Source organism: Accipiter gentilis, chromosome 5 (assembly GCF_929443795.1).
Source record: "Accipiter gentilis chromosome 5, bAccGen1.1, whole genome shotgun sequence".
Lineage (NCBI taxonomy): Eukaryota > Metazoa > Chordata > Aves > Accipitriformes > Accipitridae > Astur > Astur gentilis.
Genome location: NC_064884.1, coordinates 9,020,214 through 9,308,571, shown reverse-complemented (window position 1 = coordinate 9,308,571; position 288,358 = coordinate 9,020,214). Strand labels below are relative to the sequence as shown.

The 288,358-nt window shown below is 41.0% G+C and overlaps 4 protein-coding genes across 11 annotated transcripts; 2 read left to right on the top strand and 2 right to left on the bottom strand.

The window, feature by feature from the left end:
* Positions 1-8,904: 8,904 nt before the first annotated feature.
* Positions 8,905-145,333, top strand: RALGAPA2 (Ral GTPase activating protein catalytic subunit alpha 2). Of its 7 annotated transcripts, XM_049801113.1 has the most exons (41): positions 8,905-9,370; positions 18,129-18,239; positions 18,856-18,905; positions 29,229-29,301; positions 32,357-32,400; positions 33,291-33,465; positions 34,026-34,141; positions 36,381-36,519; positions 37,238-37,437; positions 39,047-39,277; positions 41,711-41,884; positions 42,783-42,920; positions 43,515-43,663; positions 44,090-44,201; positions 44,962-45,199; positions 45,743-45,907; positions 48,707-48,847; positions 51,753-51,875; positions 52,403-52,500; positions 55,058-55,148; positions 55,311-55,487; positions 57,624-57,817; positions 58,288-58,386; positions 58,651-58,806; positions 70,157-70,285; positions 71,705-71,833; positions 73,088-73,146; positions 73,448-73,556; positions 74,121-74,231; positions 74,586-74,654; positions 74,825-74,962; positions 75,468-75,651; positions 77,564-78,335; positions 78,626-78,697; positions 79,707-79,830; positions 80,896-81,051; positions 88,541-88,699; positions 93,922-94,049; positions 128,246-128,367; positions 138,918-138,957; positions 142,525-142,621. In XM_049801113.1, the coding sequence occupies exons 1-40, from the start codon at positions 9,265-9,267 to the stop codon at positions 138,920-138,922; spliced, it is 5,766 nt and encodes a 1,921-aa protein (XP_049657070.1). In that variant the 5' UTR covers positions 8,905-9,264; the 3' UTR covers positions 138,923-138,957; positions 142,525-142,621. The 7 variants fall into 7 exon arrangements, with proteins under 7 accessions (XP_049657070.1, XP_049657067.1, XP_049657066.1 ...); XM_049801110.1 differs by lacking the exon at positions 138,918-138,957 and having other exon boundaries at positions 29,244-29,301; positions 142,525-145,333; XM_049801109.1 differs by lacking the exon at positions 138,918-138,957 and having other exon boundaries at positions 142,525-145,333.
* Positions 145,334-149,420: 4,087 nt separating this feature from the next.
* CFAP61 (cilia and flagella associated protein 61) lies at positions 149,421-271,814 on the bottom strand. Of its 2 annotated transcripts, XM_049801117.1 has the most exons (27): positions 271,735-271,814; positions 269,179-269,329; positions 267,892-268,042; positions 265,186-265,262; positions 264,180-264,247; positions 262,961-263,087; positions 256,569-256,701; positions 254,355-254,508; positions 248,490-248,581; positions 247,207-247,388; positions 243,978-244,017; positions 241,886-242,025; positions 238,097-238,223; positions 237,190-237,267; positions 235,820-236,026; positions 232,931-233,065; positions 215,905-216,032; positions 200,964-201,062; positions 196,729-196,897; positions 194,531-194,705; positions 187,048-187,340; positions 182,322-182,649; positions 181,723-181,814; positions 178,336-178,541; positions 161,886-161,976; positions 158,889-159,060; positions 149,421-150,135 (listed from the first exon to the last, which is right to left on the bottom strand). In XM_049801117.1, the coding sequence occupies exons 2-27, from the start codon at positions 269,319-269,321 to the stop codon at positions 150,116-150,118; spliced, it is 3,627 nt and encodes a 1,208-aa protein (XP_049657074.1). In that variant the 5' UTR covers positions 269,322-269,329; positions 271,735-271,814; the 3' UTR covers positions 149,421-150,115. The 2 variants fall into 2 exon arrangements, with proteins under 2 accessions (XP_049657074.1, XP_049657073.1); XM_049801116.1 differs by lacking the exon at positions 149,421-150,135 and having other exon boundaries at positions 158,839-159,060.
* INSM1 (INSM transcriptional repressor 1) lies at positions 154,461-156,651 on the bottom strand. Its single transcript, XM_049801589.1, has 2 exons — positions 156,508-156,651; positions 154,461-156,440 (listed from the first exon to the last, which is right to left on the bottom strand). Exons 1-2 carry the CDS (start codon positions 156,649-156,651, stop codon positions 155,190-155,192), a joined length of 1,395 nt encoding a protein of 464 aa, XP_049657546.1. The 3' UTR covers positions 154,461-155,189.
* Positions 271,815-271,871: 57 nt separating the features above from the next.
* Positions 271,872-284,379, top strand: CRNKL1 (crooked neck pre-mRNA splicing factor 1). Its single transcript, XM_049801134.1, has 14 exons — positions 271,872-272,015; positions 272,416-272,568; positions 274,210-274,301; positions 274,416-274,574; positions 274,933-275,099; positions 275,623-275,801; positions 276,467-276,637; positions 277,330-277,521; positions 278,271-278,330; positions 279,491-279,571; positions 281,985-282,224; positions 282,671-282,772; positions 283,356-283,604; positions 284,136-284,379. The coding sequence occupies exons 1-14, from the start codon at positions 271,968-271,970 to the stop codon at positions 284,301-284,303; spliced, it is 2,061 nt and encodes a 686-aa protein (XP_049657091.1). The 5' UTR covers positions 271,872-271,967; the 3' UTR covers positions 284,304-284,379.
* Positions 284,380-288,358: the final 3,979 nt, after the last annotated feature.

The window sequence follows — 288,358 nt, the reverse complement described above, 5'->3', positions numbered from 1 at the left end:
GAGCAAACACAAGGTGAGAGAAAAACGAAAACATGAAGATACCGATGAGTCAACAAAAGAGAGCTTAGGTTAAATATATGGCAATATAAAAACTGAACCATGAAAGCTGAGCAGCGGGCAAGAGGAAAAAGAAGACTCTTATTTTGTGTGGGAGAACACTTCACCTGTAACTTGTAGTAAAAAATGACCTTTACTTCTTACCTCCAGTGCATTATTTCTTAGGACCAGAAGTATTTCTGCAAGTCTGACTGTCAGCATCTTACTGCTGTTTAAGACCATACCGCTGACATATTCTGCCTGTCTGTTCAGACTGAGCTCCAGAGAAGACAGAGGGGCAAAGGCCGGCAGGGAGAGGGTTAACGCATGTCCCCAAAAGCCGGGATACAGCTTGGCAGCCAAAGGAGGGGAGCAGGGGCTCCCGGGACCTCCGCTGATGCCGGGCGGGCAGAGGTGAATGCTGCCAGGAGGAAATTGCTACAGCTCTACTGAGACCACGAGTGACCTTTCCTCTTGGAGCGGGGTGAAGTAAACAACACTTATCTCAGATTTAGTGCGGTTGAGACAAGCAGCACTTTATCTCTGTACCGTGGCACATGGAGCAGGGAAGCAGAGTAGTGATTTTCCCGCTTTTATGGTGTAAGCCATCTCTGCTTTCTTAGTCTGGTCTCAAGTTGAGCCGTAACACCTCCTCATGGAAAGATCTTGGCCAGGGCAGTAGGTTATGGGCTTTCACAACTTGCCATAAACCTCTGCATGCAGTTCAACCTTTTGCAAGTGTAGTTTGATCTCTCCTTAGTGGGTTGATATTTTTACTCCATGAAATTTCCTCATTCTCCGTGCCATTTCTTTTGGAAGGCACCAAGGGACATGCAGTCCATGTTCCTTCTATTTTGGATTTTTTTTCCATCCATAGACATAAATTCTTCTCTCTCCCTCTATACACTGTTTGAAATTCTGGCAGAAGGAAATCTGATGTCTTTTTTTGACAGTGTTTTTTTCCTGTCTATCATTTTTTACTACATGAATGACATTTTAATGCCTCATATGCTGCAATGGTTAGAAATTTTTCATCGGATTTTTCCTAAATAGCCCAGCATCCAGAAGCTCCATTCCCTTTTACTGCCAGATTTCCAGTTAGGAGCTTCAGAAAACCCAGTTCTCAACCGCTGCTCCGCTTAGGGACACTCCTGCTCCCAGCTTTACGCATGGTTTATTTCAGCACAGTTGATTTCAGCGCTATCACCCGCTGTTTGCCATCCTGCAGCCTACTGGAAGTTGTGCTCAAAACAGGGCCAGGGCCAGATCCTGCGATCTCTCTGAAGGGCCACTGACCTTCACCCTGCCGTGCCAGTCTCCAAGCCTCGTGCCTCGCTTGCCGCATGCAGAGGCTCACACCTGGTGCAGTACCTATAGCTGGCTGGGGAAATTTCACAACTTTACGCTCAGACATCTGTATCTGGCATTTGATTCCTCCACTGTATTTATATCTTTTGCAAATGACTAGATATAGCAGACAACTCGTGCTGATCCCATGACTGAGGATCTTCATGTACTGTTATAGCCTATCCCCAAAGGAAGCAGACAAAATGCTGCTGCTAGTTTCCAGTCCATACGCTGACCTAGACCCACGCGTTGCAGCGCAGACCACTTCAAGCTTAAACCAGAACTAAATCCCTCCAAGGAGCAAGCACTTTTGTATACCAAAGAGTTCTGTCTGCTTTTCCTAAAGTAAATATTCAACTCCTGTGAAGCAAGTATTAAATAAGTAACTCATGCTAAATAATTAACTGTTTTCTGGGAAGCCTGTGGGCTGTAGTGTGCTTATCTGAGAAGTCAGCACGCTTCTTCAGGAGACATCCTCTGCTGACACCCTGCACCTTTGAACTGCTCTTCTCCACCCGCCAGATAAGCTGGGCACTGGCTGCACCTCTCCTGGCTGCCTTTGCATTGCCAGCCCCTCCAACACTTCGGCGTCTGTGCCACTCGTTAATTCATCTGCAACAGGCAAAGGGACAATAAGAAACCCTTCAGATGCCGAATGAGAGCCACTGGGGGAGATCCTCAGTGAGTGTAAATGGACGAGGCGCCTTTGCCTTCATAAACGCGGCGAAACTCCAAACCTTTGCAGAAGTTGATCCATGGAAAGCAGTTTGCAGGATCCAGATGTAGGAAAAGTCAGGCATATTTTAGAAATTAAGCACTAACCGTATGCCTTGGAGCCTAAAGCAGTACCTTGTAGGTGCAGGGATCCATGCCTGTGTACCCTATAGGAACACTGTTAGGAAAATAAACCCATCAAACTCAGAGCCAGCTGGAAAAATCTTTTACACGCGCTTAGTCATATCAAGACTGAGAGAGCAGAGTCTCATTTCCATAGGCAGCATGCTGGCACAGTACCAAAGCTCTGCCAAGCAACCTCACACTGCACCTAAGTCGAGAAGCATCAAGTGAATTGATTCGAATGCAGGAATAAGAAGCTAGGGTGCCTTAATGGATGTGTCAGACCAAGGATATGCAACAGGAGACAAAAAATAACTTTCTAAATACAATTTGAAGCATTTGGTTTGAAGGACAAGTAATCAGTACTGGCATCCTATGCTAAGGAAACTATTATCTCACCTGTACGTTATTTAGCAGGCAAGACTATTATTTACTTTTCCCCTACCCTTTTTTCTGGGCTCAAAGTGTTATATTGACACAAGTAAGCAGAGAAGTTCTGTAATTTAATCACTGTCATTAAAATTTCAGACTCAACAGGAAAAGTAACCTTGCCTGTTCATCAAGTCCAGTGAAATTCAGGCAGCCGTATTTACAGCTGCAGCGGCGGGTTTCACCTTTCCACAAACTCTACAGCAAGAGGCAGAGTTTCTCACCACCGCCCGCCCTTGCTTAGGGCAGGTAAGAAAACAGGACAGAGATTACACCCTACTGTGACTAAGGAGCTTAATGCATTAAGAGCACAGAAATGCAGGCCAACTCCTGCTTCTCCTGGCCCACCGAAGTCAAAAGATTAAAGCAAATGAGGCACATCCTGTTTTTTTACTACTTTGACTGCGGTTCTGTTCGATACATTTTGTTATACACTACGGTAAGTCACTGTTCTCTGACCATCGAAATGTGATTTGTGCCATCTTTCTGATGCAAAGTTTAGGAAGTAAGCATGTCTTCAAGATGATGATAAGAAAACTCGAGACCCCATAGCTAGCCTTCGCTCCTCTGGACTGCTATGCTCTCACACAATGCATCAAAAGAAATTTAGAAATTGAATGAGGACGATGTGGGGTGTGTGCTTGCATCCTCAGGTCTTGGGTCAGTCATCCATGGCAGGGTGAGTGCATAAGGCACAAGGACCGGCAGGTTGTGGCTTCCAGGAGCCAGCACAAGGCCAGCGCCTGCTGCCATGCAGTGGTCTCTAAAGGATCCTAACAGGCGCTGCCCTGGTCTCTCACGAGGTCACTCTCCACCCGCAGCAAACGGCCGGCCCCGCAGCAGGAGCGGTGTCCCTGCGCAGGTAGGCGGCTCTATTCGGGCTTTCCTGAGCTTATTCTCTGTCTGTCGGGTGGTGCTCAGGCCTTGGGCACTCCTGACATCGGGAAGAGGCACAAGCAAGCGGATGCACGGGGTGTGGGAAAACATCCCTCCTTGGAGCACGCAGCAGTGGACCTGCAGCTTTTGCGTCTCGGAGAATTTCAGGAAGCCTCTTCCTTGCCAAGGCAAAGCTCTCCGGGGACAGCACTGCTCAGCATCCTCCCTTCAGGCGATCTACGCCCCAGCGACTCGCTCCAGCACAAAACGCGCCGGGGATGTGTCCTGCTGCTGTTTCGTGGGCTCCTGTTAGCCGACAGCCCACGGCCCGGGCAGCTGGCAGCCCAGAAGAGAAGCGAGGGCAGAAAATGCGACCAAAGACCAATACTGTGCCCTTTGCTTCTGCTCCCCAGCCCCGTGCATCCCTCACAGTGTCCTAGAGGTGGCAAAGGCAGGCGCTGAGCGCGAGTGGCAGGGACCGGCTGCAAGAAGAAGCAGGGGCAGTGCCTGCTTTGGGGCCATTGCTGTTGGCGTGACACTCTTACTCCTTGGAAGTACCACGCTGCTTCCAAGAGGGAAGGAACAAAACGTGTGAGCTGTGCAATTCAGGGATAGCGTGCCTGCCTGTAGCGTAAACGCATGTTAATAATTTAGGCTATTCTATTTTAGACTGGAAATGAGCTGCCCCTTACCTGTATTGCTTATATGCAATGGGTGCCTGAAATAGTAACTTCTCTAATAGCTCTCTACAGCAACAAGACCGCACATAGCCAAGAGGAGCTGTGAGTAGTAGGCAGGCTTTCCTGCTCAAGGCAGACACTGCAGTGACATTGTTTTCAAGGTCATCATTTTCTCTTTTGTCTGTGGGGTCTTGGCTGTGCTACAACGTCCCAGATATCTCCCCCGTACTGACGTGGTGCTGGTCTTCCTCCACTGAGGCCAGCAGGAGTGGGGGTCTGCCCACCGTGTTATCCAAACTCACACGCAAGCTAAAAAGGCAGATTCCTGCACAAAGGAGTGACTTATCTAAATGAATACTGAACCCATTCACACCACTGCCGTGCTTATGTTTGTATGTTCAGCTCACTTAGGATGTCACATTGTGCTGTGACCTTTAAAAATCCAATTCTGTGATAAGTGATCACTGCTTTGTCCCCTTAAATGACTGCTTTAGACAGATTTTACTTCAGATCCTGAAAACTGAATGACCAAATCTCTTTCAGGAAATTATTCTACCTTAAGCATCAACTTTCAGAAATGCATCATCTGACTTTCTGGGAAATTGCAACTATTATATTGTTAGAAAACACAAGTCATAGGATTTTACAAGCCATTCCCCTACACAGGCTGAAATCACTGCTGCAAGTTTACTGGGATTTCTGGTTTGCATTACACTACATCAACTCATAAATGAACCATTTGAAAAGTTGTATTTTATGATGTTTTAACTAATACGTTAAAGGTCAGTTGCATATAATTCTGAGTTCCTAAAGGTATATATTCATTTGGATGTATTTGCTTACCTAAAACTCAGAGGAGAAACTGGTAAATGGGTTTTCACCTTGCTGATACACTGACTGCTTTTTCTTAATATAAAACGAAGGAATTTTATACCATGAAGATTAGCCAATGCATGGTCATGCATTTACATGCAGAACAAAATACTGTCTCATGTTATATGACACATGACATGCAGAAGAAAATGCAAGTTAGAAAATCCACGGTTTATCATTCAGTTTTGTACCGTGATGATTCAGCTAATGCAAAGACTTACAAAAGTAAACAGGAAAATTGTCAGAAATCTTTAGGATATCTTCAAGCTTTAAAAGCTTTTATTAGACTGTGTACTTCCAAGTAATATGCACTCTGAAAACAAGGAGAAGAAACCTTTGAGAAGCAAAGTCTCTCACCACGCCCCACATGGAAGCATCTTAATTTCTGTGAGCTTTGAAGTTTTCCTAATCACAGCCAAGTGGCCAAAACCCCTTCTCACAGGAATCCACTGGATTATGTCAATGTTTGTCCCTTTACCAGCCTGCTTATTTCTTATTTCAGAAGAGCCACTAGTGATACAGGGATCAGATTCAGTCCTCGTCTAAGCAGAAAGCACATTAACACTTTAACTGTAATGGCAGCAGGGTTCAATTTGGTCCCCGTGCCCTGCACTAGGCTTTTTCAACGCTGCTGGAAACAAGAAGGTGGTCTTCAAACCTCCTCTGGTTGCTTGCAGCTGGATATCACAACATGTTTGCTCACCCGTGTCAACCCTCCAACCTCCAGGTATGAATGTCCTGCTCCACAGTGAATTAACTCCTTACCATCTACATACAGCATCAGGGGCACTTTTTCATCTCTGCAGCTCACTGATGCACAAGAACTGAGTTCAAATAACTTTAATTCCATGATTAAAGCACACAAGTAAAAAAAACCCCAAACCACTCTAATTATGCTAATGTTAAATGATGCTGACTCACTGAGCTCTTCACATGACCACATTTTCCAGGACCTAACAGGGAGAGAAAGGACTGCCCTCCCAGAGCACTGCAATTCAAGTCATGAAATCTATATTCTGTGGAGCTTCTCATGAGAAGAATTTCTGGCAAACTTTAAAACACTGAGTGCCTAAAGCTATGCAGTTAGGTGCTAAGCACCAAAATGTTTTGTTGTCACAGAAGTTATTAGACATTAGAGCAGCTCTATAATCACAATTGCTTTATCTGCAAGAACAATGATTTATTTTTTCTTAACAGAGCAGAAAAAGACAAAAACATGGAACGATCAGAAATTGCCAGAAGGTACAAACTGTAAGTCGTTGTTTTTCTAAGTCAATTAAAATAAAAGGGAAGGAAAAAAAAAATAAATAAAAGAGCAAGCCAAGATTTTAGCCATGTGCTTCCTCAGCCAACTGCATTTATTGATTTGTGGCAATGAAAGGGAAAAGCTGAAATGACCCAACTCGCTCTTCTCAGGAAGCTGCAGATACTCAATTTGCAACACGTGACCAAAAATTTTATACAATTGTTGAAGATTTATAACTTTTCTAGAATGAGACATTGTGTAACAGTGTTATGGGAAGAATATGCAATATGAATTACTGTAAGCCTTAAACGGGCTCCAAAACAATAGACTTAGGCAACAATGAATTCTCTGTGTCTGATTCCAAGGTCATGCATTCAAACTTTTTTGTGTAAGAAAAAGGATTAATTTTTTTCTTTTTTTAAATGCTGCGTGTCAGGACTATTTGTCTTCCTATGACTCCAGGAAGTGAATTCTTAAAGAGCAGCAGGAATAGCACAAGGTTTGGTGACTCTACAAGGTAGCACTATGAGACACGGCCAGTCTTTGCTCTCCACTTTCCAGAAACCAGCTGTGCTTCAAAAGGGGGAAAGCTGTGCCATGGTCACAACCATGTCGTGCAACCAGCAGAGCCCCCTTCCACCACAAACTCCTGCCGCTCGCTTATTTGTTGGTTCATTTTGCCAGGTTAATTTTCATCCACACCAGTGCCCTGATCTCTCTTGCCACGTGGCCACCCCAGGGGTGGCGTCCCTACAGCGGAGAAGCTGGGACTGTCCTTCTGCTAGCAGGACAAAAGGGCTTGTTGACATGTTGCTTTGGTGACTCCAGGCCTTCATGGAAGAAACGATCCCTGAGAGGGCTCAGAGGAAGCGAGATGTGGCCATGATATACTTTCCGGCCCTAACAATAGTAATTCTTGTGACATTTAATTTTTCTACAATGATTCATGGCTGAAAAATAATTTCTATAAATATATGACATGTAAATTAATTTTTAAGTAATTTTGCTAAAAACTAAGAAGTACATATGCAATTTATTTCTCTGAAACACATTTTTTTCTTTTTTAGGACCTCATCCTGGCTTGGAACTTATGAAAAATTTACTTTTCTACCCAGGATTTTTAGTGAGAGGATCTGAGGGCCTGTAACTGAAACCCTGCTGGCTTCTAATTCTGGGGCAAATCCTGCTTTTGTTGTGTAACTATGAATCTGCTCTGTCTTTTACCTTTCCAATGTGTCATGGGAGTAAAGACAGCACTTGTCGTTTAGATATTTACAGTGCAAGCAGTTCTCAAAACCTGAAGGTTTTTCCCATTAATAAAACCAAGTGTGGCTAGACTCCAGTTCCCAACTGGCATGTCCATTTCAAACACATCGGCACACCGCCCTGCCTCTGGTATTCACACAGCTCTCCCAGCTCTGCTGCGAGTTACGGCCTAACTGTGATGACACTGCTCAATTTAGGGTTAAACACCATGCATTGTCCTCCGAGGAGGACCATTACTCAATAGTTTCACTATGTAGGCCTGGTTACTTTGTATAAAGTACGCAGGCTTTGCCAGCCAGTATACCCAAGACCAATAAAAAGGCAACATCCTGCTCCAGAAGGCACCGGATAATTGCCAAAGCGGCATGAACTAGGGGGAAAGTAAAGGCGACAGGGAGATAGCGACCACCGACTCAATTCAAGAGCTAGAAGACTTACCACCACCACTCCACCCCCCTTGAACATGTGCTGTAGAATAAAAGAACACTGTACTTTTAAGTCGAAGCAGAGAAAACCTTGGCCAATAGAAATGGTGGCAGATAAGCGACTACCAAGAATGACTTGGGGAAGGACTTGGGAAACGGAGTGGGTGAATCTAAAACTGTATAAACTGCTTGCTTGTTTAACCGCAGGGCGTGCTGGCTTTGTGGCATTACCACCTCGCACCCACCTTTGCGCAAATACAAAACAAATAACGTCTCTCCCGAGTGTGTGATTATTGGCTCGTTGCGCACCGGGTGACAAATCCGCTTTTTGGACAACGTGGCCATCGCTGTCCCGAGCCCCACACAAAGCCGGACTTTCCGCCCAGCACGGCCTTGGCACCGCCACCTCTGGTGGTCTCACCGACCACGGGCGCTGCTGCAGGAGGGCTGTGGCCTCTGAGCCCGGACAGAAATGACCCGGCGGCTAAGCTGGAGGGCCAAACCTGCCGCCGACAGGCCGCGGGTGGGCCCAGGGGTGCGACGGGCCCACCAGGCGCTGGCAGCCCGCGGCCCGGCCCGGCCCGGCTGGGGAGAGCGGCAGCCCCGGGGGGGTGGGGGGGGGGGAGGCAGGGGTTGCCCCTCCAGAGCGCCCACGGCGCTGACAGACGGCCGCCCGGGCGGGGAGGCCCCGGGGGGTGACGTCAGGTCGACGCCAGGGTGACGCCAAAGGCGACGGCGCCCCGCGAGCCGCGGCGCCTCCAGCTCCCGGCCTGCCCCACCCCGGAGCCGCCCGCCGCGAGGCACGCCGGGGGCTGTAGTCTTCCCGCGCGGCAGCGGCGCGGCTGCGCAGTGCGGCGGCCCGGGCGGGGGGGCGGGGGGCGGTCGGTCGGCCGGCGGCGGGGCCGGCCGGTTCCCTGCTGGCACGCCCACCCGCGCGGCGGCGGGCGGTGGCGGCGAACTCGGTCGCCCGGTGCGCTCGGTCGCCCGGCGGGGACGCTCCCATCCTCTCCCCTCTCCTCCCTCCTCGCAGCCCGGGGCGGCGCGGCCGCAGCGGGCGGGGCTGCGGGCGCCCGTTCCCCGCACCTGCCCGGCCGCCGGGCCCTCAGCCCCTCCCGCGGACGGCAGCCGCGCGCGGCCCGCGCTCGCCGCGGCCCCGAGGGGAGCCCCTTCCCTTCCCTTTCCTTCCCTTCCCTTCTTCCCTTCCCCTCCCCTCCCTCGGCCGCCGCCCGCCCGCCCGCCCCGAGCCGGGATGTTCTCCAGGAAGGGCCATGCCGATGTCAGGAAATCCACCCAGAAGGCGCTGGACCCCAAGCGGGACGTACTCACCCGCCTCAAGCACCTCCGGGCGCTGCTGGGTGAGTGGGGGGCGGCCGGCGCGGCGCTGACCCCTTTCCCGCCGCGCCCTGAGGGGCCGGGGCAGGGCGGGGAGCCCCCCCCCCCCCGCCCCCTGGCTCCCCTCAGGGCTTCTCCCGCCTCTCGCGTCCGTTCCCCCCCCCCCCCCAGCCGCAGCCCGCCGGGGCGGCGGCCAGCGACACCCCGGGCAGGGGAGCGGGCGGGGGCGCGGGAGGGAGCCGCTTTCCCTCCCCTCAGGGAGCAGCCGCTGGTGGCCCGGTGGCCGCGGCAGAGCGCGGGGCCGCGGGCGGTTCGCCGGAGGCGGTTACCTGTTCGCCCTTCAGTGCGCCTCGAACCATTTTATAACGCTGGTTGGGGCGGCTGGGCAAGAGTCGTCCTCGAGGCGAGAGCGAAACTGGGCGATCCAAACTTCTGGTAGGCAGCCCTTCTTGAAGATGGCCTTTTCTGCCTCGGGTCTCCTCAGCTTTCTGCAAGCGTCCTATGCAGTTTTGGGGGGCTCTGTAAGCTCCCCTGGTTACAGCTGTTGAAAGGTAGCAGTGGGTGTCCTTTCAAAGCTACAGGAGCTGTTAGAGAAAGTTTCTGGTGCGTCTGGCAGCTCCTGGATTTGGAAGCGCGTGTTGCCCAGTGTCAAAATATTTGCGATGCAACATCGTAGTTTGGGTACAAAATAGTACGTAAATGTATTTCCTGCAGGGTTCTTTGGAAGAGCCATTCATAGAAAGTCTGCTCTTGTCAACAACTTTATTTTGGGTTTGGTTTGTTGTTTTTTTTTAAAAAAGGGAGTCACGTAATGGTGTTTCGTGATGCTCTTCCCATCTCTGTGGCAAGGCTGAACCTCTGTCTCTAATGTTGCCTTACAGTTGAGGCCTTAACCCTGATCTTTTTATTCTGAATATTGAAATCAATTGATGTGTTTCAGCTGTGAGCTATGATTTACAAGGATCTGGGTGGCCTTGTTTTCTCTATTAGTTAGCAAAAGACAGCAGGAAAAGGCTCTCTCTTAAGAGCTTTTGTGCACTGTCCCAGTTCAGGAGAATTGGTGACGGTGTTAGTACTTGTTTATCTCTATTTAGATTGCTCTCCTGAGAAACGGAGGGGAAAATGATCTGATTACTACTTCTCGTGTACTCTCATAATTTTTTTAGTCTACCATTTCAGTCAAGTTTGGCAGGTGTGTAGGAGTCTCAAAGACGTTGTGTTACAAGCCATGAGAAGTAAGTAAGTGGCTGGAGGACAGGGCCTGAAGTTAGTGGCTCATCGAGAGAGAGCAGAAGTTGGCCGATGTATCTTCTGCTGGGGAGTGGCTCTCTGGTCGGTCAGTGTTTGTGTCATTCCCCTCAGACCCCCTATGTGCTTGCTCTCTGTGGTGCGAAGGATGTGTGGAGCCAGAGTTACCACCTGGGAGCTGGTAACTTCCTCAGGCCTTGCAGAGGAAAGGTGCTCCCCTTCGGTCCTCTGCCTGGTATGCGCACCAGGTGGCAAGGCTTGCACTGAAGAACCTTGCTGTGGTTTGCAGCAGGGGCTCATCGGTGGTGCTCAAGATTTGTTTCGGATTAAAAGCGTTAACTGTGACGTTCCACTGACAGAAGAAAATACACAGAAGAAGTTTTGAATGTACTGTAGCAAAGTGAGGAGGTGGTGAGGACACCGGGTATGATCCTGGGTGAGAGAAGTAGCCATTAGTCTCCCTCGGGATGGTCCCTTTGAGAAAGTTGTACTTTGTGAGAGCACGGAAACGAAAGAGTGGAAGAGTCTGTGATAGTTTAGCTTGTTATGGGCATCTTGCTGATTTTTTGGGGACGTGTTTCTTAAAGGTGTGAGTAACCATCGCTGTGCTTTAAAGATGTTATTTCCTTGTAGTCTACTGCATTTAAGTAGCTAATCTGAAAAAGAGATTTTTGTGGGTAATTGAGTAGTGGATGAAGTGCTGGACAAATCTGTAAGTGGTCTTGTGTCACACTCTAAAAGTGGCCAGGTCTTGCTCATCTTTTGAGCAACAGTACATGTAAGTTTGGCATGCCCAATCCGTAGATATTTAAGCTTTACGATTTGGACTCAGAGCAGTTCTGACTGCTGTGCCTGGTGGTGGGAGACAAGAGGCTCATGTCTTCAAGTCCCTCAGCACCTGCAGTCTTCATGTGTTTTGTAAACCGTATTGAACCTTTGATTTGGAGTTAGCTGTGAGTGAAGGGTATGTGACCGCTCTAGGTATAAATTCCTCCTATTCCATATGTAAAAAATCTCCGTAGTTAACAATCTGGTGGTCAGTTTTGTGTTAATCTTCCTCTGGGGACCAGATAAGTACATTTCCTGTGCTGGAGGTCTACAAAATATTTTGTTTGCTTGCCTTTTTTTTTTCTTTTTTTTTTTTTTTTAATAGTACCATGTATCTAATTGCCTAAGGGCAGGAATTTGAAAAGGCAGGAGAAGATACCTTACCTGCATTATGATATGCCTTTTAACTGTACAGGTCTAATTGTGCTGTACAAACAATATTAAAATAATGTCAGATTTCACCATTTCTCTCTTTGTTTACGAGATAAGGTTTAGAATGTTTTGTGAAACCATCCTTAGAAACGTTACTCTAAGAGACTGTAGTGTGAGCTCACAAACCTTACATTTCTTCCTTTTCCACCAGCCTCACTAAAAGAAATGGACTTGAAGTAGCAGCTTTCTGTTAATGTTCCCCTTTCAGTGTCTCAGAAAGACATGCCTGAAACCAAGACACAACTAGTTTAGGATGAAATACTGGACTTGCTATGGCTCTTGGTTATACCCATTTTACAGGGGGGTTATGTTTTTTTGTGCCTGTGTGGTCCAGATTGCCAGGCTCCTGTGACAGACCCACCAGGTGGAACAAATGGAAAAATATGCCTATTAGCCTGATGAAATTAATTTATGTCCCAAAGCAGATGGTACAGAAGGTAGTGTTGTCTTGTGGTTTTCTGTAAAGATACATATTACTCCATTGGCAAGGGGGGAAAAAAATACACCCATCACTTCTCAGGAATATCTTTTCTTCCAAGTATGTCTTACATTTGGAGATAGTGACCTGAGTTTTTGATTAAACTTATTATTGAACATTGGTTTTAAGTGAAAATTGTTTATCAGTGCCAGAGGGCTGGGTAGCATATTAGTGGCTTATTGGCTGAAGTGCTGTGATATGACAGCTGGCTGTCTTGTAGTGGATATATTTTATTGCAGGGAGTATCTCAAAGGAGGCTCTGGTTATGTTCTTGAGATGTCTGCTGTTAACATCAATGTAAACTTCTTAGATAATACAGAAGTGGCTTTTTGAAGATAGTATCTTGATCAATATTGTTGCAAGTGTGTGTTTTATGGTATTGTTCAGCACAGAAAATGAAGCAACACATGGTAAGAACCTCTCCTTTATTCAAGGAAGACAAAGCTTTTGGTATAAAGGCTCAAAAATAGTTGGATGTTTTGGTTCTTTGTGGGTTTTTTGTTGTTTGTTTGTTTTTTGTGTTTTTTTTTTTCTTCCATCCCCAATGTGGCAGTCCTTGTGCTGGCCAAGGGTAGGAATGTGCTTGTCTTAAATGTTCCTCCTACCCCAGTCATTTCACTCCCTGTCCCCACCTGCTTCACTCAGGCCATAGTGGCACATGTTCTCAAAATAACTGCTCCTGTTATGTTTCAGTAGGAGATGCCATCTTTTCTTCCTTTGTTAGTTTTAAATCCCAGGAATTAAATTGTAAACAAAATGACAGCTATTATTCTGAGATCCTGCTGATGTAGGAGGATAAAAATCAGAGAAAAGATGATAATAGGGGAAGGATGGGGGAAAAGGATGTGCGTTTCTGTAAATAAGGGGTTGTGTGAGCACCAGGATTGATAACAGCCAGGCGTTGATTGCTTCAGGTCCTTAGCTACTGTTTGTGTAAGTTTGTCCAATACCTAAACTGAAAGAAAAGATTCCCTTTAAACTTGTGTTGCTTGTAACATTTCTCAAGTCTCTAATGCCCTTTAGGATCTCAGTTCCTGATTCTGTGGAGTAGTCTACCTGCATGACAGTATAAAACACTAACCAGAATAATAACATTATTTTAAAGTGGCTATTTGCTTGTATTAGGTAAATGGCCAGAAAGTTTCCTTTATTTTTTTATTGCTATAAAGATGTGCTAACTTTCAGAACTTCAGTTGGAACTTTTTTCCAAATACAGTGTGTGGAAGTGTAAATATTGTGGTCTTTTTTTAGGATGGGCTTGAAAAATAATGACCTTATAAATGGTGGTGGCAGTGATGTACAAGTTTGGCTCTTTCACACTGATGGGCCATAAATTAAGCCCTCTACACTGTTTCCCAGAGTAGTTTCTGTGGGACTTTTTTTAGCATAAAAATGTATCTCTCTTCTTTAAGGCTTTGTTTCTGTGGCTGTTCTTGGGTAAAACACCCTTTTTAATTTATTTTTTTTTTAATTGAAGGATCTCTTTCAATGTTGTCTCCTCAGGTATGATTGAAATGTTTAGTTTAACATATTTGCATGGCTTAGTGCACTTCTCTTGAATTTTTCTTTCGGTTTCAAGAATTGCTCTGTCACGACGCAGTATCTTTTATGAATAATGATGCAATAGGAACAACATCCACTGTCTGCTGTGGTTCTCCAGTAATCTAAATGATGTCATCCTTTGCTCTTGCATAATATGGGATTGTGAAGGTGATGAGCCTTTTTTTCGTGGTGTTGTTATTCTTACTAATTTCAGAGTGTGATTTGCCTGAGAACTTTGTTTAAGGCTGGAAATTATAAAGTAAGTCTATAGGTAGTCTCTGTGAACAATCTGGTGATTTAAGTTAGCCGACACCATTCACATTACACTTAGAAATAAGAAAAAATGGGAGCTTACCCATAGCTGCTGTTGAATATGCTGCGAGCTGCCGGGAAGATGGAGCCAACAATTAAGTTGAATTAAGGAGTTGGATTTTCAATTTTTTTTATACTGAATAATCTTAAGCATGATAACTTTCTTTTGAAAGTAGCACAATTGGTGCAGTTGCCAAACTCAAATTGGTTTACAGATTTGTGGATTGTGTTGATCCTGAACTGTGATGTTTGCTGGGGTGGGTTGTTAGACCATGTACGTGCTCACACTTGGTTTTGAGCATACTGATGGACTAAATTGTGTGTCAGAGGACTGGGTGCAGGCTGGTGTTTGAATTAATAACATGCACTTCAGGGCCTGTGCTGTGGCACTTTGCTGGATGTGTGCCTAAAAGCTGGGCTGTTTTCAGAGTTACAGTACTTTACATGTATTTCAACTGTGTCATCGGAAGAAGCTGTTATTTAAATCCTGAACTGGAAAATGACAATGTTTTCTGTTTTGGTGTATGTGTTAGGAGTACTTCTGCTAACAGATGAGGGCTGCTGCTTATGTCCATTGCTTTTATCCTTTTCTCTGTGGAGCAGTGGACAAATACATGGTAGACCTGATATGGCTACATACAGACTTATGTTTAGCTTAAATATTAAATTAATTGGGTTACCAAGTGCAATCCTTAATATTTTTCTTTAAAAAATATAAATTAAGAAAAAATATGTTTTTTTCATTTAACTCCCTCAATCAAAAATGAGCTAATAGTGGTACTCTCCACTGGTTGTTTTTTTTTTAGTCATGGCACTGTCTTGGTTTGCACAGTTCTGTGCAGCTAGATTAATACAAGCTTAGTAGAAATTTTCATTTAAAGACATTCAAAAGTGAATGCTTCCAATCTTCTTGCTGAATTTAGAACAGCTGTTGTTCCTTAGATTTCATGTGAAATTTGAGGTGTTAAAATTACTTTGGAAATTGTTCTAACTGGAGGGTTTTTTTAGTAAGAGTATGTTTCCATGCTGACAGTCCTTTGAAACAATGAAGGAAAATTATCTTCTAGGCTTTTATTTAGCATTTAAAGCTCTAATCTGAAAAAGCAGATGGTTTGGTTTGGGTTTTTTTTTGGTTGGGTTTTTTTGAAGGTAAGTAAAAATTATAAGTAGTTTCTGGGGTGAGGCTAGTAGTAAAAGTTTATCATTAACCAGGGTATGACTGCAAAGTTGTCTCTTCATCTTCTTTATCTTGAGTACTTAAAAAATTAAAGAAAACCCCTCAGGATTGAGAGAACTGAGTATAAATAACATAAAACCAAGTGACTTTGGAAATTCATGAAATTAAGGCAGGATTTCTAACGACTTAAATTACTGCAACAACGTTTGGTAGCTAACAGAAAAATAAAAGGAAAGCTGGTGTGCCAAAGACACAATTATTGTCCCCTCTAGATTTTTTTTTTTTTAAAATATGAGGAAGAGTAATAAGAGCTTGGCAATAAACTCAGATTCTTATTAAATAGTACCTGAGTAGTTTGTTTCTCTAAATTGTGAACTTTAGTAGTAAGGCAAGTAAGGGTGACTTGCAGTTATCTGAGCCAACTGTTTCATATTTTATATAGAAGAAATGTCATATGTACCTTCATGAATGTCTCACTATGTCCTATATGTTGATTGCTGTAAAAGCTGTAAATTGTTAATTAGAAGCATTGGTCAATGGATCACCTATCCTTGTTTGGGGAATGGAGTTAGATTATACATGTTTTTGGAAAGCCATTATGTATCTGATGGCTGATCATGTTTGCCAGCTTGCCTTAGATTTTAGTGCTCAGAGGTTTGAATTCGCTAGGTGGCTGTTTTCAACAGTAGTAATCTGAGAGCTATTTATGAGTAAATATAAAAATAAAACCTAATACCTGCAATTCAATCCTAACCTTGCTGTTTAATTTCCTTGAATGCTTATAAATACTTCTTCAGTGAATGCGATTTGCCAAAAGTCAGTGTTTTATCTTATTATCGTAAATGATAAATTGTGCATGAAACTTTCTCTGATGTTTTCCATTTGAAAAACAGAAGAATGAGCCTTATCCTGCTACAAGTTAAACATATATATAGTAGTGATCCATGTTACTGTCTTAGGCTTCCTGCCAACTTTTAGTAAATCCAGAAGCGAGAGAGAAGTAAAGGAGCATGTGAGACTCAGACGTGCTTGCCATGGTGCTGCCTGTCTGGAGAAGCTTTCTCTACAGCCCAGTGTGATGTAGAGGGGAGAGGGACTGCTGGAAAGGGTGTTGTCACAAGCTTGGCTAGTCCTCCTACCAGCCAGAGGTTGGCTTGGCTTAGTCGGCAAAGACATCGCCTGCCTCTCCTGGGCCCAGGGGAGCAGGGTGAAGTGTTCATGGTCAGTGCTGCTTTCCGCTGCTCATCATTGTGAACACGTGCATGGTGAAAGACTAGAGAAATGGTGGTTTCTTAACATATGCAGAAAATAAGGAATTTGGTAGTGAAACGTCCAAGACAGCTGTACCTCTGACTGACCATTGGAATTACTGGGTGTGTGGCTAATTCACTGTGTTTTGGATTTTTTTTTTTTTTTAAAGTAAAGTGGGCAGTAGTATCAGGATGACAACTTGCATGCAGAATTGCAAGAAAACCTTACTTTCCTAGTGGAAAGTTAGGGTAGTAAATGGGAGTGTTGCTGGCCTCTTTTAGGGTTAGAGATTATTTTCCTATATATCTTGTGAAGGAATATAAGGAACAAAATAGTTCAATAGGAAAAGGATGTAGCTGTAAGAATGCATGCTTACATCAGAATAACAGATGAGTCACCACTGAAATGCCACTTTTGTAGAAAAGGAGAGTTTACTTTTTTTGATTAGGCAGTTCCTTTCTCCTCCTTTCACAATTTAAAGGGAAAGTTTCCTTTTTGTTTAGATTTTAATGACCTCATTCCTTCATATGAAATCCTTGTAAATGAAAGCCTTGTTTTCTCCTAGAGTTGTATTTAACAGAATGCATTCATGGAGAGGAATAATTGCACTTAGCTTGCAAATTCAAGACCAGTAGTTTGTAGGAAATGAATACCATGTAAAAAGAGTTTCCATGCACTGATTGTTTCCATAGTACGAGCAACCAAACAAAGCCTTACTACTGAAAAGGTATTAATTAAAAAAACCCACAAAACCAAACAAAACCCACCCAAAATAAAAAAAACCCCACCATTGTCCAAGGCTAAAGTCATTCTTTCTTCTGTAGTTGTGTGATATTATTTGGTCGTCTTGTTGTAATCGGCTTTGTTGTCTTGATGAATGAATGGGTTTCTTGAGAGGTGAAACTTCAATGAGAAGATGTGTTGTTAATAATTCTTAATTCTCGCCCTTTATTCTCTTAATTCTGGGTGGAATCATCTATCTTTTCTTGACCAATCAGTTACAATAAAGAGCAAACAGATGAAGTTAAAGTGTGTTTTGCAGGTGTCAGGTTTAGAAAACATTAGATTTTTTTTTTCTACTTAAAGAAACTTATTTCAAATTTTAGACCTAAGTTAAGGCTTAGGGAAGTGATGCATGCTTGGGTTTCCATTCTTTTTTAAATGAATTGGAAATACAATGTTTTCTGAATTGATCTGCTTGTCGGATAAATTTAATAACTGGATTTGCAATTTGCATGCATAAATCGTTGCTGGTGTTTGTTTTTTCCAACAGTACCTGCTTGTTTTGATGATACAGAAGCCACACTGCAAACTCACATAAATTAAGTGACGGTGAAAATTTCCCTACTTTACTTGCAAGGATGGAATCACATTTTCGTATAGAATATTTAATGAAGTCACTAAAATTTTTCCATATTGCATTTATTTCATTCTCTAAATCTAAATTTGCACAAACCCAACAATTTTCAGCTTTCTGATGTTGTGCAATAACTCCATTTGTTCCTCTTTTCAGATATTGTGGATGGAAGTGACCTGAAGCAATTTTTTGAGAACAATTATTCTCAAATTTATTTTATATTCTATGAAAACTTCATAACACTGGAAAACAGCTTGAAACAAAAAGGTAAGTTTTAGAGTTTTGCCAGCAACTGTTGAGTCAGTTTTCCCTAATTGTTCTTGAAAGCATTCTGTTAGAGCTTATCTAATGATTATATAGTACACAATTATGTGTATTTGCATTAATAGCTTCATGCATTATTAATTAGTATTAGTATGTCATAAGTAACTGAAAAGAATTCTAAATACATTTTTATGGGTAAGTGTCATTTCAGCACAAAAATCGGGTCTTAACACATTTATATACGTATCCTCTCACCTTGTTTTGAAGTACTGAAGTCCTTCATCCAAGAATTAAGCATATGTCTGTTCAACTGAAATATTATCAGATATCCACAGAACAAATCTCAATGTTGAAGATATGTTGGTAGGAATAGCTGTTTGCTTGGAGATGAGCACAATGGCAGTGCTTTGCAGATCTGGGACTCTAGATGTCCCTTGTTCATAATCGAGAGAGACGCACCGAAGTTTGGAAACATCTTTCTCTTTTGATATTAGATAAAGATGAAGAAAAATAAACCAAGTGCAACATCTTTGACTTTGATTGAATAACAGCAGCATAATTTTGCTGTCTGTCTCATACTGTATATTTATGGCAAACAATATTGTTTTCTGTCTTGCAGGGAATAAATCACAAAGGGAGGAGCTGGACTCCATTCTCTTTCTTTTTGAAGTAAGTTTTCCATACCATGAAACTGTTTTTTTTATTTTAAATCTCATTGTCATTATATGCTTACTTACACTTCTACAATGAGGGGTGAAACTAGCTATCAATCAAAATGACAGTAGGTGTCCCTGACTATACAAGGTAAAAGGCAGAAAAGAACTAGGGTGTGCATTAAGTTTTCAGATGCAATAACAATAAACGTTTTATTATGCAATGGGAGTGTTGGTTGAATGAATATCCAGAATTAAGAGATTTTATCAAAATTACTTGGAAATCATACAGTAATATATCTGTCCTAAGGAACTAAGGATCAACTCTTTGAACATGTCCTGTTGTTTTTCAGTAGAATTTGGGAGCAAGTGATCAATAGTTGCCTTTAGTTGACTTATTTTTAACAATTCATTAGGTAAATAATTGGCCTGATTTCCTTCTTAAGGGTAAATAAACACATCTTCTGTTGATTTCTCTTTGCTAATCCAACTAACTTTTCACTTGAGTATTGCATCATAGAAATGTTATCTTTGTTTATATTGTGGGTTATTTTTTGGTAGGGATGGTAGGAAAAAAAAAAAGCCTAACTTTCAATGGGACTCTAGAAATTGAAGTTAAAACAAAGGTTAAATGTTCTCAACTCTTATCGCTCTCTCTAAAAATGGAAAAAAAGCCCCAACCCCAAAGAAAAACCTCATAATATATGGCTTTATTTTTTTCCCATTAATGTATAGTTTGTAGTTAGAATAATATTTATATTGACAGTAAGAATGATGCTGTTTAGCCTAACATGCCTGTAATACGAAATATGGTCATCAAAATGATGACATGGAATCCTGGATTTTTGTGTTCTTATCTTTGACTTTTTATGATGCAGCAAGTTTGTCTCCTCTTTCCTCTTCTCCCTCCCTTTGCTTCTTTAACTACAAGACTGCATTTTCAGATTGAAATCTGAAAATCGAATTGTGTTTTCTGCTGCGTATGATGCTAGTAAAAGTCTGCTTCAGGATTTTGCATGAGGCAATGTCAAAGAACATGAGCTCATATATCTGCTAGGACTGTATTTGGGGCAGGACAAATTCTTCCTCCCTCCCCTCCCCCTGTGGAGAAGGTATCACTGCATTTACTGAGCAAGGCTGTGCAGTTTAATGGGAGCTCATTAATACACATACTCTGTGGTCTTGAATAAATAATTAAATTTCTGTGGCTATGTCATTTAATGGAAAATAGCTAATGCTTACTCACAAGGTTAAAGTGAATAAATATGCATTCCTGTGTCTTGAAAATGGGTGGCTATTCATACCCCTTAAAAACATCAGGAGAACATACTGTATGAAGAAGAAAAAAATACTTAGTTATATATGAACACAGTGTTGCTTTGGGTCCCAATCATGGAGAATTATATTATAGCCTAGTCATCGACAGCTTTTAGGAAGAAGAAATTGTTTAAGGTATTTGTGTGGAATTTGAGGAGATCCATTCCATGGTGTTTATCTACTGGAAGTAAGTTTGCAATCCATTTATAAATCTAACATTTGATAACTTAATGCATTGTAGGAAAACAGCTTTTTAGAAGGCCTTTTGGTGCACAGACCTAGAATACATCAGTCTGAACACAGGACAAGAAAAAATGTAAATGCCAAGTAATTAAACATTCATATTGTAAGCCATAGGTAACAAAACTAATTGATTGTTAAGCTTGCCATATTTAATCTGATGTCAGCATGAGCCAGAGGTTTCCTAGAGTTTTCTAATTAGCTAAATAGGTAATTACTTAGGATTAACAAATCCTGAATCCAGGTGCTGAGGGTTAACAGTTTAAAAATCAATAAAAATATTTATGAAAGGAACTGACTTCTGCCTTTTCTGGTAGTTTGGTGGGAATTTTGCTGCTGTTCTTGAGTGACACCTAGTGTGTATGTTAAGCAAAAGTAACAAATGCCTTTTCCACAAATCCTCTGAAAATTGACTCAGTTGTAATTTATTGAAGTCTTAATTTTAGACATCAGCTACGTAGCTTGGCGATTCAACAATAGCATCAAACAACATATTAATCATAGAAGAAATATTAATCAAAAGGGCGTAATATGAAAGGTTAACAGTCCATTTTGTAAAGTGTTTTTTTACAATTAATATTACAAAGTTCTTAGATGTAATTTTATATTCTCTAAGGCGCTTTGACCTTTTTCCAAATAGATATTCATGAAATGACACAGCAACTGTAATTATCTGTATTATTTTTCCCTGTTTCAGCTAAAAGGCCCAAATGATGTGAAAAACAAATTTGCTTTTTCTTGGTAAGGCTTAATTATCTCCAGATTTGCAGTATATTTTCAGAACATGTTAGTATAGTTTGTTACATCACTGTTCTCTGATTTGAGGGCATTGTTTGTTATAGCTGTCAGCTGAGCATAGTCTGTCACAGAACTTGGGAAAGGTGTGCTATGCTAACGTAAGTGTTCTGGGTCCTGTAAAAGTTATGCCATCATTTGATTGTGAAGGCTTGTTTGGTTTTTGTTTTTCAATAATACAGTATTTTTTTCCTTGCAGCATCAGATACTGATTCCTCTGACGCTGCTTTTTTTTTTATCTGTAATGAAATAAGAGCAGGCTGGTGGTTTTGATATAGTACATAGATCAATTTCTTTCCATTCTCTATCATTATGCTTTATTAGTTAAGAACAGCCACATCTCTTATGCTGATGCAGTCATAAAATTCATTACACTGATTTAACACGTTCACTGTATGAAACATTCTATTCTTAGAATTCTTCAGATACTCTTTCTAATGTAATACAGCTTCCCAAAGACACTTACAGTAGCTGCTATTCTTGCTAGAAGTTTTTCAGATACTGTTGGTGTAGTTCAGGTCTCGCTGCAGTTTTGTAGATAGCTGAGAAGATGAGTTAGGTACTCCCACCTCCCACAGATGATATGTATGCTGAAAGCTTCTCAGTATGGGTGCTCTTGTGTTTCACAGGTCCTTATTTATAAAAGCATAGCATGTCTTTCGTATAGTTTTTACAAAAAGCTTTGTTTATGCTGTAATCTCTTAATTTCTGTAAATCTATGTTTTGTATAGAACTTCTGGTTTCTTGAACTTGGTGAAAATGTGAATGGTGTAAGTTGCGGGGTCCAGACACAGAGTAAGCGTGGGGTTTTTTGGTTGTTTTTGTGTGGTTTTTTTAAGAATCTACAGAATGATAATGCTGGAAAGGTATCTAATGTAACTCATATTGGCCTTGCTGTGATTATGCTTATAGAACCTTCTATCTGTCAAGCCTAGCCTTCCCCCATATGCCTCTTGCCCTGCTGAAATGAGGAAAGGCTAACTGTGGTTATAAACAGGAACAGACAGAGCAGTCTGTTTGACCTTTCTTAGAAGTTCAGCAGCAAAATTGTAGTGTATCATTCCTAGGTCTGATTTGGAGTATCCTGAGTATGTACACAGCAGGTGGTTTTAAATATTAAGTGGCTATAAAATAATGTAAATGTGCTAATAGAGTCTGCAGTATTTGTATTTTACACACTCAAACTCACGGTCTGCTTTTGGCTTTTGTATAACACTAAGCATTTTTTCCAGAGATGATAATCAATATTAGAACTTGCCCAACCATACTTTGAGTTCTCTATTTTGTAGCGGTAGCTACTGGTTTTAATACAGTATTGTTGTCCTTAGAAGCACATCTAAATATAAACCACAAATGGCCACGTACTCAGAAGATTAAGATGTGGTATAAATCAGTTGAAACCTGGATTGGTCTGCTATCAGAATGTGAACGTAATGATTACAGAAGCAGCTGTATAGCCTAAATTTATTACTGCAGATGTGCACAAGTTACTTGTTCTGCAAATGCTAATGATAATTCAGTATAGGTTTATAATTGGCTATAGTCTGTTAGCAACCCTTTTGAAAAGTAGATTACAGAGCACACGCAGTAAATACACTGCATCTGTCAGAGGAACACCTGCTATGTTGATGGGTGACCAGATAGCTCTATGCACTGTCGCAGCTTAGGAATATACGCTTCTTTTTTAGTACTGCCTAGTAATGCACATAAATATAATTTTTAAAATGTATAATTTTTGTTCATTCTGGACTAAGATTGCTGTGGATATTTTACATATTGAATTCTTCCACCACATTTAGGTCTACTTTATATAGACTACTGTGTGAATTAGTAATATTGGTTAAGCAGCTTAAATCTCAAAGCCAGTGATGATTTTTAGCAGGTCATTTTCAATGTCATAAGAGCCTGCATCAGTGAAACTTTCAGTACTTTTAGATTCATAACTCTGTTAGAAGACTTTAGTGCTGTGTTGCTCTTTTTTTGAATGTGCAGAAGGATGTTCTTTTATATCTGTAGCATTTTCTTAGGGTGGTTTGCGTATCTTAGGATGTTGCTTCTAATTATTTGCTACATTTTGAATAAAACTGAGTAAAATTGACTTCTGCAGAAATAAATTGTGTATTGAAATTGGCCAATGTGAAAAATACTTGTAAAATTCTTTACAAGGAATAATCAAGTCAAGTTATTGTTAAGTTCTTATTGCCACAGGTCCTGGTTTCTCATTTCTTGGGGTTATCCCATTTATTTAACTTTTCCCTTTTATTTAACTTTCTTGTTACTATTTCCATTTTCCTCATGTCTGTACAGCTCAGTGGCTTAATTTCCCCATCTGCAGGTTATCTTACACTTGAAATCAAATTACCATTAGAGTTGCAGCTTTAAATTCAGGTTATAGGTTTTGTTACAGCTTTTCAGTTGGTTCCCTGTGCCTACTGTGATTACCAGTTCCACTGTTTAACCTCAAGTCTCTCACACAGACTTGGTTGACTGATTTTCAAGCTCAATAGAGTAAAAAGGGCTTATTTGTTTGTAACAATAAAATTGCTTATAGCCCTTCTTTCCTACACATAGAAAATTACTTTTTGAACCATTTACAGTTTGTTCTGCCATAATTCTGATTGGTTCATCCATTATTGCTCTTAAAGTAACATTGTCGTTATTCTTACAGCATTCTGTTGTAAACTCTAACTATATTGTTTCATATGTTCGACTTCGGAGATCTTGCTGTTTAATGTTATGCCTAGGGCAAGAATAAGTGTCTTGTGTGCTTTGGGGAGACATTTTCCCTCAACGAATAACTGTGAATAATTTATTAATGCAATAAATAGGGTATCCCTTTATTTAGATTGAACTGCTGCAGGCACACTGACTTCATTGGGCTTTTGGCTTCACCTAAATTGGTGAATAGTAGCTGGAAAATTTCTAAATTACTGCAGATTTTAGTAGTTGAACACTCAAACTCTTGTGGAGATACCACCGAATAGTACTTGAACACAGAGGCACAGGAGAGCTATTCTACATTTGACTTGGCTTAAAGTAGATCCACCTGCCACTGACTAATAGAAACTCCTTATCATGTACAGGTTGTACTGAAAAAGCTGTTTTTGTTGTTTTTTTCCTCGGAATCCATTCTGCTGGAATGAACATTATTCTGAACTTGTCATTGACATTGCCTCTGAGAGCATGTTCAATCAGCAAGAACACATTTGTTTTGTTGTTTAATAAGAGACTCTGCATGGCATGTTACTGAACAGCTTCTTGTAGCTCTGGAAGGCAGAACAACAATGCTTATTGTCTCACTTCTGTGTAAGTTAAGCTGGAAAACATTCAGGCTGTAGGGATCTTCAATGTAAGATTTGATAACAGCCTTAGCTTTCTCTGTGTTCTACAACAGGGTAGCGCAGCACACAATAATAGGCGCAAAGCTACCAATGATGATATGATTCAACAAATTTGGCAAAAATAAAAGACTTTTTAAAAGAAATTGCAGTATTGTTTAAGTAAGAGTGCATCTGTTGAAATACAAACCTTGGTATTTTTTGTTTTACTTTGATAAAAGAGAGATGTATCTTTCAAAAAGCAGCATCCTGTGTAAACTAAGATTTAAACTTAACATTATTCCTAGTCATGCAGGAAGTCCAGAAGAAAAAGAACTATGGATAATCAGTTAAAAGAACTGACAGATACCCTGATGTGTTGATCAGTAGTAATACCTAATTTCTATTTCAAGTGTGCTATAATGGATTACCATATAGATGCAGCAAAGCACTAAGCATTAAATAGATCTATGTGTTTTCTGAAAAAGCAATATTATTTCGCACTGTGGGGTTTCTTAAAATATTTCTTATTAGTGTACTGTGAAACTAGAAACAAGATGTCAATAGCCAGTTTGGATTCACAGCGGTATTGCTAAAAGTCTAGGCTGGAGTGGAAGAAACTATCATTTGTTTTATAGGAATAGCAATATGCGTTTTTTTAGAACACCAGGGGTTGGGGGGTGCAGAAAATGTTCTTGGAAATGCTAAGTTGAAAGGACAGCAACTGGAGCTTGTTCATGACTTGCGTGTTCTTATGTCACACTGTAACACCATCTTAGTCTGGGGACTCTAACACACGCATGCGAGAATTATTAATTAACAGGCATTCTAGCTGTAACTTTGAATTAACTTGTAACATTTGGAAGTTTTTATTTAATAGTGTAGACTTTTAACCATGATAACTTATTTTTGCATTGCGGGAGCAAATGTGGACTCTGAATTTAGATTATTTATATTCATTCTAATCTGATGCAAAGCTTTCATATCTTCAGTAGGTGTTGTTAGCAATATAATTTGCTTTTTTAAAAATGACTTCTGTTTACTATTTGGTAGTACCATGCAGGTGCTTAATCACATCGTTGCATTTTTTCAAAGTGCATCCATATATTATATTTTTTTCCTGGTTTCGAGATGCTGAGAAGGAGAACAGCATAAGAAATAAGTGTCTCAGTTTTTGCTATATGAAAAGCTTTTGGGATATGGAAGATTTCCTCAGATAGGAACTTCTGTCCTACTATTTATTTCAACCCTTGAATTTTTTTGATTCAGTCAGATGACATGGGCATCTGATTCTGTGGGGTTTTTTGTTTTTGTTCTTTTTTCTAAATAACTGTGTTCTTTTCTTTCCCGACTCTCCCAGCTTCATGCAGTTTGAAGTTTAAGCTTGCTTTTCCTGGTGGTGGTTGTACTTTACAACAGCATTTGGTTTTGAGGTTTTCTCTGAGCATAACCTAAAATTCACTGACACTTGGGTGCAAGAGTTGTTATTAAGTTCTTTTTCAAAATGGGTCTTTATTATGTGGCTTTGCCACCTTATCAGCTTATGCAGCTTACACCGTATCATAGTTCACTTTCTGGAAGTGAACTTTGTGTTCAAGTTTAGGTGAAATTGTGTAAAATACAAGATACTGCCTTTATTGCATGCTGTCATGTCTCTGGCCTTTCCCAAATAACAGTTAACATGCTTTGCATCTTGCAGAGAGGGCCTAGTAAACCCCAGCTTCCTTCAATGCACTATTGTGTTTTGAAACAGCTAACAAGTGGTGGTTATTTATTTTGATCCTGAATCAATTGGGATGTGTAAACTGCCAAATTACTCTAAGAACACTGCTGAAGCTCTTGGGAAATAATGTATTGTTTCTTTTGGCAACTAAGGAAAATTTATTTGTACATCATCAGATTACTTTCACAAACTTTCATTCATAATACATGAATATGCTATGCCTGGTGTTCATGTATACATCAGACTTTTAGTGAAGTAGACTTGTATTTTCTAAATATAATTTTTGTTTTACAATAAAGAATTTTACTGTATCATTTGACATATACTAAGATATGCATTTTCACTAGTAGTATCACCAGATTTTGACAAATTTCTAATACAGCATTCTGGTACAGAAGTGGTACTTGTTTTTTTGGAAGTTTAATACAATTGGTTCTCAAAAGTTAGTGTTTTGAAACAAATGAGAGAGAATTTACATCCAAAGCCAAGCTGAAGGTATCTCGTTAGTGTGGCCTGTAAAAAGAAATTGGTTTTGCTCTACCTACCTACTGTACTTCTTATAATGACTTAAACAATGGAAACAAAATATATGTGGTTTTGTCTGGTTTTCCATAATAAGCGTGAAGATGTTTGAAGATTCCTCCCTACAGTGTATTCTGATACTTGAATTCAGACTGGTTTTTGCTGCCAGTTTGTCTTAGGGTTTTGTTTAATGGAGCCTTTCCTTGTGCGCTTTGGGCATGCAGTGTGTGATCGGTCTAACGTGCGCCTGGACACAGACCGAACTCTGCCTGCAGAGTGCCACCACTCTTGCAGTGACTTGAAGTATTCATGATTTAGGTTAGAAGCTCCTTTCTGCCCTGTGCCAAGTTAGGTGAAGATTAATGTCAGAAATAGTCTTGAACTGGTGGGCTGCTAGTATTTTAATATTTAGATGGATAATGATAATTCTTTGTCTGTGGATCCTGCAATCTGATTGGCAGAAACGTGGTCCTTAACTAACAGGTAAAGCCCAAATGTGAATCATGGCCTCATTTTTAGCCAGTCAGATCCTTCATCCCAAGCGTGTTCCTCCTGCCCATGGACGGGGAGCTAGACCTCCGGCCACCAGCCGCGCGCTCCTTCCTTTCCTACTGCCACAGTGTCCTAGGGAGGGAGCTGTGGGTCTAACGCTGAAACAAAATACAGCCAGAACATAAAAGGGATGTGCCCGATTTATATTTTTATTCTAGGTAAACTTTTAGAAATGCCAAATACTATTTGGGGAGCATGTGCTATGGTAAAGATGAGAAGGAAGACCAGTCTGTCTGTGTGACCTGAGGTCTAGTTCCCTAAGTCGATGAACTTGTCATGACTTCCATCTTCTGCCATGGAGAAAGGAATGTTCCATTTTCAAAAAGACTCTATTTTGAGTGTTGTATATAATTTCTGAAGCACTTTGTTGTCAAAAATAAAAAAAGTCTGTCTTACTCCATCTCTCAAGCATACTGTTGTAACAGCAATAATGATTCATGTGTTGGCCATCTCCGAAGGATTGCCTAAAATGCCAATTCTTGCTTTCTTGGCTGTGACGCTTTATTTCCTCTTGTGAGCTTTTATGTGCAAAAGACCAACAAATGGGTCACCGTTGCTTAAATGACGTGTCATTCATTTTGCATCCTGCATGTAGTATTTCTGAAAAAGTAATGGCGCTTTGTTGTGCAGAAGTTTGTTCCAGTGATTTTGTTTGATAATTACAAGGAACTCTGACTGTTAGTCATTTGTAACATTGTTTAATTTAATTTTATTTCCAAAAGTAGATGTTGAAAACTAGTTTCCCATTTAAATATATGTTCTTAATTTTGTATTTCAATGGCTGAAAAGTTGTAAGATCCAGGCGCATTTTTCTGTGAAAGCTACATGAAACCATGTTTGTTCTCTCGCTTTTTTTTGAGAGGCTGAGCAGTATTAAGTTAGTTGCCCTGTGCTAATAATACACCTACTTGTCGAGCCCTAGTCTATACTGCCAATAGTTTAAAAGAGGGGAAAAGAAGGAAAAAAAAGGTGTCTTGGAGCCTGTTAACTTAAAGTCCTTTCAAAAGCCAAGTAAGACCCCCAAATAGTTTTGATTTATCCAGATTACTTAACAGCATTACCATCCACTAAACTGACAAAGAACAACATTTGGTAGCCCCAACTGTTCTTTGCAACTGAGATTATAAGATTCCATTCAGGAAAGCACTTAAGCATATGCTTAAATTGCTTTGCTTTGTTGGTGCCCTGTAGCGTAACAAAACTAAGGGGGAATGGGTTTGACCACAACCTCTTCCTTTGTTTGATCTGCCTCTGTTAGGATCAGTCCACAACTACAGAGGCAGGCCACTACATATTATTCCACATAAGTGCTTTATTAACTGCATGTGGTGTGAATTAAATTAGTCTAGCTTTGTGTAATTTGGCTCGGTTTCACTCACCAGCTGAAAACACAGGTAAATCATGTCTCAGTAAAAATAACTGCACCGCTGTTCATCTCTACCTTAGCTGGGAGATCAGATCCCATTAGTTGATGAAAAGACAGGCATAAGCCACAGAAGCTCAAAATCTGGACTGTATCCATCTAGCAGTAGTCATTACCAGGCACTTCAGAAAAATGTAACCCAAAGTGAGCTGCTTAGAAATCTGTAACTTCATTAGAAATCAGTTTATATTCTGGAATACTAGGGTTTTGCAAGGCAGTGGGAGAGGGAAAGCGGTTCATGACAGTGTCGTGGTATTTATTCAGGACTATTGCAAGTATCTTTCTCTGTAACAAGAGAGTAAAGTAATGGGCAGGAGTCCTTACTATGATAGGTATTTGCTTTCTATTGTGTTCTCTATGTATATATTACCATTTCATTTATGTTTTGTGTATTAGTTTCTATGTATCCTTTGAATGAGCCAGTTTATTATGGAAAATTTGACTATTTAGTTTTGTTTCCTGCAGAAAATATTGCAGCTACTACCTGAGAGGATTTTTTATCGATGGCATTTTCGCAGTATAGGTAAGAAGGAATGGTTTAAAAACATTCTAGTACAAATAACATCAATGTTTTCTGTAGTTGCTCCCTGGTTCTGCAAGTCCTGTTAACCACAGGATCCACTAGTATTGCCTGTACACAAATAGTACTTACACATGAGACTTGCAGCTGAAAATTCTCAAAGCAAATGGAAAATCTTTTTACCTGCTGTAACAGCTTTGTGTCCCTTGTTTAGTGTGGCTTTGGTTGCCTGCTTAATTTTTATTTTGCATGAATGCTCTTTAAATTTTTGTGTTCTTTGATTTACCTGGGTCCTCTTCCCTTTTTTCTCTTTCATGTGCTAGAAGCTATGAAGATGATGTGGGTTATAAACCAACACACCTTTTTCTAATTAGGTCTCTCATTGTATTCACAGACTAATGTCAAAAAATTAAGATTGAGGAGGGTTGTAGAATCTGTATGTGACTCTCTTGCAAATTTGCATTATGATAGTCTTTTGCAAGTGATCATATTCAAGATGCCCATACAAATCCGTAGTACTAAATATTGCTCTTTGCCTCTTCCTGGAAGTTTGTTCTGTAAAACTTATGCTGTGAATAGGTGGCTGTTTGGTAGTTGAGCACAGACTGTGCTAAACTGAATGCAAACCATCGGACTGCTGCAGTGAACAGGAGATTAATTTCTTCTGTGATATTCCTGTATTCTCTGTGCAGTTCAATTCATTAATATTTGTGAAACACGCTGTTGTCACACTGTTTGTGGAAATTAAATGAGGAATTTCTGATTTAGAGCTGGGATAGTGAAGGAAAGAGATTAAGGACAAATACAAACTTTTTACTAGCTCTTATTGATCAATTTTTATTTCAATGAGTGGTCCACAATTTTATTGGCCTTTATAAATGGAATTATGAATACATGGTATTTCTGAAAGTTTAGCCCCAGCTATCTTACTGATCCTCATATAATGGAGGATTTGCCAAGCATCACATTAGAATATGACATTGGCCATGACAGACACAAGATACCTATGGATGGCACTCACCTGGGCAAACCAAGAGACTATCTGTTCCTTCCCCACACTTCTACGGCATTTGCTGTACTTATTCAGGCTTCTAGAGCAAGAGAAGGGATAGGATGAGTCCAGCAGAGAGAAGTCTTGGAGTTAGTAAAGCTCTGCTTTTTTTTCTTCTTAGTCTCCTGTTCATTCTGCATGTTTTGTGGGACAGGTGTTCTGCAGAAAAAGGCTTCATAAGCATGGAACTGAAGATTGTATTGCAACACATGCATAAAAAAAGAGCAAAATAAAGTTGCCAACTTAGTTAAGGCACGCACTTGCAGTACTTGGCTTAAAGCACTTCATGTTCTTCTGCTATAGTTTTTTCTCTTAAGCATAAACATAATAGATATCTAACAGGCTTGGTTTAGTCACTCATGAACTTTGGAAATCTAATTAGAAAAGCAGGATTAATTTTTTTGAACAACTGTCATGTTCTTTAGAGGTGTTCATATAGGACTTTCAACTAGATTTTAGAATTAGATTTGAACATTAATGCTATCAGGGAAAAAAAGTTGTATTGTCTTTAGTTCGAAGACAGTTAACTTTTTAATGATTTAAATATTGCCTGTAGCCTACAGTGCATATATAGTGAATGTTTTGATCTTGTGATCATGTAGAGGAGTCTGAAAGCAAAATTTATTCCTCTCGTTTTTTGACCAGGTTGAATAAAGCTAGAGTTAAATGAACACAGAAATATTGCAAGGTGGAATACATTTATTTTGATAGTCAAAGCACCTTGAAATCCAATGAAGTACTTTAACTTGATAATTTCCTCCGAATTAAATATCTCTGATTCTCATCACTACTTTGAAAAAGCTGCTTCTGAGTGCTACCAAAGTGGTCACAATGTTTTTTTTTGCTGTTTGTTAAAGTAAATGTTATGACCCCTTGGGGGGTTATATTTCTTCTAAGTAGTACTTTTTTTGTTGTTTGGTTTGGTTTCCAGCACTATTTCATCATCTGCCATGTTTTTCATCAGAACAATGAATTTGCTGTTGCAGAAGAAATAATGAGTGGAAGTTAAAGGTCAAGGAAAGGGCTGTTGTCACATTTCCAGTTAGTACTGACAAAAATAAAAGGCGACATCTGCTTGACCACTTTACTACCATTTCATCTGAATTAGTCCAGAACAAATTGGTTTTAGTCAGTTGTTTTATAGCTAAGATATGCTTCTCTTGAATAGTCATATTTGGATAACTTTTTAGTTGTGTCAAATAAGCTACAAAATTTGGTGGTAAAATTATTTACAGCTGTACTTTGTGATTTGCTTTTTGCTTAATATTCACATGCATTAATATGTATTTGCTGTGTATGTTAATAATGTCCATTTAATACTGTGAAATGATGAGATCTTGAGGGAGGGATCACATTTAAGGAATGTACCTAATTCACAAATCTAGGAGAAATAACAGCTGAGAGCTACATCATGTTATTTTTCTCAGAATTGGATTTAAAACATTTTTTACCTGAAGCATTTGATGCATAATCTCTCTCCGGTTTTAAGGTCAGACATTTGAAGCTAAGGGCAGTTAGCCTGGTATTTCTAAAACCAGAGTCAAAATAGTTTGTAATTTTTAATAGTTGTGTTTTATAGACATGAATGTGGTATAGATTGCTAGCACCTTTTTCTTATCATTATTGTCAATATTAGTGTATTTGAAAGCATTAATCCTACAAGTTGGACTTTTTGATTTCTCCAAATCTAGTTAAGTAAAGATTTCCCCTAGATATATTATTTTTAATGAAAATAATTTGAGAAATTGTCACCTGACTAAAATCAAAGTACTTCACTGTAAAGATACATTATATTTAATCTTGTAACACCAATGATGATGATGATGACTGTAATTTGATTCACTTTGGATTTTCTCACACCAGAGTTTTCTTAAACACCAGCATAGTAGCCACATAGTAAATGGTATTAAACTAGCGTTTTCTGTAGTATTAAAAAAAAAAAAACATTCTGGTGGAAAGTGACCATCTTAGTATCTGATACGTGCCTATTTAATTTTTCTAATCCAGGGTCGATTCTGAAGAAACTTTTGCACACTGGAAATTCTCTCAAGGTATTTCTCTGTGATGATGTATTCGTACTTCTTTTCACTTCAATTCTTGTGAAGCATATTACTTCATAATTTTCTAATATCAGTGTTTTTCAGATTGTTAGGCTTTGTAATTCTATTTATTCAACTTTTAATAATAAATTTTGTTATTTTAATCCTAGATTATGTTAATGTTTATCTTCAGTCATTTTGCTGTTCTAATGACCTTTGTAAAGTTACCTGGAGAAGGTATCAATATATTTTGCTTAATACTTTATTTTTTTCAGATCTCTCTAGCGCTAAGTATACTGTATTAAGCGTGTTGGTTTCTTGTTCACCAAGGAGTTTTAAATCCGTTTTTCTTATTATATTGCTAAAATTAAAATTGTGTCTTGTTAATAAAAAAATAAGTAAATAAACTTAGTAAACTTACTAAATACCCTACCTTGGGTGGTTTTGTTGCGTCTTAGTTTTCATGAGGATCTTCTGATCCCAGTGATGTTAAGGACAATATCTTGCTTTGACCTCTGTGGGGCAAAGATTTCAGACTTCGTAGGGCACAAAGTATTGGCAGCTCCCTGGTTGTGCAGTACGCTTGCTGTTGTATTTCCAGAGCCCCTTTTAAGATTGAGTCTTGAGACTAGCCAAGATGCATTTGGCCCCAGGAGCCTCTGAAGTTGGAGTGGTAATGCTGTCTCCTTGGAGTGCCACTGCCTTGGGTACAGCTTGCTTCCACCCTTCTCTGCTCATGATTAAATTAATAATGCGATTACTCTTGGTATGATGGAAAGACTCACTTAGCACATAGCTGGGATGAAAGTACTTGGCCTGCATTTTCTTAACTATTTAACTGTGTTACTGTACTTACAAATCTGTTTTATTATCTTTTTTTCTACAAAATCATCCCCTTGTAGATAAGATGTGAAGGAATCCGACTGTTTCTTCTTTGGCTTCAAGCGCTTCAGACTAATTGTGCGGAAGAGCAGATATTAATATTTGCATGCCTTGTGCCTGGCTTTCCACCCATTATGTCCTCACGAGGTCCCTGTACACTAGATAACCTCATTAGTCCTCCTAATTCGCCAGACGGTGAGTAAATGAACGCAATTTCCATGATGAGCGTATTGCCTCCACATTCCACCGAGGTCTTTTGTAGAGCTATAGAGTTTCTTGTGGGGAAGATGTCACATGGATGATACTATTTGTCTTTATAATTGAGATGTACTGAATTTGTCCAGCTATTGTATTTGTTGCAGCTGTATAGCCTTCTGATCTTGTCATTCTGAATTCAGAACAGTTGGGTTTTGCTGGTGTTTTGGTTGTTTTTTTTTTTTCAATTGAGATGCAGCTATATGAACATGTTCTTGCAAAATAAGCAGGTGTGTAGATTTACAGTTTATTCATTAATCTGCAGCAATTGCTTGTGTTAACCCTTCCAAACTGCAGTAAATCAGAGGTTGGTACCATCTTTGATTTATGCGGTAGGACTTGGGGAAATAACGGGAAGCCCAAGCAGTTACTGGGCTTCGACTTTGTACAACTTGGTAGCGCATTAATGATTATTTTCAAATTAATCTTTTTATAGAAAATATCTTTTATTTAACTATTCTCAGGTTTTCTATGGTTAAAATATTTTTTTTTTATTTTAGCTAAGATTTTTCCAGAAGAAATAACCCCACTTTTGCCAGCTGTCTCTGGAGAGAAAATCGCTGAAGACCAAACCTGCTATTTTCTTCAGCTACTGTTAAAATACATGGTAATTCAGGTGCGGAGGATATGTTTTTAACTATTCATATTTGGAGGAATGTACTTGTGGTAGAAAATTAAGTCTACACTGTATCTATACGGAGCTGGTTTTGCCCCTCCTGAGGAAGAAGCTGTCTTCTGCACTTTCTTATTCTTGTTTTTATAAGGAAAATCATCCCAAAGGTATTTCTTTGTGCCATTTTTGGTGAAAATAAGAAGCTTTTCACGCTTGTGGTAAGAATTAATGAACGTTACCCAAACTAGCAAGATAACCACCTATTTTATGTGCTTGTTGTTGCATTTAGAAAATTGATACGGGGTAAAGATGCAATTTGTTCTCTTTGGATGCATACATAGCTGAGAAGACATGTAAAGGACCACTGGAGAAAGAGATAAAAAAAGAAGAGATGGCTTCCGAGATTTTTTTAAAAGGATGCAAGTAACATGCACATCAAAAATTTTAATTAGAAATAGATCAGATTAATATGTACAGGAAAGAAATTAAGATAATGTATGTATTTAAAAAGTACAAATTAAGCAACATTTTAAATAAAGTGGAAGCTGTATAGACAATCAACATTAAAGAACTCAGTATTAAAAAAAAGATAAAAGACAATGAAATACTTTGAGATACTTTTTTTTCTTGTATCAAAACGCAAGACCAAAATGATAATTTGGAAGGGGTTTTGTCATCTTGAATAAATGTTTTATTTTGAAAATGGGCTGTATAATACGATCACCTTCCTGCATGGCACTCTTTGTCTTACATATCAGAGTCTCACAACACTTCAGTTAAAATATTTTCACTGTTCTTTTTATACACTTATTACACGTTTGGGATCTGAAAAAACTGACTACACTATAAATCTAATTGCATTGTGGTTCATCAACATTCATTTATTTGTGTTGCTTGGTAGAGGGGAGCACAGTTGGGCAGTAACCTTGCTACAGAAAAGAGGTAAGATTAAAATAATCTGGTGCAAGTGCAGAATGATCGCTCAGAGCCAGAACGCAGAGCAAATCTGCATCTTCAAGAAAATTTATGTCTGTGACTGGGTAGCATTTAGCATGAGTCAGTTTATTTGCATAACAAATAAAATGATACAAAAACTCAGTAGTCCTTGTTTCCAAGCTCTACATGTGTATTTTGCAGAAGTAGGATATTGCAAATGTCACAACTTTTGGAGACTGGAAAAAGATCTAGTACAGATTACAGTATGAAAATGTGTTTAAATAAATCTCATGTGACTGATGTAAACAAGTCAGTTTTTCTTTAACTTAATAAATTATCATCTTGGATATAGATTCAGTGAACTTGTTATCTGCTATATACAGTTAGGCTTTCTGAAGAGCTTTTACTGAAAAAAAAGTTGAAGAATCCTGTAGTCTTTTGGTGTTGCTTAAAAAAAAAAAAGGGGGGGGGGGGCTGAATTTAAAGTATATGTCAAAAGATAAACACTTTTAGTGCTCACTTGCATTTCAAAAAAAGAGAAGTGATGTAAGAGACCAAAACCCAGGTAGGTTTAAGTCCTCAGTGGAAAGTGTGCTTCGTTGTAGAGATGTCTACTTTTACCTTTCTTTGAAATTGCACTGGATTTTCTTATAGAAATAAAGAAAATGCATCTGTATTGGTGACATGCAGCTTATTCCAAATTGAAGGTGTTTTAATATGAAAAGAGCAACTCTGGCAAAATTTGGCACAGTATTCCAAGGAATTGTAGTTCAAAACTGTTGGTGAATAGCAACTTGAAAGTACGTGTATGACTTCTGTGTTGATCTATGCAAGAACGGAAGAGTACCTTTAAAAATAAACTTAGATGTCAGCCTCTTCCTTGTCAGTGGAAATTACTTGTGCCTTGAGTCAAGTTTTGCAGAGGAGTATGGCATATGTGTGTGCAACCATGTGGCCATTGAGTATGTTTCTGATCAACAATATATTTGTCATAAAAGTGTAGCCCAGAGTAACTTTGTCTAAATTTACAGGTAAGAAGCAAATCTGTGAAAAACATTAATATGGCATTTTCCGTGCTTCACTGCATTAGAACAGCATAAATACGCTGATTTCTAATGAACTTGCTTTCTTTGATATGCTAAAGCCCACATGACAATATCTCGTATTCTTACTGCAGTTTGTAAAGTTTTCTGGGACAGTGTTAATTTTCTGTCTCTTGTTATCTTTTGTATTCAACGTGGAATCATTGTCAGTGTAACACATTAATATAAAGCTTTTTGTTTGTTTCTCTAACTCCATAACAAAGGCTGCAAGCTTAGAGTGGAAGAATAAGGAGAACCAAGACACTGGTTTTAAGTTTCTCTTTACCTTGTTTAGAAAATACTATCTTCCTCACTTGTTTCCATCTTTTACAAAGCTAACCAACCTCTACAAACCTGTTCTTGGTAAGTAGTGAATTTTGGTTTTAAGTAGAAAAGGAAATAATGGTGACTGTTCTCAGTAGCATCTCTGTTACCTGCTGGCTTATCACTACGATTCTGTTGAATGAGGGTTTTTCCTCCCTTCCGTGTTTTTCAGCTGTGTACAAGTGATTTTCCCCTAAATCTAAGCATCTGATTGAATTATGACCCAACCTATCTCCCTTCGCAGTCTTCCACTTCTTCCCATGTGTTTTCTGTCTTGTATTTCAGCTTGTGCAGTTCTTTGCACCCAAGTTAACTTTGCTTTCCAATGCGCTAAGTATCCTTTGCCGTCTTAATCTTTGCACTACTGAGTGTTCCAGAGCTATCTTCTCTTTCTCACTGCACTTTTTATAAGCTTCACAGAGTTTATTAATAAATTAACTTATATTGTAGTAGGAGCAGTTCTTTGTTTTAGATTTTGACCTTTTTGCAGCCCTTCTCTTTTGCTTTCCTTTGTTTTGCGTGATACCAATTATAATCTTCAGGAAAGGTCTGTGCTTTTATGTTCTTTTCTTTAGGAGTAATAAAATTATGATAGAATATAAGTATTAATATAATAAAAGCAGTCAGTCATTGCATCTGTTATTTTGTGTGGAGAAAATGTTGTTGGTGACATGCTCAATACATTTAACCAGAGTCTGGAAGCAATTACAGTTTTTTAAGATTGGTTTTTCTTTATCTTCTCTTTTTATCTCACCAGATATTCCTGATATAAGACCAAGACCAGTATACATTACTGCAACACGAAACAATGAAAATGTCTATAGCACAAAAATCCCATATATGGCAGCTCGAGTTGTTTTTATTAAGTGGCTTGTTACTTTCTTTCTTGAAAAGAAATACTTAACTGCTGTTCAGAATACAAAAAATGGAGGAGAAATGCTCCCTAAAATTATTCAGGTGTGCTTTAAAGTTTAACTCTTTTTTCTTATGTACATGCTAACCTTGCAAATGATCACAATGCAAGAAAGAAATGCTACTCCTAGGAGAATAAATGGTGTATTTGATTATTTTTCTTCTGTGATGGAGGGAGTCTCTGAGGGAAACCCTTTAGTAATTTACTAGAAATTTTTATTTTTTTTTTTCCTTGTAGCCATATGCCTTACTGGCTTCATCAGTATTATGTTTAGACTTTTGGAATTTAATCTGTAAACTGTCAAACTTATTTGTGCCATGGACCATTTCCCAGCAACATCAAAGGCTGCTTTCTTTTCCTCTTGATTATAGCAGCTGTTTCCAATGAGATATTACAAAAATATTTCACTTTCAAATTGCTGGTTCAGACTTCTGTAGGCTTAGGGACTTCACAATGAATTTTACAGAAATAGATGCTTTTTCTTTTAAGATGGTCTCCAGCTTCCTGTTAACAATTTAGGATCAATGTCAACTTATATTCTTCTCTTGAATAGTAGGTCAGTGTCAAATCTATATTCAGCGGAGAAGCATACATTAACTATTATGGCAGAACTGTATATTTTCATGTCAGTTGTTTTTGGAGTTCTTCATTGTAGAAGTTTGAAGCCCTCAACCAGCTAAGTGTAGCTTGCTTACTGAAAGTGCTTGATCTTTTCTTTCTCATTGGAAATTCCACCTTTTGTATAAACTGCTGTGCCATTCCAACAGACATAACCTGGAAAAAGAATGTTTTTCTTCTCACTGGATTTTATAGACAGCTGACACCAAATAAATATTCAGGTTGCATAAAGGTATTGCTGCCCTCAAAACAGAAACTGGTCAAAAGTTACCACTTAGCTGAAGCTGTGTGCCAGCTTTTGGCACATGCTGACTTCTTAGTGGGTTTGAAGCTCACTGACTGTAGCCAGTGTCTTGCAAGTGTGGCTGAATATTACCAAAAAAGTTTATTGTGAAAAGCAGCAGAGGTGTTATTGCTGCTCAGTTACTGCTCACTTGGTTGAACAGGGGCAGCCTTCTTAATGTGGACATGAAGCAGAACTGCATTTGGGCGATGCCTTGAGTTAGTGTAAGTTGGAGTTCTTTTTGTGGTAACTCAAAAGCAGTTTTGTAGTCCTCTGTCTTCTCCTGACTGGATCATTTTAGCTAGACATGGTTCAGGATGTTGCAAAATACATGTAAAGCCAGAACAAAACCTGACAAAGAGTTGTCAGGAATAATAATGTGCAAGAGTATGAGCCGTGTGTAGTGATATGATCCATCTTTTCCCAAAAATGAAGGGACTTGGGGATTCTTCTCCACTGTGTCTGTTCGCTACTTCCACCACTGCACCCATCTCTCTTTCTTGTCTTATGGAGTGGACAAGTCAGCTGTTCTGGGCTGGGGGGACCTATATGAAGTGTACATCATGCAGAGCATAAGGCCACATTCCTTCTTGGATCAAGTAGTAGACTGAAAATTACACTTCCTGACTGCTGGGATCCCAGTGTGTTCTGTGAAAAAGAGCACTAGTATCTTGAGTTCTGCACAAGTACTCCAGATTTTTCTTGTACACTATTTCAGTTATTTAATTAAGCATGCATTTTCTTCTGTGTAGACTGTTGGTGGTGTAAACCAAGATAAAAATGCAGAGCTGGAAACCAGTATGTCTTATGCGAGCGAGCAGGAGAGAAGCCATTCTAACAGCAGCACCTTGTCCGACAGAAGGCTCAGCAATTCCAGCCTCTGCAGCATCGAAGAGCAGCACCGGACTGTCTATGAGATGGTGCAGAGAATCCTCTTATCCACTCGAGGATATGTTAACTTTGTTAATGAGGTGTTTCGACAAGTAAGTATGTATGTTTAGTTGCTATTGTATATATATATTTTTTAAAGGAAATGTCGTGGTTATGAGAAAGAACACTGTGAAGGCTGTTGGTCAGATAACTGGTCAAACTTGATGCTAATCACACCAGCACCCTTTTAGTTTGGAGTCCTTCCTAGGTCTAGTTTTAACGATAAAATTATGACATTTTTATAAGAGCTGAAGCTTGTTGCTGATGCCAGACGGCAACGTATCCCATTTGAATGGGCCACTTTATTTATTCTTGGTATTGTGATGTAATTTAAAGGTGCGTAAAGAGTTATTGGCTTGCAAATTTATTATTTGAATTAGTAAGATTCTTGTTCCTGTGATCAATGTCAGTATTTAATGTCTGTTTGAACCTAGATTGCTTCTACTAGTATTTTTTATTAATTTGACATCTTTTCAATTGTTTGGGGTAAAACTACATGTGGACCTACTGGAGAATCCTTTTTTTTTTTTTTTTTTTTTTTTTTTTTGTCTGGTACCAAGGTAGCAATTGGTTGAAGCAGCTGTAGCTGTTCTAGGTCACATAGATGTGCAGAAGACACTCTCCAGCGGCTGAGTGAGCACACATGCTTTATTATGAAGTATCTTGTGTGGCATGGTTTAGGAACTCCTTGGTCCACTGCCTTTCAGTGGGATGGATGGCATTTTGACCGGAAGGTGTACTTCTGTGTATGTTAAGAACTGCTGTGGCATGCTGCCCTCTCCTGGTGTTTGTTCAGAGTATGTAAGGTTAGACCAGCTTCCAGGGAACAAAGGCTAGCATGATGCAGTACTTTTATTTTTATTAAATATGATCAGTGTTTAGTAATTGAAACAGATAATGGTATTTGGATCCTTTTTGTGTTTATCTCTCACTTACAGGAATCTCACTAGTCACTGTGAATCTCCTTTTTTTCTCTTTCTCTCCTTCTTTTCTCTCCTTCTTTTCTCTCCTTCTTTTCTCTCCTTCTTTTCTCTCCTTCTTTTCTCTCCTTCTTTTCTCTCCTTCTTTTCTCTCCTTCTTTTCTCTCCTTCTTTTCTCTCCTTCTTTTCTCTCCTTCTTTTCTCTCCTTCTTTTCTCTCCTTCTTTTCTCTCCTTCTTTTCTCTCCTTCTTTTCTCTCCTTCTTTTCTCTCCTTCTTTTCTCTCCTTCTTTTCTCTCCTTCTTTTCTCTCCTTCTTTTCTCTCCTTCACCTTTCTGAAAGCATTCTGTGTAGTGCCCATTCATCCCACTGATGAGCTGCTGTTTCTCTAATATTCTAGCAGATGGCTTCTGGCTTTTTCAGTTTCTGCATCCTTAATAACTTGGCAGTGTCTGAGAAGACCTTTTCAGAAATTTCACGTAAATTTGTTATATGGCATATTTTACTTGCTTTTGTTAACCCTTCAATTTTTGTTGCAATCAGCTGTTGGATGTTGCACTTTGTGCTGATTAGAGACAAGGAAATGTACTATATGATGCAAAGATTTTCCCCAACATGAGCAAGATAGTTTTGTAACAGTTTTGTAGCTAAACTGGTTATGGGAAAATATACTATGAGTGACTGAGTACTCTGAAATGCAATGCTATAGTTTTTGGCCCTGTTAATCATGGACAGTGGGTAATCTAGTTGGAAGGACCTCTTTTTTAGTATGAAAAATGTATTTTCATCTCCTTCAGTGGTTTTGTAATATAATGCATATTGTTATCAAATTTTTTTTGTTGGCAAAATACGCTTTTTTGTACCAGATGACATTTTCAGACATTGATTTCTGTGCTTGTTCACTGCGGTGCAAAGGTCTTCTGTCACTGTATTTTTTTCAGTCTCCTCAGGCCTCCAGAAATGTGGGGAAGCAGCCAGTGTAACTTTTGTAAGCTTTCAGAGGGGACATCTTCACAGAATGATTCCCAAATATTGAGACATTGAGTAGCATGTTGAAAATAAATTCATTGTGTTGATTTCCAAAACTGTAGTGAGAAAGGATCGAATGCCAGCTACTGTTATCCTCATCGCAACTTACTGTCTTGTCTCTACCTACACTTGCTGAAATGGCATTTCACATTGTATATTGCTGATGTAATTTGAAGTTGCCTTTTCCAGAAAGTGTAGCATAGTACCTAAGTTTAGCCAGCCAGGCCTCTATGGCTAGTAATGCCTTGTGAGATGAATCCATGTTAAGTTGTTAAAGAGCTTGCAAAGAGCAAAAACCACCTCTGTGTTTGTCCAAACAAATACAAAATGGAAGTAATTTGGAATTAATAGTTATGTAATTGTGGATGATGTAGGTAATATGCATAGGTTGTTGATTAATCATAACTCCTTCTAATACAGACAGAAAAGTAAAAATTATGTATCCTTTTCTGAGCTGTGTTATTTATGGGTGGTGGTGTGTGAGTGTGTTTATATGTGCATGCACATATATAGTAAAATTAGTTAACTTTTTAATTTAGGCTTTTTTATTGCCACCTTCTGATGTATCTGCAACACGAAAAGTGGTTAAGGTGTATCGAAAGTGGATACTGCAAGAGAAACCTGTGTTCATGGAGGAGCCAGACAAAAAGGAAGACGGTCAGGATGCTGTTGTCAACTTGGAGGATTCATCAGTGCAAACGGATGGTAAACATGTATGGTATCAGTGTTGCTTACTTTATTCTGTTTGCATACATTATATGATTTAAATTTTAAACTCCCTTTGTAGATGAATAACAATTTGAAAAATGTGTGGAAAACCAAGATTAAAAAATGCTTTTATTTAAGGTCCAGACATTGAAATAAATATTGAGTGTTGAGTAGCTCTTACTGAGTGCAGGAAAACATTGCAGCTATTTTGAAAAATGTAATTTGTTGATTATTCCCTATCTAAACAAATAGGATAGCAAGAACTTAAGGGAAGAAATATTAATACATTCTGCAGTGTTAAAATTTACACTGTCTGTTGGGCTAGGATATGTAGGTCTGTTTCCTTTTGGTGGTAGTTACTTAAGAATTTGAAAATATCTACTAATTTGTGTATACTGGATGAAATATTTGGATTCAAATGCCTTAATCTAGGAAACTAAAGTGTAGATACAAATTCTGTGCATCATCTTTTTAGTATCCTATATTGAGCCATCAGTAGAAGTTGACTTTGACACTGTGAAGTTATTTAAAGGGAAGTTTTGTAGTACTGAGAAAGAGGATCAAGTTGTAAAAGCACAGTGAGAATTACAAGGTTTTGACAGATTATTTTTGTAGGGGATTTATAGTTTTGCCAGGCTTAAATTCAAATATTACTGCAATCAGTGACTACGATTGTGATATAAAATATTTTAAACAACATAGCTCTTGAAAGTTTTATGAAGCTTTAAATTTCATATACTGTCTGTTCAGAGATTAAGAAATAATAGACATGAATTCCTTGCTGAAATGAATGTAGGACATGACAGTTCCCCCTTTTTTTGCTTTTGACATTTTAAATGATTTTGAATAAATATGGACATACTCCTTTCTGCTTTGTCACTAACTAAATCATGTTTTTCAAAGCTTTCCTCTGACCATTCAGGACATAAGCGCTCATCCAGCTGGGGAAGAACATACTCCTTTACCAGTGCTGTTAGCAGAGGATGTATATTAGAAGACGAGGACAAAAATGTTAAAGCTGGTGCTCAAGCTGCGTTACAGGTGTGGTGTCTAGAAAGGAAACAAGGCTGTAACTTAAATAATCATGTAACTCACATTACAAATTATAGTATAGTACATAAGGAAAACAACTACCAGCAGTTGATGGTTTTTGTAAGATACAATTTGGACTTCATTTATAACTTTTAAAAAAATTAATATAAAACCATGTAACCATGTCTTAGAGCCAGATACCTGTTTTAAGACAGACAGTTCATTTTCTTTTCTACTGTGGGTGCTAGGAATTAATCAGAACTGTACATTTGCTTTCCTTGAACCTCATTTACTGGAAATATTGATGGTTCCTCAAGCATATAATGCCAGGAAATGAGTAGCTGGAGGAATGGTACTCTTACCTGACCAAATAGAAGGGATGCCCACAAAACCCATACTGTGCAGTGCACGACTTTGTTGGGTCTGAAATGCCACCTGACTTTTCACTAGAATGATGTAGAAAAATGAAGTTATAAGTAAAACATGAAACTTGCTCTAAGGAAAATGAAAGGTTTGACTGGAGGAGGAGAAGTATTTTATTTTAAGTCTTGACTTTTTTATTCCTGAAACTATGTAAACAGACTGTAAATGTCTGTTTTGAAGGTATTCTTGACAAACTCAGCGAATGTTTTCTTATTGGAACCATGCATTGAAGTCCCTGTGCTTCTGAAGGAGCAAGTTGATGCTTGCAAAGCAGTTCTGAGTATCTTTAGGCGCATGATAATGGAACTATCAATGAATAAAAAGACATGGTAAGCTTAATATATCCTGCATCATTTAAGAGAAAATTATGAATGTTTTAACTTTATGGGAGTATTATTGGGTTGGGGAAAGACTGGCTTTCTTGGGGATAGACCTTACTACGTAAATCACGCTTGCGACTGGCCTCTGAATTGATTTGTGAGATTGCAGGTTCTGCTGAGTCTACATCATGATACTATTTGACTTCAAGGTTCTGGCTGGTATTTCCATTCCTGACTTCACCTTCTCAAAAATTAGTTTTTACAGTCCACAACCAACTAAAGTTATTTTGCAAATGATCTGTGAAGTCTGAAGTGTGATCACATTCCTAATAAGTAAGGCTTACTGGAGAATTAAGAGGGCGTTTTGGTACGTGAAAATTAACGAGTACAATTAATAGAACGTGAACAATAAGTACAATTTTGTTTTGGAACCAGGGAACAGATGTTACAGATACTCCTTAGAATAACAGAAGCTGTGATGCAGAAGCCAAAAGAAAACCAAACAGAGGATACTTTCGCCCAAAGCATGTCGGGATTACTTTTCCGAGTGAGTGTTTGGGGTTTGCTTGGTTGGTTTTTATGTTGATTTTTCATGATAATTACCCCTAGTTTTAGTTAAGTACTATTGCATGGTACTATGAAATGTACTTGTAAAACATGAAAAAATTCTCCTTTGCAGTAATACAAGTAATTATCTTGTGAACTGTTCCTAACAGAGGGAGACAGATTGCAGGTGCAACAAGCAGTTGACTTGATCTGTTCTTCAGGACTCTATTAAAAACCATGGTAGAACAGGCAGGCACACAATCTTTTTGTGAGGTGTCTTCAATAAGTATCTGTAAAGTGTAAGCCTGATGTAACTATTTTCCTAGAAGTTCAGCTGGTGAGTCAGAACTGAGTCACACTGAATGAGATGAAAACATTTATACATTGTATTGTACTTTGCATGCTTAGCTACAGTATCTAGGTCTGAGTGTTGTCCTCCGCGTAGCTCAATCACTAGAATCATTCTGTAGGTATACGAGACAGTTCTTCATTCTATTATTATTTTTATACACAGCGTATTATTTCAGTTTACCAGAGAACATATAGACAACCCGAAACATACATTTTGGAATTTTTAGAATTCCATAGTCAGTAACTTTCACAATTATTTACCCACCAATTTCTGGGAGTGGTTTTTTTGATGAAAAATAGCTATGCATAATATCTGTGCATCATGAATAATCAATGCTAATATGGAGGTTGGTGTGCTGAATTCATCTTGACAGAAACACATGAACTGTCACTTGTTTCTTTTCTCTCAGACCCTCATTGTGGCTTGGATCAGAGCAAACCTGAGCGTTTACATTTCTCGGGAGCTGTGGGATGAGCTGCTCAGTGTTCTGTCTGCCCTGACAGACTGGGAGGAGCTCATAAATGAGTGGGCCAATATCATGGACTCTTTAACAGCAGTGCTAGCGAGAACTGTGTATGGGGTGGAAATGACAAACTTACCATTGGATAAGCTCAGTGAACAAAAGGAAAAAAAGCAGAGAGGAAAAGGTTAGTCTCTGTGCTTTAGTGCTTTTTGTATCAAACAAGTCAAATATTTAAGTTTAAACTTAAAAATTAATTTAATCTAACATTAAATACTAATTAATCTATTGTAAGAGCCTATTTAATCAAATGTGAAGTGCTTTGGATTTATGTATTCTCATCCTTCATTGTGGGAGGAAAGGTAATTGGGGTCAATAGAAGGTAGCTATTTAGCAGGTTTTAGTACGCACTCAAAATCAGTCTTTTCTGTGTAGCAGAAATGAAATGTAGTTTCCTGTGCTGTGGTCTGGCATAGACATCAATGTAAAAATTCTTTATTTTCATTAAACTTTATTCATTACAGTATTTTAGCTACATTTATGTGCCACCTTGCAATCGATGCACACAGTTGAAGTAGTGATTCTTTTTTAATAATAGTAAAGATTCTTCTATGTTGTTTAAAAGATTAATATTTTCCATGTCTGAGTGCTTGTAAATCCATTCATACTTTAGCAAAAATATGTGCCAAAGCATACAATGCTAGAGAATTTTGTTTTCTTTATCTCTAAGGTGGTATTTTAGAGCCTCAGAAGACAGCTGTAGTGGGAAGATCTTTTTCATTAAGTTGGAAAAGTCATCCTGAAGTTGTGGAACCAATGAGGTTCAGAAGTGCTACAACCTCTGGAGCCCCAGGAGTTGAGAAAGCAAGAAATATTGTTCGTCAGAGAGCAACAGGTTAGACAATAACTAAATGCTTATGTTCCCAAACACTCCGTAACACTTAAGTTTTAAATCTGCCTTTGAGTTGTGGCTGCTTCCAAAAGTCATGCAACTTAGTAATTAAATGCCTTAACAGAGATGTTGCGTACCTGTGTCTGGATGTCTTGATTGCTACCAGTATGAATGAAGAATCAAAGTATTTTGGAAAATTCTAAATATATGCTTTTAGATACATTACATTTAATTGCAAGTTAGTTATGTGCAAGTTATGTTTTTTGTAAAGTACAGTACATTCCTATTTTTATCAATTCATAAGAAAGCATTTATTAACATCAGTCAGATATATATATTGCTTCTGAACTTTTGTACAGCTAAGCTATTTACTGTGAGCACATGGTAAACCAGATATTTAATAAACAATTTCATCCTTTCTTATTCGCTTTATTTGCTTGCTTTTATTAGCATGATGAGGTATGCATAGCATCTCCTTTTCCTTTTTTCTCTCATGTTTACTTCTGGAAAGAGGAAAACAGGAGACGGGAGAACAGGGCTGAGGAATGATGGGGGAATGTCTGAGACCCCAGGCATTGAACTGATACCTGATTTTTCAAGTGTTTCAGCAGCCTGAATTTGATTTCTTTTTTACTTCATGATAGCATGTTTCTGTGTTCCAATTCAATGGGCTATGGATTAAAACCCTCTGTAGAAAATCTCCTGCTTTTGAGTAGGAGATATTTTGCTGCACAGCCTCCTTCCTCATTCATGACAGATTAGTTGTGTTTCTTACCAGGAGAATTTGAAGGTCATTTATTATGTTTTTGTGGCTACAGGCTTCATAACTAAGCCACAGTCTTCAGCTTAGATCACAAAACATTTTGGCAATGGAGTAAATTCATTCTTTGTCTGTTTTATTTTTAAATTCAGCAAGTTCTTATTTGTGCTCCAGTGGAGAGTTCTTTCTTCTGGTACAGTATTTCTCCCCTAGACTTTTCACCAGGGAAGTAGAGAGAACCTGGAAGTATTGATCAGCGAGGACTTTTCTTGGTTGTGTGTGTTCAAATTGAAGGAACTTCCTAACTTTAGTAAGAAAAGCTTATTTGGTGGCGAACAAGTAGGTTGTCAAGTAGGAGGCTGAACATGTGTAAAAAGCCCTTAGTTTCATTTTGTGTTTCATGGTCGTACAAAAAGAGAATTATTCTGGCTTTCATGGGATTGGTGATGATCAATTGCTCCCAAATCAGCATGTGCAAAAAAGTTTTATATTTGCATATGCGGTTATAACATAATTATTTCAAATATATAAAATGTATATCCCTTTTCTAATGTAAAATTATTTAGAAACACAAAACTTGGTTACTAAGCCTTCAGAGTTGTCATCCTTCAGAATGAAATGTAGCAGTCCCTAAGGTAATACAGAAGCCAGGGCTGTTCATGGGAGGACTTTATCAGTCAACATCTTGGGAAAAGTGTCTCCCACTGGGGGCTTCTTTTAAATCTCTAATATTCTCCCTCTTCCATTCAAAAACAAACCCCTAAATCAACATACAAATACCAGAGCATCTCCTGCTTCCAGGTAAGACTTTCTTTTGGTCTGCTGCTTGTATCTAGAGTTGTAAGAGTAAGAGCCAGAGTATTTTTGCAACAGCAGAAAATCTTTTGCCCACTACCCTACTTCTGAGTATTTTTGCTTCCTCATTCTTCCCCTCTATCTTCTAAGAGTTAGCATTGACATTGCTGTGTACAAGAAGAGAAACTGTACAGTGAATAAGATTCTTTTTTCCTAATAAATTTCCATTAGAGAATTCTGTAATTCAGCATAACTTTTAATAATACAATTGATGGTAAATTGCTGTTTTTTCTCTAAAGGATACTTCAAGCTTATGACAATTGCATATTAATCCATAAAATACCAAGTTTTTAATGATGTTAGACAGCTTCTAGAGCGTTAGCCACCTTGGAAAGTGTTTTCTGGTGGCCCTTCTTTTTCAAAGAAACAGTGAACCCATTTAAGTGTTGCTGTTTTGAAGAGAAATTCACCAAGGTTTGCATTCAGACTGCACTTATCTTCTACCTTCCCTTGTGGTGACTTAAGAACTCTAAAAGCTTTCACGTAACTTGCATTCCTTTCATCATCCTGTTCAGAAATGTGGAAAGCAGGGCTCAGTACCCCAAAACCAGAGTGCACAGGATAATACAGGGTGTAAGGAACTTCATCAAGTCTCGCCTCCTGCTCAAAGCAGGGTTAGCTGTCTGTCAGACCAGGGTACCTAGGGCTTTATCCAGTCTGGAGCTGTGTTGCCAAGTTTTAAAAGCAAAACCAGAGGCGGCTGTATTTTCAGATCAATTTTTGAGAAGCACAATATCCCACTTCTCAGATGAAAATGGATTGTTTTCAGCAGAGATGAATGAATGAAAGTGGTAGCTGTTTTTTTGGGGGAGCGCTGCTAGTAAAGGGGAATTTGAATAAGTTTTCCATTCTTTATTTTTGAGCTGTATGTACTGCTACAGATACTTCAATGAAAAGAAAAAAGGGTAAGTCGAATTAGCCCAGAGATAGGAATCATACACTGACAAAATGAAATACTCCATGTTGTGAAACTGCTGTGTTTCAGAAGCCACTGATCATTGCACTTTCAATGTGTGAGATAGTTGCACATTATTAACTTACAGCTTATAGGAAGTACTTCTGGGCTTAATGTTGTAAAACTATTTTTTTTTCCAAAAGCTTTGTGTTTCGTTGTATCATGACATTCAAAACCCAAAATATTTAATTATTTTTTCTGACATAATTATTGCTTTATTTTTTCCTGGAAGCTAAGCGAAGCCAGTCTATCAGCAACTGTGTTCATCTTTATGAGGCTTTGCCAGCTACTAAAAGTGTACCTCTTCTGCTTCACACTGTGAGCTCTCTTTTACCTGGTATCTCTTACACTTCTTGCTCTCACAGACTGTCAGGTACTGTACTTTAAAGTCATCTTTTATATAAATGTTCTTTGTATTTTTAAACTGCTGTCTGTCTACTCCCTTTCTGTCTAGTTGATTATTCTTTAGTGTGGAATGAGATGTTTTGCACTGGTTCTGTTTCCCATGCATTGGATCTGTTAAAAACATGGTGTTGAGTAATATTGGTAGCCATTAAGAGATGAGTAAGTTTAATAGGAGCATATCTTGTCCTTTTTCAGAGTTACAAAGGGTAGCAAAAAGTGGCTACTTCTAATGCTTTTTTGTTATTCTGTCATGGGGTTCATTGTCAAAATAAGTAACCTTTGCAGGGAAAAGGAGGACAGCAATATCCTTTCAAGGAGCTACCGTAGAAACTAGTCGAATGCTTGAATGTATGAGCTAGTGCAAGCAAAATATGCAGGCAAAGAAATGCAGCTGGTGGAGCTGTTTAATTTACAGAAGAAATCTCATTTAATCTGTGTTACACTCAGTTACAAACTGGTGCTTACAAATGTGGATTTTTTTTCTTCTAAAGAATTCTTCCTGTAATTATTGATTCCAGAAGCAAATTAAAAGATTTGTCTGTGCCTCTTAGTTCTCAGATAGTGTTTGATTTCTCTCAAAATGTTTGTAGTACTGCAAGCAATGCAGTTTTTGTTCATTTTAATATTAAAGACTACCATGAATTACAATTAGATTTATATTCCCTAGTAACTGAAGTAAAATTTATTTTGATTTCTTAATAAAGAAATCCCTTTATTCATGTTTACACTTTGAATTACTTTATTTATTAAAGGTTTCCAAGTAATTGTTAAAGTTTTAATACAGTGCAGACCAAATATACTGAGGACTAGGAATGCAAAAATTAAAGGCAGCAATCCAGATTTGGGCATTTTAGTGGTTATTTAGACTGAAGTGGGCGTATTTTTGCTAAAAAGTGTAGTAAATTTGTTTCCTGCTTTTGATACAGTCTTGTCCTGTGGAACTTGCTGTTGTGATAAATCTCGAACAAACCCCAAGCATACAACTTCTGAACTGAATTCTGTACTGGTACCAGACATAGGTGTGAAAAACAGGTGTAATAGCCTGAGAATACAAAGCTACTTTGTTGTAGGACGTTCATCCTATCACCTAGCCAAGAAGTGTTGGTGGAAGCAGTGAGATTTCTCTATCATGTTAGCAGACTTTATTTCTGTTGCCAGCAACTAAGTCTCTGAAAATAGGACTTTAACCTCCCACATTTGCTTCCTGGGAGGGATTTCTGACTCTTGAGCCCTAACCAGAGTCATTAGCTGCTGTAGCAAGAAAAGAAAAGTTTTGTATGTGGTGCATTATGGCTGTCTAGGGTTTCCTATTCTGTGAAATGTCTTTAGTGTTTTTTTATCTCGAGTTATCTTAAGCTGTAACACTGAAATTGTTCTAGCTAGTGAATTTAATTTATTATTTTATTTTATTGCTTTCTGTAAAACATTTAAAGTCAACAGTGATACTTTGAGGTCAGTAAATACCAGAACAGTTAGGTTTTTGTACATCTGTATTTGTGAGATAATTTTCTGAAATACACGCAATGTTTATTAAGTATTTAAGTATTATTTAAACTCACTTGGTAGTGTAGATTGAGTGAACTAAGCATACTCTCCTCCTGCAGGCTGTGGCTGCAAACTGTGTATATTGGTCTGTAATCTTGTACCCCAAGGGGCTCTGCTTCTTGCTCATTTCTGAGTAGGTGTAAGCCTCAATGTCAGTGCCTGTGGAGCAGATGGGAAGCAGAGCAGAGGAAAGGAGACAAGAGGAGGAGAGTAGAAAGCTGGTCAATTTTAATAATGTGCATATTATGTAACAATATGCTGAAAGAAATCTGGAAGGCTTACTAATTCAGCCCATGTTCTTTATTGAAAAAAAGAAATTCAAGGGTTCTCATAAGAGTTGCTACAGCAGCATTTTTCATAATTTTTTAAAAAAGGAAAATAGCATTGGCTGTGCAGATCGAACACCTTGTACAGTCTGCTGGTGGTTTGGTTGGGTCAGCTTTGGTAGGGGGTGTGGATCAGCTCTCTGACAGCTTTCCAGGGAAAGAGTTAGCAATTAGCTTGGGTATGGTAGGTGGCATTAACCAGTGTTGTGGCCATAGCTGAAAGTGCTGCTACTGAATGGGAACATACTTGATCCCAAGTGTTACTGTCTATCCCCACCCACGGCCCAATGCTAAGAGAAGTGCATTTCTAAAAGCATTGTGTTGCTAGCTAATCTCAAGAGTTCCTGTTGCTTCTTCCCCAGTATGTCAGTTTACTTTGTCACTTGAATTTTCATGCCTCTCCTCTCTTTTTATGTCTCATTTGCAGTTACAGCAAAAAAGCTGGATGATTCAGTTTGTCCTCACAAACTAAGCCCGAATCATATGTAGCTCAGATCTTTTTTTACTCCGTTTGAATTTTTGCCTTTTTTATTCTCCCTTTCCCCTCTTTATGGAAAAAAAAGTCAGTAAGCACAGCCATCTTTTCTGCACTATGCATTTATAGTAGTTTTGCTGCACCTCCTCTATTATTTCTGTTTCCGGAACAAACAGGGTCTAGTCTGGGTCTCTAGCACTGAAAAACATAGCTTTATTCACATGACATCCTCCTACCCTTCCTTGTGCACTCTGAACCCCCAAAGTAATTTCTGTCCTTTTTCTAGACTTTTTACCACTTACACAGCTCATACATCTCTCTCTAAAATTTACAGTTTTTCTAAGGATATTTTATAAAACTTCAATTGTAACTTCTGTAAGTAGGAGTTGCATTCTAGCTTGGTAGCCTGGGAGTTCTAAGTATTTGAATGTGTCACTTTTTCATATAGCTTTCTTAGGTAAGGAATTCACACATTTACATAATTCTGCAGTGATGCAAATAATTTTGTGTTCTAATTAAATCAACAGAAGTTGAAGAATCTCAACAGCTGGAAAATTCAACAGGCCTATTTGCAGACCAAGAGCAGCAGCTAACTCGAAGTAGCAGCACTTCAGATATTACGGATCAGTTTCCATCTGATTTTTTTCAAGGTAATTTTGATAAAATACAGTGATACTGTACTTCTGAAGAAAAAGTGTTGAGACTTGTTCAGCCTCATAAATGCTGCTTTTATCTATTTTGGTTTCCACCTCTGTTCTAAAATGTTTTTTATCTTGTTTTCTAAGTAAATATATTGTTGGTATCTTGTTGAAAGAACTATTTTAAAGAAGTTACAGACCACAAATGCAGCACATGACCTTTTATAAAGTGGGGCAGTTAAAAATGAAACCTTTGAATGTATGCATTTTGTGTAACTTTTAAACATTTTTATTATCTGGCTTGCTTTTAAATTTTGTGTATTCAAGTTAACAGTTCTACTGCTGTTCCTATTGTGCAAATATGTTACGCTTACAAAGGATTTTTCAAAACATCTTGTGTTCTATTTTAATGTTGCATTAATTTACTTAGCTATAAATATAAGTGTACATGTAAACATAACTGAAATTTCCATATGATTTGATATATACTTTGGTCCCACAAATGTCTATATTTCTTGTTTACTTTCTAAAATTTCTAGGTAAAAAGACTGGAAGTTCTCATAATTTAACTCCTTCAGACTCCAGATCAGTTCAGGAAAATAAGGGATATACAAAGAAGGAACATGAAGCTGAGCAAGTAAGGCAAAATAGAAAGTGATGATTAATAAGATTCTAGCAATGTTTTATTTGTAATCACATGCCTTTTAGTGTTTAGAAACTAGCAACTGAAAGTGTGAAAAATCATTGATCACATTTCTAGTACGGAATCTGGAATTGAGTGGCAGGTTTTCATTATGCTATTTGGTATGATCATTCTGTGTCTCCTGATCTTGCCAGTTGCTTATGCAGTTTTATGTAATTGGCTATATTCTAGTTTTATAGAAGACTTTTGTGCTTTTTTTATATACTAAATATAAACAAGAAGTTTGTAACTCTTTAAATATAAATAATTCATGGCTATTATAGAGCTACAGTACACTGGAATAAATGTTTGATGGTTTAAAGTACTGGGGGAAATGCTTTCCTTCAGCACAATTTGTATCACCAGCTATGTATAGCAGATGTTTGTGTAAGTTAAGGTTAGGACAGGCAAGCTTCATAAAATTTTAATGCAACTTTTGACTAACGGTAGAAATAATAAATGACTGAGGCTGATCATGATTGTGGAAGTACAATGTAGTACAGCATGGAGGACTTCAAGCTGAATCGCAGCTTTGGACCTTGGCTCTCCCATATGTCTAGAATTAAAGTACACTTAGCTCTAGAAAGGAGAGACCAGACATTTTCTGCAGAGTGCTTTCATTAATTGCTTCAGGAATAACGAAGTGTCTCAAAAAGGAAGGAAAACCTGGTCTGCTTTGTATGGTAGAGGGGAGAGGGAGAGAAGTAAGCTCAGTAGTTGGGGGAATTAAAAGATAACCTGGCTCTTCATTCTATTTTAGTGGTATGTGTTATAAAATACTCATTAGCATACACTGCCAGGCTGCTACCAATGTTGCACTTTCACCCTTTTTGCAAGTGGAAGCTGGAGTTTGACTATATATTCACTACATAACTTGCTAATGTACCATGTGAACCAGTTTGACTTCATATCACAACCCACTGAAATATTGTCATCAGTGATCACTAAGAGCCAGATTTGCCAGGGAAGATAGACCACTCTACAATCTATCAGGCAGCACAAGCAAACATGTATTTCTTGTAAAGGATTGTCAATTCTCTCCGTGTTAAAAAAAAAAAAAAAAAAAAGTTAGATAATATAGTAATAATTTCTACAAGCCAGTTGTCTCTTTGGTGGCAATAATTTGTTTTCTCATATTGTCGTGGTTTAACACCAGCCAGGTACTAAGCACCATGCAGCCGCTTGCTCACTTTCCCCCTACTCAGTGGGATGGGAGAGAGAATTGGAAAAAAAAAAGTGAAACTCTTGGGTTGAGATAAGAACAGTTTAATAGAACAGAAAGGAAGAAACTAATAATAGCAACAACAACAATAATAATAGAAATAAAAGGTTTGGAATATACAAGTGATGCCCAATGCAATTGCTTACCACCTGCTGACCTATTAGTCCCTGAGTAGGGACTTGCCCCCCAGGACAACTCCTTCCAGTTCATACACTAGATGTGATGTCCCATGGTATGGAATATCCTGTTGCCCACTTTGGGTCAGGTGCCCTGACTGTGTCCTGTGCCAACTTCTTGTGCCCCTTCAGCCTTCTTGCTGGCTGGGCATGAAAAGCTGAGAAATCCTTGACTTGGTCTAAACACTGCTGAGCCACAACTGAAAACATCAGTGTGTTATCAACATTCTTCTCACACTGAACCCAAACATATCACTATACCAGCTAGTAGGAAGACAATTAACTCTATCCCAGCCAAAACCAGGACACAGCTATATGCAGAAAAAACAAATGGATTAATGTCTGGCCAGTGGATCAGAAATTGCTTCAAGAAATTTATTTAAAAAATAGTAATACTAATAATTGCAAATACCAAAATGGAATTTCAGAAATGTTAACTGAATTGAGGAATTTTAGAGTAGAGATTCCTTCAGCAGTTAGATCTAGTATGCTCCTAGGGGTAAGGCGCTGGGGCTTTTTGTTCGATATTTGCAATGGAAAACATATTCTATTTTTCTGACAGAAATTAAGTTTTGCTGTTATAGATGACATGGAGTTGCAAGAAATGTGAATTTGAAGGTGATCTGCCAGATGTAAAGAACAACAATTATGCTTAGGGACAGAGCAGTATCATCTAGAAGCAGAAAATGGTCTGAAGGGTTTTCAGCAAGTAGGCTAAAAATCCATTTGGCAAAGGAGGAGGAGGTAAACAAAAGATCAGGTGTCTTTGTGTGGGTTGTTTTGCAACACAATAGTGCCCCAACGTAAGAGATGACTACTAATTTCTTCCTGAAAGAAAGGTACTGAATGATTCCAGATTTGTGGAAAAACGTAAGTAAAAAGTCCTGCTTGTTGGTATAAAATGGAATTTAAGAAAGGGAGGATAAAGACTGAAATTGAAAGCATGATGGTTTCCTTAAGACATGTAAAGATATTTGGGTAGTCTAAATATTCATGAAAATATCTTGACTGAGTTGTAATTAATTTCTACTAACTGTGTGTATCTCAAATTTGCTAAAATATGATTTAGTTCTCAAAACTGTAATAAGCTGAGATTAATTTTTTTTCTCCAAAGGTACTAGTACGAAGAAGCAGTAGTACAGCTGAATTAGATTTGAAAGTAGACTTGCAGCAATCACATGGAAATCATAGAGAGAGAGAAAAAAGTGAGTTTCAAATAATACAGTATTTTTCTTAAGTGTAGCAGTTGAAATCAGTGTCATAATTTCATCTTGTTACAGATATATTAGACACTTTTCTCATAATGCTTTGCTCGTGTAGTCTTTAAAAAGGGTTTGTGATCTTGATTAATATTCTTCTTGCTTTAGGTGAAAGCGTTAGCAGCGACACATCCAATGGCTATAATAATGAAGTAGAGATTGCACTTATCCCCTGGCAAGCTTCTGAAGAAGACCATGAAGTTAATGCATCAGCAGATGTTTCTGTGGATCCTGATGCACCTCGCTGGCTTCAGCTTAGTCCTTCAGATACTGCAAATTTAACAGGTACCGTACTTCAGAAAATGTATTTACTATTTTAGATTTTTGTCTCAAAAAAGGGAGTTTAGGCAGTTCAGTTTGCTTATAAAAAGTATGTTTTGTTTGGCATATATCACGAAGTTCTGTTTATAATGCTCATTCAAAAATGAGGTTTGAATGCCCAGAGTGAATTTGGATAATCAAATGAAAGCTGATACAGGTGCCAATCAATTGTGATCCAGAAAATGATCATACAGTTGAAAATAATTGGGTTGCTTATTGTGTCAAATTACTACTAATCAGCTGAGTCATGATAGCTGATCACTTGTGCTTTCTTAGCCTGCCCCAGTGTTCAAGTAAAATAAATTAATTTATATTTTAAGTTAATTGGTTTTATTTCATAGCAGAATGGTCTAAGGAAATTGCTTACTATATATTTTGACTGGTAGGAAATAACTGGTTAATTCATGATAACTTCCCTCACCTTAATCCTGTTACCCTCCTTATTTATACACAATGTCTGTACTCCAGTAGGATGTCATAAGTGGCATTCTCAGAAGAGTTAATTTGGAAGTAAAAGTCCTTTACCTTTTTATTTTATTTATAGTATCTTAAACATATACAACAATCATGATTATTTATTGAAATATTTTGATTCTTTGCAATTTGTAAAGGTACCTTCCCATCTAATAATGTAAGACAGATGTTATTTCAGTAACTATCTTATAGGCTGTTTTTGCTAACATACATAGTTTCAAGGATATTTTTTTCATATTCACTTTATCTTTGAAATATCTCTAAATTAATGAGCCAGCACACCTACAGTTCAACAGTTCAGACTGCTGTTGTATAGAAGGCAGCATGTGATACAGTACATGGTAAGGATTATTATGTATGATAAATTCATTGCTTTCTTCATGTCTATGATGCAAAGATTGCTTCTTTGTTGTGAAGAAAGAGAAAGAATTACATAAAATAACCTGAAAGGTAACATAGACTAAAAAGAAAAATGGGGTAAGAAATGTATAATTGCCCAACAGAGCAAATGTGCCCTTAACTGCATTTCTGGTTCTCACCCAAGTCACAAAACTTTGTTTTGCAGTTTAAACGTCTATGGTGTAAGGCAGAAAACATAACTGATGCGCCACCACTGAACAGCATAGATGCAATTTCCCTGATGATAGATCTGTTGAAGGTCCCTCTAATGTGCTTAATAACTAACATCTGTTTTAATGCTTTGGGAATTCATAATGCTACAACAAATACAACAAAGCAAAAAAAAGAAAAAAAAAAATCCCAAAAGCTTTTTTTAAAATAAATTCAAGTAAACAAAAACATCTAAAATGGCTTTTATTTTGCTAACTTTCTTTGGTCCCTGGAAGGACACAAGTAATTTCCCTCTGCCTGCATAGAGGTTTCCTGCAACTTTCCTCAAAACATTGGCTGCTGAGCACTGCAGGGTGCCACGCTGGACCATAGGTCTGATTCTGCCTGCAGGCAGGCTGCTACGCAGCTTTCCCTGGTCTGATAGAAGATAATGTAACAGCTTTTGTCATTAAAATTTGCACTTCAATATGGAATTTTTCTTTTATTGTTTAAGCATATTAATTCCATTATCCTGACAGTCTTCACAAAACCCAGCTTTCTTTCTCAGTTTGCATACTGCCATCTCAGAAACTGCTTCTGGATAAATAACAATGCCTGAGCATATCTTCCATCACTAGTAGTGCATACTTTTTAGTTCCTTTGTTCAGTTCCATTTCCAGGTCATTTTACACTGTGTGATATTAAAAAAGAAAGGACTTTTAGAAATAGTAATATTACCTGTAGAAGCCAGTTATTGATTGAATAAATCTCTCAGAGTACACGAGTGTTCCATATAACTGCATTTTCCTCCCTGCTAAAAAAAAAAAAGTCTTGAGTGGGGGCAGTCAGTCTGATATAAAACTGATCTATAGCTGTGTCATCTCTATGTGGAAGGCCCTTTAGCCTACATTTTCTGCCATTTTTTTCTTTGAATCGTGTGCTAGCTTGAGCAATGAAAAAGATGATTTGGTGGGAGAGAATACTTTTGGGATGAAAGATGGTTAGGAAGGGTAATGTTCCTATTTTATTGACAGTGCATTTCTAATTCATGGAAATTAAACTTTTTAAAATTTACAGACAGTAGCGAATTCCTTGCTGATGACTGCAGTATAATTGCTGGTGGAAGCCTTATTGGTTGGCATCCTGATTCTGCTGCTGTGCTATGGAGGAGGATCTTGGGAATTCTTGGAGATGTGAACAACATACAGTCACCTAAAATCCATGCAAAAGTTTTTGGGTATCTTTATGAGTTGTGGTATAAACTTGCAAAGGTATCGTATATGATGTTTACATCTAATTACAATGATTTTTCTTTTCTTGTAAAGTATTGGCATCTGGAACACAAGCATGAGATTTGGAGGATTCTGCCGTAAAGATAGATAATCTTGTTTGATTTCTAGTAGGTATCCCTAATAGAGAATGTTCCTGTTCCATGACAAGAAAACTTAGATTGGTTAATTTAAATGGGGTGAGGGAACAGTAGCAAGGAAAATAGAAGTATAGAATAGAATACCGCAAACATTGGTATTTGGTGTAAAAGCCCATGGTGTGACCTCAAATGGTAATATTTGCTTAGACTGTGGGGAAGCACTGTAGAATAAGCTTTCCTGGTAGTTTTACCTTAGACTATAGTACAGGGTGTAGTGCCTTTAAAGTAAATAAAATGAAAAAGTAATAATATGAAATAGTTTATTAATGCTCTTTATCAGTTTTATTAACTCTCTTCTTTTAAAAATATTAGATACGGGACAACCTTGCTATAAGTGTGGACAATCAGTCTACTCCTTCTCCTCCTGTCTTGATTCCTCCTCTCAGAATATTTGCATCATGGTTGTTCAAGGTAAGTTATTTGTAAAATTTTCACACATTAGTATTTTCTTCTATATCAGTACAGAATTCATGTATGTTAGTTGTATTATTTTTAATTTTTATGATCACTGCTGTCTAAGATGATGAAATACCTTCAAACAGCTATTTGGACTTGAATCTGTTTTAATAAATACATGAAACAGATTTGCTTTATGTTAAATCTGCTGAAGATACAGTTTTGCATTAGCTGGCTACTAGAAAAAAAGTAATAATGCAAGGTTTTTGCTCTTTTCAGGCAACCACCCTGCCAAATGAATATAAGGAAGGCAAACTTCAGGCATACAGGCTGATCTGTGCTATGATGACTAGGCGTCAAGATGTTCTGCCAAATTCTGATTTCCTGGTTCATTTTTATTTTGTGATGCACCTTGGCTTAACAAGTGAAGACCAGGTACAAGCTTTACCTGATAAAAAAATTAATTTATTACTGTGTGCTGATGGAAATGTCCGTAATTTTATATTTGAAGATCTGAAGCAGAAAGGAAGCAATGCTTTGCGACAATTGTTGCATGAAATTATCCTGTGTAGCCTAGTCTGTACTCTCTTTAGATAACGTAGTCTGAACTTTCTCATTGCTCTCCCACTTATAAATTTTTAAACAATAGCTACTTACTTGTGACTTACTGTCACAACTGTATCACAGACATTTGGTATTTCTTTCTTAGTTTCCTGACGTTTCTGAGGAATAATGTGTGATGAGTTTCTGTCCACCTGCATTGCACAGTTAGTAGTTGGGTCAAGCTGGTCACGTTAAAAATGTTCAAACACTCAGTTGATGTTAAGTCTTGAGACAAACTGTGTGTTTGACCAGTATGTTTAAACTTTTGGTTCTGCCGAAGCAGGGGCCTCATGTGTCCCAACGGCCCTACCACATTCCTGTATGAACTGTGATGCTGTGAAGTCACTGCTTCCAGAGCAGCTGCTGGAGTTGGTTTGTTATTCGCATTATATACACCTTCAGGGAGATAGCAGCTACTCCCAGCTCGTGTTACAGATGTTTTTACCTTCTATCACTAGTTAAAATGCTAGACGCGATCTTTGTCAAAGGAGGGGCTGTGAAGAGCTTTGTGTTTATTTATGAACAGCGTCTGCTCTCAGCATGCCCCTTTGAATGCCCTATGCCCTTGCTTGCAAGGGCATCCTCAAAAATTGCAATTAATGTTCTTCTCTCCAGACTTTTCCCCTTCAAGATTAGTCCTTCGGGGGTGTTTAAAACTGTCATACCAGCTCTTTTTAGCTGGTGCAAAAGGGACTGGAGGCAGAACTGAGGCAGAACGTTATCTTATCACTGTAACCAAGAGGTGCTGCCAAAACATTCCATTTCTGTGCATAAGTGTTGTTTCTAGGTCCTTGTTTCCTGGATTGGCCTAAATAATAAAGTATTCAGTGGGAGATGAGGAAAATACTTAATCTACTGAGATGTAAGAAGATTACTGGGCCACAGAAATGGCTAAATACTCATAAAAACTATAGGAAATAGAGACAAAATAGAGAATATCTAAAAACATATCCATGTTTTTGTAGCTGTAGGAGTGAGTTTTCTTCCTGAAAACATCCTAATGAAAGCAATGGCTAGAGCTGTGCTGTGGATGCCAGCAGAGGGCACACAGACCCCTTCATAAGTCCTGTAGTGGTCACTTCTGCTTCTGAGAGTTATTTCTGTTGCCTCTGCTAAGCCAGCAGGAAGAGACTTGCACAGGTTTGGTTATTTCTGAGGTGAGAGAAATAACAAATTTTTACCAAACTCTTGCCCTCTGTTTCTCGATTCCCCTCCTGAAAAGTTAGAGCATTTGGAAAATCTTCCTTTTAAATAGATAACAAAGGAAAAAAAAAAAGAAAGAAAAGAATAGAATGGAGAGGGTTTTCTTCTGGAAAAACCTAAGAGTCCTGGCTGCTGCTGAAATTTAGAAAATAACATAACCACCTGCCATTTATAAAGCACAAATGGGGAAAAATAAAAGTGTAGTGGGAACTCCCCTTTTTGCCACTCTCAACATGTTACCTAAGAGTAATGAAGAGCTTGTTAACTCTTTCATTTCACTAATGCCATTCAGATTTGACAGTTTACCATTGCTTGGTGTACAAAGTAACTTCATTCCATTCCCCTACAAAAAAAAAGACTGTGATGACACCCACTATGATCAGACCCCCTGAATTTTAAAAACCACACAGCATTAAATCCTCTCACATAAAACACACAAGAAACTTAAAAGCCTGATGTAGACCAGATTTTAAAAAAAATAATACTCACTTTTATGTTTGGGAAAACAGGACTCTTAAATCAGTATAGCAGCCACTGCCAACACAGGGCCTAGGGATGGAAAAAAACCAGTAATTTTAAGACTTAAGTTGTTTTCATCTATACGTTTCCATGAAATGGCCAGATTTTCAGAGGTGTTAGCTGTTAGCAGTTTCTTTTTTCTAAGCTGAAAGGTGCTCTATTTTTTGAAATCTGACTGCTTCCTGGAGAACCGTTTCCTACATAGAAACTGGGAGATTTTTAAAATGTGGGATCGGTTATTGAACTTTTTCTCACCCCACTTATTGCACTTTGGTGTTAATAACGGTTCCACAGATTTTAAGCTTCTTGCTGCTGTGCACATTGGATTTCAGTCCTTGTGCAGAGTTATAATGTAGAAGTTAAAGATGAAGTGAAGACTGCGTAATGAAGGCAGACCCCACATTTCACATCATTCCAGGGTTTCCCAGATACTTTGCACGCTGATGCTGCTCTTTTGTTCTTCCTTGCCTTGCTCGGTTTTGCTTTTTTTGCCTCTTGGTGGCACACTTGACCACAAGTTTTCTCTTGTGTTGCTGTCCTTCCAGTTTTGCTTTCCTTAGCTATGAAACTGGTGGAGGTGTTGGCTCATGGTGCTTTGGAGCTTGGATTCTCATGCAATGTGTTGATATGAAGCACAATCCTTATACGTATTTCCAGTATGATTGGCGTCAAGGTGCTTGATGGGTGTTGAGACTAGTCAGACAATTTGCATGCTGAGGGTAACTACAAATGCAGGAATGATACGTGCAAACCATAGTAAAGTATAAAGTGTACATTGCGAAGCACTTTGCTGTCACAGGATTTCACAGCTTCCTGTAACAAACAAGATGATGTACAATGACCACAACACAGTACCGGTACTGATTTTGTGATTTTTGTACTTCTTGGTATATGCTGTTACCCGATAAACTTCTTATAAAGAGGGTGTGATATCATGGGGCACAAGGATCACTGACACATGGATCCTAGTTCTTCGTAGCACTGCAGAATGTCCCCCAGCCAAAGCATGGTTTCTAGGATTCAGGTTATTGCATACCAAAATAAATTTTGGTGCAGATTTTTTTTTTAGCACAGATTGGTTTTGTTTGCTAAGCACAAGCATAAATTTCTCACTCATAAGGACCATTAACAGGAGAAGTGGTGGGGGACATTTCTCATGGAGGAATTTTCCTTCTGTATGTATGACTAGTGCAATTTCAAAATTTATGGGGGAAAGCAACAGAAAGGTAGACCAACTCAAGGAAGTTACACTGGCTACTTCAGAAGAGCTTTTTAAGTGGCTAAGTAATTCAAAAAAATTAGTCAGAAACCCCTTTAACCTGAACATGATTATCAATCTTTTAGTTAGCATCAGAGATGCTTCTTTTTGAAATAGAGTTATTTTTCCACTCCTCCCTTGAGGACATGAGTATACAAAATTTCTGTTGTATTGTGTAGATTTTGGTGTTGATAGAAAAACAATACATTTTTGAATATGATTATAAATTAATACAATATTATTCCCAGCAAGTGCAGCCTAGCTTTGCAGACTTGTCTCATGGGCTATATAAAAGAGCAATGTAAGGGTATATTTTATAGAAAGCTCCCATGGCACTCTGAGTTCAAGATGTAGCAATTAGCTTACAGATGAGAGAGGAGATAGCGAGGTAATGAGCTGCACCTATTTTGTTGATGTGGAAGTGTCTAACAACAAACATCTCTGTATGAAGAAGTGAACAATTCTCTGCAACAATTGCATCACCTTTTCAGGTGGGAGAAATCATTGCATAAATGGCAGTGTGGAGTAAGTCATAGTCTGGCATTGTAATTGCTTTCAGGTTGCGAAGGGGCCTGAGGTCAGGGGGCAAGTGACCGTCTGTGAGATGATGATTCTCTTCCTGTACCACTTGAGTCGGTGGGAATTTTTCTGATGCTGTAGTGAGCCTGGACTTTTTCCTACAGTTTTTTATGGGTGAAGTTCACTGAGGCTCACCACTTCCCCTCCCTGACTTCCAGTGTAAAGGAAAGCGAATTTGGACGTTCAGTACTATATCGTGGGTTAGTGGAGGTAGTTCACATACGGTTGCTCCAATTCCTCATCTAGACTATAGAAAATCATGAAATGTTCTTGGGGCATGATTTTTAGGATATGCCATGGGATAGCCTGTTGCAGTTTGGGTAGGCATAGCTGCCTTATGCTGCTAGGTGAGACTGATGGTTGAAAAAAACCCCATTCCAGTGATTGCACCTATACATGTCTTTTGATTTGGACAATAAATACAACTTTTTTTAATTAAACCAAAGTCTAATACTGCGATGCACAGATTTTACAAATACCTGAACCAGGAAAGGAAATGTATTTTATTATTGCTACTGGTTGCTTACTGTAGCAGTGATTTTTTGCTTCATGAACTTGAAAAGGTACATAAGCATCTCCTTGCTTCATAGCTTCCTTGTTTTTGCTGAAGAACCAAAGTACCAAAACATGATTCCAAAATATTACTAATGCTATTCATCCCACCTTCTCAGAAAAGCAACTATTGAGATAATTGATTTCTCAATTCTGGTACTTTTGGTACTTAAATAATTCTTCTAGATTACTGGTGTTTTTCTTCTAAAACTTTTGTGGATTTTTGTGACCCTGTCTTATTTCTGTCTAAATTATCACTCCTAGTTTGAGAAGAGAATGCAGTGCAAGTTAGGTGCTTACCTTGTAGTCATGCTGAAAAAGAAGAGGCAAGTTTTCAATATTTTTCAAGTTTTAAACCCCCAGCTGTTTGGTGTCATTTTTCTAGAAAGTCTCACCCTACTACCAGGGCTTTAGCATGAGTTAAGATGCTTGGTGTAACCTGTTGACAACACGTGCCACTGCGGTTTTGTGCGGTAGTCAGGGGTTATCTGAAAAGTGAGCTAACAGATTAGTTATATTCCTGACTTTTGAAGTGAGTTTTAACAAATAAGTTTAATAAATGTACAATTATACTGGCTTGCCGGAATATCTTTGGAATAGGGCTCTTGTGGTCCCTAATACCTTCTTATATATATAATAAAAAGTATAGTCTTCAGAAATCCTCTGTGGAAAGGACAACTAATAGACAAGGAAAGAGACAGTGCTAATGGCTTTTTTTAGTTTAGTGATGTTAAGAGCAGAACAAACTTTAAATATTTAAAAAAAAAAAAAAAAAGCCCAAATCCAAATGACTTGACAGATGTCCTTGGTGATTAAATTTCAGCACATGCAGACTGGACTGCCTGCAGAACGCAGCCCAGCTGTAGACAGAGAAGTTAACAGCTATGTTTTTAGCTTGATTCCTTTTAGTAGTAAAAGGATGACTTAGATGAAATGCTCTATCAATATACTAATGTACATTATGCTTGTCTATAAGCCTCTTAATTTGTTTAAAATAATACTGTTGCTAATTATAGAAATGAAGCTGCACCAGTTATGTAGTAAGCTTATGTAGAAACACTGATTATAGCTCTTTGCATGAGGGATGGCTAATTTATAATATGAAACATTTTTTAGTAGAGTTGCTACCAGAGAAGCAATATTAATTACCTCTTCGAATTAACATTGATCTGAAATTTTTTAAAAAAAGTATTTGTGAGCTTTTATATCTTTCTGTTAAGTTCTTATTCAACAGTGAGGAGTGGTGTACAACTTCTAGACTGCTCAGCCATTAGTGCTGTTCGCTGGGATACGTATTAGCTGGGTAGAGCGTTGTCTTCTAAAGGTACAATCAATGAGCAGTTTTGCTTTTGTACACTGTGGAATAAGTACTTCCTCGGATTTCTGCCTGATAATATTGCACATGAGGACCCTTAGTTGTACAGCAGTTCAGAAACCATAACGCATTTTAGATTCCTTTCCAGACTGCCATTTAAAAGAAAATAATCATAATGTAGTCTATTAAGGCTTAGATTCTCATATTTTAGTTTCTTGTGACTTTCTTCCAATGGCTACCATAATTTTTTCCCTCTTCTAATCTTCCCCATATCTCACTTTCTGTAGAAAATTTGCTCCCATTATGTGCTTTATGAGTGCTTTGAAAAAGTGTTAACAGACAGCATGTTTCCAGTAGAGACAAAAATAAAAATGCCAAGGTCTCACAGGAAGTCCTGCATACCTCTCTGCTCACCCAGAGTAGGATAAGTTGGAAACGCTGGAGAAAAATAGCTCCTAGGGTTGACTGGAAGAAAGGGAGAACCGGGTAATGCTGATTGTAGGAGCTACTCATTCTGGAACAACTTTGCTAGTTTTGTTCTTTTTTTTGTTGTTGTTGGTTTTTTGTTTTGTTTTTTTTTTGTTGTTGTGTGTGTGTAATACTTCTGCTCTTTCTAAATTGCTTTCATCCCACCCAAATTTGTTTCGTAGTCAGTGTTCTGTTTGTCTTTTCTGTATTCCCAGCAGTATCTTGCTGGAGTGCCTGCTGCTTGTAAGTTCCTTTTTTGAGGGTTTTCTGAGCTCTGTCCAGAACAGAAATAGAGTTTTTTGAAATAGAGTCAACATCTCTCTTCCTTCCATTTTGCTCACACCTTTTCTTCCACCTCTCCAGTCATCGTTGTAGCTTTGGGATCTCCTGAAGTAAGTTTCTTTGTTAACACGCCCCTGCAATGCAACGCTATTTCATCATCCGTCATCTTCAGCTCTCTGCTTGACTTTCCCCTTTCCCTCTGCTTATTTCAACGGGGCTGCGTCTTCAGGATCCTTCCTTTTCCCTCTGTGTGCAATTGTGCTTCTCTGCTTCAGTCATGTTTTACTTCAGCATCTTGCTTAGCTGTTATCTTTATCTTTTAAGCAAGATTACATGATAAATTCTGAGAGTGACTATTTTAAGTAAATCAAGGTTTAACATATTTGCTGGTTTTTGGGATGTTCTAATAAAAATGTGCAAAACAATCCCTTATCCTCTGCACTCGTTCTTCCATCTTGAAAAACTGATACAGCACCCAGGTGAAAGTGAAAAGTGTTAAGAGTGCTGCTAATTGCCACCGAAGGTAGAGGACCTGCCTTCCTGCTGTGCACTGCAGGGAGCTCCTCTACCTGTCCTCTCAGAGGAGTGCTCATGTTCCCTTCCCTAAAACCACCTTCCCTCTAAGCAGTTAACCTCGTGCTCTACAGGTGCTTCAGCACTGCCATGTTGGTTTTGGAGAATCAGAGGCTTCGAAGTGGTCCTGCCACACGCATTTGGGAGAAATCCGTATGGCGACACAAAGTCGTCTCGACTTCAAGCAGTGCCATGGACTAGTAACTGTGTTCTTGGTACCTGTACCTCTGTACCTGTAGCAAATGGGTATTCAGGTATTTCCCTCTTGTTGTGCATGAACTTAAACTATTTCTTCCAATTTGAAGTGTCTCCTTAATTCTAATGTTCTCCTAGGTTGTGAAAATATCAAACACACTCTAAAAGGGGAGAAACTTCAAAAATTCTCTTTGCTTGATGTGTTTGTCTGATCTCTGTTAATAGGGCATCTAAGCACCTCTCTGTCAGCCCAAGGGCTTTGAGGTGGTTTTTTTTTGTTTTTAATGCAACTGTAAAAGAGAGAGCTTTCTAATGTAGTTCAGAGGGGAAGGAACAATTACCAGCAGGTGACTTATGCAGTAATCTGTTATCTTTAGCACTTTTGAATAACCTTACCCATGTTTTACAAATGCAATGTTACTCTGGTTTTTAATATATCTCCTTATGGCATTCTGGTCACAAGATACTTTAGGAAGTATAACTTTTTTGGAGGTTAGATTTAAATGACAGATTGAAATAAATCTTTCTGACAAGCTGATCCTGTGGTTGGTGAGGGTGTCAAAATACTTCATAAATTTTTATTGGAACTTAATTTTTGACAAGTTAACTCTTGCCTAAAATGTAATGATGGCTAGGAGAACTTGGAATAAGTAAATGGAAGCGTTTGTTCCTTTAAAATAAAAATTGAAGGATTTGCCACTTAAGTCTTGTGTAAATTAATAATCTTTCCTGTGCTGTAAATTTCAGCCCCTAATGAGGTGTGTCTCGGTGAAGAACAGAGTGAACTTTAAGTGAAAAATCCATGTTGTTCCTGTTGAGGGACAATTGGAAACGTGATGAAGGCAGATGGCAGGCTATTTGGTTACACCTGTAATCTGCAAAAGCTTGAACAGAAATTAGGTGAAGAATATTTTTGTAATTGACCTTTCAGTGAACTTGCATAAATTTTTTTCACTTACTCAGTGGATGTTTATGGCCTTATTTTTTCGATTACTAGATTAACCTATACTGAAATATTATGCCATTTATAGGGTTAATGCATTTGAGAAGGACATGCATGTGATTGTCCCCTTCTCTCCCCTCCTCCCCATTTTTAACTCTACAGAGCATCATTTGGAATTGAAATAGTCCATAATGGTCCTTTTTTTCCACTTTTCTTTAACAACATGAACACTAAATTATAGCTGTGCAATTATGTAAACAATGGAAATGCTTCCAGAATGAATACTTCCTTTTAAATTTTCATTTTGTGTAATTGCTGAAAGGTTTGGAGCCATAATAAACCGAAATTATTTTACACATTTATCGTTCTAAAGGTCAATTATGAAAGAAGTAAAGAAACAACACTGTACAGAATGAGTAAACCAATTTCTATTGCCATCACCATATGTTTTTCTTATTGCTTGTGTTTTTCCAGTTACTGTGTACATAGCATTCAATTAAAGTGATTCATTTACTAGGCTGTAAGCTGCTGAACAGAGTTTACATTTACAGAACAGCGCTTTGAAGGAAAGGAAACAACTTGCCTCTGTTTGAATTACCTGATTTTTGCAATATTACTGATAGGACATATGTTCTCACTTGGTCGCTTTCTCATGAGCCTGAATCTTCTGATAAGCTCGCATTGCTACTGAATTACTGCGTGAAATCATGCTTTTATTGTTAGCTGGATTGTGCATGAAAGTGTGCTAATTGGGAAATGGGAGAAAAACTGTCAAATTTTACCTGTGAGCACCTTCCTGGGGCGTGGTTTCTTTCCTGTCCGTTCTGGTTGGAGTAAGCTCAAGTAGAACAACAATATTCTCATCAGGACATATGAAGTCACTCAAACTATCGCAAATTTGTACTGAAATGCCTGAGATGAAAAATGGCAGTGGAAACGAAGGGAAAGATACGCTGAAGAGGTTTTTATTTGGGCTCTTATGATACACTCGTACATTGCAAACTTGCAACAGTTAGATGTGTGTTGTTTCATCGCAGCATACGAACTGTGCTGTGAATTCATCAGTTTGAAGCTCCATAACAAAAAAGAGAAATTGAGGATAGTTTCATTAGCTTTTCAAAATAAATTTTTCAAAGGTTTCTCACTATGAAAAATAATTTGGTTTTTTTAGTAGTGGCACGTCTCATAAACAGCAGGTTAGATCCATGCAGCCACATTCTTACTGCTTTTTGGAATGTGTGTGTTGTCACAGCTTTTGTTAAAGTTGTATTAGTCATGCTGTGCTGTAGACTCACAGGCAGGTATTAATATATTGAAGTAACAGTTTTGCAATTACTTTTTTATCCTCATTTTCTAAGTGTTCCATACAATGACCACAGTTAAAAGCCAATGAAGCTGGATGATCGTTACAGTGGTATTTAACAGATGGGATTGATGGAGTGAGGACAGGAGTCAACGCGGTTGTTTGTAGCAGGTCTTTGTACTTCCGACGTTCTCTTACCTTCCAGGCCAGGTTAGCATGGGCTCTTTTATCGTGGCATATGTCAACAGAAGTGTACTCCCATCTGCTACTCTATAGTTTGATGCCCAATTATTCAGAGACCAAACACATCGCAGTACCTGGCTCCATTTGTAATTACAGGTGTGTTGTGTTCTGAGGAGCCCGGTGCATTAATCAGACCCTTAATTATAAAAAGGTGGGTCTTTTGTTCTGCTTGGAGGGTGAGTTTACTACCCACTTTATGAGCTGCTGCATCCATCTGCTCCCTCTTTTTGAATGTTTGCATTGACTGATATCGACTTTAAAATGTATCAAAGGAAGTGATTAAAACTAGTTTAAACATTAACTCGAGTGGCATTTTAGCTTATTCAGGAAAGTGAAAGCATTATCTGCTACTATGCTGAAAACTAATATTATTTATTTAAAATATATAACACAGTTATTTCATAGGATGCTACTGCTGTAAATAGTTAGTGAAACACTAAATAGGTTCTGTCCAGGTGTTTAGCAGTGTTTTGAGAAAAAACTAGTGAAGTTAAAGCATATCTTCATATAGAGAAAAATGAGTTTGACTTCTTTAGTTTCTGATGTAGAAATTAAGCATACGGACACATTCTGGGACTAAATTTAAGTTCAAGTGTTCTTTAACATGTCCTAAAACCAGTAAAGATGGACACTGAAAATGGCTTTCCTTTGCAACTTTTCTTTGGAATTTTGAGACAAAAAGTAATTTTCTACTCAATATAGAAATAGCTTTATCTAATTCTTCAGCAAATATAACGTTGCAGGTAAGGATTATATAGATTTTGTGCCTAATTTTAAACCTGATGAAACCTTGTAGGAAGGAAGTCTTAACTCAAATACAGGAACTTTGCTCTGATTTGGAGACTGTGAAGAATTGAAACGTGGAAGGATTAAAGTTGAAACACTTATCTCGAATGTGTTCTGTGTCACAGGGTAATGATGAGAGCAAAGCTGTGGTTGGTGGTCTATTCTTACACATATAGTGCTACCTCTTAAAAACAAAAAACCCCCTCTGTTCCTTCAAAAGTTCACCAAAACCTCTTTTTTTTTCCCCAAAGCTTATCTATATTTGCTGTCTGAATTATGTAGAAGAGTGACTTAGAATAATCTAGTTAGCATAGAATTATCTGTGTTACCGTGCTGTGTGTGATAATTTCTTGCATTTGATATCGCTGTATTTCTTAACTAGTCCAGAAGAGCTAAAAAATCCCGTATGTGCTGGAGCAGCCTAACAAGTAGCAAGCCACCTGCTCTCAGTTACTTTGCTCCTTCAGGGCAAAGGTGGCAGTCATTTGTGTCATCTCATGTTTTCAGGGCTACAGAATTTTGAGTAATGTGATTTTAGGAAATACCTCATTTGGAGTGGTGTAATGCTGCATCTTAAATTGATTAATAGTATGAACGTTTTCAATCCAAAGTCTTATTTAACAGGAGAACAGTTATACTTAGACACAGACATAGGCATTTGTTCAGGGTTTTTTTTTTGTTGGTTTTTTTTTTTTTTGAATAGAAATTAAAGTGTACAAATATTACCAAAATACAAAATGCGCTTTTCCTATTAAATGCATCTACAGGGGAAAGTACTGGTTGTTACATGACAATCAGTTGTACATAGAGCTGTGTGGCTCTGAAATATCACCTTGATGAGTGGAACTGGTGAATTGCAAAGTTAAATCTTCTAAAACTCTCACTTTTGATTTTGGGCTTTTTTTTTATTTTTTTGTTTGCTTGCTTGCTTATCTCTTCTCAAACAGGTAACTTCTCTTTCAGGATATCTTAAATACTGTCATAAAGCACTGCCCACCTTGGTTTTTCTTCCTGGGCTTACCTGGCTTTACAATGCTGATAGGAGACTTCATTACCGCAGCAGCCAGGGTTCTGAGCACAGACATGCTGGAGGTGAGTATGGCAATGCCCGGTGCCCCTGTCCCCTGAGAGCGCACGCTTGCTAATGAGGTTCGGATGTCTCCACTCTAACAGGTGTTGACTCATTAGTGCAATGAGAAATGGGGCTCTTGGGGCAGATACCATGGCAGCTGATGTGTGAAATTGTGGGATAAGGTGACATACTAGTATTGCAAAGGTGTTTCATCAAAAGGCCAAAGTGTGAGAAATCATATCCTTGCTAATATTGCAGCACGCCTGTGTGCTAAAAGCAGGACTTGGATTTCAGAATCTCATTAGCTTTTTTCAGTGAGCAAATATTGAAAATATGGAACTCTCTTGGTAATACTGAATTTCTTACTAAACATCAACACTAATAGAAATGTGACTAATCGATTAAATTAGTGAAGGATAGGTAAAATGGCAAATCAATGATGGATGCCAAAATAAGGATAAAGGTTTGGCAATCCTGGGAAAAACAGGAAAGCTTTGTTGTGCATGAAACACCAGTTCAAGGGAGACCTTTCTGTCCGTTTTGGCCAAGTGCTTTTACGGCTGCTCTTGACATTTATGTGGCTGAGCGGGTGGCCCTGTGCAGGGACACAGCCCTCTCGTATTTCAGCAGAACTGAAATGGTGAGCCTAGCTGTGCTTTTTCCATCGTACCTCAAAGAGCTTACAGCCATTAATTTTTGACATCTCTTTAAAAAAACTGATCAGCCTGATCATTGATCCAAAGCTTAAAGTGCTAATAAGAAATGAATACTCAACTTTCCATGGAGGAAAAAAAAAACCAAACCCAAAACACCACCACCTTCCATTTCTCCTACAAGCATAAAACTTAGCGTGCATTGTATTTTCGGCGTTATGCAGGATTATATAGCAGTAGTTAATGCATTTATAGCTCATGCCGTGTTGCTTTTGCTGGTTGTATTTCTCTATGCATTTTTATCATGTATACAGTCAGTTTGAGTGCATTGTGCTGTCCTTTCTGTCACACAATCAGCTAATAGTAGTGCTGGATTAGTGCTTAGAATTCTCATTCAGCTTTTCTTTAGGAGGCTCTGTATTTTTTATTGACACTGAATTGCTGATAGTTCGATTGTGTAATGACAGAGGAGGTATTAAAAATGCAGAATGCACTTAGGAGCAGGGCCAGGTCCTTGCTGGAGGAGAAGCTTGGCCTCAGAAAAAGAGCAGATCAACACAGCAGCAAAAAGCATGGGCAGTAAGTGTGTGTAAGTCACTGCTTTAATGTGGCTTTTGCTGTAGTTGTAAAGGGAAAGCTACCAGGACATTGTTCCTCAGGACACTTTAAGAATACAGCACACGTAGTATTTATGGTGATATACACTAGCCTCGTAGCTTATGTCATTTTCATAACTTCAGGAAGTATCTTTTTAATGAATATTTTTGTTTACTTTTCCTTGGTTAGGCTCCCCGTTCAGAAGCTCACACCATCCTTGGTTCTCTTGTTTGCTTTCCAAATATCTACCAAGAAATCCCACTGTTGCGGCCCATTTCAGAAGCCGGTGAAATCATCGCAGGAACTGCAGATGTGAAGGTAAAGTCACATTTCATTCGTAAATCGTTAGGTAACCTAACATTTTTACTATTCAGTCATTTCATTTTTACTGTATGTTTTTTGTTTAAAAAATAAACCCCTCCTTCTCCTCAAAACCCCACAACTGCACACATTGTATGTACTTATTTGGTAAGGATTGCTTTGCTTAACATGTACCATAAAATTAACAAAGCTTAGATACAGCAAATTACATTTTATTTTCGAGGAGAGTGAACTGGCTGTGATCAAATGCAATATTTTCCAGCCAGATGCCTGTCAGGTCAATTCATTAAATGATGTTTGTGGTATTATTTAAAGTGTCCGTTCGTGGTATCTGTGTATATTAGCTTGTCCTGTAAGAGATGTGGGGTGTATATAAGGGGAGATATTTTTTGCCTTATTGGTACTATGGTAAAGAAAATTCCACTGTTGGAATCACCATCTTATGTGAATGGTTTTTCCCCGCAAATTAATTTCAGTGGGACATCTTGAGACGTGAATTGCTTTGCAGGATGGAAAGCTTTGTAATTTAATGACCTTCACAACAATAATCTTGTAGGGGAAAAATCACACGCTCCCTTGCTCAAAGACCTGACAAAGGTGACCTGGAACATCATTTGCAGGTGGAACCTGCCAAAATGGTTGCCCTCACACAAGCCTCTGTTGCTTTTTGCTAAACTTGAGGCACCACGATGATCCACTGCACAAAATTAGGTGTAGCTGGGGAGGAATCTCCAAATTTCTCATGCGGCCTGAGAAGGTAGAACTGGAGAGAATGCAAAACCCTTGGCATGCTTGGCTCCCGTTCTTGCTTTCTTCATCAGTCCTCTGCGAGTCACTGATGGGGTCTTAAAATGGTCTTGATTCTAAAAGTGTCTTTTCTGTACTAAAAAATACACTAAATTTTTCAGAATGTGGCCTGCTTAGACCTAAATGCTATAGGTTGTATTATCAAGTGATCACCACTCATCATTAGTAAATACCCATCAACTCTGAAAATGAATTGATTTCCATAGTGCTGCCTGTACATGATTTTTAGGTTGGTTGGATTTATCCACGAGGGCCTGTATATTTGAGGTGTAATCAGTAAGTATTTCTCCCTTGACAAAATAAAATTGGCATGAGGTAAAAATGCTTTAAGAGTAGACTTGAGAATTAAAGTTATTTCACTTGTAACTATGTCAAAATTAAACAACTTTATTTAAAGTAGATGTATGAAAAAGATGTTTATTCTAATTTATTTTCTTATTTTAGTGTTACCTTGTAAATATTTTATTGAAGAATGCTACAGAGGAGCCAAGTGAAGCTGCAAGGTAAAATATTGAGTAAAAGAAATGGGAAAATGGGGAAGGCTTTCTCGTTACTTATTTTTGGTGCTTGTACAGTTGGGTTGTTATTACTGCCTTGTAGTTTGATCCTATTTAGATGAATTCTTCAGGTATATTAAGATGAGGTCCGCTCTGCGCCATGAAGGTGCTGACTGTTGTGTGAGAGGGAAAAGAGAGATCACATCTTTTCTTTATGCATTTCTTTCTTTTTCTTCTTTATTTTTTTTTTCTGCCTCTAAATATTTTTCTAAAACTTCTGACAAAACCACTTTTTCTTTTAAAAAAGATGCATAGCCATTTGTGGCCTTGGAGTTTGGATATGTGAAGAACTAACGCAGTGCACAAACCACCCCCAAGTGAAGGAAGCAATCAATGTCATAGGTGTGACACTGAAGGTATTACTGTGACGGTCTCTGTAGTCAATAAGCATTGTGTAAGAAGGGTATTTTCATTTTTTGAATAGTTGCTGATTATATGGAGCACAGTCTTCTGGCTTGTCTGTTCGTTGCTGAAGACACTGACAGGATGCTGCTGAACGCACAGCTGCTTGGGACTTTTTGCATAGTTTTAGTGATACAGCATTAGCCATCATCAAAAAGATGTCTCCCAGTTCTGAACCTTTGCATGTAATTAGTAGCTCATTATCTTCAGTGAGCATGGTTCAGAGTATATGCACAGTTCTTCAGTGGGGCCAAGGTGGTATCCTATACAAAAGTGCAAAATATTTGCAAAAATAGCATGTGAATATGTACCTAAAGACCCTTTCCACAAAAGACCAAATTAAGATTACATAGATAATGTCAAGCCTGCTGTTTTCTAATGCTGACAATATGATTTTGCAACATTAACATTTTTTATTGTTTGTATAGATGCAAAATAATTTTAAATGTAGAAAAATGGAATGCATTGTATTGTATCTGAATATTTTCTTTGGCTTTTAATCACCTTTTCTCTTCCAGTTTTCTAATAAACTGGTAGCTCAGGTAGCCTGTGATGTTCTTCAGCTGCTGGTTTCTTACTGGCAAAAGCTTCAGAAGTACGAATCCTCTCTGTCCAGAAAAATTACTGAAGTACGTAATTTTTCTTAAATTGTTTGTATGGAAATTGTATGCAAAATTGCCTTAATTCCTTACTTGAGCTACTGCCACTGTGACTTTATGTTAACTTTTTCCTTCTTCTGCAATTATTGTTAGGAGATGTACTTCCTGTAGTCCTAGGACCAGTGTACTTCTCTCACTTGTAGTGATTTATTTCCAAAATGCTCAGTAAAACTTTGTTTCACTTGGACATTGATTTACAAGGGCAGTTAGATGTTTCTAAGAGAATTTAACCTTTTTCATATCCTGTTCAAATGAAGTTCATGCTCTGTGTTTATAGTGAAAGAAGTTAAATGTCTTTCTGGAATTTTGTTTATTTTAATGTAGATCCTTGTGGCCACTATTGCATTTCTTTTGCCGAGTGCTGAATACTCCTCTGTGGAAGCAGATAAAAAGGTACATCACTGAAAAGGGCAGTCTCCATTCTTTCCTTGTGCTGTTCAAGATGGTTATGAAATGAAGTTTCTTTGAACCAGAGTCATATTTTAAACTTTCAAACTCATACCTTTAAGTTTGGGTGAATTTCATAGAATATACCTAAATACTGTGTTACATGTTTTTTTTAGTTTATAGTTTCACTGCTACTTTGCTTGTTGGATTGGTGTATGGCATTACCCATGAAAATGCTACTGGAGCCGGTGTCTGCTGGTGTTCTTGAAGATCAGCATGCATCCAAAGCTCCTTTACTGGACTATATTTACAGAGTGAGTATGAGGAATGAATGTGATTTATTGTGTCTAGGTGTTTAAAGAAGCCTTTCACAGACCCTTTTAGGCATAGAAGCATTTTTAGCAAGCTGTAGAAAATCATGAATTCTTGCAGTGTGGGCAGAAGTCATACAGATGAGAAGTTAAGAATGCAAAATGTAAAGATGGTAAGATCAGAGATGAGACTGAGGATGGTGAAGAGAGAAAGGTAAAATGCTTAAAGCAAGCCAGGGAAAACAATCTTTGCAGAAATATTTGAATTATTTGAAATAGGCTGTTAAAATACAAAGTAGGTCCTGAAGTGAGCTGTTAAAGTACAAAATAAGAGCTGACAAAGAGTGTTATTTTAAAAATGCCATATTTAGACATAGATGGTTTTTGTAGCATGTCCTGGCTTTCACAATGTAAAAATTATGGTGGGTCACTCCTCATTGAATGTGTTAAGTGGGTACTGTCATGTATACTTTATTACTTCTTCAGTGTCATGCTTGTCTCCTTGCAGGTTCTGCACTGTTGTGTGAATGGCTCCAGCACGTATACTCAGCAAAGCCATTACGTTCTGAGTCTGGCAGATCTCTCGTCCAGTGATTATGACCCATTTTTGCCACTGGGGAATGTCAAGAGCTCTGAGCCAGCCCAGTGCCACTCCTCCACGGATTTGGGCAACCTGCTCACTGTCGCCGAGGGTAAGAGTTCACAGAGTGTGGTGAGGACCAGCATGTCAGGGGTCAGCAGCTAGGAAATAAAGCTTTCCAGGTTACATCTCTTCCTTGAAGATGTGCTTCTCCTTACTGCGCATAGCAACTATTTGTTGAAAACTGGGCAGCACCCTTTTTTAGTGAATTCCAGTGTCCTCTGTAATAGGATGTTCGAGTTGGTGAAAAGCAACATCAGCAACAAAGATCACAGGAGAAAGAAAATGTCACTAAGGTGCTGCATAGTGGGAAATTTGTACAGAGATAGGATAGACCGAGAAGCTGGTTTTTCCTTTGGTACTACTTATAATTTAGTATATAGAATTAAATTCAACAAATAAGATAAGCCACAGATCAGACTTCTTTCAGAAGCATGCAGCTGCCCTTCTTGAATTTTTCAGTAGAAATTACTCCATTGTCATAGATAATTTGCCTGTTCTGAGTGGTTCGAGAAGAACATTGGACCAAATTCTGCAGCTGCATAAATACACCATTCCTGCCTATTCACAATCTACCTGTGTCTAAAGTGAAAAGAGATTATTTGGATCTAGGTACACTATGTACTAACTTTTTAAAGTCAACCTAAAAGAATACATCCAAACATATGAAATAATTTATCTTTATTTCAAACACTTGTTAAAAATAACCTTTAAAACAATGGCTGTTCAAATTTAAAGTAATTTCATATATTAATATGCATTAACATATTTCTGCAGAAGAATCAAAAGTACAGATGCAGTATGAAGTTGTGTGAAATAATGTTGGATTGGCAGTGATGCTTTAAAGTAGTATTTTCAGGTTTTGATACTGTACTGTTTTTCTATCCTACAGCTTATCTTCTTTGGTTTTGTGTATTTTTAGTTTTAAAGAAAGGGTTAAAAATATTAAAACTTATTCTGCGCACATTTCTTGGTGTGTAGGATGTGTTGTGAATAGCAGAAAGATAAAGTTATGTGTTGGATACCTTTGTCATTTTAGGTAGAATGACATTTTTCTCATCTTGGATATGTTAGTGCCCTACAAGTTCTTTGGTTTGCTTGCTTTTGAAAAAGATTAATTCAGAAATTTACTACTGGAGGATTCAGGAAAAGAATAAAGAGCCTTTTTTTATGAGAGGAGGCTGAAGAATTTTGGCTTTTTAGGGCTAGCAAAAGGCTGAAAAGGAATATAACCATTGTTTAAAAGTGCATTAAAAGGTATAAATACCAAGGAGAGAGGAAAACACTATAAACTAGAGAAAAATAGTTTTAAACTAGATATGAACAAAACCTAGAAATTAGAAGGTTTCTGGTTCTAAAAGGGGTAATATTCTGGAATAACATTCCAGTAGGAGAAGTGAAGGCACAATGTAACTCAGAGCACGATCAGTTTATGAAATAACTGATGAATTTGCCTGTGCTGAGAGGAACATCTTGGGATCCAGAAAGCTTCTTCCTGTCTCATACAACAAACTTTACCACTATGCTGCCAAAGACCAAGAAGCATTAGTTTTTAGTTGCATCTTTGGTTTACTTTGTGCTTCTTGTGCCATGTCCCTCTATTGCTATTACTGCTGTAGGGGTGACTGTGGGAATACAGGCAGTAAGGAGAAACACCTTAACCTGCCAGGTGAAACTGTAGTGACAGCAGGCATTGTGGGATTGGCGTGCAGGACTTTTAGTGTGTTGTATGGAGACTTGGATGTCAAAGTAGGCTAAATATCAAAAGGCATGTGGTAAAAGAAAATAAAAATGTATGACAGGTAGAATTTCTTGGAAAGTGATTGTAAATAGTTTCTTGAACAGGAAGATTAGGATGACAACTAAGGCAAGCTTCTGAAATACGACAGAAATTTGCAGATGCTCTTTTTTAATTGCCTCTTGCTGCTCTTACTGATCTGTTATCTTTTCATTGATTGCTTTAGAAAAAAAAAGGAGGAATTTAGAATTGATACCTTTAACGGCACGGATGGTTATGACTCACCTGGTGAATCACCTGAGCCACTACCCGCTCAGTGGAGGCCCTGCCATTCTTCACAGTCTCCTTAGCGAGAACCATGACAACTCCTACGTGGAGTCCTCCGAGCTGTCCTCAGAAGTCTTCCGGAGTCCCAACCTGCAGCTCTTTGTATTTAATGACAGTACTCTTATATCTTACCTCCAAATCCCTACAGAGAAGACGACGAACACTGAGCCAGCAGCAACCCCTTCGGACGTAAGGGTAATTGTCAGAGATATCTCAGGAAAGTACTCTTGGGATGGCAAAATATTGTATGGACCTCTGGAGGGCTGCCTTCCGCAGCAGAGCACAACGAACGCGTTTGTGATCTCAGGCAACCCTGAGCATCACTTCATTTCCCAGAAAGACATTTCTCAGGTGGAAGAGGGAGAAGACGCTCTTGACCAATTGCTGGAAAAGATCGCTAACACCAGTCCTGAATGCCTTTTACATCCCCAACGAAAGCTGAATGAGCCATCGCCACCGCCCTTTGGTATGAGCTACGACCAAGAGAATGCCATCACTGAAGCCCTGATGAGGCAGAGTGCCCAGGAAAAAGAGTATATATTTAAATGCAACTCAGACTTCAGTATGAAGGTGGCCCGTCAAGAAGAACCACGTCCTGCTGAACCTCAAGCATCCTTTTATTTCTGTCGGCTGTTGCTAAATGACTTGGGAATGAACTCCTGGGACAGAAGGTAGGAAGAGAGGATTCAGAACGGTACTCTTCTCACTTCTGCCCCCAAACATGTACAGACTTAAGTGAGAATTATATAGCTGGCTGGTAGTCAGAGCATACTTTTGAACTTTTACATATACCTGCTTCAGTGATTACTTTAAATAGACATCTGCAGATTGTTTATAATAATAAAAAAATCATCTGAATCATCCTAATTTGATTCCCTTCATTTAGGCGTTTGAGTGAGAAAATACTGTGTCTGCACTGTGTTGCATTTTCCTTCAAAACTTTCTTTTTATATATTTATAGAAAAAGCTTTCATCTTCTTAAGAAAAATTCAAAATTACTGCGAGAACTGAAAAATCTGGATTCCCGCCAATGGTAGGTAATGTTTACCAAAGACACCATTGATAAGGTTACCATTTCCAAAGAAAGAATAAGTACATCACCAAACCCAAAAATTCATTAAAATTGCATGTGCTAGCAATACAAATATTTGTATGAAAAATGGATTGTCTGTTTCCACGGAGATCTGGAACCTGAATGGACAAGCTATTTTCACTGGCACTATATACATAGAATTCAAAATTAGTAGCAAATAATAAGACACAGCAACCTAGTTCCTGTTTTCTTTAGCTGAGAGAGGAAGGAAGAAGTTCCAGAATTTTTTGTGACTTTGACTTAACTCACACAAAGGACTGTTTTCTGCAGGATGACCCCTGTGTCGAGAGCAGTATTTTAAGGGATAATCTCCATACAACTACTCTACAGCCAGGTAGTGGCAGAATAGTGTTCTGAATATTATGTTTTATTTTTCATTGCTTGACATACAGCTATTTGAAAAAATGTCTGCAGCATTGCAGAGTTCTGATTTTCTTGTATCCCAACAATTGTCATACCAAATCCACTCAGCTTGTTTTCAAAGAAGCCAACTGTCACTGTCAGCCTTGTAAAACTCAACCCAGGATCTGAAAGTTAATAATGTTTTTTTTCTTTCTCATATATCATCACTCTATAATTAAAATTCTGTAGGTCACATTATGCTCCTATTAACACCTGTGCGATCTTACTGCTTCGGCAAGGTTGCACAGATGTAAGTGATTAACCCTGTAACTGAACTTGGTCATCAATTCTTTTACCCATGCAAGGAAGGAATAGACTCTGCTCTGCTCTCTGAACTGTGGTCTGCATTGTGGTCATGGGGGGGGAAAATTGGTGAAAATAGATTTCTGCAACTGAAACTGAGTGATGTATTTGTGTGCATAAAAGAAATGGACGTGTAGAGTTAAACATGGTCACCTGTTCATAGCTTTTTAAGTGCAGGTGATCTAAAAAATAATTTTGAGATAAAACTTCTTTAACTTTTATTTCTTTTTATATCTAATTACAGCCGTGAAACTCACAAGATTGCGGTGTTTTACATTGCAGAAGGACAGGAGGACAAATGTTCAATACTGTCCAATGCAAGGGGAAGCCAGGCATATGAAGATTTTGTTGCTGGACTGGGCTGGGAGGTAATAGTCATAAATTTAGGCGAGCTAACGTACTTGATCTGAAGACCTATGAAAATCAATGTAAGCTGGTTAAAATAGATAAGTGGAAAACAAACTGCTTATGTCACTGCATATTTTTTAATTCTCAAAAAAAAAAGATAAATTTTTATACACCCTAATATTTAGCAGTACTTAAAAGATCACCTTTTTAGCAGAATTCTGTAAATCCTCATGCTACTTAGGGATGAATGCATCCTTCCTGTTTCTGATGGACAGGTGGTGCTGCAGTGGACGTTTCTGCTTTCTGCGTCATTAAGAGCTATAGCACAATCTTACCTTCATTTTAGCTCCTTTTAGCTCTTCATGTGGTCAGACCACTCACCCAACTACAGGACTGCTTTACAAAGGACAAAAAAGTTTTGTTTTAGTTTGCGTTGTTGAAATAGTGTGTCAGTAACCTAAATGACATGAACATTTATGTTTTTTGGAAATACATAGTAGCTGCGTTTCATGTTTAAGGATTTAAGTGACACAAGGTCTACAGGGAGAGGTAGCATCCTCAGTTAGACTGATGCAGTTGGGAAAACAAACAAGCTTTTGGACACAAGCTTGTCTTCATAGAGACATTTCTTGTGAATAATCTTCTAGAGTAATTTCTTCTAAGGTTTTTCTTCTTGTACAAATCTTCAATTTCTTTTGCAGTTTTTCTGAATATTTATATTTTCTCTGCACTTTTTCTCGTGGTGTATGCTTTGAGTGGCCTTACTGAGCCATTCATAGCCCTTAGAGCAGCTGCGCATGACAGAATGCTTTTGCTTCCTTGCTGTTGTTTGCTGGAAGGAAGGTAAAAAAGCCGTATAGATAATGACTCAGTACCTAGTTAAGAGACGTTTACTTTTAGTAAATGTCAAGTACAGGAATGGGAAACAGACACATCTAATGCAAGGATCACAAACCCATAGGGGAAGACTTCCCTTTCTCTGGGATGGCTACAGAATTCTAGAGTGGTAAATTCACCAAGTCTTGATATATAAATACTGATTATTCTTTCCAAATTTCTTCTAATTATGACTTTCAATCAATCAGGTTGATCTTTCAACACACGGTGGGTTTATGGGTGGCCTGCAGCGCAATGGCAGCACAGGACAAACGGCCCCCTATTATGCTACCTCTACCGTGGAGATAATTTTTCATGTGTCTACAAGAATGCCATCAGATTCAGACGATTCACTGACCAAAAAGGTAAATAATTTGCTGTATATTTCAAAATGTTGTCTGTAGTCTTCAAGTGCTTAAATTAGAGTTTAAATTGAAAACAGATTGTGCTAACCGGTCCTAGCAGGCCATCTTTGCTGTGCCACATGGTGCTCTGCAGCTAGATTATCTGAATTAAATGGCATCTAAATTCTGGATTCTGAAACACAATTAACATTTCCATGGTAGCCTCAAATACCACCATTAGTAATAATATTAGCAATAATTTCATTTGAATGTTGTCTGCCTGCCAAAACTGTTGTAGTTCGGTAGAACAAAACAACCAAATGCAGCATAATAAAACCTTACAGATGAATCGTCCAGCATGTTAACAGAAAAGAAAAGAAGTGAAAGAGAAGTGACAAGCATAGTACCAAAAGCAGCCAGCTGATATTTAAAGCCATTATCCAGTTATTCACAATTCTGACAAGCAGACTCTGCTTCAAAGATGGCCGGAACCCAGCCCAAAATTTTGTTGGTATCAGTACTTAATCATTTGTCTTTCCTAACAAGGAGTGATTTGAGATTATGGTGCTTGCCAACTGCTGCTTAGAGTCGAAGAAGATTTTAGGTGCGTACCAAATCTTTGCCTTTTTAATTAGGATTGGCAACTTGTCCTACATAGGTTGTTAATGTGCGTTAATAATGCTACTACAGCCATCCAGTCTACCATGTGATACTATTGTGCTCTGAAAATTATCTATAAATATGTCACTGGGTGATTGTATTTGTTGTCCAGTTAGTTTCAAAACGACATGTGCTTTTCCTTGAAATAAAAAGGTGGAATTTCTGATTACTTGTCCTGAAAACTTGCCCAGCATTTAATAGTAAAGCTAGATCCTTTCTTCTTTATTGTGATATCTGTCATAAAAAAAACAAAAAACAAAAAAACAACAAAATGTTTCGCTTTATGTATGCAACTCATTATCTTTGTATTAGTGGATTTACATGGCTATGGAAAAAAATGTTATCTGATTACTTTAGGATCGAGAAGTAGGGCTCTGGTACATACTAAAAGGCTATATAGTCTCTATCACTTTACCAAGGTAGGACTATCTGTATTTTTGTTATTCTGGCCGGTATTTATCTAGCTGCTAGTTAAAAAACTCCAGTGTTGAATGCTTTACTGTTTCCCTAGGTAGCGTACTCCTATGCTCCACTTTTTGTACCATGAGAAAATTTCTTGTAGCATCTACTTTGCTTCAGTTTAAACCCATTTGTTCTTACCATATTCCACATGGATATAGAGAACAGATAATTTTGCAGCAGACTTATTCATTTCTGAGGACTGCTGCCACGTCTTCTGCGGTCTTACTTTTCCTACACAAATGGTGGTCATTTAGTTTAATCTTCCCTTGTAAGACATACCTCCTGCATTTGATGGAAGCATAGCAAAGGCAGTGAAATATCATCTAGCTGTTGAGTAATACATCACCTGTGAGAGGAGAAAGCACAGTCAGAAAGAGCTACCACAAGGGGAAAAATGGGTTTTAATTGCGAACAGTATATTTTACTAACTCTCCTAATTCCTACCCATGTTAGGGGATTAACACAGACATTGAGAGAGTCCGGTTATTCTTTTTAATTGTCTTCCCTACATTTGCTTTAAGAGAATGTTGGTTTCGTGAGAAAGAAAAAGCAAAAGTATTTAGTAGTTGCCAGCCTCCAAGTCTCAAAGTGCTAGGAAACAAGGCCAGCTACAGTATATACTATGCACAGAAAATACCGCAAAGTAATTGCTTTAAGACTTTAAAAAAAAACACACCTTAAATCTGTTATAGGAATGGAACACTGCAGGGATCAAACTGTGTATTCCATAAAGAAGGACAAAGCTCTGAGCAACCTAATGGACCTCGGGATCTGGCCTCACTCAAGTGGTGGGTTGGACCAGATGACTTCCAGAGGTCTTCTGTAATGTGTAATCTTCCATGGTTCGGTGCTTCTGTACAGAACAGTTTCATTTAATTTGTCACAGCTCTTTTGTAAGTAAGCATGTATTTCTGTGCAAATTAGCATAGACTTCTTAACAAATTTTATAAAACTGCAGCTAAGAGTGGAGGCAAGATGCATTTCAGAAGCACTGTCAAATTTCTGGAAGATTGATAGTTCTCCAATTCTTTGAAAATGCTGATGGATGAACTAGCCTGCATTTGAAACCAGTGTTTTGAGCGTGAGTGTTGATCCAAACCATTTCGAAAGACAATATTAAACATCCTGCAAGAACTCTTATAACCCTAAAAGTGCCCATTTCTTGAAATTTCACTTGTGAACCTTAGCTGTGGAGGCTGTATACTGAAATACATAAAGGCAAGTACACTGATGCTCTAGCAGCAAAATTGCTCAGTCTGCAAAGTCCCATGTTGATTGTGGCAGCCTTTGCATGTGCAGAACACAACTGGCTTGTGTGCTTGAAAAGAAACACATGCCTGCTTGCAACATACTCTTAAACAAGAAGAAAATGAATTTATTTCCCACACCTGTTGATGCTGCACTTATGAATTCTGCAATACCTGGTTAACAGAGTCGTGATCACATGCAACGCTGCTTCTGAGATCATGGCAACTCTCAAGATCATCACAAGTATTTTAATACTTCCACTAGCTCACTGAACAGTTAGTGCATGCTGGACTCAAGTCCTCACCTCAGATTATTGGGGCTATATGTCCAGGTTAAAAAGATTATTTTATATTTATTACTTTTTTGTGTCAGTGCTTCTTTTTCATAGCAGTGTGTGAGAGGAAGGCAGATTACGATGTTGTCTTTCAGTACCTGCTCCATGTTAATGTTTGGTGTGATAGAACTATATATGGTGTTAGAGGACAGTATTACTGGGAGGAGAAAATTTTATCATGTTGCCGACCAGGATGCAATGGGGGCCACAACTTTTTTTTTTCTTGCCTTCCCCCTGCTTCCAACAGATAGGGTTGCATAGATACTATCTGGGGGATATCTCTGAAATCTTTGTCATTTTTGTGGTTTCTTCTCTTCTTGTTTTGCCTACAGACAGGCAAAAAGAATTCAGTACCAATCAGTGTGCTTGGCTCGCAAGCTCCAGAGCTGAACAGAAGGTCTTACCACCTGCTGGCCAAGGAAGTGGTACAGCAGGCCATAAATTCTGCGAGCTGGGGAATTAAGCAGATGCAGTAATTTTACTTAAATATGTTATTATGGTTCTTTATTTTTACTGAACACAAGAGGATAAATTCATTTCTGGTATAAATTCACAAGAATAAGTGCATTTCCACTGAGGATGAACTTGGCCCCTCATTTTTGTGCAGTACAGTTGTAATTTGCAGTTTGCGTTCCTTTATTTGAAGTATATGCTGACATATTATATTGCTTATTCGGGGGTGGGGGGAGGAGAAAGGAAAAAAAAATATCTCTCCAAATAAGTCTTATCCCTGAAAGAAATCTTTTCTAGTGGAATAATCAAAATTCAGCTGATACATTTTGCTGCTGTAGGGTTTAGGATCATTGGTTCTAAACTTTTTTTAATCTGTCTGTCTTGTGGCAAGAATGAAAATCAATCATAGTAACAGCATCCTAGTGTCCCCTGTCTTGTTCTACCTAAATTGTACTTAACGGTTTAAAAATGAGCTGCAAAATTTTTAAGTGATTTATTCCATCTTCTCCATTGTCACAGCAGAACTTTTTCAATTCAGAAATCTGGTTGCAACCCCATACTGAACTCTTGCTCCTTCGCTGTAGAAATTTGTTAGCTAGAGCTAGATTAGATTTTTAGCAGCTAATCTAACTGCTGTAGGGGTTTGCAAAGTGGGGACAGAGCTGTGCTATTGGATTTGTCCAATTCATTTGACTCCAGGACTATAATTGCACTTATGTCTTACAAGGCTTTTATAGCCTAGGGCTGGCGAGCAGCAGAAAAACAAATTGGCAGTGATACAGTAAGAGTGAAAGGGAATGAAAGGCACACATTATCAGTCTCCAGGCAGCACTGTTCTGGCAGGAAGTTTCTTGGTTAATTTACAAATAAAACTTAGATTTTAGGATGGGTACACTGTCAGCCAGACAATGGGGATGTCAGGCCCGACTGTTACTTAGCAAAAGTAGCAGCCATGCCTCCCCAAAAGCAGAAATTCTTCAGTCAAACAGACGACTCCTCTCTGGAGCCAGCTGGCTGTGTAATGCAATTAGCAGGGAAAGGAGGTCAGGCCATTAGGTGTGTACCGTGACCAGTGTCAGCGGCGGCGTGTTGCCTGGCAGGCAGCGTGCAGCCCAGCCGAAGCGGGGAGCCTTGAAAACTATTTGCTCAAGCAAAAGGGAGCAGTGGCGATGCTCAGCGAGCCTCCCAGCACGGAGGCTGCCTGCTCTGGAGCTGCCGGCTGCACCTCGACGCCCAGATCAGGGCTGAGGAAACGCAGACCAGATATGATTAACGACGGCGTGACGCACGTCAGAAGCGCTATACTGACCCGGCGTCCGGGCGCTGAATGCTCGGCGTGGCTGAGACATCAAGCCACGGCTGTGTCTGAGCCTGTGCGGCTGAGAACGTATATATTTTGGTCACGTTAGGGAAGCTGCTTTTACGCACAGGTTAAAAATTCATGCACTGTCAACTCACTTGAGGAGGAGAAGCAACGGCAATTTCAAGAGCTGCCTTCCCTGAGCATTTGTAGAGAGATGGTTCGAGTCGGCAATAAGCCTAAAAAATCTGGCTACTTGCAGTTGAGTTGGTCTGTCGTTTGTTTTTGCTTTTTAATATTTATCTTATTTCCTGGCTGCTTTGGGATTTTTTTAATGTAATTTTTTTTTCCCCACCCCATGCATAGCTTGGGACTCTAGCTCCAAATGCATCGTCTGTTTTGCTTTGGACCCTTAAGCAAAACTTGCTAGTGTCCTGTAGGGTATTGAGTCGACCCCACAGCTTATATTTTGAATGAGTGATACAGGAAAATAGCAGCTGGTTTGTATTATAATGTTTTTTATCAATGAAATTATCTTTCGAGAATAAATATTTTTGATTAATACCAATTTTATATTTGCAACATCATACCTTCTAAATGCGATGATTAAGGATGTATGACTTCAAAATGATGAGAGGTAGTAACACAAGCTTTAAAATGAGTTACTAGCATGCGATGAGGATTGTAGCAAAGGTAGTAATTTATTATCATACGATGTTTGCAAGATTTTGAGCTCATAGCTATCACTTCCTGTCTCAAACAAGCACAGCAAGCTTCAGTTGATCTAACTTCTCCCTGTTTACTGAATTTTGTCCTCCTGGATGTGATACAAGCACAAGGTGTTTTGGGATTCTCCAGCATGAGAAGTATTTTATTATTATCAGAATAGTTCCTTGTGATGTAAAACCGTCTTTTGAGCAGTATTTGGACATACTTTGATTACTGGTTTTACAGTGGTATGTGCTATTTATCACTCCAAAAGCAATAGGAGGCAAGGCAGCACAGAGCCTTTTCTTCACAGTTTGTTTTTGTAGAAAGAAGAGCTGTGTTCAGTTTGTGAATTGCCCTGTGCAACTGGACAATTGCATCACCTTACAGAATGCTGTTTTGGTATTTATTTGTTGGGCTTTTTAAAGCAGAGGTTGCTAAACACCACCGTTGTGGGCTTTCTCTGTGTTGCAAAGCTAGTGCCAGAACTCATTCTAGTATCAGGATGCATTGGGTTCAGACTGATAAATTGTAGGCGCTGCTTACAAATACATTGCCGTTGGGCTGCTCTGAATACAGCTGGTGTGAGCTGGGTCCTTCCTTCGCTCAGCTTTCATAGCAAATTACAGCTCAGCTTCGGCTGTGTGCGGAATAGCCTTGCCAAACACTTAGATCCTCAGTATGTGTAACCTGTTGTGCACAAAGTCTTGTAGCCAGACAGATTTCTGGGGTTTTTTTAAGACTAAACTTTACATCGTGCTTTTAATCACTTTTAAGGTGACCTAGCTGCATCTGTTCACAGAAAGTGAAATCAGGATTTTGTCGTACATGTAAATTACTGCTTTGTTTTACATGCATCAGTCTGCACTGTGATATTATCAACATAAGTATTTTCTTGGATGTTGTTTTCTTTTTAGTGAGCAATTAAGAAAATACAAGAGAGTGCACAGAAATCAGGGTGACCATGAGAATAGTAATTTGCACTAATTTTGTACACACATGTAAAGCTCTAGTAATGGTATTGTTAATGGTTCCATGTTTTTATAAGACACAAGTGTTGTATTTTCTTCAGACAGAACTAAAAGTGTCTTTTATTCGTGGGTGTTAATAAAATATGACTCTATCTTCCATTTCATTTAAAATAAACTTAGAATCTAAGTCACTCTGTGAACTTAGCTTTGCTTTACTCTGCTAGAATATAAACTGTAAGCTAAGTTCATAGCTTTAACTTTTTGATTCTCATAATTTATTATGGTTTTGCCACGTTTCTCTTAAAGCTAGGGTACAGTTTGCCACCCAATATGTAGGAGTGAAAGTCTTCACTTTTAAAGGTGCTACCTGGTTCTGAAGAGGAAAAATTCAGTGGTACGATATAGGCTGATACAAGGCGTGTTGAGATTACGTAGTTGTTATTTACCAATGAAAATCATGACCTTTTTCTCCCCCCTCCCCGCACAGAGACAGTGAAGAAGGCAGAGCTTCGTTTTGGCTTCTTTGTTAGGTCTATTGTGCACATTGTTCCAGGGGCTAGCACCAAATTGGGGGGGGTCGTCTTTTAAGCTTTAAGTGGGACTTAAATTCTCTTTATGCTTTGGGCTGGCATTCTGCATGTGGATTAAATTTTAACTTTAAAGCTTACAGTTGAAACTATTGTGCGTAGCTTGTACATGATTGCCAAATACTTTTTGCCATCTGTTAGATCACCTCCAGTTCCTCCAATAACAAAGCAAACACACAGGCTTTCAGATGCTTTTTGTATATGTCACATTTAAATCTTAACCATATTTTATGCAACTCTGCTGCAAATAAAAAGGAAACTCCCACAGTATTTCTCATTCTCTTCTAATTCAAATTGCCCAGATATTTTGCTTACATTTTCAAACAAAAGTCCTTTCCAGATAAAGTCAGCAAGGAGATATTTGTGATACAATAAATTCAGTAATAGTGGTTCATGATGGAAAGTTTCTTGACATCCTGAGTCAAGGCGTTTCATATTTCTGTGACAGCTACTTTGTTTTAGCTGGACTGTGATGTTCTGTTGGTTGACATTTTGTCCTAGTAATTCAGATTTCCATCTTAAATTATTGTAGGTAATGTACATTTACATATTGTGCTAATGGCTAGTTTGATAATTACTTAATTAAGCCATCTGATAACAATGCGTTCTGAATGAAGCGAATTATTTAGCTGATCTTTTCATGAGCAACTGGAGAAAAACAATATTTTAACTTTTTCTGTAATGAAATATTTCTACTATTGAGCATTGTAATTCAATTTGTAAGCCATGACCCCTCATAAACTGTTGTTATCACTCTGATTAATAAAGAGCCAATTTGCTGTTGCAGCTTCGTCACTTGGGAAATGATGAGGTTCACATCGTCTGGTCTGAACACACCAGGAACTACCGCAGAGGCATTATACCAACAGATTTTGGAGATGTTTTAATTGTTATTTATCCAATGAAGAATCACATGTTTTTCATAGAGATAATGAAGAAACCAGAGGTATGTTTTGACTGCTTTATTGGATCTATCATGTGTATTATGCAAGTGACCAACAGTTTTGTTGCTTAAATAAAGCTCAGTGTTTTAGAGTTTGAGGGGTTTTTTTCCAGCAAATATGAAATATAGTCTGTCCATCTCAGTTTAAAAGTATACTGAGCAATGGACTTTTATTGTAAAACTAGAATTATTAATAGCGATCGAAATGGCTACTAATTAATTTTATATTCATGCATAGCACTTAAATAAATGTTTCAGAATTCTCAACCCATAACAGTTACTGTACAAAGAACAATGTTTAAAATAATTGTGAATTTCCAATGCGAGGCAATAAAAGCAAAATAATAAAGATTTAAGTTCCTCACTTGCTATTAATTCATCCCATACATCGTGGTTACTGTTGTGCATATGGTACCATTCATAACCTGACATATTTTTGAGACCGTCATCATAATCTGACTCAGTGGGATGATGTAGGCGTTGGATATCCTTACATAAAACAAGCTATTTGAGGTTTAGTATTTTCTATTTAAATCATTGTTATGCAACCACATTTTAGACATTTTTTGAAAAAATGGATTTTTTTTTTCTTTGCAAACTGTCAGGTGTGTGTACATACATCTGTGCGTATGTATAAAAAAGCTACTTTAATAAATGTTGGTCTGGTACATTATGGATGCAAAAATGTATATACAGTACACTTTATGAAAGTCATCAGCTTGATAAATACCATTTCCCTTATATGAGGGACAATATTTGTCCAACAGAATAACCAGCTGTGGAAAAATGCATACATCAGATGACATATTTGCCAGCTGTATACAATATTTTTGGAGTTGTGAATGATGGAGCTATTATATATTAACAACCAGTGGTTTGCCAGTGGACGTTTCAAACTTGAAAATTTTTTATAAATTTAAATAGTGCGGTTTTTTCCTACACTTGATTTTGAGCTCTGCAATTCTTGGGAATTTTAGCGTTCCATCAGGAAAATCAAAATTCAGCGTTATGAACATGCTTGAAAATTCTATGAACCAATCAAAAAAAGCTATGTCATCTTACATATTAGTCAAAAATACCCAACGGGCAGAAAGAATAATAGCTAACTGGAAATTTAGTGTTATCCCTACATTTAAAGTACAAACCATTACAATGTAATAAAATTAATCCAGACATTTCCAGGGCAAGTGTGGCTGACCTTTTGTTCACCAGCTACTGACCCCAGGGTGAATGAAAGAGGCTTGCAGAGAGAAATGTCTGTTGTTTGGCTTCAGTCCCTGGTATTTAAATTGCATTCCCTAATCAAATGAAAAGGCTGTCCTCTCTATCAGGTTACAGAATCCATGGCAACATTTGGCCTTTTATATACATAATGTTAGCCTTTTTGTTTGCATCTAAGTAGAGACACCTGGAGCAATGTTAACATTAACCGATTTAGCATTAATAGCTTCATTATATAAGAATTTCTGATCAGATAGCTGTTACTTTTGTTATATTGCTTCAGCTTGTATTGTTTTCATTTTTTATCTCCCTGCTTGGCAACCGGGCAATGATTTGCAAATTTTTTTTGTCTTGATTAATTAAGCAATATAATTATCAGGAACCGTGATGCAGTCTTTGCTCGACAAAGCTTCTGAGAGAAGACAATAGTAAGTCTGTTAGTGTGAATGCATTCCACGCGTCACAGATGCATGAGGATATTCTGAACAATGAGACGAAAAGCTGCCTGCAAAAGAGGACAAAGAATGCCAGGCAGACTCTACACACTGCACATACCGCCAGGGACATACTGCGGGTTCCCTGGGACACAGATGCCTCGTTAGATTGCAGCTAGTCATCAGAGATTAATTCTCAGCCATTTGGTACAATAATTTACCCATTCCCCACTCTTTTAACTAGTGCTGCTTGCTATAGAGGGGAAGTCTTTGTGCTCAAAAGGTTTATTTAACCTTGCCTACTTTTACTGTGTGCAACAGAAATAATTATTTTTTTCTTGGAAATTGTAATGAAGCAGGTGTTTGAAATGGGCTGAATATTAATTTTTGCTTCATGGATAACTTGCGCTGACATTTGGAGTACTCAGCGAACGGGATATTTACCTTTTTTTTTTAATTTATTCCTGTCAAAGCATAATATATTTTTTGTACCCGTTCAAAACACTGTTTTCCTCAGATGGGTATTTAATACCAACTTACAGAAAAGTACTGAGCAGGGAGCATGTCCCTATGCATTCAGCTTGTCTTCACCCCTCGAACTCCTCGTTAAGGCAGAGCCCCCTGTACAGATGGAAGCTGACGATATGCAAGTTCCATTGACTTTAATGACCCTCGGCGTGGCCGGTAGATCTGCTTGGGAATTAATAATTCTGAGCTTTGTGTCCACGCAGGCGTATGGTCTGGCTGTGTGTGCTCCTTGTATCGCAGCGGGCTCTGCAGACCCTGAGCCTGCCGGGGAGCCGTAAGGCCTGCTGGCTCCGCTGCGGCTGCTGTAAGGCAGGGCAGCGACGCCTTTGCAGGTCTCCCGAGGGCTAGCCCCACATCGAAAAGCTATGAACCGATTTGCGGAAATACTGCTCTTGGTTCCGGCTTCCTGTGGGTTACCCTTGTTTTTCTTTGGTAATGTAAAATCAGTCGCTCTTACACAAAGTCGCTTCCATCCTTTGAGTTACTTTCTTTTTCTGTCTGCCAGTGTATGCCAACTTTGGGTCATGAAAAATGTGTACTTTTTTGACAAAACTGGTGCCTGGGACACAGTTCTTGAAATAATCTGATTATTTGAAACACGCTTGACAAAGGTATGTTTCCCAATCTCATGAAGATCACGCCAAAGAGCACCCACTGCACTCATATCTCTACGCTGTGGGGACAGAGTTCAGGGATGGTAAGGAAGGCTCTCAATTTTTAGGGTCGAGCTTGAATTAGCCTACTTTTTCTGTTTGAAAGAAATTTTATAGTACAGAAAAGTACAGTTTATTGGAGTATGACGATTAAACTTTCAGAGAAAGCAATTATTGAACTTTTTTTTTAAATGTCAGATTGGAGATATTTTTGATAAATTTGCTGGAGGGTGCCCACAAAGATTTTTTTAAATGTGAGCGTATGTATATACGTGTATGTATTTATATACACACATATACAAGTTGTATAAAATATACACACCTTGTCTGTATTTCAAGTATATAAACTCTGTAATACTGTGTTAAGAAAATCTACCATACTCCCTGGACTCCAGGTGGTTTTGAAACAGTGAAACAAAGTCCTGTAAGCAAAAATTGCTTGTCAAAAAGCCTGACAATCAATTTCCCTGTACAGTAGCGTATGTAAGTGCTAATCTGACTTTAAATATCTGGTATTTGTATGTTGGTATAATTTTAATACTCGTATGTACTTAACCTCCCTATTTGTACTTACAAAAAAAAATAGTTTTACATTTTTTTTTCTCCTTTTGTCAATACTTGTGAACAGAGTACGTGTTAAAAATGTCACTTAAAAATGTTATTGTTTCAAGAGGGAAAAGTAGAGGCTCTAGAACATTATCACTTTGGTGGCATAGATTTTCTTCCTGTCACCTTTCTTTCCAACTGCCTAGGTAGTAATGCTAGCATTAAAAAAAAAAAAAAAAAAAAAAAAAGCAAACCCACTATGGAAACATTTTACACTAATCTATTTTTTGGGGGGTGGGTAATTATTTTAAGTAAAGGAATGACAAAATAACTGTGAAAAGACAGCTGTCATTTGCAGATGTTATATTAAACCCAAATTTCTTCTGTAATTCATTGCCACTTCTAATTAGAGGAATTCCCTAGATGCAGGGGATTTATATTATTCCCTTTGTCCATTTATTGAATGACTGTCACAGTCACCCACAAGCAGTTGCAGAAGAATAATAGAGGGTATTTATTTATGTGATAAGCCTCTGTACAGATGGAAAAAATCCATAGCTTAAATATTGATAATTGCTGCTAGCTTCTGTCTAGGGTTTTGGTTGGGGTTTTTTTTCATTTTGCGTTTGTGAAAGGGAAATTAATTTGGCTACTTGTAAATACTAAAATTTATTATATATTTAAACATTAAAATTTTCTGGGTTTGACATGGCGAAGTCTGTTATGTGTATGCAATTCTGGACATTTTTCACTTCTATAAAGTGTCTCTTTTACCTAGTATAGCCTTTATGTGAAGAGCTATATGCCACCAAATAACATTATATGGTGGTTTCCTCTGGAGGTAACCCTGAAGAAGCAGTGTTTTAACACCTTGACATGCTATGCTGGGATAGACCTGTTTGTGCCTGTCCCAGCCCTGTTTATGGGGAACTGCCTCTGAGAGGTGGTAGTTTTCCTCCATCTCCTCTGCTTTCCACAGACCTCATTGTCTTGGATCAGCTCAATTTTTTTTTTTTTTCCTTCAGTGAAGTCCATGGAAGGAGTATACAGAGGATTATCTGAAACAAATACTTCTTTGCAAAAACTCCTGCCAATGTCGGATTCAGCCAGTGAATCAGGGTCTCCTGTTGGGGTGCAAGACAGAAAACAGCTCTTAATATCTACTCAAAATGGAATATCGATTGTGAATTTTGTTCATACACATAACAAACTCACGTTTACCCAGCTGAATATTCTATGAAATGTGCGTGTACATGTAAAGTATGCTGATGGCAATTATGGAAGATTTAAAAACTTAAAAAATTGGGGAATTAATACCACACTGATAGTTTCAGTGTGGAAAACAATGTGGTCATACTGTTTTACAACAAAATAATGTACTGGTCTTCTATAGTGGGTCTGATGCTTATTATTCCAAACATCAATAATACAACGCAACATAGAGTATGTTGTGCTAGCAAGGGTACCACCCAACTGACTGTGCTGTCCTGGGTGGCAGTGGCCCTGCAGCTACAGCCCGTGGAGGTGGCTTGTTTCTGTGTTGTTCTGCTGTACTTGGAGGAATCTCTTTGTGCCCATGATCTAGAGGGGAAACCTAGAGCAAGCTAACACTTGTAATGTAACCAAATCACTTCACCGTTAGAGCAGGGCAGTGTGAAACTTGCCTCCTCTTGCCTCCCTGGCACCTTTCTTGAGCAGCAGATGCCTTGCTGTGAAAATCCCCTGGGATTTGGGCATGTTGTTTCTGTTTGTGATTTTGGAAGTTGCTCCTGTGCTCTGCACTAACCTTTCAGCTTATGTTGGCTCAGCTTTACATGTGTTGTTTTTATTTCGGGGTCCACAGGTGCCATTTTTTGGTCCTCTCTTCGATGGAGCAATTGTGACTGCAAAACTGCTGCCAAGCCTCATATGTGCCACGTGCATCAATGCCAGCAGAGCCGTCAAGTCACTCATCCCGCTCTACCAGAGCTTGTATCCTTTCTTCTTGCTGGGGCAAGGCTCCTCTTGGTAGGGTTTTTACTTCTGAATGTTCCTCTGCGGAGAGGTAAGCTTTAATGAAAGTCTTTACCATTTGATTTTATTGGAAAAGGTCAAAACTTTCTTCGCATCAAGCTCAATGTTTTCAGTCGTTCACACCCAGTTGCCATCCAGTGCTTTAAAAATAAGGTCATAATGTCCAAGAGTGTTCTCACCAGCAGCTTCAGCCTCACTAGTGGTGAACTTGGACTTTAACACTGATGCTTTGAACTGTAAGTAATGATAGTACTCAATTTTCTTTCACACTAATAGAAGTTATCTACAGTGTGTATTAGGCTAATACACAGAGCTCAGTTATAGTCCTATTTTACGCAAAGAAGTCCAATTGAGTTTACTTGGACTCATTACATTAATAAGGCAGATGGGGTTTGGCCTCAGATACGGATGTTTTGGCTCCCGAATTCAGTTTCATTCCAGCCACGTCTGTATTTGGGCATTTTCAGAACATATTTTCTAACAGGTGCTGGAAAATAACTAGATGGTATGCTTCTCTGTTACAGGAATCGTAGCATAGACTTTTATTCTTGTGTGATATACAGACTAATGTTACTACTCGTTTTCACTTACTCTAGGGTTTTCTCATAACGCCATAACGATGCTAGAAACATCTTATAGCTTGTTTTTTTAATCATATCACTTATCTCCGGACCAACACTCAGTGCACTTTGTTTTCTTTGGGGAGCTTTTGATTTGGGTGTTTTGCTAACCGTGTGACTTTTTCTGAAAGAGTTTGTAAATGTGATGTTTTTGATCTTTGAAAGGACATTAAGTAGTTTGAGACGCACATTTTTAAACCACAAAATATCCTGAAAATACTGGGGTTTTTTAAAAGGCTAAATTTTATCCAGTTTCCTTTGCAAAAGTCATCAGAAATTAAAAGTAGCGTTGTTGATAAATAAATTTGTATTTTATTAACTTTGTTGTGTACTCATTTTAAACCAAAGGCAGTTGGTGGTTGTTGCATGAGCAGTTGAATGCAATACATCAGCTGCAAAACCGTGGTAGTACCTAACAGATGATTCAAAACTTGCCGAGTTTTCCACTTTTGTTTCATGAGAGAAATCTAACTAATTACTAAAATTCTTCTATGCAGAATTTAACTTAATCCATCTGCTTGCATAGTCACTGTATAATAATAAAATAGCAGTGTAGTAAAATTAACATAAGTAACAGCAGTTACAAGAATGAAGAGATCCTGTTGCCTCTTGCCGCTGTCCCAGCACCTCACTCCTGGTCAGAGTCCTCTGATTCCCGATCCTGCTCGTCTTTTGGCTTTCAACATTTTGTGAGCAAACAGCGCTCACCAGCCTGCTGTGCTCCTGCTTTCTAACAGGGTCTCTCTCTGGGTCCTTTCTTATCCCCAGGGAAACATGAGCAGCACAAATATGATCGCACATGCCACTTCTCGGCATATGTTTGAGGTCTAGCTGAAACAGCATCTGTCCCTGGATTCTTTTCTTCCTTTTTTGTGCCTGCTTTTGCACCAGTGATATCTGTAGTGAATCAACTGCCACTTGTCTCTTTGATAAATGAAAGTGGATTGAGAAAATTCTGAAACTGGACAAAGATAATGTGGTGGGAAGATCCCATCAGGATGACACTGGAGTGGGAGACAAAGCTATCTGTAACTTTTACTATGGATAATGAAACAGTTCTAGATGTACTAAAAATCTTAATGAGCCAGCAATTGGAATGTAAATGTATAGATGTGTAAAGGTGGTGGTTGAACCTGTCCAATGCAGTAACGCTGCTTTGTAGCTCCCAAAAGGTGCGTGCGCAGTCAATGACTTTGCTCTGGTGTTTGCTTTGATAACTGCTACAAGGAGAACAGGAGGAAAGCAGCCGCAGCAATTTAAAGAGTAAATGAAAGAGTTTAGTAACTTTGTCAGACTGGAGATAACTCAAAGGTGAAATAGCTCAAAAAATTTCAATAGAAGGGAGAAATAAAAAGCAATAATCTTGGAAAAGTAACAGATGATGTTTTGCAGCGCATCAGACGTAACCTTGCGGTTCGGGTGAGTGCAGAAAAGCTTGCCTAAGGCAGAGCTGAGGAGTGGTCTGCCACTTCTGCTTGTCACACAGGTCGTGTTAAAAGTCAGCACCCACAGTAAGGGTTAGTAGCTAAAAATTTTCTCAAGTGTGGTTAGAAGTGGATCGAAGGCTTCACCTGGTGTAAATGGTTCAATGGCAAGAAGGCACTGAGCCTGTGGTGCCGGTGTTGGAGCAGCGGCAGGGTGTGAAATACCTGCTGGGACCCTGCTCCAAGTGGAGCAGAGCCCTTAGCCCCGCTCCTGCCTGGCAAGGAGCTGGTGCGGTGTGCCGGGTCGCGTGCCGGGGAGCTGGGGCAGCATCTTGCCAGTAGTGACAGCTGAAGTCACTTGTTGGAAAGTCTGTAAACTCTGGTTACAGCTGCACTTGTCAGGGGCTTTAGGGGAAGTGTAATCAGCCACAGAGATTAATTTGCATCTCAATTAGGAAAGAGTCAGGAGGAAGCATAGGGTCTGTTGCTGGAAGGTTGTGGAAGAAATCTCATCAGGCACAAAAGGCTCCCAAGTCTCGGTGCTCCAGCGAGTGGAGGACAATATCCGAGTCCGGTTTCCATGGGGACCAGGACCGCAGAGCCGCAGGAGAATCTCGCTGTGTGCTATAATCGCTTGGTCATGATGACACAAATTCCACTGTCGTACCCAAATACATTTTTCTGTTGGAAATCTCTTTGAAAATGAGGAAGGTAACTATGGGAGACCACATCAGATTTTTTTTTTAAGCCTATTTTTTATGTTTATGTAATTGTATCTGTTTTAAGGAATTCATTAGGGCAAGAGGAATAGTCATTAAAAAATAATTAACTATATTTAAACTTTAGTTTAAAGCCATTTTGACTACAAGTTCTTTGTATACATCAAATGGCATGCGATGGCATTACACCAGGAGCAAAACCAGGGTAGTTAACGCATAGCTCAGTTGTCTTTTGAACGGTTAAAGCTCAGTTGTCTCTGTTGCTGCTGCAATGTTTACATGGTCATGGGTGATTATACATTAGTATATGTTCAAAATAACCATTTTTTCAGGAGTGCATTCATTCTTGGTGCAATGAAGCATTGAGACTGAGCGGCTGCAGACCATACTAATTGGTGCTCTCACCATCCTTAAGTAACTGTTGAGAGCAAGGTAATGTGTTTCAGCAGCCTTGCCAGTCTGCTTTTTCAGGCAATAGTTTTTATTTTAAATATGCATGTGTATTTTATGGAAATTGTAACCGATAAGGTGGCTTAAATTATATAAAAACAAAGAAGAATAATATTTAAACTTACTAAAATTGTTGTATAAAAATTTATGTATTTATGCAAGTTTTGGGGAGCATTAAAGCCACTTTTTTATGTGCTGGCGAAAGTAAAGAGCAACCAATCTCACAGACAAGCAATTATGTATCAAATCTGAAGTTCCTCTTAATTAAGCCCAGTCAAGGCAGAGGTTGCTAATTGTCAGTATTTAAGAGTAACACAAGTCTATATAAGCAGGATGGCTTAGGAGATGAGAGCAGAGGTGAAAAACAGTGCATTCTTAATTTGGTGCTTTGGTGCAGTGCTTTGGTAATTGTAATTGGGTTGAGCAGGACCCCCTAAGCAAGGGTCTGTTCTGGTCCAGTAATATTGAACATTTAAAAAAATGGTAGGGGTGATGATATAAGACTGCAACTTTGTGCTGTCTTCCAGCTTGCAATAAATTAGTTGTATGCTGGAAAGCGTTTTTGAACACTTGTACATTCTGGAGTCCCAGTCACCCTAAGCTGCAGTAGAACACATCTCTGGGAGCTGGTCTTATCTGTAAAGGTAAAATACTGGAGGGGGGGTGTGGGGTGTGGAATAGGGTTTGTATTTAAGTCTTCATTATGGGTCTGATTTACAGCTGCTGTTTAAGCTGACAGTTTTTTAAGCTCAGGTGCTAGTAAACCTCCAAATATGAAAATGTAATTAAGTCTGCAGGTGTCAGGTGCATTCGTTGGTCCATAATTTAATGTTGGTCTCCAAAAAGACTTTGGGATTTGGGGATAGTGATGTCTGAGCAAAAGGCTCCCCTTAGAATGCATAGGAAAATGGACTTCTGACTACCCAGAGTTCAGATTGTCTTTCAAAACAGAGTAATTTCCTTGCTCCTTGAATTAAATTGTTCCTGTTTAGAGATCTGTAAGTTGGTCTCCGGTTTTATTTATGAAATTTCATAACCATGATGCTTATTCTTCCCATCTCACATGTGTCATAATAACAATAGAGGTTAAACATCCTGGATTCTCAATCTTTTATCATCTTCTCTAAAGAAAAAAAGTGTAGTGCAAAATTATCTTCACAAGTAAGATAGCCATTCTTTAAATTGCATTGCCTGAAAGATTGTACCAGACCTGGTTTGTTTTAGAAAAAAATTTGTAAGTGTAAGGTGGAGCAATGCTTTTCCAGCCTTTTCTCCTGCTTCTTAAACTGGAAAGAAAAGCTTCTCAGAGTTTGAAAGATGGCCACAGTGATGAAGAGGAAACTTTGGTGAGTTGCTGCCATGATCTGTGAAGTGGCCCCATGTACCTGAATGTAAATGTGTGTATCTCTGTTTCCACTCCTTTACTGAAAAAAAGCTTCTTTTTAATTGAAAAATTATTTTGATGTGGTAGTATGTTACCACTTTTTTTTTTTTCTCCACCATTGCAAATAACTGTCTTACTTTCAGTCCTACCTGGTCTCACTAACTGAATTTGAAGAAAAGTAGGAGAGATTCTGACATGTCTGAAATGTTACCCTAGCTTCGACCAGCTTTTTGTAAGCAACCTACTGGAGGGTGTAAAATGTCCCTATGTGCAAGCACCAGTTGGCTTCTTTCCTGCATTCTTTGTTGATTTCTTGTCCTTGAATTATTTTCTTAGCAATTTAAGCTACATCTTATCTTCCTGTGAATGAGTAAATAGGGAGTTGGTTCCGGTTGGAGTTTATTAAGAATTAATATGTTTATTTCAATATCATCTTTTGAAGCAATCTCACTTTTAGGGTAAATTGTTTTGGTCTTAGGGAAAGAAAAGGGGTTTGTTCTTATTCTGCCTGTTGATTCCTGTGTATTTTTCATACTTTTCTGTAGCATCTTGATTAAAGTACAGTGCTGTGGTACTGTACAGAGGAAGAAGAAATAATTGATGGGGATGGGGTGGGCCTGCAGACTCATGTCTGTTAGCCACTATTTTTGCTGTCAAAACTGTCCATTTCAGGTAGCTGTGCAAGTGTTCTTGGAGATGTAATCCTAACAAATCTCTAATATAAGCTGTGCTGCTTCTGCCTTTTTCATTAATATAAATAGAATTATATAAGGGCTGACCTAAATAAGTCTTAGCCTGATGAGAAGAAAAAAATTATCATAGTGGCAGGTTGTGGTATTGTTTCCAAAGCTGTTTGCATTATTTGCTGTTCATTCAAAGAGAAAACCTGAAGGGAAAAGAGTTTAAAATTCTTTTTAAATTTGTCATGGATGTTCATAGTACTTTGCTGCAACATAATGCATCTGTGCATTAGACGCTGAAGGTGTCTGTGTGTTGGAGCAAACAAAAAAGAGCACGATGAGGATGCATATGCTTTACATAATATTTGAGCACTGGATGTCAGCATTTCCCTGCTTACGATTTGCAATCCTGTTTGTGGGCCAGAAGAAAACACAGCCCTTACTTTGGAGAAGTAATTTGATACATGAATAACTCTTAAAGTTTTATCCACTGTAATGAATATGGTATGCCTACTTAACTACACCAAACAAGAAGTTCATTAGGATAAAATCAAAAGACCGTCTACGTACAAAGCAAAAAAAATATCCATAACTTTAATTCATTATATTCCATCCATATATTAACACATCTACTATATATTAGTATGTCACGTCTGGAATCGAGAATATTAAGCAAAGAACATCAACTTTGAATTCTGAATTAATTCTTTTTGTTGGTTTAAGCCAGTTTCTGATTAACTTAATGTAGAGCAACTGATCGTCTTACCTGCTTTATCAGAAACTAACAAAGAAAGATATTTGCTATGATGGACTTAATTGTGTGAGTGGCTGTCATGTTTTGTAGGTGCACATAATGTCAGATGCCTAAAAACACATTTTGCATACCTTTCAAAATATGCTTTGTTGAGCTTGCATTTAGAACTCTGCTTTGGTTGTAAAGGGGTGTTTGATCATACCCTGAAAATAAAATAGAAAGCCTGTTACTCTTTTTAGAGAAAGGTTCACAATTTGTTCCCTTTATTTCATCCAAAGAAGTTATGCCCTCAAGCTATGTAGATGCTGTTAGAAATTACTATGAAATTCTAAAGCATGTGTCACAGGAGCTGTGACAATTTATGTGACATGGCATCTGACAGTTTTCCGCCAAAGTGATCGGTTCTGGCTCGCAGGAGAGTCTGTCTGTAGTCAGTCCTCTGCTGCTTTGTCTGCAGAGAGCAGCAGGTTTAACTTGCTGTCCTTCGCTTTTCTGATGGTTGCTGTAACCAGCCCTCATGCGAGGGTTTGAGTTTCAGACAGAAGTATTTGGTCCCGTCGCAACAGTCTCTGAGGGATGCTGATGAACGCGGCGGTGGCTGCGCGGGGTGGTGTAAAGCAGCACTGACCTTCATTCTGCAGCGCAGCTCCCTGCTGGAGCGGATCGATGGCCGGGCTGTCTGTCTCTGCGGCTGCCTTCCCTCCTCGCAGCGAGAACCTTCTCCAGGCAGCGATCGATGCCTCTAATCTGCTCCAGCCTGTAATAAGTCATGCGAGGCAAAGCTTTTAGGTGGCATTACATGGGATTGTGGAGGCGGCTCTTCAGCTCTTATTCATAGTGCTCTTCATAGACTTGCAGAGAAATCTACTGCATCCCGCTTGTGAATATATAAAGAGTATATAATGCTTCTGCAGATTTAAAATTCACATGCTGCTGCATGATGTATGGACACAATGGTTTTACATTTCTATATTTTTGTGCATGCATCTGTACATACCTGTCCCCATTCGTAGTCCCCTGCTAGATGCACATCTTGTATATGCGTTACTATGAACTGCCGGTGAGCTTCACCATTTTACAAAAGGCAAGGGAGGCAGCAGTGAAGTTTGCTTGTCAACAATACAATTTATTTTTCTGCTATTACGTGGGGCATCGTTAATTCTTTTCCATGGCTGGAAGCTGTAGAGATCACCAAGGGTTGCCGAGAAAGTCCCAAGCTAATTCTGTAGCAGAGTTTTAAACGGCACTAACTGCTGCCCCTCCTGACGATGATCTCTGTGCAGCAACTTTACACTTCAGTAAAAGTAAATAAACCCCAACAGTTTTAAAGGGTTTTATTTGCTAAGTGATTTAATGGGTATTTCCAAAAATAAACCTATCATTAAGTGACATCACGAATGTAATGTTTTTTTAAATGAAGAGTGAATTTACTGTGTGATATACGTCAGAAATAGGAACACCACCACCCCCACCCCCAAACTCAACTTTGGATTTGTTAAATGATGTACATGTGCAGTAACTGAAAACAAGCTTCCTAAATTACACAGCCACACCTCTTCAGACCCTTCCAAAGACTGGAAAGTCATGATCTTGCTGGAAATAGTATAGTACATAAAGTATTAGCAGCAGATCAGGACTGGGAGTTGGGAATTTGAATCCTAACCTCTGCCATGGAGAAGCTGCTGCTTTGAATGAAACGCTTGGTTTCTTTATTCCATTTCTTCATCAGTAGTACTTTATTTGGTCATGAATAATTTTGCAGGAAACTGGGTTTTTTGTTTAAGTGCTGCTTTAAACCTGTGTCCTAGTGCTGAATCAAACTTGAGTTGTGCAAAAGGGTTCATGTACCACTGCTGCTCTTAAGCTTGCTGGGAGTAATGGTTATCCAGTTTAAATCTGTAAAAGCATAGTATAATTCTTCGCATATTCACAAGCAAAATGCAGTCGATTTTTCTGCCAGTCTGCGAAGAGCACCACGAGCAAGGGCTGAAGAAGGAAATGTATGGATTCTGAGGTTTGTACCGACTGGCTGATAGCTAGTAGGTATTCAGGGGGTGCCTAACAGGGTGCTTATAGCAGCCTGACATTGGCCGCGTTTCTAGATTAACTGGCCACTCATGTCTCACTCAGCTGCAGTCCACCAGCTTTGGTGGCATTGCTCGTGAAATACCTACAGTTTGGTCAAGGTGATGGCAATCAGTGTTTCTGTTGTTCTCCGTAAAAATAAAACAAGTTTATTAAAAGTGCAGTTTTGTTAGCATAACCGTGCCCTACCCAAAGGGCTTCCAGGAGGTCTGTGATGGAAGTCTGCCTTCAATTTAACTTGCAATAACAAACATCGAGTCAGGGTCATGTAGTTTTTTTGTTTATAACTGACTAGTAGATGTACCTTTCATTGTAAGGTGTGAACTCAAGCTCCCACTCTCTTCAAGTAAGATATACAGAGGTCCAAACACCTATTGCTTGGTGGTTTATGTTTTCTGTCATATTAGACAAAGAGCCTCTAACTTGTGCTTAATGAGAGGCTCTCTTTAAAGAGAGGTTCACAGAGCAAAATTGATATATTTGGGTTGCTACTAAGTACTTCATTCAGTCTTGTGGGTTGGGGTTTTTTGGTTTTTACTTGCACACCAGACAAATTAAAGGGGTTTGTGTTCTTTGTATTTTCAAAGTAAGTTTTGATGATTTTGTTGTTCCGCCCCTAATAACTTTGAAGGGATTTGTGTAGCTAAAACCTCTGTTGTATCTTTTGGAAACTTGCTTCTGAACACTCACTTGCACTTTGGATTTCCTAGGGTTTTTTGTTTGGCTTTTGTCACAATGAGGGGGGGGGGGGGGGTGCGGGAGAAAAAAAAGTAGAGTTTCATCTGAATGGACTTTAAATCTAATTCAGGCTGTGCAATCCTCCCACGGACAAAACACACATTGGCTTCGGCGCGAGTTTTGCCTGACTAGGGGTTGTGGTCTTGGCCCACTTGCTGCATCGCTGGCAAGGGTAAAGATGACATTTGTATTTGAGCAGAGCAAGGTGCCCGGCCCCGAGCCCTTGCTGTGGCACTGGGGAGACCAGCGGGCGTGGGGGAGCAGCAGCAGCGTGGTTTCGAGGAGCAGGCGAAAATCTCCAAAATCTGGGCCGCGCAGGACCCGACAGCACCGGGGTCGATCCCCTCTGCGGCGGGCTTTGTGCGCGCTCGCCGTCTCATTAGCATGCTGGCTCGCCGCCGCTGCTGCGGCGTGCTGGCTTTGCTAGCTTTGCTAGTTCTGCTAGCTCTGCTAGCTTACCAGCTGTTCCTGCTGCTCGCGACAATGTCCAGCGTGTTCGGATCACCGGGTTCCTGCGCTCGCCGCCGCGCGCAGACAGCCTTTCCGCTGGGGATGCCCACGTGGCCGCCCATCAGCAGCGGCACCGCATAAAGTAGCAGGCCCTCGCATGGCATATGGTGTCTGGATTCATACAAGATGCAAAACTATTCTGCCGCTAATGCACAATGACTCATAGCATTGCTAATTTTTCTAACAAAAGCCCACTTCCACACCCACACTTTTAACCCCTCAGGCTAAAAAGCCTCTTCTTTAGTTTCAAAGCCTTGGAAATGTAAGGAGGTGGCTTCTGGATCAATATATGAAACCCTATATTTATTTAAAGCACGTGCAAGTTCTAACTCTTATTTTAAATTTCAGTGAAACACAGTTTTCAAATTCCTCTTCTAACATACGGTAATTTTTGTTGTTGTTGTTCCAAAGTAGATTCATTGACAAATGTTGGGAATTTTTAAATTTTTGGTAGTTACATATTACAAAAATAGTCAGAAGTCAGTGTAGATAACAAAAAGTTATTTTCATTTAAGAGAGAGAATTAAAAGAACATAGCTAGTAGATCTACAGTGATCATATATTACAGCGCAAGTTCCCAAACCGCTTATTATAAGAAGCTTGTAATATCTGGCTGTCTTTCCTATATACTAGCTCTTCGGGGAGCAAAATAATACACTTTCCAACTAGAGGGAGCTGCTGGTATCGCTGATGCTGATTCTTAACTTTCCAGTCTAATTCCTTTGTGCAGAACGTACAGTGATCGTTTCTACGTTTTAATAAAATTACGTTAAATTATCCCAAGTACTTTAGATTAAAAGGATGCATCTTAATTTTTACAGTGTAATCATCAAATTAAACCGCAAAATTCAGAGAAAACTAAAGCACATCCTGGTTGCATGGCACACGGGTGCTCTGCATGAATGCGGAATTACAGAGGTCATGAAAAGACTCGTTAGAAAAGCTGAGGCTTGCTTACTCTTGTTACGAGACAAAAAGCATAAGGGAAGTATAAGCAGTAGGGAACGGAGCGGGCGGCACGGCAGGAAGCTCCCCGCTCCCTCCATCGCAACAAAGGAACAAAGGGACCTGCAGTGAAAGATGAAGGTGGTCGAGCTCGGCGGTTCGGGCTCCCCGTGAGCAACTTGTTACGGGGAACCCCTGCGGGCCGTGCTTCAGCAAGGTTAATGCTCCTGCAGGGAATGTTTTTAAGGAGAAGTCCTGGCTTCAGAAAGTCTTCACTAGGGGATAGTTTGCGAGCTTTTGCGGGGCTGGTGACTCCATACCAGCCTGCTGTGGGGTTCGCAACGGGTCCGGTACAATGCGCCTGGGCCTCACCATGGCCGAAGCCCAGGTGCCGACCTTGGAAACTGTGGTTTCGATCCCGCAAGGCAGTTCCCGTGTCCCTGAAACCGCGCGTTTGCCTCTCCGTGGGCGGTGAGAAGGCACAAAGGATGCAGAAGACCAGCTAGATGTGCACATGGGCATTTTGATGTGCGCATCCCCAATGATCCGGGCGCTTGCGTTAATACAAATGTGTAAACACCAATATAGGTTTACATCATTTTTCAAACTTTTCTTCTTTTTCTCTCTTAAAGAAAACCCGACTTCAGTATATGTTTTTCATGAACCATACATGCTGCAATCATTTAATTCAAAAGTTAAGAAATCATTTTCCAAACAGGAAAAATGGGTTTAGGTTTAGCGTTGAATTTTCTTAATTGCTTTGATTCTCTCTTAGTAAAAATGAGCTGCAGGATTCGGTGTTGACCATGCTTTGAGTATGGAGACATCCCTCCAACCTGACTGACTCTGCATCTGATACTAAGAGGATGAGGTGCATAATTTTTGTGCCTATTATATAAAAGCTACTTTAATGGGTAGCACCATAATCTTATATCATTCTTAAAAGAGGAAAGGCTTTCCGTCTACATGCGTTTGAAAAACTGTTAAAGCCATCCTGTTAACTGGGGATTTTTTTATTCGGTTGGGGACATAAACATGGAGACAGCAAGAGAGAGGAATAGGAGAAAGCTACTTTCTCATAGTGGGTTTATTGGCTGGCGTATTTAATTTGCATTTTTTCTTTCCTCGGTATCATACTTTTGTGTGTATTTCACAGTAAGATTAACTGTCAGGGTTCTAGTGTATAAACAGGAGCAGATGGCTTTTAATGATTTCTTTAATGCTAAGTAACATGTAAAAAAAAAAATCTCAGTTCATTTGCTGTTTTTTAATACTTTCTCTGAATTGGCCTAGGCCAGGTTTTTTTTGAGAACCTGTAACACTAACTTCTGCTGAACAGCTAGATTTATTGTACCTATTTAGGATTATCCATCTCGTTCATTTTCACCTGTGTAACAACATGGATGATCTTATAAAACCTTGCTAGTCTACAGTTTGTTGTCTTAGTTAAATACAATAGCCATTCTCCTGCCCACCTTTCAGCTGGGCAAAGTAGTGTTGTTCAAGCAGCAGTTATTGCGCTTAGAAATCTTGGTGTTATCACTGTAACAAACAAACTTGACGTTATCTCAGTTTTTCATTACTGCAAAGTCTTGATACCAAAAATGCAGCATCATGAAAGTGAAGTAATTAAAATTTAGGAAATAACCTCAAGCTAGCACTCATTTTTCTTTTCTCTTGCTCCTGAAAGATCTTACCTTAACTTGTGTCATACCTGTGACTCTAACTTCCTTGTATTGAAAGTTGGCTTCTGGAGTTTTTAAAGGGCTGTATCTGCCAGACTAACACCAATAAGGTGATAGAAGTGTTAGCAGTACAGAGAAGATGATAAAAGTATAGAGCTGTTTACTCTGGGGAATGAGCACTGGAGCTGATGTTCAGAGACTTCACGTATCATAAGTGAACTCCTCCCCTTACTGTTAATTTCTGTCTCCATCTTACCACCTTCCTCTCCTCACTGCCAGCATCTATTACAGCTGGGAAATTCGAAGTTCTGAAAACAGTTTCCCAAGGTGGCTCCAGTGGTAAGAAATGGAAGTGGCTGGGATTATTTTTCTGTCCTTAATTTTTAAATAAAACTCCATGTTATTTGAAGTTTTGAAGTTGTAGGAGTAGCAGTTACATGCACACGTATCAGTCTGAATAACCTCAACTACACAGTTTTCCCCATAGCTGCGTTTTCTAACTGTACCAGTTTCAAGCAGCGTCTGTACCTGATGTTTGACATCTCCATTTCACTGGGAAGGTAAAAAGACACATCAGTGTCTTTATTTTCAACAACGTATTTAATGTGTGACAAAGGGTTCCCATTCTCTTCATTTCTGTAACTGGTTATTTTTCAGATCATTGCCTTGTTTGCTTTGCTGTTGCTAACCCCTTAGGTACTGTAGTGCCCTGCACTCTCCTACGGCTAATCAATCCTCCAGGATGTCAGAGAGGGACAGTGCAACCCTTATAGTTAAATCACTGAGCGTTTTTATGGGGTTGGCAGTAGAGAGGAATCGTTCCAATCCAGAACTGTTTCAATTCAGAAACGTTTTCTTTATAGGTTTTCGCAGAGTCTGTTGGTTTTTGTGCTCCCATGTTTTATGACTTGTTGCCATGATAATTCAGCTCATCTTACAGGTTTCTCTAATTGTGATTGATGTGTAATCATTCATTTTATTGAACCTCATTAAGGTCTGCGAACCTCTGTACCAACTTACAGTAATTAGAGCCCAGATAGCCATTCCATCTGTTCACAAGCACTGTTTAATTAATGAACTTTTAACGTGTTCTTTGCCTTGTAAAAGCCCTTAGTATTCTCAAGTTGCTGAATAGGATTTGCATGCCAGCATTTCCGTTTTGTTTTGTTTTTTTTTTTTTTTTTTTTTTTTTAAATACCACAGCAACATGCATTTTGGAATCCCAAAAGTCAACACACAAAGTACTGGGATCTCAGAAAGCAAAGTGGAGAAATTTTGCTTTTAGTTTCAATTTTTCATGTCAATTACAATATCTGTAAAACTGGTGTTTACAAATAAAAGGCTCACATGGACTCTAGTGTTCTTTTTAATGCCCAACACAACGATTTTTAATCTTCCCTTGTATCACGGAAGACTATATACAGAGACCAGTAAACAAAATGTTTAATTTCTCATTTTAGCATTTACTGGAAGAACATTAGAAATACAGTGCATGCAGACACACATTTTCCTCCCCTCGTATCTCATCTTTTTGTTACGTTTAGAGCATTAGGACTGAGACAGCTTTGTGGGGTTTGGGGGGTTGGGTGGGGTTTTTTTTTTTTATTCAGTATAATGAAATTTTAGGGTGGAGTGGAATCCACCAGTGCTGCTGGAGTTATCATAGAGACTATTGTAATAATGGTCCAGAATTGCGAGTAAACACTAGGACAGAAGTTCCTAAATACTTTGAGTGTTTCTGCTGCTTTACCTCCGTACATTTTGACCGTGCAATAACATGCCGAGTCAATGATTTATGCAGAATGAATAAATAGCTGGATTTTTAAAAAATGAAAATAAATGTCTGTTCCCTGATCAGACAGAAGAGGTAGTATTTTAAGAGTGCCAAGATTTTTAAGAAAAACAGTGTTAGAAGTGAATATGAATGTCAAATTCTTACCGTGACCGACTTTGGAGCTAGAGAGGTTAGTAAAGAGGAAAAAGGACACTTTTTTTGTAGGGCATTTTTGCATTCATGATGTGTTGCTGCCTTTTATGTACAGCACAGTATTGTAGTACTGTAGTTGTGCTTTACCTAATTTGGATTGATCTGTGTTTACCTTAAATATTCAGGACAAGAATTAAGTCATACTACTCAACTCCCTCAAAATCCTTTTCAGCATCCAAAGGCAGACCATCTGTCTGGTGCAGTCATTCTTTCCTCCCCCAGTATGCTTTTTAGCTGGTGCTTTGAGTAAGGCTGTATCCTGGAGAAGCAAAATACAAAGTAAAAGAAAAGTCTTGGGTATGGGGCTGAACCCACTGTGTTTAGAAGAGTGAACTGTATTGCCTGCCTTCTAAATATCAGATGCTATTTGTGAAATGAGTATAAGGAGCCCCTGGTTTTTGTTGTACCTTCAGTGTGCTGTTCTGTAGCATCGTGGGTGTCTCTAAGATAAGACACAGGCAAACTTTTCTGTTGTGACAGTTCTCGGCCATGTGTATCTTTTCTCATGGGTTTTCCTCATGCCACTGTTCTCTTTTGGACCAATTCTAACAATGAATGTTGAGTGTTTTCATTGCCCTAAAAGAGAGATTTTCAAAACCGATTGGTTTTAATTCCTTTTCCAGTATTTGCATATGCTAAGTCATCCTCTCGCCGCTGACCCCCCACTTTAACAGTATATTTAGGTGAATCTGAATGTGGTCTGCTGCTCCTTTCTGTAACTGAAGTAGTTTAACTTTCAGGTCACTGACGTACCTGCAAGAAAAACGTGTTTTTCTCAAGCTTTTGGGGAAGTTCATGTGTTTTGTTTGGGAATGTACCAGTTTGTGCGAAGTATCAGGTGTGTGAGGTTCGGCTTTGGTACCTCCGCTTCCTCCATTGGTGGCGTTCTGCAAGTCAAAGACTGTGATCTTATTAAGTTCTTCCGAGATGTCATTCCACTGGCTGTGACTGAGTTATAACCAAATGAATTAGGAACAAATTCATTCCATACGTGCGTTTAATAAGGCTTGTTTATAAAATCATGCCATTCCTTTACAAGCTGATCGTTATGAGATGCAGTTCTTGTTTAGGTGAAGAAAACTCTGGGATGTCATTTCCGTGGAGTCCCTTTCCTGTTCTCTGCAAGCATTTGGACTTAATGGTTTAACACGTTGTCAGCAAAAAAAAAATTTACAAGCAATCTTGGTGAAATTTTAGCAGCAAACAGAGCATCCCGACGAAGGAATGAGAGGAGAAATGTCTTGCTCTTCACTCCTTTTCCCTTTCCCTCTTGTTCCTCTGCAGGCAGGTGCAGGTCCATCTGGACGTGTGACTGTGAGTAGCTTATCTTGCAGCAATCCTCCAAAGCTGCTGTACCATCTTCCTAGACTTTTATCTGCTGCAGAAACACACTTAAAGAGTTCCGATTACCCATACTCTCCGTTTAGCTGCTTCATTAAAGGAACAAATAAAAGTAAGTTTTGCGTAAGTGGAAAAGGGGTAATCGAAGTCATCCCATCTGCGGTGTTACGCTGGAAGTAGTGATTTGATGGAGAGGGTATGGAGAGCTGTATCGCTGAGGTGTTCTTGCAGCATTTGGTAGTATCGTGCTGTTGGCATGTGCTCTTGTTTTCTGGAAGTGCTTTTGTATACGCTTTGCTGAGTAGAGAGCTGTCTAGATCAGAGTAGCTCCTAAGTGTTTGCTTTTCCGGGCTGATTGACACAAGTCTTCTGCAATCTACATGCAGAGGTTTCTATGCTTACTACAGCAGAATGAGCATGATTAGTGTAATATATGTTGTATATATATTTTAGCAATATTTTCTTTTAAACCTATAAACACAGGTCCCATTCCACTCTTAGCTAAATAGAAGTGCTAATAAAGTGAATTACACTTAAGGCTGTTCTATGATGGGTAACTGATTTTAAATAATAGACATTAACATGAAGATTTTAATATTGCCTGTATTTTGTTTACTACTAATTTCTTAAATTGTTTTTTTATTTTAAGATTAAAATATTTATAACAGGTTTTTTGTATGTTGCCTGTAAAATGTGGTTACGTTATTTGGGTTTATTAAGAGAGATAAGAAGGATGTCATTTTATCAGTTGTTAAATATTATTGCATGCTAATCCATATTTTAAAAGTTCAAAGACTGCACTAGCACGTCTTTCTCTGTTCTTTTTGCTGTTGGTAAAGACGTCCTCGTATCAAGCATTCACATTTGTGTGAAAAATAGAATTGAGTTCAATCCATGCATAGATTGTCAGAAAGATTAAAGTGTGCATCATGCAATTTTTCTTCTTTCAGAAAGGGGCCTTTGATGTGCTAATGTTCACTTTCTCTCTTTTCATTCAGAAGTGCTGGTCATTGTTTTGAGCTGCAGAACACTATCTGCTTCATGTAGGCAGATTCTAATACCCTGGTAGCCCAACCTTGCTCAAGGTAGCATAATATAAATATGCAATAATATTAATGGCATTATACACTGGGATCAGATAACAGTGTGCCTGCACAGATAAATACCACGGCAAAGCCAAGGCATTTATTGAAAATAGGTGTTGCAAAAAAGCCAAATACTTAATTTCAAATAATCCACTTACGTGTGTCGGTGTTACTGCTTTTACACCAAGTCATATAATTTGGTTTTAAAATCGAACGAAAGCTTGGCGGTGGAATAAGCACTGTAGTCTGTTAAAATCACTCTTGAAGACAAGGCTGTAATGTATTTCCAAAGTTAATTAGCAAGTGAAATTATTTGGATGGCCTCATCTTATGTTGCAGTGGATATTTTCCAGCAAATGGATGAAATTTTGCAGGCTGCTCACAGGACCAACTCGCAGCTCACCTAGCAGGGGACTGATGTAGGTCATGACACAGTCGTAATAACAAATTTGCATGGAGAAGGGCTGTTTGTAGCTACTCTTACTTTTGCCAAAGACACCGATTCTCATTTTGCTATTGACTATGAAGAAATAGTTCACTGAATTCCTCGTGAAGATAAATATGGGAAGTGTTAGTGTGTAGCTGTGCAGGAGTTATTTCAGTGTTGATTATGTTCTGTAGAAGACAGAATAGTTGACAAATGAGTGATAAAACCTTCCTTTTTAAAATTGGGTGAAATTTGGTGGTCAAGTTTTGGAGGAGTAATTTAAATAACCATAAACTAGTGTCTGGTGATGGATAGTGTGGGAAAGTGTCATCTACTATGCTGAACAGCTTTCTGCTCAAAATTTAGGAAATTTTCCTATTGTGTTTCTCAAGCAGTAGAAAACTATGGCTTTCAGAAAGCTGTAATTATAAAAACAGGAAGTTGCAAATTGTAAAGTAGGACATGCTCTCATATCGTTTCTTATTTTAATTAAAAATTAAATTTTAATTAAAAGATGTTCATTCAGAAAGCCTATAGCTGGACAGGTATTTGATTGATAAACTTAAGACTTAACAAAAATTGGAAGAAAACCTGAATAAAGAAAAATCTTACATAAGCCTGCACTTGAAATGTTTTCTACTAAGGTACCATGGCAGCAGCACGCAGCATTATTGCTGTGTAGCTTCTTCCTTAGGTCACTGTCCATATATATTATCTTTCTCTGTTTGCTTCCACCAACTTTGATGCTTCATTAAAAATTCATCTTCTGCTCTCCTCCTTTCTCTTTGGGATCCACATGATCTCCTTTTGTATCTGAAACGACTCAGCAGTGAAGTATGGTAAAGAACTTCAGAAATTTAGCTTAAAGGGTGCTGTCTTCAGGAAGTAGTGTTAACAGTGGGAAAATGATGGGTTGCAGTGGAAGCCAGCAACAAGAAGACGACCTCCCGGGTTTTTGCTCAGTCTGTTTCTGTGATGAAGGTTGTGCAACCTGGACACCTTGCATGTCCTGAAACCGGTTGAACAGCCTGACTCCCGGGCATCCCACAGAGGCTTCTGCACCGGGTATTTAGCTCCTCAGCACGCACGTTTTTTAGCATCCTTCCAGTCTATAAAGCTGGAGATGGTGCTTCAAGGCACATGACGGGGAAGGGTCAGCTCATTCGGTGGTTTGGGGGCATCTTCAACACAGGACACAAAGGAGCGTTTCTGTGCTGTCTGGAGAATGAGATGTGTCAAAAAGATCTGGCAGGAGGCAGATGGAGAGGGCTGTGCAGAAACAGCTCTGCTCTTTCACTGGAAGCTCTTACATGGGTTTTTTGATAGCCTTGGAGAAAGGGACCAGAGCTGCACAGTTGTCACCAGTTGTCATCCACCTCTCCTGCCTGGTGCTGGCTTACTGGGAGCGTGAGCAGAAGTTACTTATGACTCCCGTGTAGGATTTCCACTCCACATCATAGCTTTCTCTACAGCAGCACTAGCTCACTTGTTTGCCTTCTCAAATCAGATTAATTTTCCATTTTAACAAAGTGCTGCCATTCTGTGAATCGGCCCTAATCTCATCGCGGTGGAAGTGCGTACTCCATAACCCAGACACCTTGGTGATGGGCGGGAGTGTAAAGCCTTTGCCAATGCCCCATTGCTTGTGCAGCAGAATTGCTCACTGATGCTTTCCCCGGTGTATTTGTGCGACCCCAATCTTCTGAGCTCTTGGGAGGTCTTGGCCATGAATATGGGTCATTCCCCCTCATTCCCCTGTGACGTGCAGCTTCCGCGGCCCAACTCCAGCCAGTACACTTTAATAGCTTTTAATTTGAAAACACAGACTAAATGCCCTGATCTAGAAAAGACTCCAGTGGCACTTCATCTGTTTTTCCTGACCACCTTGCTGGTTTTTCAAAGCCCCTCACTTTGTTTTTATAATCTAATTTCTTCTTATATGCAGAAATAGTTTTTCTTTTGTACTGTCTTGGGGCAGTTTTCAGGACTTCTGTTCTTGTTCCTCTGTGCGTTGTATTACCTGTATACAACAGTCTGTTTTCTGATTGTGTCTTATGCTCACGTTTTTTTAAAGTTAGTTTAAAACTGACTAGTCCTAGGCATTGAAACAGTGGCTGTCAACTAGGGCTGTGTAGCCAGCCAAAGAGCCCTTTGGCATCCTCCCTAGTACTCTCCATTTTTACCATAATTTCTCTTGTGCTTAAATTTAGAACTTGGTTGTTGAAGCAGTATGCCATACAGCTCAGTCATTAACTCGCCTCTTGCCCCATAATTAAATGTGGTTATAAGACTGTGGCCAACTTGAGTTACTTAAAACCTATGGGGAATTTTTTTTTAGAAACAGTAGAACGTTCAGAAGGTGTTAACAGCAGTGAAACTGCTGCACTAACTTGCCTTTTTGTGAAGGAGTCACATTTTCAGTTTTGCTTCCTCCCCTCCCCACTCACTCCCCACCCCCACTATATAAAGTAAAAAAAGCAGATTTTGTAAACATGCACCAGAATTTTAATTTACTCCTTTGGGGAAACGGAGAGGCATCACAGCATGCACACTGGCTGAGCTATGCAATGAAAGGGGAATCCATTCACCCTACTGAGAGGTCACTTCCAGGGAAAAAAAAAAATAATGTTATTTTAAATGCTGACTTAATCATCTACTTTTGGGGATCAATTTTTCCTGAAATGGCTGTGTGGCCGTGACAATGCTGCGTGAACAGACAGTGGTGGGTACGTACTGCTGTACCTGTTGCAGGCTGTCTGCTTGAAAGAGTATTTTAATTTAATGGATTTTAAGCAACATTATTCAAAGATCAACAAAAGGCATACTGTGTTATATGAATAAAAGATTTCCTCTGGATACTTGTTAACCCTACAATGCCTAGCTAATGTAATTGAAGTGCAACCACCTGGCAGGGAGATTTCGCAGTCAGCTGCCAAGGAGGGCCCCGGACCGGAGTACCAGGTGTTGTGCTGTGCCTGCCTGATTGTCGCAGAGGAATAAACAGCATGATTGCGCTGGGCGGCTGGGGTGAGGAGCGGGACGGCTGCCAGCCAGGGACCCTGCTCCCGGGGCTCCCCGGTGGGCTCAGGTAGAGCGCGGATTACGGGGGGCTTGTACGGAACGAAAAGGGGTCAGCGTGAAAGTATTGGCTTGAAATTAAGCCCCCCCCCAAAGCTCTTGTGGCCTCATGGTTCGCAGAATCAGACCCGCGAAGTTTTTCGATGTGTCATGTCTATTGCTCAGAGCCCTGTGCTCAGGAGATCCCGTGGTCAGTCCCCAGGTCAGCTGTGCTTTGGAATATCTACAACAGTTATGAATGTCAGATGATAATTTTAAACCTTCCCCGCGCCCCTCCCCCCCCCCCTTTTTTTTTTTTTTTTTTTATTAATTTAAAGCTGGGACATCCCCTCTGTTTTCCTGGCGGTCTTTTTTCTAATTTGCTCTTCCTTCCTATCCTCAAATGTAGAGCAATTTCCCAGCCTGCATGGCTGCAGCAACAAGTACATTTAGTGTTGAGCATCTTGCAAATGGTGTCACTCGTAATGGATGTGATAATAAGCCCCACAGTTACCTATCCCTGATTGTAATGAATGTAAATTATCAAGTATAATAGGCCTGAAACTGAGCCATTTAGTGCTAGTCCCAGAAATAATGAAAAGATCTGTAATAAACTAGAAGGGGCAAAATTATTTTGTGTAATTATATTTTGTTCTGGTTGTAGCTGCCTGATCCTTATACTCTTATCGAACTGACAGTGATGGTTTATTAACCTTTAGTAGGTGAAAAAATGTGATTATAAGTTCATCTGAAAAGATTTTCCCTTAACCAAAGAGTGAGAATTTGAAGGAGAGATTGCTATTCCATCAGTTACATCCAAGGCACAAAGGTGACCTTTGTACATGTGTGACGGGAGGCAAAATCCCGTACTGGTAAATTCCGTGAATCCCATATGTCCATGTGCTGCTCATCAGTAACTCAGTGTGGCTGGCCTCAGTCGCACGCAAAGCCCTTTGGCCATGGGACAGTATGTGCTCTTAAAAGTCAGTGTTGTTGCATTCGTTCCGGGAGGGGCGGGAATCATGTGATTAAACGTATTTCAATTTATATTTTTCTAGACTATGTGTTAAGATCCTTTATGGGATATCCTCTTTCAAAAATAAATAATAAATATTTGTAAACATTTATAATTGCTTCATAGTTTGTAAAATCTTGTATTTTCAGAGAAATTACGCTTTCCAAGGATTTACATTTGGAAAATATTTTATTTTGAAGACCTGGAAACATCACTATTGAATCTCAAGAAATCAAATATATTTGTGCGAGTGATACACTGAGTATGCTATTCTTATAAGCAATGGAGTAGTTCATTCATTACCTCTCATCAGGCTTCTGGTATTTTACTCCTTCGTTTAAGGCATAGATTCTCCCATCAACAAGATGTGTGTGTGATGCAGGTTGGTTTAGCACACAGCATGCTACTCTCATTGTGGGCAAAAAGATTGATTCAAAACTAACTGAATTACATTTTTTGTTTCAATTTATTTAAAATCAAGAAAGGCATTTCCTTTTGTTCACGTTCCTGTAGATAACAATGGTCTCCTGACTTGTCCTTCATGCATATGCACCATTTAAATAACACTTGTAGCTTCTTGCTCAGAAACTTGAAACAGACTTTTACCAGCAAATTTGTAGATGAATATAATCTCAGCTGATGTATGAGTCTGCAATTGCCAGCCCATCCTCCCTGCCCCTGAAAGTTATATATGCAAATACACAACTAAGTGTGGACTCTTCCCTGTTTAACACAGATTTTCTAGGTAATTTTATTATCATCTCATCTCACCGTTCTGCAGGGCTGCATGTTTAGCTATCCAGTAAATTAGTAAGCAACTTGGAGCTTTGCGGCAAGAGTGTGTTATACATTAATCACACCCAGACGTGCGTTGGTTTCGCTGCAAGGAATGTTGCTGTTTCACAAAACTGCCATCAGTAGTGCAAGTGTTTCCCAGGTAAGGCAATATTGACACTTCTTTAGAGAAAAGGCCAGCCAGTTTACAGGGTTCTGTGCTTTTGAAAGGTGCTTTGCATCGATTGCTTGAAGACATCCTCTCGTTTTGCATGGTCTGGGAGGGGTCTGCGGGGAGCAGGGTGTAGTTTGGGTGGGGTGGCACAGCACAGGAGCCGTCCTCGGCACCCCCTGCCTGCAGGGACCCCTCTGCTGCCCAGCTGCCTGCAAGGGTTGGTGTGCTCTACCTCAAGTGCTGCATTGGTGCGTAGCTAGGTGAACCAGATTCCTCTCTTCAGTTATGTCAGCTATTTTGCAAGTGTTTTCCTGCCTTTGCGCTGCTTGTTGTCTTTAAGCTGTCAGTAATTATCCCTTTTACAACTTCCAAAGCGTCCAGATTTCTGAAGTGAATGTGCAGGAAGTATTTTGGTAATTTCTGCTTGCTTTCCCTTATCATTTAAATGTAATGTTGAGACAAAAGTTGATTTCTGATTTACTGTAGCAAAATTATCTTGCAAGTTACTTAATTGTCTTGTAAGTCTGATGAGCAGTTCTCAGGAATTTTGAATTATGAATCTGTTATTATCTCCCTCTTCCCCTGTCTCTGGTTGTTTAATTTTCAAAGCTGAGAATGACTTAGGCTATTGCTGGTACATTCAGTTTTTGAATGGTTTTGAGTGTGCTGTTATCCTGGGAGATTCTTAACTGTATATTCACTTTGATACTGTTGTGATGGAGCTTGAAAATACGGACTCTGAGGAAATGCAGTGACCTGTACCCTTTCTCAAGGTGTACTGTATAGCAGAGTGGGCTGAGGGGCAGAGCTGATGTGACATTTGGAATTTTTAAGAGGCAGTGTACCAGTTTGGTGTCATTTCTGACTTAAGGTGAATATGCTTGCATTTGGAAAATGTGATGGCAATAAGCGTAGTAATGTTAAAATATTCTGAGAAGTATATACAGGCGCATGTGTTTAAATAGACATACATGTGCCTGGAAGTCTGTATGTATATGTGTTTGTGTATTTTTGTATGTGCAATGACCAAAGTATAACAACACATTTTCAAAAACTTTCATAAGCCTCTTTCTTATGCTGTTGCAGGCTATCTTTTTTTTTTGTATTATAAAACTTTAAGGTGTGACTACCAACAGCATTTTGTCATCAGCTGATACCATTAATAAAATAAACTCACAGACCTTGCAGGCAAGTCTACACCTTTCCTGAAAGTCTGAGTAAAAGTGAGGAAGATCTGGTCTAGCTAGCTGAGTATCCCCCCGCTAGCAGCATCTTTGCATTTATGGTGAGAGAACTGCAGCCCGGACTGTGCTCGGCACAAGCTGCGCTCACTGCAGAGCATCCCCGCAAGGAGGTCCCCTGGCTGCCCAGGCCCCACCACCTCAGGATTTGGGATTGGAGGTTTGCAGGATCCCTCTGAGCTCCACCTGGAATTTCATCACGGGGAGGCAGTGCGGATCCTGGCCGAGTGGCTAGCTGTGCTCCTAACATGGGTTCTCGCTTACAGAACGCAGCTGCCTGCTTATTATCAGTTTGATTTTTGAGTGCCCTGAGGGTAAAGGTATGCTTATAGGACATTACGGCAATCTAAGCATGAGGTACAGAGGCTCACTGAAACAAGGTCCATAGGAAAGAGGAAAGATTCTCTCCTTCCCTCCTGTGTAGACTGAAAAAGTAAAAGCTCCAGGAACAGCCTGGTGTTTAACAAGAAGGCGCAAGGCTTTCATTTACTTAACCACGCTGCTGCCTTTATTTTTCTGGTTACGGCTCCAAGTAAACATTCCACTATCTGCTGCGTGTGGTTTTAGGACCAAATTGTATTATCTGACTTGTCCGGAGGAAGTTGCAGCCTTATAGGAGAACCATGTGATAAACAGCTCTTCTAATTCCTGCCTGCTTGCCTGCCTCACTTATCTCCATCGAGACTATTAATATTTCCAGCATGTAAGCAGTTTCCAACAGCTGTCAAATGCAAACAATAAGCTACCGGAAAAACTCTTTCTGCTTCTCCCCCAAACTTGATTCCCCAGTTAATACATGTATATGGCCCAAAGCTGAAGATGCTGAAGTACAAGACTAACCAAAGGTTTGGATATTTTGCAGTCTGCTACTGCTACCAAAAGTGGATGCTTTATCTTATGAGAGAGAGAGAGAAAAAAAAAATAATCTAGTTTTGCAAAAATGAAACAAGTTCTGCTTAAGATTTTAAAGCTACAGAGTTCCTATTCATTTTAAAAAAAATCATAATTAAAGTCACTTTTATGTTTCTAAAACATATCAGTGGAAGTGTTTTAAAAATACAGTATTTACATTTTTTTAAAATTCTTAAAACAGGAGAGACATGAAATCTGTTAAGGAAAAAAAAAATTGAGACCCGAGTTATTCTCTTGTTCCTTAACCATAAAAATCTTCCTGTGTAATTTCTAAATACATTTATCAGTCCCTCTGTACCTATGTCCTCTGTAAAATGAAGGTAATAATACTCCCCATCTATATGGTTTTCTCTCTTAAGTGTAAAATGTTTGGAGATAGCTATCCTGCTTTGGAAACTAAAAAAAATAAATAAATTAATAGCATGGATGCAAGGTGCTCTGTACAAAAAATGTGAAGTGCCAGAGCATTCCTCAGCATATTTAATTTATTTGTGTGGATATAGCGTATTTGTTTCTCACTTAGCATGTTCTGGTCCTTTAGTTTCCATTAGGTCATCCAACCTACCAGTGAGGGTCTTGCACTTGGAATATGCTGAATAATGCCCACGTGGCTTGGCCATCTGTAAGTGGTGAATTAATCACAAACACTGGTAGACAATGTCTTTGTTGCACATTCAAATAAGCACACGCCAGGTCTGACTTTTAATTAAATAATTGGTCTACATGTGCTGCAAAAATTAGTGAGTTAACAATTTTCTCCTTAACCTGACCCGCACGGTGCAATCTGCAGGCTCCTAGAGAGCACCCACGTTAGGCAGAAGACAGATGCACAATATATATCAACCCCGCTAGTAATGGTTTGTGGCTTTTGGGTTTGTAGTTCCAAAGTAGCACTGCCGTCTCCTACACAGTCTCTTCTCCTAAGGGTTCAGTCACTAGGTCACTTTTTTTCTCTGAAGAATGAGAATTACAAATGCTGAACACCCAATGCAAACAGGCCTGGGTTTTTTTCTCCTCAGAGTTGTGGGGAGGCTTTTATTTCTCCTCGGAGTTGTGGGGAGGCTTTTAATGCAGTGCAGCATCTGTCTTCATAAGCTGTCATTTCTGCAACCACTTGAATGATACCTCTGAAGTGATTGCATGTTGGGGAAGGACATCGATTCACAGTCTTGCATCTGGCTTTGTATTAGTCTTTATTGCTGTTATTACAGGGTTGAGGTTTTCAAAAGTTCTCAAGATCTGCCTGATGAAAGCTGTCAGGAGTTCTACCATCCCTCCCAAAGGGTGGTGTGGGTGACTTTTAATGGTTCTGAAAATCCTGCTGCTGTTCACAAACAAAAAATTATTAGAATACTGTTTTAGTGGAAAAATACTCAAGCTTTCAAAAGAAGCTTCCCCTTCCCTGTAACACACATATGCTGTAACAAAGAGGATAATAAAAGTAAAAGGGGATAGTATTGCTGGTATGTGGCTAACAATAGTAGACCAAGGATAGTATATTATCCCTGTGTGTTCAAGCAGCCAATTTGAAGGAACTGGAAGGCATAAGTAAATGACAAGTAATTGAACCTTTGTACCTTTGCCCTTTTCCCAAGATGTCCAAAAGTAACAGCTCATTAGCAGAATTACTGAAATAGGTGCATTTTGTTAGTGTTTGAATAAAATTAAGACTGCAACAAAGCACAGGGGAAGCATTGCTCAGTAACGTGTGACCTTTCCTCCAGTTATTTATCCCTTGATGATCACCCCGTTTGTGGAACAAGCCAGATAATTGCAGAACATGGGCATCGGCAGCTGTACATACCCTGATAAAATGGGACAGCTATGGTGTTATAATGATCTCTTTGAAAGTACGACCTAGGGATTTGTCTTCTACAGTCATTGGGCAGCTTTCCTTCTAGACCTGCATGGCGAAGGCTCTGCGTGATGGCAGCTCCCTTTCATAAGCTCCGGCTCAGTGCATAGGCGAAGGCAAGACGTGGCCAGGCTCTGCTCTTGATCAGGTTCTGCTGAAGGTCCATCTCCTCCTGCAGCCTGCGCTGCCACGGAGAGACCAGCAGGTCTTCCTGACCCTCCGCACTCTGGGCCTCTCCCACCCATGTTTAAGTTTGCAGTCTCCAGGTTATTTCTCTGGGTGAATAAGTACTTTGCTGGAGAAGATGACCAGAAGGTAACTCATCTCACCGCCCTTGGGAGCGAGGACCTCTACGTCTCTCTGCTCTGGGGCACTGGGAAGGTGACTTTCAACTGGACCTGAGCAGCTTCTGTCTCTTTAGGGTATCTCTGGGGATTGGATAGGGAACTATATGGATACTTCTGGAGAAAATATGCATTGGGGGAATCATACTCCACTAATTTGCTGGCCAAAAACTTGTAGAACTGAAGTCATGATAGTTTTTGCAATACAGAACTCTTGAAGAAATAGCTTTATGGCGGTTAAATCTTTGTGTCCCCTGCAGAATGATTTACCAGTTAGGGCTTCTGCTGCACTAACTGATAATCAGCAATTATGTCGTCATATTAATCAATTGAAATATTTTAGTCAAAACCTTATCAGTATGGTGAAGCATGGAGTACAGCTGCTAAATGGACCTTGGATATGCAGAGGGCTGACTGTACAATGCTATTTTTCTAGGCACATGTGTGTTTGTTAGTTTTGCCGCTGGTTTGCGCACCACTGTAGTGTTTCATTTCTGCTGTATTATGAACAATCTCAATGAGAGCAAAGCTAATAAACGAGATCAGATGTATTTTTACCTTTTTTTTTTTTTTTTTTTTTTTTTTCAACAGACCAGGTATCTGTACAAACAGGAATACCTGATAGGAGATCATCACAAGTAGTCTACGTTAGAATTAAAAAAGCTTCAGACAGGGATAAACATGAGTGCTGTTAAAGTACAGAATTGTATTATATCAGGAAAGTAACCCATTGTTCCTTCACTCCTACTGGGAAATGATCGGTCTGTAATGGTACGATGTATCCGCTCCCAGGGGCTTCCCGCAAGGAGGAGTAGTAGTAAATTAAGATGAAAGCTTGTTTTCTGCCTTATTCATAATAAATGCAAAATTCTTCCCTGAAGCACTTGGCATGACTAATGTGCCACATATTCTTGATATCCCAGAGCGGCAGGCGAGTGCTTCTGCCAGACTGGTGGTTCGCTGCACACCTTGGGCAACGTGCTACCTAACAAGCAATGGGAGCCAAGAGCAAGCGCCAGAGCGGGGCTCTGCACAGAAGACCGTGAGCTGGAGCTTTTTGCCTCGGGGCACCTTCAGTATGATTTTGCTGTTATGTTACTTGATTTCCACGGAGGTGGTTTGAAGCCATGTGAAATGTGTTTTTGTTGTTGTTTTGTTTCACTTTCCTCTGTAAAGCAATTAATGGCGACCGTCTGTGAGGAAACAAATGTATTGCACAGTGCGTGTTGGAAAAGGCTGTCGCAGCCTGCCATGTTACTTGAAGCAATTACAGGTTATTTTTTATTCTGTGTTATGGCAGTATCTGAAGCGCCATCTCCATCAGTCAGGACTGAGATTCTTTTGTAATCCTGTGCAAAGACCCAGGCCCCGCTCGGGGGGAGGGAGGTGGCAGAGCTCCAGACACAGTGCTGAGGCACTGGGCAAACGTTCCACAAACGAGAAATCCGTTTGAAAACCTCTCTGTACCTGTCGGGTTTAGTGAGAGTCATGTCTCTTGTACACCAGGGTGTTCTGGGCTCCAGCCATCCCCCATGACTGGAAATCCCTGCCTTGAGTCCCCCCAGCGCAGTAGGAAAAGAGGGCTGCCTGTCTATGCAATTCTGCACTGAGGGGTGGCAGAGCAGAGGAAAATTATGCTGCTGAGAGGATGAGCTCTTGGTTTTGGCAGCAGAGGATCATCTGCCCATTCTGGATAAGGAGGAGGAACAGCAGCCCTGGCACTCGCTGGCCCCGGTCCGCTGAGGGAGAGCATCAAACCCTGCCTCCCCCGGCTGCACTGCAGACAGATGGCCTTCTTGGGGGCTGACCATGGGGCAAGGGAGCCAATCTCACTCCCCTTGCACAAAACCGTTGGTTTGAGCTGGACAGTTACAGAGTCGGCCTTGTCTAATACGTGTCTTACATGTTACATTGACCGATTTAAGACATGCGTCACTCTGAATTCAAAGTTTTAATCTCCGATGCTTTGGTTTAAAAAAAGCACATAAATCTGCAGTTGTTGACAGGTATAGTTTAATTGCACCTGTTCAACGAAGGATATATGTTACTAAAATTCCCCCAAAAGTTTTCAGTTAAATTTATGCAGTGGTGATGGTCACTAGACCAGAAACGATGGCAAGCCTAATCAAGCATATTGAGTTTCACACTGAAATAGCCTATCGCAACATTTTAAAAGCACAGTTACTCTGTCCTATTCAGAGCTTAAGGAGGACAATTAGGTGCATAAAAGTCATCTACTGATACGTTTATGTGACCTCAATTTTATGGTCCCTGCTTTATTCTATTTTGGTAAGTCCCAAACATTTATGTTCCCGTTTGTTTTCAAAACGGCTATCATGGTGTCAGGAGCAAAGCCTTTTTGTGGAACCATCTTTGGTTCTTATGATACAAATTAGGAGGATACTGGAATACGTGTAGTGGCCAGAAATGACTTATCAGTGGTTCTTTAGTACTGAAATCTTGAAAGGGCAATCAGTGAAACAAAAGTTCACCACAGCCCTATATTTCCTCTGCCTTACAGTCTGTCAAGCCTGCCCAAGGAATCAGCTATTTGCAAAACAGGTTTTCCTTCTCTTGTCCACACAATACCTGTGTGATCACCTGTATAAGCACTGGTGAGGCTGGAAAGCTCTAGTGTAGATTTGGGAAACATGTTTTCTTGCATTGAAGACTAGGTTCAGATATTTTCTTCAAATCTCCCTAGTTGGGTGGAAGAAGGAATTGGCATGTGGACATGTAGACAGCCTTGATGTCTGATGGTCTGGAAGGAGCTGTCTACCTCTATACTTCCAGATTCTCCGCTGGCCAGATGCCCTGAAAGCCCTTTTCAGGGTGGGATTCACATCACAGATGGGAATTGCAATAGGTTGATGCCAATAGTCCGCATTAACTTCCTTGGCAGTCCCTCTGGAGCCGGAGGAACAGTTGTTTCAGTGTGTGCTCTCCATGGACCCAAGCGGTTGGGTTCCAGTCCTGGGACTAGAGCCCCTTGGCGTTGGCACGCTACAAACAATGAACTGTGGAGAGTAGCCAGTCAATTTTCTCTTTGCCTGTTCACAAACCCACAAATAATTTTGTCTTTTATTTGCATGAGAAGAGTGCTGTGTCCACAAAATACACAGTTGTTTCCATATATTGGTGAGAGTAGATGAATGTTGCCGAAATGTTTTTGTTTTCTAAAAATAGTGTGGGGAAGGAATTGCTGACCGTTACCATCAGCAGTGACGGGTGGCAGATGTTGTTGCTTGAGGTCAGCTCAGAGTTAAGGTTAATAAGCAAAACTTCTAAATTTTCAGGATCTGTTTGAATAATCATTTTCTATATTCCCCATTTCTAAATACATAGTTATTCGTGGTTTAACGTTGTGCGTATGCGCAGAGAAGGAAGTGTTGGACGGCTCTTGACCCCAGGATGGCTTAGTTCACCTGCAGAACCCAGATGACGAGGTCTTTGAAGGCTTTTCAAAACCTTTACATTTTAAACCGTGTGTCTGAAACCGACTCTACGTTGTAGATGTTAAAGGTGGAGGTGATGCTTGTAGGTCAGAGACATGCACTGGCTGATACCCGAGTCTCTGGTGAATTTTCAAAAAATTCTACCTTTTGTCTTCTGGATTCTCCATCTGGAAGGAGGTCCATGTGTCTCAGCACAGAACTTCACAGATCATCCTGCTGCTTACAGTAAGATGGCATGGTTTCTTGCAAATAGTTAATCTTAGCATTTTAATATTTTTTTCAAACAGCTTACATTGTATGGCTGAACTATTAAAATAATTGATAAAATGATAAAACAGTTATAAAAGCTCACAGTATTCAAATACTGAGATTTGATTGCTGTATTCAAATTGGAACTAAATTCCAGCTTTCCCACAGTTATATATATTCATGGTCAATAACTCACACCTTGTCATGCCTTTCTATTTTATTTAATATATGAAATAAATAAAAATGTTTGTGCCCATTGAAAACATTTTGCTCTGGAGTTTTGCCTTGGTAGAAGTGAAATGTAAAATAATGCAGTCATTGAAGAGGTGGGTCAAATTGCCATACATATTAAAAGAGGCTGCTTTTGATCAGCTCCTTTGAATGTCTAGTATAACTCCATTTATCTGAAGATCTCAGGGGACGCCCAAAACCTTCAGATAAATGGGGGCTTAGTTAATCAGGGAAGCCAGCTGTCCAGCTTCTTCACCGGGGTAGGGTTCAAGATCATAACCCATCCTCTCTGCAGCCAGGCCGTCTTCAGACAATGATTTGCATGCTTCACTTCAGCAATCTAGCCTTGAGGCTTCTGTAGAAAAGCCAGCCAGGCACTTCAAGCTTTCTCCTGGCCCTGCTCGACCCAGAGCATAGCAATGAGCTGGCAGTGGGAGTTTGCTGATATATGTGTTGCATTTTTTTAAAAGCGGTAGTTTACATGGCACTCTGCGCATATTGGCTTGATCTAAATAATGCAACGAGGCTTAGCATTCGTGAGCATCTTTCTGTCAGATACACTATGCTGAAAGCTGACAGGAGAGAGATGACACAAATTTCATATTAAAAAGGTTCAGCTTAATGTTTTAACACGTGTAAGTAAGTAAAATCGCATCACTGGTTCTTAAGGATGAAGGCACAGCAAGGGCTGCAGTTCTGACAGATCAAGTATTGCACTAGTGATTATCTGGACGAAAGCGTTCTTATGTGGTGATAATGTGAAGCTTCTTGAGTCTGCAATTGAAAATTACTGTTTCAGACTGCTCCTGTAAAAGTGGTCTTGAAATGCTAAGTCTTCTCCTCCATCCCCCCATCCATCTCATATTATTATTCTTTGGGTATGTTTTATGTTCTCTCAGATCCTCAAGATACATTACTTGGGACTCCAGGGTATCTGACAGATGACTAATGTAGTGATGCCTACAGAAGATTCTGACATAAACACAATTAAGTAGCAAAGCGGTGTTTTTGTTTGCGTACAAGAAGCGCAACTTGAATAAGTTACGGAACAAAGGTTTTGTGTGAGAGATCAGCTGGTATTCGTGATGTCATGCTGCTTTCTTGACGTGTATTTACAGGCTGGAGGTAGTTTTCAGAGGATTCTTTACAGCTTGCTTATGCTCCTAATGTCTCCATTAAAATCACTAAACTTTGGTAAAACTTTATTTTTTTTTTTTTTTTAATGAATCAAACCGTTTTCCCTAATATGTGTGTATGTATTAAAACAGAGATAGCAGAGCGTTTCGTTTAATTTTCCTGCAGTGATTTAATGCTTTTTAGATTAGACTGCAAGTGAAAATTTGCACGAGCATCTCGCTCGCTGCCTGTATGGCAGGAGCCACCGTGCTGTCTGGTGCTCCTGGTAGTCGTGCTTAGGGGAGCCTGGGAGAGACAGGAGAAGCGTGCTGAGCTGAGAAGGGTGGCGGAGAAGCGGAGCCGAGGTACGCAGCAGTCTTCCTTGCCGAGTCGGTGGTATCTGCACCTACTGCTTTCCGCTTTTTAATCTGCAAGAGCGGCACTGAATTGGGATCTTCCTCGTATGCCTCTAGAGCTCCTGACCGATCTGCACAGCTCGCTGGACCTTGGCTTAAACTCAGCTCAGTGTGTTCTTTTTCAGATGCCTCTCCTGTAGCTGCCCAGCTGTTTGGCTGAGTGGGTTTTTTCCAGTCTTTTGTGTGGTTAGGGGCATCTTCTGTCTCATAAATAAAGATTTTACGAGATGTAAATCTAACCTCGTCAAAATCTCCTCGCTCTCTTTTTCCGTGCAATATTTAGCAAAATCGGTACAAACTTCTGGTGTGTTAGCAGTTGTTCTGCGCATTGTATGCTTATGTGTTAGATGTGCAAGGTCTTTCATTAAACAGCAGGATATTATTAGGCATAGCATGAAAAGCCTTTATAGTCTCCCTGCCTTGTTTAAAGCGGGCCCACAAGCAGACCGCAGCCTAAAAGGCTGCGCAATGAATCGAGCACTGATGGCCGGTCCGCAGGCTCAGGTGGTCGTCAGCCGCAAGTTTAGCCGAGCCCTTTCAGTAATTTGTCACGCCTGGGCCTGCTCCCGCTGCGCCAGCACGTGCCAGCTCCGTGTCGGAGGGGCTGTTCGCCAGACGGCCACGCAGCCCCCACGTCCCGCTGTTCGCCGGGCCGGCGCTCGCCCGGCCGCGCGCTCCGCACAGCCCTGGCAACAGCCGAGCGCGCCGTGGAATAAGCATCTTCATAATGAGAAGTGAATGGCATCCGTCAGTCCCTTTAGAATAGGGCCCAGGCGTGTGCCTCCTCTCCTAGGAAGTTTGGCAGCCTATTCATTAACAAGAGTCATCAGGAGTTCAGCCCATAATAGGGAGGCAGCCCCAAACGCAGGCGGGCTAATGCTTGCGCTATCAGGAATGCGTTCTCCTGGGCTTAGGGAAAAGAGAGAGAAAAACTAAGCAAATAACGCTGTCAGCAGGTGCAAACTCTGAAACGCTATGTATTGATTTTCTTTCTTCAGGCTTCCACGGGAAGTTTATAAGAAGATTTATCACATATCAGTCGTCCTCTGCTAGCATTAAAAGCAAAATGCTTTTTTTTTTTTTAATTTTTCTTTCTTTCTTTCTTTTTTGCCACCATGCCTATAGGAACTTGCATACAATTAAGACGCACTTCGCTTATTCCCCTTGAGGTAGAACACTAGAGACCATTGTGTCCTATTTTTAAGTACCGCTTTACTCTGATTTTATTTTTTTTTTTAAATACTGTTTCAGAGTGGTTTTGTGAATGTAATGAAAGTTACAAATGGCACTTCAATATTAATTAGTAATGCTTTTCAATTTTAAAAACCCTCACCTGCATTATGTTGTCACCGGTGTTATTCTCGCTGCTCCTAATTTCTGAATTCAAATTGGCCTTTGCTCCCACATAACAGTCTTGCAGAGTTAGAATACATTTCCCCGTTAGAGAAACACAATGAGAATCTGAAAACTTTTGTTTTAAATGTGGAAACGGAGAATGAGATGTCATACTGGCTCCTGCGAGCGTTAATTCATAAAGTCATACGTGAGGTTCTTCGGCCCATTGTAGATTTGTTTCAGACGTTATCCTGTTATTGGAAGTGTATGATTCACCTTCTGAGAAAACAGAAGCTGCACACAAAAGGAAAAGATTTGCTTTCTCCGCTGTGAAAAGCTGCTGCAAGCAGGGGTCCTATTAAGACAGCTGGAAAGTTGCTTCAGCTTGTTACGCTTGTAAGTTTTATTGGTGACTGGTTTTTGATTACACATTTGAATGCTGTGTGTTCCAGGTTGCCGAGTTTTAATTAAAAGGCAATAGTCTTGATTTTAGATTGCTTTGTTGTCTGCATTATGCAGACTATAATGCATGCAAGTTGTGGGGTGAATTTTTCCAACGTGCATCATTTATTTAGGACACATCGGATTCCACCTTCTAGCACCTGCCTCAAGTACAAACTTCACGCTTTCAGGAATTGTGTTTATTACAGTTAACTCCTTTTAAGAGGTACAGTGATCAAATAAATATGTGGGGTTTTTTCTCCTCTGTCCTGTAGCTTGTTTCTTCAATCTAATCATTTTTCTAGTCTGACGGGGTCATTGTAATAGGAATATTGTGTACCAGGAACTTTCTGTAATGCCACAGCTTCTCTGTTAAAGTTGGGGTTTGGTTTACAAAAGCCTGCAGTCTGGGGGGTTTGTTTCTGCCCTCGATAATGTTAGCAATCTGTTGGATCTACCGAGTCACTGCTTTTCATTCATGAAGCTAAAAGGTATTACCCTTCATTTCAAGCCATTGAGTGTGTTTGCTCCTAGTTGCTTGTGTTCAGAACTGTTGAGCAGCACTGGGCAATTTTGGTGCCCTCTTTTCCATGCCCGTATACAACCTGGTTGGCGTTGCTGGGGATCTGAAGTGCCAGCGTTCGTGGACGTTGTGTAACAGCATTTAATTCTGTGCACACATTTCCTTAACCTGGTCGTTGCAGTTATGAGGAAAGAGCTCTGTATCTCGAAGCAATAATCCAGAACCATAAAGAAGTAATGACATTTGAGGATTTTGCCGCTCAGGTCTTTTCTCCCTCTCCCAGCTACTCCCTTGGTGGAACTGGTGAGTCTCTGCACGTTATTCTTCTCTTTAGCACTAAGAAGCACTTGAGCAGCAGATGTACACCTGTTTTTTGTAGATAAATGCTTGCAAATTTAAGAAGACCATTCTTCCCCTGAATCAACTAATGAATATCAAAAGGAATGATGACATTCATTTTAATTTGTTTTGCATCAGAGCTATTCACTCTGCTCCTTTCTTCAGCTATCCTGTTAACCCCCGAATCTAGCAAGGTTAATGAACTTTCTCTCAGTAATGTGCTCTGGTTCATTCAGGAGTGCGGGTTTCTTGCTGAGCTGGGAATATGTTGTTCAAAAGCTATGCCTGAATCGGTGCTTACTTATCGAAAAATAGTTCCTCACAGTAGAAGCCGTTGCTACTAATGCTAAATGGGGATTATGCTGCTGAGATACCAGGGTCAGGGATTAACGCAAAAGAAATGTAAGAACAGTGTTCTGTTAGAAAATCATAGCAGCGTGCAGTATGCTAACATTTCCCTTAAATATAGATGAGCAAATTTCAGGCTTCCTTCCAACACCTGGCCTGGAACCTCTTTGGGTTTTTTTAAATAAGTGTATGGATATACGTACATGCATGCGTGTGTACATGTATATACACACACGTTAATGCTGATCATCATTCATCAGCCCTACTGAAAGATGAAAATGTAATACTGAACTCTGTGAATTTATTCCTTACGTGCCTTATCGAGATCTTAAGTTAGCACGCAGTCAGGAGGATATGAACTGCTACTTTGCTGTTTTAATTGAGTTTAAATAAATGTCTCCTGAAAGGAAGCTTTGACTCTGAAATGCGGGTTTCTAGTACCCTCAAGATTTGTTTTTCCAGCCTCCAAAAAAGTATATGGTCACCCTGTGTTGGACTCTTCAACAAAGATTCCTTAATCCCTTTTTTTACACTCACGGGGTGAAACTGGCACTTTCTGATTATTCCCTGCTACTCTTTCAGATTGTTTAACAGATTATTTCAAACATGTATAAATGTTGCGGGACATCTGCTCTATTTCTCTTTAGCCTGACTTGTTAGCAAGTATCTTCCATCTAAACTGAAAAATTGAAGGAAGAAATTAAATTTACTAAAATAAATCACTTACAAATAAAATCAGCCGTGCAGCATTGTTTAACGTTACTGGCTCCAATCCTCGAGCTTTCAGAGCTTTGTTAGGAGATAAGAGGTATATGCATGTCCTTGCATTGGTCGCCAGTAGCAGCAGGCAGAAGGCTTTGGAGATAAGCAAGCTGGCAGAAGTAAAGGGGAACCGGTGCTATTTACATAATCGCGCCTCTGCTTCCTGGAGAGGCGTCAAGAAACACAGGGATGGCCTCTATTGATCTTTGTTGAACTGGAATACTAAACAACATTAGAAAAGCTTATAACTTAAAGCTTTGATTAATGTTTTCTACATTAAAAAGTAGAACAGCTGTGAATTAAATTCTTTTATACACTCTGCCAAAAGTCTGAGACAAAAAAAATTATCAGTTTCAATAGAAATGTAGATTTCATGCCCAGTGTTGTTAGCACTTTGAATCATTTATCTGTTGATGTATCGGCAAATAAAAATGTAGATATATTGATATTTTTTAAATGTTTTGCTCTACGCATAATTGTATTTTGTTTTCATGTTCTTCTTAGAGCACACAGCGATCTTGTTATATACAAATTTAGTGCGACAAGCAAGGAGAGATTCATTTGATAATGCCGTAGTCATACTTTCTAAAGTCTGTGATATATTTTGTATGCCAAAAATATTTAAAATATTTCATAACAGCTACTTAAGTTTTTCAGAACAGTGTTAAATCATTAGTTCCTGAATGCGTTTTTGTGATTTCACGATTTTATTTTTTTTTAAGAGTAAAACCTGCCACAGTCAGGTCCCGATTTTCAGACTTCTGAACATCAGAATTTATTTCACACTCACAAGAACCTGGAGGCCGGTCATGACTTCTGGCATCACAATCTTTGCTTCAGAGAGTCTCCTCACATTACCTACTGATTTCCTTGCCTAGGTAGTCGACCATTACCAAGAGCTGTGTCAGTTGTTGCCATTAGGATGTATTTTCCATCAGATGCCGTCCTGGCAATCAGCAAGGAGGGTGAGCGTAAGCCTTGCAACTCGGCCGCTGTTGCCAGCCGCCGCTCGGGCGAGTCCCCGTCCCACGAGCAGGGGCTGCCTGCGGACCACCAGCAGCTGCCTCAGCCTTGCCTGTTTCCGTGTTTATCGTGCTTTAGATTGGCGGGGTACTACAAATGTACCGGCAGCGTCCGGAAAGAAATGAAGAACCAGCTCGGGTGCAATTTGACTAAGTTTGCAGCCATCTATTCATCCCCGTTAATGATTAGAAAGGGGATGAAAAACTATTCTGGAGCCGCCAGTTCCCCTGTCGGCGTGGGCACAGCCGGGGGCAAGCAGGATGGTCTCAGGCTGTGAACGGCGGCAGCTCTGCGTTCTCCAGCGTGCAGCCGGTCCCCCCGTGCCGCAGGCAGTTAGACCTCCTCCGAGCTTAGATTCACCTGTCCTGTGCCTGCAAAATCAGCTGTCTGCCGCTCAAGAAATACGGATGGCGTTTTTCTTCATGTAAAAGGGGAATTTCTATTCTGAAACAGAAAAATACGAATCACGGAGCAATAAATGTATGGAGCTGATGCAGGTCTGTGTTTCCCCTTCTCAGCAAGCCACCTGATACTACTCACCCTGCCTAGCTTAAACTTTTCAGGTAAATTTAAGATTAATTCCCCTCTGATCTTATTCTTAATACCACCTGATTGTAATCCTGTCATCGCTGTGTATACATGTGCACAATAGAAAGGGTCAATGAGTGAAGTGCGCTTTTTATTAAAATTAAGATTGTTTTTAGTGGTTAACACAGTGTAAGAAGCAAATCAAGACCATTACATGAATCGAATATGTAGCTGCTAATGACACACATTATTGGTGTTTTATTAACTGTGATCCATTTTTTTGAACGAAATGTTTTTATGTTTTCTGATACTGCCTCTAGGGATGCTTCCCCTAGATTCAGATGGGTTGTGGGTTTCTTGAAGTATGCCCTGGCTTAGTCTCCCATATCACAAATAGTCTTGCAGGTGCTGCATTTTATGCATGAAAATCGTCCAATTGACCTCTTTCGCTGTTTTCAGAAGTAGAGCCCTAAACTCCCTGTATGTATCATAGATAGCCCTGTATATCTTAAACATTGAAAATGCAGCCTGGTAGGCAGAATGGACATCCCTGAACTCATTTAGGGGATGTGCAGATTAGGAACAAAAGATGAGAATACAGTCCTTTGTTGCTAAACTGGTACATTACATGCTGTATTTTAATTAGGCTGGGTATGAGAGTCAGCCCAGGAAATCCTCAGTAATCCAACACTATTGAATTATTCTTATCCTTTCCCTCTGCAGATTTCTCTCGTTTTAGAGGATGGGGTTTTAAGCTGCTATCTTTTTCTATTCTTGCTCCCTCAGCCAAAAAGAAAAACAGTTATTCAACAAAATACTTGTGTGTTCTTTGAAAAAACCATAAAAATGAAACAGGCACAAACAGATACAGAAGCGTTCCAACTTTAATTACCTCTGCTGACTAAAAAGCGTTTGTTGGTTTGTTTTTCGGTTTTTGGGTGGTTTTTTTTTTTTTTCATTTAAGATCAGAAGCCAGAATCGTGTTAACCCTTAGAAAAAGGAAGTAGTTGGATATTCTAGAAAGGAAAAGAGATAACTTTTCTGCCAGAGAAAGATTTATATTTGAGGGTTTTAGAAGGGTAGATTCCTACTTTCAAGAGAACCTACAAACCTGCTTTTCAGCAGCGTAGACTTGCAGTTAGTGCTTCAAAGGGTTAATTGAAATGGGCACACTTGACTGCTGAGAGGACTGATCTAATCACTGCCATATCCAAGTGCATCTGTTCACCATGAGGTCATTCTTGTGCATGCTAATGATTTGGAAAATAAAGCATAATGCTTGACGTTATCAGAAAGGATATAGTGTAAATCTTTGCTTTTTTAGTTGCTAATAGCTATTGTGGAATGAAACGGCAGGCAAAAGCATCTCGGATTATTGCTTTCCATTTTAATTTTTTTAAAGCATCATTTTCAGTGGAGTGTCAGGAAAACTGTGCTGGAAAACTCTGACATGTGGTATCTGTTGATAAATGGATTCTTTAATGAATATTATAGCATTGCCCAGGAGCAACACTTGAGTTGAGGAACTATAGATGTTTGCAGCATTCCCTGGTTTTAAAGCCTTGGAAGCAGTGCCTGCTTATTTACATAAAACTGAGATTTTGCAGCCGTTTTGTTGAAAAGGTGACACATGCTTTTCTTTTGTCTCCGGACTTCTACATGCATAAATTTATTGCAGAAAACACTTGAATGTACAACAAACAAGATTTGGTTTATTTTAAAATACTTTTTGCTACATGCTGAGCTTTATCTTTCCCACTTTAAAACAAAAGGAGTATTTCAAATGGCCATGTAATTTTAAAATATTTTTTTGACAGAAGCAAAACAAAACCCAGAGTCACTGTTGTCTTAGACATATGCTTTTTAATGCTAACAGAGCAATTTGGTTTTGTTTGGTTTGGTTTTCCTGGGTTTTTTTACTTCTTTGTGCATTTTCCTTGGAAAGATGCAGGATGTTTTGTCAGTTCCGTGTACTAGGTGGAATAAAAAGTCTCTCCAGGTTCTGTATAATATATTTTAGGGCGTATTTTTAGGGAAGCCGAATGGAGCTGAATGTTAAAAAAATACACATCTGAAAATGAGTAGCTGTGCCATGATATTACAGCATACGCAGCACATGCCAAGTGTTGGGTTTGATTAATATGACAGCATTGCCTGAAACTGAAAAATTAGTTTCTGGTAACTGGGACTTAGAAAATTCCAGACTACCGTGGCAGCTAGGAGCCCACTGCTCAGCTGTTTCCACTGCAAGAAGAGGCGGTGCTGAAACCATCTGGCAATTGTTACCGGCCGGACCGGGACGCTGCTGTGGAGCTGCATGCGGCGCTTCAACGTGGACTTGAACCTCTGTGCCGAATCCTTCTTTTCCAGTACAGGCATTGCCCTTAAATGTGGAAGGAAGCACAAGAGAGTGCGTTACGAGGTCTGCCTGAACTTGGTTCTCAGTAGGTGAGAGGGAAAATGTGCAATCGCAGGGGCCAGGCGTTGCAATCGTAGAGGTTGTCAGGCAGTAAATGAAGATGAAAAGCTTAGGGAGGTGGAGCAGAGGAGCGGGAAGCAGGACTCAAGGTGTTTCTTTTTTTTTTCCTGAAGCCGCACAAGCGGGTTCAGGAGGTGCTCCTTACCCCTGTGGTCTTGGTTATCGGTGATCCGTCTGTGGCTTTCCTACCCCTCTTCCACAGAGCTACCGCCTACCTGGACTTTCTCACCACCGCAGGAACCTGCAGTGCCCGGCAACTGAAGGCTGCGCTGGGGCGGCTTTCAGCACCGTGCTGTCGCATCCGTCTAACTTCTAACTTGCACTCGTCGGCAGAAATCGCAGTCTCATGACTGTCTCCATCACTGCGAGCCTCAAAGCCCTTGGCTTAGAAATATGGAGGTCTCCCATCACTGTGTTCCTTCCGTGGTAGCTACCAGCTCACCCAAGAACTCGCTGAGGCTCTGTCTGCATCTCGGCATCACGCAGAGGCGGAGCCTGGCGGCGGATGGTACTTTCCTGCCTGGTGAAATTGTTTCTTGGCCCATGGTAGCTGCTTGATAGCAGAGAATGAAAAGGTGCCAAATGAAATTTTCAATTGAATCAAGCGTAATTACCTGATTTAATGAAGGAGGAAAGTCAGGATGTTCTGCAGAAACCCAAAATTTACCCTTTCTCCCCAGAGATGCCTTTCAGCAAGACACACGGAATAAATCCGTTTCCTATTTTCCATTCCTTCCTTCCTTCCTTCACACTTAGGGAAACCGGCATGAGCAGATTCAAATAACATGACACAGCAGTTCTGATCCACTTTCTGGATCTTTTAATGGCAGAACTGAGAAATCACAGTGATTTCTAGGATGACACGGGGATGCTACAAACAAAATCATAATTTTGCTGATTGATGAAGCAATGACTGAGCGGAAGTGCAGCCCTCCTCCCACAGGAGCACTTCTTACAGTTGCAAAGACAACACTAGACATTATAAACACCGTTTTCCTCTTCGGGACTCAGGCAGTGAGTGAACATCTTTTCCAGGCTGCGGTGTCTTCCTTAATTCATTACTCTACTCATGCATTTAGCAGTCTGAAGAGTTTAAACACCTTGCTGGTAGTTCAAAATGAAGGAATAAAAAGGAAGCTCCTGCATCCTCAATGCACCATGGGACTTCTCCCATGCCTTGGTCAGACCCTTTAGGTTTTTAAAATGTCGAAGGTCATGCATGTTGACAGTATGACAGTTTGCATTTTTTCATGAAAGAGAAATACTCTCTTGAATGAGTAAAATTCTCAGCATCCCTGTAAGGGTTAGAAATTGCCTCTTTTTAAATAGGGTGAAGTCATAGTAAATACCATGAATCGTTAGGTGGTGTCAGCTCTGTACCCCCTATAGCTCCTGTGACTTGAACGGTCTGATGTATATTTACACCAGGATGACAGAGCCTGGTTCAGAAGCGTACGAATCTGTGCAGAGTGGTAAGGAAGTTGCATCGTTACTTTGCCGCTCCCTGCAAAGCCGTTGCAGACGGCTCTGGGTGCCGGGGCAGTTCAGCCCTTTGCCCACCGCCTGTGAGGGCGTCCAGCCTGAACCTGTCCCCCGAGGCTGTGTACGTGCTGGGGTTGCTTCTCCCTTGAGCCCGGCGTAACCTCAGGATCTGCAGTGGAGAGGGTGTGAGAGCAACATTGGGGCTCTCGGCCGGGGCCCTTTCTTCTTTCCATTTAATTGATTGTCTCAGATGGAGCTCTCCCAGCTACGATCTCTGGGAGAGGAAGGAGATGGCAAGGGAGGGCTTCCTCCCTAGCAATCAGCGCTGGGATGGGGAAGAATATTAGCTTGACGGGCCTCTCTCTTCTGCCAGGTGACAGCTCCAGCTGCTCGAGCTGTCAGCTCGCGAGAAAGCTCCAGGCAATGTGGCCCCTTTGCATTTTTCCTCCGCACTGACGCATGTCAGCCCCGCAGCCGCCGCGGCGGAGAGCACCCGTGCAGTGCCGTCCTGCTGCCGCAGATTGCCGGCGCCCGGGCGGGAGGCTTTGGGCGGTGGTTTAAGGCTGCGCTGTGTGTTCTATGCCTGCGTGCAAAGGAGGAACCACCACTACCGCTTGCTGTGGTCCCTCTGGCTGGCTGACCAGTGCAGAACTAATTAGCGGCTGCTCCAAGTCACGACTAATTAGAACTTTGATGTGTACATTTAGGGTTTATTTCCAAATCTCTAAAACAATCAAGGCTGGGTTCGCGATGGTGCCAAGCACTCGTCACCTGTGCTGGGAGCTGTGAGTGCTGTTTTTAGGGTTGTTTCTGCCCTTGATTAACCTGTAGTTTCAGAGTCTTCTTACTGCTTCGGTTACAGCTTTTCAAGGTGCTTTTTTTTTTCTTTTTTTTTTTTTTTTCATAACCGAACAACAGTGGAGCAAACCTCCTCACGTACCAGTGTTTCGCCTGCTGCAGCCCCTCACGTAGGGTCCAGTCTGGTCAGGGGAAGCAGGTAGAAAAACTGCCCTTGGCTTCTGCTGGCCCTGCAAGCGCAGCCTGACCTCCGTGGCGCTGGCTCTCCAGCGCAGGCAGGGCCGAGCTGTCCCCCCTACGCCTTCCAAAGAACGGCCTTCATCCCCCTCCGGCCTGAGGCTGTGCTGCTGGTGCAGGCTTGGGACAGTCAGCTCGAACGTCCTTCTTTCTTCTGCGGCATGTTCACGGGTTTGGGGAGGAAAGGGGCTGTGTAAATTCAGCTGATAGAAAGACTCTCCAAATATAACTGACAAGTGACGTTTCGTGCCATTGCCCAGCTGCCAGCCTTCGGCGGCTTCCAGCCAGAACACCCGCTTGTTCTTGCAGGGGATCCCCTCTGTTGCTGCTGAGGTCGAACCACATAGCCTTTGGGGTTTGCTCAAAGACATCAGGTAAATGAAAGATCTCAATGCAGGTTTAAAACAGCTGTCACCTGTAACCAAATACGAAACATTTTAACAGCTCAGACCAACCACGACAAGTCACCAAAGGGCCACGTGGTGTAAATGCCGTTCCAATGATTTGATCTCCTGCATCCTTAATGCAGCTGGTTCTTGTATCTGCATTTCAGACCCTTGAACGTGTGTGTTTTGGCATGAACACAACCACTGCTTTAATGATAATTTCTTCAAAATACGCTCCCCTGAACATGCAGGCTCAGGATGCTGCCTACATTGTATTTTCAGCCACGTCCTTGTGAGTGGAAAGCAGAGCATGTCAAAATGCTAAGCGGATTTACTGTTACGATTCTCTCTGGAATTTTATTACCTTCACATTTACTGGGAAAGAAAACAAAGATTTCCACAGACCTGTCATGGCTGATAGGTTAATTGGGGGGGGGATAAGTCATGGCCCATGTGAAAACATCATGGGTCTTCTCAAGTATAAAGCTTCAAAATCCATAACGATCACGCATGATGTTGTAATCTCTTTTTACATACTTGGGTTACACATTAAGACCCACTTTTCTTGTCTTTTTCTTATACAATAGAAACGTTTACCAAGTAAGAGGAATAGCCTTGCGTTGAGTTTGTCTGATCAGTTCCTCCCAGGTTAGCAAGGGCCATAAGGGAAACGGCCATCGCCGTGCTGCCGGGGGCTGCTTTTCCACCCTGCGCTAAGAGGGTGGCTGACCACAGCCACGCTCGCCGAGTTGTTTCTTAGGTTTCACTCGCCCCGTGCTAAAAACAGTTGGGTCTGGAGCAGTGCCCAGCTTCAGAGACAGCACAAAGGAATTCTGCAGAGATCCGTGTCCAAAAAACGCACCTAATCTCAGGATTCTGTAGCAGCCCCTTAAACATGTGCGTGAAAACGGTTAAAGGCTCAAAGGGGTTTCCGACTTGTGCCTGGGGATGGGGGTGAGGGAAGGGCAGGCCCAGAAATAGCGGTAGCCTACCGCCTAGCTTTACCAACTAATTTCGGGGGAAATTTCCACAGCAGTGAGGGGCTGTCTTTTTCCTAAAATTTTCAGTAGTGTTATAAGACAAAAATTGTAGCCTTTTTGTTGTTGTAGTTCTTAAAAGCAAACTCAGCAGCTTTGCAGCCCATCGTTAAGGATCCCGCATCTTGTAAAGCTGTGTGAGGTACCTGCTGTACTCGTGAAATGCTGCTGCCGAACATATTGCCAACTTGAAAAGCTGATTTTCAACCACAGAAACACTGTGGCCTTCTGGTGGGTTGGTTGGTTTGCTTTGGGGGGTGGGGGTGGGGGGAGAAAAAAACCTCTAACATTCCTGCACCTGTGAGGCAGCTGACAAAGAAGATGCTTTAATTTTGGTTTTCTGCGTGTGGTGTCCCTGAGGAGGGTTCAGCCAGTTCTGGTGAGGAGTTGGACCCCCTGAGTGGTTCGGCTCTGTATCGCTCTTGTCCTGCCAGAGGCCCTGCCTGTTTTCTCCATAGGAAGTCCAAGAAGATGTCTTACCATCACCAGTTCCAATATTGCTGTGCTTGTGCATATGCTGAAGGGTGGGGAGAGGGAGTTATTTTGCTTTCAGGAGCGTTCATCTGCTTCACAAGGAGAAGAGAAATTGCTGAAAGATCTTTTTTCCTAGAGCACATGCCCTGGTGGGGTGTGGAAAACCAGATCTGTTCAGTAGATTTAAAATAAGCTGTCTATCTCTAGCTTTCCAGAAGATAACTCTTCATTTACAGTGTATTTTATCTGTATTACTGACTGCATTTTTAATCCCCTCCTGCAAGGAACATATTTTAAAAGCTTAAGCCTTCATCACCGTAAAGGATTTGTACCTCTAAGAGACCGCAGAGGCACCTGATCCATCATCCACGTGTCTCATTTGTGTGCAGGCGTATGACTGCCCACGATGTGGTTTTGCACATCCAAGTGGCTTTCCATTCGGGGGAAGTTTATATGGCCCAATGATACGTATGTTGTTCACTTTCTGGTTTTTTAACCTGCCTACAGTGTAATCGTGGTCTAGGTCTCTGTGAGGCCTCAAATTTTACCCTGTTTGAAGTTGTATGACCACTAACAGTGGTGGAAGCGTAGCTGAAGTAAGGGGCTGCTGAAGTCCCAAGGTACCATATCGGCAAGTTTGGGAAAAGTTGAAGGGAGACGATTATTCGTTCCAATTTTTTCCAGCGTTTCCTCCCTCTATGTTTTCAATCAACAGACCAACAGGGGCCAGGAGAAAGCCTGTGGGTACCCATTTCTCTCTAGGTCGCTAAGGATATTGAGGTGAACTTTCTATCGTGATTTGCCCTTACAGCTGGTGCCCACGGCGTGCCGAGTTTGCCATGACGCCCGTGGCCAGTTTCCACTGTGCTGGGCGCCCACGAGCAGCCGGCCTGACCTTCACGCGAGCGCGACGGGTGTGCTGTTCCTGTATTTATATGATTTTGTGTTCTCTCCCTTTAGATTAGAATATGTAATGGTCTCGTTACGGTAATTGCCGCAGGTAAGAGCGATGCTTCCCGCAGGCCCTGCTGCTGCTGGCACTGTGCTCCATCACTAACAGCTCTCCTCCTCCTCCTCCTCTTCCTCCTCCTATGCTCAGCGTGCGGCTGCGGCAGCTCTGGGGCTCTCTGGGTCTGCCTTTGCCTGTCCCTGTCCCTGTCGCCACCGCCCCATCTCCTCCCGCTCCCCGCACACCGAGCCCCGTGGGGTGCCCACTGCCCGCCTGCCCGCCCAGGCGGCTGCCGCTCCCTCCGGCTGCTGCCAGGCACGGCCAACGCCAGCACCTGCCGCAGCGGGAAGCGTTTTGGTCACGGCTGGACCTCTTTGTGTGTGTGTTTGTGGCCGGGGCACCATGGGACGGGATCAGGGACGGGGCAGCCACCTGCAATATGCCGGGTGCAACCCCTGGCCCACCTGCACAGCATCACCTCCGCAGCGGTGCTTGCCCAGAAACCAGCGTGACTTGGAGGAAAAGAGTTGCTGTGCAGCTTTTGGTGGGTTTTTTTCCCCCTTTTTGCAGATTTCACATTTGGCCGAGTTGTGATTTTTAAGCACTCCGCTGGTCCACCTGTGAGTCAGAAACCAGTATTTTTTATTTACGACGCCATTGCAGAGCTGCTGCTTGGTTTTTACAACTTATAATTTCACATTGCCTGTGCACCCTCTGAAACAAGCACAGCAAGAGAGGAGATAACCCCTCCTCCGTATCACTGCAAAAAGTAAAAGAACTACGCCTCTCACGAACATCTTCACCTCGATACCAACACGACGCCGATTTTCCTGTGCACGTGCCGGCGGGCGCGCGCAGCCCAGCTTCTCTCCCTGGCGCGGCTGAGCGAGTGGAGCCTCGTCTCTGAACAAAGTTGGAGGCTCCCCTTACAAGACGGCCAAGTAATTAGAGTTCATGCCAGACAGCTTGCAAGTGGAATTATAATATTTGTATGAAAGCCTTTATCTTTTGTGGTTATTACTTGCTCACTCTGCAGCTGCTGTCTCCCTATCAATCAAGGCGGTTTCGGGGCAGCTTCAAGGTTGATTGCATAGCTAAGGACTCGCCAGAAGAAAGTTGGGACTGGAGGAATGTGCCGGCTCCCAAGGCGGGCGGATGCTGCGGGTGCTCCCGGAGCGAGGTGTGCCTCGCCCGCACCCCCGCCTGCCGCAGCCGCCCTGCTTTTCATATGCGCAGGCGATGCATTGTTCAGCGCTTGCATGAATATTGCTTGAGCTTGTCCATTTGGTGAAAACTGTATTATTTTGACCATCTGCCATTCTGCTTAACTGCAGGAATGTAAAGTACGACACCTCCCTGACAGCCCTTCCCTCCCCCACGCTTTTCTCCCCGCGAACAGCACCGCAGGTTGTTTTTAATCCAAAACTGACAGCTCCACATTTTTCACAGAAAATGCCTTTGCACGCTAAGTCACATTTTTCACCTTTTTTTTAATGTGATATTTCCCCTTCAGTCAATTGTCTTGAAGTATAAATCTGGTAAGTAAAGATTGCCTTTGAAATGCAAACGCCGGTTTGCAAACTGGCTGAGGGATTTCAAAGGAGCCAGTGGTACTTTGGGTTTAGCTGCAGCCGGACCTCAGCATTGTTCCCTTCACTGCTTTGAGTCATTAAAATATCTAGAGTTAGCTAAAGCACGAGGACAAAATTTTAACCCTTGTAGGGAGGAAACGGAACACAATGCTGCCTGTGCCCAACGAACTCCATGGAGTTTCCGAGCATTATTCCCAAGAAGCAGCAGGATCAACGCAAGCTGTTACAACGCGCAGAGTGGGGCTGCCGCAGTTCCTAGTGATGGGGTGGGATAGGCTGTAGTGCTCGGCGTGAGGTTTAAAATACCCCGAATCACTCGAGCCGTCTGTGGAAAACGCAGCTGAGTCAACTTGGGTCTTTGTCCTTGGACGGCAGGTTGAGTCCCAGGCGCCTTACTGCCTGCAGAGCCCTGCGGCTGCGACCTTGCCCACAGATGTCCTGTCCGCCTTGCTAAGCCACAAAAATTCCCTGACTTGTTTCCCAAGGCGCAAGGCTCGCCCTGGTCGCGAGTGGGGTTGTGCCCGATGGGCAGCTCAACCATCGGCAGCTTCAGCCAAGGCACTGGCTGCGTTTTGGTGCGTTTTCTGCACGTTGAGAGTCACCTGGGCTAATAAAAGTTGAAGGGAGTATTAAGGATAGCCCTGTAATCGTCAATCATGTAAACTAACAGCAGATAAAGGCGCAGCCTGAAAACATAGCTTATTGTTGAACTGGAAATAGGTTTGTGCTGCAAAACGCAACCATCAGTCTGGAGTTCAGAGGTGGTCGCGCAGCTGCCGAGACTGGCCCCAACCTTCGGCGCGGGCTCAGAGCCTTCCTCCCTTCTCCCCCACGGGCTCACGAGCACCTGGGTATGAGGCCGTTCCTCTGTCCCACCTCAAATAAACACCTTTGTGTTAAGCCTTGGAGGGAGAATTTTAACATGGTTTAAAAATACCGTACCCCAAGGGAGCTGATGAAATGACACTGACGCTGGGAAGTGCCTTGGGACGGGTCAGAACCCCAGCAGCAAGAGCAGGGTTGGGTTGCAGCATGCGTGTTTGTATTCCTCAGAGCACCATTACAGTCGTGCAGGGGAGAGGCAGGAGTTGCACATGCGCGCACCCCTCAGTTTATTCATTTACTTCTTAGTTTAATGGCTGTATCCTCATCTGTTCTCATTCAGACAACCTATTTAGTCCTGGCCTCCAGTTGTAATCGCCTGTGGGGAATAACTGAGGTGTAACTTCGTGTTGTTGAACAACAAAGCGTAAACGCATATAGGCACTGCTACAGCCATCCAGGTTCCCCGGCCCACAAATAAAGTGCTTGAATGGTACCCGATAATGATGGGTACTTAGTGTCCTGTTTGAGTAGTAGAACTAATCAGAAAAAGTTGGGATTCTTTGGCGGTTTTTTTCGGAAGCTAAGACGCCTTCCAGGTAGAGTTTCTTGAAAGCATTCATGCTATGGAAACTCATTTCCAGCTCTCTGTAGTAGATTAAATACAGAAGAGCCGTTTAGTGACATGCAGCCAAAAATAATTTTACGTAACACACACTTGAAAGAAACACTTTTTGAGTTCTGTTATGGGGGGGATTTGTCGGAGCTTTGAGCGAGCAGGATCGGTGCATCCACCCCCCCGCTATCTCCCAGTGCTGGGCTGCGGGCGGCTGCTGGAGCTGCCAGCACCCGCAGGGTCTGCACCAACCAGCACCCCCAGCCCGAAAGGGGCTGCCGCCGGGGGGGCTTCCACGGACTCGCCTGGGCACTGCCGAGGGCTCACGGCCCAGCCACTCCTCGCTTTTTCTGGGAGCTGGCAAACAGAAATTCCTTATTTCTCCAGGAAAGCACAGCACGGCAGTTCCTCAGCTGGCTGGGCCAAATTTCTACTATAAATGTCAAGTTCACCTGAGTGATACCCAAGATTAATTTGGAAGAGGAGGTGGAGAGGGGCTGCATTTTGCCAAGCAGGTGTTCTGATGCAAAGACAGGCAGGCCGTTTCTGTCCTTACGCTATTGTTTCTCTGCCTGTTCTGTTTTCCAGGCTGCCTCACCACCAGTGCAAGCGCTGACCTTACCGTCTCCATAGGAATAGAGTTAGCAGACCAGACCTCACCCACGTTACCACGCGCCTCGAAGAGCAGAGTCTCTGGGAAGCTTCGCCGCTCCGCCAGTGCTCTCAGCAAGTCTTCCAACTGAGGTGCTGCGGGAGCAGAACTCCGGCCGAGGGAACCCAAGAGACCTTAAAATAGATTTAATTATTTACTGCCTCTACAGAACCTGCAATTTTGGATGAGCACGTCTTGAAGGGGACCGGCGAGGGGTTTGCGCTGTAAAATTGCAGTTCTCATGTCTTCAGACCGAGATGGCTGATGATCAGATATCACCTGCGTTATCATCATGCATTTCACTTGATTGTTTCTGTCACAGAAGAGAACAAAGACGATGGGAGCTCTCACCGCTGGTGTGGCAGCGGGCGGATGGCAGCATGCACTTCTTCCCCCCTTGAGCGCCTGTGCACAAGTGCTGGTGTCGCAGCAAGAGGACACGATCCAGTACTGCAGCCGGTTATTTAATGTAACTGTAGAGCATTGCTTTTAGTCATTCCGGTCAACACTTAATTGTGTATTAGGGAATTTTGTCTAAATAGAGGTTTTCCTGTGACTACCCATGTAAGAAAAATGTTTCCCTCCTTTGGACCGTGGGTGAATGATGGAGGTGCTTTCCAGCCTATGTTCCACCTCTGCTCCCCTTCTGTTGTCTGTAGCCAAGAATTAGTCATCATCAAAGAGGTCATTTACCTGAAATTCAGGAGGGTACTGCCAGTTTCACAAAGTGGCAGCACCTGCATTAAAATCTGTTTAATCATGGGATCTTGTTCAAGGTCAGGCATCACTACCTATTGTGTAAAACCCTGAAGCCAGAGGCGCTCCAGCTGCCGCTCGGTCGTGCCCACTGCAGCACAGCAGAGCAGAGGACCACGCTCCTCTCCCATCAGGTGCCCGAGGGCAGCAGAGGGGCAATTACTGGGGTGGCAGCATCCAGCGCAGGCCCAAGGTTCCTGTTAGCAGCTGCTGCGCCAGCTGGGTTCAACCATTTACCTTCACGTCTTTGGATTTATTTTAGACAGAAGCGCTCTTTCTCAGCGCTGGCTTTGGCTTCGGGATTGCAGTGTCATTTGCAATAGTGCATGCGATGGCTGCGTACTGTGAACTGCTCACTAGAAAATAAAAAGAACCAAATTCCTTTCTGAAGAGCAAGTGCTGCACATTTGCCACGACCGCTTCTCGCCACAGTTTGAATAATCAAGACAGTACACCTCTTAGGTAATCACCTCACCTCGTCACAACATCAGGGCAGTAGTCTGCAATCTGAAGCATCTCTAGTTAAATAAAATAAATCTGAAGGCTTTTGAAGACCTGCAGCGTCCTTCTGGCACTTTGTATAGTAAGCAAATCTTGTATTTTCAACAGGAAATATATCTCAGTCTACGTGTATCATAGGTTTCTAGGGGTGATAGCTTTTTATAGCTAAAAATCACTCTACTGTAAAAACAAAAGAAATCTGAGAGACATCCTGCAACTGCCCGGTGTGAATAAGGATGGCCCGACTGAAGGCAGAACTCCGTCGACTCCACCGTGAGGGGACTTGGGAGACGCGCCAGGCGCGGCGGGATGCGAGCCTCCGCCGAATGACTGCTGAGGGACCCGCCAGCGGCCGACGCTGGGGCTGGGCTTCCCTGCCCCTCCTGGCACCCGTGGACGAGAAGAGGAGATGGCTGTAAAGCAAGTGATACTGTGTTAACTTTGGGTTTTTGAGGTTTTGACCATCGGTGCCTGCCCATTCTCCAGCGTTGTGTCAGACCCCTCCAGCCCTCCTAACCCTCCTCAGGCCTGGGTCGCGTTGTTGCTTTTTGTTCAGGTTTCTTGTTTGGTTTGCTACTTGGCGTTCAAATGCACACCTGTAAACGTAACATGCTTTGGTTTAAGTGAGGGGGATTTGGTTTTCGGTGAAGCAAAATGCACCGTTGGGCCACCGTTTTTTTTGCACTTCTACTTAGGTGTTCACGTGAACGTGTCTGTTTGCGTGTCAGCGTCCAGCCCTGTGACTTCCCTGTCAATAGGGAATACTGCTTTATAAACATTGCCAGTAACGCTGAGGTAGCTTGACGCTTTGCTGTGGGCTCTGCCGAGGGGCTTATTCGGCCCGAGAGGCAGCCGGCTCAGGCCAAGGTGCCGCCGGGCGCCCTCGCTGCCCAGAGCAGGAGCGGGAGCTGGCGGCGCCGAGCATGAACCTGGCTGGCACGCCGGGACACGGGTAACGCAGCCGTCCTGCTGGGAATGAGCCTCGTTTGCTAAGGGTTCTGACTGCCATTTTGATTTTCTGCCTCACATTTTGGTTTGCTTTCTACTGATCGTGTGTCGGTAAAGGAAATTAGAAAATAAAATGTGTATTTTAATTTATTTTATTTTCAGGACTAGATAGGCGAGGCTGTCTTGTTCTTAGTTACCCAATAAATGGTCTGAAATAATTTCAAAGGTGCTCTTCTGAATAAAAGGACACTTTTCTCGTTAGAGCAATATGCGTCTCTAATTCAGGGAAGAATTAAAACACTGATGAATAGTATTTTCCTGAAGTAAAAAACCTAAAACGATTAATTTGTAACAATTTGGCTGTGGTTTTGTACTATGAACTGGACAATGAAGCTGTTCTGTCACCCCTCACAAACCTGATAAATCTTAGCTCACAATAAAATTCTTAAAAGAGCAATAAAAAGGTACGTACCTGTGTGGTGTGTGCAGCGTCTGTGAGGCAGGAGGTGCTGCGGCCGGGCAGCCGCTCTGCCTTCCGACCGTCCGGTGATGCCGGCTCCTGCTCCCAGCCGGCTCCTGGCCGTGTGCCGTCTCTGTGCTGGCGGTGCCTGGGCCCAAGCAGCCGGAGCCGCTGGGCGAGATTCAAGCTGTCGCAAGCGTCATGGCCTTTTAGATCTGGTTCAAAGGCAGCGGGGACGTTCGCGTTAAAGCCGGTGTACGCGAAGCGGTGATGCGGCGTCACCGGTGCGGGTTTTGCGTTCCCACAGCGCGCGCGGCCCGGAGGACCGTGGCCGCAGACAACGGCTGCCGGGTGCGCAACCAGCCACACCGCTTCCGGACTCGAGTGCCGTTTGGCAAAACCTTAAGCGTTGATGCCACACCAGGGCACCTTACTGATTCACACCTCGCATTCGCCTGACTCTGTTCTTAATTTGGGGGGCCCCTGGAGCCTCAGCTATGCCGTTTGCAACCCCCCGGCCCCCAGCCGCCCCTGGAGGGGAGGTACCTCCCGCTGGCCCCAGCCCTTCCCACTGCACAGGGTAACAGGGACGGTCTTGCCCTCGCCAGGGCAGGCTGCCACCAACTGTGGGCTAAAAGGGAAAGAACGAACGGTTTTGTTGGGCTGAATTCTGCCAAGCTACTACTGAAAATTGCTTTTGTATGGCTAAGGAATGGCTTCGGGGCAAAATAAGAGGATTTTCACCCCTTCTTCTAAAGAATAGAAGTTGGTTGCAGAATTGTGGTCTTATTAAAGGTTCTGTACTTTTGTCACTGTTCGTAAGGGCAGGCCACCTAAAAGATGCAGTAAAAGATTTTTGAGTGTTTCAGCCTACCTGTCCCAGGCACGTTCCTGCAGCAAGCAGCGCTGACCGAGTGGGCTGGGGCCGTTCACACTCCGCTAGGCTTGTCCTTCACGGGAAGCTCAGCCCCACACACACGCTTACAGGGTACACCTCTGCCAGGCGCAGGTACCGCTGGCCAAAAACCAGCTCTCCTTTCTCATCCCTTGGCTACAGACTGTTTTGGGTTTTTTTTCCTTTTTCTGACCTGTCCCCTGCCACGAAGAGTCCCTCGCTATTGAACGCCAGCAGCGCTGCCGTCAGAGGCGCTTCTGCAGCTCACGCTTGGGAGCCTGCATTACAACACTTGGGCAGCAAGAGCACGTGTATTTGATGACTATTTTCAAAGCACCAGCCCTTCGGCCGAGTGTGGAAGCCCCTCCGGAGAGCACTGCCAGAGTCCTGACCCTGCCGAGCGTCCTTGGCGGCCAGGCGGGAGGTGCGGAGCCTGCATGACAACGGCATGAGCTGCGGCCACCGCTGAAAGCGGCTTGCAGCGGTGTGCTGGTAATAATTATAGACCATTACGAAACCCCAGAAGACCTTATCTATATACAGTTTTTGCAAGAAATGCATGACGACGAGGCTTCCCTTTCTAAGCCGTGTAATGCCTTATTGCCGAGCAATTTGCATGAACGTTAAAACCAATATGTTTCTAATGGTGATTTTCTACTCTGTGGAGACATTACTTAAGAAAATGATGGGGGTCTGTGCTCTCAGTCATAATTATGTCAGGGGTGCTTATGCATTACCGCCCACTTATGCCAGTGGGAATGCGAGGGGATTATTTGGCAGTGGGAAAAGACACTTGGAAAACGTCTGTTCCTTTGCTGAAAAGAGACAAGAAAGTTCTCGCTTAAATTGTTTTCAGGTGCTTTAGTCAGAAATGGAGAATTAATCCAAATGGCTCCAGATAAAGGCCTGAACGTCTCCATTTGCAGAAACACCTTTACACACTAACTAAGCAGTAGGAACCCAGCTTTCGTCAGGGGGCTCCTTGTCCCAGGCCCAGCACCGGCCACACTCGTGTTGAGCTTCGTGAGCAGCCAGGAGCCGGTCGTTTGCCCGGACAAGGGTTAGCAAATTGCGCAGGACCAGCTGCTCAGGACAGCCAGGGAGGGGTTGGGGTCACGCCGGCGCCATCCCCGCAGGGAGCCACGCGGTCTCCAGCACTGGTGGGGTGAGGGACGTTTCTGCGTCCCTGGGGCTGACGTGGGCACCTGGCCCCAGCCCGGCGGGCACGGCCCCAGCTCCTGACGTGGTCAGGGCTTCAGCCGCAGCTAAACCACCGCCTTTCCTACCGTGCGGCCCCCGCTGAAGGCCGCGTGGGCAAGGGGGTGCCCAGTGCCAGTCTATGATGGCTGCGTCACGCTGGAGGAAGCTGGATAATTTACAGGGCATTAATTGTACCACCCAATTTAATTTAACCATTGGTTGAGCTGTATAGTGCCCGTGCACCCCAGGGGATAGATGATACAAAGGTGCGTACCCCCCCAAGCACCCCCCCCCATCAGCAGGTAGGTACGGGGCAGACGTGGTGCCCGGGCTGCCGGCGGTCCTGGCGCAGCGCTCCGGCTGTAGCTCCCTCCGCGCATCGCTCCCCAGAGCAGCTTCCCTGGGGCGCACGCGCTCGGCAGCTGGCGCAGCCCGGAGCCTGCCCTGCTCCCGCACCCCAAACCCGGGGTGGGGGGGGGGGGGGGAGTTGGTCACGCAGGGGTGTCACGACGCCTGAGCGGGCCCGGGTGGGTGCGCCAGGGCCCAGCCAGCCGGGACGGATGCGGCCAGCGCCACTTGACCCGGGCGGGCGCAGCACCCGGCCGTGACGGAGGGGCAGGACGTGGGGCGCGCGGGCAGAGTCCGGGCCGGTGCGGCGTGGGGGCAAGCAGGCAGGTGGCCGTGGGCTTGAGTCACCCCCAGCACCACCAGCCCGGGCAGCTGCTGGCAGCAGGCAGAAATATGTCCACAGACAGTCATATGTTAAAAATATAAAATAAAATAAAATAATATATAAATTAATTTACACTTACACATAAGAATGCCTAACACTTTTCTATGTATTCTTATTCCTATCTCTATTATGTTCTATACTATATAATTATATCACCATTATATATTTCGTATATCATGCTATAGTAGATTTAATTATTTCTCGAATATTTTGTATTATGTATATCTACATATGTGTATTAGATTTAGCATCTATTATAGGTATTAAATATGCACTTATATAATATGATATTCTAAGCATAATATACATAATCTATGATCTGTAATCTATGTATTATATAATGTACATAATCTGATATACATTATATAATATACAGCGCATTATACTATATGTGCAGCCTGTAATGTATTGTATATTATTCATACATTACTATTTGTTTAATAATATTAATATTCTTTACATATTTATTAATTTTGTCAAAATATGGATTATAGGTTATGTATATATACTATATATTACACATACATTATATATGTATATATGCATACGCACACGTACCTAGTATATACCTTAGCTATATGTACACATTACTATATAAACTATAATTTTGCATGCATAATATATACGCAGTATACTTTTATTAAAAATTTATATAAGACTATTATATAATCTCAGCAACGGATGAATAATATATATAATAGATTATATGATGAATATATAATATAATACATGATACTATATATTGCCTAATGCATATATAATATACATCGTAGAATATTCAATGCACTGTACAATACAGTATATAATACTATACATTATGCATAACTTGTCATATGTGCATACATATGCGCACCTATACATATACCTACGTATGTATGTATACATGTACATACACACAGTGCATTATATAATGCATACTCTGTGCTCCATAATACACAAATTATGGCTACAAAGCTCATAAAAAATTCTGTAAGACAATATTATTTCATTACATGAATATTGATAATGTATCAATAACAATATATAATGCATATATAATATTATGTACTGTATATAATGTATTATAATATGCATTATATAATAGGCAATATATAATATATATTCGATCATATAATAAACATTGATATAGGATGTGTAATATATTATACACTCTACTACATATTATGAAGTATACTTATAATCTATATAAAATATACTGGTGTAAAAGGAATATAAATTATATATTTGTTTTACGTAGAATTGTAATTTATTAGGCATAATAAAAATGTCTCTGTGTGTGTGTGTGTGTGTGTGCGCGCGCGTGTGTAGAACAAAAATAAAATCAAACGTTCCAGCCCAGCGGCCCATGCAGATGCACGGCACTTTCCTCAGTTTTTTTCCTTTCAACTCTTAATTGCAACACGTATAATTTACATATGAAAACCTGTAAAATTAGCAAAGAAGATGATGACTTGGTTCCTTATTCTGATAAATAAACCCCCATTGTGAGCTGAAGCGGAATCGTGCCCTTTACCCCCCCCGCGGCTGTGACCGCAGCCAGGGCGGCCGCCCGGCCACCCAAACCCCCTCCATCGGCCGGCCGTACTGTCCCAGCAGCCCGGTGCAGAGTCTTTGCTCTGCTTTCAAAACGCTTTTGCAAACCAACTTCCCGATTGCATGAGAAAAGGGTGAAAAACTCAAGTTTGTCGGAAACTACGGTAGTCCCCAGGCCATGGGGTAAGGCGTGTGGAGTGCAGGAGACAAGGCAGGGAACTGCTTGGGCTTTACGCTCCCTCGCCTTCAAAGCTGCAAGGGGCTTTTATTATTATTTAAAAATAGCGATTCTTTTCCAAAAGTAACAGGTGATTTAACTGCAGCTGGCGGACAGCTGTTAAAAATAATGTCCAATTTACCGTAACGGGAGGATGTATTCCGGAAAGCGTCCCCACGCTGGTTCCCCTCCGCCGGAGCAGGGCCACATCTCCCCGTGCCGGCGCCGTCGACGCGGCCGTGCCGCCACCCTGCCGCAGCCACGGCGCTCGGCTCTGCCCGACATCAGTCTCTCCCTGCCTGGACTGAGGAGAAAGGCAAAATCGGAAGCTGGGGCCAGAATATTACTGGCATGTTTGTGCCTTTGCTAGACACTACGTATCTTTTCAGCCACCCGCTTAGATTAAATAAGACTTTTTTTAAAAAAAGCCTGCCGGTGTCCTGCCCTGGAGCTTTTATCTGCAGGACAGCTCTGTGAAAGGAAAGGCCACGCTTGGCATGTCCATCTCGCTGATTAACATATCAAGCGTTTCCACGAGGCAGACCTTTGTTATGTGGATTGTAAACTAAATTTAATTAAAACCATTTAAAGCCGTAATGAGGCTTTTTATCTGCACGGAAGGATTTGAGATGTTCGAATGCAATGTGCAAAATGCAAGTAGTCTGGGCACCCTGCTCCTTCACCAAGGGGAGATGCCTGGGTGCCGCAGGTAACTCGTTGTACCGTGCAGCTGCAGTAGCCTCCCTGGCCCAAAACACCCGCCGGGACCCAGCACCCTCGCAGGCGGGTGATGGGACAGGAGGCGTGTCGGCACCGCCAACGCACGGCACCCCGCGTCACCCTGCAGCACCCTACAGCACCCCGCGTCACCCTACGGCCCCACTGGAGACGGCCGGGCAGCAATGCCTGCGGCTCCGTGAGCTGGTTTCCCACCCCCCAGCACATTAAAAAGCGACACGGGTCTTGTAAAGAGGTCGGCATGGGGAAGAGGTCTGAAATCCAAAGCGAAAGCCCTGGCCCCGGCCCACTTCTGGGCTTGCCCCAGCCCCTGGGACATCTCCTCCCACCCGCCCACCCAAGGAACAAACCAGAAGCCGCTCGGCGAGGCCAGGCTGCCTCCTCCCGCACAGCCAGCCTCCAAAACCTTGGGCTATGCCCACTTGTGTTTGCCAGCGACCCCTCCGAGGGAGGCAGCCGATGGATGCACCTACTGTATTGATGGCTGCGAGTGACCGTGGTGCTGAGGATAGCAAAAACTGCCAAAAGAATCGCACTCGAGAAGCGGCATCACAGAGACCGCTCCGCCACCAGCGTCAGCGCTGACGCCAACGACAGGAAAAGCTCTTCCCAGCAACTTGCTAGCTCTGCGCCCGCGGTTCAGTGATGGTGTTCGAGCTGCATTTTTCAGGATCCTGAAGGTTCCTGTAATTAATCTCCCTGGTTCCTTTCAGTTTGCCAACAATCCATTTCAGACCGTGTGTTCAGCTCTTTGTGTGCTCAGAGAGGAGGAAGGCTGCAGCGGTTTGCAAACCGGGCAAACATCTCTGCCCACGTGCAAAGAGAGTGAGCGACCGCTGTACCTGCGCGCCAACTGCCTCCAAGAACTGGAAATCGCATCACATTTGGGGTAGGATCAGCATTTTCCGTGGTGCCCAAACCTGATCCTGCTGGATGCATTGAGAGGCATCAGCAAATTGATTTGTTAGCTGACAGCAGGAGGCTTTGTTTGCGCAGCGCTGGCCGGCCTGCGCTGCCGGATGGCGAGAACATGGCACCGAAAAGGCAACACCTGCATTCCCAGAAGGTGCTGCGAGCGGTGCTGGTCGAGCTCCGGTTTCGGCCACACCGCTCAACGCTCGGCATATCCACCGACCTTGAAGTGGGCTCGCGGGTCTCACGGACACGGAGGTGGAGGCAGAGGAGAGCCGGGCTGCGGTCCCGCGTCACGGCCCGGGCTGTGGGACAGCGCAGGGGAGGAGCAGCTCCGAGCTGGGGCAAGTTGGTGAGGGGTAGGGACACATCCCTCCCCAAAATATTGCCCAAAGGAGGCTTGCCGTGAGCAGGTGGCTTTGTAACCCATGGTGGTGGCGGTGTGATACCCTGCCCTTCCGGAGTCACAAGAGACCTGAAATGGTGACGCTGAGCACTCCCCGTAAAACCCCTGGGGCAGATGGTGCTTCACCCGCGTTAACGTCCTTCTCCAAAGCTCTGCAGCATGCAGCCGATGAAAGGAGGGTGCAGTCTCTCTCTTGCTGTAGCCCAGTGAAGCCACAGGCGATTCCACTGTTTTACAGGATGTTGGCGGACAGACCCCAGTTTCCAACGTACTCCAGTTTCACCTCTCCTTACTCCCCAAAATACGAGCCTCCGCTAATCGCACTTCCCACTGCAAGGTATGTTCCCCTCAGCGGATGATGCAAAAGCGTGGGCGCCGATGGCTACCCTGACGGCTCCCTGCAAGCCTGGGACATTCTTCTGACCTCAACAGCCTTTAGCTGACTCCTACCGGGAGATGCATGAATTTACTTGACTACTGGGAAACCGATACCAATATGAAGCAGTTGTTCTGTGGCCTGTTGGTGCCACAGCCTCAGAGCAAAGATTTCGGCAGGGGGACTGCTGTGAAGATGTGGCTGGAGTCTCTGGGCCTCTCCGAAGGATGCGCTGGGCATCGGTCTGGAAACGGTGTCCAGTGGCCCGAGAGGATGGTCACATGCATTGGCAAACTCCCCTCGGGGACCTCCCGCTTCGCATGAGCGGAGAGACCGGCCTGCCGGGCCCACAGACAGCTGTGACACACACCGGGTTGTGACAGCCCAGTAGCTGGGGCTTTCCAAGGCCAGGGAAGCCGGGAAAAGCAAAACCAGACTTCTTGCCAAGCACGTTTTGCTGCCTCTATCTCTCAGGCTGTTGAGGCCAGGTTCTCTTTTTCAGCGTATCAATTTACAACTAAAACCACAGCTTCACCTAAACCTGAAGTCAGTCCTGACAGAAGGAAGTCGGTTTCCTAGGAATCAAGGCAGCAGGAGCATACTGGCTCTGGTGCTTTTTAGCCTGACTGAACAAGAGGAAAAAAAAAAAAAAAAAATCCTGCTCTAGAAAGATTTTCTTTCTCTAGAAGCTCTGCTGTATCAAAAAAATATTCAGACATGTCCTGGGAAGCTTCCCTGCAGGAAGCTCCAGAAGGCCACCTTTCCCACGGCAAAGCAGCCACGTCTCAGACAGGAGCCTTTAGGTGAGTGAAAGTGGCAGGAACAGGTTGGAAACCACTTCCAGCGAGCAAAAGCCTCAAAGGCGTTATCTTCCCTGAGACGGAGCGTGCCAGAGCACCCCAGCCGAGACCTCTCAGCCCAGACTCAACCCTTAACACACCAGAAGGTGACAAGGTATTTGCATTCAGGGTTGCCAAGCAGAGCTGCGTGCTACGAGGTTGGCTCCGTGGCTTCTCCTGCTGGCTAAAGGGAGAGATCGTGTGGCTGTGCTGCGGCACCTGTGAGAGGGGTTTCACTGACCCAGCATACATCTTCCCCACTTACACCGATACCGTAGCAACTTTTAGAAACCAAAACCAATTTTTGGAGACCTTTTTGACCAAACCCACGCAACTCCCACGTGCAGACGCAAGCCCTGGAGCACCTGCGCACACCAGGGCTGATGACCCCAAACTGCTGCCACTTAAAACCCTCCTAGGACCGGGCACGTCCTACCTGAGCCCCACCGCGGGCTATGGGACGCAGCCGCCTCTCCCCTGGCAGGGCGAACCGGGGCGCTTTGCACCTCGTTTTCCCCCTGCCCCAGTCACTGCCCCGGGAGGCTTTTTCACACTTTGGTGTCTTCCCATGTTCCGGAGGGGAGCCCCAGCACGCGCAGTTTGCCAAAACCCTGTAGCTATCGAAGGACGCCGCAGAAATCCCACCACAGGGCAGAGCGGGACCAGGCGCGATCAGGCTCTAGCCTTGAAACGAGGCACGCAAAAGCTTCACCTTCCTTCATAGCGAAAGCAGGATGCAGCTTTTCTACAAAGCCCCTTAACCCCCGCATCTCTGCGTGCCGAGCGCAAGGGAAAGCCACCCAAGCAAATAGCACGTCCTCTCACAGGCAAGGATTTCGCCAAGCTTTCCACTTCTCCTTCAGAGGTGCTCGCCCCCCACGAGTTTTCCCTGCAACACTGCCGGGGGAAGGTCCCTGCAAGCTCTTCTGCAGCTCTTCCCCGCAGCCAGACCCAGAGCGCAGGGACGGTCTGCGCCCGGTGACGGCCGCAGGCGAGGGGCAGGGCTCAGGCTCCAGCCCGCAGCCGGTGCCCGCGGCGTGGGGCAGCAGCCCCGGTGCACCCTTCCGCGCAGCGGGGCAACCTTCCCCCGGGGACCGGACACACCTCACCCTGCTCTTCTCCCCCCTTTAATTCCTTTTTAATTAATCTCGTCAAAAGGTGCAGAGCAGGCTGGCGCCTAGCAGGGCACCCTGCCAGCTGAAGTCCAGAGACTGGCTGCAGCCCCCCAGTTCCCCCCCAGACCCCCCCCCCCCCCCCAAGCCAGCCTGGCAGGGAGAAGCAGGAAGCAGCAGGGGCACGCTTGAATTTGAAAATATTTTATTTGAATAGTAAATAATTATACAGTTGAAACAGTTCTATCGAAGCACTCTATAAATAGCTAACAGTTAAGAAAATAATGTGTGTAGAAAAAGAGATTGCATCTAAAAGTAAGAGCTGTCAGTTGCACAGGATAAAATGGTTAAGATCGTGTGTTATTCTAGGTATAAAAGTTAAAACCTTTTTAGCAGATCCCTTTAGAAAAAAAAGATCTTCTAAAATGCACAGTGAAATGGCGGGCAGGGGAGACCAAAGAAAGCGCATTAGAATATCTGCGATCAAATAATATCAATCTTCATAATTAATATAAATAAATAACGAATAAATAACATAATTACTCAAACCAACATATACAGATAGTCAACTCATGAGCTACCTTAGTAAGGGCAAAACGAACGAGAACAGAAAGTTGGCATGTCACAGTTAAGGCAGTTTCTACAGCATTTTCTGGAGACCATCAACAGCAGAGTCAAGGCATTTGTGGCTATACTAAAGGGAATTCTCGTTTCTCCTCAAGCGGCTTGATCCGTTCACATTTATAAGAACCGAACCGAACGAACAAAAACCCAACAAAACCAAAAAAAAACAACCAAATGAAAAAAAGAGAGAGCGAGAGAGCGAGAGCGAGAGAGAGACCCCGGAAAGGTAAACGTAAAGCCAGATTCCAGCAGTTCACAAGCCATATTAAAGCTAATCGTGTGGCGAGTCCAAAGCGCAGCCCGCGGGACGGCTGGGGAGCGGGGCCGGGCCCCGGGAAGGCACGGGCGGCTCTAGCAGGCGGGGCGCAGCGGCACCTGCAGCAGGATGACCTGCCTGTTCTCGGAGGGGTGGCACTTGTTGATGTGCCGGGTGAGGCCGGGCGAGCTGTAGAAGGTGGCCGGGCAGTACTTGCAGGGGAAGACCTGGGCGGCGTGCAGGAGGCGGAGGTGCCGCTCCTGGCTGCTCTTGCTGGGGAAGGTCTCCCCGCAGACGGGGCAGAGCCGGCACTCGGCGGGCGGCGGGGCGGGCGGCTCCTCGGCGGCGGGCTCCGGGGCCGGGGCCGGGGCGGCGGCGGCCGGGGCCGGGGCGGGGGCCGGGTGGCCCAGCAGGTGCTTGCGCAGGTAGGCCTGCCGGCGGAACCGCTTGGCGCAGCGGGGGCACTCGAAGAGCCCCTCCTCGGAGCCCGCCTCCGAGGCGCCGCCGGGGCTCGGCGTGTCCCGCTCGCTGCCGCTGCCGCCGCCGGCGGCCGCCTCCTTCGGCGGCTCCTCGGCCGGCGCCCTGCCCGCCTCGGGGCCGCCCTTGGCGGCGGGCGGGCGCGGCTTGTGCCAGCGGCGGTGGGAGGCGAGGTTGGCGGGGCAGGAGAAGACCTTGTCGCACTCGGGGCAGCGGTACTCCACCCGGACGATGCGGGAGCAGCGGTGCTGCGCCAGCGCGAAGGGGTCCCCGTACTCCTCCTTGCAGAGCTGGCAGATGAACTCGCCCAGCGGCCGGGCGCAGCCGCCCCGCGCCTTGGCCGGCGCCTCCACCGGGCCCTCCTTGATGCGCAGCCCCAGCACGGGCGACGTGGTCACCTCGTCCTCGAAGGTCAGCTTGCGGATCGCCTTCGCCTTCTTGCCCGACGGGGCCTTCTGCCGGCCGGGCTCGGCGGCGCCCGGCGGGCGCTTGGCGGGCGGCGGGCGGCCCGAGGCGGGCGGCGCGGCCGGGGCGGGCGGCGCGGGGGCTCCGCCGGGAGCGGGGCCGGGGCCGGCGGCGTGGGCGGCGGGCGGCTCGGCGTGGCCGGCGGCGGCGGCCCAGAGCTTGAGCTCGGCCGGGGCGAAGAGGAGCGGGTCCATGGTGCCGGGCACGGCCGGGGCGGGGAAGGACTCGGCCGAGACGGGCGAGCCCAGGCTGAAGCCGCGCTCCAGGTACTTGTCCCTGCTGACGGGCCGCGTGGGGCTGTACAGCGCCTGCACGGCGGCATCGGGCGTCCCGAACGGCACCGGCGGCGGCGAGTCCCGCGGCGGCGGCAACGGCGGCGGCGGGGCGGCGGGGCAGGCGGGCGGCGGGGCGCCGGCGGCGGCGGGGAGCGGCGGGCCGGCGGCGGCCTCGCGGCAGCAGCGCGCCCGGTACGAAACGGGGGTGGGCCGCCGGCTGCGCTTCACCAGGAGCCCCGGGGCATCTTCGCGCCGCCTCCGCGCCGGCGGCGGCCGCGGCGCACGCTCCTCGCTCTGCCCGCGGCGCGGCCGCCGCCGCCTTTAAGCGGGCCGGGGCCATTGTTCGGGCCGGCGGCGGCGGGGCGGGCCAATCAGCGGCGCCGCGGCGGGCGGCGGCGGCGGGCGGAGCGGGTGCACCTGAGCCCCCGCCCGCCCGCCCGCGCGCGCGGGGGGCCCCCGGCGGCGGCGGCGGCGGCGGCACACGCCCGGCCCCGCCTCCCGCACGCCCCGCGCCGCCGCCCGGCCCGGCCCGGCAAGCGCGGGCCTTTGTGTGCCGCCCCGCGGCGGGCGCTGCCTCCCCCGCCCGGGCCGGCACCGGCAGCGCGGGCGGCACGGGGCAGCGCGGGGGGTGGCGGGGGAAGGGGGAACAGGCGGCGGCCCCGCGCCCCGCCCGCGGAGCTGTCCCCGCCGTTGTTTGCAGCCGGGACGGGCTCGGCCCTCCGCAGCACCGCCCGCCGCCGGGGCCCGGCTGCCGGCCCGAGGGATGCCCAGCGCAGAGCGGCCGGCCGCTCTCGGCGGGCAGGCTGCTGGGGGGGGGCACGCCGGCACGGGGAGCGGGAAAGTTGGCGCAGGAGGAGGAGGAGGAGGAGGAAAGTCGCTTTTGTGGCGGCTGGCGGCGGCGGGGAGGCTGCCGGCCGGGAGGCTGCCGGCCGGGAGGGTGCCGGGGCGGCCCCTCGGTGCGGCGGGTGGGTTTTCGCCGCCGCCGCCGGCATCAGGTGCTAAAGGAAGGGTCTGGTCAAGCGGGGGAGAGCCGAGAGCGGGCGCGCCGGCCGGCGCCCCCAGCCCTGCCCCGCACCTTCCTGAAGGAAACGAACCCCGCGCTGTCGCGGGGCGCCGCGGCCAGCCTGGGCGAGCGGGGACGCCGGCTGCGGCCGGTGCGGTGCGGCTCGGGGCGGGCGCCGCCGCAGCCCCCGGGAGACCCCGCCCGGCGGTGACCTGTTACGCGCCGCGCTCGCCGCCCGGGCCGCCGGCGCGGAGCCGCGCCCGCCGCGGAGACCGGGGCCCGCAGCAGCTGCCCCCCGGCTCGGCCTGTCTCCCCGGCAGAGCCGCGTGGTTGGGGACGGCGGCAGCGGCGCGGCTCTCGGGTCTCCGTCGGACGCGCTACGCGCCGGGTGCGAGGCGAAGCAGCTGACAGTGGGGGGGACACCCCCGCTCCCCCTTTTCCCGCATGCCACGGCAGCGCGTTAAGAGCCAATGCCGGCCCGCACGGCGGACGGGGACGCCGAGGATGCGCCCGGTGCTGCCCGGGGCGGCGTCTGCGGCGGGAGGGAGGGGGGGGGGGGGGGGGGGGGCACGACAACAGTGCCCGCTCCCCGGCGTGCGAGGGGGCAGCGGCGCCGAGAGCGGCCGGTCCCCGGCAGCGCGGCGGGCCCGCGGCAGGTGCAGCCGCGCCGGGGCGAGCACCGGGCCGCGGCCCCGCTCCCGCTTAACCCTTTGTCTGCGGCCCCGGCCCGGCCCGCGTCCCGGCGCTGCGCGGCGGCCCACGCGGGAGTTTGCGCGGGGAGCTCCGCGCTGCGGCACGCGGGGGCGGGCGGCCGGGCCGCGCTGCTGCGCGCGTCGCAGGTGGTAGGCACGGGGGGTGGGGGGGTGTGGGGGGGAGAGCGGGGCAGCCCCCCGCTGCGAGCAGCCGGCCGGCCCCAGGGGTGCGTGCGGGCAGCGCCACCCCGTCGTGTCCCTCCCCCCTCCCCACGGGTCCCGCGCGCCTTTGTGGGGGGCGGCGGGGCACGCGGGCGGCACGCGAGCGACCGCCGGCCCCCCCGCGCGGCCCCGCTCGCCGCCTTTGTGCGCCTCATTAGCATAAAGCTGCGCGACCCTCCCGGCGGGCGGCACAAAGGGGCGCGGAGAGCCCGGGGCCGGGGGGGGGGAGCGGGGAGCGCCCGGCATCGGGGGCCGCCGCTCTCCCCGACACCCCGTCAGCGGGCCGGGTCGGGCCGAGCCGGGCCGCGGAGGGAGGGGAGGGAGGGAGGGAGGGAGGGAGGGAGGGGGGGGGCCGCCCTGCCCGCGCAGCCCCCCCCGCCCGCCCGCCCGGTGGGACAGGCGGGGCGGGGCGGCCCGCTGTGCATTAGCATACAGCTGCGGGCCCGCCGGGCACGCGCCGCCGCTCCCGCCCCCCGTCGGGGCTGCACACCGAGACACCCCCCCCCCCCCCCTCCCCCGTGGGGGCTGCACACCGAGATCCCATCCCCCCGGCCCCCCGCCGTCGGGGCTGCACTCCGAGCCCCCACCGCCCCCACCCCCCGGCGCGGCTTTACGAGAGCGGGAGGGCGCTGCCCGGCGGGACCGGCGCTGCCGTCTCACCTGCCGTCGGCGGGGGTCCGGCGCCGTCGGCCCCGGCGGGGGCGTACATGGGCAGGTGGGCGCGGTGGCGGCGCAGGTAGCGGAGGACGGGCTCCCGCAGCGGCGGCGGGCAGGGGCTCTGCTCCGCGGCGTCCTCCGGGGGCGGCTCGGCGGCGGGGGGCAGCCCGGGCACCTGCAAGGCAGAGCCGTCAGACGGCCGTCCCGGCGGCGCCCCCCCCCCCGGGAAGGGCGCTCGCCCGGGGACGGGCACCCGCGACGTCGAGTCGAGTGCGGCGGCAGGGACCGAAAACGGCGCGAAAACGCGTCGGGGGCGAGAGGTGCGTGGCAGCGGGAGGGTGCGGAGCCGGCCCGGGGCGCTCCCCGCGGCTCGGGCGCGGCAGAGCCCCCGGCGCTGGGCTCTTGGGTGGCGCTGAGCCCCAGGCCCAGGCAGGCGGTGCCCCCCGGCCGGCAGCTGCCGCCGACCCCGGGAAGGCGGGGCGCGGGGTGCCGGCGGGCACGGCCACCGGCTCCAGGGGCTCCCCGCCTAAACCGGCACCGGCACCCGAGAGCGCGGTGGCCGGGGCCGGCGGTTCTGGTGGCTAGCATCGCTCGGTCGTTTGTCCCTCCAGAATGACCCGTGCCGTGAACGGCCACGGATGCAACGTTGGCGTGGAACTGAACCGACGCCTTCGAAGGCGAGCGGGAACCGGTGGCAATGTCCGAGCTCTCGGCCGCGGCCTTCTCCCACAGCTTTCTAGCGCTCACGGGGGAAACTGCCCCCCCCCGCTGCCTAACGTACACTAGCTGCTTTTCACCGACTTCTCAGAGCAACCCCAGCTGCAATTTGAGAATCAGACCATTATTTCTTATTGAGGACAAGTGCCTTTTCTAGAAAATCTCGCGCTGCACATGTGTGCCCTCAGTTTGCTGTAATACTTCAACAGCTGATGTAGGTGCAAAAACCCAGCCCCGCCATCTGCATGTTTGCATAGCTGGAGCTCTGCATGCTGAAATAAACACATGTTTGTGATCCTGCGAAAGGGTAAACATTCCCCGTGCCACCGCTCAGCTTCCAGCGACAGGCAAGGGCATCCCGTGCTAGAGTCATGCATACATCAAGTGCAACGTTGGGGTGACAATTTCAATATGCAGGCTAAAAACGTAGCCCCTGTCCCAGCTGTAACTGCCTTTTCCACGCATGTATTATGACTAGTGAACGTCTCCGTCAATACTGTCCCTGAATGCACGGGACTGATTTCCAGTTTCTGTGGAAACTGTAACCAGAACTGTCTGACTTCTGTGTATTTACGGTCACAGTTCTTAAACATCTCTTTCAAAGGTGTATTTTCCCCTCATTTTTACATTTCATTACTAGTTTATCTGCATGCTGAAGTGAGCTGGAATATGAGCAACAGGAAGCAAAGACAGTAGTCTCTTGCTCCGTATAGAAACACAGCCAGTCCTGAGGCATTTAAGATATATTCCGTAAGCTCATGGTACCCACTATGTATTTGGCAATGTGCCTAGAAGGAACGCCCAAGGAAAACATATAAACGTGACACTTAGTAAATACAGTTAAAATCACCGTGAAGAAGGTCCAGATAAAAATACAAAAAGTAAAGACAAATTTGCACTCAGATGCAGATACCACCATCTATGTTCACGTAAGCAATTCTGACTCACAGAGGTGCTTTTGGACTGTTCAGCGAGACTATTTTTGTGTGTCAGGACTACTGCAACAAGAAAAGGGTAAGGCAAGGGAGTCTTTAATTTGTAGGACGCCAATTCCCCTTTCTCTAAAGTCGTTCACGCTTACAGTCTGTGAAATGCAGTTGAATGATGGCAAGAAAAACACTTCTCATCAGGCCTCCCATTCTGCACCGAATTTCATTTTGTGTTCTTTTTTAGATGTCTTCCAAGAGAATCTAAAATAAAACTGCACTGAGGCACTTTCTCTAACATGACAATAGGAGGAAAATTGCATCGAGCCCTTCTGGAAGGAGGCAGGGGTCAAGCGTTTGTGGGGCTACAGCTGTGGCATATGACAGCACACCAGTTTGGGCCATGGAAATGGCTGGGCTACAGTCTACGCAACATCCCTTCCTTTTGTCACCCTGCCTCCATTTACAGTTGATTCTGCTTGTTTTCTGCACAGTTAAAAACTCTGTGAGCGAATACTTAAAAAATACTGCCATCACACGGAATTCCGCTGCGTTAAATAAAAGCAAAAGCAGCGTGAGGAGAGAAAGGGTGAATTGGTCGCAAGGAGTGGGTTGGGAGTATCAAGATCCAGCCTGCAAATTATGTTTGAGATCAGCCAGAAATTCATCGGGGGTGGGGGAGGCAGTTCTTGGGGTTGTTGGAAATCTGCAGTTAGCAGTTCTTTTCATGGAGTGCAGCAGGCTCTGGATTTTGAGCAGGCAAAGTTACAGGCTGCTGCGACTTTATGCCTCCGTTTGCAGTACTAAGGCCAAAGCTGTAAACAGCATTAGCCAACATTTTAATTTCATCCTTATTCAGGAAATCCACTTGTCACTGAAAAAGCCAGTTGCTTTCACTCTCACGGCTACAAAAGCCATTCCCTGTGGGTAGATGTTGAAAAATCTACTTCTCATAGGCCCAGCTGAGACAGGTTTAGGATGGCCTATAGTGTATTCGTATTAGGAAACATTAATTAAAAAAATGGGATAACTGAACAAATAAGCCTCCAGATTCTGCTGGGTAGTTATACTAAACCGCAAGTATAATGCAAAAATGCGTGAAGGGAAACAAAGCAACTTAAAGGTCTCCTGGCAAATTTGAAAATATGCCCAAATAATGAAGCTGAACAATATGCTGTACTTGGTGAACCCCCCACCCCCACCCCGCCGTGAGGTATAGGAGTTGCTCAGGTTTCCCTGAGGAAATAGCTAAACAGAAACATAAAGCTTTAGGAGAAAGATGGGAGAAAAAACCAAAGTGAACAACACTAACAAATTACCTAAATAATAAAATGCACTTGCCAGTCATTTTTCTTACCTGTTCCGACATCAGGATTTGGCGCAGTTCCTTCTTGAGATCAATAAACCGATCGTGATAGATGGCCATGGACCAAGGTTCCCTGAAGTAGCTGGTTAAAAAAGAAGAAATTTAGTTATCTTGTGAACCTCTCATTAACCACTAATAAAGTATTTACCTGCTTTTTTGCCTTTATAAATTACAGTTCTGGACCCATCATGATCATTTGTTCATAAAATGCCTCCCGTAACAGCATGGTCAATCAATTCTTTTAATGGATGTTCCTGATGTACAGCCAGCTTCAGTAATTACATTTAAAGTGGCTTAATTCAGAGCTGTGGCAAGACCCAGTGAAGAATCCTGATTTTATCAGAATTTAAAAGCCTGAAGACCTGTAAAGAACGGTGTCTCCATTATCTGTCCTCATTTGAGAAAAGCAGATTGCAGGATTAACTGAACTGCTGCATAAACAAATTAAATTTGTGTAGACAATGACACAAATGTTGTTCATCATTAAGGTTTCTGGATTAATAAAGGCCAGAAAAACAGGCCACCACAGTGTTGCAATATGTTCTTTGCACTAGTACGCTTGAAGCTAAATGGAACCTATTCTAGGAGGAAGCTCTTGTAACTTTTTCTTTAAGTGACAGCATCCATGACAGCATTCTTCTGTGAAAAAGGAGTAAAAAGATGGAGAGGACATGACTCGATGTAGAACCTCAAGGCTGTAAATATAACTGGAGGCAGCTAGATTACAAAGCTTTGATTTATTTCTCCTTCCTCTATAATGAAAAATAATTTTTACGGCTTCAGTGAGATACTCTGTGTGTAATTCTTGCTAATGCTAACTGGAGTCAGGAGGCACACCGCGTTCATCCCAGTAATGACTGAACAGATGTCAGCAAGGGCACAGGGGCACCCAGGAAGTTTTAAGATGGGTGCATTTGTGTGGCTGCGACCAACGTTCTCGTCTTTGGAATGGCAGCAGCATGCTTGGTGCTGCTGTCAAGAATACGTGTACGCTATCACTTGATTCAGTTGTATGGTCTTTCAATGAACACCTGGACAAGGCAACTTAAAAGGCACTACACAAGTTTAATAATTCTGACATACCTGTCTACAGAAAACTAACGTGCAGTTTCCTTTTTGCAGAAGATTTTTTTTTTCATTAATGTCAAACGGCGGGATTTCCCCTCTCCCACTCTTTGAATGAAACTTCAGCTCTCACTAACAACACCCTGCACAATTAGTGACACTTTGTGCACCTGGCAGAACTTTGCTGGGGTTTTTTTACATACTCATCCCATCATAAGCTCTATTCCCCCTTCCCACTGTGCCCCTTCATCTGCGTTTCTCTTTGTATCGCAGGCTGGCTGGGGCTGCCTCTCCTAGATTTGCACAGTGTCCAGCACAGCGGGGCGCTCTCCAATAGATGTTTTCACAGTATAAATATTTATTGACACTACTACAAATACTGCGTTCTTGCTACGGTAAGTGTTGCCCAGCCTTGGAGTCTCTGGTAGCACGTTGCCATGACTGATGCTACCCATTCATTTGGACATGAGATGTTAGAAGAGATCAGCTCAGCTTTAAGTATCTTTAAGTGATTATATACCTACAGCATGTGCAGAAAGCTAGAGAAGAACAGGATATCCTGTAAATTTAAAAAAAACCTTCAATTTCAGGAGAAAACCCCCACCCAACACAAACCTGTAACTCAATGCTGATATTAGATAGCAAAGCAGGGAAAAGGGGGGTGTTATACAAGAACACATTAAGATAATTAAAGATTCTCTGTTTTTACTGATGTGCCCTGCTAAAAGCCATGTTCCACTGGCCAAACATTTTGTTTTCAAGCTGGCATCTTAATTTTAATTCTAACCCTGATAAGGGGGTTTCATCCCTTGATTGAGGCACATCTTCCAACTGCCTTATCTTGGTTAAGTTGTTCACCTACCTCACTGAGATGTTACATGATGTTTATAAAATGTTTCAGGGATGCTACACATTACTGCTACTGTTACCAACTCAGTCCATAACTGCGTTTTTAACTGTTCCCGTCAATATTCACAGATTTGGAGCTCAAAACCTGCGATGTGTCACCCAGTTTGCAATACTTGATGCAAATAAAATGCCCTTTATGGGGAATGGAGAATGTCTTGTCTGTATTTTCTAGATAAGCTGCCAAAAGGAGCTACCCGTGAACAACATTTACTCCCAGATTCCCTTTACTTCCCTTCACCTGAAGAAATGTACCCACTAAAGGCAATTTCAAGATCTGCTTTACAGAAACAATTCACTTTCTTTGCTGGCTCTGTGTTTTTATCTATTTATCTTCTCAGTTAGAATCACCTTTCTGAAGGGGCACATGGTGTTTCTGAGAAAGCAGATCTACGTATGGCTGCTAAAGGGAAGTTTAATAATGAAAAAAACCATTTGAAGCCAAACCAACAAGTTGACTTTCTGAGGCTCATTCTGAATTTTATTACCACTTCAGCAGCAGTCCCTCAGGGCAAGCTGTAGAAGGCTTGAAAGTATAATGCTCTTCAGTATACAAGATGAAGCTGGCATGCTACCAACAGAGGCTCAAAGGCTCCTCAACTATCATGAGAACGGCATCTGCCACATGTGTTTGCACCATTTAGTCTTTCATAACCTGCCAGACTGATCAGGCTAAATATGTACAAGATGACAATGTTTGCCAGGAGCATAACGGGTTTTCAAACTTGGTCACTTCCTAATGGGGATCCCCTGCTGGCAGACTTTTATATCGACAGAAGCTATCATGGGAAGGCATTTGTAACGAGATGGGATGAAATGGTCTCCTTTTGAAGACAATAAGCGACATCCTTTTTGTTGCTAGGAAGCTGGTCTCGCCTTTCATTGACAAACAATATTTAAAGTCTGTTCTGCCTCATTTGTGATGTGTAGCCTACATTAGATGAAAGGGAAGAAGGAGGAAAATATTTAGTGGCGTCCTGTACAAAAGACAGGGAATCTTTCCCTTTTCAAGAGATACAGCATTAAATAAAATGGACAAAGTTGGCTGCTGCTAGCAAGCAAAAATGGAGTATGCATGCGCATGGCTTTCCATCTGAGAGCTATCTGTATTTATTCTCCATTTCATTTGCAACTACACACCACTTTAGGAGAACAAGGCTTCTGCCTCCGTGAAAGCTAATTCTGAAGCTGCCGTACGTCTGTGGTGTGTCCTGACACTCTAAAGCAGAAGCAGTGAGGACCCGACACTGACCTCTGGCAGTGTTTCTGCCATCTAAGTCAGGTCTAACAACATGAGATATATCACTGACAGCAAGATGTTAAGGCCAGAAAATCTTAAAAATGGAATGAAAAACCTTCAGAGTAACATACTCTGTACAACAACAAAACAAAAAGCAAGATATAAAGTTAGAAAAAATCATCAATAACTGAAATTTTTATAAATAATTTTAAATCCCATGACAGGAAAGTAATGGCGGAAAGGTGAAGACCAGCTCTGTAGAGTGGGCTTATCCACTCTGGTAGACCTAACCTTTTATCATTCACAAGCTTGGCATAACTGTACTACTCATACAGATCAGTTTTATCACACCACTGCAATGTTTTCCAGACTTCTGTACATCGGGCAGAAAACGTGAAAATGAAGCTAAGCGAGGCCCAAATAATTTCCACTTATATTATTAAAGATGGGCTTCTGAGGACCATTGTTGATTTTGTCTTTATGCATTTCATATTGGGTGCTTTTCTTGGAAAATCTCAGCTGAAATCCTCTCCCCGCCAAAAATAAAAATCACCGGTCGAAAGAGAAACTGAAAGCAGTGATATGAATGTATCAAACATGGCAAAAATCCCCAGAAACCAATTTTTAAAAAAGGTTTGATTTTCTCACTCCTCTTAATGTGAAAGTAAATCTCATTATTACAGCCTGAAAAAATGGCATTTTCTTTTTAATACGAGGATTGTAATATGTTTTTAATTACTTTCATTCCTTTTCTTGCTGCTTCCATGGGCCTGATGACAGCAGAGATAACCGGTGCCACAGTGGACAGGCCTCTAGGCACACCTTACACAGTGGGAACGCAGAGCCCATGGCACATTAAACTACATGGAATAATCCCTCCCTGCAGGTGAGCTTATCAAATTACCAGAGCGCGTGTGCACGCCAAGACCGAGCACAGAATCCAGTTAAGGGAATTTAAACTGCAGCCCTAAGCAGCCGGCACTCGCTGCTGCCTCACCTGTGCTCCCGGTGACTTCTCTGCTGCTGTGAGACTAGGACAAGGTGGGGGATTTTCAGAAGCTTGAAGCACAGGTGGGTACCTGTTCCTTGTGACGATACCTTTGAAAAATCCCTCCAGAGACTACTGGCATGTTATTAACTACAGATTTTGAGGATGCTGTGTCTGTCAGTGTTCTTTTGCTACTCAAAGCTTTTATGGAAACAATAACAAAACTAAATTCAATTCCTTGCATCCCTGCTACCCCCACTCTTTGACTGACACACATAAACTCGGAGGAAATGACTAAGTTCAGGAACTGGGACAATCTATGAAGTGGTTTGAATCTGTTTGCAACTTTTGTAAATGTCTCTAAATGACCGTTAATACAGATCTGTTGAAATCATGTTCATTTCTTCACAAAGTGGTCTACAATTCACTAGTGACCTGCCTTATGTCCCCTTAAACTCAGTGGGACTCTGGTCACCAGACTTGTATCTTCCATCATCCAGCACTGTAAGCATATGCAGAGCAGCACACATTTTTTTAGTCCACAATACAAGCCAGAGTCATTGATAAACTTAATCTCCTGTTAATCTGTAAGGAGAGTCTCCTTTCCTCTCTGTAGCTTCCCATGTTTAGTACAACACGGTGAATTTTCAAGCTGGATGCCCATTTTTCTGGGTTTAAATTTCTTTTTTTAAAAGAAACATAATGCTTGAAATGCAAAATCAGCTCTATCAGCTACATCTGGAAGATACTCTGTCAGTTCTCAAATACTCAGACCTCAGAATATTCAAAGTCATTCCTTAGCACGTTTGGATTCATTACACTTGAATGGCTTTGGCAGTTTATGGAAGCAGAGTTCCTCATTGGTGCTTTTGGCACATGGCAGAAAAAACTACCCAAATGCTGGTGTGCTTTTCCTGCAGTATACCTCATTCTTTCTTGTCTTTGCCACTACCTAGGCAGTAAGAAGAAAGCTGCTGCTATTACAAACACCATGAATCAAACCAGAAGGACAAACACAGATGAAATGGAAGCTGGTCAGCTGACACAGGCTCAAGTGTAATACAGTTATGCCAGGAGTGCCTATGAAGAGCAGGGAATTCCACTTCCCAGAGTGGGGAGAGGAAAGTACTGCAGTGGGCTGGGATGCAATGCAATTTTAATTTCCAGGTCATTCTGACATTACTTCCCAAACACAGTTTGGAGAAAAGACTTTTGTTAATCTGCAAGACAAGTGCATGTAAGAAGAAATGTCCCATCTTGCCAGGAAAAGAGAAGATGCGTTGTTTTGGGCACAATACATGGATGTTTTTAAGACTCCTAATTACAAAGATACTGTGATTCCAGTAAAAGATGTAGAGTATTTCCAGATATACCTTGCATAGCTGGAGCAGGAATCATAAAGTGTAAATTTAAAGACAATAAAACCACTGAGCATTTCCTGCTAAATATCATCTGACCAGTTGTTTTGAAAGACAGCTTGTTTATGTAGGTAAAAAGCAAGACTAATTTGTGTAAAATCCCATAAAGCACCACCTGAAAGCATTGTTCTTAATCACAAAGAACAGAAAATGTTCCCTGGTTTGTAATTTCTTAAAATTCACTTACAGCTGCTGAACAATCAAGCAAATGTTGAACCAACAGCGTGACTGTAGCAAGAAAGCTATTTAACTCCTTACTCTATAGTTCTACTCACTGAACACCTGTTTGTCCATGCATTTTAGTCACTCCTGTTAAATTCATTAATCTAGGACTCTCTGTTACTGCTCTGAGCCAATAATTAGTAAAATCAATAGTCTTAGGGACAAGCCAATCTGTGATTTACTTCTTTGGGCTGATTTACAAAATAATGATAGTGTTCACTAATTTATAGGCTGACATTTCTTTTGTAGTTTTTGATAAGTAAATCATAGAAAAGAAGCCTGTGCTTTTTTACCACTTTTAACAGAACTATGACCAAACCCACAATGTCTTTTCTTTTGAAGAGAACTGATTTAAAACCTGTGGTTTACAAACCCCTTTTTTTCTGTAGCTGCAATAGCAAAACGTAGTGCAGCGCAACTGATCTTGCAGTTCTTGCTCAAGAAAAATGGCCACTGAATCCAGACATTGTCGAGGACAATACTGATCCCACTGAGCCCAGTCCAAAACCTCACTGGGGCTACTGCAGAGACCTGCTGGTTTCAGGGGGATGTGGGTCATGGTTTACACTATGTATTGCTTGCCAGCATCTTCACTTTGCAAATGCCAGTTATTCATCATGACTGATAAATCATTTCTGTTTTCTGCATTTCTAATATCCTTGAAATTTTACATTAAATTGCCATTTCAGAAAGCAGATCTTAGCAATACTCGCTTCACATTGAGATACTGCAGTCCTTTCCTATTCTAAGTATCCTCCAGAGATATTCTCCATTATTTCAGCACTGGAATTTGGTAAAGTTTAGATACTTTGATAGATAGTAGCAGTTATTGTGTAGCTGATTCCCACTGAACTGCTCTTTAAACTTTCTAAACTCCGTGCTCTTTAAAATCGATACAAAAACATTACTGTCTGCTCTTTTTATGAGGAAATTATGTCTGACCCTGAAATAAGTTTTATTGCATTTTTTCACATAGTACTATTTCACACATAATGTGGTATGAAAAACAATTAAAAGGAAATTAAATCTGATGCACAAACTGAACAAATATGCTGTGTGCAGTGGTATGATTGCTTTTCTGCAATTACTTGTTTATGAATTCAGAGTTCAATCATTCATAATGGTTTGCATAATTATTAATATGAATCAGCAAGGTTCGACTGCAAATTAATGTGGTAAGATTCAGTTGACTAGCCTTTACTCACTAATTTGGATGTGGTGTTTCTTAGTAATGTAGTTCTTCATTAGCAAGTTAGCTGCTCCTTAAAAACTACATTAATATATAGAAATCTAAAGCCACCTGAAGGGGTCTACCATTTATATTGATTTGCTATGTAAGTACAGCTTTACCAGTGGACCTTGGGGTTAACATTTAATTCTGGCAGGAAAAAAGCTGTTAGTGCTTTGATATCCCTTCATGTGTTCCTCCTTCCTTATTCTGTCTCTCTCATGATTAAAAAGCACACAAATTTTCCTCTAATTAGGCTGTAAAGTGTACTGAGTAGCATTAGTCCCTCTCAGCCATGCTCACTACCTGCCACATTTCCTTTCTGTTTTTTTATTATCCCTGCAGAAAATAAGTCTCACCGTCTGCATGATGAACAAAAGCCTAAGGTGGAATCCCTTAAGTGTAATCATGGTGTGCTAATGGTATGGGATCCGGCAAATTCCAGACAGCAGCGCATTCTAGTATTTCTCTTAATGAACAATCACTCTTCATTTTTGAAAGTCCGGTTTAAAACCAGCTTTTCTGTGTAGCATGCATTTTGTGTGTAAATAATCACTGATTATCCAGGCTGCAAGTAATAAATTTACATCTTTACCTGGTCCTTTTAAAAATAATACTGAAAACATCAAATGTTCTTCTTTTTCCTATTTTTTTGTTATACTGTGAGATTTATTAGAGTTGCATCAATAAACAGTCCAGTGTGGTGTTTCTGCTTAAACTCTCATTAAATGACACTGCTTAATAAATCACTTTTAGCCTAATGTAAACAGTACTATGATCTGTGAATTGAACTTAAGTGGAAAAGATCTAAATGGTTACTTTCAAATAAGTAAATGTTGTTCATACCACTCAAAATATTTTTTGAGCATTTAGCTTGTACAGCTAATACGAAAAATGTAGTGAGAACATAAATGACAGGGTTTGAAGAGAACAGCTAAGGGTAACATTCAGTGATACTATTCACTTTTATAGCTTCTGGGTGGAATTTTCTAAAGCATCTTAGTGTAAGGGAGTTTGACTGCCTTCCTGCATTTCTGATGCATGTTTGGCAGCCTTGTGTCTTGCCGCATATCAGTACCTGTTGCTGTTGAAGCTGTGCCACTTTTTGTGGAGGATTCCTTATTTTTTTCAGGGTGTTTAGGCTCTTGGACAGCAACACCCACCACAGCCAGGCTGCACGCAGATCTTCTAACAGTTACCTGGGGTGGATCACCACAGATCTATGCATGTGTAAATTGCCTGTTCCCTTCATATGTGAGCAGTGAATCCTATCTTCTATTCTGGCACTGGGGAAAAAAATTCCTTTGTCACTACCTTTCAGCAAAGTTCCCTGTACTTTTTGTCCCATGCATAAGTATTGCCAGAGTCATAAGCCACCCTCCCAACTCCTACTTGCCAAAGAGCCTCTGGTTAATGTCTGCCAATGGGGGCTTCTCTCTATGGACCTGGCCCCTCATATCAGCAGTCCCCAAACTGACCTTTGCAGCTTGGTGGATGTATAAACCCCAACTCTGGAGAACCCCAATGCTTGCAAGGGAAATGAGGCACTCAGAGTGCATCTGCATCTTGCTGCAAATAGCTTTGCTATCATGCGACAAACATATGCTCCTCATGGTGCTACTTGAGGCCACTATCCAGGGTAGACAAATTGTCAATGAGGAAGACAAGCCCTTAAAATGCTGGAAACTAAGTTATTTAAAAAGAAAAAAGTAACAAAGTCTTTCTGAGCTCAGCTTGGATGAGTGTGCCTGTAAGGTTTCTCTGCTAATTATCCTTTGAAATACATCCTGCCTTCTCAGACTCCTTCACAGGACTGACCCTGTAACAGACCTGAGCTCTTAGCTGGAAAGCCTATATATATATACAGCAAAATCTGAATGTCCAGCCTGTGTGCACCAAGATGGCTCCATGATGCAAGCTGAAGCATAGTAAGTACAGACGACTAAAAGCACATTTCCGGTAAGAACTAAATATAAATACAATATAAATAGAGCACCTAGTACTCTGTGCTATGTGTTATTCAAAACACTTTGATTGCTACACCATGCGTTAGTCTATCAGCATGCTTTACAAATTGTTAGATAACAGAAGTGCTTAACATACAGCATCTTACTAACTTCAGCATTACACGGAGAGTAAACCTGGTGAATAGGTATGACAAGAAACTTGAGAAGGGGATGGCTGAGCAACACAACATTTTGGAGGGTGCCTTTTAGAAACTGATTGGCATAATGATGTTGCCTCTGATGGGACACTTCATCACTGTCAGCCCAATTCTGTGCCTTTCCTCCAGTGATGCTGCCTTTGCTGCACTCACTGTCATGCAACAGTGGTACTCCTTTGCTTTGTCATCAGTATTACTGCCACATTAATGTGATGCAACCAGCATCTTCTGTAGGTCATGACTGAAAACAAGTTCATTAATACAGTATTACAAAATCCAAAGTAAGAAAACCACTCACACCTAATTTGATAAATAAGCTACTTAAGATTTTAGAAACTAGTGAGTCAGATTTTTATGCATTGTGTTAGTAGATTTGGCTTTCATTAATGCCAAATGAAGCCTACATGAAACACTTCTACCTGATATTAAAGGCATGATGCCAGTGAGCATCCATGTGGTTGCCAAGTATCAGGAGACCCCTCTAATTATCTGTTTTGTACTTAAGATGCAGCAGAGGGAGATTCCACCGCTCTGTGGACGTGTTCCATAACTTGGCAACTGCCTTAGACTTGCCTTCATCTCGGGAGAATACAAAAGGGTGTAACTGGCTGGTTACATTCCTCCTTTGTGAAGCAGCATGGAGCACTGATAACCAGTAACAAATCTGTAAGCTTAAAAATAAAAGAAAAAATATTTCGGAGCTCTCTCCCCATCCCCTGCTTTTTTTCTGCTGCTAAGGCAATAGAAAGAATTTGAAGGCTTTCAGGCAAGCACCGGAGACCTCTGAGGGAAGGGAAGGAGTGTGGTACAGGGGACACTTCCTATGAAACCTACAGGAATTTGCTTTCTTCTTCCTTAAAGAGAAGTCTTCCCTCTTGGAAAGAGCCTCACTCTTGGGTGCTCAAATTCCAGTTGAGCTTTTCGGAGACACAACCTTCTAGTGGAAGGTGTCCCTGCCCATGGCAGGGGGGTTGGAACTAGATGATCTTTAAGGCCCCTTCCAAGCCAAACCATTCTACGATTCCATGATTATGGGAAATGAATAAAAATTGCAGAAACTCCTTCCTAAAGTGGATTCCAAATCTAGGAAATAATGATGTTAAATTTCCAGGTGACATAAAAGGTTTGTATACAAAATCCTCGGCTTTAGGATACTGTGTCTTTGGTTCCTATCGTTTTGCCTGCCCTGACATCAGACAGCTGCATTGTAAGACCGCTCTGCTCAGGAACATAATGGCTGAAGGCCCAAATGGAGTGAGTACACCTACTGCAGTGGCATGAGGCAGATGGAAGGGTGACCATCGCTGACGGCAATGGTGCCTTTTTCTTGCAGCACAACGACAAGTGAGGATGAGACTTTTCTTGGTCAGTAAATATTGCCTGTCCAAGGCCTTGACAATTTGCCCAGTAGACCTTGGCATCCTATAAAACAGTCAGAGGGATGAAGTGCTTCCCACTGTGGTGCAGTCAGAAGAGACAGCTGTCTGACTGGATGTGGTCATCTTCTGGCTTAACAGCCTATTTCCTCAGCTGTTGTTTGCATAGGTAGAAAGAAAAACATTGGCTCTTAAATTCGTGTTTAGCTAAGTAACAAACTGAGCCCGCTCAGATGCTGCTCTGAATTAAGCTGGAGTACCTAATACCTATGAGAATCAGGCCCAAATATGGCTGCAGAAGCTTAACTATAGGCAATTATTTTTGAAAAAGACTAATATCTGTTGTTATCACATTAGTATCTATATCACTGGGATCACAGCTAAGGCATCTAGGCATTCTGAGGAGCATATTTTTTAACTGTGCAGTTGTAGAGTTGCACCAAGACCTCCTTTAAAAATGCCCATAGTACCTGTCTGCTAAAGGAGAAGGGAAAAGAAACTTTAAAACTCTTTAGTTCCATCAGATACAGTGTTGGCTGGTTTAACTATGAGAGCTAAAAGCATTGTTTCTCTGAAAAAAAAAATTCAAAAGCATTTGAGGCTTTCAGTGAGCTGTGAAAATACTGTAATATGGAGGAGTATCTAACTCACTAAAAGCTTACACTCTCAAGTGCGCTAGTGTATTTTGTAGCTGAGGTACTGTGGCAATACACTCAGATGATTTTATGCTGGTTTTTTCGGTTACTGCTTGCTAGGCTGATAAATTTATGAACTTAAAGTCTTAAAGGGCAGGAGTCTGAATACACATAACCAGTATTAGTGTGACTGGGGGCATCAGACTGTTGGTCCTGCAAATCTAGGGGCTGAGGGGCTTCCTTCCCTGGCACGGGACTAGGCTGGGACCACAGCCACTGGTGGACCCCTCTGACCTGCACCAGGGGTAGGGCGATGCATGCCCACCAGCCTGCTTAGCTTCCTCCACAACATACATTTACTGTAGGAGGAAGGGAGGAGGTGAGAAGTGACTTCAATCTTTCATTTGCTTGTGGGTCAAGTCCTGCAGCTTTTAATCATGTTGAGATCTCATACTGAGATCAATGGAACTTTTCTCTCAACAAAAGGAAATGTTATTTATCTCATTATTACCGTTAGTTGGTGTTTCACACACACAACCAACCAGAAGGGGTTACTTCTTCCAAGTTAGCTGAATCTTGAGGGCCTGTTGTTCATGCTAATTTGAAAATAGCACTGGCGCACTATGGTCAGGAAATCCGGTATCGTGGGGTTAACTTTCAGCCCTTATACCGAACGCAAATCAGTGAGGAAATTCATTGCTAGGTGCAGTTTCTAATTATTTAAAAGATAATTTGCATGCTACACAGAAATAAATTAGCTCCCAGGTGACAGCTGTTCCACTGTGTCCATTCTTGGAACTAGATGCCATGCTGGGAAATCTAAATGCAGACCAAAAGATTAAAACATTGTACTTTCTTGCCTTATAGGAAGGCCCTCCCCAAAATAGAGGCATAAAGAAGGGAGGAGGGGAATGAATGTCTCAAACCAGCAAGTTTAGCAACTTAACTAACAAACCACAACATTCTCATAGTCCCACACTAAGGGCATTTCACATCTTGCTAGAAGATACTGCAAGTGGATGCAAGTGTAATGTGTCTAGTTTAAAAGGATTTTTTTAAAGTCAAAGGGAGAAATTCAGTCCTAACATCAGGTTTGCATTCACACAGTCACGTGAGATCATTGTAGACCATGTGAACACCACCCAAAACAGTTTTTCTTCTTTTTATCACACACATAGAAATCAATGAATGTGTTTTCATATTCCTTGCTAAAAGAAGACCAGACACCACTTTTTATGTACGTAAAAGACTCAAGACAATCTTTATCTCTCAAGAGATGCTAAACCATTTTTCAGTTTAATGGTTTAATGGTTTTCTAATAGGTAGTATTCTCATGGCTAGGTGTTAAACACTGTATATTGTTGTATATTGTACATATACACATGTACATTGTATATAACATTGTATTATGTGGACGTATATGTATTGTATATATGATATTATTTAGGAGGAGACTACATTATATTGCCAGCCTTTTTTCGTTGCTCTACTTCCTGAAAGAAGCAATTTCCTGTGCCAGTTTGCTTTGTGCTAGGACTGTAGGTGAAGATTACAGGCAGTGTGCTTCCTCTTCTCACTGTCTCTTCCTTTTCTCACTAGTCCTTTCACTCTGCCTTGGCTGACTGCAAAGGACTTTACTGCAGTGAGTTGCTCTTCTGTCTCCCACCTGTTAAACTAGCTAGAGAATCCATCCTCCTCGTAGTATAGACATTTGTAACAGAAATACCAAGACTGATATGAATGGAAGTGTACGTGTGTGTGCATGCATGTGTGTGAAAGCACCAGAAGAAACAAGCGAGAAAGGATTAAAGAACAGCCTATGTTAATTGCTACAGAGCAACACATGTGATTTCATTCAAATGACCAAAGAGCAAGAAGAGGAAGAACAAACCTATCTAAAGATAATGTATAAAGAAGACAAAAAAACAGAACTGGAGGCAATAAAATAACCAGATAAGAAAAACCTGGCAACCGTAACTCAGGAATTTTGCCATGGGCTAATGTGGGGTGAGATAAAATAATGAGGCAAAAGATCCCAAACAACATCCACATCTAAAGGCTGTAAAAGACAAGTCCAAAATTAGTTCACCATCACTAATTAAGAAGAGCTCAAGAGATGTGTTGAGGACCCAGTAAGTGGTGTCCCCTGTGTGGCACACTAGTGATCCTGGCCAGACCACCCAGTCATGCAGGTCGTGGTGCCTGTGAGTATGTGGATATGAGAGCCCTGACCTTGCACAACTTCAGATCCTGGTAAGCAAAGACCAGTTAAGATACAAGCAGTCTTGCAGGAGCTGATGACTCCCTCAATGAGTGTATATCCTGCCATCAGAGAAAACTGCACTTCTTACTCTTACAGTGTTGACTGGCCTGACTCATCCTATTAACAGATCATCACTGGGATCCTCATCTCTCCTCAGATTTTTAAAATCTCTGTGGATGTTTAGAACTTGATCTTACTTGTAATCCCCTGATCAGTGCACCATGTGGGTATCCAATCACAATCATGAGAAGCAAGGGAGGCTAACACATTCTTAATTTCTCTCATGAAGAAATAAGCTGTCCATTCAGAAAGTTAATGTCTCACCTCTTTGAAATCTGTGTGCGTAGCTATCAAGACTGCAGGTAAGTGCAGCTGCACTGAGGTCCTCGGGCTGGGCTACATGCTCAACATGCAGCAACAGAGAAAAAGGGAACAAATGCTGGTTTTGTCAAGGTCAGGAAAATATTGCTACCTGTGTTGCAGATGGAAATCCCAAAGCAAGGTGATTTATTCTTCCAGATGTTGATACTGGTGTGAAACTTGCTAGTACATACAACAGCTGACACTGTAACCACATCTGGGCAAACAACAAAGGCGTAAGTGTCTGGCAACATTTGTGGTTAATAGAAAAGATTATGTCACAGCTGTGTTTGCATATTGTAACACCAAGAAAAAGACCGATGATACCTTGCCACAACCTGAGTATCGAGTTTCTTCCAATCCTCAAAATGTATTAGCTGATCAGCCTCAGCTGTGACAAGCAAAGAAAATTATCTGCCGTTTTAACCCATATCTCATACAATTGTGTCATCCTCCTTCAGTTTCTACTCAACACCTATTGACAATATACTGTTTATGTGAACTTTACATTTGCTGCGTGCCATTCCTCTCTTGTAAAACAAACCCAACATTTTCTACAAATCAAAATCAATCCCTGTGGCAGCAACAATTCAGAAGTTTCACACTCCTCTCAGCAAAGGCATACAAAGGTCTCCTGAAATGAAATTTGTAAAGAAGCATTTTTGTCCAAGAAACTTTTAAACCTCACAGTTGAAGTTTGGGTTCATCCCGTCTTTCAGTACAAGACAAGAAGAAAAAAATGAGGAGCTAGACTCTGTAATATTTACAATGAGGAGAGAGTGCAGGAAGAGGACTGTAAAACACATCATAAGAATTGGGAGAGCCACACATCCAGTCCTGGTGAAGCCCTGAATCCTTTTCAAGGGAGTTCACCCTTTGAGACGGCAGCTGATATTCTCAAAATATGGCATACAAACCAATCTTTTGACATTAACTGAAGGGCTTGGCTGGATCCCCCTGCTCCTCCCTAATTTCAGCAGACATTCTCATTTCTCTGTCCTTAGCAGTGTACAATGCCTTATCCATATTCCACTGAAGCTTTTTGACACTGAACCAGCAGAAGTGCAAAAACTAGAGAAAGAGGTACAGGGATTCACAGGCTCTTAAGTCTCTGTCTCAAGATACCAGGTGCTTCACTCCTACAGAATTTTATTGAACCAGGAGATTGCTATTATCATGCAAAGTTTCTTTTGGACCACGGCACATCCTTTACAGAAAACTTTTACAAACTGTTACCTAAGTAACACTGTTTAATCTGAAAATTTTGCTACCATTTATGCCTTTCTTCAAATCAGTTACAAATATAACAAAATCAGGCCTGGAGACCTTTAAGGCACCACTATCAGCTTTGTATCATGATAAAAATTTACTATTTGTTCCTGTGCTTGGCTTTCTGTCTCTAAACTAGCTTATGTAATGTGGTACGTCACTTCTCTGTCTGTGACAATTTAGGTTCCCAAGCCACCACCTTTTTTAAAAATGAAAATCAAAATAAGATATATCAGCAAGTTCTTTACCTTCTATTTCAATTACATGCTCAGAGAATTCTACCCCATGAATGAAACTCAAGGCTGGGTTTTGTTTTGTTTTGTTTTGGTTTGGTTTTTTAATCAAGCTTGACCTCAAAAGGACTTGTTTTCACTGAGGCATAAGGAATAAAAGAAGAAGTAGCAGAAGATTAAAGATACGGTAGATCTCATTTTTCAGATACTCCTCTCTCCATAATAACTTTCTTAATTAAGTTTGCATTTCCAAAAGCAATGAAAAATTCTCTTAGATGAGACAGCACATAAATCTTGGCTAGAAATAGCCAGGCTCTTTAGTCTCTCCCACCACTTCAGAGACTTGCCTTGGAACACCTAGTCCCCAGAATTGCCCTGTGCTTGCTTGGGCATAGTGGGCAGAGGGGAGCACCTCAGAAAATCTGTAAGACCTGTTCCATTGCTGCATATTGCTGTGGTGGGGTAAGTCCTGCAAGTTGGATGGGGAACCTCCGCTAAATATGCAGAGTCCTGACACAGCTTCCAGCTATAAAATTAACTCCCTTACACAGAGAATACAGTCTAGAGGATAAACTTCAGGGTTTGTTTTATCACCAGATAAGCAGGAAAGTTGTTGAGTGTGACTATCATCATGAGTGATTTAAAATCTCCCCAGAAACCTTCAGCTTAAAAATTTGATTCAAAGTGACAAAAATAGTGACTTTTAAAAGTGACTTCTGAATAGAAATCTTCAGTAAAAGAGGATTTTTCAGGTTCAGCTTAATAAGTTAAGCCTACTGAAAAAGTTATAAAGTACACATCTGCAAAAGTTATAAAGATATTGAAATGCTCTTTCAGATGAAAGATGGTCAAGTAAACCACTGCTCCGTCTCTAAATAAATCTCACACACAGCTCTTTCCAGGAAGGTCTTCAGGGCTTGCATTACCACCAATAATTTTGCCAAATAATGGAAAATATTTTTTAAAATCTATCTTTTCTTCTAAGGGAAAACAGCCAGAAGATAAACTGTAATAAAATAAAACTAAAATTCTGCCAGAATGTAGATTTTATGAGCAATGTTCAGTTTATTTTACCTGTAAAGATCTGTAATCTGCCCTTCATTCCAGCGATAATAAAGATCATTAAGAAGACGCTCATGCTGTCCATACAAGCAAATGTAGTTGGAGACAGGAAAGGGTTCCTTCGAAAAGCAGGTGATGCTGTCTACCATATTATATTTGTTGATATGCATCCTGAAATAATTCCCATGTCTTGCCTCTCCAGTTATAATCTCCATCCCCTGGAACAGAAAATATAAGAAAAACTGTGGAGATGGAACGAACACCTGACTTGGCATACGTACAGGATCAGCTTAGGTTTCCTAGCTGATATGTACCATTTCTTAAAATCCACAACCCTTTTTTTTTTTAATCAAGAATCCCCATTCCTGGTAACATGGTTTATACAAGAAGGCACTTTGCTGTGGTTTGGACACAAAGATTTTCTGTGTGGTTTAGACCTTGATTAACTGCACACAAAACTGTGGAGCGTATGACTGCCTGTGCAGCATGGGCTTTGGTTGCCCAATCCTGAGTGCCATTTCAGACACCTAAGGGTATCTGGGCCATCCAAACTGTGCTGGCAGTGATGACACAAGATCCATGGGAGACCCATGACCTCCTGAAGCAGCAGCTGCAGGTCAGAAGGGATGCCCTGGGGCATCCCAAACACTAGATGCCTGTTTAGGCAACTGAATTGAACTCTATTCATCCTAATTTATTACACAGAGTCCACATTATTGCATGCACATGGCATATCATCATTTGCTATAGGATACCATCCTGATGAATGAAGAACACTGGTATACTTTTATTCTCTCTCCAGATTTATAACTATACATATATATATGTATATATATACGTGTATAGGAAAAAAATTGTATAGAGATATATATGTATATACAAACAGTATATGTGCAGAGTCCAGATTTATGGCACATCATAGCAGCTATAGGACTTTAGGCAAAGGGTTGACACTACCACATTAATCAGCTACAAGTAAACTTCAATGTTACAATTCAAAGATTTATCACATACCAATTAAGCATTTTTATCTTTGTGTAGAAATTTTCCTGTAGTCAGAGGTGTGATGTGTTGGAACAGCCTTCCAACAAGGAAAGAAATACCAAGAAGGTCCCTGTTCAGTTCTAAAACAAACTTCTACATTCTATAAATGGCACTATGTACTAGATGGTTGCCTGAAACTGCAGGAGGCTAGGCTTGATCTCATAGGACGTTTCCTTCAGGCTATGTTCTAGACTTCTAAATGGTGAATTACTGTTGCCTTTAAAAAATATATATGCATATACTTACGTTACATATATATGCATATGTATATATGTACGTGTACATATATACACACAAATACATACACATATATATATGATTTAGAATTGCTCTCAGTGACTCCCTCTTGCCGATTTGAACAGGGTCTGCCAGGTGTTGCTAACTCCAACTCTACTATCAATAAAAGAATAATAATGTCGGATGTTGATGCTTAAACTGTAGCATTTCGTTTCAGCTAGTTAAATGAATCACTTAAAAGACAAAAGTGTAAAAATTCGTTTCAAACCTCACATTGCAGTGGGATGATCAAATAGCTTAAAGCTGTTTTTTAAAGCTGTATTCATGATCCAGTTTTATATATTTCTAAAACCTGTTGCTAGGCTACAGTAACCTTTGTTACTTCCACATCTCTCAGCTAATACATTTCACTAGCTTCTCTTACTTCTTTCTTAGAAAATTCTTTTAGGATTTACATGAAGTTTCTCAAGTGGCTTTAAAGATGTTCCCTTTTCAGACAGCAGGTAATCAAAGCTGCAGCAAAAGAATTCTAATCATGTTCTAGCAATTTGGAGTGACAAAACCAATTTTCTCTCTCTGATAGTCCTTTCTGCTTCCCAGTACATGCTGCTTTGGACAGCTTATCCTGGATCTGCAAAGCTGGAAAACAAGGTGAGCCATGCTTTGATTCCTCCTTCCAAAGCGTGGATTCCTTTTTAAAAAATATCATTTCTTCCTATGGACTACTGCTGTCCAAGTTTTAAAATCAGCACAGAAGTAGTCTTTTAAAAGCCACTCTTTACATCAACTACAAGAATGGGCTTGATGCAGAAATCCCTGATGAAAAAGGTATAGTCTGTATGAAACAGGAGCTTGCCTAGGTGGATGGTCCTCTCTGGCTTTAAAATACATGAGTCTGGTCCTTTTCTTGTTTCGCAAGTCAGGTTCTCCAGTAAGAGACACGTCTCCACGTTTGTATCATGGGAAATCTCCTATGTAGCCCAACTACAGTTGGAACTGTACAGTTGGGAAGCAAAGTGCTTCCTTCTTTCCTGTTCAAAGATGACTCTTATGGTTGCAGCACTAGCTATTTTCTAGCATCTAAGTACAGAGCATCCCTTCCAGAATATATTCTTTTCCTACTAGTCTAGAAATCAACTGAATTTCAGTGATTGGCTGTGAAGTTTTATCATCTGTATGCATTTATAGCACCTTATTGCAGGGAGGAAAGAGGTTAAGTGCTAAGGCTGAAAGCATATTTTAGTGAAATCCAGCTAACACTATCTTACGTCCTCTTTATAGGAATCGTGCATCTTTTGAGAAAACCAAATATCAGAAAGTATGGAAATGAACACCTAAGAGGTTCAGTTAGTTCTGCGATTCATACCTGTTCGCCAGCTGTACCTGATTTATATGATGCACCCAGGCTTAGCTGACTGGTTTTGTTCTTATGCAAATCTGATGGCAAATACCACCACTACCTTGACGTGCTGTGTATTAGGTATGTGCTAAGAACTTCAAAAGCAACATATTCCATATGACTGAGAAAATGACTTGTCTTTCTACAGAATCAAGGAAAAAGAAAGCCATTCTGAAAACAAGAGTACTGAAGAAGAGCCAATATGATAAGCTCTCAACCTGGGCCAAGACAAATGGCTGAGCCACCAGCACTGGAAAAAAAAGGGTCAAGGAGTTGAGCTGTAGTGCCCCATTTAGGGAGCTATTTGAACCCAAAGTGCTACAAATAGTAATGAAGAGTTCAGGGCATTAGGGCTTGACAAGTCTTTCCTGCCTTCAAGGACCAAAACCCCTTCGGTTTCGGTTGATTTCATTGCAAAGGAATTAAGAACTGCAGTAAAGAAGTGAATTTACATTACAGTGAATTTACATTAAAATAAATTAAATAGAGATTTGGTCTTTTATGTGGTTTGTTCCATTCCAGAGTTTACTGGTAAGTCCCAGCTCCAGAAGGTCTCTAAATACATACTTAAAACCATGCTTACTTAAAACCATGCTTACACAAGATATTTTTTTTTTTTTAAGATGCACGGTACTTATGCACGTACCTGTGCTATCCTAAATAAGAACACCTTTCCAAATAGAGGATGAAACAAAGAAAACTTAAATAATGTAACTTACATGATCACACAGTGCAAGTTCTAAGTCCAAGCGGATGGGGATTTCTGGTTTGGAAATATGCAAGTAATTATAACCCCCAGGAAGAACACCTCCTGCCATAAACGAGAATATGAGATTTGTTAAATCATAAACAAAGACAAGAATAAAGTATTTCTTTGCCCTCCTTCTCCCATAATTTTTTTTTGTTGTTGTTTACTAAATGGCTCTAAAGAGAAAACAAGGAACTTCTTTTGTTTTGGTGGACTTCATGTTACAAACTTTTTTTTGGTACTCTTATACATATTGGCACAGTAGCCACACATTGAAAAGTTCTGATTACAATTTTCTTGATCTTGAACTTGGAATAAAGACACTGAGTTTCACTGGAAACACTCCATATTTACTGCAGTATAAACGAAAGCACAACTTGGTCCATTATTAGCAAAAATCTACAGCGTAAGCTTTTATTGCAACTTGCCTTTCTCCACTGACTATGTAAGGAGCTTTGAGGACTTCACTGCCATCAGATGGCATCTTAGGTGAGATGGACCTACCTTTATTATATAACTGCAAAAATACCAGAGAGCGTATCCAAGTATGACAGAAATCCATCGACATACCTTTAATTTTACACCCTTTGTACATGGGGATGAGTCTATCTGTGCCTTCTGGTGGCTTAGAAAAGGTCTTACGGGTTGGATCAAAGAGATTCAGCATAGATGCAGCAAGCTCAAAGCCAATCTCTTTTGAATTGAAGTTGCTGTGTGTCCATTCATCTACACAGTATCTCCTGGAGTACTTTGTTAAAGGACCAGCAGCCCTGATACTGACATCATTAGTACGGAATTTGGTATCAATCACAAGTCTTCCATCAAAAACAAGGCAAGCATCATTAATTGCCTTAAAGGTTTCATAATCCACTGCTCTGTAGGCAAAGCTAAAAAATGCCTAAAAAAAGAGATGTAAGTAAGTGTAGGTTACTATGTATTAGTTACTGGCTAATTTCATAAATCAAAACCTACACTTCATTCTGAAAGTTATTTATTTTAATAAACAAGAACATGAAATAAAGTATGATTTTATATACACAGATAAATCCTTCTGATCCAGTATTTACAACTACTAAAGTTAAAACAAAGACAGTAGAGAGAAGAATTACTGAACTAGACTCATCTACTTCTGGTTATTAGGTAAGTTTTATTTTAAAAACTCTAATATTAATTATGTCAAATAGCCTGAGTGGATGTGCATATTTTCTGTGTTAGTATGAGCATATGAAATAGACTTGAACCTTATAGGAAGTTGGTTTTCTTCTTTCAAATGCTCAAGCCAAACTGAAATATGTAACAGAAAAGTACAACATACTTTGCATTTTAGCAGGATAACTGTATATTACAAACATTTTTCCAACTGTTGTGCCTGTTTACCAACAACCTATGTTACTATGGCTACCAGCACAGGGATATTCAATGAAATGGAAAGACAGGAAATTAGAATTGTTCAGAGGAAATGTCATGCTCACTCAAACTACAGCAGCAGAATTTAAGCCAATGGAAGCTGTGGAGGCCAAGAAGTTTGTGAGAGGTACAAAAGGACTAAATACTTACGTGAAAAGGAAAGCATTCAGATTTATTATACTTGATAGTGATGTAGATTTTGGAAAGCACATCCAAACTTTGTCAGGACTGAAACATATCTCTAACTATTCCAGATCTGGATAACACTTGCTTTAGGAGGCAGGCTAATCTGTACCTCCCCAGTGCTTGGGACTACTGCCCCTGCAGTGGCAGGGCACGTGTCCAGATGGACATTGGATCCATCTAGATCATCCAGATCAGCCCAGAGGAGGCTGTGTCTGTAAGTAAAATACTTAGTACCTTTGGCAGTCAGTTACTGAATCTGGTAATAAGTACAGCAGATACCCATTCACTGTTTTGGTTTGTGGGACTGAAAGAAGATGTGACTCCCGTTCTTTGAAAACACTGCCTGTGCTGTCTTACTCCTCCTTACAGAACTGTCCCTGAGATAGGGATTTATCCTGGGACCAGCATCTACTGAAGCCATGAGCTTGACTTGCCCACAGAAAGATTTCAAGGGCATTGAAAGAAAATCACCCTAAATCCTTAAATTCCTCCTTTAAGTCTCAAAGAAAAAAGCCAGTGAAAATTCCCTTCTTTTATCTTCTCATGGCACCTGCATAGTCCCTCTCCTAGCACATGAGGAAGCAGATCAGACCTCACCTCCCAAAACAGGAGCTGGAGCTGAGGCGGCACCACCACGACAAGCACTACAAAGCAGGTGGTGCTGGAAGCGGCCACCAATTCGTCCTACGCATGAGGCTTCCGCGTGGAACAGATGTGCACACAGCACGTCATGAACAATGTGCTGGATGCCTGAAGAGACGCTTTGAAATCCAGCGCAGCGCGAGAGCGAGGACTCCAGGGTCCCGCCACAGCCCTTGCCTTTTGTCTGCATGCTCCGCACAGACTTTGCGCATTGATTAGCAGAGAGGAGCTTTCAAATCAATTTAGAATCATGTACATCTGACATTTCTCTTGATAGGCATTTTATCGGGTTTTCTACATTGCCTAAAAGTAACTTTGAAGAGGCAAAGCCCATCTGAAATCTGGAACCAAAAATGTGCTCACTAAGGACAAAAGTGCCTGTTCAGATAAAGCCGAGAGAGGTGCTGGGGAACGTAAAACCTGCATCACCTGGAAGTGTCTCAGTTCTGAAACATGAGAAATGAGGAGCAGGTAAGCGAGGCTGGGTCACTCCAGCTTGGAACTGGGGGCCACACGCACAGAACAGTCCCTGCCCCAAGCCCTCACCTCCATCAGAGTGCTACAGATGGCAGAAGCCGGAGAAGCTACCACTGTGAGCAGCATCTTCGTAGCTGCCTCTTACAAAGGATAAACTGAATGCTGGCAGAACAAAGGTCCCCAAAATAGCGTATAACAGGAGTGCACACTGGACATTGAGGGTTAAAAGTAGTAAAAATGACAAGGTTGACAGATGTTTTAAACAAGATCACGGTCTGCAAAGTGTACAGATGAAGACTGACTGTCTCATTGCTACAATATAGTTTGTGAAGCTTCAGAGCCTTTGTAAAGAGCTCTCCCCTTCATCAGTGCCCTCAGCTTTTAAAATGATTAGACGACAAGTTGAATGTTGCTGCCCACCATCAAGAAATATTACTGTACAGGCTGAGGAAAGGGTGAAAAGTTATCAGATGAGCATGTGTTAGCTTGCTGCCTTCATCCTGAACAGCCCAAGACATAACTTTATCAGGGCAAAACAGCATCAGTAATACGTCCTTCCCTTAGTGTCAGCCTCAGGGAGGACACGGCTGTGACCTGGGTAAAAGTATTACCCAATTATACCACCAAAGAGCTTTCCTGTGGACTAAAGGCAAGCATCAGATGCTCACGACTGGCTGGATAAGCCAGCCGGAAGAAAAGGCACAGGAGAGGGAAGCAAAGGGAGCTAGAAATTTTAGCAACACTGGTACGGCAGAGATGCGGCAGCAGAGGAGCCAGAGCCTCTAGGCTTGTTTGCATATAAAACAAGTAATGAACTATGCACAGTTAAGGGAATTCTAGCCATCTAGTAGATCCAAAACCAGGGAAGCTCTGCCCGTGAGGGCAAGGAGACCACACAGCCCCACATCCTGCCGGCTGACAGGCAGGACAGTGTCACCGGAGGGGAGGGGAGGGGAGGGGACGGCTGCAACCTCCAGGCTGGGAGCCATCTGTCAGCCCAGGAGGGGAGGGAGGGAGGCTGCTGCTTTAGGGAAAGAGGAGATTTTCTCCCGTTGTTTTTATCCTGCAGGACTCAACAAATTAAGCCCCCAAGAACTGCCAATCAACAGTTGATATTGGCTGAAATCCCAAAAGGCCCAGAGCTGCTGCAGTGCCGATTCCTCCACAGCCTGCTCCCTTGCGAACGCAGCTGCCTTCTTGCTGGAGGCTGCTCTCCGGAGGCCTGTCCTCCTCTGAGCCTGTCCTCCCAGGCGGCTAAAAGTAGATACAGGAGCCTTGCAAGGCAGCCAAACTGGTTTTGGAGAACATAAAGCCCCCGACACCACAAATAATTGCACATCTCTTATCTTAGAGGCTGGGTAAGAGAGACTTCAAGAGGGAAGAACCATGGCTGGAGAAAGGATGGGCACAGGATGGGGGGCACAAAAGGGCAAGAAAAACCAACCATGAGGAAATGGGGGTCTTGAAGGAATGGCATAGGCCACACAGGCAAGGTGGTGGGGAAAAGAGGAGGGGGTGACGGGGAGGTGGTGAATGACTGTTAAGTCGCAAGAACAAGAACCACATGGAGATCTCTGTGGAAGAAGGTTAAAAATAGAGGGATTTCAGGGAAAGAGGAGAGAACTTGAAGAGCTGCATGAGGAGAGTGGAAGGAACATCACTACTGGTATGGGGACCAAGGTCAGGAGACTGCTGGTGGATAAAAGTGCTATGCAAGGCCTTCACCTCCATCAGGAAGCGCTTAACCATCCATATGGTAAAAAGAAAAGGGTTGGGAAAACCCAGTGACTTAGGGCTTTCCAGTGCAGGGGAGCCGGCAGGGACCAGCAACTCGTGGGGAGCTCTGCGGGGGAGGCACAAAGCTCTTACTTTCCAGAATTACAACAGACTCACTGCACAAAGAAGTGTGCACACAGCAGGGTGTGTTGAGGGGGCCATACAGCTTCCTATGGATGCATGTTTTGAAGTGACTCTATCAGAAGTGCTCACTCACATGGATTAGCCCAACAAAGAAAAACAGAACTATTCTGCCCATCAGGAAAGGCTAAAACCTTTTCCAAATCTCACAGTGGGGTCATACTTGTGACTGTGTGTATAATTTACTTAGGTAAGATAGTGATACTGTATATGAACAAAAATGCAGTCATTAATGTAGAGGGAGAAAAATCTGTTTAAAATATATTTTAATTAAGTTGCATAGTAGGCCTCTCTATCCTAACATTTTTGACTCCTATTATGACTTACTCAAATGCACATAACTATAGACAGGAGTCGCTGTACACATTTAAATAATAAAAGAATTTCTGGAATTATTTAGAAAATTAATTAAGAGTATTTGTCACTCAGCAGTGAACAACTCTTTGTGAGTCAGGTGACTTAAATACATTTTAATCCAAATCAGTCAGGGCATTAACAATGATTTTATTTGGATTTGAAAAAACCCCAATCCTTTAGACTAAAAAGTGAATGTTCAATCTTCCAGAGACAATGAGAAAATAGATAAACCAATGAGGGATTATCTAAATGTGATGGTCTTTGTCTTAAAAAACAGACTGAAGGAAATACAATGAAAGCATATACTTACGGAACACTGCAATTTAAATGGTTTTGTATTAGTAGTGAAAGCGGCACATGTGATAAGGTCTGGGTCGTTGCCTTCGTTCCACTGTGCCAGGATACTGTCACAATAAACAGACACGCCAGCCTTTGATAGTGCCTCCTGAACAGCACTTTCGATTTCGTTGTTGTTAAGGCAAGTAACATTTGAGCTGAGTGGAGGCTGTACGAGATGTATGCGAGAACCATTAATTCCAAGAGATAAGAGGGTTTCTACCGTGGTGTAAATGTCAATTGTATTCCCATAGACAATGACGTTCCCTAAGGGAAAAAAAGGGGGAAAAATTTCTAAGACGTACAATGAAAACCTTATTAGTATAACTCAGATGATAATAACACAAAATTGCTCTCTTTGACCCTCTTATTTCTCTGATGCTATGAAGCAAACAATGTTACCTAGCAACAGTAGCTAAGATAATTTAGTGAAGAATCTGTACAAAACATCCCACAAAGTAGGCAAGTACTTAACATGGAAGTACGACATTCATTCTGGCCCCATAATTTGAAATTATCTTGATTGAAAATCCTCTAGGGGAAAAAAAACTTTTTTATTTTGTTTTCCATTCCCTCCTCAATTTTGCTCATTCAAAGGACTTACTGGGGGAGGGGAACAACACCACAGGAACAAATTAAATACATCATGCAGAAAAAAACCCCACCACAAACTATGGAAAGACCAAGTTATAGAAAACAAGCCATTGTGCAATACAGGAGGTCACCAGCGTTGCCGCTTCCTTCCGCAAAAGCCTAACCTCCAGACAATGGAGACGCCCCTGCAGACATACCCCTGTGCCTGCTGCTTCCTATCTGCCGGCTTGTCTCACCAAACTGCCCTGCCGAGGGGCACAGGCAGCCGATGCACTGACAGGCAGTGCTGGCAGCTCTGCTCCGCTCTTTGAAGACAGCTGCCCCCCTCCAGTGCACATCGGAGAATGCCCAAAACCTACATGCCTCAAGTACATGCTCTGAACCAGCCAGTCTCCATCCTTGCACGCTGCCTAGGAATCAGCAAGCTTGAGACAGACATTTCTGATCAGGTGGTGTGAAAACAGTGTTTGGATATAGCTGCTCCTTTTGCAGTGCATTGTCACTAGAGCAGAAACCACAATTTAAACCAACTTTGTCTTTCCACTCACTGGGCAAAAGGAGTTCTGATTCAAACCCACACCTCCCACCTTCCGTTGGAATGCCCTTAACAACAAAGCTGCAGGCTGTATGGTAGGATCTTGCAAATTCTCTTACTGAACTGGTGCCGCTTCAAACTGCATAGTTAAAGCTGAGAGTGAATACGTGAGGATGGGAGGAAAGCAGGTTCTGTGTGAGCATAATGTGACTCTCCAGCCTAATGGCTAAAGCCCTCCTGGCAACAAGGGAGGCAGAGCTGGGATGCATCAGAGCATCTGTATGTTTCATCTAAGGATGGTTTAATATAAAACACATAAACATTGCTCTGAGCAGGGACTGAAACATGCTCCTCTCCTTCCTGTTCCCTCTGTCCCCCTGCTCGGAATGGAAACCATTTTTCTGCTCCGTGATCCACTGAGCCTTCACGTAATCCATGCAAAATGGCACAGCTCTCATAGGACAGACTGGGAACTCCTCTCCCGGTGGCTAAGGACCCTTTGCTACGAGGGCCACAGCCAAGCTCTTGCCCGAGCAAAGGAGGATCGAGCCCAGGCTTGTGGGCTCCTCCATGCATGCAGCAGTAAGCATGCACACAGCCACCAGCTCTGCGTCTGTGCTGTGCTAGCTCAAGCTGCAAGGCCAAGATAGATGGAGGAACACCCAGCGTGTGAATTTTGACAGACCTTCAGTAAGACATCAGCTCCTGCACGTTAAGTCTGATGGGTGTTTCAGTATGCCAAGAATCTGCTCTGTCAGCATAAGGATGCATCAAATGCACTTTCCCAGTGCTTTTAATATCCCAACACCTGGTCAACACTGCTTGTCAGCAGGTGCATTTATTGCTTTCTGGGAAACCCCTGGCAGAAATAGGAAATAATTGAGCCATACCTACACAAGCTAACATGTAAACATTCTTGCAAGAGAGGACACCATACACTCCAGCATGAAGCTGGGAGAAAGGAAATTGCAGAAAAGCTAACACCCCCCCAAGTGTTGTTTTTCCAGGTAATGTAAACCAGAAGAAAGCCAGTGCACAAATCCCAGGCCATCCCAGGCTCATCCAGTCTCAGACTGAAGCTGAAGGATAACACAGAGGACACAGGGCCTCGTATAAGACAACTTAGATACGACAGAAGTTTCTCTACGAGCTCTGTGAAAATAACTTGTAGTCTGGCGTTGAAGGAAAAGCGTAGGGTGGAATGGTCTAATGAAAAATCTTGTTGGAACATATGAAGTGTTTCAGGAATGGCCTTTAATTGACATAAACAGCAGCTGGCACTGGCTCCCCACAGACTACATAGCAGTTACTGCGATCAGAATTTGGACAAACAGCTGACTTTTCCTACATAACTGGCTTGATCTTGACTTTAGGCAGAATTTGTTTTCCTACATGACACTGCAGTAAGAAGCGATGCGCAGGTAAGAGTGCCTCATGCAACTAACTTGCACGTTTATCTTGGCATTGGCATTTATGTCTCTCCTCAAGTGATAGCATCCCCTACAACCTGAATTTTATTATTTCATAGGCTAAACTGATTTCACTGGGACCATGTTTTACTGCATGAGACACCGAGCAATACTAAACAGAGCATTCACAAAGCCCTAGCTCCCAAGAATATTAATGATAAAAATTGTTAACAGATGTTCTATTATTCCCCTTTGACTACAAGGTTATTTTATTTGCCCATATCAGTTTGGCTACTTGTAGCTGCCAGATAAATGTATCTCCTCATAACTGCCAGAGAAAAGAATTGCCCCATGATTATACATGCTCAGAAATGTTGGAAAGCATATTTTTACTGTTCACATCAGTGACCAGAGGGATTGAATAATTTTACCTGCAACAGTATTCATCTGAAATCATAAGAAAGAGATCTTACTACCTGCATAAATGTAATACAGAATAAGTATAATGTACGATAATGGGAATTCCATCCAACGTGTACATTGCTAAGCTGACTTTCTAAGCCAGAAGAACCCTTTCCATCGCTCCTGCTTACAAGGACACCTATCTGTAGGCAGCACTCTCCTCATGAGAGAGCCAAAAAAGAAGGAAGACGTAAGGCTGATCCATTTTTTTTCACTGCTGCAGCAGGATGTAATGCAAGAAGTAAACAAGGAGCACTAGTGGTGAAATACAAAGTTCGATATATTAATTTTTAGTAATCTACTGTGCTAATAGTGCAGATAAGAATGTGGTACATGGATGCTGACAGCCTCACATTACGTTTACACATTTTCAATTAGCAAGGGCTGAAAAACATGCAGCTGAAGAGGATGCAGTGGCTGGGAAAGGGGAATGAGAAGTGCTTACCAAAGGCAAAGGCTAGCAAAGTTTTGTTCTGACTTTAAGGCAAGTAAGTCTGGGCAACTGAGAAATCCTTGCCATTTGGCAGAACCAGCCTCTTTGGAGGGAAGTTCAGTTATTGCATTATATGTTGGCATTTTTGTATATATGAGATCAGATTCAAGCCCTGCATTTCTCAAGGAAAATTAAAATTCTGTTTTATATGGTAATATTAAATACAACTCCATTAGATCAAGGAAACCAGTGCTCCTTTACTGACCTCTTGTAAATCAACAATTTACGGTTTCTGCTTATTACAATATTAGTGGGTTTTTAGATTACAGTGCTAGTAGACTAGGAACTACAGATATTCATTACAGACTGAAATTATGCTCACTGGACAGATAGCAGTTCCTCAGGATGCTTTTATTATTTAACTACATGAAAATGTATCTATCTGTGAGTAAACATAATAATCTTCCACAGAAAAAAGCAGCCATAAATAAAGACCGTTAGAGTAGTTTTATCATTTACTACTAGAATGTCAGCATTCTGCGGCAGAGCAGGCTCATTCATTTTCCACAAGTGGAAGCACAAGATTTCAGTGACCCTAGCATGACCTGAATCTTTTTAGTTTGCAAAAGCTAAAGGAGAAAACCAGTATTAGCTAAAGCATCAGTGGCTGTGGTTGGTGATTCATGCACTGGAATTTTAATGCGATAGTATTCCTACAAACACGCTTTTAATAAGGCAGTAAACTATGTTTAGGTAAAGAGAAAAAATAATTGCTCCATTTTGGGCCATTAAAGCAGTTTTGTTCCTTACTTTACTCCCATCCTACTTTTTATTTTCATGGAAAGCGCAGAGCTAATAGGAGATGAATTTCAATTAGTCACAATTACAGTTATAATAGGTTACATGCATTAGGCGGCTGGGTTTCATCAGAGAAGCCGCAGCAGCAGCCGTTGGGGCTGGTGCTCACCCTGCTCCCAGGCCCTCGGCAGCAGGAGGTCATTTCGGAGCCACCAGCACGACCGGCCAGGAGCAAAGACCTCCCACCCCAGCTCAGGGGACCCTGCTGCAGCCCACCATGCTGCAGGTGTCCAAGGGGCTGGCAACAGCAGATGTGGCTCACCGCTTCTCCCACGGGCTCCTCAAGCAACACCCACTGCCGAGAGCCAGCCAGCTTCTCCCGTCACCTCTCCTGAGGCGAGGAGGAGCCCAGGGAAGAAGGCTGCAGTCAGCCTGCCGCTGCCCATCCTCGGCGGCACAGCCACTGCCGGGAGCACCGTTGCTTCCACCACGGCGTGCACACAACGCCTCCCACCAGCACGTGCTACCGGGCTGATCCTGCTCTACTTACAACTCACAAAAAAGCATCCACTGATTCCATCCAGAATGAAGTGGCACCCAGTGCTCACAGAGGGAAGAAAAGCTATTAAAAACCCTACCTTAACTCTTAATTAAAAGCTGCTCTCAGAATCAGTGCCACCAAATGAAGATTTCATCCAATTAGGCTAATAAGACTCACATTGTGAAGCTCAGCGATTAACGCTTTCCTTTAAAAAACCTCCAGAAGTAGAGGTGGTCTTGAAGGCACATTCACCTCCCTCATCCGGGGCTTTTCTCCCCCAGCCAGGGGCCAGTGGGAGCTGCTCCTTGCCCCAGCCCCCGGGCTGGCTACGTGGGACCCTGGTGGGGGGGCCCATCCAGTGGCCCAGCCAGAATGAGGCTTGGCACAGCAGGCTCCAGACTACTTTTGATAAACATAGCAAATGGCTGAATAAGACGAGCACAAATAGAAGAAAGTTGCGTGGAGAAAAGACCATGTATAAGCTGAGAATTATTGTGTCTGAAGTGGGAGGATGAAATGTCTATTTCTGTGCAGCTACAATAACCAGCATATATAGTTTTACCAGCCACTTCATTTTCTTTAAACGTAAGCAAATCTTATTTTTTAATGTTTTGAATTCTAACATGTTAGAAGGAAAAGGAATTCTAGCAGGTTAGTAGGAATTTGACAAACAATACTTTAGTTTTGATGAGATTAAATACATGAGGTGTAATATTACTATTTATTGAAGGCAAAACTAGGATCTGTAGGATTTCAGAGATGAAAAGTAAACAGAAACATAAAACTTTGGTCATCCCAGTACAGCAATAGCATGGCCTGCAGAGAGCTGACAGACATCCAAATCAATTGCTGAGCTCCACAGGAGCCTTGCCTCTGCGTCTCCGTGAGCCTGTTGCCTATTAGGCTGCTTCCAGAATAGGCTAGGGTCTGAAAAGTGGACTCATTCTCAGAAAGAGCAGGGATCTTGGATGCAGCTATGATCAAGCCTGAAAGAACAACATTCGTAAGAAATATAGCTGGAAAAAGAAGCAGGGTGAGGAAGAACAGAAACAGAGATGGGTGGAGAAAGACTTCTCCAACTGGGCACTCTTTAGAGCTTACATCTGCAGCGGCAGACAACATGAAGTGGGAAGAGCAACTAAAGGAAACTGGAGCCAGAGACAGGGTGGGGACAAAGGGAGAGGCGTCACCTCTCCCGCAGACCACATCTCCAAAAAGTCCCTCCAGACCAGCCTCATCAGGAGTTGTGGATTTAGCTTATAACCAAAGACAGGACAGTGCCCAGTTAAGATATCCAGCTTTACACCGCAACAAAAGTCAGCAGCAATAATGAAATTATGATTAATATAATATTATTTTAGTATTAATAATAAGAAAGGTGCATTCATCCCAAAGCAGCTGAGGTGCTGTAAGACCGCGTTCACCTGAAAAGCAATCCTCCTGGGCACCTTGCCCCCCAGCCAGCAGCTAGTTCTCAGGCAGTGTTTCTGCACAGGTGGACTGGAGCACATTCCAGGACTGGACACACATGGATTTACATGAAAGGCTAGCAGTAGCAAACAGGAAAAACTAACAACCTCATCTGTTTATGCAAACGCAGCTGTGCATATCAGCTGGACATCAGGTAAAACTGTTCGGGCAGGGGCTGGTATCAGCTGGAAAACAGGCAGAGCGGGACTGCTGAAGAGGGTCTATTTACATGCCTGAGGCCAGGAAGCTGTTTGAGGAAAATGCAGGCAGAAATATCATGTTTGTCATCCCCTGTCCTGATCTGAGCAAGACTTGAAGGATGATAACAAAACTTTCAGTGTCTTGAGAACTTCCCTGAAGGTCTGCCAAGCAGGACATGAACCTTATAGACAACACCAAATAACTACCAATTTTCATTATGTTCTCTATGAATGAAGGAGGTAAACGACATCTTTAGGTAACTCCTGTTGTTGCACTCGACAGGAATTTTCCACAAAGACAGCTTTCCTGCTCTGAACTCTGTCCTAACTCAGATCTAGCACACTGAAGTGACATTACAGGAACTCGCTGTTTGGTCTCTTTTTCCTGTAGCTGAAAATTTAACTTGGAAGCCTGGATGATTCCAGATATTTTCAACAGCCTACACATTCAGTGAATGAACTAATGAATATATGAACAATGCACACCTGAACAGGCCGAGGAAATTCAGGTGTGGTGGACATCTGGACAAATGTGTGATTTTAAGGGTTAAAAAGAAAATACTGGGAGCCTGCAGTTCTAAGTGAAAATCCGTAACTGACATAACCGAACACAAAGATGACAGATAGTGAAAAAAAAACACTTCCTATTTTAGACCTGTTTTCTTTGTGTTATGCCTCAAATCTAGATATTTTTCTACACAACAGAAAAACACATACACTAATTAAATTATTATTTAATTGGCTAATTAATGACTCCAGCCAGATTTGCATTTGGGACTAATTTTGTTTTATATAATAATTATAGATAATTAATCTATCTCAAGCCTTTCTTTCCTAGCTAAATATGCTGGGTATCAAAAATGACAACAAATTGTAAATTAATCTGGAAAACAAAGCACAGCAGATGAAAGACTTTGTTAGAATTAATCAGGCTCCAATTATACTATGGCATTAAGGAAACAATAAGCCTAGAAAACATATCCGTAAATGTGCGTGTGCTAACGAAAACCCTTACCTTCCGAGTTGACAATGTTTTCTTTCAGCCAGTGCATTGCCTTTAAGCAGTCCTGATCATCATTGAGAGTAAAATGATTGGAAGGGACTTTCCCTGTGTATCTTTGTGGCCACTTACTTATGACTTCTCTGTTAGTTGGGAGTTTACTGATATCTGCACCAGTGGGAGACAGGACCTGGAAGAAATGAATAAATGAGTGAATGAATATATGGCATATATCTTGGAGAACCATTAAGGAAGATTTTAAAAAACAACGACACAAGCCATTTGACTACCTACGGGTTGCTATCCTTGTACATCCAAACCCTTCTTAACATTCAGCAGCAACAAACACATCAGTGGCCACAGAGAAAATAGACTGATGCTAGTCTGAGTTTACACACACAGGTGCACATGCATGTGTGTGTGTATTCCATATATTCTATGGGATATGGGTGACCATTTTAAACAGCAGTACCACAACAAGTAAATAACAATACAGGCAAAAGGCAAATGAAAGGGACTTCACAGCAAACAGCAGAAACGCATAAATATATGATTGAAGGATCTCTGAAATTATTTGAATAACATATGCCTTTAAAAGACACTTGAAAATTCCTTTTGCAGCAAGACTGTCTCCATGTATTGTCAGCAAAAATAAACTTTCTAAAATAAGAGAGATCTTGTCCCAGAGAAAGGGACCAAAACCTGCTTGATGGTTAAAATGCCAGGATTCAGTAAAGTGTTAATGGTATAATGCTACTTTACAGTAAACAAATTCAATCTGAATTAGACAGAGCAAAAAAGGGAATCTGATCTATGACTTCTACAGCACCAGTGATTAACGTCCTGAACAATGTTCTCACTGACCACTGGATCAACTGAAATACTATTTGGTCGTATAAAAACAGGCATGACATCAAAAGATCTTACTTGCCCAACAAGTAAATCTTCTTAATCATAATGAATAATGTTTTACTAGGCATTAATTTGACTGCTTACCAAATAAGGAACAACTCATAAAAAAGGATGGACTACAGCTCTGTGTAATAAAACAGAAACCAGATGATAAAAATAATTCCTTCCTATTTTTTGTAGGGCTTAAAAGTGAGAATAGAGGATGTTAGGTTTTCTTCTTGAAGGCAGATAAACCCCCAGTTTTCCCTTGCTTTCTTTATCTTTCTTTTTCCTCCAGTGTAGTTACTCCCCATAACTTATTTTGAAAGTCAGTTACCTCCAAACTTCTTTTTCTAGGAGCACTTGAAGTCATTCAGACCATACTTCAACTTTTGTTTCATCCCTGTTGAATAGTCAGTATGGACTGTTGTTTAAAGTGTGGCTCTACTCTGAAAAGTGATTACAGAAAAACTGGGGCTTTCTTGCTCCACAAATCTGTTGCACTCACGCAGTCCAGATTTCACTAGGCAGCTGATCATACCTCACATTCACATTTGTGACTTATGGTGAACAGCACTGTAAAAATCTGTCAACACAGGCTCAGTTTGATCTCCCAGTTTTAAAGGCAATATACGTTGCTCATGATTCCTACCCAAAACCAATCAGTAAAATCACTGCAGGCAATGGGGCTATACAAAAGATGACCATTTGGTTTACACAGTTTGAAGGCCACGTGATGACACACAGAAAGAACGAACCCTGGCCAGGATGTCCGAGTAGAAGCTGAGCCTGTAGGGCTGGATGTCAGCTTGATTCCACATTTCACGTGTAACTAAGGGTCTGCTTCAGTCTCACTGGAAACTTAACTGTGTGCCACAATAACACACAGCACCACATACGTGCCTAGGCATGGTCATCATGTGAGATGAGTAATTAATTTGATAAGGAATTCTCTCCATTGCCAAAACTAGGTCAAATGGTGTTAGACCAGCTGGAGTTAAGTCTCCTGTGGCTGGGGCCACATGTCAATTGGGCCTACTCTTCAGCAGGTTTAATGGTCATGGTGGCAAAAATACTGGCAGCTTTGCTTAATATCTGATACTGAGCAGCGACATCGCTGGTAGAAAATTTTGTAAAACCTCTCATCTCCTCCAAATTCTATCGTCACATTGAAATAGTACAAGCTGCTACACTGAAGGGCTGCAAACTTTCTGGTTATACACTTGCTAAGGACTACTCTACTGCTTTGCTAATCACACAAACACTATTCACTGTAAAAACTGAATATATTATTATGTTTTTCCCTCTGCACACAATCTTACCTGGTATTTCTGCCCAGTACAGAGAACAAGGTAGTCATATGGTACTTTTTTCTCCTTGGAAACAACTACATATTTGGCAGTGCGATTTATGCCAGTCATTTTACCAACCACAACGTTAACCCAGGAACAAAGTGACATCTGTGCATAATCTTCATCATTAAAACAGTGGCTGTGAAGAAAGAATATCTGTAAGTGACATTTCAGCAGCTGACAGCAGGCATTAATTAGACATCTGGTGAGTTAGCCAAAGTCCCCTAGTGGTTCAAGTCTGTTCTCTCGCTGTGAGTTTACGGCAGTCTATAGTAAAAGATTAGTCATTATGAAATACTCAGTTACAAATTGACAACTTTCTGCTAAAACCAAACAATCCCTCCCAGCATTGGGCCTTACAACCACATAATTTAAAAACAAAGTCAGAAATAGATGCTTTACTCTGCTTTTGCTTTGCAGGCTGATGCAAGGAGGCTTTTGCACCTGCAAAGAAAATATTTTAACAGTCTAATTCTTTCTCCGATGTAAGACTCCCTTAGGAAGTTTTTTTTCCACTGTTGCATCACTTGGTATTCAACTTCACCAGTAGTGGCTATGGTGAGAGACAAATGCAATGAAGGCACCATTGGCATTTTAACAACCATGTTCCAAAGTATTAGTCTGAAAAGTTTAAAAATAAATAGAAAGCTAGGAAAATGGTTGTCAGAGCTAGAAGTATAAGGCAGAGATTTCAAATTGTCTCTTGGTGACCCCTTTCCAAATGAACTTTTCCATAATGCAAGAATGAAAAATTCTGAAAACATACTACACTGAGCCCCTACCCAAAAACTTTCAAAAGTCTCTAAGATGCAGCTGAATTCCTCTGCCAGATGAACTGAATATTAAGAGGAATAAAGAAGAAATTATCACACAGGCTATCCAACAGAAAACAAAATCAGCAGGTAAGTGAGAGAAAGAGAGACACTAACAGAGCAGATGTGAAAAATACTAATCTTTACTAATTTCTAACTGAACACAATTTATTGTTGATGAAAACGGGGAAGCAACTTTTATAATTTCAAAGCAATTACCTGCAGTGCTAGGTAACAACCAATATAAAGATTTGTCTGTTTTAAGAAGCCGAACCTTGTTCCATACAGTAGTTATGGTTTCCAGGGCTTTTTGTCCCTGAATGTCTTACAGACTAAATGTTGTCCAAATGAGATACCTCGATAAAAATCTTATTTCCAGGGTGTGTATGGTGCGCACATTCTGACCGCCACGCTCTGGCAGTGTTAATTCAATATAAATACCAAAAAACTAAGGAACCCAAAATCACTTGTCAATTTTGAAAATCTCATACAAGGTTTACTTCTGCAGCTGTTAAAATTCAGCAGTGTTACAGTCTGTTTTCAGTGTAAAGTATCATATATATTCCTATGTATGACAGAAGTATCAAAGATCTAGAATCTGCTATTTAAAAAGCCAATTTTGAAGCAACATCTGAATGGAACAAAACCTCTTTTAGTGCCTCATTAATTAAAATTAAAATTATTTCCAAAGGTCTTTTATGGCTCAGAGTATGCCTCCACTCTGCCCAACTAAGCAACTTGCATTTGTACTGCCCTCTCTGCTTAACAGACTACTGGAAAGACAAAGATTCCTGAAGGTAAAATACTTCAATACAGATGTACAATACACACATCATTATAAAATGCATGGAGGACCAGAGAGATAATATTTTCAATGAGGTCTGTTATGACTCTTGAATACCACTGAGTCTTGCAGTAGCCCATTATGAAAATACACAGTATGCTGCTGGCCATTCTGCAAATCCAGCTATACTCAACTCAATACCTTCCTGATACTGAAAACTTAAACTAGACAAAATTCTGTTAAATTAGGTACTTTCAGTAGAATTGAAGATTAATGCTAATCCCAAACCCATTTATAGCTTCATAGAGGGATGAACCTGCAGGATCTAGCAAAAACGAATGCAACAGGCTTTAAACAAGCAAAAAAAGATGAGTGGCTGATGTTGCACAGATGTCTGGTTTATGAGATCAGAGTGACACGGCAAGAAGATGGAACTTGCACATCTTGTGTGAAAGGAAGCTGAGTCTCACCCCTGCTAGCACTTCACACCTATGAGACAAGATGGGAATGGCCAATAAAGAGATCCTGGGCTTCACCCAGTCTGTGAGCTGAAGTCAGTGCAGAAAAAAAATAATCCATGGCCATTCAGAGGCTCAAGAACTCTACTTTCTATTGATACTGAGTGATGAAAAATATTCCACTTTCTTTTTACTTAATGTAATGTGATTAAATAGAAGGGGATTCAGCTCATGTTCAAGTATTTGATGCCTTTATATTATACCAGTGACTGCAGCAGAGAAGGCTGGAGAGAGACTTGGCACTAACAGCTATTAATTTCCCTTTAGTACCAGAATATACATTCTAAAACAGAGCTGATTGCTAGACATTAGTTGTTGTTACTGAGTTCCCAAAATTGTCATACCGGATGCCACAGAAACAAACGAACTTGCTTTCATAACCTGAAGAATTTCAGGGCTGAATGACCAGGCTTTCTGAGGTGCTCTGCATCCTCTGCACTCACAAATACCAGAAGCAAATAAACAAGGGAAGAAAACCACTGACAATTGTAAACTGTAATCATGCAGAAATCTATAAATAAAATGGACATCAAGGATAGATGAGGGTTTTCTAAAGCACCTTTATAATTGAGGTGCACAGCTCCCAGGAGACTGGCACTCCAAAATCACAGTGAAGCTTTCAAAAATCATACCCTGCAGAGTTCAATTTTCACTCTTAATCTGCTTTCAAATTTTAACAGCTAATTCTGGTGAGGCAGCTATGAACTGCAACTTTCAATCAGGAAGCATGTTTTGTTATTACAGTTCTTTTACAGTATACTTAGGAAAAAGAGTACGTGCATTTATGTGAGCACATAATCCCTTCATTTACTAGATTTGTACTTAAACACACCTCTTCCTACAATAAAAAAATTAATTCAGGTAACTACTTATAAAAAAATTCCTTGATAGGGCAAAGTTCCAAACAAGACAAGGTGGTTTTAAGCAGGTTCACATCACACCATTTTCATATCTTTGTAGAGATTTCATTTTTAAGGTTCAGCAAGCAGACATTGAGTTGTTTCATCATTTAAAGAGCTGGCCCTTTAGTGCAATGCTGCTTACTGAGCAAAAGATTTGGTAAGAAACAAAGTACAGGTTCCAGAGAGTCACATGCCAAATCTAAATAAATTTTACTAAGTTCATTCCCTTGCTATTCAAAATAACTGATTCATTTTAATTCTATGCTGCTCAACATCCAGACCAATCATGTTCCTGTCTACAGTGAGGATTCCTAGTCACTATTCCAAAAGAAAAAAATAAAACGATCAAAACAAATATACTAAATTTAAGTGAGAATTATGTACTGTGAATTTTAATGAGGTAATATTTTGTCCTACTAAATGGAAGATATTTTACTTATCGGCAAACAAGAAAACTCGTGAAATGTTTAATCGCTCACTAGACACAAGCACAGCCATCTTCACAATCTTCCCTTCAGCTGTTTTGCACCAGATCCATGGCTCTGCCAGCCCAGGGGAGGTAAGTGTAAGAGACGGCACTATGGCTGGGACTGGAGACAGACTTCCAAGGTCCAGTGACTGGCACACAAATAGTTCACAAGCAGCAGAAGTGATGCAGCATAGTTCTTCCAAATTTATCAACAGCAATAATCCTAAACTTTCCCCCACATACTCAGCAAAATTCTCACTATCATCAGTGGGGTCTGCATCTCACCACACGGCTGCTATAAGCAGACTTACTAGTCGCATTGCTAATATTAATTCTTATACGTTCTTTTGTTCAGCATTATTTGGAACAAAACTCATGGAAGTTAAAAACTAAGTAATATTTAAAAAGCAAGCATAGGTCTTTGTCATTTTAATTTAACCTGGAGATCTAAACAATCTAAAAGGTCTTGGAAAGGAGAGACCAGTGTCCTGGTATAACACAATGGATTGCTGTCCTGAAGTTACTGCTTCAGCAATATTTCGCTAATAATAATTATATTCAACTCATTTCACAGGTGAATGCATGTTGTATAGACAGATTGCATTATTTTGAGGCTATCTGTCTATGTATCTATCTGAAATTTAGGACAAGTTCACAAGGAATTATAAAGTGTTATGTTTTCCTTCGAAGCTGTGGAAGTGTTTAGATATTAAATCAAACCTGTTAATTAAAAATCTTCTATGTTTGGAGCCTGGTAGGTCTTTTCCTGGAAGGCCATGAATTGAAATCAAGGTCAGATTGTTGAACTTCAGATGCGGACTGCAGAAAGAAAAATAAAATGCCACAGTTCAACCAGTGTAAGTTTGCTGAGGCGCCGTTTAGTACAAGCATAATGTGAGTGCATTTCAACATATGGTTATACACAGTGTTTACAGCTTACCTTCCCAGTCCATCACTGTGACTTTCGAGCTGTATAGCATCCAGAACAATATTGTCTCAATACTGACAGAGATATTTAGACTCTATCATGAAACTAACAAGCTCTGCTCCTAAGGCCTTATGGCAGGACTTACCTTCCATGACTACAAAAGCTATCATAACACCACCAAGTCTTTGCTCAAACACCTTTGCTGTTCCTAGCTCACCTTCTGTAAGCTGCAGGAAAGGAAAAAAGAATTCCTGACAACTGGTAATTTGTCTGCTTCTTGCAACATGTCTACTGAAATTTGGAGGGCATATCAAAGGAGCAGCACAGATTTTAATTCCATATTCAGGAGGATATAGAAAGTAATTCCTTTACACAGGCCAGGTACAAAGTGTTTTGTCATTTTGCTAAGATGCATGTGTCTTTGGACACAAAAAGAATACTTTCCACTGTAGTTTCATTAATGCCAGAGTGTGTGGGGGGAACAAGACTGACAGTATGTTGAACTAAATGTGATCTGACATTTAAAAACAAATAAATACTATGAGTGATTAAGCCTTCTAATCTTCAAGGCTTTCTGTAAGTTAAGTATGGATTGATGCAAATGGTACAAAGGAATCAGAATGTTTTTTATCAACCAATGTTAATTTGTTATTCATACGTTTAAAAAATATATTCAAACAAAGTTAAAGGTCATACTTAAACCAAGGAATTTCAAGGTTATGTCTGCCCCTCTCAAAATGCATATTAATAGTTTAATTCTGGATTATGGATTATCTATGGTAAATCTCCACGCATACTCAGGCCGAGTGCAATGTAATAAATAACCTTAATGTAACAGAGTGCATATATTTATACAGATTATGGGCCTGATTCTCATTTAAATTAAGGTCACTCCACAGAGGTGGGTGTAAATAGAATTTGCTCTTCATTTATGGCCACATTATGCTGGCTGAGTGATACAAAGTGGTCTTCATGTAAATGAGAGTTAGCCTGATACATTAAGCTGAATTTAAAGTGTACAGAATGCCATCTGCACTCATGGAGCACTCCTCATGGGGTGCAAATGTGAACAATTACAATAACTTTACACACCTAAATAGTATGACTCCTTGGCAGTTAGTTTACATGTAATTATGAGGAAAATTACTACAACGGTACATAAACATACTAGACATTCTCCCATCCTGCCTGCCCTCAGAGCAATGAAGTTTCTTTTCAGCTTAGAGCTGAAATAATCTGTACATGTTGCATGGCCTCTTGCCAGTAGGTCTTCAAATCCAGGTGCTACAATAACATTAAATTTAAATTACATTAACAATATTTAGGATGAAAATGTTGCAAGCAAGCCTCAGAAAAATGGCAGAATGAAGGTCCTCGCCAACATTAATATGCCTCTTTTGCATGAGTGCACTGTGATGCACTTTATTGATCTGGTCACATACTATTTTCTTCTGCAGATGCTCTACCTCTATTTAGTCCATACACAGTTATCCAGTATTTCCACAGTCATATGGTATTTGTTTAGTTCTTCCCCATTGAGTGTGAGGCTTCAATTCAGACCTTTCACTCAGTACGATTTACTAAGTAATGATTTACTTCTACCTCAGCGCTCCCATGGCATTCCCATATGCCCTGAACATTAATTCATGTTTCCCATTCATTAATCTTGTAGGCATCAAAATGTTGATTAGCATCTCCTTAGAATACTGTGACGAGATGAGTCATATCTTTGATTCCCATTTTACACTGAGAAAAATCAAGGCACAAAGAAAATTGGATTAAAGCTATCGAAAAGGCGCACTGATGTTGGAGGTAGAACTTAAGAGACACAGAGGCTGGTACCTGGCACTGCCCTGTGCTTCAGAGTGCAGGCACACTGCCCTCCCAGGTCCAAGGAGCAGCAGAGCTCTATGCATAATTTCATGCTAATAATATTCACATTTTCAAACACAGAGGTAAAATTCTTCTTCAGCTTAGAATCAAAATTTGTTAAATGTTTATAAGCACAGGGTGGCATTTGTGAAAATTATCAGAATCTTTACAGAAAATTAGTAAAAAACCCTAGTATCTTGTATTACAAAAGCTTGATTTCAGAACTGTAGCTAGTATGCCTAACCTTAGGATGTTAAATATATATACAGACACTTAAATACAAGCTGGAAAACTACAGGCAAACTGTTGGTGCTTAGCCACAGTTACTCTCAGGCACCAGAACCCAGAGTTACAGGGAGATAACAGGTTTGAGTATTTTGACCAGCGACTGTCACACGCATTACCACAATCTATATCATTCTCTCCTTTCCTCTACATAGTATTATTATTTCAAGGCTAACAAAACGATGGTTTATTTATTATGGCTTTTGATGCCTAAAAGCTCTTAAGAACTGAAAACCAACAAAGGCTCTGAGAAACAGGTAGTGCATGTTAGGAGACTGAATGTCTTATATGCTTTTAATACATATAACACCTAATATGAAGTAGAGTAAAAGCAGAGGTTCCCACTTGGTGAAAAAGTCTTCAAGTTAAGAGCCTGAACCAATGCAGCATTAAACAAGTGCACCTGCATTTTAGAAGCAAATAATTCCAGTAGGGATTCATGTTGCTGTGGATACAAAGGGAAGAACAGCTCAAAGATACTGGTAAAGCAGGGAGGGATTAGAGTATCTAGGGAAATAAGTAAAAGGTATTGGGTTTCATTGCACAGTTCTAGAAGACAGCTACAAAAAAAACCAAACCTCTAAACACTCTTGTCCTCAAAATAAAATAGGATTGCCAATTTACTGTGAGCACAATCAAAGGAACAAGCAAAAAAATTTTTTTAGTACATTACATATCCTGGCATTTGTGTATCTGTTAGAATATTCCTTGCTAGTTTTTCTGGATTCTTTTGCCTGATGTTTTTCTACCTTTTTTTTCTTGTGTGTGTGTAGCAATGATGGAAACTGCCTGAACAAATGATTTAATTAATTGCTTTCATTAAACCCCTCATTATCACAAATAATAAGTCAAATCACTTTTCTTACAAAAAATAAAATGAAGTAGTCTACATGAAACTAAGTGTTTCAATTTATTTGAAATGAAGCATCACACCTTTTTAATTTATTTTTCCAGTCATTTATAAAAACTAAAATAAAAAAGGGTGACAGAAGATAATGCTTTATGTGGCTACCAAAATTGGTAACTATGTGCACTATTCTCCTTCACGCATAATCTTCAAACAATAACTTTAATATCTGGAATTATAGCCTATCCAAAAGTAAAGTCCTAATTATACTGTCCTCAACTTTGCTGCAGCAGAGCACTTGTAAAAATGGCAGCTGTAGGTCATTCTAAAAATGGTAACAAGCAGTCTGTTTTCAGCACTAGATGCTGAAAACTTAGATGTGATAAATTGTTGCATTAACGAAACTTTGAAATCAGAGAAATCTCTGTCCTGCAACAAAAAAAGGAACCTTACGATTTTTATGGGGAGGAAGGAGCCCAGAATGACAGATGATGATAGAAGAGAGTCCCAGCAGGCAATAACCTGGTGTTCAAGGCACAGAAACTCAAAGTGCCCAGGTATAAGTCTCACTGTAAAAGGCAGATACAGACAGTAGTTTTCCTTTTCCAAAATAATATAACAATTTATCCAAAGTAGGACTTTTTTTTTTTTAAGGAAAGATTATCAGCTCAAACATTTCAAGAACAAAGTAATCGGGACATGACTTGGAGAAGAGACTTCTCCAAAAAGAAAAGATTTTCTAACAAATTTTCCAGCTCTACACAAAACTACAGATAGAAATGCTCAGCTTAACGAAGGTTGCTAACATTAATAATAACACAGAAATTCCCACTCATTCATATTTTCACTAAAGGATAAATATGTTACTTAGCACTATAGAGTTTCTTCGAGTAACCTTCGAGTCATGTGTTTTCATATTGCCACTATACAAAATTGCTTTTGTTTGCTTGGACAAAACTCATTGCTTTCACTGGCAGAGCTGTAGAAAAGCATTTACCCTTCTCTCCACTTCCTCCCACTCTCTGGGCAGCTATATTTGACACAGACAAGTAAGAATCAGCACAAAATCAAGAATGAAGATACATGAAAACATAGCAAAACCATTTCCCTGTATGTTGCTAGATGATACCATTCTAGTAGTATGAAGGCTCTGCAACTGATCATACAACACTTGGTTATTAAGTAAGAGAGTCAGTAACAGAAGCAGCAGAAAGGGTTTACTCTTTGTATCAACAATTACCAAAAGCATCTGTTCTCAAGAACCTTATGTAAGTGCATCAATTACAGCCCTCAGAACAGGATTTCAGCTTAACTGCTGGCCAACATATGTCCACCTAGAAGTCATCCCTCTCTAATTACGAGTAAACAAAGATAAGCCAGTTCTCCATTGGATCAACCTTAGGAAAAAGTGTTAAGATTGTGAATGAATTTGATCAATGAAAGAAGGGATAACAATAAAGTCTTTACTGGGACACTTTTCAATGCAAGGGTCAAAAAAGGGGTTTTCCACATATTCATTTGCTCTATAAACTGCGCCCATGATGACTCTTCCTCCCAAGACCAGAGACAGGCGCATCAAGAACACTACCAACTGAAATAAAAAGATAAGTGAATCTAATTGTCAGTAGCTCACATTTAATTTGACTGCCACTTTTGACACCAGGGGATAGATAAGTCAGTTGCTTACTTCAGTGGGAGAATTCACATCTTTTTCTTCCCAGAACATGACTATTTTCATTCTAAGATAGGTCGCAACATTGGTGAAATTCACCATCCTTTTTAATTTCAGAAAACACTCTTCTAAATTGTTCAGAACAGAGGTTAAAAGAAAAACGTTCAGTTCCAACTTTGATTTTTAAAAAATTCAAGATGTAATTTCTTTAAAAACAAAAGAGCCACTTTTTTAAATGACACCTGAGCAAAATATTTCATGTCCCAATTATTTCCCCTTGATATCAAAACAACATTCTCCCTTCAAAATTTTGCATTTTGATGGAACAGTGCTTTTTATTAAAGTACTGGGTTTTTTCAGAAACTTCCCACTGGGTTTACTGGTGATTAATTTTATCAGATGCCGTATTCCAAAGAAAAGCAGCCTACAAGCCCAGGCCATGAAAGCCACTGCTGTCACCACTTTTGACATCTTAACAAGAATCCATTAAAAAGCTAAGTAATACTTATTTTGACCTTTGAGTAACACACTTCAAGGATGCTGCAAGTGTTTCTCTCTCCCCAGCTGGCAGCTCTTCCTCATTGGGTCTCTCTCCAAACTTTGAACTTGATGGTTTGATTCTACACAGGATTTGGAGGCACCTCCTTGCTGTTGAAGCCTAGAGCCCACTATCACAAGACAAAAAAACCAAAACCAAACAACCAAAAAAAAACCCCAAACCACCACCACAAACTTCCCATAAACTTTACAAGCACCATTCTGAAGATAACTTTTGCCCCTACTAAGCCTACTGGAAGATGTTCTCTTTTCCACAGTAATTTCTCTAACTTCTGGCCCATATTTAGGGAGTGTCAATTTATATCTGCTTGAACTGGATAAGGACATCAATCATGAACTTAAATAGTTGGGGATTTTTAAGATAGGCTTATTCCAGCAAAGCTTCTGTTGCCCCCACAATTGTCGCTTTACCTTCATTTGTTCAATAAATATTTTCTGCTTCCTTCTTTGCTCTCACTAAAACCCGTATCCCATCTCTGACCCTAGCTCATGGGGTGTCCCTCCCCTGTAGCTGTCCACCCTTCTTCAACACCCCATCACAAAAGCTGTTCGTCTCCAGTTAAATTTTGGTTCTTTTGCTAGGGTAGATCAATTAGTCCTCCTGCTTCCTTTTTCCACTTAAAGTGGTTAGTCCTAGACTGCCTTACACCTTGTAATCTTAATGCTTGTCTCTCTTTTGTCCTCAGCGATGACCCTTTTCCTAGACAATGTAATTAAAGACATTAGCAACTCTGACTCTGCTGCATTTCAATTCTTAATAATTTCTCCTTTTTTAGGTAGCTTTACATCACCCCACTGTCTTGATTTCTCCCTGAATGTTACCAAACATGTCTTTTTCCAGTTTCTTCTTTCAAACTCCCATCCATATCAGAACTCGGGTTCCTGAAACAACTCAGCCACCCTTCTGTCACTATCACTGCTTTTATCCCTTCTAACCACCTCTCATTTCCCAGCAACTGTTTTTGCTTTCCTCACCTATGTCAACTCACCTTTCCCTATGCTTTTTTTGCACCATTCTTCTCTAATGATTGTGGCTCTTTACTGTAATTCAGTTGAGTCTTTTTTTCCTTTGTGAGACTCATTCTTTTCCACACTTTGCCTCTCAACCCATATTGACCTTTGCAGTTTTACCACTAAGCTCTTCTCCCTCCTTTAACCACCTCTCCCTAAGCTTTCTTCTCGGAAGTCTCTTTGTCTCTGCATCTTACCAGTACTTACAAGGTGTATACCAGGCTTTGAACGTGTGTATCAATTAACGCATGTAACATCCAAACTCTGGGGTACAGCATTTAAGAGCAAACTTCTAACACAACTTAAAACTAAGTCTTAAGTACTTGCTTATTTACATATTTGCCTATTTACTCCTTTAGTGCTAATATCACTTCAGGCTCAAATGTGAGCTGCCTTAACATTCTGCACTGAGAAACACTGTGAGCATAAACTGAATTTTTGTAGCAAAGTACAAACTAAATTATGACTCATCTGACAACCCAGCTACAGATTTCTTGGGAGGCTCTTTCAAAAACTGTAGTATTCACGCAAGATCAGTGGTATTTCCAGGATCTAGCTTATTAAAATCAGTGTGGCAAAGTCCTTAAAGTATGAATTGTTATATGGCAGAACAGGAAAATCTAAGGAGCTCTTTCCTTGGCCCATACAGAATACATAGCTAAATCAGACACTTCCATATACTTATGTGGGAACATCCATAGTTGCAAAGTTTACAAGATTAGCACTACCACCCCAAATGTAAGTTGGCTTTGAATTTGACCAAATCAAAGTACCATCCAACCACTACTTCAGTGAGCACATTTCCTTACTAAAATTTCAATTTCCATTCCATAAATGTTTCAGGATTTCATCCTGTTCAAAGTATAAAACAGGGCAATTATTCTTCTAGATAGAAAATGAGGGATATCTGATGATGGCCTTGGTAGTTACAGTCTCTGGCTGTTTAAATCTAATCACCTGGCAGATTCAAAATCACAGTTGAGAGACATCAACACCATTATCCACAAATAAAGATACCATAAATTGGGCAGTAAAACTAGAGTGTGGTTGAAATTTTGCTGTTTTGTCTACTCCTGTGTGAATGTTTCAGTGCATAACATACAGTGCAAATTCCAGCTTGTTAATAGGACATTTTTAACATGATTGGCCAATCACCCATGTTAAAACTAAGGTGGTGTTTTTGGTTTTTTTTATGACTGTCTACTTACCAGACCCAATTTTCCATATTATTGCGGAGGAGATTAACATTTTGACTCCGTGATGTTGCTTCATGCATATTTGGCAATGCTGCCCTCACAGAGATGACAAAGTACGCAACCTAGAAAAGCCCACAGATGTCAAAAGACAGACCTCCCTTGAATTTGAAAGGCTTGAGATTTGTACCAATGTTTTTGTCCTAGCTTACGGCCAAGGACCATACATTCTCCTGCTGAAAGCAAGAGCACACAGAAAGAGAAAATACTCATAAAAGTTGCATGTTCTGAGGCACCACCCCAGTGCCACGTCCTCTTGACAGAAAGCTGGCAGCCCAGGCAGGACAGGGACATGGCTGGTGGTGGAGTCAGCTGGGCCAAAATTCCTGTTCTCAAACATCTGCATGTAGCAGCTGTGGATCTGGGCCTCGCAGCACCTCCAGCCCTGGCAGCCTGATGAGCACAGCTGCCTCGCTGATATTGCATCCCGTAACGTAAAACAGCTCTGAGAGGTGCAGCACTACAGAGCCATGTAATGCCCATCTCTTCACCAGGGCAACACAATACTTCTCCAGCAGCTCCTTCCCAAACGGCTCATGCCCTGTAGCTGACATGAAACTGAAATTATGCCCAATCAATGCAGAGATGCTACTGACCACCACACTCCTAGGGGAACAAACCACACAATGTGATGTGTTACAATTCACACGGCAATGCAGTGTGGTAACCTGGGTACTGGAAGCCATCAAGCTACAGCACTGTGGAGCTCCATCTAACCTAACCAATCCGCAGTAGAAGTTTCGGGAATCTAGGTAACACAGCATGCAGTAAAGATTCACCATCTCATCACTGGCACTCCCCACTCTCATTTCAATGTAAGCTGCATTCAGACTCGTCTCCTTCCTGGGATCTGGAGGGTAATCACAGCAATCCAGAGAAGGAACCTTAAAATTTCAGCTCGTCAAGCATTCAGAAAAAGCAAGCAAGTATCTTCAAATAGTGATCTTTGTCACAACCCTCACTCTGCCCATTAAGAGCACATACATATATACATAATGAACAGGAATCAAATCTACACTAATCACTGGAGGGAAGGATCACAACTTAACCAGCCAACTAATTTTTTTCTCCACTGTAGTAGTCTGAACAGTCTTCTGTGTTTCAAAACCAACCCACAGACAGTTTATAGACTGCTTTGAAGACCTCGATAGTTACACCTCCACAACAGCTCTAGGAAGCAAACTTCAAACAAAGAAAAATAAACATGAACAGAAGAGAAAGTACATCTACTCCATCACTTTAGCAGAGAACTGGAAAGCCTATATGCAGTGTTTGCACTTGGAATGCCTCTTTATTTGCTTTGAACCGCATTGATCAGAGAACTACCAGATGCTTCGGGTAGTCAGGTTACCAAGCTCTGCTCGGAGCTGCTGAAATAGCCATGTTAACATCATACTTAGTCACCAGGAGAGGTATGATAAACACAAAATGTAATTCTATGAAAATTCTTGTGACTCATTTCAATTTTGAAATGGGCCTTTAATAAGAAAACTACTATTTCCAAATCAGTTTTAACATGCAACAAGAAGTTATGAGTATTCATATATAAATAGTAACAAAAGAAAATCTACAAATACGTACAAATTTAAAGTGTGAAAGAATAGCTTGGGCTCAGACAAATGTTTGCATGCGTAAAAGGCAAGTACTTAAAGTTGAAATAATCTTATTTAAAACTGAAAACTGCCTCTAAAGCAAGAATATAAAATAACCACGTATCAATGCTAATTGAGTATCAGTTTTTGGCAGAGGCATGTCAAATGGCTGTTAGGAAGGCTGATCTTGACCCATATCCTCTCCCCTAGTTTATGTCTGGTATCAGTCACTGACAGTGTTCATTGTGATGCTGACTGCGCAACAAGGCAAGATATGACCTATCTTATTTATCTCTGTCACAACTTGATCTCTATTCACCAGAAATGATGGAAGGCAACAATGTCTGAAGGACACAGGCCCAGTGACACTGAACACATGGTCGACTACAACATTGTTCTGGATTTGCCTTGGTATGAAAAAAAGGCAGTCAAAAGGAAGCACATGTATATCAATTCATGTGGCAAAGATAGATAGTATAAAACAATGAAGATCACTAAACCATTCATTACATGTTAGCTCTGTGATCAGCAAGTAAGCACTAACTATTTAATTAGTCAACTAATTAGTGACAGGCAACATGGAAGGCTTCAGATGTTCTCAGACAAATGCAAAGATAAAAAGCCTAATTAAACAGCAAGCATTATGCTAACTATTGCCAAACAGGACAGATGTGCAGGATATTGTATAATACTGTGCTGCCAGATAACGGCAGTTGTAGCTGTTCTGTCAGAAACCGTGTTTTAAAAATCCCTGCCATTTCTAAACTAACCTTGGATACCTTTAACTCACAAAGGGAGAAACCGTCCTGCAGACAAAACCTCACAGATTTACTGTGTTAGGTTCTAATTCTACTTTAAGAAAAAAGTTCAGGGCTTTAACAAAAATATACTTTAATCCATTTGCTTTTTAAATGCAATAATTATTTTAATGCACCTGCATAGAAAGGGAAATATATTTCACAACATTTTCATATAAAATATTGTGATCTTAGCCACCATTCATTTATGGCTATTTTGTGCAGCACATTATGTATATTTCCAACGTCCTCAGAGAATAAGTCATTGTTTACACCAGAGGTTGGATTAAGTAGGTTTTCAAAATCATGGATTAAAAAGGGTTTTCCCTATAATCAGAAGACAATAACGCTTTCCACAGCTATATGCAAAGAGGTGGATAAAAAGCTAATTGGTTCACTACACTGGAACCAATGACAAGATACTGCTGTGAGCAAGCTTTTTGCGTTCTTGCAGCCAAACTTCAATCACCTGCTGTCAGGGCATACTAGTTAGCATGCTGTTCCATGAATCCTCCACCGGAATAAACTGAGAATGCTGAGGTTTTTTAATTATATGTTCTTCTGGCCTAACACTGCTGCCATGACCATCATTCTTAAATTATCAAAGGAAACAAGAAGAAACAAAAAAAACCCTCCCCTCCTGGTAAATTGGTATTTAGCAATTAGGTTATTTTTTAAAGCATCTCAGTACTTGCGAATATGAAAAGATTAAAATGCTGGACTATATCTTACATTCATCAGGATATACGTTTAGGGGAACACTGGTTTAACTGAGGACTATGCAACTCAGCATCCCCAATTAGAGCTGCTCACAGGTCTTTAAATAAATTCTTTAACTGCTGTTGATACTTCCCCTGGTGAACCTCACCTCCAAGAACTGGTACTTGCAGAACTCTGAACTGAACTCATTACTCCTTTTCTCCTATTCATAGGCACAGATATTCTGTATTCATGAAAACAGATTTTACACTTGAAAATCATTTTCACATACAATTTTCATTGAATACTTGCAGGTTGAATATTTAAAACAGCTTTTTCATTTATAAATTTAGTATATGCATAATTGATCTCAGTGGGGATAGCAAAAAAAGGGTAACTTTTTTAAAACTTCCTTTAGTCTTAAAACAGACTCCTTTTTAGGGTCTTCATTCATGGTAATTTGTCAATGTTAGTGGCTCATAGTACTGCAAGTGTACTGCATGTACATATCTACCAGAACATCTGATAAGACTCTTTCTCTTTTAATTCCACCCCCCACCTCCAAAACCAAGTCACTCAAGGGAAACTAAAAATAAACAAAACTTGCATTTTAGCTTAACCTCTCTTTGGAGTTTCTTTGACTTGATTCACTCCGAGGCTGAAAAGGCTTTCTCCCCACATCCTACAACAAAGGGGAGGCAGGAGCGCCAGTCAGCACTAACAGTTTGGAGGACAGAGAACAATAGAGGCTGAGACTTCGTGTTGCTGGCTGAGCTGCTTTTTCAGAAGACGGGTATTTGTTCAGTTGCTGCTTCTCCTTTAGGACTGGACATCGCTCAGAGTTTACACTGCTTTAACAAATGGTCTGATGCTGCCACAATTTATATAAGCCTTGTCGTAGTGCTAGAGAGTGACCTAAGTCCTGGTTTTGTGCAAGGGGAAGCATATAATTGCACTGCCCAGGAGGAGCCTCATGCAGGAATTGTGGGAATAACAATTCCTTCCCTGCTTGCCACGCTCCTGCAGGGAAGTTAATTACTGCAGCAATTTATGATGCAACTCCCTCCCCCCCTTCCACGTTGTCTCAGCTCTGCTGCCTAGCTCGCTGCAGCTCCTCACGTGTCGGACAGCCACAGCCGAGGTACAGTCTCCAGAGCCGCTTTCGCACCTGTACGTACCGACAGCCAGCCGTGCACAAGAAGGGAGGCCAGGCTCTGTCTGCATTACTGCCGGCACTGCCACCTCCATCATTCGCCTGTTTCTTGAACAAAAAATTCATATGCCTCCTAAAGAAAAGTAGCACTATAGCTGAAAACACATGCCTGCATGTGATTACACTCCAAGAAAAAAAAATCAGCAGGGGTATTTATTTGAATGGTGAAACATGAATAATGAGATCACCTTCACTGACCTAGCGTTAGATTAAGCACAATGGACGCAATTCTCCAGGGCTCAGAGTACCCCCAGCGTTAGGAAGAAGCTTCCCCTACTAGCAGGTCATTCCACGTACTCATTTGCAGGATTTCTGCACCGCCCTTTGAAATAACCGGCACCCACTTTGGGTGCACCACTGCCCTGACCTCTATGACAATCTCTGTTTCCAGAAACTCCAACAGCAAGGTAACGAGCCACAGCGAAAGACTGAAGCAGCATTTTGTAAGATAATGGTTCACAGCACCAACTCCCCCTTCGCAGCATGGATTACAAAGCTCATTTTCGGTTCAGGTGGATAAGATGTGGTGCCCACGGCTGCTCCGCAGCACTGCTCAAAGAACGACAACGCTGAACTGCCCCCGGAGCATTCTGCGGCGGCGGACGTGCTACCAAGTGCAATGCCACTGCCCCAGCACAATGGGAGCGAGAGGCAGCCTGCTATAGCTCTCGAGTGAGGAGAGGTAATGCTCGTGATTATTTCTCTGTTCAATGAAAAATGTATTTCTTCAGTCTCAAAGAAGTTGAAAACACTTGTAAAATCTAGTTCTAATAATTGTTATGTAGGTAAGTGAATTACATTTGTGTGTTTCCATGGTCACTGATAATGTAGAATAATTAAGTATGAAGAATAATGAGGAGAAAACTACTTCCTCTTTTTAAGGATTAGGGGCTTACAAATTGATTCAATCTAGCTATTTTTAGTGCATGTAACCTCTACAAAGAATATTAGAAAATTATGAGTAAATTAAACTGAATTGTATTAAAAAGCCTTCACATTGATCAGGAGACTTCATCTGCTGATGATGTGAAAATTAAAAAAAAAATAAATAATCACATCTCTTAAATTTACACATATATTAATATAAATTCTGTGACATTTTGCACTAAGTGCTGACTGCTTGCTTTTTGCATTCTCAGAGCAATACTCAATTTCTCTTATGCAAGAGCACTCCATTTGTGCAGTGCTGAAGACAAGCACTCTCCCCTATGTACAAGGACATGTTCTGCAAGAACTCTTGGCTACAATACGGTTCAAACAAAACTTCTCACTGAAAAGTCTTGGTTGAGGTATTTCAGAGGAGGATACCTATTAAGGATTGCCCGACAGACACAATACTATCTGTATGACCTGTTCACTACAGCAAGACTTAGCTTCTGGCTGATTGACTTGGAGTGTAAATATGCTTTGTTTTTCCCTCACAGTATATTATACTGAAAGTGTACTAATAAATAGCGCAGGATGAATAACAAGAAAGTGGCTAGTAGCTCTAAAGTACATTTTTAACTGAATTTTGAGTGGAACTGAAAGCTGAGAACAGGAGGATGAGGGGAAAATTATTTTACCCCAAGAGGGGATGCTCTACAGAAAGTCAGGAACTAAGAAAAAAGAGCAAGAAGCAGGTATTTTTTTTTCACTGCTCCAGCAAGATAACAAGATCCATAAAGCACTTCAACTTTTTCTTTTCTTGCCATATTGATATTTTAATTTGTGATGTTATTAATGGTTGTTGTAGAAATACAAACTCTTGGCTTAACTGAAAAAAAAAAAAAACCAGGCAAAATTTTCAATTCTCCGCCAACCATAAAAATGCCAGTCTCCCCTAGTTTTTGTAACAAACATTTCGTTGTAACAATTGCATTTAGAATTAATTTAATATTCATTTCTGCAAGTCTTTCAAGACATTTCTAGTATGTATGTTTAATCTATGAGGAAAACAACAAATGCATAAAAGGAATTGCATTCTCACATACACGGTCTGACTTCCTGATAACCCCCTAAACTGGTATGGAGGAGGTACTTACGTAGAAGGTGCAAGCAGTGAGACGTCGGAAAGAGGGCACCCCTGTCCTAACTCTGGCAAGTGTGTAAAACAGCAGAACTTGTCCACAAGTTTACTCTGGCTTAGACAGTGTAAAGTATAAAAAAAAGGTGCATACATTTATTCCCCTTCTCAACCAGTTTATTAACTCCAGTTTGGATAACTCGAGGTAACCATCGCAATTCAATTTGCAGTTTTACTGCTGAAAAATTCTTTAACATATGCTGACGGCCTGTGCTCTTAGTGGGCCACCGAGCAGGCTGAGACTGATGGAAAGCAGCATCCTTTGCTAGACCTTTCCCACACTCACTCTAGGGTCTATATCAGAAATGGCAGAAGGGTCAGAATTGACCATTTTTTGGTTCCTGAACAATCCCAAACATCAAAAGCCTCATCAGAATCAAACATATCAAAAAGTGTTATCAGAATCAGAAGAATCACAGTGAGATTACAACTGAACAAGCTTATGTTGTACATTTCTGCACAGCTCTGAAAACACAGCATCACAACGAGGTAAGAGAAGGGAGGGATTCAGACAGTGATTTGTGATCCCACTGGGCACAACTAGCTTTAAAGATCAATACTGCTTTGGAGCACACGTGAAGGGCTATGAATTTAACCTCCACCTATAGTATTTTTGTATAAGAACAACAGTCAAATAGATTTTAAGTATGTGGAATTCTCATTTTCAGCATGCCTTCTGTCAGCACTTTTGAGTCCCAGAGTCAGCCAGGATACAAGCACCTATCTATTTGCATCTGCAGACGCTCAGACCTTTAACATCTAGTACTTGGATACAGACTCGAAGCCTGCTTCTAAATGGAAGAAGCCAGCCCTGTCAAACAAAAGGTAACATATTCTTCTCAGTAAAGGAAATCAAATTAAAAACTTACCAAAAAATGAGCGTTTCCAGAAAAGAGATTCCAACATCAGATGCACCAACCACCACAATTCTAGTGTTGATAGATGCTTTAGATGCCAGTACCAGCTTTCGATTTATGTGGTTCAAAGAATAACTCAACTGTAAAAAAATATGTAAAATGATATAGAAATGCATTAAAAAAAAAACAAACAGCAAAAGTCTCCTAAGAATCATTAAACCATCAGTAACGAATTACCTCGCATTCATACAAAACTTATTATGGCTCACTGACATGACTAATACTATGATTTTTCTGTGCACAGCACAAGATAAATGGTAGATAAATGGTACTAAAATATTGAAATATGTGCATGCTTAATAGGTTACAGAAAATTAGCAGAGCTTAATGGTCTGGCTTCTCCCAGAAAAGATGCTATGGAGTCCTTGTAAAAGAGAAAAAAACACCGCCTCTTCTATAATTTACTACCATTTAGCTAACACCTGGGGAACATATATTTACATAATGTTAAGGCCATTTTTATACCTTCTAGAGCAGTTTTTACTCTTGCTGGTTTATTTATGGAAATAATCTTACTTATAAATTAATTAGAAACCTATATCTTGAGTGTCTTTGTGTGTTTAATTGAAAACTCTCTTCCAAAATGGTGGAATTCACCTTCTTTTTTCTTAAATATAGAGCAGCTACACTGAAAGCCAGGCTGTCAAATGAGTAAACTAGTATCTTAATGCCACTGAGATCAATGCTCTGGCCAAAAATCTTACTATAAAGCTTTTAATTACTAGCTTCTCAGTTTCCATTCTCCTTAATGCATACACTGGTTAAGACAATAAACTCCATGGGTTGTTTTTTTTTAATTGTTGTCTCTAGGTCTCACTAGCTAACAGAGATTCTCAAAAACAAATATGCAAGAAAGGGCCAAGAGATAACATTGCACCTGACAATTTTTTTTCTGCCCTGAACTATATTTAATTTTCAAATTTCTGATGAAAGGCAGGGAAATACTTTCCATCTAGCAGTATAACACACTTCACGTTTTTTCTTTATTGCTTTGGGTTGTATACATTCCCATTTCACAGAATGCATAACTGCAGATTCATAAATGCACTGAAGAGACAAATAGAAAATGGAGCTCCTTTTATTATTTGTCAGACACTTCTATATATTTCTGCTGTGCTACTTAGGCAGGAAGCAATCTAAGACTTCTAACAGGTTTTCCTGTATTACAAATAGGAGACAGACAGTTAATAAAATTAAGTCCTCTAAATTCCTCCTATGAAATTACAGTAGAAATACATTCTCTATATATTAGTTGACAGAGTAACTCAATATATGAAGAATAAGTATTTTATTTTAAAGCTACGGTAATGACACTGGCCTTCTCAAGAAGTACGTGGAACACTGAGATCCCCAAGAGATCTTTTATATCATGTCTTTGCAGTGGTGGAGACCCACAGCTGAGATTTCAGCATAGCCCCACTACAGAAGGTGGAGAATTGTCTGTGTAACACACTAGAGTGCTGTCCTATACCTTAAGGAAGGATTATGGACCAACTACTTGCAAACTGTCATCACTGTATAGCAAGTAATTGGAAATGTGACAAAATTAAATGTCTTCTTTGGTCAGGCAATGCTATTTTTTACTGCCAGATAAATGTTCTTCCAGTTGCAGTTCATCACAGTGCAATGATGACATCCAGTGGTGAGCCAGATTCATCTCAGGGACCAGACTTGACTAAGAAAATTCCAGAAGTTATCTTAAAAAGTATATGGTAAGTAGCCAACGGTGGATGCTCCATGGAGAAGTCAAATGTGTGAAACCTAGCACATGCTCGCAGTCTCACAGGCAGCCTGCACTGAGGAACGACTTGACCAGCCAGAGCTAAGCCACAGAACAACTATCATGCTGCCCAAATGGTTGTTATATCTACAAGTCTCTACGAACAAGCCTAATGATCTAATCCAAAGCTAGTGCTTTTTAACATGGTTAAACACTTCTTACAGCAGGATTTGCCAGTAAAGAGGGTTTTGATCATAAATGAAAATATAACATTTTCACGTTTCAGAAACTGAAAAAAACCTTTTATATTTCATTGAAAATGTACATCACTGGAAGAGATTTTAAGAAATGATAACAACTGATGCCAATTATTAAATGCATTCCCCACTGCTTAAAATAAAACCTGGACTATGTTTTCTATAACATACTAAATGGGCATACCCCAACTACAACGTTTGACATCACAAGCGCTGACACTTGCAAAGATCTCATGGCACCACAAACAGGCATTGAGGATACTGTGTGTAAGACCCGAATCTTAGTATTCAAATTGCATGGGTTTGTGAACTCTGCAGATGAGAACTCTGACAGGCTTTTTTTTGCTGCACACAGAGAGCTGCAACTTTCTAGAAAAGCAATGCCTTCTGGAAGAAAAATCATTAGTGATGCTTTTGCTGAAACGTGGCTTTTAACAAAATTAATAAAATAGTACAAAAAAACCACAAAGAGAAACTACTTGTAATGTACCTAATCAACCAAAATAACTAGACAGGAATGTCAGCAGCTAATAGGATAAACCCAACAGACCTTACAGCAATGCCGAGTTCAGACATCTCCTTCTACTGCAGTCCTGTGTTGTTTTTAGGTTTTTTTCTCTTCAAATGTACTCCAACAATGAAATACAAAGCAGTAATACAATTTCCTCGGGAAGAGTTGTATCTAATTTATGAAATGGCTTCTGTATCAATGATACAAAGGCAGCATATGAGTAGAATATAACCGTTTTTGTTCACCACACAATGGCCCCAACACCAACAGCTGTCATGCTTCAGAAATCACCTTTCTAACAGCTAAGTACACTAAATGGCCCCAGGGAGTAAGGAATTAGGTGGATTGGTCCCATAATACCACCTTATTTTAACAAAATGTCAGGACAAATGACTACATATGTTCCCCAGAGGAGTAATAAGACATCATAATTGATAGGTCAATAGCAAACTCAAACTTGTTTATTCTGTATCCAATTTATTAAATAAAACAGCAATCATTAACTAGTGTAAGGCAAAAAGAAATAATTGCCATTGTTAGAAAAGGCATAGATAGCTCAGGAAAAAAGTATTTTCTTTGATTATCCAAAAGATTATTTTCCCTCCTTTCCACTCTGGTATCTGACAGCCTCTGCCATTGCACCACCTGTCACATTGCTTCCACCTGGGAGGGCAGAGGGCCATCTACGCCTTCAACTCCACCTCCTGACAAAGGTGGCCTTTCTTGATTAAACCATGGGGGATAGTTTTTCATGCTGACAGCCAGTGCCATCCACTTAGAGGCCTTCAAACTTTACCTCCACTGAAAACGCTTATGCATTTCTCAGAATACTCCACTGAAAACACAAATCCTGCATGTAAATCACATCTTTCACTTAGGAGCTCACAGCACAATATGTGCCAGAGTAGGATTAATTTACAGCATGAAAAATTCACACATCCTTCTACACTAAGTAACCAATGGAAAAAGATACATGAAATAATTATTTGGTTTAGCAAACATGTTTGTACACATTTTTTTCTTTGCACTTTCAAACCATGTAAAGCATCATATATTCATTGTGCGTGCCTGGATCTCCCATCTGGGTAGCCACTCAGCTTGCGGATTGCCTGAGAATGTATTTGTTGTATATTTACTCAACAATATACATTGGTGGTGCAAACTCAGATGGAGAACACTTTGTAGCTCCTTTTAGTTCTGTTTTTTAAACATTGGACCCTAGCCTATTTGTAAGATTTATAAAAATATTTACTGTAATTGTTCCACAATAGGTCTGGTTTTATAGCAAACATCACCTTCATTTAAAAGGAAGAAATGGAAACTGAACACCCCAAAATGAAAAAACAAGTTGGACAGAGGATTTCAACTTTGACAGAAAAGGAACAGTGCTATTTTCTGAATTGGGTATTGGTAAATACATCCTAGTAAAATACGAGCAGTGTGTCAAAGAGCTGTTACACTCATCGCTGGAATTCTTCATGCAAGACTCCGTAACGCAGCAGAATTTAGACTTGATTTTATTACACACCAAGGACCTGGGCCTTATCCAGCTAAACACATTTAAGTGTTTGCTAAATTTTAAGTATGTTAAAGTGCCCCTGAATTCAGAAGGACTGCTCAGGGTACAACAAGAGAAACATGGGACTGACTCATTTATTGTGTACTCAGCACCTTCACAGATCCCTCATTACTACAGAAGTAACGGGGAACCACTTGGAGGGACCCTCCCAGCCCTGTCTTGGGGGATTCTATGCCTGTCTGCAATGCTTTGTTTTAATTTAGCATTTGTTACTGAGAAACCTGAGTAACAGTTACTGCTGTACAGGATCTACATAATTTGAACTCTGTTACTGTAAAAGCCATCAGAAGGAGTAAAAATGATTAACAAATCTGTTCCTAGACTAGTGCTGAGGTCAGCGATGGTGGCAGGCAAACAAGAAGGTGAACAAACAGAACTATTTTAATTTCAAGCTCCATTAGAATCACAAGAAAAAAAAAAAAGAAAAATCAATGTTTACCAAGGAGATATGAACAAAAAATACTGGAAAATGCATGCTTTTTCAGCCTACATTATTATTTTTTTTCTAAATACTAGCTACATTCCAAAAAGTCTCATTAGGAATGTCTATAAACATGTTTTCAAAAGCTGTTTCCAAGTATTCACAGAGTTACACTAACACCAGAAACAGAAGCAAAAGGAAAAAGAAATACAACTGTGATGAAGACTGCAAACTTAATAATTTTGTTGTCTTTGTCAAAGAACACTTCTTTAGCAACTGTGGCTCTATAAAACCAGTTTGCACAGATAATAACTAGCCTTTATATAATATTTTTCATCCATAAACCACAAAGGCCTTCATGAATGAAGTTGGTATTATTATACCAATCTTAAATGCATAAGTGCTGATCTTCAGCTTCTGGCAAAAGAGTCTATATATTCATGACCAATCCTATGCGAATCCCTGTGACTCCCTATGGAACCAGGGTTTTCCTTCAAACTCCAAAAAGCAACAAAGGCGAGCAGAGCATGGACACATATATTTAATTTCCTTGCAGAACCACTGTTACCATGGTAAGAAACTGCTCTTTTTCCTTTTAGCATTAACATCTGGATTCCCAGCCCAAAGAGGGCTGGACAGTTCACACTTGCATAAAGATCTTATGATTGCTTGCTGCTCAGCTTAAAAGGACAAATAGCTAAAAACTCTAAATGGTGCCATTTTCAGAGAGTTCAGTTCTCCTCCATCTTTCAGGGGAAGAACGCGATGTACAGGAAGGCACAGGAGCTTGATCGAATCCACTCAAGCTGGCAAGAGAGTAAAGCACATGGCTGGTTCTCAGGGTTGTTTTCCCCAGATTTTAAGATAAAGAAATCTGCTTTATGGAGACCAATTCTCATCTGTTAAGAAAGCCACTAATCCTCTGACAGCAGTCATTGCTTCACAGCTCATCTTTGTCTGTTGTTTATTTCTATCCCACAAGGTATTCTTGAAGGGGAGAAAGGTAGTAAACAGAATTTATTGGGTTTTGGCCAAGACTCAAAAAGATATAAAAAAAATGTAGCAACATCTAGGAACGCCAGCCTGAAATACCTTCCAGATATTATCTAGCTGGACTCCCAACATAAACGTGGAAGGAAATACAAGAGAGGTTGGGCTGGATGGCTTTCAATTCTGTATGCCAAATTTACATAAACCATCATAGGTCTATTACACTTAACATCAAGAAGCTAGACTGATTTACTCTCAGAGACAGTCCGGCTGTGCCCAAAGGCACAACAGCAAAACTGGAGCTTGCAATAATCATACAGTGTCAACTGATGCGATGCCAAAAGGTTGTCTGTCTATCCTGCTCTTCAGAAGACCTTGCAAAGGACTGACCTCCATAAGCTCAAAAGTCTGTACAATGGCCAGTTACTGGGCAAAGGAGTCCTGGGAGAACACTTCGACTGCACAGTTTGCGCAGAAACAACCGACCAAGGAAAAAAGCTAGCAGCTTGCATTAGTCTCTGGAAATAGCAACTGGAATGCACACTGAGCCAATCTGTAGAGGCAGTTAAACCAATATGCACACTGCTCACCAGTGATGTTAGCTCATCCCGAAGACTCATTGCAAATGTTATCAATAATCACCCAGTCATCTGACTACAAGAATGACTGATGTCTCCACCTTGCACACAAATCCAGCATCTATAAAGGTTCCCTGGGCTGACAGCAGCCCAGCAGACCCTACTTTTAATTGACGGCATCTCATCCCCAGCAGAAGCAATGACTGATGCATTCCACATCAGAACGCTGGACTGAATCCCTCCAAGCTGGTGACCACGTGCACGCCCACGGAGCCCTGCCTGCCGCATTCCTCTGGTGGACGCCATGCCCTGGAAGCACCGTGTGGCTCCCCACCACCACCACCAAAGTACCACTGAGAATGACTGCTCAGGTGGCACCATCCTGCACCAAACTGCTCCCAGGGAGCACGACGTGGGCAGGCATGTGATGCTAGGCTGCTGCCGGTGGGTGGTTGCAGACCCAGCCCAGCCGAGGAGGACAGGGCTGGCGCTGAGCCCTGGCCGCCTGTGCTGCTTTCTGTCTGTCTACATGGAGACGAGTCTGCTCTAGAGAGGCAAAGGTGCTTTGGGAAAGCTGTCACAGAAACCATTCCACTGGGGTACGTCTCTGGCACTCTCGCTGGTTCTGGCAGTTGCAGTGAGGACCAGCAGCAGCACTCTCGTGTATGGTTTTGTGCCGCGCTCCATGACATTGGTGATTACCCAGCAATAAAGCTCTGCAGCACAGGGGCTGGGCAGTTCAAGGAAGCAAACTTCCACTTGCATTTTCCCTGCAGCGCCTCTGTGCTTCTCCTCATACCAGCAGCATAAATGGTGCCAGCTCCTCTCAATGACATCCCTTCTCCCAGAGTATGCCATTTGCCCATGACAGGGTAACAGTCGTCTTGCCTTCTTGACAAGGAAGAATAGCCATAGTTTCTGCATTTCTACAATTTAGTGTATCAGCTTCTCCAAGCAAAACTGCAGGAAAGCCAAACATCCTTTAGATTTGTTGGTGACTATACCAACAATTCAACGGGTGGCAACTGCCCTGGAAACTAGGCACCCAGGAGCTCCTGCCTCATCATGCTCTTGAAACAGCTTCTTGATTCCAGTGAATCCTGGAAAAGGATTGTAACCCATACCTTTAAAGCAGACATGTTAAAGGATGAAGAATTCTTTTAACAGCCTGCTAAGACTGCCATAAACAGCTAATTAAATAACAGGAAAAAATGTGCCAAGTAATTTAGAAGTTGAAAACTACCAAAATTAATGGTTTGTACTAACCATATAATTTATACAATTAATTTTGTTAACTTCCATCTTCTAACAGGCTATTTGAACAGATTTCTAAGACATCTGAACAACGGTATTTGAATAGCCAGCCTAACTTTCATTGTTAGTCACGCAATCCTTAATGTCTGAACATATCCTTTACCATGCACTTCCAGAAGGTGGACAGAGAACGTCCCAAGTCCAGGTCCAGCAAGTGGGTGCCTGCAGCTTGGTCCCTGTCACCAGTCTATGCTAAAATCAGAGTCATTGTCCTCTGCACTCCTGCACAGAGAGGGCTGGAGCCTGGAGGATCGAAAGAGCATGCTAATACTTCCCAAGCATCAGGCTGACAGAGAATTCTTTAAATCCTGCTCTTAGTGGCAAGATTATTAACAAGTTATTAAGTCATTCCAACTAGGTTAGTAAGTAGACTTCAAATTACATCATTTTAAAATCAAAGCTCATTCTTTTCTGACAATTTCACAATAGAAGTTGGGATCTAATAAGTCTGAACCATTACAGCCATTCAAATTAATGGGAAAACACTTATTTATTCTAATTGGCTCTGAATGTAAATGGATATGGAAAATATTTTCCTACACTAGGGCCAGGGTCTGAGCAGCCAACCAAAGACCATCATTAACTTAAACAACGTCTCCTTAACTTCTTGGGTCTATTTTGTGCCATCAGAGTACACATTGATTATACTGCCTTCACATAGAATAAACAAAATAAAATAAAATTAAGATTACCTATAAACAGTAAAATTATATGTAACTGAAAATACTGCTACCATTTCCAGACATTAAATTATTTTCTTCCACAATGAACAAAAGGACTTCCTTAAGCTTTGATTTTAAGCAAGTCCTGCTTCATCTCTCTGGTCCAGCTCCGAAAGGCACTACAAAAAAAACTGAACACCCCTGATAAGATTTAACTGGAAAAATCTCTCACTGCTGGCTGGCTCAGGAAAGTTTCCCTCTGAGGACTTGTCTTGAGAGAAGACACCACCACAACGCATCACAACTACCCAATACGCATATCAAAACAGGATTGTTATGCTCTGGAAAGGGAGAAGACAGAAGCAACTCTGTCCACTGTACCTACTCTGTGTACAGACTCATGGAAACAGAGGTAGCTCTTTCTAAATGTACTGAATTCATTGAAAAATGTAAGAAGTGTATAAAATTAAAAGAAAAAAAAAAGAAGGTAAAAAAACATCATCACATTTCATACTGAAAATAATGAACACGAAGTAACTAAATGACAGTACGAGGATGCAAGGAGAGATTGATTTGCAGCTTACTATAAAGTCATATTTTAGTGACAGCAGCTGTGGTTCTCCATTTTGTAATAGTGAGCATTTCTGTGGAAAAAATATCTATGCCCTCCTTACAAGCTGCAATTATGCTATTTCCAAAGTCAACCTACAAAATGCTTTGAAAAAGCTTTAAAACAAGCCTGACCTGTTTTTAAGCAGAAATGACTATTTTAGTTTGCTGCAAATGTCATTAACACCTGTATAGTACTGACACCACGCTTTCAAAATAAAGATAGGTCATCTTACTTTTAATTTCACACATGCACATAAGTGGTAAACATTCAGAGCATTCCTGTTAATGATGCCATCTGGTGCCTCCCATAATTGTGTAATATTCAGCCTTCCAAACAAGATGTAATGGCAGCAACACACAAAACCCACTGACATTTACAGTACGGAAATTTATTATCAGCCATCAGTTCAGAACGACTGTGTTTGCATGACTACCAGTGCTATAAAATCATCACCTTTACCAACCAAGTGGAGGTACAATGAATAATGGATTTTAATCCATGCACATACCACAAAAGCATTAAAAATTCATTGCTCAAGCACAATAGCAACTTAAGCAACAGTTACTTCTTTAAAAATTAATACTACTTTCCTGGTTAAGTGAAAACTATACACACACCAAGCCTTTGTTTGTAATACCAGTGTGTTCGTATACAAATTATAACACATAGGAATGCTTCTGTTTTAACTTTGATACATGAATCTTGATATTTAAAAAGCAGGGAATTCTCTTGCCCATCCTACTTAGGCTCTTTTTGGTATATTTATTCTCTGTTACCTTAGTAGAGGCTTAATGATTTAAAAAAAACCCAAAACCCCATCAAAAATCTTTCACATTTTAGCCACTTTCAGTACATTCCAGCGCCTGAATTGATTTCATACAAACTGAAACTGAGCTAAAATGAAACCTCCTATTACTACTATACTAAGTCAGCATACACTTTGCTATAAAGCAGACAGCTATGAAGTAAAATAGCACCAACAGCTTTTCTTAACCACTCTTAGGAAGTCAGTGCACTTTCAACTTTTATTTCAGCATACAGTTGGAGAGAAGGCATCTACAGAGACATGGCTAACTATTTCTGTGGTAATGCATACAGGCCATGACAAGGAACAGATAATTCCCAGTAACTGCAACTCTGTAAGCTGCAATGAGATGTGCTCTGACACACATTTGCACTTCAGGTGGGCATGCATTCCAAAGCAAAAGCTTTGTTGCTTTATAGTACGTGTATCTGTACTTGTCCACCTTCTTGACATTTCTCTTTGGATGTGTAAGGTTGAAAAACCTTGCTCCCTCAATTTCTCTCAACTGTTCAGTTAGAAGCAAAAAGCTTTGCTTGTTCAGAACAGGTTGTTCTGCTGTATACAGCCTCTCCCCCCATGTTTTAAAATCTGCTTATTTGAACTCCTTATTATCTTTTAAATGCAACCGAGCTAAAATTTTCCAGCTGCACTCTCTAGAGTAGCTGGGATTTGCAGTCATGCTTTGCAAATGTCCCTGCCTTTTCCTTGCCTTCCTCCACCTTGACAGCAGGGTTTTAACTGTCAGTACATGAATTCTGAATCCTTTCTACTCCTCTTCCTTGATAGGTCAGGGTAATGGATTATGCTCAGTCTGGGCTGTTGATCCAAAACATTCAAGATCCTGTTCAATTTTTTTCAGTAAGAAGTACTGAGGAAGGTGTAGTCAGATATGTCCCAACTACACAGAGACACTAACATACAAGTGAAGAGTTAGGGCAACTTCTAATTAGCTGGCCTAGACATAAGAAAGTAGAAGCTACAGAGAGTGAAATGCCTCAAGAGTTTGCTGGAGGAAACACTATCATCTAGAGAAGAGTTTCCTATACAATCACATACATATATATCTATATATCTGTTTTACTTATTAAATAAGCTGCCCCAGAAGTGAAAGTTTCTGTCAAGCTTGGAAATGTTTTAACATTTTTTTTTCAGTTTTACCTGATAGCCCATTTTTTTTTAGCAACGATGGCAAACATATTGGTCATATTTTATTCTGTTTTAAAGTCCTGCAACTTTTCAATGGACATTAAAAAAGCTCATTTAATAGTGAATAGTCCAGGACAGTACTTACACTTCCAACCCATTTGAATATCTTCTGCAATACAAAGAATATGTATGAACATATACTTTGATGGAACAAGTTCTAAGATTACTCTAAAAACAATCATGTATTGTTTAAAAACATTTTATAAATCTTAAGTATCTTCTCTCATTTTACTTCTTTTTTTTTTTTTTAATTGTTTTAAACTGCTTTCAGGCCATTTATTCACAGCACTTGCCATAAACATCAGCATGGAATCAAGTAAACACACAAAAATACATGCATACTGGCACTGAAAAACAATTAAGTCAGCAGTGCGTTGTATTCCAATTTCTTCTTGAATCTTACGTTAACATTTACCATTTCTTCTGTGGTTAAGCTTCCATTTGTCCCAGACTACAAATAAGAGGGCAAGTTTTCAGCCTTTTCTCATGTTCTGGCCCCAAATGGTTTCATGGGGTAATGTAGAACAACACACAACGTAAGAATATACACAACAGGCCTGCCTTTGTTAGCTTCTTGTTTCTGCAAACCCCTTCTAGATGGTCCAGAAAGTCATGGAGTCCACAGGCTACACATTTGCAAAACAGTACACACCACTGATAATGCAACAGCGAAAGCTCCATGACTACTTTGAGGGGAAAAGAGGACATTGAAAGTTTTCCTTTAAATGGTAAAGGAAAAATCCTCTTTTGAAGAAAAAAGGCTAGTGCTATTAGCAAGACCAACTTGTTACATATAGGGTAAACAGACTTTACCATTCTAGCAACAATAGTTCAATTCACATAACCTGCAAAGCAATGCAAGCGTGAAAGAGCAGAAGGGTACCACCTTCCACAGCTGATACCACTAAGAACAAAAGGTGGCACGTTTTTGTGCACTACATTACTGAATTCCATGTACATGAGGTCTTTTCTTCAGATTCAAAAGAGTATTTATCCTGATAAGGTCCTCTGTGTGCTTTTCAGTCAGGTAAACCAACTTTCAACTAACTTTCTCGAGGAAAATTTATAATCTCCAATAGCATATTAAAGGATGTAACATGAAAGTTATTTTTGTTTGGAGGTTTTTTTTAAATAAAGGACTGCTGAGAAAGCACACTGTTTAATCACACAGAAATGAAATCATGGCCACTGAAGGAGTACAGAACTCTCTGCTGTACAGGCATTCTCCGCCCCGGTTCCCCGCCCAGAGTGATTTCCTGGACATCTACCCAGCCATCCTGGTAACACACAACTCTTGAACAAGTTTTAAGTCAACTAGCTCAGACAACACAAAGCTGGGCTGAGCATCTGACTCCAGCTCTTTGCCTGACCCTCTTTCACTGCCTACTTCTTGTCCTGATTTAAACATTTCCTGTAATGCACCTGTAGCATCACTTCAGAAGTACCAAATTAACTGACAAAGTGTTGGGTTTGTTTGGTTTTCTTCAAAAATAAATTTATACAAGACTGTATGGGCTTCTTTCTGTCTTCTTTTTGTGAGCTATAGCAGGAAAAACAATTCTGAACTGTGCAATAAAACCTGACAGCTTGAATGCAGCCATGAAATAAATAATAACCACCACCACCCCCCAAATAGCATGAATAATAATGAAAGGGCAGAAACAAGAAAATAATTCAACAGATGTGTGACATTTTTGTTCTTCATTGTGGATCAGTTATTTTTTGTTAATTATATCACCTATTCTTCCCTTTTATTGATAATTACATGAAGCAGATGGATAACAGAATGCTCCCAGATGGTGAGAAAGCAAACAAGTTTATAAATTGTTTATTTATGAAGAAGTCATTAAAAATTATTTAATTATCTGTAGTTTTCTACCCCACCAATAATTACATGCACCGTAAAGGCCAGCAGCACTTTATAAGAGATTTAGTATTCTGTTGTAACCAACTGCTTTTTAACACAACATGACTGAAATGACTGACAGATGTGCAAAACACAATAATAATCTAATCTGTTCTAACACTGTGGGAATTAAGATTTTGAATCTTTGGATCTTCTGCCAATTGGCGCTTCGAAACTGGTTACTGATTCGGAATACAAAAAAATCAAGAGATTTCCTTTTGATTTGGAACAGCTGTAGAGAGTGTTTGATCTAATGAGCAGACAGAAGCTTTTTCAGGTCTGTGTCCTGAAACCCTAGAGCATGGCAGATGTATGGCCTGATGCAATTTTGAGCTAATACGTGGAACCTCTGATAAGCTTGCTGCAGAGGCACAGGCTGAACAGGCATCCTGAAGTCTGGGCATTTCCAGGACTAGATGCAAATAATATTTTTAGCATCTGTGCCATTCCAAAGGGCTGCAATGGGAGACAGAGGAGTTTAATGCCTCCCCCTCTGTGCCTTCTCCATCAATCCTTACCTGATTTACCCACATCTCTTCAGTAGAGCAATGGGAGATAAGAGTTTTGTAGGAACAGACACACAAAAGCAGCAGCAAAATGTATTTGCTATCTCAAGGGGTATAGTAAAAACATACTCTGTCATTAGTGACTGTTATAGGAAGATACTACTATGTTCATAAGAATTTGCAGCCCTTGAGGAATGGAGAGCCACTGCTAGGGAAGTGACAGGTCTTCTGATGCAGAGATGAAGCAGCAAAGTTGTGGTTTAAGAGAAAGAGTGAAAAAAATTGTGGCTGTCTTAAAACCTATGCAAAGCTTTAATAAAAAGGCCAGACAACAGAGAGGAGGAACAGGTAGAGTTCCTCAACAGGGAGTCATACTCATTTTAACAATAAGCAAAGAGGCAACACAAATCAAAAGCCTGCCTCAAACTAGAAACAATATTGAACCAAGGGAAATATCACAAGGACACAGCGAGAACAGAGTGGCTCGAAAACTGCAGTTAGTCATTCAGGTAACGGTAAATCATGATTTTATATGATACATTTCTGGATTTTAAGAGTAAATCTCTCTACCTTACACCTAGCTCTCCCAGAAAGACTATAGGAAGAAGGACCTATGCATTCTTAGACACCACGACATACAGCTTATGCTGCCTGCTAGAAGCAGGCAGGAATCCACAGTAGGGTGGCACATGACATTATCCACTTTTTGATTTTTCCAGACACTGCAATAGAATAGAGAGATTTGACAGAGGGGCAACGAGAATAAGTTACCACAAACTTAATTTCTGGTGCTCATGTAACAACTGATCCAGACCTGCAGGAAAACCACCTCTCCAGCACAGCTGAGATCCATCTGGACTGGCAATGCATGGGAATTAGCTGAGGGCAAAGCTTTTATGATTTAGATTGCTGCTTTCACTTCTGGCTTTGGAGGAAAGAAATGGGAAAGAGTCCTTGTGGGTCCTGGTTGAGTTATCTGTACTGGGTCAATCTTTATGGGTGAATCTCTTCATGCTCACAAGCAGGCTGGAATGTATTAAATTGGTACACAAACTGATTGAGCCCCAGGGCCCCCAGTGTGCCACTAATGGCCTACAGAGATATAAATGTACAAATCAAGAGCTGTACTTAGACACTGAATGGCTGAGCTACTAAGCCCCAAGCTGTTACTGGTGAAAAATAAATTTTGCAGCAAGAAAAGGAGAGAGATAGCACAAAAAAGGCTGGAACAAGAGGAAGGCAGCTGAAAAAGCAGTAGATGAGAAGCAGATGTTGATGGCTAGATATCAAGGGGCATCTTGTGGGTATCAAAGCAAGAATTTCATTACAATTATTTCCATCATACGCGATAGATACTCAAGCAATTAATTAGGACAGGCAGTCAAATGAAAATTTTACACTTCTGAAATTGACTTGCATTTACAATCTTGGTATTGTAGTTTATGTGATAAACTCCTGCCATCATCGCAGAGCTCTTTAAAACAAGAATTACAATGATAACCCGTCCTCCAGCTTTCAGGGACAAAGTGGGCAGGGGTTAATGTCAGAAATAAGTGCTTTCTAATATGAGAAGGCAAAGCCTCCTCGGCTAAAACAAGCTTGGTGAGCTAGAATAGAGACGTGTGATAAAGAAATGAGGAGCGGTCTCAACTACTTGAAATCCTTGCTTGCACAAAGCTTTTAAGATTCTGCAAGATCCTGCCCCTATCTTGTTTAAAACCACCCTAACAAAGATGATAGCAGACATTTTCTCTTTACTGCTATCCAGATGCTTGCCTCGGACAACTTCCCACTAATTCCTACTCCAGCCTCTTTGTTTGCCTTTCACTTTTCTCCCTCTCTTCTCCATGCTTTCCTTTGGACATTGTTTTTCCATTTCCCTTTTACCTCACTTCCTGGCCTGTTAGCATCTTCTACAACCAAAATGCATGTCACCTTGTATCACAGTATTTTTTAAGGTGATGATTCTCAGCTCTTCCACTTTGCAGAGCTATCACATTTAACTCCTTGGTGGGATATTTTGCTCTTTGCAGCACAGATTGTGTCTTTCTGTTTACAGAGTGTCTGAGCAGGCCTTTTGATCGCTACAAAAACATAGAAGTATAATAATTTTATGCCTAGTGAAATTTGATTATATTCATTTCATAAAATACATCTCATTTTACTTGCAACTTAGCTGCAGGATTTTGCAGGGAAGTGCAAGGTTATTGATGGGAATCAATCTTCCTTTCTGAACATTAGAGAGAGGACAAATGCCTTATGCCTGGCTACTACCAGGGCTAACAAAACATCCAAGATCTAAAAGCAGCACCAGCTTCTTACTTTTACGAGTACGCTCAGTCCCCTATGGTAGGTTATCTCTTAAGTTATACAGCTTTCACAACGTATGGTGGTTAAAGGTAATTTCATTCACTCAACAGAAGACTCAGTTTAGCTTTATATAGTTTCAAATTCTTGGTATTTCAGAAAACTACAGGCCGCAGTAGTGGACTAGCTTTATCCTCAAGTTACCACCTAGGGATCAACCACAGATGTCAGTTTTGACAGAACACAGTCTGTCAAAAAATCTATAATTAATGCCAGTGCATATGCATGGATAACTTATACAGTGGCTAGCCTTAATTTTTTTTTCAGCAAAACTTTGTTAGCGAACATCTCGCACCTTTTATTCAATAGAAATTCATTAAACTTTTGAGATTTTAAACAATTATCTCACTACCTGCAACTCTTAGAAATCCTCAGTAAGAACCTGGGAATGGGGCAGACAACAGATTTGCAAATCTTACAAACACGGGAAGTCTGTGACTTTCCATCTCCAACAAAAATGCTAAGATAAGTTCTTCTAGTGAGAAAGCAACAGTTCATTTTAAAGATAAAATAGGAAGTAGTTTAAAGAAAAGCCTCAGATACTTTATTCTGCAGAGAAGAGGAAGGCAGGGATGTGCGTATTGAAGGAAGACTGTTCAACAAAGCCAAACTCAGACCAATAGCCTCAGCTATGTTCTGGATTTTGCTTTGCCAACTGCTGCCTAATTAAGAGTTTTGGATGCCAAAAATTACTAACTGTGAAAAGGACAGCACTAAAAATATTATATGGGAGCCCATCTCAGCCAACTGGAAGTTAGTAGACAGACATAAAGCTCCCTAATTATGTTTCTTTAGGAAATCACAGCTACCTACTGAGAGTATCCATTGCTAATGGTGTTTTTCCTAATATTTCAGCTTTGGTAGTTACTCTTGTGAGGAACCATCTTCACATCAAATTTTAGTTACTTAAAAATGTAAGACAGAACAAGGTGTAAGTTATTTCACAAATGAAATTTTGAGACTTCTAGTTTAGAACCTTCAGACTGCATGAATGCTATGCAAATAAGAACTGTTTGGTAATGACAACAATCTTTTCCTTTGCTGTTAAATCATTCCTGATATTTTTAACTGTTCTTTCAGGGTATCTTGTGCATGGAAGAAACCTGACTGTGGGACTGAAAAATAAAATTTACTTAAGCAATTTCTACAGAAATAGTCAGAAGCATGACATTGTATTTTTTCCACTTGCAGAGCATCATACTTAAACAAATTTGCCAGGAAGAAGGGCTGAACAGTAAGTCAGAGCATTTAAAATGTGTTGGGAGTTTGAAAATAAGGTAATGAAAAAATACTGTTACAAAGTAAGCATTTAGTATGTAAACGTTACAGTTCAGTCATTGCTCTTCATAATGCGTTTGAAACTCAAGCTTAGAAGAAGCGATGGTTGCGCAGAAGCAAAGCTGGGATTGTAAGGGTATGGACACCATGTTCAATGTAATTAAGAAGCAACCTATCAACACTAAGATGGTAATGCCATCCCATCTGCCAAACCCTGCATTAGCTGGCGCTATGCCTCTTGCCTGCTGCTGCTTCTGTTACCCACCTGATCCTTGGAGACCTGCTCTGATGGAGCGTTTATGCCAAGCTCTTCCAGAGGATAGACAATCTGTCGTCTTGGTCGCACGGGAACCATGTAATGAAGGGCAGATGTCAGGGAATGGGCACAGGGATTCTGAAACTGAAAGACAGCAATCTATATTTCAGCAGAGAGAATGTCAGAACAGTGCATCACAGATGTCTGTTGTATGGCTTTGCAAATACAAAATTCTTAGCTCTGTTGGCTAAATCTGAGAGAAAAATCAGCAAATAAACAAACATACTCAGAGCAGAGGAATGAATTGCAGATAATTCCTGACACTAATGAAGATAATTATGAGAGTAATTACATTACTATCTCTGTGGGAATGACAGATAAACAAGTGGTTTGGTTTATGGGATTTTTCAGCACAAGTATTTTCCCCAGGAGGATATTTTTCTCCGTAGCGATCATGAATCAGCTTGATTTGACCTCATTAAGCTATGTTATCTGCTTACTGCTAACCTTTGCTTGTTTGGCAAAGAACGGTTATGAATTTATAGAGAAATTCTATACCAACTAAAATGTCAATTTCATCCAAGTGATAAATGTTAATAAACTGGCATAAACTTGAAGTGAACAAAACCCCTAATGCTAATGTGAATAACATAGATCATTAGAAATAGCTGTGTTCCATTTATTGTAGCTTGACTGGCTCTGTCATAATTTACAACATGAAAGGGGAAAAAAAATAATTAAGAGAATTACAGGAAATAGAGAATGAACATTAATGCAAACTAAATTGCACTGAAGTACAGTTCCATCCATAAATATTGAAAAAACTTGATGTTACTATGTTGAAAACTGAGTAAAATATCACATTTACCACTTATTAGAAAGCAATGATAAGCTAAAGTAACTTAAAGGAACTCTGTAGCCTGGAAGTAGGCCAAACTGGAATCATTAGTAAGATTTAACTTTTCTCTTCTCTCCACTGCCATTAAACTGCATTTTTGTAAGTGCCTCTTAAGAATCTGAGAACCTAATGCTATGCAAGGACATTGGTTCCTCAAGAGAACACTTAAAAAACTTCACAAATGCACACAGGAAAAAACATCCTTCTGAAAATGTACCTATGTCTAACCTGTCAAAATTCCTATGTTAAAAACAGTGGCGATTTCAAAAACACCTAAGTCACTGAGGACAGAATTAATCTCAGTCACCATCTAAAAGCCAGATGCTTACTTTAGCTAGCCATGCAGACACCCCCCAGAGTTAGAGAGATGAGCATCTCCAGAGAGCAATTCTTTCTGTCCTAAGATAGGCAGTTATGATCGATGGATGAACTGCCCTCTGGATGCACCGTTTTCTCCATTAATGCTGGCAGGAGCCTAGGTGATTAGGCTGGGCCAGATAGTAGCTTTAGATAGCTACACATCAGTGACTTGACATGTTTGAAAATTTTACCTTGTGTTCCCTTTTCTGACATGAGACTGATGACAAGACACACACATGAGTATTTTTGAAAGAATCTTTTATTTTGCTTCCACAAATTACATTCTTCTCGGAAATGGATTTTCCCACACGGCATTAGGTTCTTATGGTTCTCCTGTGGCACTTGCAGAAACACAAGACACTTTTTCAATGACAATGAGGTGCCTAGGTCCCACTCACTTCTGATGAAACACAGTCTAGAGTACCTAAATCACTTCTGAAGAGTTCTTATTAACCACCTTGATGTGTTTCTAATATTATCCCCTTGCATTTACTTATGCTACATTATGCCCAGTAACATCATTCCTTTTTTCTTCCCCACCCTCCATTTTGTCCTGAATCTAAACAAATACTGGTATCTCTCAAAATTAATTATGCAGCTGAGTGGAGGTATATGGGACAGTACAACTTGATCAGGTTATTAAACTATGACAGGAAATACAAATCATTGTTAAATATAAAGACAGAATATGTGCTTTATACGTTGTCATTTAAAACCTGATTGGTAACTGATTTTGCAAGTGATAAAGGTATACCAGGTGTATTAGCATCTTAAAAACAATTAAATAGAAGCTATTATGTTGGTCTCCTCAGTTGATGAGTTGTGAGTTTCTTGTTTCTTCACCTATACATCCAACACAAGGGCAAGAAACAAAGTCAAACCCAAACTACAGCTTACAACTCAGACACAGAGTCCTAACGTAGGCAGGAGTGGGAATACTGGATGCTTCCTACTTCATCCTAGAACCGATCTATTGGGAACGGGCAGGAAAGGGCAGAAACAGACAGAAACGTGACTATCAGTACTAAAGCACATTTATGGAGGGGGCTGACACAATGCATGAGGCAAGAGCAATACATGAGGCAAGAGCAATACATGAACCTATTTGGGTAAGAAGCAGATATACTTCTTCCAGAAACAAGTGAGGAGGTAGCAAACAAATTATTCCTTTGCTGTGCTGCTCCCAGGGAAACATACTACTGTGTGTAACTTAAGACATCTAACTACATTTAGAGAACAGTTGCCCTAGGATCCTCTAAATTAAATTGAGAAACAGATTTGCAAAGAGTGAATCAGCTCAGAAGGAGCCACCCCCTAGTAAGAGGTTCTCTCCCTTCACAGACTAGGCAAAGAGCCAAGGCCAAGTACACCTCAAATTCCTGCTCCTCCACGTGCTTCCTGAAGACACTGGGCAAGTCTGGACTCCCATGCACTACTGAGCATGCTACAGACTAGCCCTACTATGCAACAGCTATGTCCATGAGTGCAGATTATATCATGCAAGAAGAAAAGCAAGTACAATTTGCTGCAGGTTGCTAAGAAAATTCCTGTTTACAGTCATTTACAGAAGCAAAGAGAAAAATAAAGTGAGCAAAGGTGACAATATTTAATATAAGAAATACAAATAACTTTCTCCTTACCTTGCCTTCCACATACTGTGGATAAATAGGATAGTAAAGAGAAGATTTGTGGGCCAAGCGAAGAATCTCCTTCAGAAAGTGTTTTGTATAGTGATGAAATATAGGATTTAAGACAAAGTGGTAAAGATGTCCATGCTCTTCTTGCTGGTGGTGATTAAAATGAATAAAATCTTCAATGTTGTAATGTGATCGAATGTACTCAATATCCTAGAAAATAAGATTTTGGAAATCAGCAGTGATGAAACAACTACATTTACAATATTTTAGCAAGTGCCAACAAGATGCTTTCTATCAATTAAGGAACTAAATTTGAACACTGAAATTAAGTGCCTTTAAGAGTTCTTCTCCATTAAAGCACACTGACTGAACACATTTTTCTTGAAAGTCTTTTCATTGTATCAAAATCTATTCTTGCAGCTCGCCCACCTTCATTTACAGGGAATGCATATTTGAGCCTTTCACAACAATGTCTGATACAGGTTAATAGACATTCATGGAGGAAAAAAAACCCCAAACAACTCTGTTTTGCTAAGTCCAGGACAAAGCCTAAACTGTCCTTTCACAAAACTTAAACTGAAAAAGAGGAATTCTACAGAAAAAAGCTGTGTAAGAAATGCCCTCCAACAAGTCTTCCCTGTTGAAGTGATGAGTTGAGATTTTTGCACATTTATACACTCAAGAGAAATTGCTATATCCTCTTATCTCAATGCTCTTAATAAGAGCTATTTTTGAAAATAGGAGTGACTACTCTATTTTGAAAACTGAGCATTGCAGCTGCTGAACATTCTAAAATCTGCCTTTTCAATCATGCCACAAACTAAGCCTTAAAGCATGTTTACCTTTCAAGAATAATGTGCAACATTGTCTTTTTTTTGTATTCCACTAGACGATATGCTTTTTGTTTGTTTTGAAGTTAAGTGTGTGATTCATAATCACTCAGAATCTACTGTTGGAGAAAACAGTTAAGAAAGCAAATCTAGAAAGACAACTACTCTTCGCAGTATGCATGGCAAAACTGTGTATTGACTTTGGAAATCAGGGGGCAAAATAGGTGATTATAAACATATCTAGAGGCAAAATGGCTTTGTGCTAAAGAACCAAAAAGAGGTGTAGGAGGCATACTTCCAGAACACATCAGCAGCTTCTTGCAAATCACAGGATGATTTTTTTCATCTGTATGTCAATCATCATATATGAAAAGGGAAATAATTGTCTACACAGTCAGGAAAGAGAGAAAGAAAGTTTATAGAGGCAGTATCTTTTAAATATACTTTCTGTTAGGTACATGTATAGTGGCAAGCACAAAGCTCAGCCTTTAGTGTTGAGGGCTAAGCGTTACAGTTTTCATACAACACAGAAATAGAATTTACCACTTCATCTCTGATGACAGAAACGCCAACTATTTGATCCAAAACTTCTGCTATGAAAGCCTGTACTAGGATTCCATCCTGCAAGGCAAAAGCAACATATGCATGTTTCCTATTTCATTAGTAACCTTCCTTTTTAATTGTAACTGCGTATTTCACCACACAACCACAGTTAAAATACTTTCCTCCCAGTATACATTCTACACACTACCCCAATTTAACCCCTCTTCCTTAACTCAAGGCATAATGTTTAAACAATGTTCATGGCTGGACTCTTGACCATGCAGAAATTTACTAACTAAAGTTCCAATTAGGACCTAGCTGCTACCGGAGTGCTATAAGCTCAGCCACTAATTTAGTCGTGGGTTAAGTTCTGATCTTAGGAAGGAATATTAATTAAAACAGATATTCTCCATCAATAGTTGTATAAAATGGATTTCCCTCCAGCTGTACGATTGGTAATGATAGTGCTTGGTTTTTTGTTTAAGCAGCATTTTCCATCACACAACAATAATGCAGATGTTCCCAGGCATATGTCTGGCCACATTATAGTAAGGAGAAAGAGACCCCCATCATGTGACAAAACACAAGTACATGTTCATCACACAACCAGATGTGCGTGCAAGAAAAGGCAACAATGCAAATCAGGCTCTGGGTAGCCAAAAAATGCATCCAGCGTTCTTCTGTCCCTGCATTTGAAAAATATCCAAAGAAGAGGGTAGTTGGTATAGGCCACAGGTTAGATTAACTATCAAGTCAGGCTGAATACAGTGTATACTGACTGTTGATACTGACTTGAGTACCTATATACTATATATAGTATACTAGTTTAGGGTAATGTAGTAAATTCTGGATGTTTATACCAGTATTTACCCATTCTCTTGTAAGTATACTTGCAACAAATACTCACTGGATCCCTGCGTGCCAGAGTAAATATCTTTAAGTCATTCAATATACTTTCATTCAAGCTAAGGGTTTTAATGAGCATTTTGACACCAAGTAGGTCATTGGTTGTTGCCCTTCTTACACTAAACGACCTATAAGAAAAAAGGAAAAAAGAGAGTAAAAATTCACTCTGTGACAAATTAAAGACCATTCCCATGCTTAAGACAACATGCCTTCCACAAGCACCGAACACATCTTTCACAAGTTGAAACTGATTGCTATATGACTATTGTTCCAAATGTATATATTAACTTATTACGTGATAACATAAAAGATCACGCAACATCTACTTAAGAGAACTCAAAAATGCTGCTTTAACTGCTACTAAACACTCAGTCTTTCTGTACCTACAGCCCAATCCCTCAAAGCAATGACTAACTATGACCACAGATATCACCTAATCTTCATGTGAATAAGAGCCAGCAGAGAAAGGAGGCAAAGAACCTTTTTAAATTGAAGTAGAATACATAACTGCACACTGACACACATGGGGAAAAAAGAAAGAAATAAAGATAGGAAAAATAGAAAAAAGGAGAGAGAGAAAAAAATAAAACAGAGCCAACTGTCATCCTTGGATATGATACAAAAGAAAGGCAGTAACATCAGTTTCTCCAACAAGAACAAATTACTAACATTTGTGTTAGGCCTTGGTGCTTTAAATAGTAATGAGGATAAACTGGCATGAATAAAATACCTCTGATAAACATAAGATTGACAGTTAGTAATCACACAACAGTGACATGGTATAAAAACGTCTGTGCGATATGTACAGCCAGCAACATGTTAGCTACAGACAGGAATATCCCGGCACTTACCTAGTTTACACACTCTGTTACAAAACATCTTCCCACCCACTAATTATGAAAAAAATTTATTTCATAATGACAGTCTATAGCAGCTGAGGAACTCTCTTGTGTTGTCTGTTAAAAGCATCAACCCTTCCTGGTTAAACAAGGCTCATACAATAAAGACTTACAGACTGCTGTTTAAGGAACTGAATTACAATTTAATTTCCAAGAATTAAGTTCTTTCATCCACAGGTAAAAAACTTGACGTTCATGTAGTATAACTTCCATTCCTGTTCTTCTTGTTTTCAATTTAAACTTGCATGTGATATTCTTCAGCCTAAGTCACAGTCACATTGAGATTGATTTTGTGGACCATGGTTTTAATGAATAGCACTAGTACCTTAAAAAAACCCAAACCTACCAAGTATCTGATACGTTATGGGAAATTTCACAGCTCAATCTCATTGATAATTTTCAACTTGATTATTTGAGTGCTCAAAAGCATACATTTGATTGTACATTATTGTACAACATTACAAACTAATCCTGAGTTTCTAAGTGAGCATCAGCTTAGTTTCCATACTTGTTAACTCATTTCCACAGACAGTTAATTGCAAGATCAAACAAGTGATGAGGATGATGGTTGGCAAGACCAACAATATGGTTCACTCCACAACCCATCAGCATGCTATCTTTCTGCCACTCCACTGAGCCCAGCATGTGAGTTTTTCTTCCCACCCACGTCCAAGAGAAGGCAGTTGTGTCAATAATGAAGTATATTTTTAACATGACGAAAAACAGAACATGCAAAAAATTGAAACTGTTTCCTGAAACAATAAACAAAACCACTAGATCCACTGTAAGTATGAAATAGTAGGAAGGACTATCTAAGGTCTGTGCTCATTTCTCTTCCAGCAATGAATTAACTCATTCTAGATGCCTGATTCTTTTGACTGCTCAGAGACCAGGATGCTATTATTATTATTATGCTTTTTAGTGAAAATTGAGGGAAAGTATCCATTAAGCATTTCAGCCTATGCCTTGTCATCTGTTATTTTTTTCCTCCTTCACTGTTAAGTAGCAGACCTGTACTTCCATTTGCTGCACTCTTGCTTTTTGTGTACTTAACACTTTTTCTTATTCCTTTTACAATCTTTACTAATCAGTATCTCATTTTGTGCCTGTGCCCCTTCTGATTTTGCCCTTTCATGTCTTCATACACCCATCTTCTTACCCCTGTTTTTCTTTTAATCCATTTTCTGTGACTTCCTTTTCACTTACATACCTTTTGAAAGCCCTTGATGCAAGTGCAATATATTGATCTTTTACTTTTTCATATTTTAGTTTTACCTAAGACAGTATCTGCTGTTGTGCACTGCATTTTTTGCTCTTCAGAAACTTTCCAAAAGCTTCATCAGCCTTATTCCATAGCTTTTCTGATCCTGAACCTCAATAAAAAGCTATTTTTCCTTACTTTCCTGCACAGCTGCAGGGGGGTTTGGAAAATATGACTAACGACCCTATTCGGTTTTCATGGAAGGGCTGGTATCATTTGGAATATGCACAATTTAATCAGAATTGCAAGGTGTCTTGTTCAGGGTTTTTTTGTTTGTGTTTTTTTTTTTTTTTTAATTTATTGTTTTAAAAACTTTGATAATAAGTTTAATTTTGACCAAAATCACAAGAGGACATATGACTACCAATCCTACTGGTGGATTACTGAACAGCTGTGACTGAGATTAACAGAAATTACTCCAATGGCTTTTTCTTCAGCCAGCTGGATTCTTACATAGTACAGAGAAGCCCAATTTCATCCCATGGTAAAAAGCTTCTGCACAGGTCCAAGAGTAGCTGGCCAGTTTCTGCATGAGCTATTTGTATACCACCAAAGGTGGTTAAATATGCAATTAAAATGAAAGCATTTTTCTAAAACCACGCAGTATTTAGCTACATTAAGACAAAAATAAAGGAAAATCTCTAACTGTGCCATAACTTCAGCTTGGTATTTGGACCAGTATAGATTATTATCCAAACAAAGCATTGGAAAACTCACACCAGGTAAGAAAAGTCATAGCAGGAGAGGTTTTGTGTCCCAGTTCCCCAATATTTCAGACTACAGAAGCATTCAGAGTATCACGGAAATTGAAAGGTATGAAATAAATGATTCAACACAAAAAATAAGAGAAACATTAAATAAAATAGATACTCAACAATGAGGTTACTGCTGTGTTCTGCATGTTCCAGAAATGCATTACTGCATTTCTCTTAAGAGAGTTACACAATGTTTCCAAGAATTAAATCTAGACCAGGCTTTCAAGTACCAATGTGACACAACCTGACCCAAGACCAAAGGGCACCATGTTTCTCTATTGGCCTTGGTCCACAACAAGGTAACTTGAAGAAGCTACTTGCCCATACCAATGTTCAACTTCATTGAGTTAGTACTGTATATACAAACTTTAAATGAATCCTCTCACTGCACTTTGGTTTTACTTAAAGGAAACTACATATAAATGCTGGCAGTCAGAAGACTGCTTGCTTTTACATTTTTAATTTTTAATCTCATTTTTTGTTTCATTAAAAATCATGTCACTAACTACTACTTTATTTCACTGAAAATATAAAGCTATTTCTACATTGTCTAGTATAGAGCTGTATGGAGATACATCGGAATAGGGTTAGGATTCACTCCAGAACAGGAAGCAAGACAGCTGCAGTAATGCTGCTAAAGACTAAGTTATTTAGCTCTGCTCCTAATTGCTCCAGGCACAGTCCTGTGCTATTCAACTATACTGTTTTGGGGACTCAAGCTACCATTTTTGCAAGATGTTGCGCCATACCGTGCAGAACACCAGCTTGGTCTGTGATAGCAAAGGAATACTCATCTGGTGCTAGGTTGGCTGGTGCAAGTATATTCCATAAATGTAGTTCAGAGTACATCATTTGTTGTCATGAGGCACACTCACTTGAGCAATCCTGCACGGTGGAACACATAAAGCTCCTGACCAAGTTTGGAAGTATAGAGAGGGACAACCCGAACAAAACTCTGGATCAGGTGGAACTCTGGTACATGATGTGGTACGAGGATGACGCAGAAGTCTTTGTCCTGAAAAAGATTTGTAGACAATAAAGGCTTAGTGATCTCAATGTAAGCTTTACACAAAAGCTTCAGACTAGAGCAGATAGAAAGAAAACAAACTGAATGTAATGCTTAGAATGTACTTCAAGTATTGCTCTACCTAGATGGCTTAATAGCTAGGCAGCACAAAGGACTGATGAGCTTAACATTAAGTTGGCTCACAGAAATGGGTCTTTTAGCTCCCACAGTGAAGACTTATTAGTTAATACCCTGATATTCCCTAACAGTCCTTTTTTTCCCCACACACCCCCTCCTCGCCGTCTTTTCTTCCTCAGTAGAATACTTCAGTTGGAAGGGTCCAACAATGATCACCTAGTCCAACTGCCTAGTAGGAACATTATCTCTATGCCCACACCTTTAGGGCCAACATTTTCCCTTAAAAGGTCCTTTTTTCTATCTTACTATTCTTCTGCAGTGAAATTTCAGGACAATGTATGTCTGCCTGGGATCTTTTGCAAGTCTGCAGCCAAGTGAGACCACCAACTAGAGCAATATGTCCTAAAGTCCTGAACAAGCACCCAGTGTGTATGCATAGATTGACTTTGCACTGCATGCATTAAGTAGACTTAATGAATGCAAGTTTGTACATACGCAGTGATGTCCAACTTGTCCCAAATTTGCCACTGCTGGCGTGCATGCGCTATAGGGTGCACATGCCTACAAAGACATGCTGTATTGGCAGTCAATGTAATTGTTCAGAGAACCTGTGCTGTAAAGGCTACAGAGGTGCAAAGGAATGCAGGAATCTCCACTGAATGCTCTCAGATGAAAGACAGCATCCTCTAGAGATGAAACTGCATGCCACAGATAACTTCATCCATTCAAACTGTTCAAGCACCCCCATCCACCAGAGTCTCTCCCATCTCTTTTTATTGAATATATGCTTTAAGATAATCTCACTGTACACAGGGACGTTGGAGAACTCTGACAATTCATAAAGATGTTTCATGCAGCATGATAGATGCTGAAAGACTCCCAAGCAGCACAGATCTGGAAGATGTTTAATTGGTTTACTCTGGCTTATTATTCTGTGGCATTTTTTCAGTAGAAAGATATTTGAATCTTGCTCCTTATCTTTAAGCACACTATGTGATTATTTTTTCTTACTACACCTGGTGATTCCATCATGACATTTTGTTTCAAGGAGTGACAGGTGCATTGTTGGATAGATAAACTATTTAGAGATATGAAATGTTTTATGTGTTCACTTTCTCTGGGAACTTTCTTCAGTGGTAAGCAGCATTTCTGAACATGCTGATATTTAGGGCCAAGGGTGTACCTGTGGTTACCAGGACCTGTCTCTAAAGGATGCTACCACGCAGTAATTTTAGTGTGAATTTACAACTCACTGTAGTGTGTGTTAAGAATGTCTCAAAAAGTGTATTTTGTTACCTCAGATAAAGATTGATCACACAGAGCATTAATGTGAAATAGCTACTGCACTGTAAATTTACATCCTTATTTGCTGCAAGTTAGCTTTGCCCTAAACATAAACCCTTGGTGCCACTGTTTAGGCTATAGGTAAATACTATGGATTTCCTTAGTAGTGCTGTTTTCTAGGCTTTAACTCTTCTACTTTAATGTATTTTCCCCGATTTTATTTTTAATTTAGGTACAGTCTGGATTTATACATGATTTAAAGGCGTTTGAAATATTTGCTTTCTAAATCTGCATCTCAGAAAAGTCCCTATGGAACATAAACAAATGACTTATGTATGCAATACATGAAGTCCAAAAGCAGCCAAGGAGAGGAGTCAAACTCCTCAGGGTAACTCAGCCCAGGGCAACTAGCCATAGCATACTCCTGTGAGTCACTGACTTACTCTGGCATCATATGTAAATACTCTGGCTGACAACTGCACTACTGTCCCATCATACATACATATCAATACAAACTTCAAAACTTTAATGATACATACTGGAAAAAGCTTGAAAACATAGTGCAAAAAATCCAGCGATCTGCAACCAAGAGTAAACATTGTTAAATAAAGCATGTATCAGAGATCGTATACATTTCAATATTTACATCCCCATAAGTGCAAGGAACGTTTATTCACAGCACTATCAGACAGTCCTGCTAGTTCATCATTAATCAACTGCAGATATTGCATGCTGCACATCAGTTGTTGACTTCTACTGCTTAAAGCATCACTATTAACAAGAATAAACCTGAATGCTTGAAACAATATCATAAGATTAGGCTCTTCACTGAAGGAAAGAAAAAAATTTACTCTCATGTTGTTGACTCCAACATTTTTCTGAAGTCATTCATGGACATTATGGACATGTCAGAGCAGCATTAGTATACAGCAAACATTAACTGAGGTTACAAAACATTGTTGCTGTATTCCACAAGATTTTCATCCAGTACCAAGAGTTCTGACAGTTTCTACTTGGTAAACCTATCCGATGTACTTTATCAGACTAACAGGAACATCAATACTTTGAAATTGTTTTTGAACACTTTACTTCTTTCCACTTCTCACCTACTGGTTTAGAATAATTCCACTCTCTTTTCCATAGTGATGGTGAAATGTGACATTTGAGTTTAAAAAGACATGAAAAATCTAGCAAATTCTTCCTGCTTCTCCTAAGTGTCAGGATATCAAAGAGCTCTTAAACCCATCAGAGTTATGCTGAAGCTTTATAAAATATTTTTCTACCGTACAAAATGTGTCTTTTTGAAGAAATTCAATACAGATATATATACCTAAATGTATTGATAAAACCCCTTCTCCCTCCAGACCTGTAATTAAGTTCCCTTTAAATACTTCACCAATAATAATATTACTGAAAAGACAAATAATTTCTAATTAAAATATCTATGATTGAATGAAAACGTAAAAAAAAAAAAAGAGCTGTACATACAGATCTGGATTGGGGTATTATATATTCACCTATATAATACATAATTGTAACTAGTTAATAGAATAGCTAAATGGGGGAAAGGAAAATGCCATTGCAGTGTACAGTTCTTTATTCTCTGGTATCCAGTACCTTCTTGGCAGCAAGGCACACAAGAATGGAGGTAGGAGATTTTTCAGGGGGCTTAAAAAGTTATGAAATACCTGCAGATAAACTAGCAATCTCGTTCCTTCACGTTTCACTTTCAATGCACTAATAAGCTAGGTAACAGCTGTACATTTCGGAGATGGAAACATTTAGCAACTTCACTGGGTAACACAAATTCGCAGTAGTAAACTTCCCTTGAGGGCTAAGATGCAATCATACCTACACTTCAACCAAACTACTATTTCTGGATCCACGCTGTGCAGTGTCAGCAGTAACTCCTTCAGGACAAGATTTGGAGATACAGTCAGGATTACTTCATGCCATCCTTTAAACATATTTGCTTTTCTAATGTTTCTTTTACAAACAATTGGATCAAGCAAACGCAAGCTAGGGAAACATACAAGCAAAATATTTGAAAACACCAAGATCTACAGATTCCTCAGCTCTGAAAGGAGGATCTTGCATGAGTTAATCTTAGAAGTCTTCAGAAAGGAATGCTATCTTCTCCACAGATACCCATCTTAGAATCCAGACTGTTCCAGAGATGTCTCCAGGGAACAAGGAATGAGACTGCAATGTTGAATGATAACCAGGGTGAAAATATCGTGAACAGAAACAACGGTGCATACGAAGGACAGAATGTTAGAAGGGGGCAAAAAAGTGACAGATCCTTATCCTAAGCAGGATGCTATGAGCAGAGAACTTAACTAGTCTACAGAGAGATTATTTCCCCACATAGGTACAGATCACTGCTTTGAATTGCTGTTTCACTATACTGGAGTCATTCTAGAGCAAGTCCCTCACCTCAGTATTATTTTAAAATAAAGTTATTTTATTCCAGGATAATTATCTTGCTTGAATTTTATTTTAGACTAGATTGTCTATAAATAAACTATTCTGAAATGGAATCTCTGCAATGTGATTGTTCTATCGCATGTACGTTGATCAGTGTTTCTAAGTACACCACAGATTTTTAGCACTGCATTTCTCTCTCTTCCTAATGAATTCGAGCTATTATTACTTGGTAAATATGTACCAATAAGGCTATATGTTTGCTTTTCTTTCGTAACTTAGGATATTTACATCTGTAGCAGATTCAGTGTTTAATCCCTTTGGGTAGGGCCCCTCCTTAATCAAGAAACAGCTTAATAAACAGAATTAGTTTTCAAGGAGTTCCGATTTTTCTTCTTAATGAAGTTTATTCCTAAATTTCCTTTAATCCAGATAAGTTCAGAAGTTGTCAGTCACCAATAACTACTACTACTACAAGTAGAAAGATGTTTTTTTCAAATGGTACTACAGTTGTCAAATTCATCATCTATAAAGCCCTTGCTACTGATACCTTGTGTCTCTAGAAATTACATGTATATAAAACTGTGGAAGATCTTGGGTGTGCTAAGCCTCTTTCTATCTACTTTTTGTAAGTATCTACATGTTTTATCTTTCTTTCTATAAACAAGAGCAGGACTCATTTATAATCAGAATGGGCCAATGCTCCTGGAGAGGCTTTTGCTGATATGGTTGAGTATAGGTTCGCTCTTAAAGGGTGCAGAAAGATTTGGGGAAAAAGATGTCTAAACCACATATATAGATCTATTCTATTCCACCAGGATCTAAGAGTCCAAGGTCAGCAGCAGCAGCAATCATTTTAAGATAAAAAGCCTTTGTCTTCCCCCTACTGTAGTGGATTCTAGAAAACCACATCAGTTCTCTCAGTGATGGGAGACTGAGTGTTTAGACATGAGAACATTTAACTGCAGAGTTAAAAACAGCTTTATCGCCCCATGAAATGATATGACTAGTACTGTAACATCTAGCTCTCTTCACAGTTAGCCAGCTCTAGAATTAATGTTTCTTCAGAGGAAGAAGTGGCCTTCCCACAATTTCAACTAGCATTCTTCCAACAAAAACCAAATTCTTAACTTTTTGTTCCCACCGTCCTACCAGAGATGGGAAGTTGCAGCTGGAGGTTGAAAAGTTCAGTTATTACTGAAGATAAAAGAAATGGAAAAAAAAAAGGTCAGAAAAAATCCAAAATTGCACCAGGTGCTGTCACTTTCAGATTTGTCCTAAAAAATGTAACATTGAGAATTGTTATTAAGATCGGGAAAGCAGTAACTATTCATCCATACCTACCTAGTTTCATGCTTCTCATCAATACAGAACAGATGGATACAGAAAGCATTTGAAGCTCCTCTGTACACTGGATGAAAAGCACCTTTTTCTTCAGTCTGAAGGAGAAGTGTGGCTGAGGCTTTGTAATCTTTGACATCATCTAATGGCAGTTCAGTATGGGAAACTGTAATGGCTCCATCTTTCTGCAATAGCAATAGACAAGTGATCACTTACAACATTTCAGAAAATATTTTCATTTTTTAATTAAAAGGTCTTGCATCATTCCTATGTTATAGCATTCCAAGCAGACACACAGGGATGTACTTTTTACCTGTCACATTTTGACAAACACAGAAATTCAAGGAGGTATTTTTAATGTGATACCTGTTTCTGAAACACTAGATAAAAACGGCCTTTAAAAATACATACATTCTTGTTGAAGAGCAATATATTCACAAACCAAGTTACCATTAGTGTCCCTTTGTGAGGCAATAAAATATTTATCTTTCAGAAATGTTTCTATATTAAAAAAATTTTTTTTCAGATGCGTATTGAAAATATGTGAAAGTTAAAAACATGTTATGTTAAAGAAAATGGGATCAGTGCAGAGAATATTGTGGAAATGGAAGTGAACAATAATGGGAAGAAAACCAAAGTAGCTTTGATAGAGTACTGACAGAGAGACTAAAAGACAGACGCAACCATTTAAAATGTCCTGGGATAAATTCTCAGTTAATTTATGCTGCACCAATACATTTCATAATAATGGTCTTTTATCAAGTTGAGCTTCACCTAACAGAAGAGGCACAGATAGAATATGTGCCCTTTAATTATACAGGAAACCTGAAGCTATATTGCTCCTTTTCAGCTTTGGTAGCTTTCCATCAGTAGTAGATTCTTAGCTCAGTAACAGAGTCAAGTCAAAACCTCAGGACTCACAGATCTTCAGAGTAAGACGACTTGCCGTGTCTGTTACAGGAATGTTTTCTCCACACGTACAGAGGAGCCCACACAAAGCTGTGCTTCCACATGCCTCTACTCAGCAGCAGACCTACATAAACAGGACCTCATCCTTCTCCTCCTCTCAGTGCCACTTTATTCCCAGCCCCGTGCTGTCTGGCTGTTCATGTGGATTCCTAGCTAGAGCAGCTTCTGATCTTTGCACAACAGCATACATAAGTCTGGGCCCAGGCAGAGGACAGTGCAGGACTGGAAATAATAAGCACTGCTTGTCCTAGCAGCCTCCACCTTTGCTTCATATTAGCTTTTAAAGTTATCAGCATTGCTGTATACAGCGGTATTACCTCCACAGATGCATCCTGATCATGAATATGTTCAAAGTTTCGAGATGAAACAGACTCCATTTCTTGACTTGTTTGGTTGCTTTTATCTTCATCTAAGTAATGAAAAATAATAAATTCATCAGGCTTAAAAATATGAGCTTAACCCTCACAATCACAGCAATAACTAGAGTGTGCCAGACTACCTCTATTGAAAGGTTTATTTTATTTATTTTTAACAACCATAGTTAAAATAGACCCTCCTATAGTTACTTGGCTAGAAGTTCATTAGACTATTTGATTGAAAGGAAAAAAAAAAAAAATCAGAGAATTGGTTGTAAAATAAGAATTGAACAAGACACGGTTTGGAAGCAACTCCTAACTCATGTATTATATGTAATAACTTGTTACCCTGTCTGAAAAGAAAAATGAGTCATTAGTGCATTGACTGGTATCTTAAACCCTCTGCCTGTTGCTAACTTGTTTTCTGATGATCACAAGTATGAGCAAGGGCTCTTGATTCTCAGATTAATTCTCCTAAAAGAACTGAAATTCGGAATAAATCCTAGTCAATCCAGAATCCTTACCTAGGTGCAAGCAGGGACAAGAAACAAGGATTTAAACTCCCTTCTCAATTGCTACACCTAACTAGTTCTCTAAAACTTCTTTTACTTCTTATGAAAGCTGGTTGCTGTTTCGTCAATCTTTGTCAGTTTGTCTATTTCCTCCTCTTCCTCCGATCCAAGAATTTCTCTCCTCTGCCACCTTGCTTGGATGCTGAAATAACTGCTTCAAAGTACTCTGTCAACCATTGCAATTTTGTGTGTGTATGTGTGTTGTGTGCAAGATTTTTTAGCCAAAAAGAATAAAAGGGTTCCATGAAAAGGAAAGGTACTTTACAATCAAAGTAACAGAAATCAGGTTTAAATCTGGAATACAGATCACCCCACCATCCTCAGTAACATTATAGTTACATTATAGTCTAGTTCGTTCTAACCTGAGGAATAATATTTTTATGGGCAAACAGATGACTAAAGTGATAGGATTAAATTACTTGTAGCCATCTGATGAATCAGTATTTAAACACTGACTGCCATGATACATACATATACAATGCTATATATATACTTTTATATATAGACATATACATGCACAGCGTATATATACAGCATCTCTAGTCAAGTGCTTAAGCCAATTAAAGGAAGCACCTATATGTTAGGGAGTTTGTTTAGATATTGCTATACACATTTTTTTGTTATTCAATCCCCTGACCAGGGCCAAATCCAGAGTGGATATTTAAAATTTTAAGAAACCACAATAAAAATGTACAGAGGCAACTTGGAACATATATGATGTTTGGTTTCAATTATCTAACCATTATTTTAAGACAGATCTTAGCAGTTTTAGACAGCAACACACAACAGCTCTATAGAACTGTACTGATACCTGACACGTGCATGACAGAACCAACTATGAACTTCTATAACATCGTGATGCTTGCTAGACAGCAGGCAATCACTATTCCAGCAGACGTTACACACTTTGAAGAAAGTGGTTCCTAAAATCTTTATGGTGATGAATTATTTTCTTTAAAGTCAATGGAAGGTAAGGGTATTCAGAACGAGAGATCATCTGATAATGCATCATAAAGATCACATTTAAACTTAATGTTATGGACCAAAATTATTTTAATCATCAACCTGGAAAAGAAATGTTGAAATACTAGTGAATCCTACATATAACTCCAAATGACCACCAAAATTACTGAAACAAACTGTCGGCTGCTGTGTTTTTAGCCCCTGAACGTACCTTCAATAGTTCTACCATTCCTTAAATTGTCACTTCCCTAATTTTACAGATAAGTTCACAGTTTATTTTTATATTTAAAAATAAAGCCTGAAAATAAGTTTTAACTAATAAACTCTTGAGGCGTAGGTATAGCTGCTGCAGAAAACACACCAGGCCAGGATGCCCTTGCATTTGAAAGCTCCAGTAACACAAGGAAGTCAAAGTTTCTGAGCTCCAGGAGGAAGAAAAAAAACTTCAGAAAACCCAGCACAACAGTATTCTTCACTCCTCTCTCTGAACTTTACTTTGAGAAACCCATCTAAGCTACATTCACCAACATAAGCATTTCTTCATACAGTAATGAGCTTGCTTTTTTTTTTTTTTAAAATACCTCAAAAGTTTAAAATAATTTAGCCAAAAGTATTTTTAAAAAATCTGTTATCTGAAAATCTGTTTCTCTGTTAATAGAAAACAATGCAGATGCAATGTACAGGGCAAGAAGAAACACGGGTTAGAAATCATGGTTTCTCCAAGGGTATCACAGATGTGAGACTTCACAGAAATGATCAGATGTCGTCTTCATTAACCCAGCTACATTTCTCGTTATAAACAGCCTTGCAGGTGTCAGAAGTTAATTAATACAAATCTCTTTTTGCCATGTAAATATTGATATGTTGTTTCTGACTTTACTATAAAATGAAATCCCTTAACAGCTCCACAATCCACTACTGTCAAATGTAGCTGCATCGCTGTTTACATATATGCCGTACACAAGTGACCAGAAGAACATAAATATTGTTGCACTAAATGAAATAAGGAACATGAGCAAAGAGAAAATTAAAATAATTCAGTGATTGCTGGGTTGTTAGCAGAGGTAACAGTCAGCAGGATCAAGAAGCCAGTTTACCATGAAGCCTGATGAAAAGCCCTTGAATCATTCCCACTGCATCATAATGTTTTCTAGCTACTAATTCATGACACCATATAGAGTAACAACCAAATTACTGTAATTACCCTGAAACGTAAGTGGCATATCAATATTGTGTTAAAGACAGATTTTTGTATACTCTTTCATTATTATTCAGTATTACATTTTGAAAGGAAAAGTAATAACCTGTGATCTTTACTTACAAGCTAAAGAGCTTGAAAAAATATCCTTATGTTTTTTTTTTTTACGTGGGAACACAAAACTATTCCACAAAGGAATGCAGCTTGCATTTTAAATTCTCAGCCTTCGAATTCATTAAAAGAAAGTCCACATCCTCTATTGATGTAAGGTGTCTAGTGAACCTTCACTGCCTTCACATCAAAGGATAATTTGGCAGCAAATTTCCAATACAGTAGCCTACAGAAATAGTGCAATCGTTAAAACAGCATTCATATACTTGTGCATGTGTTATGCAATATAATAAAATATGAACTGTATGTGACTGACACTATAATAAATTCCAAGGATATATGTTGGCCCTTATATTGGAAAGGCTTAACAACAGACTACCAGGATGCAACTCTTACATGAGCTCTACTTTTACAAAAAAACCCCAACCAACCAACCAACCAAAAACCCCCAAACCCAAACAAGATAATTCTCTTTTCAAATTACAATCAAATGAAAAGTCAGAGAGGAGGAGAATTGCTTATGAGTAGGTTGGAGGTTTTTTGCTGTAAAGATCTTTATTAAAACAGTGGCCTTTTTTCTTTCCTTTCTTAATTAAAAAAAAAACAAACAAAACATTACTGCTTTTCCTGGAAGTTTTCATTAATGAATACTGAAATGAATTTTGAGTCACATCTCATGCAATAATGAAACCCGCATCATTCAGAGGGAAAGGGCTTTTCATTCAAACTGCTCGAAAAATATGGACTTCGTGTTTGTAGTCTTAAGTCAAATGTTTAACAAGCAGTAAAAAGAAAAGCTGTTTATCAAATATCTATCATACAAAGCATATATTTTCAATAAATCATAACAAACTTCTGTAACTTGTGACAAGCTAATGCCTTATTAAGCCAGTATTAGAAATTAGAGTAATAACAGTATACATTTGATTTTTTTCCTCTTCCTCTTTCCTTTCTCTGAAATTCAACTACCACAGCCTTTAGCTTCATCTCTCTCTTTTTGGCCATACTGGGCAGGTATAAAAAACAACTTAAAATGTTTCAGAATAACCAACACTTCTTAAAGTGTTACAATTGTTTCTTTATATTAAAAAATGTGCAGAGCTACAACAATAATTTTAATTATTATTCAGTGATAACAGAATTAATATTCCTGAGCAGTGTATAGCCATGAGCTAACTCTAATTTTAATATTAAAATTCTAGTGGCTCCTTCTCTCCAGGAATAGTATCAGAGTCAGGCTCTTAGCTTATGATACTCAAGTTCCTTCTCAGGTGTCTGAGACCATCAATGATTTGCGCTCAAGCTATCTGAAAAAGTCTACAAATAATTCCCTCTTTCCCCAGAGCTGCCCTTGTCATTCCAAATAAAGGGATACTACTACTTTTAAAAATCTTACCTGAAGGAGGTGCTCAGGATTGCAAACTAGTATCAACCATCAAAACTAACAGTTTTTAAAATGGAGAGGAAAAGGAGAAAAACACGTGATACTACAAACCATGTAGCTTAATAGATTTCTGAAAAGCACACAAATGCTAGATTGACAATAGTCATATAAGAAAAGTCATATAAGAACCTGAACAGAAAGAACAGTTGTTTATGCCAAGTTTTCACATTTAGAACAAGTCTCATAGATTTCAAAAATGTTAAAAAATGTGTAACAGCTGTATTGTTAGAATCTATAACCACATGTTCATTAAAAGGCTCAGCAGCACAGAATTTGCCACAAAATATGGGCCTCCAGCTTGCAGTGCCTGGACAAGGATAGCACACAAAAGTGTCTAAGGGTTTTACCAGAACCAGAAAACAGTCACAGAATAGTCAAGGTTGGAAGGGACCACTGGAGGTCATCTTGTCTAAGCCCTCAGCTCAAGCGGGGTCACCTCAAGCAGACTGCCCAGGACTGTGTTCCAACTGGTTTTCAGAAGGGACTATCATGAGTGATCTTTCTTCCTTCCTCAGCCTCATTTATGTTTCTACACATGACTGTCATCTATTTTGAAATAATACTCCTGAAGCTCCAGGAGCATAGAATGATACAGGAGGAGACAGCTGACGTCCTCCATCTCTTATTTGCAAGATGCTCCTTTGCAGGGGAGGGGAAGACCACAGGAGCAGCTATAACACCTTTTTTCTTTCCCTTTTCTGTTCCATGACTGTCAGCTCCAAGATACCAGCTGGCAACTGCTCTGTAGCTCCCTTGTTGCCTTTTTTTGCCTACTGCTTTGTGTTCAGACAAGCAGATACATAACAACCTAACAGTGTTTTTTTAAATTCTATTACTGATAATTAGTAGATAGCAAACCCTTGCCCTTCTGCACAAAAAGCCCTTTGACACTGAAAAATAAAGATGACAACTGTAAGTCATTTACATGACACTTCTGTTCTACAAACAGATGATGTATTCTTGTTACTGGTTTTTATCATCTGCAGTAAGGTGGCTTGTAGATGCGTTGCTGTATCATGCCCAATATAAAAATAGAATAAAAAGACAGTCCCTGATCTCCCAAAATCTTGTAACCTAGAAGACTGTAAACAATAAGCAAAGAGAGGAGAAGTTGGACCACAATGAAATAAGACAACACAAGTCAATGGGACAACATAATAGCCACAAATTACCAGCTGCTTAGCTACTGACAGACATTAGAACCAGATTTCAAAACTAAGTCTTCAATTAATAATACCACTGTAGCTAACTGATAGAAAATACACCTGATGCTTTAGCTTTCCAAAACTTGAAACAGGTTTCTCCTATAGCTGGTATAGGCCAGATCCCCACAACCAACCATCACTTCTGAGTCAGAGACCAGGGCTACCAAAATTTCTCTCCTGAATTAAAAGATACCATGCAACCATCTCCAAAACAGATACATTAGTGTTTTCTTGCTAGTGAACCTATATCCTCTTCCAATCTTTTGCAAAACCTACTCAGGAGCTAGAAATAAATGCAGCTTAAATCTATCTAGTATTTTAGAATATAGATACCTTCTTGAATGCTTGGCTTCTGTGGCATTTTGAGAATATCTTCAGGATGTGGTTTACAGAGTCCATGGAAAGGCCCTAAGTCAAAACACTCTTGAAACAAGGAAACATTTACTTGAGAACATAAGCTCATGAATCCTACTGCAGTGCCAGCATCCTAAAATATAAAAGCAACGTCACACATACGGTTAAGCATGTGATTTCAGGTCAGGGCAAAAAATTGAACAAAAAAATTTTCTGAAACATAAAAGTTACGGTGTTCCATCTCTGGCTGTGAATAATAGAAAAGTATAAAGGAACAATTTCAGCAAAAGTTAAAGATCCTTCCCCTCTCCCCCCTCCTTGTAATGTGTGTATTAGGGCCTCTATATTAGATGTTATAATTCTTTTGTTAGTTATGATTTGCGAGAGCATTAGAATTATATATATGGACAAAATAATGACCTATTGTTTCAATAAAATAATTTGTTACAGTAAATAAAAAACATATAACTTTTAACTAGATACATCCAAAAAGGTATAATTTTTCTTTAACTTAAAGTGCAGCTAAAGTAAAAGCTGGATTTAGCTAGCCATAATGGTTGACTAATTACTGGACGCTGCTCTGTAAATAAAATTAGGCTCAAATTGAAAAGTATATTTTATTTTCCTATGAAAATGATTAATTCAAGAAAGCAATTATACAGTATATAAACAGTATCTAATACAGTATATAGTGTATATTGTTTGCAGCAATCATAAGTGCTAAATATTTTCAAGTTCTGAAAAAAAAATAATCTAAGAACTAGGTGTTAAAAAAAAAATAATAGCTGCCCTGGCAAGTATGAAAATGACAAGACTCCTGCAATGCTGAAATGGCACATTACTTTGTATGTTTGACTATTACTTGAAGTTTCCAGAATGTCGCAGTCTTCAGAAAGAAATACACTCTGAAAAATAAGAATTGGCATGCTGGAGGTTTTTTGGCTTTAAGCTAAGATGAATCTACAAGAAGGAAGCTCTTTAATTTTTAGTACTATATGCAACCTTCTGCTGAAACACACATAATCAAAAAAACATTTTTTTTTTTCCTTAATACACATAATGAAAGCCTCCTTTATAAACATAATGAAAACTCAATGGCTGGATTTTTATAGCTGTTTTATCAGGCCATCAGCACTCCAATAAAAATAATAAAAAAAAAAGTTTAATCCCCCCCCCCCGCCCTCAAACAACAAGTGATTGTTTGTTTGCCTTGTTTGCGTAACCGAACAAAAGCTGGGTCGCTGCAGTTGTCTGGCTGCTATGTAATTTTAGGCCCAAGGCTCAGCAGAGGCTGATTAACCAATCCATCTACCATATGTGCAAAAAGAGGTTGCCAGCTTCATTCTCTGCAGGGAAAATTGGCATCTATCTTGGTTCGCATGGAGGTGTCTTTCCAATCTGTGGCAGCAGCGGCAAGTATAAACTATGAGGGCCTGAAACACCTTTTGCTGGTACCATATTGAGCTATAAATGTACAATTGAAATGTATTATTTATAAAGGTAGCCATTTGTAATGTGCTATTACACTAATGGTTTATTGTTTCCCATTTGGCTTCCAATGGTAGTGATTACATGTTACGGTTTTATAAAATCATTTGCTATAGAAAGCAGACTTCTGGAATTAAGTAGGTTATGTTGCCTATCAGCTTACAATACCACGCACAATTACTAACACATGACAATCTTAACAGGAATGTTCAGCAGGATAACTATTACCACCTCTTTCTTATTTAAATTAATTCCTGGGTTTCTGTCTTCAATTCAACAAAAATCTGACAGCCTGAATCAGGAGATGGAAAAAAACTACAGCATTTTTAACTGTGAAAGTATTACTGGCTACTAGTTTTCACATGCAATATTAATTTCCACCAGGAATGAAAAGTGATCATCTATAATGCAAATGTCTAAAATGGCAACATGGTTTCTTCAAGATGGTCTGTTCCAATTACTTGAAAAGAATCTACACAATTACTGGCAATTGCTGCTTCATTTACTTAACAGGAGATATCACTCCTAAGGAAAGGAGAGACAAAAATACGTGGTGGAGGGTGCTGTGTGTGTGCAGCTCAGGAATTCTACCTTCCAAAAGTGAGCTTGTTCTTTTTGTTCACTGAGCTGCAGCGTGAGCTCTCGCTCACATGTGGCATCACTAATGTTATGATTAGACAAAACCAGAGCTCATGGCAGACTGACCTCACAAACAACAGCCTGATTTTCTTCATCTTGACATTCTATGAGATCAGCAAGGAAATATTCACTATAGGTTTCTTTCAGAGTCTTACTCTGACGTGTCCAGATTGGCACGAGATCATCATAATCTTCCAACCTACAAAAAAGAGATTAGGTAATGTCCTAAAGCTCAGCCATTAATAGGTCATGATACTTCTGTTCCACTCCATTAGCATATGGACAAATATTACAAATACCTGATCCAAAGCCCCCCCCCCCCCCCCCAAATAAATAATTTCACCTAGGACACGTCCCCAGCACACACTAAGCTGGCAGCCTCGGCACCAGAGGAGAGACAGAACCACCTCCAAAAGCCAGCACAACCCACTGAAGTCTGGACTGCCCAGTGGAGATGCTTATCTTTTCCTAACAAAATACAAGGGCAGCCCAGTTCAAAATTCTCTTGCCTAAGGTATCTCGGGCCAGGTGGACCTGGGCTTTAGGCCTCATTTAAAATAATTATATTCAGTGAGCTCAATCATCAGTTCGTTAGAGTTGGCAGAGATCTCAAAAAGCAACACCAGTGCAATTTAGAAAATCAGTTCTTTTAAAAAAAAAAAAAAAAAGAAAATAATGCCTTCCTGTATGGGAGAAACAGTGCTGAGTATTGGCTAGATTACTGTTATTACACACTGCAGCACGGGAGTCACCTGGCAGAAATCGAGCCATTATGCCTTTGTAAGGTCAAGTTAATGCTCCACCATTGAAAGAGACACAAAGGCCAAAGTGCAATTATTCTGTCCCTCTGCCTCATGAAAGGCTTTCTGCATAGGTGGGAACCTGCCACATCAAGGCTTTCACTGCCTCTACTGCTCCAGTCTGTTCTCCATGCTGACGGTGCAAAAGCTGCCTGAGCCGATTTCCAGTCAGTCCAAGTTGCAGTGTTAATAGGTCGGCCCCATACTGCACAGATTTTCATTTAAATAGGCAACAGAGACTTTTTCCCGTTAAACCACTTTAAAAAAAAATGTTAATTCTTAAACAAGGATCAATGTAAGTCTTAACAAGAAGTTTCTGTGCTTTCACCAATGTAATGAAGGAATTTGTTAGTCGTATGTGCTGCGACCATGGCGTAAAGGCCAGCGGCAAACCAGCTCTAACACAGAACTGCTTTCAGTAAGAAGGTGAAACCACTTTTTTGCCTATCTGAAAATGCAAGAATTAAGTGGTCCAACCAACAATTCTGCAGCTAAAAAATGCGGCGAGAAAACCGGGGCTGTGATGTGCTGCCAGAAGGAATGACTTTTACTGTGGACTGTGGAGTTAAGTAAACCCTTTCTCCTCAGAGCCGTAAGCAGACTGCTACTGAACGTGCTTTTGGCAATCTCAGTTATCGCACAGGGACACACAAGAACAAGGACGAGCCCCACGGGATGAAGGACTTAAATGAAGAGAACAATGCACTTCACCAAACACCGGCATACATTTCTGCTTACTGAAAGAAACAGAGGCCGCCACAATCGGCTCCTCTGAAACAGCAGGCTGCGTCCTTCACTTACAGGGCGCTCAGGAGACTGACCTGAGGCGACAACCGCCTCGGGAGGGTCAGCGCGAGCCCCTCGCCTGCACCCCCTGCCAAGGGCAGCCTGCACCCTCCTCTTTGGAAGAGGCATCATCTTGGTTACGCCACTCGCAGGGCTCCGAGCCCGACCTTTTCGGAAAGCCTCTCGAGACCCTCTGTCCTCCCGCCGAGCCGCGACCGGCAGTTTCCAGAGCAGGAACGACCCGCCGCAGCGTTCTCGGGCAGCGGGGCCGCCTGCCCCGCGCTCCCGCCGCCGCCGGCTCTCTCCTGACCTCTCGCGGCCGCGGGCGGCAGCCGCCGCCGCCGCCTCCCAGCCCTCGGGGGCTTCCCGCTCCGAAATCCAGACCCCAGGCCGCAAGGAGACGGGACCCCGCCGCTCCCGAAAGGTCTGGAGCGTTCCCGCCCTCCGGAGGCCGCCGCAGGCCTGGCCCGAGAGCTGGAGGGCCCGCCGCGGTGCTGAGGGCGACTGAGGCAGTGCCCCAACGCCGCCGGGGCCGCGGCTGGCGGACCCTCCACGACACGACTGCCGCTTCACACGTAGCCCTTAGTCTCCGAGGGGGATGCCCTTTCCTGTACCTCCCTAAAGTAAGATGTCAACAGAAAAATAGTTTCAAATAGTTCTCTCTCCTTTAAAAGCCTCACGCCCTGCAGAGACGCGTTTCCGAAGATAATTGTCAGGAACGATTATTAACACTTCCCTCAGTTTTAGGAAAACTTGTGTTTTGCTACAGGCTCCCACTGCTCAAGTTCGTATGTGCTTGTAGCTTGGAAATCTTAGTTCTGCATATGCAGCAATTCAGAAAGACAAAATAAACTGATTCTCTTTTCCACCCTTTACATGTTTCCGGATTCAGAAGAAGCCTTAAAAGTTAACACAACTGGGCCAAAAAATATTATTCCGAATTTTATCAACCATGGTCTGAGTTTCTAGGTACCGAGCGACTCCAGCATAAGACTGAAAGACAATTTAGGTGGTGGTTTTGCTGCTCCTACACGCCAGAATGAATGTGAACTTCTGAGTAAGATTACCTTTCTCCTAGGGGCCAGTGACCCCTTTTATTTTGATGCTGTCTCTGCTCTTCTATTCCCTGGCCATCTGTCTGAAAGTTCTCTTCTTACCCTTGCTGCTCCCGTGGCCCAGCCCAGCCTGGAGGTATGGCCCAGGACACCCGTCCACCCTGACCGCACTCTGCCGGGGTCGGTCCGGCGGGATGTCGGGGTGGGATGGACCCCAAGGGAGCTGCCATGGCCTGGGTGAGTATCGCCTACCGACGCCCCGCTAATGGCCTTTTTAGCAGGGTGAATAAATGCTTAACTCCTGACCTTCAGGATGTCCCAAGTCACCATGCTACTCCATCTGCCAGGAGTTTTAAATAATTGAATTATTCTTCTGAAGGGCAGTTGCCAGATTCTTTCATACAGTTTTTAAGTTAAGAAAGCCAACTTGAGAAACGAGTAGCGATGAATATCATCACTGCCCACTTAAAGTTGAACGCAGCTGCCAGGGGTGACAGATTTCCAAGCCCCACACTTTTTCATTCTTTTTTCACTGTGTAAGTGAGAATCTTCATTGTAATAAATTGTTTCCAAAAGGAAAAAAGTACAGAAAATAAAACACACCATCAGTTAATTCTCAGTAGAATTAATTCAAAAGATGCAACTAAAATGAAGTTCCAAGAATAATGAAACCCTGTAAAAATTTATAGTAATTCACATTCTTTATATCTCAAACCAAAATAGTAGTCGTCGTCTTCTCTGCAGGCAGTATCTCAAGGGAAAAGCTGCAGTAAGGTTTTCTATTATCAGAATTTCACTACTTCAGCACAATTAATTAGTATAGCAAATCTGATAATGTGTTATGAAACCTCAAACAAACCAAACTAATTTAGGGGTAAAGGAATGAGACTGTACTCTAATTGAAACCTGTTGTTTCACTGGGGTAGATAATACAGACACACCACCTCCAAACTGAATGTTTTACTGATTGCTCCAAGTCCCTTACAGCATTCTGCTCTGTAAAACACACAACACAAGGCCACACATCAAGATGCGGATGGCAATTCTGCCAGCTCGTGGTATGCAGAGAGACTGACCTCGCAGTAGTACATGAGGCTCCAATAAGCCCATTCACCTCCCTGCATGCTAGAAACTGTAGGAACAGAACTATTTAATATTTTTTTTTTCTATTTTTAATATCTTCCACCAGCACCAGTCTTTACAAAAAAACACAATAGGTTTTTAATATAAAAATACTACAAAATTCCTATACTGTGAGAACAAGCATAATAAAGGCATTCCACAGAGCTGCAAATTTGTGAGCTCTTACATATATGGTACAAACCCAAGAATGACGGGATCTAGATGAGAGATCAGCAAGAAACTTAAGTATAAAACCTTAGTGGACTGTGTTCTGGCACACCACAGATTTATTTCACATTATAAAGGCTGGATGGAGAATAACTTCAAAATTAATGGTTAAGCAAAGTATCAGTTTACAGCTTCTTTCCACCCCCTCCCATAAGCAATGGAAGAGGGAACAGAGATTACCCTAATCTCCTATCATTGACCCAGAACATGTTGCTAGGCAGGTGGCTGGGGACAACTTTCATAGATAAATCTCTAAAGGGCTCCACTGAACGTTACTATGGATGCCAGTGAAGTACAAAGGTGAATACAGAGGAAGAGGAAAGGCAAAGCATCAACTGCAAACAGAATTCAGCTTACTCAGAGAATCTATTGATAGACAATATTAAAGTATGAATTTTATATCACCAGATACTGTGTAATTTAAAAGAAAAGACAGCTTCCTGGTTAGTTTTCCAATAATAAAAAAACCTAACGTAAATAATTTTTATTATTCGTAACAAACTACAGAAATCCCAGGCGAGATGGTATCTCTTATGTGGAATATTGGTACGGCTTACATGACATTTCCAGTCGTGTCGAAAATATTGCTATTGATAATATCCAGTGGCCATCAAAAGAAAGACTATGATTCAAATTAAAGACAAACATAATAGTTGGAATCAAGACATATGGAAAAACTTTAAGCCCTCAGCAATTAATTCACCTACTGATAACTTCTGGCTATTAAGGTTCATTCACTTACTGATAGATGGTAGACAACTCAAAGGAAATAGTCAGAAAAGCCTAAAAATTGTAAGTCAAGCTAGCAAGCAAATGATTTTGTAACATACTGAAATATCCAGACCTATAGCACGATTGTGCAAAGTGGTCAAGGTCAGGCCTCAGCCCTTTTTCTTAATATGCTCACAAGTCAAGTGACAGGATATTGCAAACATTGACTAAAACTATAGGATAAAGAGCACAATCTGCAGATTTGTTTCAGGCCTATTTGGTAAATTTAGAGATGTGTAAAACATCACTCTGACAGACAGGCTTCTGTCAGAATCCAGTCTGAGATGTCTGCATGAATTAACCCATAAACAACCAGGTGTGGATTTACCAGGCAGAGAGAGATGCCTAATGTGGCATTACCGTCTCTTAGCATGTGGGTTGATATGGACCCCCCCCCACATCAGTATCATATGACATAGTGTCCCAGGGACGTGCTTTTCCCTAAACTTCAGTTTCCACTAGAAGGAACAGAAATGCTAATTTAATCACAATCCTGCTACATAACCACATAGCAACACTTATATTTAGAACAAACAAAAGCAACTCCAGAATGAATCAGAACCACATAAAACTATTACTTCATAAAACATTACCCTACACGCACTCTTCCTACTGTAAAGAGGAAAACAAGTGAACCAAAATGTGATAGTTATATTTCAGCCACCCTACAGGTAAGCATCTACACAGCAATGACAGCATATATGGCCCAGTGATCTACACTGAAAAACTTAAGGCCCCATTGGGTCAGAAACTCTGCGTTTCTCATTTACTGTACACAATGCTGGCACAAGTGTAGAAAGCTGTGATTTGGCATAGGCACAGAATTCAAATGGAAAAGGAAAAAAACAAGAGTGGTAATAGTCAATATACAGGTAGACATCAATAGGCAAGGCTGATAGAGAAACTTGCATCTCTGCCTGGTGTACGCTGCAGGCAGCTGAGCAGATAGGAAAGAAAAAAATAATTCAGAGTCTAACTTTTTTAATGACATTTATGACTTGAATCCCAAAACAAGAGCAAGCCTGTGTTAAAGACACATCGCGTGAGCACATCAAAGTCTTTGCTCCAAGCTGCATCCATTGAAACAGATGACATGATGGGAGCAAAAAAGTGTTACCCCCATTATTTTCTTAAGCTGTCTTAGCAACACTGAGGAGGCCTGCTCCCCTGAAACATAGCGAGAGTGAATGTATGAAGTGCTTATGCAGAAAAAAATTGTACAAAAGCAAGTTCCTCTCCATGTCTGAAGGACTACTGGAACTAGGGATTCTCTGCTCTTATTTAATTCTTTTAGACAGCAGGCCTTCCTATTCAGACTTTGCTCAACTGGTCAGAATATGGCATAACACCAGAAAATTAAAAGTAAGTTTGAAGACGCTTCAAGAGACTTGGAAACTATATGCACTCATACTTTAGTATGCAGTGATGCAATTCAGCCAGCAGATTCAGAGAATAAACATCACCGACAAAAAAAAAAGTATTCTTTCTAGATAACAAACTAGTTTTACAAAAAATACAATTAATCTTGTGATGAAGTAGAATTAAAACAACATAATCATAGAACTACTTAATTAGGTTATCAAGGAAAACCATAGCAGTTTAACTAAGATAGTGATGCTGTAAACCAAAAAAGAAAATTCTTCAAATTAATCCAGACAGATCTGCTTATAGAAGCAGAAGGGAGAAACTGCATTACCTTGCTCTGCGAACATAGAGCTGTGGGTGATACCAATGTCTGGGGCACACAAACAAGGTAAAGTTTGTATCTGCTACTGAACCTGGAGCAGTCATCATCTTTTCAAAGACATTTCCCATGTCTGGCTCTGTGAATGACAAAAATCTGTTAGGAGCAACAAAGAAACTTCATGATGTAAGCTTTTAAATTATCAGCAAAACTGTTTGAGGAAAATGAAGTTTTGAACTTAAACCACAGATGGCATAATGCTCCAAGTTCTTAACGTTAAGCAATGAAGCTGAAATGACAGTAGTATAAACATGTGAAAGAATGGTTACTGGACTAATTAACAAATTAATCCAGCATCCCAAACCTGAATAAGCTTCAAAGCAATCAGAAATTGGTAGGATCAAATCCCTGTAGAAATACTAGTCTTATAACCAATACTATATAACCAGTACTGGAGAATCTCTTTGTCAGAACTCATTATACTGAAAGAAAGTTGACATTTGTTGCTAGGGTAGGTTTGACAAAAACCTTTCTTCAGGTAGTTTTCTGTAGTTGACACATCACTATGGAGGATTTTAGCATGACTTGAAACTAAGATGCCTAGAAATTGGCTTATCAGAAAAGGTTCCAGTTCACTTTAAGGAAAGCTCCAAGCAAAACATCAGACATTAGGTAGACGCTTGGTTTATTAGTCTGAATTCAGGACTGAAATTCCAAGACAGGTGTTGTTCTCTGATCAAGATGTGCATTCTCCATCCTTGTACCTCTGCTCTAAAAGAAATAATCCTAGTTTCCTTCCACATCTCCAGCACCCCTTCTGAACCTCACCAAAGTGTCCTCTCCCCATCTTGTACTCACTTGGCTAAATAACTACTCGATTTCAATCTCTATTCAGCCAGAAATCTTCATAAAACTTGTAGGAATTTATTTCCAAGATCTTTACTCCTGTTCGAAGTCCTGTCTGTTTCTGACAAATTTAAAGACTGCAGGAAATGTATAGACTGCTGAATGGACTGCTGGAGCAAACATGTAACGACATAAACCTCTTTTATAAGGTATGTCCATTAGAGGACACTTTAGGACTGTGTTTTCTGCATGTTTAGAAAATGGTAACTGTTCTCAATATTTTAAAAAACACACAAAAAAGCCCACCACCACAGTGCATATTAATGATAATGAAATCTAAGATTGTTCTCATTATTTTAAGAATAAAATAGTATTAAATTCTTACCTAAATTCTCATCGGCTGGTATGAAGAGAAGTATAAACTGCAGTTCTGGTACAGTGATAAAAGCTCTCCTGGACAAATAACATAACTGTATTCAGTCTTTCAATATTATACCCACCAATCAGACACAGCAGCTAGTCTTTTATTATATAAAATTTTTTCTCCAGTGTCTCTAATCTGCCTTCATGAGTCCACATGGCTCAAAAATGAAAACATTTATGACAAATAAGATCATATGAAATTCATCTGGACATTTTTTTACTGGTTCTTCTACTTTATTTGTCTCTTAATTTCCTAATCCTTAGATTTCAAACATCCTCCTTTTTGTCAGTTCCCCAGCGGTGAAAAAATTAAAGATGCCAGACCTCTGCTGGCAGATCTCTGACCTGGCATCTGGATCAGCTTGCTTGACATGACAAGGTAGCCGTAAATTCAACAGCAACAGCACCAAGTGCAATTCACTGTTTATGGAAGGAGATTCTGAGCTATACCAAATAACTTGAGCAATGGTTATATTTGAGTATTGAGCTAACACAGTAATACATTGTGCTGTTTGTACTGTATAGTTTGCAGCCTTACCATATAATCTGTAGCTAACAAACTATCAATAGATTACCTGGGAACAAGTGTATTCCAGAGACATCTACAGCTTTCTAAGCTTCCTGCTCAGTCATGCACTTTGATTTTTACAAGTAGAAATTTAGGAAAAAGAAAAATCAATCTGCCTTGCAGCTGCAGTACTATTTCTGTGCAAAATTACAGCAAAGATACAGCTAAACCTTAACACTGTTGGGGAAGGGTGCCTGGAACTGTAACAGCTTGGTTTCAAAGCCAACAGTGCACATTTGATTAATACAAGGTTATGTTTTATTACCTTCCAAGATTGTTTAGAGAGATATTTGATTTTGATCCAGTGATCACCTGAAGGCATTTTTAAATTCCATAGCCTCTCCAAATGATGGCAGGAGAGTACACATGCTTCACTACAGAAAGTTACATATGAACTCACCTAACAATTTCTTGGGAACATCCAGCGGCATATTCTTCTTTTGCCACAAAAAGATGCATGAACAATGTATTCAAAGGCTACAAAATGAGGAATGAAAATCTAAATGCCATGCAGCTAATATTTATTAAGTCAACTCAAGTATTAATATGCACATTGATTTCCAATATATATGATCTGCACTCAAAATTGAGTAGCTTCACATATATAAGTAACTTCAAAGCATGTGTGGATAAAGTTATGTGATGAAAGGACTTTTTTTTTTATATCACAATTTGTGCTTCTGTAATATTTTGATTTACACTCAACCTTACTATTGTTTGACTACAATATTCATATTTAACAGTATTAATTCCAGACTAACAACATTTTAAATTTAACCACAACAACTAAAATCTTAACAACATCTAATTTAACATTTGGCTGATAAAGACATTCCTTCTAGGTTTAAAAAAACCCAAAAGCTCACATACTTCCCATACTCCTAAATGTTTTTTCTTTAAAAGAAGTAAGAAAAAATACAAAGTCTTAAGATTATATCATTAAACACATTTAAATATCCAGGCAGAAACAGGGCAGAGTAAAGGACATCTTTATCTTATATGTGCTAGAATGAAAAGTGCTATCAATTCAGCTGTTTTCTCTTGCATAATAATTTCAAGTGCTGAGTCAATGAAAGTCTACCTCTAGATGAAACATTTCTACAAAAAAAATTTCAAATGGGAAAACTTGAGGTCTTCTGAATAATTTAATATTCAACTAAAATGTCATGGCTAGAGTCACCAATAAATTTCAGCAACTTTAGAGCAAGAATGTTTTTAATAGAGGTTGCAGTATACGGACCAGCACAAAGACAACAAGCTACCATAATGAATAAACATCAAAAGCCATTTCTAAAACTCAGATTTTTCTTTTTCATTTGTTTGGTTTTAAAAAGCAAAATAAAAAGAAAGGGTGGGGGAGGGGGAAGAATGTAGAATGTTCTGCTCTTGAGGTCCAAGAGGAAGCCCAGGAAGCAAGATTCGGCCTGTAACTGCTTCTCAATAGTGATGGTAACCTGGCAATCCTGTAAAGCATCTTAGCTAATTATATTCTGCACAAGTCAATTCCTAATTTAGACCTTTAAGCTATCTTATCATTTCTGTGCTCTATGAAAAAGACTTGTCAACTAGATTTTTAAGAAATTCTATTTTCAGAAGAACTCAGTTTTGTAGAGCACATCTGCATGGATTTAACCTGCAGTCAACCAATGATATCTCACCTATTTATAACTCAGAATAGGTTCAGTTGTTTTGTCAGTGCAGAAGAATAAAACACATACTGAATCTTCTGTACGTATTTTAGCAAATAATCTCCATTCTAGAAAAAGAAGAGTTCTTCCGCTCCTTGTCAATGTTCCAAAGTACCTTTAACTCATGTTTATGAGTAGTAATTCCTAACATGCTCAAGCTCTTTTTTTTTTTTTTTTTTTTGGTCTTTTCTCTTTGTATGCCCCTGCACTCCAAAGTCAGCTGCAGCTTTGATGCAATAGATATTGTCAAGCAGGCTGCCTGAGGAAGAGCTTGCAGAACTGACAGCACAGCATAACCCAACAGGAGCAGCTGCAGCTGCACAGTGAATGAAGCAGTTGTGCCTGCAATATGCCTGTACACAAAGTACTGTTCAAGTGACAAAGAAAACAGATTACAAGAAAATTACATGGTTTTTTTCTATACTCTCTTTGGCTGTAATAATTTTGTTTCTTTTAACAGTACACAGCATTTTCAAATACAATTGCTGTATTTGTCAGTTTTTCTGCAAGCCATTGCTTAACGTCTCCCAGAACAACATTGGAAAACTGATGAACAAACTGTCTAGAGATAATTTCAGTACTGCCAATACCTTATTAAGGCATCTGCTGCCTAGCTTTTGAGTGTTTATGGTTAAGATTTTCCATCTTTTCTCAACAATCACAGCATCTAGCTCCTAGCTGGGCTGAATGACGGACAGCATTTGAATCCTAAACTTCTAAGTGCCTACTTCTAGTCCATAATTCCTAAGAGTAATTCATAAACTTGACTGAGAAGCCTGTATGAAAACTGCCACCACGCAGAACAGAGCGCAGCACCTCCACACGAGCACCAAACAAGGTTATTCCAGAACCAAGACGCTCAGGTCAGCATGGTTCTCCACCCAGTGTAAGTCACCATCCTTCAAGCAGGGGTACACTCCCTGTCCCTTATTCTTTCTCTGAAGCCATTACATTTGCATTTAGTTTTCTGAAATAGAAAAACTTTATTCCAAAAGGTGAAAAATGAGGATTCCCGTTCCCTTACATTGAGAAGGATCTTCGAGCAAGGTCTCCACTTCCTAGTTCTGCTAGATAACACCAGAGCTGGACACGTTTTTGAATGAAAAATGTTGGTGACAGCTATGATTGACACTGCTCTTAGTGCTAGCACAGTGCATCAGACACCTGCACGTGTCTGGCAAAGAAAGGACTTGCATTCCCTAAGTGCCATCCTTACAGTTACCTTCAGTTACTGTAGTGGCAAAAGCACAGGTACTCATGAACTTCTGAGTACCTGAGGGTATAGTAAGGAATCTGATTATCACCTTCTTCAGTTTGAATGCCTTAAATCTACCTAAAACAGATTTCAGATGCCTATGCACATTTTTCATACCTGAGCCTTAAATGAAAACTCAACTAAAATCACACAATTTACTTACAGTGCATTTATTGTTAACATAGTTTTCCTGTAAGAACAATTCCCAATCAGATTGATCAGTGATATTCCAATTGGGATAGTCCAGAAAGACAGCATGGGCTATAGCCTCATTCTTCTTATTGCAGAGTGTCAAAGCAAGATTTGATTTTTCTCTGTGAAAACAATTTAAGTTTGCACAAGTTGAAGAAACTACATGAATAGAAGTGACTGACTGTTAATTCAGCCTGTTAGAATAGCAAAATTAACCATGTTCAAAAGTGCTCCCCAGATTGGACCTCAGTAAAACTTCATTACCCACATTCTAACTTGACATTATTGCTTCAATTCCAAATATTTTAGTGCATTATAATATTATAACATGTATCGTGACATTATAACAATTCACATGATTTTTCAAACCCTCAGTTACTATGAATTTGATATGCAAGACATAAATGCTCCCTCTTCTTTGTATGTTTCTTCATACATCTATTTTTTCCCCAAATAGCTGATATCTCAGGCATTTGCCATTAAGTCAAGTGGAAAAACACTAAGTGACCCATCAGCATTTCATGCAGTCTGTCTCTGTCTGCTGTTCATCACTGCACAGAAAGGTGAAGCTCAGAAGGTTCATCACCATCTCCAGTGATGAAGATATGGTAACAGAAGACTTCTACAACCACTCATTTCCGCTAAGGACATTGCCATGCAAGCAGCTAGGATACAGATGTCAAAACATGGAGAATATTAGGTATTTTGGGGGCACGAAAAGAAGAGGCACATTGAAACATATTTTATGGCAGATAGAGGCTGCCTCCCAAGGTAGACTAAAGAGAGGCAACAAATAACCAATTCCTTTCGTTAAGGGGAAATGGGAAGAGAAGGAAAAGACTTAGACCTACACAGGAAAAGAAAACAGAAGTGTCATGGCCACACAGTGATTAAAAACCATAGTCCCTCCCCCTCTATTTCTACCACTCTCCAACAGGCAAAAGGATTCTGTTAGATGGAGTAGACAGCAGATACTGGAATCTGATGGTTTCATCAAATATTATTCAGAAGTATTTCTTCTGAACTTTTTATAAAAAGGAAGCTAGTATAGAGTCAAATCTTGCCCATCATGCTGGCAGCAGTGATCCAAGTTTGCACAAAGTCATGCAGAGAAGAGGAAGAGGGTTTTCTTTCCCTTTTTGTGAATAGCATAAAAAGTCATTATGCCATACCACGTAAAGGCTCTTAATGTTTTCTGCCATTTTAAACATTTCGTGCAAGAAAGGTAATATAATGTCCCTAAAATACTGTTACTTACAAAAGGTACATGACATCAATCCTTCCAAAAACTACTTCAGTAAAGTGGCTGAAGAGGCTGATAATATCTGAAACATCACGTGATTCTGTTCTTCTGGCACTGACCACTTCTGTATTTCCTCTTGAAGAATTTATTGTAGTCATCTTACAGACTGAAACAAGAAATGAAGAAAACACTGCTGCTCTGGCAGATCCTGCTGCAATCCATTGTTCAATGTAGTTACTTGAAGCGGGTATTTATGAAAACTATGAAGAAGTGCAATTCGGATGGATTTAAGTGCCTAGTTCCTATAGACCTCTACATAAATACATACTGCCTGCATATACATACAGCATGCAGACAGTGCACATGTAGAAATGCAGCATCCAATCATCCCTGTTGTGTATATTCTATACATGCTACACAGGAAAAAAATGTTTTCAGTAGGCTACAGATTGCTTTTACATTTATTCATTTTATAGGCAATTGCATGCTATCTATCATAATAGTGCCCATCATTAATAATTTCAAACTTAAAGCCTTAAGGCTACAGGCTTGGGAGGATGAGCTGCAAACAATCAGGATAAGAATGTCCTGGTAACAGTAAACAGCAATTTCAGGTGGGTTAAGTGTATTTTGTCCAAAACAGCTCCTCAAATTTCTTTTTAAGTCAGCAGCAGCAATGCTTAAATTTCAGAAGGAATTGAAAGCTCTATAGCTTTCCTGCCCAGAAGAAAAATGTTTTTGTGGTTCCAGAATTTGCCAGGTCCAAGTGATTTATTGACATGCCTAGCAATTTCAGAATATATAGGGGCAATGGGCATTCAGACCATCTGTGACTATCAACTAACAGTTCATTTATCTTTCAGCTGTGTTGCTACTTACTCAGTATTGTAGCCTGTTGTGATATGATCAAGAATTAGGCATGTAAAACATGGATTGACCAAACACAACAGCTTTGTGCAATTCCTTAAATATACTTGTGCAAAATACAGCATTACTAACTCAAAAAAAGTCTGAATAACCAACATACCGAGACTAGCAGAACACTTTTACCAATCCACCAAACACAACAGCCATGTCTAACATTGGCTCCAAATGTGATGCCCAATTACTAGGCCCCACAGATCCCAACTAAAATGGGATAACAAAAGAAACCTGAAATTTTATACCTCTTAAATACAGAGAAAGTCACATGTACAGCTACATCTTTCACACACAATCAAGACATTGTTATAGGCAACAGCACGGGTCTCAGTCATGCCAACATAGGTTTGCAAAGAGGTCCTGGAACCAACCCGAGGCAAAATGTCCCCTGCAGGTTTTAATACATGCACGTAATAAACAGAATTGTGGTTACGTAGAAAAAACAATCTAAGCTAGAGTGTACTTATTACTGAATATAACAGTAACATCTACATGGAAAAAGGTTACGCTAGCTTGTGTAAGCAACTTCTCAAATGTTTTAAGTTGTAAGATATATATATTCCTCCCAGTGGAGTGGGAGGCAACTATACTCAGGCCTAAATGACAGGTTATTCTTAAAATGAGCAAAGAAAATGGCCACATAATTCACTTATACATTTCATCAAGTAACTGCAAACTGTGAGACTACTAAAATAGTTGGTTATTTTTTATTAATGTCTACTCCATATATCAAAATAAATAAGAATTTTAAAATGCCATCAACGAACTTAAGCCTAGCATTAAGATTACTTCAACTGAGGAGAACAGTTTGCCACATTTCCATATTCACCCCCTTCTCCACTAGCTCCCCTTAAAGGCCCTAAACAATCATGCAACCATAACTGACAGAAAGCAGCATTTACACATTAAAAATGTACCGTTTTCTTAAGAAAATGAACTGTTCCTACAGCAACTCCTGTATTTCTACTATGAGAGCAGCATACCATAGAGGAGAGACTTGGCAAAACAAGCAGATAAAGAACCATTCCTCTCCCGAACTAGCGCTTGGATGCGTTTCTTCTCTGCCACCCAAAACAAACACTTCTCAGCCCAAGTTGGATTCCCGCGCAGTGCGTTTTTTCTGTTTCTGACTGAAAACACACCAAACGCGTACGTACCAGAGGCGTGCGTCTCAGGAGACTCGGGGAGATGGCGGGGGGCACCTACGCGCCCAAGAATTAACGGCTTGCCTCAGCAGCGGGGATGGCGCGCGTCAGCCATTCCCATCCCCGAAAGGCATAGGGGAACGAGGCCAGACCCCAATTTTAAAGCTCAGAAGGCCCGAAGGAAGGCCCAAAGGTCGAGGGAACGGGCAGAGTCCCTCACCTGACAGCAGCGAACGCGGCGCGGGCACTCAGGGCGGGGCAGGGGTTTAACGCCCGCACCGTTAACACCTCTCGGGCCTCGCGTCGGCAGCAGGGACGCCGCCACGCCGTGAAAGACACGCTGACCGCTCCTACGGCCCTCCCCGCACCGGGCGCTCGCCCGGCCGCCCGCCCGCAGCCCCCAGTGGCAGCCGAAGGGCGCCCGCCGAGCCGCCAGGGGGCGCCGTCTGGGGGCACGGGCGAACCGCTTGGGGGTGTGGGACCCCCGGCTGCGCCGGGCGCTCACCTTCCTCCCGCTGCGGCGGGGAGTCCCTTTCCCCTGGCGCTGCCGAAGCGGAGCGGCGTGGCCAGGGGCGGGTGGACAGACGGACAGACTAACTGACGGACCGACCGGCTGCCGCTCCGCTCCCCGCCTCGCTGCCGGCGGCGCGTCCCGTTACTCCGGCAACGGCGCGCGCCGGCGCTGCGCGAGGTCGGAGGGGACGGGGCGGGGCCAGGCCAGTAGGAAGAGGCGGCAAGATGGCGTCTACGGCAGCCGGGAAGCAGCGGATCCCCAAAGTGGCGAAGGTGCTCGGGGGGAGGCGGTGGCGGGCCCGGGGGTGGGGAGGGTGGTCGGGGTGGCGTCCGCCCGCCCTCGCTGGGCCCCGGAGCAGCGCCAGGCGCCCTGGAGCAGCCTGGCCTCGGCCTCCGGAAAGCGGGTCAATGCGCCCGGTCAGCTTCGCGGTGGCATAGCCATGCCGAAACGCGGCGTGAGGGGATTTTTGCCTCTCCCCGTGCCGTGCCCCGGGCAGGAGCCGCGTAGGCTGGGGCTAGCGCTGGCCAGAAGGCTCTGTCCGCCCCCGGGGGCCTCCGCGTCCCTCTTCGGCAAATACCGAACCTAGCAAGCCACCGGCGTAAATTAGGCCGGAGTGGGGGGGATTTTTGCATCAGAAGGAGAAAACGTGAATCGAGCCCCCTTACTTTGCAGGTGAAAAATAAAGCACCTGCAGAAGTTCAGATCACAGCAGAACAGCTTTTAAGAGAAGCAAAAGAGCGAGAGCTTGAACTTCTTCCACCGCCTCCGCAACAGAAGATCACAGATGTTGAAGAGCTAAACGACTACAAACTCCGGAAGAGGAAGGTAAAGGGGGACACACACACCCCTAATCTTAATGCTCATGTAAAGCACTAACATTTTACTGTGCTTTAACTTAAATGAGACGGAGTCTGTATTACTTGTGGATTTTCCATATGAATAACAATTCTTGAAAAAACCCAATGTTTTCATAGAAAATGCTACTTCTGTGCAAAAATTGTAAGTTCAACAGGTGTCATTTAGCATAAAATGTGGTAGTACGCATCATCTCACATGTAAGCACGTTCAGTACATTCACAATGTTGCAAGGGTAAAACATACATGTTTTATATGCAGTTCCTTCATCAGCACTAGTATCTGGCCAGCATGACAGAACATAGAAAGCTTTACAGTAACACAGCTGTTTCTTCCACCTCAACTGTTTAAAAAAAAACCAAAACAAAAACGACATTGTGTTTGCAAGTGATATTTCTATTCTGTATAATTATGGTGTTACTTAGCACACTTTAGAACACAACTTTCTGCACTAATCATGGTTGTGTTTCTTTGTCTTGAAACTTGACCATTTTGCATGTGAGATTTCAGGTGTAATTTTTTCTTTTTTATTTAGAGGAATTGCTTTGCTTGTGCAAACTTATCTACAGTTTTGTTCTGCTTTTTCCTTTAATAATTGCTGTCCTGGATCAGCAAAGCAAGCATAGCCCTAACAGGGAACTTTAAATGTTTTCAGCACTCAGCAATTTTTCTTAGATACAGACAGCATAAACTAGGTGTATCATTCCCTGAAGCACATATGCATATGTTCAGCACTGGCAACTGTTGCAGTGCAACACAGCATCCCTGTACTCAGCCCTTAGTGGGTGTTCGTTTCCCTCCTTACTGTAGTGGCTAGGACTTCTCGTGAAGACTTTGGGCCTTACAGTGCTGGATGCTGGTGTACCTCACTCGAGCACACACAAAGCAAATGGAGTCAGATGATTAACACCACAGCACTGCAAAAACAATGCTTGATGTTAACCTTTTTTCATCTCTCATATGAATGGCAGTAGCAAGCCACCACATTAACTGTGTTAAACCATGTTTAGCCACAAGTTAAATACCAATAGCATTGATCCTGGCAATAGCCAAACACAAGACTGAAGGTGCTCTCACCATTGCACTGAGCAGTGAAATTTGACCAGCACAGTTGATGTCAGCATATTAAATCCCTGGAATGAGAATAAGGCATCTTGCTTTAAAAAAAAATTATTTAGAACAATGAAACACAAAGGTCAAAGTGAATAAACTCATGCTGGTGCACCCAAGTACATTCAGGGTTGTCTGCAATGACTGGTTCCATCTGTCCAGGTAATGTTGCTATTGAAACATTAAGCAGGAGATTAAAAGGAGAAAAAAAAAAAAAAAAGAATGTGAGATTTTAGTGCTGTCAGTTATTATTCCACCAGTTATTTCGGGTATCAGGTTGCAGGAACTTGAGTTTAGTCCTAATCTGTATGATGAACACCACTTCCATCTTCTCTGTTATGCAATTTTTAGAAAGCGTTGTATTGTGTATGTTTTGTTGCTACAACTGCATGGATGTGAGACATTTGGAATTTATTCAAATAATAATAGTATTCCATAAGCCATTTACAACAAGATTGGTCTGCACAGAGGGATTTCTTACAGAAATAATTTTCTCCTCAGACTTTTGAAGATAACATAAGAAAAAACAGGACTGTTATCAGTAACTGGATAAAGTATGCACAATGGGAGGAAAGCCTGAAAGAAATACAGAGGTAATTATGATGCAGCTGCAGACATATCTTATAAACCTTTTAAGACACACGTTGACAAACCATCAAAGTCTTGAGGCATGTTATATGTGCAACTTGCTTCTCTTTGCTTTCCAGAGCCCGTTCCATTTACGAGCGTGCTTTAGATGTAGACTACAGAAATGTCACACTCTGGCTGAAATATGCAGAAATGGAAATGAAGAACCGCCAGGTTAATCATGCCCGAAACATTTGGGATCGAGCCATTACCACCCTCCCCAGGGTGAACCAGTTCTGGTACGTTTGCAGAGAACGGAGCATTGCTTCTACCCCCAAAGACTACAGGTCATTTTTCTGTTTTGGTATCACGCAGAAGTGCATTGTTGTCTGTTTCTCCAAGTCTTCAACCTAGTCTGAAAAAAAGAGGAAGGCTTAAGTTTCGGAAAGGTTTTGTACTTTTCAAGTGGTAAGGGTATTGGGAGAGAAGGATATTTGTGTACCTGCATGCTGCCAATCACAGCAGTATCTATAGGCATTTCTGGGGTGCAAGTGGGGAACAAGTGAAGAAATCTCAGTAATGCTTTTACTAAGCACTCAAATCCTTGTAATTTATGCATTTACTTGTGATTGTAAAAACTTGATCTTGCTTTCCAAGGTATAAGTATACTTACATGGAAGAGATGTTGGGGAATGTTGCTGGATCACGTCAGGTGTTTGAACGGTGGATGGAGTGGCAACCAGAGGAGCAAGCTTGGCATTCTTACATTAACTTCGAGCTGAGATACAAGGAGGTGGACAGGGCGCGTACCATTTATGAGAGATATATCCTTTTTAGTGCATTACGACACCTGCCAAGGTTTAGGCCTACATTCTTCATTTCTATTCTGTCATCTGTTCTATCTCCAGTTATGTCCCTGTGCTCCTTTTTACTGTGGGGTGTTGGGAGTAAGCCACCATGCTGAGAGCCAGTAGTAGGTATTAAAAGCATGTTTAGTATATGCCTCCAAATTCAGTTACATGAATGTACATCCCACCACAACAGTGTATATTTAGACAGCGCTTATGCTTCCAGCTTTTTTGCCGTCGTCATTTGTTTCAGATTTCTCTTCCTTAAACTTCTCCCTAACCCTTGCTTTTTAACCCTTTTTAAATTTTCTTTAAGTTCTCAGTACAGCACAAAGGCTTTGCATGCTTAGAGCTGTTTTGTGCCTTCTTCCCGGCTGCATTTTTTGCATACACCATCCTTGGGAGTTGTTTCATATAGTCTATGACCTTGTAGTCACTGGGAAGAATGCAATTTGAAATGTCCAGTTCGGCTGCCACTGTTTCTTTAACAGAGCTCTACTTGTTATTGTTCATCCTGATGTTAAGAACTGGATCAAGTATGCCCGCTTTGAAGAGAAGCACAGTTATTTTGCTCACGCAAGGAAAGTATACGAGAGGGCAGTAGAGTTCTTTGGAGAAGAGCACATGGATGAGCACTTGTACGTGGCTTTTGCAAAATTTGAGGAGAATCAGAAAGAAGTAAGACCTTCTTAATAATACATCAGACTAATACCAACCACCCCCACAAGATTTCTTCTTGAATATCAAACTCGAGGCCACTTAACATTCGCTGCAATACTTGTGTCTTTCAGCACCTTATGAGATACTGTTGTTGTAGTCTGAGTTAAGGAGACAACTCTTTGCTTAGCTTCTGTTTGCCTTTTGGCAACATCAAGGAACTATGTTCTAAGAAAGGTGGGCACCAAACCTGCCAAGCCTGAGAATAGTGTCATCGGATCAAATACATATCCTCAGATTTGTAAGTTTCTGAGAGGTTGTAGGCCTGCATGATAAAAAACTGATTTAGCCATGTTTCTCCCAGGCAGTCTCTTTAAAGTGCCCAGGCCATTAAGGAATTGAAAATATTCTGTGAACCCCAAAACCACCACCTCTTAAAAATATTCCAAACCTGTAGATGAATAAGAGATGGTCAGTTTTGGTATTTACAGAATTTCCCTCCCCCCTGCCCAAAGTTTACTCTTCAGGGAGATCTGTGTTAGTCCTGTCCTAAAACAATCATTTACACTGAGATACTCTTATGCTTCTGTGTTCTATTAAATATTGCCAAAAGCTCATTGAGAAATTGTGGAGGAGAACAGAAACTGCTTTGTAAGTGTTATTCACATGATATTTAATATTTTCAGTTTGAAAGGGTAAGGGTGATCTACAAGTATGCCTTGGACAGAATTCCAAAACAGGAGGCCCAAAATCTCTTCAAGAATTATACCATCTTTGAGAAGAAGTTTGGAGACAGGAGGGGAATTGAAGACATCATTGTCAGCAAGAGGAGATTCCAGTATGAAGAGGAAGTGAAGGTATGTATTACAAATATTCTCTGGGCTCACCATACATCCAGCTGCTGCTTAAGTTACATGAGTGTCTCCTGATATGAAGGCTGATGAGTTTTATGTTACCCTTGATACTCAGTCCAAGAAAATACCAAGAAAACGCTGTTCTTTTTGGTGACAGAATTCCATCCATGGGGGAGAAAACGATACTTGTATTCACTGCTTTTTTGTTTCTGCATTCTCATGTAGATTGTGGAGCCCAATTTTTTTATTGCACTCAGAGCTCTGTACCCTTCACAGTCATCTTAGGGGATGATGCAGTTCAGCTTGTAACTTACTTCTTCACTTTTGTTATGCAGTAACCGTCACAGGACACCTCACATGTATAAATACCTTTTTTGTGAGAAAACAGGTGTACTACGCCTTTCTACGATTCACTGAATACTGCATATTTCATCATTTCTTCTTCCCCTTATCACAGTTTGGTTTGTTTGCCTTCACTTAAAGAATGTTTGTAGGTAAAAAATAAAGAAATAAATGCACTTTAACCCACAAGCTCTAGCTTAAGCATACCTGAGACTGACAGTTTTCATTGATATGCTGATGATCTATTTTAAAGGAGAAATTCTGAATAAAAACTCTTAAGTAAAGGAACAGGGTCTGTTATTTGTAGTTACTGAAGTTTCTTTCCCATTTCCCTGCTCCCATCTTTCTGGAAGGCAAATCCACATAATTATGATGCCTGGTTTGACTACCTGAGGTTAGTTGAAAGTGACACGGATGCCGAGACTGTCCGAGAAGTGTATGAAAGAGCCATCGCCAATGTTCCCCCAATTCAAGAGAAAAGACACTGGAAAAGATACATCTATCTTTGGATTAACTATGCATTGTACGAAGAGCTGGAGGCAAAGGCAAGTAGTAAGAACTCAGGTTTTTTTCTTTCCTTTCCAAGCATTTTCCTTATATTAAATACTACATTTATTTTAATAAGAAAAATAGAGAACTAAAAGTACTGTCTTACTTGTTTTGTGTAACTAGCTACAGGATTTGCTATTTAAATACAGGGTTTTTTCCCTCCTATGCATAGAGAAAGAAAATATTTCAGTTTCACCCCAATTCATCCAGAAACCCACTGATAATAAAAGCAGAAGTAGGTCTTTCTAGCCCCATCTGAATTGCCTGTTCCAGGCTGTTATGTGAACTTGGGAAATAGTTTTATGTTTAACAAAACTATTTGTGAAGTTGTTCTGTGAAGCAGTCAGATTCTTGCTACCATGGCTGCCTGAGGCTGTACAAGTATGTCTTCTGTTATCAGTCATGTAACATTATAGCTACACTTTTTTGTAAGATTGTAATGCAGTATACCTATTCACTGTTAGAGGAGAAAAGGCTTTTTTTCCCCCAGAACGGGGACACTTCTGGCTTTATTGTCAAATTCTTAGTGTTGAGTCTTGTTTTGGGAAGATGACTTTTACTGATTCTCAGAAGTTACCATCTTTGAATTGCACACACTAAGTAGATAAATACATTTATATCTTAAGCATATATGATTCTAAACAACTTAACAATACTGTTCTGCAATTTTGCAGTCATTGCATGATTCAAAATACAGTGTAATTTTAGCAGCAAACAAAGTATTTAATTTTACCTATTCTTACAGGATGCAGAGCGAACCAGACAAGTGTATCAGGCATGTATCGAGCTCATTCCCCACAAGAAGGTATGGTTCCTCCAATGGTTTTTACTGAGTCTTGGATTAAAATTCCCAAGATAAGATCCTTTAGTTCCACACACACCCCCCACACCCCCCAAGGTTCAGGCATCTAAACAGCTCCAAATGGCTACTAGCACATTCATGAAGACTCTGCTCAGGACTTTAAATACCCCTTCCAGTTTCTCATGATGCCCATCTTCCAAAATTGATGAGATTTTTTTTCAAGCTAAGGTGTTAGGTGGCTGTAATCTGCATCATCAATGTGAAATAGCAGGCCACACACTGATGTCAGATTTCCTCATACAGATGGGATGCAAGGGTTTCTCCAGTATTTTCAAATTATTAAGCATGCTCTAAGAAGCTGAAATAACACATGGTCAGAGGGTAGTCTAGTACTATTAAGCAGCAGGGAAGAACTCTTACCTCTTCTTTTTCTATTTGTGTTCTTTCTCAGGTTGGTCCTTTTATAGCTGCTCTCAGCCCTAGTTACTTGTAATTCCTGCAGGATACTTGTTGCTCACTTTTATGTGGGGTTACCGCCTTTTATAGCAACCGTTTCTAATTCTCTAAGGGTCCTCCTTGAGGGAGGTGCATTTGATAAACCATCTTACAGGTGTGTATACCCCATTACAATTGGTCTTCAAGACTGATTTTTTGGTTTTGTGGTTTTTTTGCCAGTGAGCTTTAACTAAAATATCCACGTGGCCAAACCCTTAAAACAATTAATCAGCATTGCCTTGGGATGTCAAGAAATCTTAGTTCATGTACTTCCTTTTCTAGTTTGTCATTAATCATGTCACCTGAGTATCAACTGTGTAGATTAGGATTAACCTGTAATGAAGAGTTGGTTAGCTGTTAATTGATTCAGTGACAGCTGATATTTTACCAATCAATCGATTAGTTAGCAAGCTATTTTCTTTGTGAGAAGATTTCTGTTCTGGCCATTTTTGCTTTCATCCATTGTGGAGTATATTGTCCTGTTCTAGAAAGGTGGTTTTGGATTATGAACTCTCAACTTTTCAGCAGGAAAACACTGAGATCAAATGCAATTAACTGCAGTAGCAGTAACATCTTGTATAGACAGAATGATTATTTTTTTAAAGAACATATGCAGTATTTTTTACCAAGCTTCCAGCCTAAGCATGATGCTGTTCTTTTTCTTTCAGTTTACATTTGCCAAAATATGGCTGCTGTATGCACAATTTGAAATACGCCAGAAAAATCTTCCACTTGCCAGAAGAGCTTTGGTAAGCTTTTTTTAATTCCATAATTGATTTTACTAACTAACAAGGGAATGGCATTAAAAGATCTTAAATTGTCCTTTATAAGTTGCTGTTTTAATCCACTTAAGTAAAGCATCCGAGAAGTCTGCAGGGACTGGTATTTACTGTCATGTATGATTTAAAAAGAAGCGTAGCTTGATATGATGAATTAGCCACGGGCAGAAATGAATGCAGCTTTCTCGTTTCAGCTGACAAAACGCACATCTGAATGGAAGAGTACCCAAATCAGCTTAGTGCACTTGGAAATTTTTAACTGCTGCTGATTTGTTTAAATGATACTTGTGCTAACAATAGCATTTTAAAAAGTATTTTAAATAAATAGGAGTTTTTGACTCTCAGAAATTAAGACCTGCCGAATAGAACATTTGAGTCCCAGCTACCAGGTTGCTGATAGGAGCAATCATGGGGACTTTGGGCAGGCTCAGGAGCTTCTGTGTGAATTCACTATGTGAATGTCAGCATGTCAGAGAACAATGGAGTACATTTTAGCAGCAAAACGTTTTGAAGTGGAAAAACTTTCTTTCCCTTCAGTTCAGATACTCTAAATAAGCTCAGTGATAGCATTAGGAATTTTGAGAGAAAGCTAATGTTAGTAACAGTTGAGGTGGTTTGACTTTAAAGAGGAAACTGATGGGAGTTTCCTCCAAACCCATGGCACAGCTGTGATAAGAGCGTAAACATAAATGGCTTTCTGTAGCTGATACTGGACCAAGTCTGCCCCAATGTGCTAGTAAAGCTTTGTCTCTTGAGCTGGACTCCTGCCCGTGACCAGAAAAAATTGAAACGGAGGGGTTAAGTCCCTTGTGAGACTGTTATTGTCTCCCTGCAGGAGAAGACAACCATCTGTCCTGAAGCGTGCTGCTGTTTAGCTTGGCTTAAGATACCATCGCTCAACATCACCATAGTCACCAGTCAGCACCCTGCTTCTGGCTGCCTTTTTTTTTAAGGGGTAAATGTTATGATAGATTCTGGAAAGGGTGCTTTGGCCCATCCAGAAGTATAAAGTTTCCTCAGTTTCTTTTAGGCTTCTGTTTTGTTGGTCTTTTTCTCTGTTGTTTAATTTCTTTGACAGACTTTTTTTAGGTCACCTTTTTCTTATTCTGGAAACCAGATTTTGCTGCTGCAGCCATAATACTTGTTTGAACTGCACCCAGATTTGGCAAGCAGTTTCCTTCTTTCTTTTGCAATGAGTTGACTTTGAACCACCTCTTTGGCAGAAGCCTTGCTCCTGTCCTGAGGTGAGGGTCCTGCACTGTCACCATGCAGAAGAGAAGGTCCAGCCTCTGATGCTAGGGCTCTCATCAGCATGCAGTCAGCACCTTGCTCTGCCTTACTTCACTGGCTGCAGATAGTGTGTGGATTCTTTGTTTTCCCACGGTCTGAGAGATGCTGGGATTTGGATACAGGAGATCAGCTAAAGCCTATGCTGCTTAAGAAAATAGTAATGGGGGTGTGAGGGGGGAAGAACTGAGCATATTTTGAAATAGAAAAGGCATTTGTAGAGCTGGAGGGCCATAATGATGACCAAACTGATATTCCCAAGTGGTGGTTTCCTCCATTTTTACTAAGTACCAAGATAATCAATGTGCTGGAAAGTTGTGCAGAAGAATTGTAGTAAGGGAATTTGATCTCAAATTACTTAATTCGTGTTAGCTTGAGGGAACAAAGGTTGCAGTGCTTAATTAATAATACTTGTCTACAGAAGTGACTCAAACAGTGAAGCTCACTACATACCTGTCTCAGATATGCCTATTCTTAACTCTTGCTTTAAAAGATTCCTAAATTAAGATTCAGAGACTGCTTTCTCACAGCTTGGCACCATGGCTTAGGACAAACAGCTTTTTTGAGATGCTGAAGCGTATCAAAAAGGAAAAATTTTTTTAAAACATTATTCTTCATCTGTCCGTTACCATAAGTCAGCAGGCAGGGTGCGTGGACAATTCTCTATGCGATGATGAATAGTAGTGGTGGTCCAGGAGACAGTTTCTTTTGTTATAATTTGTTTTATAAGATACTTGGGAACTGCTTACCTGGAAGACTGGTACAGGCTGGTACTATGCTTTCTTCAGCTTTTGATGCAAGATGAAGTGTTCATTTGATGAACCAGGGTGAGTTTCAACTAATAACTTTGTGGGGAACCCATGTTATGTAAAAGCTTAACAAGTTAGAAGGTTTTCTGCTTTCAGAGTTTTTGTTGATGGATGCACACTCCTTTTGCATTTTGTTGGATTTCATACTGGCCCTGACCAGAGTCTTAAACTCTTCTCAAAAGTGAATTTTAGTTCAAATACTAGAGAGTAAACAGATGTTTAGAAAATAGAGTGGGTTTTTTTCCTTGCAAGATCTTTAAGTGGTTTTTCGTTTTTTTGCATAACAGGGGACATCTATAGGTAAATGTCCAAAAAACAAACTGTTTAAAGGTTATATTGAATTGGAGTTACAATTACGAGAATTTGATCGTTGCCGAAAGCTGTATGAAAAGTTCCTGGAGTTTGCACCGGAAAACTGCACATCATGGATTAAATTTGCTGAACTAGAGACCATTCTTGGCGATATTGATAGAGCCCGTGCAATATATGAGTTGGCTATTGGCCAGCCCCGGCTAGACATGCCAGAGGTAAGGAGGTAGATGAACTTTACAGTTGGCACAATTTTAAGGTATTTATTACAGAGTGTGGCTAATTAAAATGTAAATAATCTACCAGCTTGAACAGAACTGCTTACCGTAGTGGCTTAGCCCATGTCTCACTAATTTAGCATCTGTTTCTTAGCAGGGTATGCAGGACTATAAAACTCACGATAAAAGATGGAGGGAGAAGCATGCTTACAGGAGTAAGCTAAATGGATTATGTGCACAAGATTTGATATTGCTTAGTCGTAATCCTAGCCTGTACAGTCAATAAATACTCAGATCTCCAAAACTTTTTTCAGAGAAATTTCACATTTATCCATGCCTCTCTTCCCCCCCCCCCCCCCCCCCCCCCCCCCCCCCGCCAGTTTCTCCATCCCCCCACCCCCCATTATCTCAGTGTGCTATGAACATGAGAGACTTCTCTTTTGCAGGTTCTTTGGAAATCCTACATTGACTTTGAAATTGAGCAAGAAGAGTATGAGAAAACAAGAAATCTTTACCGTAGATTACTTCAGCGAACGCAGCATGTTAAGGTATGTCTGGGTATGCGGAATGCAGAATTGGTCTTGAATCTGGTCCGTGGTGGATGGAAAGCCTTGACTGCTTTGATTGTGTGGCTTTTTCAAATCAACAGTGAACCTAAGGTCGGTACCGTGTCTGTGCCATGAGAAGGGGAAAGAAATTTCTGAATTACATATAACAACTGGCATATCTTCCATGAAAGCCTTTGCAGAAGGTTTCTGAGCAGCCTTCCTCCTGTTTGAGTAGCTTTGGAATTTTAGTTGCAAAAACATTGCAAGGAAAAAGCAGTTGGTATTTTTCCAATGTAGTTTGATGCTGTCATTTGTCTAAATTCAGACGGATTTATCATGGCCCGAAACCACCACAAGAAATTTGTCAATGTGGCTTACGTGAATATTCTGTCTTGCCAAAATGAGGCAAATTTCATACATGTGAAACAAACATGAATTTTCTAGGTTTCTGCTTGTGAAAAAGTACTTTAGACTTGCATTGACATTTGGTTTTTTGGCTGCTTTGGGTTTTTTTAAACTGTCATTTAGCTATCAGGCTTCAGAATGGAGGTTTCAGCTTGGTTTTGATTTGCTTTCACCACAGGTATGGATCAGCTTTGCACAATTTGAGCTATCTGCAGGAAGGGAGGAGAGTTTGTCAAGGTGCCGGCAGATTTATGAAGAGGCTAATAAGGCAATGCGAAACTGTGAGGAGAAAGAGGAGAGAGTCATGCTTCTGGAATCCTGGAGAAACTTTGAAGAGGAGTTTGGAACTGAGACCACTAAAGAGAGGATAGATAAACTTATGCCTGAAAAAATAAAGAAGAGGAGAAAACTGCAGGCTGAAGATGGGGTAAGGGGAAAAATTGTGCAAGTAGTCACTTTGAATCTTTGGTGGCTTTATGCTGGGGTCTGGTACACAAAACAAAATCGGCTTTGATGGATGCTGTAAGTGCATACCAATTTTACTGCAGTAATTGAAAAAAAGCGTTGGCCTGAAATGTGCTGCTGGGCTCCTTGCTCTTCAGCAGGCTAGGTGGGCAGCTGATTCAGGGTGAAATACTCCTACCAAATTCTCAAGCTACCTTCACTTTAAACTTGTAGTGTAGACAAAACAGCTTTAGGTAGTACTGTGCAGATAGTGTTTGTTTCTTAACTTTGGGAAACTATAGCCAGGCTGTTCATCAAATCTGCCTGCTCATTGTGCACAGCAGAAGTAGTACTGTCTTACACTCATTCAGCTCATTGGTTTTAGCTGTTAGGGATGGTCTGACAGACATTGTTTTTAATTTTATCTCACTGTTATGCTTATTAGAAGCACCTTCTAATAGCTAACATTAACATGCAAATTAAACTTGCTTTGTGGTATTTTTTTTTTCCCTAGTCTGATGCTGGCTGGGAGGAATACTATGATTATATTTTCCCAGAAGATACTGCCAATCAGCCTAATCTCAAACTGCTTGCTATGGCTAAACTCTGGAAGAAACAGCAACAGGAGAGCGAAGCTGCAGAGATGGATCCAGACAAAGACATTGATGAAAGCCAGTCTTAATACATTGCCTTTCCTCGCCCCTTTTCTTGGGTATTGTACAGTATTTTCATTGGTGACAAATAAATGTATTTGAAGAGTTTTCCTATTATTGACTTGAGGTGGTTTTTGTTCGGGGAAAAAAAGCACTGTACTGGAGTGGATTCCTTTAATAGTCTGTTGATTTCCAGCAATTAAAAGGAAAGGTCATGGGGCAAGTGCAGGAGTCTGCAGCTATTACCAGTGATCTGAGAACTGGAAGAACTGGACGGCAGCTTTGGTATTAGCACAAAACCCACTGTTCTAAGGCTCCTACAAACTATCACAGTACTACTTAAGGATATTAAGATGCCGAGACAGCAGATTTACTTTTTTTACTGAGAGAGATGTCTCTAACTATTCCTGATTGATTTTTCCAGTAATTCTCTAAAATATGTATTGATCGTGAGGACGGTTGAAAACAATAAATCCTATTGACTGCAACCTGTTCAACTTCCTATCCAAGTAAGCTTTTATCCAGAAAACTGTTAGGGAGGGACAATAATAGAAGTTAATATACTGAAACTAGCCCTTAGAAGACAAATCTGTGGAAGTTAGTACCACACAGTCTGTGTTTTAATATTTGAATCTCTTGGCAGGATCTTTTGTAGTAAATAATCTATTGGGAAGTAAAGTAGAAGCAGCGTTAAGTAGGCTTCTCCATGTTGTTTATTTCATGGGAAAAAACATTGAGCCTAAGCTTGCTCATCTGCAAGTTCTTGGAGGGAAGGAGCCTTTCTGTCTGCTCGTGTGGGCTGGCTGCCCGGTTCGGGGGAGGTGGGGCAGCCTGCCTTTGTGGTGGGGAGGGAGACCTGGGGAGGGCAGGGATCGCTGCCCTGGGGCTCTGTCCGGTGGCTGGGGTCCTCATCCACCACAAAGAATGGTGGTTTAAAAAAAAAATAAAAAAAGTGAAAGTGTGCCACACTGACCAACAGAGCTATGAGCTGGGCCTTAAACAAAGCTGCTGTTGACTAAAGGCTGGGCAGTTACCACCACTCTGGCCACATGTGGCCTGTCCAGCTGTGTTCAGAGCAGCTGGTCAGCCCTGGGGCTGTCCCTTGCATTGGCCAGGCCTGCCTGCTGCTGGAAACACTTCCTTCCCTCTGCACCCTGCGTTCAGAAACCACATCCTCAGTCCTCACGGTCGTCGTCCTCCCTGGGCTGATGCTTTTGAGCGGCTCTGTTTTGCCTGGTGTGGGGAAGGGCAGCTGCGCAGGGGATGCGCCACAACACTGCCAGGGGAGACCTGGAAAGGTCAAGCTGGACTTTGTGGCCCTGGAGGGGTGGTTAGGGGCCCAGGTGGTCTTCCCCTTCATCCTGCCAGCGAGGGGAAGGGCTGGAGGAGGAGTGGAGGGAGTTGCAGGTCAGTCTGCTCATGCAGCTGGTGCCAATGAGAGCCATCAGGCTTTTATCACCAGAACCCTCTTGGGTGGGAGAGGTAGGATCCATGCAAGGGAGCTCTCCCTGGGGCTGGCCAGTCTGGGGAGAAGGCTTTAAACTGGGAATGAGGGGGCAGGAGGTGATGGCTGGAGGGGAGGGAGTAGTGGGCTGGGACAGGGTGTTGGGTGCTATGGCTAAGGGACCTCAAAGGCCAGGCGTGGGGACACCTACACCGAGGGTATGTCTGCAAGCAGGGGAGTGCCAAGATGGGGGAAGCTCCCACTCTTTTCTTGGGAAATCTGTAGAAGCGGGTGCCTGTCTGGAGTGCCTGGGACCGGTCCTGTTTGTGCAATGCTCTGCTCAGTCTGGTAAGTCCTTCTTGTCCCGTTTTGTCCCACGTTTGTTCATCTTGTTAACTTGGCTGGCTGACTGGCAAGAAAAAATTACTGGTGGGGACTGTCCTTGATCACTTGCTAATCGTTGTTCTTCAGAATTAAAAACACAGAGGTTTGGATTTTTAAGCCAGCTGTGTAAGTTTATATCTTCTATTTTAAAGCTTGACTATTGCGTGGTGTTTTTTTTTCCATAACAGTAGTGCAACCGATGGCTGTAATACAGCTGTGTGCTCGCACCAGTTATTCTTTCTTCCTAAATTCTCCTCAAATTCCTGCATGGTAAAGCAGTGCTGTTTCGTCATGGCAACTGAGTGGAGCACATTGACAGGATGAAAATCCAGCTTATTTAAGTTCATAGTGTCTCTAATGCCTCCTGGTCTTTAATTTTGCCAGCGTCTTGGTGGTTTGGGGGGAGGTTTTGTGGTGCTCATTTTTGTTGTTGCTGTTTGGGGTTTTTGTGTGTGTGTGTGTGTGTGTGTGTTGTTTGTTTGGGGGTTTGGTTGGTTGGTTTTTGGTACTGGGAGGCCGCAGTCGCAGTCCCGGTGCATCCCAGCAAGGGTGCACTGAGCTCCCCCCGCCGGGCACCAGGCGGCGGCAGAGCCGCTCCTGCCCGGGCTCGCTCCGCGCCTCGCCCGGGGAGCGGGGGGGACCTCGGGCGTCCCGGGGCTTCTGCGCATCCCGGAGCATCCTGCGAAACCGCGTTTGCCGTCTAGCGGGAGCAGCTGAAGAGGTAGCTTTTCTGCAGCAGTTTTTCCTTAAAATTGTGAATTGCTGCATGCCAGCAGAAACGTGAAGGCGTGTGCGTTACAAGGGAGACCGGGAGAGAGAGGGTCCACCGGGCAGTGGCAGATAAAGTCGAGTACAGCAGTGCTATAGTGAGGGCAGACTTATCTTGAGCCGTCTTCGCTGAAAGTTGGGGTGACGTTTGCTTTCATCTTAAAGACAAAAGTAGGAGTTGAATGAAGAACATCCAATAAAAATAGGAGCGAGCTCATCCTGACGCTAATGTAACAGTTAAAGCACTGGGTATTTCTAATCGTTTGGTCTCGTATGCAGTTTCGCTTTTCTCCTCAGTGTCTGAAAAAATCCTGGAAGAACACTGATAGGTTAAGTAGAAATTTTCTTCTGCTGGAGAAGGCATCAGGGAGAAGGGGTAGAAAAGGGTTGGGAGATGAGTGTCACGGGACTGTTTTTAGCCCAGGAATCATAACTTGTCTTTCTGGAGATTCCCGTCTCTCTCCTGGATTTCCAAGGTTAAAGACGTGTTTCCCTGAAGCACAGGGCCAGTGTCTGCTGGCACCCGCTGCACAGCACGAGTCCCTGTTCATGGTCCTTGGCTCCATCTCCCTAGCACAGATGTTGCCAAAATAGCGAGACCCGTCCGAGCCTTCTCCCCGCTGCGCATCCTTGTGTTTGCCCTGGAATGGCGAACACGTCAGCATCTCTGTCTTCTCACTCTGGGTTTTCCAGAGCTATTCTACATTTAGCTGTTCTGAATCTGGATCTCTGAGATCTGGTTTTGTTCGTTTAAACCCTGAAACACCTGCAACAAGGGATCTGGACTGACACGCTGAATGCTACACCTCTACTAGTGAAACTGTTCCACGCTTCAGAGCACTAAGGAGATGTACAGGTTTAATTGATTTCTCAGGTCACAGATGTGTTTCCACCTCATTTCTCTCCCTTCTCCCCCCCTGTTATAAGCTTATCTTGGAAAAGGCAAACAGGATGTTTTTATTCCATAAAAAGCTAAGCAAAATTTATCTGCTAGTGTAACTTTTGTACAGCCAAATGCTGCCATGGTCAAAGCATGTACTTCTGTCTGTCTTGGATGTTGTGCACAAACACAGGCATGACTGTACGTATCTAACTTCTCGCAAGCTTTATTAGAAATTGCTTTAAGATGTTCTCTATGCATAAACTCCATGTTTGTACAAATGGCTTGGTTACAGCAGGTTTTGACGTCTCTCGAGGCTTGATTACATCTAAGGCGGTGGAATAATGAGAAATGTGGGGGCTGCTACGCCAAGCTCGCGGTATCACAAACGTACAGCTGCAGCAGTCTGCCCGTGGTGCCGGTGTTTGCCTTTTTAGGCTCTTTCCCGTTTTCAGTCTCCTGAAGCTTCGGGGAGGGTTCCTGTGTGTTTCGTCCTTGTGGGTCTGGCACGGTGCTGGTCCTGCTGGGAGGTGTTGGCTGCGGTGGTGGCCCTGTGCTCGCACGGCCATAACCACCCCTGCAGAGCTCTGAGCAGTCCTCTCGGGGGA

What these genes read in the sequence shown, in the direction of transcription:
- RALGAPA2 (XM_049801109.1), top strand. Translation starts at nt 9,265, where the DNA reads ATGTTCTCCAGGAAGGGCCATGCCGATGTCAGGAAATCCACCCAGAAG. An exon ending in TCCTCCTAATTCGCCAGACG is followed by an intron (nt 33,466 to 34,025) that starts GTGAGTAAATGA and finishes TTTTTATTTTAG; the next exon opens with CTAAGATTTTTCCAGAAGAA. An exon ending in ATGAACTCCTGGGACAGAAG is followed by an intron (nt 78,336 to 78,625) that starts GTAGGAAGAGAG and finishes ATATATTTATAG; the next exon opens with AAAAAGCTTTCATCTTCTTA.
- INSM1 (XM_049801589.1), bottom strand. Translation starts at nt 156,651, where the DNA reads ATGGCCCCGGCCCGCTTAAAGGCGGCGGCGGCCGCGCCGCGGGCAGAG. An exon ending in CGGCGGCCCACCCCCGTTTC is followed by an intron (nt 156,441 to 156,507) that starts GTACCGGGCGCG and finishes GCCGGCGCCCCG; the next exon opens with CCGCCCGCCTGCCCCGCCGC.
- CFAP61 (XM_049801116.1), bottom strand. Translation starts at nt 269,321, where the DNA reads ATGACTACAATAAATTCTTCAAGAGGAAATACAGAAGTGGTCAGTGCC. An exon ending in AACTTGCACTGTGTGATCAT is followed by an intron (nt 178,542 to 181,722) that starts GTAAGTTACATT and finishes TTTCTGTTCCAG; the next exon opens with GGGATGGAGATTATAACTGG. An exon ending in AAATCCTGATGTCGGAACAG is followed by an intron (nt 159,061 to 161,885) that starts GTAAGAAAAATG and finishes TCTGCCTTGCAG; the next exon opens with GTGCCCGGGCTGCCCCCCGC.
- CRNKL1 (XM_049801134.1), top strand. Translation starts at nt 271,968, where the DNA reads ATGGCGTCTACGGCAGCCGGGAAGCAGCGGATCCCCAAAGTGGCGAAG. An exon ending in CCCAGGGTGAACCAGTTCTG is followed by an intron (nt 274,575 to 274,932) that starts GTACGTTTGCAG and finishes TTGCTTTCCAAG; the next exon opens with GTATAAGTATACTTACATGG. An exon ending in CACTTGCCAGAAGAGCTTTG is followed by an intron (nt 279,572 to 281,984) that starts GTAAGCTTTTTT and finishes TTTGCATAACAG; the next exon opens with GGGACATCTATAGGTAAATG.